This window comes from Sorex araneus, chromosome 5, assembly GCF_027595985.1.
Source record: "Sorex araneus isolate mSorAra2 chromosome 5, mSorAra2.pri, whole genome shotgun sequence".
NCBI lineage: Eukaryota > Metazoa > Chordata > Mammalia > Eulipotyphla > Soricidae > Sorex > Sorex araneus.
The window spans coordinates 49,135,852-49,382,050 of NC_073306.1; the positions used below are offsets into that span (position 1 = coordinate 49,135,852).

Sequence of the window (246,199 nt, forward strand, 5' to 3'; positions counted from 1 at the left end):
GCATCCGGCTGGGTTCCATCTCGGATTCCCCATATGATCCCCAGAGCTCAGCCAGGAATGATCCCTAAGCGCAGACCAGGAGTAAATCCTGAGCACCGACAGACATATCAAAAAAATACAAATAAAGAAATAAACAGTAGGGGCTGGAGAGATAGCACAGCGGGTAGGGCGTTTGCCTTGCACGCGGCCGACCCGGGTTCAAATCCCAGCATCCCATATGGTCTCCTGAGCACGGCCAGGGGTAATTCCGGAGTGCAGAGCCAGGAGTAACCCCTGTGCATCGCCAGGTGTGACCCAAAAAGCAAAAAAAAAAAAAAAAGAAATAAACAGTAAATAAACAAAATAGCGCAACTAATAGCAAAAAGGAAACGTACGTTCCTCGAGCGGTGGCGCCAACGTGCTCCTAACCAGCTCCAGCGCTAGAAGACCGAAAACACTAGCTCTGACCACCCGCCGCCCTACTGCCGAGGGCGGGGCTTGGAGCACTCACGGGGCGGGGCTTGGGCTGGCGCGGACGCGGGGGGCGGAGCCTCGCGGGGCGGCCGTGGCGTAGCCCCGCCCCCGGCGTCGGCGCGAGATTCGAACGTCGGTGCCGGCGCTGTGTACCTGAGGCGCCGGGTTCGCGCGCCCGTGCGCGGCTGCTCGGGCCCCTTAGGGGCCATGAAGCGCAGGGGTCGCGAGGAGGAGGAGGCCTGCGGCGTGTGGCTGGACGCGGCGGCGCTGAAGCGGAGGAAAGTGCAGGTGGGACATTGGGACGCTGGAGCGGGGAGCTGACCGGTTGTGGGCCGCGTGAGGAAGCAGCCATTCCGGGCGGGGACCCCTTTACCCCTACCCCCAGTGAAGTCGGGGCCCGAGGGAAACATCTCGGAGAATTTTGATGCGAGAGGAGACATTGCAGTTTCCAGAAGGACGAATAATCCTGTTTGGGAACGGAAATGGGCGGCCGCTGTGGCGCTACGGAGATTCGAGACCGCCGGGGGGTTTCGGGGTGAGGAGGAGGGGGACTCCAGTCGCCGGGGAGCCTGGAGCGCGGTGCTCTGGGGGGCGTTCCCGCCCCGAGGCCCCTGTTCTTCCCCGCTTGCCCGGAACCGGTCACTTCAGAGGAGAAGTGGGGGCGGCGGGAAGGGGCCTGGTCGGCCTGGGAGTGACCCGAGCGTCTTCGGGGGCCAGAAGCCGCGCGAGTGCAGCACTCCCGCAAGGCTGGGGAACCATCCCCTCGTTTGGCACCCGTGCGGAGCCCCTGGCGCTTACTGCCGAGGCTCGGTGACAGGACTCTGGGTTGGTGTCGTTTCCGCTGTGCTGTTTGTGGTGACGGTATCTTTGGGGTGCGAGCTGAGGCTGGAGAGCGCGCACAGGCTTTGCATGTGGGGGCTGGGGGGGGGCCTCTGTTCCCTGCCCCTCATGCACGGGGAGTGACCACTGAAATAGCACCCCGCTTCCTCCCGCGTCCAAGGCATTTTAGGGTGTCACACCCAAACCAAACTCATTCACCCCCCCCCAAAAAAAAAGCCCACAGATACTTAGAAAAAAATTTTTTTAGTAAGATGCTTAGGACTGAAACTCAAGCACGAAAGTTTGTAAGTCTGTAACTGTACCCCACGGTGATTCAGGCTTCTTGCTTGAGAGATACAGTGTTGGAGGAAGGAGATGTAATTGTAACATTTATTGAGTCTTACTATGTGTCAGGTACTTTGCAGGGACTTTACACTGCTTATCTGTAATCGGTCTTCACAAAGTTCATTCACATACTTTTGTTACCTATTTTATTGATAATCTTTGCCGCCAAAATGAAGAAATTTGCCCAGGTAGTCAGGCATTCAAGCCCAGTTCTGACTACTGCACAAGGCAATGGTCTATTATTATTATTTTTAAGGACTTGTTATTTCTTCAGAATTCCTTTCCCCCACCCGCCTGCCTGCCCACCACTTTGTTCTATGTTTTTGTGAAGCAAGGTAGTTTTTTTTTAAATTTATTTATTAGTGAGTCACAGTGAGGGTACAGTTACAGATTTATATATTTTCGTGCTCATGTTTCCCTCATACAAAGTTTGAGAACCCATCCCTTCACCAGTGCCCATTCTCCACCACAAATAAACCCAGCATCCCTCCCACCCACCCCCACCCTCCCCTGCCACTGTGGCAGGGTATTCCCTTTTGTTCTCTCTCTCTCTAATTAGGTGTTGTGGTTTGCAATAAAGGTGTTGAGTGGCCATTGTGTTCAGTCTCTAGTCTACATTCAGCATGCTTCACCCTTCCCACGTGTGGCCTCCAACCACATTTTGCTTGGTGTTCCCTTCTCTATCTGAGCTGCCTTTTTCCCAGAATGTGAGGCCAGCTTCCAAGCTATGGAGTCAACCTCCTGATACTTATTTCTACTATTCTTGGTTGTTAGTCTCCTATTCTGTTATTCTATATTCCACATATGAGTGCAATCTTTCTATGTTTGTCTCTCTCTTTCTGACTCATTTCACTTAGCATGATACTTTCCATGCCGATCCACTTATATGCAAAATTCATGACCTCCTTTTTTCTAACAGCTGCATAGTATTCCATTGTATAGATGTACCAAAGTTTCTTCAACCAGTCATCTGTTCTAGGGCACTCGGGTTTTTTCCGGATTCTGGCTATTGTAAACAGTGCTGCGATGAACATATACATGCAGATGTCATTTCGACTATACTTTTTTGCTTCTCTGGGATATATTCCCAGCAGTGGTATTGCTGGGTCAAATGGGAGCTCAATTTCTATTTTTTTGAGAGTCGTCCATATTGTTTTCCGAAAGGACTGAACTAGTCGGCATTCCCACCAGCACTGTAGAAGGGTCCCTTTCTCCCCACATCCTCTCCAACAGTGGTTTCTTTTGTTCTTTTGGATGTGTGCTAGTCTCTGTGGTGTGAGGTGGTATCTCATGGTTGTTTTGATCTGCATCTCCCTGATGATTAGTGATGTAGAGCACTTTTTCATGTGCCTTTTGGCCATTCGTATCTCTTCCTTGGGAAAGTTTCTGTTCATTTCCTCGCCCCATTTTCTGATGGGGTTGGATGTTTTCTTCTTGTAGAGTTCAACCAGTGCTTTATATACCATTGATATTAACCCCTTATCTGATGGGTATTGTGTAAATATCCTTTCCCATTCTGTAGATAGTCTTTGTATTCTGGTCACTGTATCTTTTGCAGTGCAGAAGCTTTTTAGTTTAATGTAGTCCTATTTGTTGATCTCTGTTTCTACTAGATTGCTTAGTTCCGTATCATCTTTGAAGATACCTTTATCTTCAATATTGTGGAGGGTTTTGCCAACCTTGTCTTCAATATACCTTATGGTTTGTGGTCTGATGTTGAGGTCTTTAATCCATTTTGATCTGACTTTTGTGCATGGTGTCAGGTCGAGGTCTAAGCCCTTTCTTTTGCATGTGGTTGTCCAGTTGTGCCAGGACCATTTGTTAAAGAGGCTTTCCTTGTTCCACTTCACATCTCTTAAAGCAAGGTAGTTTTTATTGATACTTTTTTAGAGAGATGTGAGAGGAAGAGAGGGATAAAGTATGAGTTGGAGAACACAACTTCTCTGGGAGTAGAAATAAGCAAAGCAAGCTTATTTGCTTGAGAGAGAGACAAGCAAGCGAAACACAACTTCACTTGAAGAGAAGCCAGAATTTCCCTTTTTCTTAGGTGTGATGTCTTGGTATCTTGCATTTGGTTGTGGTGCTTGCAGACACCTGATTGCATTTGTACCAGAGATTATTCACTCATTGTGGTTCTGGGAATGTGACAGTGATGCAGGGCTTAAGCTGTGTTTGTGGGATGGTAGCCAGGATGATCCTCTCCTGGCTTGGAGGCAGGCATTTTACCATAAACTGTCTCCTGATCCAATGGACAAATACTCTTTTGTTGTTTTTGTTTTGGGCCACACCCATCTGTGTATAGGGCTACCTCCTGGCTCTGCCAGACCTTATAAGGTGCTGGAAGATTAGACCTTGATTGGCCAGATGTAAGGCAAGTACCCTACCTTGTACTAACTCTCTGTACCCCTGACCACCTAACCACTTCCAGAATATATGACCAGTTAAGTGGTTTAGAGGAAATATAATTTTGGAGGCCAGAGACATTATCATGGATTGGAATTATTAAGAGAGATTTATTTGAGCAGATAGAAAGGGATTAGTGATTGGAAGGATGTGCTGAACTTGAATACTTGATGCAAGAGTTTACAGATGATGGTTAACCTAATCTGAACCATGAATGAGAATCTTTTCTGTAGGTGGCTCCAATCTGCTGAACAGAATAACAAATGAAGCAAGACAGTTTTTATTGAAATTTACTTAGAACTGTATGAGGGGAGATGAGCTTGTTCAATTGAGAACACAGCAAGCAAGATACATGTTCTAAGGAGAACAAGGACTTGAAGAGCAAACCGAACATAGTTTTTATTTAGAGAAACAAAAGATGAAACTCCTGTTCTTTCAGAACCAAATTGTTTTAGCTTAAAAACAATTTGTTGGGGTCAGAGTAATAGTACAGTGGGTAGGGCATCTGGTTCAATTCCCGGCATCCCATATGTCCCCTGAGCACCACCAGGTGTAATTCCTGAGTGCAAAGCCAGTAGTAACCCCTGAGCATTGCCATTGTGACCCAAAAATAAAAATATAATAATTTGTTGAGGGGGCTGGAGAAACAGTGCAGTGGGTAGAGCATTTGCCTTGCATGCAGCTGATTCTGGTTTGATCCCTGGCACTCATATGTTCCCCTGGAGCCTGCTTGAAGTGATCCCTGAGTGTTAAAAACTAAGGCACGCCGATGGGTGTGTGCACTCGCGGGCTCTCTGGGCAGCTCTGTCTCACCGCCCGCGTTCGGTGCTCTGGAACCGCTGTGTATGGGCTGGAAAGGGATGGCCGTTGGCCAAGGACAGGCGAAGGAAGAACGAGGACCAAGCTGGTTGCTGATTAGTTACTGTTTATTCAATCTTCCATCTTTCTTTCTCACCTCCCACACTCCCGGTTCAGTCCTCTCTCTCTGGATCTACTGCAGCCTCTCTCCTCCCTTTTTCTCTCTCCCCCTTGCCCCTAGGCTACACACAGCCAGGTAGCAAAATCATAAGAAAGCCCTTCCCGAGGGCCTGGCATTCCAAAGCCCTTCCTGACTCTTAAGGTGTTTTTCTCCTTTTCTTAGTCCAAATACTCATTAACATCTTAATGCTAGTTATTTTTGTATGGACATAGCAAGAGATACATTGAGGCTTGCAAGGCAGCTCTCCTGGGAACATCTTGCCAGACTCAACTACAGCACTCAGGCCAGATTAATCATTCCTCACCCTAGCAGGGTCCAAATCTAGTTATCACTATTTGGATCGTGACAACATTTGTCCATGACCAAGCTCTTAACTTACAGTTAAGCATTAGGCACTTTGGCCAGGCCCATCTCGATGCCAGGGTGGCACACAACTCACCACTTGCCCTGGGTCCGTCTCATCCCTCGTCGGGACCCTGCTTTTGGGGGTGCTAGGAAGTAAGGGCAGCTGAGGCTTAGGTCGAGAGAACAGATGCCCAGGAGAAAAATAATCATGTACAGTCAAATGACTCCCAGGTTACAAAAGCATGGCATTTGCTAAGTCTTCCTGTGTCCATACAAAAAGAACATGGCTCTGAATAAACTATGCAAAGGACTCAAGGAGAAGAGAAAAACAATATTTACAAGTCAACAGAACACTAAGAAAGAAGTTACAAATAAACACAGGAATGGGAGCACTGTGATGGGAGTAACCCAATAAACCTAAACTACCTGAGGCTATGTTATCCTACACCTGAGCACAAAGCCAGGAGTAAGCCCTGAACAACACCTTGTGTCTCCCCCCAGAAAAAAAGAAATTTTTTTTGTTGATAGGTAATGAATTCATGAGATACATAAAAATGTGTAGATGCCTAGACATAGCCCTGTGATAAAGTATAGAAGGGAAGGGGGAAATATATAGGATATGCAGTGAAATACCTCTAATATTGATGAGGAAAGTAGATCCCTGTTTTCCTACACGATGAGGGAAATAATCTTTCTGTTTCCTTCATAGAGAAGTGAAAGGCTGGGCTGGAGCAATAGCACAGCGGGTAGGGCGTTTGCCTTGCACGCGGACGACCCGGGTTCGATCCCCAGCATTCCATATGGTCCCCTGAGCACCGCCAGGAGAAATTCCTGAGTGCAGAGCCAGGAGTAACCCCTGTGCATCGCCGGGTGTGACCCAAAAAGAAAAAAAAAGAGAGAGAGAAGTGATAGGCTGCTGGAAACAGGCTGCTACCATGGGATGCATCCTGACCTTTCTAAGCAAGTAACATGCTTAGGAATTTTTCTTCTTTACTCTCCTGTCTGCTGCTTGCAAATGTACCAAAAACTGGATTCTCACCTTTGTTCTGGGCCTAGACTGAAAGAACATGAGCTCACTGGGTCTACCTTGTGCAAATAAATCCTCCTTCAAAAGATTTGTGAGTGAGATTTTTATTTTTTTTTTGGTCCCAGTCTGATCTGGCAAAATCCCACAATATTTCTAACCTTCTCCATCTTAGAGGCCACAACTTTTGCTTCCAGAAATAGTCTATATCTCTATAAGTATTTCTATACTTAAAGTAGTATAGGGGCTGGAACAATCGCACAGCAGGTAGGGCGTTTGTCTTGCACACGGCCTACCCGGGTTTGATTCCCAGCATCCTATATGGTCCCCTGAGCACTGCCAGGGGTAATTCCTGAGTGCAGAGCCATGAGTGACCCCTGTGCATCGCTGGGTGTGACCCAAAAAGCAAAAAATAAATAAAATAAAATTAAAAAGTAGTATAATGTTTGTAGCACTGTTGTCCCATTGTTCATTGATTTGCTGGAGCGGGCACCAGTAACATCTCCATTGTGAGACTTGTTACTGTTTTTGGCATATTGAATATGCCATGGAGAGCTTACCAGGCTCTGCTGTGGGGACGGGATACTCTCAGTAGCTTGCCGGACTTTTTGAGAATAATGTATACATTATGTATATTATGTATTATCCTATTATGAGTCTTTTACACATAAGACAAAGAGTGACTTCTTTCTCTTTAAAGATGATAGTGTTCTATTATGCAGAATAGCACCTATCATATGTAGTAATTGTCTTAATCTGCTTGAGTTGTCATAATAGGCTTAAACCAGTGCCTGCCTGCCTTCCTCCCTTCCTGCTTGCCTGCCTGCCTGTCTTTTTCTGTCCTTCCTACCTTCTTCCTCCTCCTCATCCTTCCTCTGGCAGTGCTCAGGTATTGCTCCTGGCTCTGTGTTCAGGGATCACTCCTGGCATGGCTCAGGCTGCTGTACTGGGGTTTGAACTCAGGTAGGCAGTACACTAAGCAAGTGTCCTACCTGCTGTACTACCTCTCATCCCTAAGCCTGTGCTTTTCAATTGTCCAGTTGTCAGTGTATGCATACATAAAGAATTTGGGAATGAAAGAAGGGGGAAGGGTGGGCAAAAGAGTAAGAAAGAAGATAATTTGTCACTAAGGTACAAAGTCATTAAGAGAATGAATTCCTAGAAGTGGAATCTGTAAAGCCAGAATTCTTCAGAGGATCTATCAGTATTTTATGTTAGCTAAGCTCATTAGCAATTTAAAATTATCTTGCTTCCGTCAGAATCTTTATCTCTAGTTTGTGCAAATAAGTATGAGTTGTATATAGAATGGTGACCTTTTATTTCTGATCAAGAAGTCTGACTTGCATACTACCTCTAAAGCACAGCCCTGGTTCTTTTCTGTAGATGGGGGAAAGGTGAACTTATGTGTGTTAGGGAAATTTACTTACCAAAAAAAGACCAAAATATGCAATAAGTATTCATTACTTTTTGCATTGAAACTGTGCCTTTTGTGCCTTAAGAATGCATTCTTGAATGGCATGGGGTGGGTGGGAAATCAGTATTAGTTTAATTTACAAAGAAGAGAGTGTGAAAGAGAGTTAGGAGAATCTTAGGAGAAAGAACTATCCATAGGGAAGAGGAGAGCCAGTATTTATTGCTATGTCTGTAATTCTGGCACTATAAACCACACATTTCCTTTCTTGATGTTAAGATGAAAACATTTCTCTTGACCTGATTTGTAACAGGAATCCTCACTTCAGAATCTCTAGTTCTTTATTGATTTTTCTGATTTCTGAAAAATCTAGGACCTTATAACCACAGTGACTGGAAGTATTTCTTGTTCTTACTCTGTTTCCAAAGTTGTTTTTTTCAAAACTTTGATTCCATAGCAAATTTCCTTTTCTGACTTTTAAGACTTCCAGGGCTGGAGAGTAAAATACTTATGTGACAGCTACAGGATGTAGAAACCTGACTCTGCTTCAAGTAGCTGTCACATAAGGCACATGTTTGTTGAAATGTTTAAATGTTAGAATGGTTAGGCAATATCTAGTGGCCATTGTTTTGGAAAACATGCTTCTTCCTTCTTGATCTCTAAACAAAACCATCTGTTTTAGAGAAAAGCAGTATTAGTTTATGATCTGCCCAGAAAATGAAGCATGCAGACTTGAGAGGTAAGTTTAAGTTTCTCTCTACTGATCTGACTATCATGGCAGGCTTGGCCTGATTACCAAGGCCTTTGTATAGATGGTAGTCTATCTATGGGTTTTCCCCCCTTTTTCTTTTTTTTTTCTTTTCCTTCGTTTTTGCTTGTTTTTGGTCATACCCTGATGGTACTCAGGGGTCACTCTTGGCTCTGCACTCAGCAATTACTCATGGTGGTGCTCAGGGAACCGTATGGGATGCCTGGTATTGAAACTGTTGAGCACGGGCAAGGCAAGTGCCTTACCCGATGTATTATCTCTCCAGCTACTCACACTTTAAAAAAGAAAATTATTTATTTTTGGGCTATATCCAGCAATGCTCAGGGATTACTCTTGACTTCTTGCTCCAGGATCACTCTTGGCAGTGCTAGGGCATCATATGGGATTGGTGGGGATCAAACCAGGGTTGACTGTGTGCAAGGAAAGCACCCCATTCACTGTATGCTATACTATCTTTCTGGCCCCTGTATCTTTTAAAAAACAATGTCAATAATATTTGTAGAAAATAATAGAGAATTAAAAATTCGAAGATACCAGAAATCTTATTTATTCATTTACTAATTTCCCCTTCTGTTATTGTTGTTGATGTTGCAGTGACCAGGGTCACACACATGCCTGGCTGAGAAATTCACACACATTTACTGGTGGTATTTATATGGGTCACACATTAGGCTTACCTTCTCACTAGGTATTGCACCTCCTTTTAATTTTATTGCTTGCACATGCCCTACTGTGGTTTGGTCCAAAATTGCTTGTGGTGTTGGGGGCTGGGGGTGGGGTCATGGAGTGCCTAATTGCTTGTTTCAAATAGCAGAGCTGTCGGGGCTGTGCTTAGTATGTGTGACAGTGCCATGGATTGATGTGTGACCTTAAGCTTGTATAGGTCTAGCTTACACTATGATTGCTGGTTCAAAATCCTGTAACTGGATGTGGGGATTGTGAACAGTTTGGCAGTAGTAAAAGGGCTCTGTGTGCATGGTGCATTCATAAGCATTATCAACTGCCTAGTGAATCTGAGTTGTTACTGGTAGTACTTGCCCAAGTTGTATTTCTTGGGCAAAAATGGGTCGTGAGTAGAAAAAGTTTAAGAAGCCCTGTTCTAATACTGAGCCATCTCCTGGACCCTGATACCAGAAATCATCATTATTATCATCATATTTTTTTAAAATGTAAATTAATGTGCCAATCCTCGACTGCGCTGTAGAATAAGCACTAATGTTTCCATTTCACACATGAAAATGAGACACGTGAAGATTAAGCAACTTGCAGCTAGTAAGTGGCAGTGCCAGAATTGAAATTGATTTGAATTCAAGTTGTATAACTCTGGAATCATGTTAACTACTGCATAATAATTTGAAAATTACTGAAAATGTATCAAATGTTACTGGTGTCAAATCCTTAATTACCTGTAAAATATTATTTTTAGAATACCTTCAACAAATCCTGTTTGTTTAGCTGGTCTTACTGATTTCCATGGAGAAGCAGAAGTTTGGGCTATAGTTAGAATATTTTATTCCAGAAAAAATAAAACCCATCAGAAATAATTGTGGAAGGAAATGATAGATGATGTATAATAGACTACCTACAGAACAGGATACAAGTGGAGTTCAAAGGATTCAGTAGTTCTCCAAAGGATCACTGTTTATTGAATCTCTCCTGCCTGGAAGCTGTTTTGATATTAATAAATTTAATTTTTCTTCTCCCTTCTCAGACACATTTAATCACATCAAACACCAAACTGCTAACACTCTTTCCTGGAGAGAGAACTAAAATTCCTTTTTCTCAAAGAAGAATTCCACCTGTAGGTGTTCGGCAGACCAGCATTGCTTCCTTCTTCACATTGCAGCCAGGTATGGTGATGATCAGGGGGCACCCAGGGAGCAAAAGGGAGTATGTATTTGTTTCATGCAGGAACATTTATGAGAAGTGGTATTAGACCATTGTGTTAAACTAAGCTGACCATTAGAAGAAACTATACAGTAAATCATCCCCTTTTGAAAAGTATGTATGCTTTTATGATACCTTTTTTCTGTTTTGCTTTAATATTAAAAACTTGTATTCCCTGATGAAACAGTGAGATAGGTTATATTCTGGGATATATATTGGGATACATAGGGGAACTGATCTGTCATTAATTGGACATACACAATGGACTATAATGAGTAGTCTGTGTAAGATTGATTGATAATTGATTTTTCTGTACAAACCTTCCCAAAGTAGTTGAGGTCCAAAGATGCTTTTATTTTCTTGGAAAAATTGGCATAATAGGGGCTGGAGCGATAGTACAGCGGGTAGGGCGTTTGCCTTGCACGCGGCCGACCCGGGTTCGATCCCCGGCATCCCATATGGTCCCCCAAGCACCGCCAGGAGTAATTCCTGAGTGCAAAGCCAGGAGTAACCCCTGAGCATTGCTGGGTGTGACCCAAAAAGAAAAAAAAAAAAAAAAAAAAAAAAAAATTGGCATAATAAAGTTGGCAATTTTTTGCTTGCATGTCCCCCTCTGCAGGAGACAAGCAGCCTCAGAGCAGGCTGGGACTTAAGAGCAGGGTCCCTAGAAACGAAAAGTGTTGGGAGGTTCTTACTTTTGATACAGTTCCCAAGATTTCTTTGCATGCGTTTTCAAAATGTACTGTCCTCCCTACCCCACACAAAACTCAAAATACTCTTTTGCTTTGAGCAACTGGGCAGATTAAAAAAAAATCCCACCCCACCCCCCCAATTTCTGTTATATAATCTGAATTCTTAAGCAAAATTGAAAACTCGCGAGACTTTTTTTTTTCAATATAATTGTTGGAAGATGAAAGTCAGTTTGTAATTAGTCTTGGTCTAATTAGGAAGAGAATGGGATCCATTACATGTCTGATAAAATGGATAGTCTGGATACCCAGTTTTTTTTTTTCCATGCAGGAACATTTTTCTTTTTGTTGTTCTTCCTCTGGATCATACCCAGCAATGCTCAGGAAATTGCTCCTGGCTCTACACTCAGGAATTATTCCCGGTGGTGCTTGGGGAACCATATGAGATGCCAGGGATTGAACCTGGGCCAGCTATTTGCAAGGCAAGTGCCATGCCCAGTATACAACTGCCTAGTGAATCTGTAGTTCAGGCCCCAGATACCCACAGCTTTTCACTACTGTCTTTCTTAGAGGAACAGTGGCATCCTAATAGTATTTTCACTCCCTTCACATGAAATATTGTATAGTTTTTTATTGTTTTTTCTTTTTGGGTCACACCCGGCAATGCACAGGGGTTACTCCTGGCTCTGCACTCAGGAATTACTCCTGGCGGTGCTCAGGGGACCATATGGGATGCTGGAATCGAACCTGGTCGGCCATGTGCAAGGCAAACGCCCTACCCACTGTGCTATCGCTCCAGCCCCCCTCCACATGAAATTTTTTTTTTTGGCTTTTTTTTTTGGGTCACACCCAGCGATGCTCAGGGGCTACTCCTGGCTTTGCACTCAGGAATTACTCCTAGCGGTGCTTGGGGGACCATATGGGATGCCGGGGATCGAACCCGGGTCGGCCGCATGCAAGGCAAATGCCCTACCCGCTGTGCTATCGCTCCGGCCCCTCCACATGAAATATTTGAGCAATGGTGAAACTTAACTTTCTTCACACTGTCATTAAGTTTCTGATTGGAATGGTTAATGTGAACTTTGATGTTTTATAAAAGAATATATTGAACATGTTTCTCAAAGGATAATATCCAGGAGTATATATTTGGCTATGGCCCCTGTTTAGCAAAAACACATTATATATAAAAAGAAAAAAGTCAAACTGATGTACTCTATGCTAATTATATTCCACTTAAGAAAATTCAACTGGAAAAGTAGAGTGGTCTGTTGCATGTTTTACTAGGTAGGTGATAGGAAACATTCATATATTTGAGTTTTGATAGGGAAATATAAATCACTTAGAAGACAGACTGATCTTCCTTGTAGCAGGAAGATCAGCTTACAAGAAGGGTATGTGAAGAACTCAAGGTAGCAGGAGTAGCCAATATTTCAGAGGCCAACTAAATCCTGCTCAGGGCTGTTTTCTTTTTAGTAATACTTGTTCATGTCTGTTTTACTAGGAAAGACAAACAGTGGTGACAAGAGAAATGTTTCATCTCTTAGAGAGAATCAAACTAACCAAGAGTCTAAAGAAGATGTAATCCAACTAGATCATCCAGTCCAGGTCACAGAGAATGATTGCATTACACCCCCTTTAGCCACTTCAACCCCTATAGACATCCAGGAAGTTGAGCTTTCTCACTGCTTCCAGGATGGCTGTCACAGAACAGAAACCCGAGTTTTGACTGTACCACCTGCACTGCAGCCTGACACCTTAGTCTGTGATGGAGATAGTAAAGCCTCACTGGCTTGTCCAGTCATTCGTGATTTGGAAACTTCTTCCTTGCTGAACCAAGGGGAGAAAGAGGATTCTTCCTGGAAGAGGAAATGGCTTCATGGATCTAAGAAAAATAACTATCAGGGTGTTGAGAGAGACGTGAGACCTCTTGGGGGTAAAAGCCAACATCCTTTGGATAGAATTAAATCGGGAAGATTGTCTGCCAAAGAAAATAGGCAGGCTCCTATCCTTCAAACATACAAGGATTCCTGGAGTGGAGAAAACACAGAATCAGTGAAACAAAGCCCTGGTCCTGATCCTGTATTTTCCTGGGACATTGGAAAGAATGAAGACTCTTGGAGTCAGCTTTTCACTGCAGATTCTCAGGGCCAGCAGGTCATTGCTCACAATTGTAGATCTCCTTTCCGAGAGGTCACTAACAAAAGAAATCAGGACTTAGAACGGTTTTCTAATAACTCTCAGGCTAAGTGCCAGGATAGGGCCATGCAATTAAGCCTGCAATCCGATTTGCTTTTTACCCAGGATTCCGAAGGTAATAAGGTTATTAGGCACTGTATCTAAATGTCTTTAGGAAGATCTGGTTGTGAACAGACCTTGTACAATTGAGAGGGTAATATTTTGGTATGGATGGGAAGGGAGGCATGGTGGTAAAGTTGTCATTATTGAGCATTTTATTTGTGGTAACTAAAGTTCTGGCACTTGTAGAAACAACTACTGACGTTATGCCTTTCATGGTTAAAAAAAGTGGCTGGTAAATTCCTTGAACCATAGGTAGAACAGATATTTCTCCACTGAAGAATGCTACTCAGTTTGCATGAGCCATTTTTGTTCTTTCCTGAAAGACATTGCCTATTACGAATGTTTTGTTTTTATGCTACACCTTGGGGTGCTCAGGGGATATTCTCAGTTTGTTGCTTAGAGGTTGCTCCTAGCAAAGTTCTGGGGACCATGCAATTTTAGGTTTCCAACCAGGCCTCATGCATGAAAAGAATATGCACTAGCTCTTTAAGTTATCTCCCTTACCCTTTGAATGTGTTTTTATCTCTGGCTATATATAATCTTACTCAGTCCCTTGAGACTATTATTTTGCACATTAGTTTGAGTAGTAAGGCAAATCTGGATCCAGGGAGGATGGGGAGAAAAGTTAGAGTGATAGTTTTTGGGGGGATGTTATTTTTGTGGTATCTTTACAGTAAGTCTGAGTTATCTGTAGTAAGCTGATATTACTACAGTGTGGGAGACAAGCCTTTGTAAAACCATGAATCCAAATAAATGACTATTTACAAAGCTGGCTCTGATGGTAATTAAAGCATTACCGACTTTATTCTTGAAAAGGCAACTTTTAAATAGTATAATGGTCGGTTTGTCATGGATCTGGTGAGTCTGATTTCACTTGTGTACTACCCAGTATATTATCCATAGGTGGCATTTTCCTGTGCTGCAGGTGAGGTACTAAAATGGCTTAACCAGCCTCTGGAGGAGCACGTGTTGTAAGTTTTAAGGTGAAACTGCTTTAAGAGGTTAGGGTAAATCTATACGGAAAGGGGTAAGAAACTTAGGTAAATGTTCTTCTCTAAGGCAGAATCTTCTAAGAAAAAAAGGTATGTCAGGATCCTGTTTATTAAAATTCATAGATCTTAAAATTAAAAGGAACCCTATACCTGTATAGGGTAACAGATAATCACAACTCAAGAGATGGACATAGAAATTGTGGTATCTCTTCAAATCCCTTCCTTTAATGTTAGGTAGTGCTTCAACCCAATACACAGGATGCATACCATAGAGAAAGGGACTTGAGGGTATCTGAATCATGCATGATATAGTAGGTACAAATCTTGGCCAATCGCAAAGGAGCAGTCAGAAGGATGTAAGCGCTTTTCCCTCCCATTTCTCTTTCGTACTGGGCTTACTGAAGTCCTCAGAAGAGAAAGTTTTTTCAACCAGTGGAACTGATGAGGCTCTGGGGCCTTGGAGGGTAGATTTGGTTGTAGAGTATTACAAAATACATTTAAGAAAAAAACAGCCCAGGCTCCCAGCAGCGACCCAAATAGTTAGCTGGCCCAGTGGCTGGACCTCCTACATCAAGGTGTTAGAGAAGAGGAATAGGGTAATTGCTGGGCATTGGTGTGGTTTATGATGGAGCAGCATAAGATTTTCCCTGACCTGTGAATAAGTACATAAACAGCCCCATCCCCCCCCTCAGCCCTGCTCTGCTGCAAGGAAGCCACTGAGAGTGAGTGACATGTGGGCACAAAGTGTCCACTGAGACCAGTTATGGTGACTGATAAATGCAGTGAAGTAAGTCATACATTTAGGACCTATTTTCACACAGGTGTAAAGAAAAAAACAGGAATTCTTATCTCACCCTTTAGACTGAGACAATCCAAACTACACATTTATCTATAACAAGTGTCTCATCTCCAAAATAGGCCTTAGCTTCTGCTAAGATTGGGAGAATCTGCTAAGATTCTGACGATTGGGAAATACATAATTGAGCTCTTCTTTTTCAATCCAAGCTCAAGCTTTCACAAGACTGTTGCAGAAGATTTCTAATTGAGAGGCAGAAACATCTGTAGTGAGGAAGGCAGCTATTGAAGGAATTCCAGGAGCATGAGATTGAGTCTGCAAAGCTGAATGCTGTCAGTTTCCTTTTCTAGTGATATCTTCTTCCTTCAATGCAAACTTCCTCCTGAGGACCTCAGAGATAAGGATAGCAGGGTCTTCCTCCTTCAATAAACTCCGGTTCCTGGAGACAAAATAGCTTATATTTAGTACTTTATAATCCAGGTAATGGTATTTTTGAATTAACAATCCCATTTAACTCTTAACAATCTTATGAAGTCAGTGCTTTTTACAGGTAAGGAAAATGAAATATAGAAAACAAATTAGCCCAAAGTTACTAGTCACTCAACTATAAGTGGTGAATCCAGAGTCCAAACCTATTATAGCTATAGATCACATTTCTAGGGTTGGGAGTAGGAGCTCCCAAGCAGTGCTCCAGAAATCTGGGGGCCATTTCCAGGAAGCTTCCAACAACTGGGCTAGAGGTAAGTGCCCTACTATTGCTCCAGCTTTCCAGGGAAGTGATTTTTGACCTTTATTAGTTCTGGGGAAAAGGTATGTGGAGATATCCTATTAACTTATAACTCCCTGGTGGGAGCTATGAGATATTTTAATAAGAGATCTAGAACTTGAGGCTAGAGAGTGTAGGGTGCTTGTCTTGCATGGGTTGGATCCAGGTTTGATCCCTGGCACTGCAAATAGTTCCACGAGCCAACTAGGAGTAAGCCCTGAACACCACTAGGTGTTGTCCCAAAAACAAACAAAAAAGAGATCTAGCATTTACAGTAGAATGTTTATATCACAACGGAACTGTGGGAACAAAGTCAACTCCAGATTTGAGTAAATTCACATTAAGAAATACATCATAAGAAAGATATTCCTGGAAAATAGTGGCCTTACATATAACCTCACAAAGGTATTTCACTGGTCAATAGTCTATAAAGGCCCAAATTAATCTTTAAGCCCTGAAACCAGAAGGAAAAAAAAAAAGAAACTGCCTTTACTCTGTCACTTTCCGGGATCTTTGCTGTTGGGGCCTACTTTCCCATTTTTAGTCATCAGCTCTGTCTCCTCGTAAGGAAGAGAGTCCAAGACAGGAGTGGGAGGACTATTAAACTTATGTTTCATAGGGTACAAGAGTCAAGGAAAGGAAGATTGAGACTTTAAGCAACCTATAAAACATCAACCAGAAGAAAAGGTTAGCCACGAAGCAGTAGTAGCTAACTTTGGAAATGTGGAAACCAATGGTGGATCAGTATAACCAACATGGCTAAGGCTAGGGAAGAAAATAACTTCCCTAAAAGACAATCTGAAAGCAACAAGGAAGTAAGCCTGTCTGGTTTTTAGAAGGAAATGGAGCCAGAGACTTAAGGGATCCTTTGCTCAAGGTAACTTCTTCAATGTAACCAATTTGGGAGACCTCACAACTCAGCCCTAATTTTCTTAGCTGTTTTAACAAATGCAGCTTCTTTGGCGGTTGCTCAGATATTTGAAATACTGGAGGTAGTCATTCTGTCTGGGAGCTCTAGGGCTCTTTTGCCAGTTAAGTTTATCAAAGTAGATAATTCTCAAATCTCACACTCCCATCAGAACTCAAAACTGCTATTTGTGGATTTTACTTTCTATAAACTTAAGGATGGGGGAAGGGGGTAGGGAGGAGGGGGATAAGCAGCCACCAAGGCTACAACCTGTAGTGTTCTAAGAACTATGCAGTATAGGGCATGGAATCCAGGGTCTGACACATGCAAGTCATGTGCTCTGCCATTTGCCATATCCTTAGCCCTCAGTTTTGTTCTTTTTTTTTTTTTTTTTTTGCTTTTTGGGTCACACCCAGCAATGCTCAGGGGTTACTCCTGGCTTTGCACTCAGGAATTACTCCTGGCAGTGCTTGGGGGACCATATGGGATGCCGGGGATCGAACCCGGGTCGGCCGTGTGCAAGGCAAATGCCCTACCCGCTATGCTATCGCTCCGGCCCCTCAGTTTTGTTCTTTTGGGCTTACTCCTGGCTCTGAGCACAGGGATCACTCCAGACTGTGCTCAGACTGTATGTGCTGCTGGAGAAAAATGGTCAGCTGCATGTGAAAAAAACCACCTTGCTCACTGTACTATCTCCAGCCCCTTGATTCTGAGTTTAAGCTATATTTTCAAAAAAAACAAGTCAAGTAGCCAAACTTAAGAATCTCAAAAGCCTTGACTTCACCTTGAGATGCTAAACTAATATAACCCCACATTTGAGGTTGGGGCACATGGGCTTAGCCTTCTTGTAAAATGCCTATTAGTAAAAAGTTTGGCTAGATCATTAGGTCAGATCATCCCAAACAAAAGTAAAGTGCTGCTCCTTCAAACAAGTGCCCCCACCCTGGCATCAGGCAGGTCCTAAGTTTTGTGAATTAAAGAACAGAGCTATTGCTACAGAGCATTTATACTAATCTTCTAAAACGGATTTTCCTAAAATGGGCAATACTGCCCCCTGTGGGTGACAGTGAGATCCACGGGGATGACAGTAGTCAGGAGTGCAACTGGGGGCACTGAATATTTTTTCTGAAAAGGGGGTAACAATTTTCGTTACCTCCTCTACATTACAGCAACTTAAACAGCATAATATATGTCAGCAGAAATCCTTATCAAAACACTTACAGATCTTGACTCTGTTTCATCCGGTGAAAATCTTTCAGGATCCCCATCATATCAGCAAAGCTGCTGGCTTTTGACAGGGAGACACAGTCATCCTCTTCAGACGAGCTGCAGGTAGCTTTGTTTTCTGGTTTGCAACATTCTGGGCTGGCAGAACAAAGCAGGGGGACTGATGGAAGCTCAGGGACCTCTACCTCAGTCTCCTCGGTGATGTCACTAATGACAAAGGAAGTTGTAGAGTGGAATGAGGATCCAAAACAAGGTAAGGGAGAAGATACATTTGAACTTCCTGGAGATAAGAAATCTGGCGTTAATGAAGTCGAAGCTGAAAGAGAAAACAATAAGCATGGATGGGCATTGAGGCTAGAACAGAGCAGTCAAACCTTTTCTCCACAAACACTATATTAATTTTGAGGGCTTACAACATGGCATAACTGAAGAGCCAGGATGGTATCTGTAAACCTGTGGACAGTTCCTCCACCACTCCCCTTACCTACTCAGGATCTCAGAAAATATTTAGAGCTACAGGGTTCTAAAATGTCCCATTCCGGGGCTGGAGTGATAGCACAGTGGGTAGGGCATTTGCCTTGCACGCGGCCAACCCAGGTTCAAATCCCAGCATCCCATATGGTCCCCTGAGCACCGCCAGGGGTGATTCCTGAGTGCATGAGCCAGGAGTGACCCCTGTGCATTGCTGGGTGACCCAAAAAGCAAAAAAAGATAAAAAAAAAATTAAAAAAAATAAAATGTCCCATTCCATAGTAGGCTGTGGAGTAATAAGCCCAGAGCAAAATGACAGAACTAAAATCTCAACTTGTCCTTTTCTCTAACCAGATTAGGGTTTCTCTCTGTATCACTGTCATCCCGTTCATCGATTTGCTCGAGTGGGCACCAATAATGTCTCCATTCGTCCCTTTTTGCGTGCTAGTGTAGCCTGATGGCATATTGGGGGCTCTTTCAGGATTAGGGGAATGAGGACTGCTGTTGTTACTGTTTTTGGCATATCGAGTACACCACAGGTAGCTTGCCAGGCTCTGTCATGAGGGTTTCTGACTATGCTCCCTGAATCCTTGCTCAGGGCTTACTCCTGCCTCTACGATGATTTCTTCAATTTCTAAGTATCTAAGAAACACAAGCATAAACTTATTGCTTGGATGAAGTCAAATATTTTTGGAAAATTTAAATTATTACCATATGAAGGTTAAGATTAAATATATGGTTTTTAAATAGAATACTAAGATTTTCATGTGTTCTACTGTTAAAAAGTTTGAGCTATGCTTTTTAGTTGAGAAGCAAAAAAATTAGGATGGAAAGAGGATGAGGTAAACCCTGAATATCTTAGGAGAGATTTACCTATTGTTTCATGTCACTGAGACAGATGCCCACCCGTCTCCAGTGGAAATATCTTAAGTGAAGACTGAAAAGTAGAGGGATGGGTATAATCTGGTAGAACGGACAAAGAAATAGAAGGGGGTGCTTAAAAGGGATGTGTCTCTTACTGGCTGGGTGTGTTACTCCCCCATCCTACCCTTTTTTACGCCTCATTCCAGTTTGGTGAGGTGCCAAGGACAGAACCTGGGGGTCCTGCATGCAAAGCATGCATTTTGATCTCCCTGGCTATCTCCCTGGCCTCTACTTTTTTATATTTTGGTAAATTTTTAAAGAGGAATTATAAAGAATGAAAACATAAACCTCTAGAGCACCTCCTCCTCCTCTCCTTCTCGGACAACTAGGTTAGAGGTATTATGCTTGGGCCCTGGGATCTAAGAGATAACAGGGGCCACCCTAGTATGCTTAGGGGACTTCAGCGCTTCATCCAGCAATGCTCAGGGGATCATTGGTACTGGGGATTTCTGGGGTTGGCCACATGCAAAGCATTTGTCTTAACCCCTATACTTTCTATCTGGTCCCCAAAACATTTTTAAAAGGTGTTTCTTGTGAATATGAACTTCTGTTCAGTCATCCTACCGAATTATCAGAAAAAAAAAAATTCCAGCTCAATCAAGATCTCTGTATCACTGTCATCCTGTTGCTCATCGATTTGTTCAAGCGGGCACCAGTAACATCTCCATTGTGAGACTTGTTACTGTTTTGGACATATCAAATATGTCATGGGTAGCTTGCCAGGCTCTGCTGTGAGGGCGAGATACTCTCGGTAGCTTGCTGGGCTCTCCAAGAGGGGCGGAGGAATTGAACCTGGGTCAGCCGTGTGCAAGGCAAATGCCCTACTTGCTGTGCTATTGCTCCAGCCCAAAAATATTAGAAAATTTTAAAAAAGATGTAAGGGGAGAAGAGTAGTTGCACAACATGTAGGGCACTTGTTCCACATGTGACCCTCAAGACAAAATATATTTTTCCACACAGAAACATTCATTTGCTCCACTCAAATTACATTCAAAAGTGTGGCAGGCTCAGTATCTTCCATTTCTTCCAAGCTCAAACCTTTCCCTGGATATTTTGCAAGGTAGTGATGAGACAATTGAGTTTAAAGGTATTTTTAATTACGTGTCACTGTACAAATCAGAGAATCACAGTTAATGGTATGATATAAATTACTACAGTGCCGTGTACTCTTCATGAAAGTTGAGGGTTGCTTATTGTGGATATTTTTATTCCAATGTGAACACTACTTAAAGTAATGACATCTGGGAGCTGGAAAGATAATATAGCAAGTAGGGCAATTGTCTTGCACACAGCTGACCAGAGTTTGATCAATGGCACCCTATATTGTCAACTGAGCTCCAATAGAAGTGATCTCTGAGCGTAGAGCCAGGAGTAAGACCTGAACATTGTCAGGTGTGATCCCCAAACAAATACAAGATGCACTGACATTTGGGTCAGAGTGACAGTACAGTGGGTAGGCCACTTGCCTTGCACACAGTCAACCTAGGTTTGATCCCTGGTACCCCATGTAATCCCCAGAGCCCCACCAGGAGTGATCATGATCCTGCAGAGTCAGAAGCCCTGAGCACTATCTGGTATGGCCCCAAATCCAGTAAGTGCTGACATTTGTGGGGCAAAATAAAGATGTGTAAAAACCCAAGTGACTTCAATGTGTTCATCTTTCTATGGTGACTCTTGGGTATTAGAGCACACAGCCTCCCAACCATTAACCCTGTTCCTCATACCCCTTTTAACATTTGATGTCTTTTTCCCTGAGCTAAAGATCAAATTATCAGGGTTGGGAGAAGGTATAGTGGTTAGAGCACATGCCTAAGGTTTGATCTTTGGCACCATATGGTCTCCCCAAGCATTGTCAGCTGAAGCACTAGAGGCACCCCCAGCACTGCTGGGACGGCTTGAATACCCCTGGCACTGCAGGAACTGAGCAGTATTCCATCCTTGGGCCTTTGCATTAAATCACCAATGTGGTTGGTCAAGAGTCACTGGTGGGGGCTCCTAGTCTCCTGAGCACCACTAGGTGGCCTTTCAATATCTTCATCTTAGTATAAGTTATATTTATTCCACATGTGTTTGTTAATTCCTATAGCTCAGTAATAACAAAGAGATATAGTTGTAACACAGTTTAGATTTAACTATTATTTCTGTAGTACTGGCCAACCATCAAGTTCAAACTGTTTTGTGGGGGCTGGAAATAGTAGAGGCATTTGTTTTGCATGTAGATAACCCATGTTGAATCCCCAGCACTGCATATGTCCCCTGAACACTTCAGAAGTGATCCCTAAGTACAGAACCAGGAGTAATTCTGAACACTGTATATGTGGCTCACCTCTCTCAAATTTTTAAAAAAGTTGCTAGCAGGGCTGGGGTGATAGCACTGCAGGTACGTCATTTGCCTTGCACATGGCTGACCTGGGTTCAATCCTGGGCATCCCATATGGTCCCCCAGGTATTGCCATAAGTAATTCCTGAGCTCAGAGGCAGGAATAACCCAATTATTTATGGGTGTGACCCAAAAAGGAAAAAAAGTTAATCGCAAGGAAAAGGTTGAAAAGAAATCATGCTTCACATGCGGTAGTTCTTTAAAAATGACACTACAGTTGGCCAGGGAGATAGTTCAAAGAACTGGTGCACACTTTGTATGCAGGAGCCTTGGGTTTGATCTCCAGCATGTATGGTCCCCAAGCATGCTTGACAGTAGCCCTTAAACAAGTGAGCCCAAAACCAAGGTGGAAAAAAAATTATTATCCTAAGGCCTGGCTACAACATGTTCCTTTCCTTTATGAAGATTTGCTAAAATTCTATCTAATTGTGGTTTTAGTATGTGAGCTTTGGAAATTCCTGAAATTAGACTTCTTTTTCAAATTGATCTTGAGAACCTTTTGTTGTTCTAATAGAAGACTTCCCCAAAACAGAGTCATATTGATTTGAACTTATTTCATATTGAAAAGGAATGCCCCTAAGAGCTCATGGAAGACATTACCTTACAGACTATTGGAAAGGGTGTAGGTTTTTGGGACCAATGAAAGGAATCTTCCTGCTGTCACAGGTCAAAAAAAGATGATTCTGTCTCTAACCTAGCCATCTATGGACTACCACAGGTTAGATCTCACAAAAAGTCAAAGCCAGAGACCTAAATTCCCTCTGAACAAAGGACCATCATTTTCCTTACACATATATTCTTATCTCTATAGTTGACAACTTCCTACATTTTGGCCCTAGCTCCTACCTGCATCAGCTGCCACTATTTTAGCAATCTGGCTGCGAAGGTGGCTCAGCTCATCCTGGAGCTCTGTGGTGCGATTTAGGGCTGGCAGGGCTGGCTTCTTAAAGGCCAGGAGTCTCTCCTCAGATCCACGGAGGTTGGGGACTGAGGCATTGCGCTGCATAACAATCAGAGGGCTGGGTTTCCAGGGATGCCTCAGGGGCCTTGTGTCACTCCTAGACCAAAGAAAGATAAGTCAGTTAGAGAGCTGGAGACTTTTCCCCTTCTGAAATTCTTCACCTATTCATGTAAGGGTTAACATAGCCATATTCTTTTAATTCTTACTGTTTCAGTCTCTCCCAAGCATTCTCCTGGCTGGCTGCCACCTCATCAAGGAAGAAGATTCCCATTCCCCAGCAGACCTGCTTTGGCTTAGCTACCTGACCCGGGCATATGTCTCCTCTTCATCTGCAGCAATCCAGGCAATGTCCGCCAGAGTAGGGACTGGGGGCACATCCTTCAGACATAAGTCAGAGATATTGGGCAAGGTCTATAGGGAAACAAAATTAATCATTCAATAACATCACAAGGAGACAATTAGCAATTGCAAAATATTTATGAGGGGCACCTAATACAAATGAGGTCCCTAGAAAAGGGGGAAAGAAGATTCCCAGAATGAAATGGCTTCAATAAGAGCCCGCAAGCAAGGGTGAACAGATTGTCCAGCCTGGCTTGAACAGAGAAAATGAGGTAGGAAGTTAGAAAGTGAACTGGGAGCTTTGGCCTAAGACCAAAAATGCACCACTGGACATTTTTAAGTAAGGATAAAATTTTAAGTTTTATCTTTAGTTTCAAAAGATCCCTTTGGCTATTGTCAGAACTATGGACAGGAGTGAAGACACCAATTGTGAGACTTCTAGCAAAACATGGCCTAGGGCAGGGATACAGCCTGTTTTTATATGTTCCATTTTATTGGAAAAAAAAATCATCCATTCACTTTGATGTTGTCTGTAGTTGCTTTTAAGCTACAACTGCAGAACTGAGTAGTGGTTCAAGACCATGGTGGCACACATCCAGGTGATTTAAAGTTTCAAAAAGTTTCATGATCCTTGCTGGGAGCAGAGTTCTTAAGTCACTTAGGATAGAATTACCTTTTCAAAAAGATGGTCACGGGGCTGGAGCAATAGGACAGTGGGTAGGGCGTTTGCCTTGCGTGAGGCCGACCCGGGTTCGATTTCCAGCATCCCATATGGTCCCCCGAGCACCGCCAGGAGTAATTCCTGAGTGCACGAGCCAGGAATAACCCCTGTGCATTGCCGGGTGTGACTCAAAAAGCAAAAAAAATAAAAATAAAAAAGATGGTCACTCGTTAAGAATGTCTTGCCCTTGGGGCTGGAGCGATAGCACAGCGGGTAGGGCGTTTGCCTTGCACGCGGCCAACCCAGGTTCAAATCCCAGCATCCCATATGGTCCCCTGAGCACTGCCAGGGGTGGTTCTTGAGTGCAGAGCCAGGAGTAACCCCTGTGCATTGCCAGGTGTGACCCAAAAAGCAAAAAAAAAAAAAAAAAAGAATGTCTTGCCCTCTGGTTTATAAGACTGTAAGTGCGAAATGATTGTTTATACAAAAGCAACTATAACAGGATTCCCTAAATCATCCCCTCATCTCCAACAACCAGGGAATAGAGCAGTTAATTGATACAATTCTGAGGATTTCAACCCTGTGTTGGCTATGAATACAAAAACATGTATCTGAGTCTTGTATAATGTTTTATCAATTAAAAACATCCATCTAGGAGTGGAGAGATAGATCAAAGGGATAAAGCTTATTATTTTCATTAAATCCCTCCTTTCCCCTAGCACTGCCAGGTATGGCTATTGTGGCCTCAAGCAATACTGCATCATTGGGGCCGGAGCGATAGCACAGCAGGTAGGGCTGTGGAGTTGCTGTGGAATTGCTCAGGAGTAATTCCTGAGTGTAAAGCCAGGAGTAACCCCTGAGCATCGCTGGGTGTGACCAAAAAAGAAAAAAAAAATACTGCATCATTGAGTGTGAGCATTGAACTGTCGGGCTTTCACAACCCAGATAACATATCTCTAGGAGTGGTCTTTGGGCCAGCTGGGGAGAGTACGTATCCTCCAAAACAAAGATCTGGAAAAAATGGCTTTAATAGTTACTGAATCATGTGATTATAGTTAATTTTTCTTTCTCCTTTTAAATTTTCCATATTTAACAATCTTATATAGATAAATTTAAAAAAATCTGTAAGATTCCTTAAAATAGGATTCAGAGAAATAATAGTACATTAGCTAGGGTGCTTGTGTCTGGACTTGAACCCCAGTATTCCATATTGTCCCCTGAGCACCACCAGATGTAAACTCTGAGCATCATTGAGTGTGCCCCCAAACAAACAACAAATTTCTTAAAATATAACGAAAATTAGTGTATTTTAAATAATTTCTCAGTACACACCTATATATTAAATTCTTATTTTTCTGCTGCAAATTGGTAGCTGGAATTGGTAGCTTTGGCCTTTCGATAGGGAACATTTGCCTCACAGTAATGAAATGACAGTCCAAGGTTACAAAGGTCTTCCACTAAACCAGGAACACTGCTAAGATAGGCCAGCTGGGAAGACTATTTGCTTTCTGAGATTAGTCAAAGTGCTCCTCTGTTACTGGAAGTTAAATAAAGAACTTATTAGTGCAGTGCCTGGCACAGAGTACATGCTTAGTGTTATCTAGTACTAATATTTCTCAGATACACACCTGTCCTGTGAAAGCCTATACTCTTATTGACTACCCAACAGCATCTGGCCATTTCATACTTCCCAGTTGTGCACTTCCCATTGTTTTTGATGTTTGAGGCCACTAGGGCAAACATCCTATGCATATTCTTCAAGGCAATTCTGGACAATTGGGATACTACCCCCAACACCTTTCCTAGCTCTAATTCTAATCCTGACACCATTTCTAACTATAGATCCCATTGCTTCACAGACACTGCAACTCATTTGACATACAAACAGCTTCATTTTGTTCCCACCTGACCTACATCTTTTCAGGCATATATTTCTGTCACCTGTGGGTGGTTAGAAAGCTGTTTTTTCTTTCATGTCCCATCTCCTCAAACACATATACACACCTTAAACAACATATAGCCCAGAATTGATGCTTAACCATTAGGTCTTGGAGGAAGCTGCAACTAACGAATGTTAGTTTCCATTGCAAAAAGGGGTCTAGGAAACTTGAGAGAAACTCTAGCCGAGTGAGTGCTCGTGGCACATAGACACAGAGATAAGTACATAAGCTCCAAAAAAAGGAGTGAAAGGAGTGGACAGACTTAAGAGAAAGGATGGGGAGTAATGGCCTTAGGAAACACTAAAACTAGATGGCAAAGTAGACAAGTCTCAGAGTTGATAAAAAGAAAGTGGAGTTTTCAGTGTTACGGCTGGTATCATGATAAGGTTCATCAAAGGCTTTGGCTTGCTCTAATAAACTAGATTGCTGGACTTAGTGAAATTTGAGCAGAGGCATCACAGATTAAATTTTGAGAAAACTCTAAGGATGTTGTCATAAATTTGTGTGCAACAAGACAGTGATGTTTTTGGCAAACTGTTTCTTGACAAAATGCGAACGTGACCAGGTAAATAACATGACTTGGCAACCTTAAGAATCTGGGTAACAGAAGCAGCATGTTACCCTCCCTCCCTTTCAGTGTACTTACCTCAAAGGATGCCCGAGGACATGGCTTCAGAGGCAGGTTGGTCCCAATTCTTCTCACTACACTGCGAGCAGCCCCATGGGGCTTATTTTGCCAGATTGGGATGGTCTAGAGGAGACACAGGGACAGCAAGGAACTCAGAGAGAAGTTCGACTATTATCCCCCACTAACACCACCCTTTTCCCTCCTAGGGATGCTACAGGGGTAAGACAGGTCTCAGTTTTAAATGATGGTAGGTTTCCACCATCACCAGCCTTCACCTTGGCCAGAACTTAAGGGGTCACCTACTGCTGTCATGGTAGTCACTGTTGGGAGGGTGAGTGAAGGGATTAGGAATTAACTCTTAAGGAGGTCATCTGCTGCTGTCAAGAAAGTAAGTGTTGAGAGAGTCAGTGAAGGGATTAGGATTTAGCTGGATGTAAGGATCACCCAGGCTTCCTTTCTTCTCTACAGTGAAAAAAGCAGAAATCCTGATTCTTAAATGGTTCCAATCACAGTTGGTTCTGACTAGGGAGAAGGAGTAGAAAGGTAGTTTTCCCCAATTCTAACTCTCTAGAGGAAAGGAAAATTATTTTTTAGGCTTATAACTTTGGCAGGCTAGGTGGTAAACCTTCCCTACAGCACTCCTGCCCTGATAATGATGTTCCTTACCACATTGGCTTCCATTCCCGACATCTCAACCAGCTTCTGCACTTGAAGGACAAGGCAGCCACACAGCAGCTCTGGGGGCTTGGAGGCGTAACTCCTTCATATCAGGCCATCGTAAGGAACACCAGATTTCAGTTCCTATGAAACAACCCCCATAGTAGAGACTCAATGGCAACTATACAAGCCCCACAAGTTTTTCTGCTGCTAATTTATAGGGTACAAAAAATAAATCTAAGAAGTTAACTTCACCCAATGATGACTCTCTGAATCTACCTCAAAAGTTCTGCTCCAGGCTTGCTACATGTTCATGAATCACCTTGGGAGCCTTTCTGGGCCCTATGTTTCCTGAAACTTCTAGACATCTAAGTAAAACCCTGTGGTAGTTCAAGTGCTCATGGGAGGGCCAAGAGATGCAGCTCCAAAGAATGGAGCACATGCCTGTCATGTGCAAGGTCACTTTTTTGGCCACACACACTAGTCTCAGGGCTTACTCCTGGCTCTGCACTCAGGAATCACTCCTGGTGGGCTTGGGGGACCTTATGGGAAGCTGGGGACTGAACCCAGGTCAGCTATGTGCAAGGCAAGTGCATTACTAGCTGTACTATCTTTCCAGCCCTGGGCCCTGTGTTTTATCTCTGCAGCTCTGAGCTCAAGGACAGAACTATCGCATCTAGACCACAGAGCCTAATTTTGCCAGGAGCGGCCCTTATTGAAAAAAAGTTCATGGGAGTTACTAGGAATGTGACTCAAGTGCTAGTGTACATACATTGCATATGTAAAGCTCTAGGTTCCAGCCTAGTATCACATGCTCCCTACCCTTAGCAAGGCCAGATTATGTCCATGATAGCTCCCCCAACACCTGCAAGAATGATCTCCATAACAACAATGACAAGAACATGGGGGAGAGCCAAGTTGCAGCTCCGTCCAAAGACCAATGTTCACACTTAAAGATGAGATATAAAAAGCTCAGCATGTGCCATCCAGTCTAACTCTGCTGGAACCTAGTGAACAGAACTAAGACAAAAGAATGAACAGTTTTAGCAATTCAGTCTACTGGGCTACAGGGAAAAAGAGTCAAATTGTTTATACTGGTTCAGTCATCTACTGGCTTTGTAGTATTCAGCAAGGCACTCAATCTTCCTGACTGCTGCTTCTTCCATCTATAAAGAGTAAGAGCTACCATTCTAGGTCTACTGGTTAATCTTAGGGTCAATCTGTGAAACTGAACCACTCTCTCAGTCCCCAAAATTGTATCCAAAGTCTCACACATACATAGCAAGTGCTCTACTAGTCCCTAGTCTAATGACATTTTATTTATATTTGACATCAGTGAATGACACCAGAACCCAGTACTGCATATACTCAAGGAATGTGTCCTAACAGTTTATCGAGCACTTTAAAATTTCATTTCAGGAGTCAGGGATGTAGCTCAATTGAAGAGCACATGGAGGATAGGGTTACTCCTGACTAGATTTGCGTACGGGGGTGTGTGTGGTGCCAGGGAGTAAAGGGCCTCAGGCATGCAAGGCATATGCGCTACCACTTTAAGCCACATTTTCAGCCCTTATGACTGTATTATTATTAGCTGCTCTTCCATGATGAACAGATGCAATCAAGGAACTCATGAATTTTATTGTTCACCAAACACCAAAGGATTTCCAATTTGTGCTAGCCCTGTGTTGAGCATTGAAGGGGCTATGAACGGTATAAGAAAGCCAATTCTCAAGGAACTCACAATCCAGAAGATAGCAGCTGAGTACTTAACTGGTAAAGACTGAGTATCACCTCTTGAAAGAAACTAGATGAGGATTTCTTAAGACTTTTTCTCCTGACAACCCCCGTTGCGTATGAAAAATGCAACACAGGTGAGCTTGCCAAAAATGCTCCAGTTGATTTTGATTTTTTTTTTCTTGGCTTTTTGGGTCACACCCAGCGATGCAAAGGAGTTACTCCTGGCTCTGCACTCAGGAATTTACTCCTGGCAGTGCTCAGGGGACCATATGGGATGCTGGGAATCGAACCTGGGTCGGCAGCGTGCAAGGTAAACGCCCTACCCGCTGTGCTATCGCTCCAGCCCCGATTTTCATTTTTGGTGTGCATTTAGAAATTATTTAGCTAAGTTTTTTTGTGATTCCTGTTCAATTACTAGACCCCATGTAGGGTCACCACCCAGTTTAAAAAGAAACTTCTGAGGTAAGTGGCCAGATGAGTTTGGCCTCCTAGTCCCAGGGCCCCACGGTGAGCAGGAAGACAAAAGTAAAGACAGAAAGCTGAGAAGTAAAGAGGAGGCTGCAAAAGACCTGTAAGGTTTGCTTTACAGGTCAAGTTATAATGGGTGAGAGTATCTGGGTGAGAAGTCACTGCAGAATCAAGGACTACCTCCCCAGGCACAGGGGACTAGGGAACAGGGTTGACCGAAGCAGCCCTTTCTGGAAACTTTCTTTCAAGGGAAGTGACCTCTTTCCGCTTGACAGAGGACATCACACTTGCTTTAAGATGCACAGAAGGAAAAAAAACTGGAGAGAGGTCAAGACTTGGCTGAGGTCAACTCTGCGGTAATGCCAACAGAAAGCACTTCAACTCTGATCCAGATCTTGTTGCCTCCTGTGTGGGTTCAACTCTAGTTTATCAATGTTCCTTTGCCGGCCAGGCTCTGCGCTGAATGTCAGTCCTTCCCCAGGTTTGTGACTTAAGTCACTTAGCCACTTAATCTTCGAATAAGTTCAGAGTCTCCATTGGGTCTAACTCCGGGGGTAGCAGAAGGGTCTTTCTAGCATTACCTGCTGGGTGCAAGACTTCCAGTCTGAATCCCCCTGCTGCCAAGCCGGAGGCCACGGACTCAGTTCCGGGCTCCTCGGCACTCTGCCGGATCGAGACCTCTTTTCCCTGGGCACACACCTATCCCCTTCGTGCTCAGGGCCCTCGCAGCCACGCCTCCCTACCGGCAGCCCTCCGGCTTCCTCCGGCTCCCGGCACCCGCCTCCCTCGGCTCAGCTCGCTCTATTCATTCTGCAGGGATCGCTTCCCCGAGGAGCCGGCTCCCTGACATCTCCCCGACACAGCGCCCCGCACTTCCCTCCGCGTCCTCCGGGGCCAGAATCACCCCGGGATTGCACTCACGCTTCCGTTTAAGAAATCAACGGGACCGTCGGGTTAGACCCACGCCGGCCGGTGCTTCCCCCCGGGCGCCGCTGCGGCCCTGCCGAGGCCGCCGTCAAGCTGCTGCCTACGGAGAGAGGGTGCGCCGGCCGACCGGCCGCGGGGAAACCGGGCCGCGCAGGCAGGGCCGCCGGCCCGCGGGGACCGCAGCGCGGCTCCGGGGGGCCGCCGCCGCCGAGACACGCCTCCCGCCGCGGGCAACAGCCCGACCCCGCGGGGCCAAGGTCGGCCAAGTTCTCTCCCGCGGCCCTTGGACTGAGCCCGGGGAGGCGTCCCGGGGGAGGAAGCGGCAGCCACGGCGCGGCCCACACGAGAGGCCTCCCGGAGAACTCGGCCACCGTCCCGGGGTGACGCGGGCGAGCCGCGATTGCTCGGGGCCTCAGTTTCCCTCCCTTGCCTAAAGACGCCGGCAGCAGCGGCTCCCGCGAGAAGTGGCGCGGGAGCGGGGCGGCGGGGACCGCACAGCTCTCCGCACTAGGCCGCGTCTCCCGCCGGGCCGTGAGGCCGAGCGCCGCCGGCGGCCGTGTCCCCAAGACGCGTCTCACCTCAGACTCGGGATCCGGGACTCACCTCACGGCCCCTCCTACTACCTTAGCGGGCCGGCCCAGCTCCACTAAGCTGCGCTCGGCTTCCGCTGCCCGCCCCCCGGAAGCGATTCTTTGCGCCTGCGCAGCGAGCCGCGCCCCCGCACGCCCTCGGAGGGCGGGCCCGGTTGGGGGCGGGGCGTGGGCGGGCGGCACATGCGAAGCTCCGGCTCTCGAGACCACGCCCCCCGGCGGTGGGAGCCCTGGGCGGAGTAGACAGAAGGGTGGATTCCTGAATTTTGATGGCCTGCAGGCCCGCTGTTCTCTTCTTTACTACTGTTACCTCTTACCACCCCGCCCCCGCCCCCGAGGGAAGCCGAAGTGTGACTGCTCCGCCCCCAAATCCTGCTCTGTCTGTTGCACCCACCCCACAACAAACTTTAGAATCCTCGCCCTGGGGCTTAAGGATCTCCCTACTTGCCTATTTGCCCAAACCTGACAGTCTTCAGCAGGAATAGACCTTTTTTTTCTCTCACCCTTGCCCTGCAGCGCTTTGTAGATCTCTATTCTTTTTAGCCTTTGTGGGTGTCACAAACATAAACAGAAGTTATATTTAGTGATTGATCACACATGCCTGTGGATTGTTGGGCAAGATCCCAGATGCATTGGGAAAAATTCCTTTCAGGCTCACTCAGCCACTCTATGTCCTCAGACTCTCACTGTCCTGATCTCCCTGACAACTAGGCCTGGCTCACAGTCTCTTTTCTGCCTGAAGGACATGACTGTTTCTGTTTCCCAGACTGCAGTTCTTTGGCTTCAAAGGTTGCAAGTTGGAGCTGCCCAGGAGAGGCCACCTTCCTGGGAAGACAGCACAGCCCTCACACATGTCAGAAGATCTCTGTACTTGCTCTAATACTCCCATGCTGCCCTGATAAATTAATAGTAATTTTTTGTTTGTTTGTTTTATGGGTCACACCCAGCGATGCACAGGGGTTACTCCTGGCTCATGCACTCAGAAATTACTCCTGGCAGTGCTCCGGGGACCATATGGGATGCTGGGAATCAAATCCGGGTTGGCCGTGTGCAAGGCAAACACCCTACCTGCTGTGCTATCACTCCAGCCCCTAATAGTAATTTCTTAACAAGGATTTTGGCATTTGTATTTTGCACGTTTTCTTTTCCCACAGTGACTAGTCCTGGTTGGAGACCTTAAGAGGTTGTCCAGTCTGATCCCATCATATTTCTCACCTGATCCTGGTTGACTGACAGGATAGTCAATTGTTGCTTGAATCATTGATTCCACTCCTGGGCAACTGCAAATTTTGGAAACCCATTCTGTCTTTCCTGGAGAATCTTGGTGCCCCATTCAGATCCCTTTCACCCCATAAGAGGATTCATCTTCCAGCTGCTGTGTTGGCTGCTCACAGTCACCCCCTTCTCTGGAAAACTGCCGTTGCAGAAGACAGCATGGAGCTCCTGCACCCCTTTCCAAGCCGGTCAAGCCCTGCCCTGTGATTTGTGTTCCGAAGCCATTCCCCTGGGACCAGGCCAGGCCTGGGCTTTGAGACTATTCCTGCTCAGTGTTTTGTCTTTCTCCATTCTGCTTCTCTCCTTTTATAGGATTTTCTAGAAGTGTACTACCTTCCCCCCCCAAAAAAAAATGACCTAATGCATCTCAGGCTGTTTCTAAGACAATGGGTTTAATTTTACAATCTTTCTCAGCACAGAGCACCAGATTCTAAAAATAGATAAGTTCTACTACTAAGTCTATCACAAGTTTATTTTGAGCAAGTCACTGGCACTTTCTGGTGATAGTTAAGATAGTTCCCAAAAGGCATTCGAGCCGTACTCCCTTGCCCACCAGCCGTGCCAAACCCAGCAGGGGTATCAGACCAAGAAGGAAAAAGTTGAACGTCTTGCTCAAAGAAAAGACACCTAGAATCAGACTGTCTCTTCAGTTTTATTACAGGACACATTGGGGGCAGAGAAAGTAGTAGAGGGGTGACAAGAGGGAAGCTGGGCCCAGTGCAGGGGCAGGGGGTTAGGCAGAGGAAGAAGGCCCAGCACCAGGACTGCCCACTATGGAACAGGCCTCCTTGCTCAGCACAGGGAAAGGGCCTGCTTGTGGGGGAAGCTGAGTCTCTCACACTAGATAGCTCAGGGAACGGGTTAAACCACCCAAACCCAGTAGGGGCATCCCCTCACTCCTACAAGGGGCTTGCAAACTGCCTCACAAAAGGGCACATAGGATCTGGCAGAGCTTGCTGGATTATGCCACCTATGATATGAATATCAGAGGGGAAATGAGACATTTTGGCTTGAAAGATTTTTTTTTTCTCATGCCAATAAAAAATGGCAGGGGAGGGTCAGAGAGATAGCACAGCAGGTAGGGTGCTTAGCTTGCACGTGGCCTACCCAGTTCGTTCTCTATCACCCCTCATGGTCCCCTGAGCCTGCCAGGGGCAATCTCTGAGCATAGAGCCAGAAGTAAGCCCTGTGCACCACTGGTTGTCCCCCCCCCCCAAACAAAAACAAACAAGGCAGAGGAGACACATGGGGGTAGGATGCAGAGGTTCAGTACAAAAGGAAACCCTCCAAAAAAAAATCAAGAGGGGCTGAATCTCAAGTGAAGTCTATGCACTTCCCTGAGACTCAGCTTCTTGATTTATAAAACAGGAACAAAACAGTATTTGTCTCAGGTTAGCGTGAGGATGAAATGGGAAAATACATGTGATTTTTAACAAAGATGGTAAAGGCTCTTGGGGACAGCTATTTCTATTCTTAATACAACACTGAGAACAAGAGCTGGGCTCAGTTGCGGAGGCACCCCAGGCAGGCAGGGAACTCAGACAGAGAGCTCTGGGATGCCCCTCAGGAACGGTCTTCCTCCTGATACGGTTTAGGACTGAGGTGGGGAACACAGCACAAGGGCCCCTCGTGGGAGGGTTTGAGTGGAGGACAGGCTAGAACTGAAGGTACACTGATCCTCTGAGAACTATTTTTAAAAAGCTGGAAGAGAAGAGAGGAACATTTCTTCCCACAGGACAATCGCAAAGACATCAAGCCAGATCCATCTAGGATTTCAGATCCAGCCATCATGAGGCGGTTGCGGGTGGGGGAAAAGCCCTCTTCTTTCTCCTCAGTGCTGGGGTTATCAAAAATACTTATAAACTGTGAGAAAGTTCACGTAAAAAACCTTTTTTTTTTCTGCATGTATAAAAAAGAGACTTGTCGTGGTTTGTGTCTTGGGACATAGACCAAGGCCCAAGTGGTCAAGGGTCAATGGCTACTCCGTGGGGAACCAGCTGGATTGGGTGCCCTAATGGGTGGGTAGGCTGTGCTCTTGGCTGGGCTCCCCTTCTATGGAGCTGGGGTCTGCGGATGATGGGAGCACTGGTTCCAGCCATGCTGCTGGGAGCCTGGGCTGGGGCAGGTGGTGGGGTGCCAAGGCTCTGGGCCTGAGGACCTGCTCAGGGGACCCGTTGTTAGGGGCTGAGCTGACCTCTGGCAATCCCTGAAGTAGGCTGGGGGGAGGAGGGTCCTATCTTACATTAGTTAGTGGTGGGGGGAAGCAGTAGGGATATAGAATGACCTCCCCTCATGAGGCAGGAATGTTTCCCCCAGCCCCTGGGGTCAGAGTTTCCCCATGTTTCCTCTGGATGGGGAGAGGGGTGACCCTGACTTCCTAGCACTAACTCCACCTGGTTCTATGCCCCCCCCAAGACCTGAGCTAAGGGCCTGAGGAGGCCAAGGGCAGTAACCCCAGGTTCCATCCTCAGGATGGAGGATGAAACTCAAGCAGTTTAAGTGGTTTCTGAATCCAGGAGGGCTAGTGATGTCAGCCAGAGCTACAAGATCAACCCCACATACCAAAGATATGCACCCTTAGTTAATCCTGGGTCCACAGGCAGCCAGATAAGAGTGCAGAGTATGGACATATCTGAAATTTGAAATGTGTGAGGACCACTGGCTCAGGGGCTGTGGGTCTGGTCTCCACTCTTTCCAGGTACCCCACAAAGCCTGGCTGCTCACTGCCCAGGGCCACTCTAGGACTGGAGGAGGGGCAGGCCACGCCGCAGACCCTCCCTCAGGAACTGCATGTAGGTGGTCGTGGATGGGTCTTCAAAGGTGGATGAGAAGCTGAAGACGTTGTTCTCAACGTCCTCGGGCTTCATGGAGGTGATGTCCAAGAAGTAGTTGGCATTAATGTGGTGGACCTAGGAGAAGGGCGGAGTGAGGGAAGTGGGGCTCACCCAGACTCAGGCCCCCTCCCTGTCGCCCACGGCCTCCTGGGAGCAGCTACCACCAGGCCTCACTGTTACCTCTCTGAGGAGTGCGTGCACAGTAGGATGGCCAGAAGCACATGCCGGAACTCAGCCCAGGGCCAGGCCGTTACTCTCCTCCCTGCTCACACAGCCCTTCCACACCTCAGGCCTTTCATCCACCCCACCCTGCCCTGCCACACTCACCACTCCTGAACTCAGCCACCTGATGGGCTGCTTCCCTGCGGGCTGCCCTGTCCAGCTAGCGAGCTCCTCAAGAATAGGGTCCAGGGAGGGGGCAAAGGAGTGATGAAACAGACCAAGTGGGCAGGAGGACCCACAGCAGACAGTCCCCAGGCACTGTTGTTTGCCCAGTGCGAGCCTGCTAGCCTGCTCCACCACAGTGGGCGCTGGTGGACACAGGTGAACTGGCGGGGCTCCTCCACGCTTTTCTCTCAGGCCCGCAATACTCAAAGGGCCCACTCTCCGAACCCAAACGGGGGCAGCAGGCTCTGCCTCTTCCTAGCCTAAAGACCTAGACACTTGTCCAGATAGCCCTGGCCCCTGCTCCTGCACAGCTGTCTCAGGGTGAAGGGGAGAGGGGCCCAGCCCGAGGACCACGCCTTTACCTGAGTCCCCCACTCAACCCCTGCGACTTAAAGGACAAGGCAGTTGTGAGCTGAAGGGTTGGGGAGGCTGAGGCTCACACACACACACACACACACACACACACACACACACACACACACACACACACACACTCACACGCCTGGTGGAAACCGGCTCCACTTCCTAAATGTGACTCTACCAAGTCTCTGGAACTTCCTAAGTTCCCTTATTTATAAACCTGAAACCTGAGCAATTGTGATCATCTTCCCCACCGAGCGCAGAGTGAGGCCCGTGGGTGATGTGGGGCAGAGAGCTGGCCTGCCAGCTGGCCTGCCCCCCCAACCCTCAGGCTGGCCACAAAGACAGGGAGGGATACCTTCATTCCAGCCCCGACTCAGGTCTGCACCGGCCCACACCCGCTGCTGCCTGTTCCCCAAAGGGGAACATTGAGAATGTCCTTGCCCCTGCAATGCAGGCGCACCTGACACCCCCAGTGGCTGGGCATCCTGTTTTCTGCTCTGTAGCCCCAAGAGCAGCTGGCTGAGGGGCCTGAGGGCCGGGCAGCCATGGGCTGCCTCCTACCTACCACAGTGCCATTGGGCAGGCAGACCATCATCTCCACTGGGAAGCTGTACTTCTCCAGGTGTAGGCTGGCCAGCTTCTGGTGGGCGGCACTCTGCGGGCTGTTCTGTGGGGACAGTGGGCACACTCTGGGTGTCTGGCCTCCAGCACTGTCCCTGGGGCTGTTTTCACCCACCTGCCCCTCACCTGCAAGTCTTCTAATTCCTTCACCAGGGACCAGGTGCTGATGAAGCTCTCATTGAGGAGGGCGAGGATGGGCGAACTTTCCAGGACTGTCTCCCGGAGAGTTCGCCCAGAGCCTGTTCAGGAAGAAATGAGGCCACAAGTAAGCCCCTGTCCTGCCCCCCGACCCCAAGCCCAACATGTCTTGCTGGGGTTTTCACTGTCAGGGACAGTGGTCTGGTCTGTGTCCCACCCCATGGTGTGACTCAAGGGCCTGCAGGGAGCTGCCTCAGGGGAGTTAGCATTGCACTGCAGCTGCCGGGCTAGGACTCAGCTCTGTGCCCCCAGGGCCTCTGAACACACAGTTCTGCACCAAACTTCCTTCCTCCTGCCACTGCCAGACTCTTTTCCTCTCTCAGTCTCATTGGCAGGTGCTCAGAAGCCTCTGCAGGGTCCTGCCATACGTACCAGACAAAGGCAGTGGCCTCGGGTGCCCATGACACTCACTGCCAGACACCCACAGAATCCCCCCTTGGCTCGCCAGAGAAGTTTCTATGGAAGTGAGTGCAGAACCAGCTCTGGCATGACTTTCCTGCTTTACAAAGCACCTGACACCTGCCTGCCTATCTCCTGTGCAGGTCTGGGAGCCAAAAACATCACCTTCTCTTACTGGTGAGCAAACAGCGGCTTGCACAGGGTTTCTTTTCTTTTATATAGATAGACAGATACATATAGACATATACTTTTTTTGCTTTTTGGGTCACACCCGGCAATGCACAAGAGTTACTCCTGGCTTTGCACTTAGGAATTACTCCTGGAGGTGCTCAGGGGACCATATAGGATGCTAGGAATCGAACCCAGGTCGGCTGCGTGCAAGCAAACGCCCTACCCGCTGTGCTATACTATTGCTCTAGCCCCTGCATCAGGTTTCTTAGTTGAGGCTTGAGAGGGGCTGAGCTGGCCCCTTCCTCTGTGCAGAGGCTCAGCATGACCCTGAGCCCACTCTCTGCCCATGTAGCCCCCCCCACTCCATACCAGGGGCCTCAGGGCCCCCTGCACCTAACGAGGAGTGACGTCTCCGCCTTCTCCCCTGGAATGGCAGCTCCCTCACCTCAGCAGGACTGGTCGTCCAGGGCTCCCCACAGCAGGATGGAGTGCACCAGCTTGTTCTGGGCCTTGGCCTGGTCGAAGGCCTCCGTGAAAGGGAGGTAAGCGACCTGTGCCGGGCACAGATGGAGGAAAGGAGGGTGAGCTCAGCCTGGGGTGGGGGAGCCGCGCAGCAAGGGAGAGGGCAGGGGAGGGTTGAGAGGGGCAGGCTGGGCCCTGCAGGGAGGCACCTTAGCAGTGAAGTACCCCTCAGTCCTGTCACTCCCAGTCCCCAGCCTCACCTTCTTGAAGGGGTACATGGCCACCTCCAGGCGCCCTGCAGCCTCCTCCCAGCTCAGCTCCTGTTGCCACTTGATTTCCTCAAACACAAACTGCAGGGGCTCTCCCGAGGGCAGGCGGCTGTCGATGGTGTTACCGTCCTCGTCCAGAATCACAGATGGCACTGAGGGGCCGGTGGCCTCCAGCTCCATCTGAGATGGAGGGCAGAAGGGAGGTCACCCATGAGTGGGGTCTCAGGGCGAGGATCTTCAAGAGGTGCCAGAGAGACCCTCTGGTTACCCTATGGCTGCAGACGTGGGGAAACTGAGGCAGGCTGGGTTTCAAGGTCATGCCATATGTCTGGGACAAAGCCAGTATCCCGCCAGCCTCCAGTGAAGACATAGGAGCAGGTAGCTTCCAACCGTTAGGACTTTGTGCTTCAGTCTGGAATATTCCAAGGCTCTTAGCCCAGGGTCCTCTGTAGGCCCGTCAAGGGCACGATGGGGTCCAAATGGCCTCGCCAGGGAGGAGAGACAGTAGAGAAGATGGGGTGTTTGCCTTGCATGTGGCCGACCCGGGTTTGATTCCTGGCACCCATATGGTCCCCCCAGCACTTCCAGGGGTGATTCCTGAGTGCAGAGTCAGGAGTAAGTCCTGAGCACTGCTGGGTGTGGCCCATCCCAAACCAAACAAACAATAACAACAACAAAACAGCAACAACAACAAACAAACAAATGGCCAAATGGCCCTGCTGTTCTCGCCAGCAGGGACCCCGTGCTCACCTGTGGTATGTAGCCGATGTCCACCTCCATGTTGCTGCTCTCGCTGGCCCCATACAGCCACTCCATGTCCACGTTCAGAGACCTGGTAACCACAGCGAGCCCCTCAGCATTATGTGAACATATCACCCCAAGTGCTTGACTGACCCCCTCTGACAGGTGAGGGCTGGAGGTGGGGTGAGGTGGGCACAAGCTCTCAGCCCCCAGGCTTCGTGGCAGGGCTGGGAATCTTTGGTCTCCCTGGCTGCCGCTTCCGGCACCACAAACCCCCGCTGGCCCACAGAGGGTTTCACATCCCTGTCTCCCGCCTGCCACCACTGTTCTATCAGTGCACACCAGAAGAGAGAAGGGCCCGCAGGGGAAACCAGCCTCTGCTCTCAGCAGCCAGAGAGCTGACCTGATCGGGTGCTATCTGCAGAACCACCATATGAGGGCGCCCCAACACTGGCCATCAACAAGCTTAGGTGGGGCAAGAGGGGTGGGGTCCCGGGTGCCTCAAGATGCTCAGGAATCAGCAGTCCTTGTGGTCTGGGCCTGGAGCTGACCACTTGCTCCTTTCCTTCTGTTAAGACCAAGACCTGGGGCTGGAGCGATAGCACAGCAGGTAGGGCGTTTGCCTTACCCTGAGTGCAGGGCCAGGAGTCACTCCTGAGCATCGCAGGGTGTGACCCAAAAAGAAAAAAAAAAAGACCAAGACCTTTAGCCCCAGGATGGGAGCAGATGTGGCCAGGAGGAACACTTGTGGGGAGGGTGGGGTGTGTGTGTGTGTGTCGGGGCTGGGGGGGGGGGGAACTAGTCTTCACCTGGCCACGTCTCATTCCTGGGTCAGGAGAGCTTTCAAGACCAGACCTTCAGGAGGGGCCCCTCAGCAGGCCAGGCAGAGGACACTGCGCAGCCCTTAACCACCAAACTCTGGGGACCCGCAGGTCTATGCATGAGCTGTTCCTGCTGCCACCTCACGCCCAGTCTCTGCACAGCCTGCCCGGACGCTCACCCTGGCCATGGCAGGAGCAGGCTGCGGCAATGGGTGTGTCCGCATATGGGGGTGGGGGCTCTGGTGTCAGGGTCTGTGGGCTGTGGTTGTGCACCAGGGAGGAGTTGGCAGGTCAGGCTGACTTGGAGCTCTGGACACAGGTGTGGGCGATGGAACAGTCCCCCCACCTGCTCCCTGCTGCCTCAGTCAGCTCCAGCCCCTTCCCTCAAGGGTGTCCAGGCCAGACAGGTAGCTCTGGGTAACAGGAAAGGAGCAGAGACTGAGGGGCTATGGGCACTTGTCTCAGACCTCCTGGGCCCAGGAGGGTGAGCACAGGGTAGCCAGGTCTGGGCTGGGCTTCGCCGAGGCTCTCACCTGTGGTTGGGCACGAAGAGCCGGAAGTCGCGGACGTGGGTGGCATCTTTGGAGATGATAATATGACCGGTGAACTGGCCAGGTGAGAACCAGAAGGGGAAGCTGGGAGGTTCGCTGAGCTGGAACTCAGCATGGATCCTGAGGGGAAAGGGGTCTGGCTGGAATCAGGACACCCACCCAGCCCCCAGTTTCTGTCCCCAACAACAAACCCTTAGCAAAAAGACTGGTGTCAGGGAGAGGCTGGATGAGGGAGCCCGGAGAAGACCCGAGCCTCACGCACAGGGGTGCAGTCTGGAGCGCTGGTGAGGCGGCCCTGCTCTCAAATTCCCTCCACGGAACCCCAGACACAACCCAGTCACCAGCTATGCACAGCATGACCCAGGCCTTTTCCTCTGAGGAGAACATCCACTCAGACGTTCTGAGTGGGGAAACTGAGGCTGAGAGCCCAGGCTGCATGCCTAGGACTACAGGGAGTGAGAGTTGGGGGCTTCAAACTCTCTCCAGGCTCCAGGGCAAGCTGGGGCAGCTCACCGGAACATGACCGTGTAGTAGAAGTCGCTGATGGCTGTCAGGCAGGCCACAGCCCCCTGGGGGGCGAAGCGGGTCTTCACGAAGGGCCTCGGGTGGAACATGCTCAGGAGCCTGTGGATGATGACCTGGAGGACGGCAGAGGGGCCTGGCCTGTCTGTCTAGGTCCTGTCTAGTCTGCACAGTCCAGGGAGCCCAGGGAGTGGGGGGGACGGGCGGGGGCGGCCCTGGTGCTGGCGCTCACGCGGCTCCTCACCTCCTTGCCCTTGGGTGGTGGTGGGTAGAAGCGGTTGTTGGACAAGTAGCCAGTGAAGATGCTCAGCTCGCTGGGGATGAGCCACCAGGGCTTGCCCAGCTCAGCCTGGCCCCGTGGGGGCAGGAAGGGCCTGAAGTGGCGGGCGGCAAACACGGCGCTTGGGGAGGCGGCGCTCGTCCAGTTGCGGAGGCCGGACAGGGCCAGGTGGGAGACCTGGGGCAGAAGAGAGCTCTGGGGCACCGAGCATCCCGATTTTTGGGTCGTCCAGTTGTGGGTGGGGGTCGCCCTGGAGCCTTAAGGCAACCCACCAGGAAGCAGGGGGAGAGGGGACCCTGCCCTGTGACAGTCCCAGGCTGGGCCCTGCCCGGAGCTTAAGGCACCTGGGGCTGCCGAGGGTGCTGAGCGCCTCTGCCCCCCTCACTGAGCCCCTGTGGACAGTGCCCAGCCTCACCTGGCCCTGCGCCTCCTTACAGAAGCTGGCAGGCCGCGCCATGCTGGTGCTGCTCTGCCGCCCCCAGCCACCTGCCTGGATCCCCTCTCAGGCTCCTCCTGGTGCCTGTGCCTGCTCAGAGCCAAATCTGAGGAAGGAGGCGGTAACTGAGCACCCGGCAGGGGAAATCCCCAGGGCTCAGGGCAGGATGAAGCCACAGAGACGCGGAAGGAAGGTCATCTGAGAGCAGGCCTGTCGGGCACCCAGCCAGTCCCCAGTTTCTGCCCCCAAGACCAGAGCCCTTAGCAAGAAGACTGGCATTAAGTCAGGGAGAGGCGGGAGAGGGCCATAGAGAGTGGGAGGGTCTGAACTCCCGAAGCTCTTGGGCTACACAGGAGCCTGACCCCCAAGACAGCTCTGATGCCCCAGGGGGTACCTGACACCTACGACCTTCCTGAGTTTCTCACCCCAGCCTGCTCCTCTCTTGGCTCAGTGGGGAAGGGGATGGGAGGAAAGGGGTGCAGGGAGCTCCCACAGAGAGTGGGAGGAGGGCTGGCGGTGCAGGACCAGGCAGAGCTGACAGCCTCGGACCTGCCACACGCTGGTCAGCCCACTTGAGGCCTGTTCCCCCGGGTAGCGGGTGGCGGTGGTGGTGGTGGCTGGGCTCTGAGGCCTGGGCTGAGGTACTGCCCCCGCTCACCTGTTTTCCCTGCTCTGTGGGGCCGGAGCTGGGTTTCCACACACCCACCAACTCCCTGAGATGTCCCCTCACTAAAGGTCCAGTTCAGACTGACCTTATTTCCGGCCTGCTAGCCCTGGGGTCCCCAAGGACAGCTGGCCGGCCCAGACTGACAAGAAGTACCCAAGCTGGACAGAAATCTGAGTCATGAGTCCCCACCCCTCTGGTGCTCTAGCTGCCACACCCTCCTGCCTCCTTCCCCTGCATCCTCCTGGCTGTCCGGCCTCCATCACCACTGTCTCCCCCACCGGCTCCCCCTCCCTCTGGCAATTGGTTCCTTGCCTCCTGCATCCCCCCAGCCACCAGCCTGGGAAGCAGAGATGTGACGAGGGACACCCCATTCCAGCCTGTGCCAGGGCCTTCGCTCTGCAGCCTTGCAGCCTGTGCGGCCTGCCGGTGCCTTTCCCAGCCTGCGTATCCCTGGGGTCCTAGTCTACCCACAGGCCTTTGTTCCTAAGGGCTGAGGAAGTGTGGCTTGGGCAGCGTGGAGAAGTGGTTCCCAGCGCAGGGGTAGCACACGGGACACTTTCAGCTGGACACAAGCTGGGGCTGCAGAGGCCAGAGGAGGGCCAGGAGGGGTGGGTGATCCGGGTGTGCTGCAGACCTGCCCCCAGGCTTCAGGGTTATGCCCCGGGCACTGTCTCCAGCTCGTGGTGAGCCCCTTGCTCGGAGAGGCTCGGCTCACAGTGCATCTAGGACCCAGGATGTATGTGTGTGTGTGTGTGTGTGTGTGTGTGTGTGTGTGTGTGTGTGTGTGTGTGTGTGAGTGTGGGGGTTAGGGGGCCAGGGAGGGGGGTCAATCCCCTTGTGCTGAAGACTGACCTGCATAAGGTAGGGTTGCGGGGTGAGAGTGCAGCAGCCTACCTACATTCAGTTTCTCTAGCCACTGCTTTCCCCACTTCCCCTCCCTGGCCCTTGCCTCCTTCTCCCATGGCTTCAAGTAGATGCCACTTCCTCAAGGAAGCTCTCCTGGATTTCCCATCTGAGTTAGAGGCTCAGGCTTGTCTCTTCACTGTTCCACACCAGACTGTGTGCAGGGACCCACTTTGGACTCTCAGGGCCTGTCACCCTGGGTTCCTGGAGGACATCTGGGGAGGAAGGGAGGGAGGGAGGGAGGGAGGGAGGGAGGGAGGGAGGGAGGGAGGAAGGAAGGAAGGAAGGAAGGAAGGAAGGAAGGAAGGAAGGAAGGAAGGAAGGAAGGAAGGAAGGAAGGAAGGAAGGATGAATAAACAGCACAGATGCTCTTTCTGTCTGCTGTCCTGTCTGTGGCCCCTATCCTGCCCCCTCTTCCGAACTCACCCCTAGGAACCCATTTTTGCTCTTGGTCATGGACTCTAGGAGCAGAGGCTGGAACTTGGCTTTGATGGTGAGCGTCTCCTCGCTGGGGTCCAAGGGCAGCTCCTCCTCCTCCTCATAGCTGGCCGCCGGGGTTGACCCTATGAGACACACACAGATGGAGAGTTCCCAGGTTCTGGTATGGAGTCTCCTTTCTCTCCCACCCATGCCAGGAGAGGGGGCGGCAGTAAAGCCCCAAAGGAGTCTCCAGTGTGTGTCCTGCTTCAGTAATGGGGGCTCTGCCACCAACTCCACCCCACACAGGAGCAAGTGGGGACTCAGAGCGGAGCGGGACTCCCCAGGTCACTTGGCTAGGTAGCAGAGGGCCAGGAGTCCAACTCAGACCTGCTTAGCTTAAAATTCACAATCACCCACATCCCCTTCTGTGGGGTTAGCCTCTCACAGGCTCATTTTCTCAAAGACCCCACAGGACCTAGACTCCAGCCTCGGCCCGTGAGATGGTGAGTGTGGCTTGCTGTGCTAAGGATGACCAGGCTGGGTATGCAGGAGCCCAGGGAACTCTTACTGGGGGCCATGAGCAGAGGTGTCAGCGCCAGGGGCCGCCATGCTGTGCCAGGGCTCCAACCTAGTGCTCCGGCCTCCAACCTTTGCTCCGGCCTCCAACCTTTGCTCCGGCCTCCAACCTTTGCTCCGGCCTCTAACCTTTGCTCCAGCCTCCAATCTTTGCTCCAGCCTCCAGTCTTTGCTCTGGCCACCAACCTAGTGTTCCGGCCTCCAATCTAGTGCTCTGGCCTCTAACCTATGCTTTGGCCTCCTACCTGTGCTCTTCCCTCCAGGCTGCCCACAAAAGCCTGTTCCCTTTGCCCTGCCCTACAAGCTCCAAACTGAATCCAAGATGTCTGGATGTTGAACCCACCAAAAGTGGCCTCTGAGCCAGCCGCTGGGATCAAGCACCAAAGAAAGAGGTCACATTGTGGGGTTTGAAGGGAAGGCGTGGGGCCAGGCCAGCATGCCCCAGCTTTGGAGGAGTTTGGCAATCCTGGATAACTGGGAGCAAATCACTCAGCCCCTCTGGTCTTGCTGTATTAGAAAAGACTCAGGCGGCCCCCCCCTCCCATGTTGGTAGGAAATAAACTCATTCAGAGAGATGCTCAGTCAGTACTCGGCTACTGAGGGAAGCAAGACACCCAGGCACTCTCTCAGGGTATAGAGAGTTCTGTCCTGGACTGGGGGCACTTCTCCTCCCTGAGTTTTCTGGGTGGCCCCATTTCCTTGCTGGGGGAGGCTGGCGCTAAGCTGGCTTGCTCCAGCTCTTCCTGCTTCAGGATCCAGCTACATTTGTCATCTTCCAGGGGTGCAAAGCCCTTATGAAGGGTTAAGGAAGAAATGAAGCCTATTTCAAAGGGGGGGGTGATTAAGAGAAGGGAGGCATGGACGCGTGTGGTAGTAGTGCAGGTAGGTCCTGCCATATCCACCCTCAGACGGGTATTTGTTGATGGACAAGCCACGGCTTGAGCAGGGGCATTAAGACTGGGAATCACTGGGATGGGCAGTTTCTGGATTCAGCCCCTAGCATTCTCAGGCTCCTGCAGTAAACCCCATTCCAAGGAAACAAGGTTATTCCTGCATCGGTAAGTCAGTGCAGCAGAACTGTTTTTCCCAAAGCGATCCAGCCAGAAACCCCAGAGGAAGGCAACAATTGGGAACATGGAGTTATTAGTCAGCCTTGTGGATTCAATTATTTTCATGCTATCAGATAATTATTGATAATAATGCTCAGCACTTTATAGTCTTTTGTTTCTCATTAAAAGAATGACTTCTATGCAACATTTGCTTATTATACACAACTTGTAAAACCTTCAAGGTGAGCAGAAGAAAATGAAATTGGTAACTGTGCCAATTAGAAAGGCTGCTTCCACTTCCGGCCTAGATTTAGTGTTTGGGGGTTTGTTTTCCTCAAACTGCGTCCGGTTTTGCACTCATTTTCCCTGATGGAGAAAACCTGGGTATGAAAAAGTTCAAGGGAGGTCACAGGTCACCAGGGAGAACACTAGCTCTCTGACGCTGGAAAGGAGGAGGTGACTGTGTACGCATGGAGAAATGAGCCTCAAATAAGAACGGCTCACGGTCCTCGGGGGCCGGCCCGCTTACCTGCCCTGCTGCTCTCACCACAGAATCAATGGCACTTGAGCAAGTGATACATGGATTTGCATTTTCCATCTGACCCAGCTCCCCTGGCAGGGATCACAGTCCCCCAGCCGCTGAGCAGCTGCCCTCCCCGCACATGGAGACACAGCAAGGCCAGCACGACCTCAGGGATGTGCTCGACCGAGAGCAGCTGACATCAAGTTCTTGCCTTTCCCTCCTACTGGCCTACTTACACTGCAAAATCTGCAGAGCAAGTGGGTGCCTAAGACCTTACGCTCACCAGCAAGAGAATACAGGAGGTAATTCTGTATTCATTCAAAACCACTTGCAGGTGGTTTTGGTGGCTGCAAACTGGTTCTACTCTGCAGCACCACATATGGTCTCCTGAGCATTGTAGGGTATGACCCAAGTCTCCCCTCTACCCCCAAGTGCCCCAAATTGTAAGTTTAAGAAATGCTGCAAGAGAGGGCTGGAGCAATAGCACAGCGGGTAGGGCGTTTGCCTTGCATGAGGCCGACCTGGGTTCGATTCCCAGCATCCCACATGGTCCCCCAAGCACCGGCAGAAGTTATTCCTAAGTGCAGAGCCAGGAGTTAATCCCTGTGCATTCTAGGTGTGACCCAAAAAGAAAAAAAAAAAAGAAGAAAAAATGACATGTTGCAAGAGAGGCTAGAGAAATAGTACAGTGGGTAAGGCACACCACTGACCCAGGTTCGATCCCCGGCAACTCATATGGTCTCCTGAGTACTGTTAGAAATGATTTCTGAGCACAGAGCCAAGGGTAACCCCTGAGCACCGCTGGGTGTGGACCTCCCCTCCTAAAAAAATGTTGCAAGAGGCTAGGACTGCAGCTCAGTGGCCTGTATGCTTGAAACCTGGGTTTCACCCTGGCATCTCTAAAACAAAAACAAAAAAGCCATGAGCAGTGGAGGGGGGTGGAGAGGACCCAGGTGCTGTGGGGCCGATGACGCTGTGAGAAATATATTTTTTGACTGATTTTTGTTTTGGGGCTATGCCTGGTGCTGCTTAAGGCTCAGTGCGCTATGCAGTGCTACCCAAGGGTGCTACGCAGTGCTGGGGATTAAACCCAGGCCTCTCACATGCATAGCATGTGCTCCCGCCTGTTGAGCCATGTCTTGGGTCTCTGATGTGACTGTTTAAAGGTGTTGGGAGACCACCATGGTTACACGCAGTCGTGCTCAGGAGACCAGGGGTTGAACTCAGGGAGTCACATATGCTAGGCCTGGAGCTGTCTCCCCAGTCCTAGAGAACCATTTTGTCATTAGAACGTTTGAGCTGCTCCTCTTTACAAAAACGTCTCATTGCAAACAGGCACAAATGGGTCGGCCTCTGCGCCCCGGGCAGGACTTGGTCTGGATAAGGAGTCACAGTGACACTCCTCACTGTCCGCTGACCGCCTGCTGCCCACAAGGCACTCAGCAAACTCTAATCCCCAATGACCTGCGCTGCGGCAGGACCCGGAGCTGGAACGCCAGGTTCTGATCCTGGCTCCTGGTTGTTTGGACAAGCTGGCCAACCTTCCCGTGCCTCCATCGTCCCAGTTACAAACACGAGGATGAGGACAGGACTCACTGTATGGGGCGCGGGGAAGTGGAAGAGCTGGTTCACAAGAAGTGCTAAAGGTGAAGTGGGGCCCGAGGAACAGTGGACTGTCTTCACAGGTGAAGAACATGTGTGTGGGAGCACCACTGGCTGGGAAATGTGCCAGCACCCACAGCTCCCAGGGAGCCCCTCCTACCCGCTCTCTCTGCAGTACCTGTCAGCTTCTCAGCGATGGGCTTGAACTCCTCAGGACTGATGCGCAAGTCCCCATCAGTGTCCAGCGAGGAGAAGAGGAAGAGGCCTTCGTTGCCCAGGGCCTTCAGGGCTGACTCCTGCCGGGAGGGAGGGGTTGGCTGACTGGGGTCCCGACACCCTCAGCTGCTGACGGGCAGCTGAGTCCCGTCAACACTCCAGTCCATCTGCCCACTGCTCCCTCTGCTGCCCACAGCCCGCCCCTCTCATCCCTCCGGCTTCCTGCTTCCCTCCTGCCCCATCCCAGCCCACCCTGTGCCCCACCCTAGTCGGCCCTGTCCCCTGTCCCCCTTCTATCTGCCCAGCCCCATTCACCCCAATCTTTCCCTCCTCCCCACGGTCCCAGCGCTTCCCAGACGCCACTTGACTCTTTGCTGTCCTCTGTCCCATCTCCCTCCGATCTGTGGCCCTGGACCCCGCCTCACACCAGCCAGCTCTTTCACCTCTCCGCCACCCCATCCGTCCTGCCAAGCGGGGGTCCCCCTGACCGCGCCCCCACCTCCCGGGGCCAGGGATCCCCTCTCCTGGGCGCGCTCCCCCGCCGACCTGCAGCGCGGCCGCCTGGGCCTGGTGGTGGCGGGCGTAGGCCCGGGCGGCGGCGGCGGCGGCGGCGGCCAGCAGGGCTCCGAGCAGCGCCAGGCCGCGGGCGCGGGCGCGGGGCGGGCGCGGCGTGGGCGCGGGCGCGGGCGGCGCGGCGGGCCCGGGGCTGGGGGTCCGGCGGGTGCCCGGCGGGGCCCGGCCCATGGCGGCGGCGGGCAGCGGCTGGCCGGGCGCCGGGCGGGAGCGGCGGGCGGGGCGCGGGGCGCGGGGCGGGCCGGGGCTGCGGGCGCCGGGGCGGGGCGGCCCGCGGGGTCCCTGGCGCCCCGAGCTGTTCCTTCCTGCACCCCCTTGCCCAAGAGCGAGCCAGGCCTCGGCGTCCCAGCGCCAGGAGCGTGGGCAGTGCGGGATAGGGAGGCCCCCCACACGGCTCGAGCCTTCCTTGGGGGGTGGGTGGCAGGGGGACTCGGAGAGCCCCCAGGCTTCTGCGCCTGTGGAGGGAGACAGCAGAGGGTCCCCTGCCTCCCTGCCCTCCAGCGGCAAAGGGGCGCCCCACTTACTCCCTGCTTTCTGCAAGACCTTCCTTCCCCCATTCCTCATGGTCACCTCCGCTGGGACAGTACCTGTTGGAGGCCACCTAGGCATAGGAGGTGAGGCCCTACACTCCTCACCTCTAGGCAGGCAAAGCTCCCCTTCTTGTCCTCTGTAGGCTAGGGATAGGAGGGAACACACGGGCTGGCCAGGCTGGCAGCCCATTGGGTGGCCAGGCAGTGCCCATGTTCCCCAGCTTCTCTGCTGACCCAACCTGGCCACCGTTGCTTTTTCAGAGAGCCACACTGGGTGTTCTTTGAGGAACCCTGGGAATAGAGGCTGGTGCCTGGTGGTCACTCACTGATGTCCCCAGACAGGCTCTTGGGGCTAGTGGTCCTGTGGAATCCAGAGGCCCCAGGTGCTGCTCTGGTGGCCCTTCCTCTGGAGAGGGGGTAGCTGCTGTCACCTCTAGGAGCCCAACAGAACTGGCCCCTGGGCCAGTCTAGCCCTGTCCGGTTAGGATGTGAGTGTGGAGCAGGCAGGATACCCACCAGCCCTGGACTTGGGCTTGTTGCTTGACCTAATCACATTTGTTTTCAAGCCACACAATGAGGAAAATATGGTGGCATCGTTCTTAAAAGAAGGTGCCCTCGCCAGACCCAGCTCCTTCTGAAGCCACTTCCTTCTCATACTGTCCCCCAGGAGAGTCGGGATTCTGTCCTCCTCCCCAGTGTGCTGTGACAGCACTAGTGGCTGGTGTGTGATGGCCCCTCCACAGCGACTGCCATGAGAGACTCTCGGAAGCCCAGGCCTTGCTTGGCACTCAGGTCTCACCTCCCCAGAGGCACCCGCGAGGGCCTGACATCTGCCGCTGGCTTCCGGAGGCTCCCAACTGTGCCACCTCAACTCATTACTGCTAATGTTTGGGGACACCCTGCACACGACAGATGTTATTAGAAAACCAAATTCCGTTCTACCAGGAAGCAGAGCTCACGGAGCACAAAGCAGGTTAGGAGGAGAAGATGGATGAGCCAAGTTCCCTGGAAAATAAATGAGGGACGTTTTCTTTGCCAGATTACTTTTATTTATTTCATTTGCTTTTTGTTAAAGACACAGACACCCCACTGCAGCGTGGGCTGCAAGGGATTGGGAGTTTGTCTCAGAGATCCAGAGGGGATGGGTTTATAACACCAGACTCAGGCTAGTGAGCGTCTGGGACAACCATCAGGGGAACCAGGTCTGGGAACCACGTGGACATATTACTGAACCTGAGTTCAGTGCTTGCCACTTACAGGTCAGTTACTTGAGCCAAGAGGTGGTATAAGGTAAAAAGCAAAACCAAAAAACCCAGTTAATTCAGGTGCTAGCAACCTGAGAAGATGGAGGAAAATTTTTAAAAATTATTATTATTTTTTTTGGCTTTTTGGGTCACACCCAGCGATGCACAGGGGTTCCTCCTGGCTTTGCACTCAGGAATAAACTCCTGGCGGTGCTCAGGGGACCATATGGGATGCTGAGAATTGAACCCGGGTTGGCCGCGTGCAAGGCAAATGCCCTACCCGCTGTGCTATTTTTCAGCCCCTAAAAAAAATTATTTTTTAATTGGGACTGGAGAGGAAGTAGAGCAGGTAGGGCCTTTACCTTGCATGCAGCTGACCTGGGTTTGATCCTTGGCATCCCTCTTAGTCCTCCCCAAGTACTACCAGGAATAATTCCTGAGTGCAGAGCCAGGAGTAACCCCTGGACCACTGGGCATCACTGAATATGGCTCTCCCCCCCAGCCCCGACACACAATATTTTTTTTGTTGAATCACCCACCATGAATTGCAAAGGTATTCATGATTCAGTTTTCAGTTTCAGGTGTACAATATTCCCACACCAACCCTCTTACCAGTGTCCACTTCTCTTCACCAATGTCCCAGTTTCCCTCTAGCTCCTTAACCTGCTTTTATGGCAGACACTTTTCTTTTTTTCCATTAGGCATGTGGTTTACATCCTTTATCTCCTTTCAGGACCCAGTCCTTGTCCTGAGTGACCACTTCAGGGGGTTTCTTTCTTTTTTTCCTTCTTGCTTTTTGGGTCAAACCCAGTGATGCACAGGGGTTACTCCTGACTCTGCATGCAGGAATTATCCCTGGCGGTGTTCAGGGGACCATATGGGATGCTGGGAATTGAAACCTCTCCCCCCCACCCCCCCACCCCCCGGTTGGTTGTGTGCAAGGCAAACGCCCTACCTGCTGTGCTATTGCGCCAGCCTACGGGGGGGGGGGCGGGGGGGGGAGGTTCTTATCCCCAAATAAACTATTTTCTGCCTCAGGGTGGGACTAGGGGTTATACAGAGCTGATTGGGAAAGTTAGAAGAAATTGCTCATCATAGGAAGAGCAGGAGGAAAATGTCTCGAGGCCATGTGGACTGACATCAGTGGTCAGTAAATCCTTGGCTAATGATTAATTACATGGTTCCTCACAATATGGTCAAACACCCCCTTCTCCAAGGCCTGATGATGGCCTTCTAGAGTCTGTTCAGAGGGCCTTATTGTTGACTTTTCTCCCAGGTAAGCATCAGGAGTATTCTCAGAGGGACTGTTGTTTATCTCTATTCATATCCACCTCTATCCATATCCATAACATAAGGACCGGTTCAGCTTCAAATACACAGGATATAAGAACATCCTTTAGGACTGAGGGACAGAGCACAGACCAAGGGGAAATAGGTTCTAAAAAGTGCACATGTGAGAAGCAAGAGGTACTTCTTGATGCTTCCCAGGGTGCCTCCAAATCAAGGTGGGCAGGGCAGGCCTTGAGAGATGGACAGGGTGATTCTTAAATGGGGAAACCCTACAGAATCTCTTTGGCACTGGTTTCTTGCCCCTCAGAGGGCAAGGGTGGCATTTAGTGCTATTTGCATCTAAGGGGAATGACACAAAAAAGAAATGTGACTCTTTGGGCTGGAGTGATAGTATCGTGGTAGGGCATTGGCCTTGCAGGAGGCCCACGTGGGTTCAATCCCTGGCATCCCATACTGAGCAACCCCAGGAGTGATTCCCGAGTGCAAAGCCAGGAGTAACCCCTGAGCATCGCCAGGTGTGGTTTGGAAAAAGTAAAAGTACATAGCAGTCAAGGAGATAGTTAGGTCAAAGGACTGAGTGCATGCTTCGCATGTGAGAGGCCCAGGTTCCGTCCCCAGCATGGCATCATCCCCTAAATACTATAAGGAGCAACCCCCGAGCACAGAGCCAAGAACAGCTTTCAAGCACTGCTTGGTGTGACCCAAAAATCAAAACCAAAAAGCAGAATGAAAGAGCTTGGGCTCACAGGTCAGCAGAGAATCCCTCTTCTTCCCATTCTGCAGGTATTTATGGGTGCGTGTGTGTGTGTGTGTGTGTGTGTGTATACGTGTGTGCGTGCATGCGTGTGTACGTGTGTATGTGTGTGTGTGTGTGTGTGTGTGTGTGTGTGTGTGTGTGTATTTTCTGCTCTGGGGGGAGTGGGGAGGAGTGCTTAGTTCAGGAGGTTACCAGTCAAGTGAGCAGCAGATACCAGGGACCTGCCAGGGACTGTGAAAGCAGGGCCCTTGAATTTGTGTAGAGCCACTGGAAAGAGTCTGAAGGGTAGGAATTCAGGGCTTGCTGGGGCCATGGAGTAAAAAGTCAGGACAGAATCCTGGAAACAAATCAGGGTCTTCAGAAGAGAGAGACTTTGGGTCCAGAGTGATAGTGCAGCAGGTAGGGCGTTTGTCTTGCACGTGGCTGACCCAGGTTCAATATCTGGCACTCCTTGAGCTTGCCAGCAGTTATCCCTGAGTAGAGTCAGGCGTAAACCCTAAGCCCTGAGCACCATGGGGTGTGGCCCCCAAATTGTGTGTTTGTGTTTGTGTGTGTGTGTGTGTGTGTGTGTAGAGAGAGAGGGGGGGGAGCGGGAGGGAGAGAGAGAGAGAGAGAGAGAGGAAGGAAGAGGGAGGGAGGGAGAGAGGGAGAGGGTGGAAAGAGAGAGACAGAGACAGAGAGAAGAGAGAGAGACAGAGACGAGAGAGAGAGAGAGAGAGAGAGAGAGAGAGAGAGAAAGAGAGAGAGAGAGAGAGAGAGAGAGAGAGAGAGAGAGAGAGAGAGAGAGAGAGAGAGGAGACAGAGACAGAGAGACAGAGACTCTGAGTCTTAAGCATCTGGGTGGGATGGGGCAGGGTGCGTCTTTCCCTGACCTGGCCCTGAGCTGTGGTTTGCAGTCCTCCAGCCTGTAGGCTGCTGCCCGCCCCCTCCCAGCCCCACCCCAGGAAGGGGCCCAGGCCTGTCCTTGTAGCCATTAGCAGAGTCTCGGCTCTCAACTCCATCTCTCTCTCAACCTCCTGTTTCCTGTTTCTCTGGTAAACTCAGGAGAAGCACCTCTTTCCTGTGGGGCTCTTTGCTCTCCAGAGAGACAGATCAAATTACTTTTTTTTTTTCTTTCCAGCAATGCAGGGACAATAAACAGCGAGCTGGGAGCAGGGACTGGGCTGTGAGAGCCTCTTAGCTGTGCTCTTTACGGTTTTCTTCTATTGTCTGAGGTCCTGGAGAGGGAGAGGGATGATTTGTGCCATCCTAACCAGCCCCTTATACTTTGGAAACTAGTAATGGGACCGGCATGTGGGGGCATCAAAGGAAAAGCGAGGCTCTGGGTGCCGCTGCAGAATTTCACATGCCTGGACCTCTGGGTCTCTCAGGAATGAAGCACCTCCCACATGCCAGGAGCTATTCTGAGCCCCAGAAGACGGACAAGGCGCCTCCTCTTGAGTGGGAGGAGAGAGGTGATAGTCACACAAAAGAAGATACTTCCAGATAATGCTAAGCTGGAGGGGTGAGATGAGGTGGTACCAAGGAGGGTAGTCGGGGTGGGGTGGGGCCACCTTAACTAGGAGATGATGCTTACACAGAGAGCAGCTGCCGGCTTTGTGAGGAGGGGGCAAAGGCATTCCCAGTGGGCGTAGAGATGGGAAAAACAAATGCAAGGGCCCTGAGGTGGATACAAGAAGCAAGGCAGAGTGAGCTGTGGGGAGAGCAGTGCAGGCTGGGGTCAGGCCATCCCGAACCCAACCATGGTAGCATATCCGGGTCTGACACGACCAGAAACCAGGACAGGACTCAGCAGCGGGAGGGAGAGGAGAGGCGATTCTCTTTTGTCTGCATGTCTTTTTTTTTTTTTTTCTTTTGGGGTCATACCCAGCGATGCTCAGGGGTTACTCCTAGCTCTATACTCAGGAATTAGTCCTGGCGGTGCTCGGGGGACCATATGGGATGCTGGGAATCAAACCCCAGTCGGCTATGTTCAAGGCAAACATCCTACCCACTGTACTATCGCTCCGGACCCACTTCTTGTTTTGTTTTGTTTGGGAGCCACATCTGGTGAGGCTCGGAGGCTGCTCCTGGCCCTGTGCTTTGGGAGTCACAGGGTACCATGTGATATTGAGCATGAACCCGGGTCTTCTACATGCAAAGCATGTGCTCTGCCCACTGAGCTCTCTCTCTAGTTTTTTTCAGTTTTCAGTTTTTAAATTTGGGGGGCTCCCAGCAGTGCTCAGGGCCCAGACAGTTTTGGGGAGAGAACCCGGGCTCCCACATGCATAGCACACACTCCAGGCTTTTGAGCCATGTTTCTGGTTCTGTGAAGGGTTGTTAAAGAGACCTTTTTCACTGGCCAAATGTAGCTAACAGAGCAATTTCTATTCATGCTTGGGTTAACTGAACAGTATTTGCCATAGAAGGCAAGGAAACACAACCACGCTGCAGCACGGAGAGACCCCAAACACGGTCACAGCCAGTGGAAGGAGCCAGACCCAGAGACCTGAATGGTGGGAGTCAGTTTACATGAAGAATCGGGACAGACAAATCTAGAGCTGCAAAGTAGATGAATGGCCGCAGCGGGCCTCAGCGCACAGGGGAGGGGGGCAGCCTCTGTGAATGGACGTCAGGCTTCGTGTGGGCTGAAAATGGTTTAGGATCCAATCACGATGATGGCTGCACCATTCTGTCACTGTGCTTTAAATGGATGGATCTGATGGCATATAAATTATATCCCTATAAAGCTTTTTTTTTTTTTTTTTTTTAACTCTCTGGTTTCTGGGTAGAGAATAGTCTGGTGGGGACAAGAGTGGTGGGAGAGAGCTAGGAGCTGGGTTTGGTCTCTGCTCCCAAAGGTGCAGGGGACAGGCTCAGAGAGGAGAAGTTGTGGCAGCTGAGGCTGGAACACTGTGAGGCTGGAGGGGAAAGACAGCAACAGTTTGGCCGTGATCTCTGAGGGACCCGGGTATAGAGGCCGAGGTGGGGACACCAAAGCTGGCCCGAGTGAGCACGTGGAGCTCTGTGCTAAGTGGGTGGGGGCAGTATGGGCAGTATGGGTGGGATTCTAGATCTCAGAGCCCTAGGAAGGAAGGGGGTGCACAGGCTAGAAACCTCAGAGTCACAATTATCCAAGCGACACTTAGAGCTTTGGGGCCAATGAGATGGCCAGAGGAGAGAGATGCCACCTTTGGGCAGGCGGCCCCAGGCGTGGCCCAGACCACAGAGCCCTGTGGCCAGGGCAGGGGCAAGGCAGGGAGTAAACTAGTCTGAGAGGCCCTGCCAGCCTTGCGCTGGACTCCCAAACCGTCCAGGCAGGGGGAGAGGCTGCTTCTTGGTGCTGGAAAGGCCCCAGCTCTACTCAGAGCCGCAGTGCTCTTCTGGGCTCAGGGACACCAACTCTGGGGCTAGGCTGGCTGCTCGAGTCCTGGGGGCCTCAAATGACACCTGAGCCTCAGCCTCATGGCAGCAAAATTGGTCTGGGGAAGTGGGAGCATTTTCTGTAGCCCCCCGCCCCCCTGCAGGATCCCTATATATGGTCAGGGGTCAGGTTGAGATTCACTGCACTGGAGTGAAATTAGTCCCCCCTTTTTTTTCTTTTCTTTTACCAGTCTTTGTAGAAACTGTCAAAATTGCCAAGTATGCCCACTGAATATATAAATATATATTTTTTTTGTAGGGGGGAAGAGACTGGTTTGGACATACCCCGTGGTGCTCAGGGCTTACTCCTGGCTCTGTGCACAGGAATCACTCCTGGGGATGCTCAAGGGACCACATGGGATGCCAGGAATCAAACTTGGCTTGGTCTCGTGCAAGTGCCCGACTTGCTGTACTCTCTCTCCCGCCCCTGCCTACTATATTTTAAATACTTGGGGCAGGATGTCTGTAAAAGTTTTCAATTAGCAATAATTGTACCATGGATAAGCCCCACGGGCTGTGATGCTGCCACTGTGCAAAGCTGGCCTAGTTCGTGTGTGAGTCGTGAGTGCTGAGTGTTGAATGCCAGGTTCAGAAGAATCTTGTCATTACTCCCACCCCCGCCCTTGCCTTGCTGCTCACTTAGGATTGGAGGTGGAATAGCTCAGACGCAAGGATAACCGTGTTCCAAAGTCACAAAAGCGAGCTGGACACGTGGGGCTCCCCACGCCAGCGCGGGCTCAGGAAGATGATGCTGGACAAATAGCTCCTGATTCCATGCCTCCTGTCTGTTTTGTACTGTGGCCACAGCAAGACACAGACAGTGTTTGGATGGCCAGCTTTCCCCTTTGCCCAGGCCTAAGGGGCTCTGGGGGTGTGGGCTTCTCAGGATGCATATCTTAGGTAAGAAAAGGGGGCACTCCAGTGTGGGGTGGCCCCAGTACCCCCAGGAGGGTTTTTTCTTTTGCTTTATTATTTTTTTGGTGGACACACCCAGTGATGCAAAGGACTTACTCCTGGCTCTGTGCTCAGGGATCACTCCTGGTAGTATTCTGGGGATCATATGTCATATGAGGCACCAGGGATCAAATCCAGGTCAGTTGCATGCAAGGGAAGCATTCTCCCCACTGTACCATCGCTATGGCCCCACTTTTTCTTTCTTTTTTTCTGAGGTGAGGTGTTGGGTCACTCAGTAGTGCTCAGGGATTAGTCAGGCTCTGTGCTTAGGGGACCATGTAGTACTGGGGATTGAATCAGGATTGGCTGCATGTGAGACAAGCACCTTAACCCTGGGACACTCTTTCCAGCCATTCAGTGACATTTTATAGCTCAAAGACTGAGAGTCGAATGAAAATATTTCATGTCTAATATTTAATGATTAGTCCATGAGGACAGAGGCCAGCAGAGAGTTTGTGTTGGAAACAGTGAATCCTGTCAAGAAGCAACACCAGGGAACTTCCTGTGTGCTGGAAGGTTCTGTGTGGACCAGATAAGAGACATATGTGTGGTAAGAAACGGAGGTCTGTGAGAACCTGGCAGTGTCCAGCTTGGCTTCTAAGGGAAAGAATCTCGGGAACCCATGTGTGTTTTACTACCTCCAAGAGCACTGAAGGCTTCTGGGAGAAATATCTCAGTCGTCATTGTTCCACTGAGGCATATAATTGGCTATACAAATTGAAATGTTCTGAGACTGAAGGGACATTTTTAATGAATACGCTTGAATAGCAGGTGAAAAATGAAACTGTCCAGAGCATGTCATGAGTGGAATAAGGGGAACCGTGAACTTGGAATTGGATGAGGCGGGGAGGTAAAAGTTGTGAAGTAGAGGGAGATTGTGGTGGTACTGAAGAGGGGACTGCCAGAGACGGGAATAGCTATTTGCTCTGAGCAGATGATCTGAGTCTCCACTGACTCCTCGGAAATATTTGCCAGCCTCACTGCCCTCCCAAAGCGGTAGGATGGCTCATCCGCGCCTCCACCAAGAAGAAAGATGAGTTGGGTTCAAATACCCCCAAGGCAGACTGCCCCTGCCATTCTGGGGCACCTTCCCAGCAACCTTCCTTCAGCCCCCGATTCCCGTTCCTGCTTAAGCAGCCCCTCCACAACCAGGCAGCCCCTGGCAACCTGTGGACAGTTCACAAATCTTCATCCCAATTTCTCTGGCATCAGGGCTAATGGGAAGATGCTTGCTCTGTGCGAAAAGCAGAAAATGTTGAGATTTATTGCTTTGAGAGTTTGGTCTGTCTCCTGGGCCTGGTTGATGCAGTTGCCTTCAAGTTTCAGAGCAATTTGTTTTAAAAAAGAATTTTTGACAATAGTGTTTTGCCTCATATTTACGCAAGTTTTTTTTTATCGTTTACAAAGAATGGTCTCATATTAACAATAACAATCATCACGGTACGTGCTGAGCTCTTACACGAGGAAGCTTAATTTCTCTTTGAAAGCATCCTCCTTTCCCATAGATGGAGAAACAGAGGCCCAGGGAGGTTAAGACTTTTTCCCAAGGTCACACAGCCCAGGGAAAGGGCAGAAAAGAGTTGAACACAGGTCTCCTCTGCTTCTCCTATTGCCGATCTGACCCAATGCTTATCCATTTGCAGAAAAACAAAACAAAGAACCAGAGACTTTTGCTGAAAACAACGAGAGGTTAGAATGAGTATAAAAATAACCACATAGATTCGAGGGAATCCTCGAGTCCCCAAACAATATGTTGTGCTAAGATTATTTTTGTAATGATGCAGGTGGTGGAGGGGCTGGAGAGGGGATTGTTGGCAGGGGACTGGCTTTCTAAGTTCCAAGATTCCAAACTATCCTAACCAGCCAACTACCACAGGGCTGTTTACATTTAATCAAAATAAAACAGCAAATTAGGTCGTCAGTTGTACTGGCCACATCTGAAGGGCCGAAGATCTAGTCACACATGTATCCTGTGGACAGCACAGAGAGAGCAGATCACAGCACAAAGATCTGTTTTGTTTTGATTTGGGGACCACACCTAGCACTGCTCAGGGCTTACTCCTGGCTCTGCACTCGGGAATCATTCCCGGTGGGCTCGGGGGACCATATGGGATGCCAGGGATCAAACCCAGGTGGGCTGCATGCAAGGACTTACTCCCTGTACTGTCACTCTGGCTGCTCACAGCTTGGAGTTCTGCTGCACAGCATCATTGACAGTGGGCCATGATCCTGTTCCGGTTTGATCCTGAGCATCCCGGAGGAAGGTGAGCCTCTGACATGGGTGACAGTCCTTTTTGGAGGTGGGCCCCTGTGCAGTCCAGTGCTGCTTGTAGATGCCTCCGTAGCACAGAGCCCTGACTCTGGACAGGATTATGAAACCAGGGATACAACTAAAGGGCAGAAGGCAGAGGCGCCATCGTTCAGCACAGCCCTGCTGTTCAAAGTGCGGTCCGAGGACCTGCTGCATCTCTAGGGACCTTGTTAGACGCTCAGAATCTCTGTTCCACATTAGACCCGGTGAACATAATCCTGCATTTTAATAAGCTCCCCAGGTGATTCAGGTGCACATTTAAGTTTAAGAAGCACTGACTTAAGAGACAAGCAGAGTGGGATCAAAATATTCCCAAATATAGGAAACCAAACAGGTATTTTTAGACACACACAAAATAGCAACAGCACCCCCTGGTTGTGTGTGACTGTGTGTGTGTGTGGTTATGTTAGCCCCAGAAATGAAGCGCGCCTGAGTCTCCCCATCAGACAGCAGCTTCCCCAGGACACGCCACGAGGAGGGGAGCCGTGGGGAGTCCTTCCCCAAAGCTAAGGAACCAGAACAGAGAATCACATTTTAGGCCTTCAAGATGCGGCCTTTAAATCCTACTTTCTTTTCTGGTCGTCTTTTTTGTTGCATTTGGCTCTTGAGGGAACCAACACCAAAAATATGAAGGAGTGTGCAAAGCTGGGGGGGACAGACATAGGGTCATGCAGAGGGGCCATTTGGAAAAGGTCAGTGTCAGCCTCTTCCCAGATGGGAGTACTCTGCAGGCCCTAGTACTGGGGCCAGGGACAGCTGAAGCTTTCTGGGAAGGAACCAGCACTAGACCTGTATAGGAAGAAAAGGTGCCACTGAGTTCCGAGCACAGCAAGGGCTACACTGAGGCTTAAGAAGAGCTGGGCACATTGACCCTTGGGTGTGGGGAGGGGAGTGGGGTTGAAGGGTTCTCTAGGGCTGGTTCCAGAGCTCAGATCCTGCCAGGCGCCCTCCTTTATCAACGATGACTCATCCCTTAATTCCTCTTGCTCTCAGCCTAACTTGCGTCTTATTTTTATCCCCGGAATTGAGTTAAATTACCACAGGGATGCTATTTCTTGATCGGAAGGACTCTGCTGGAGCATGCATTTCAAAATGCCCATTCTCCGGATCATCTCACTCACTGTGGAATTGGGACAAACAGCAAGGGAGTAGACAGGGCCGAACAATGGCAAAGCTTGGCTTCAGATGACAAAATTTACTGAAAAAACAATGGGGAGGGGGCTGGGGGGGTGAAGATCTGACCAGAGGTGACTCGGGACAGCATGAAGTGTAATGGGCACTTTGGTGCTGGGGTCTGCAGTGACTTTGTATATCAATACTATTGACTTTATTGGTACCATATTACTAAAATTAGAATTTAACAGTTTTTTACTTTTTTGGGGGGACGGGTCACACTCAGCGATGCACAGGGGTTACTCCTGGCTCTGCACTCAGGAATTACTCCTAGCACTGCTGGGGCAGCCATATGGGATGCTGGGGATAGAACCCAGATTGGCCATGTGCAAGGCAAAGGCCCTACCTGCTGTACTATCACTCTGGCCTCAAATTTAAGGTTTTTTTTTTTTTAGGATTGAGTCTCAGTCATACTATGCTCAAACACCCATCCCTTCACCAGTGCACATGTTCCACCACCAATAACCCCAGCATACTCCCCCTCCCACTCCCCCTCTGCCTGTGTGGCAGATGATTTTCACTTGACTCTTTCCTTACTTTGATTACACTCAATTATCGACAGGAAACTCACTATCATTATTTGGAGTTTTCCCCCAACCAAATTTAACAGTTTTTAATGTCCGTTTTTACAACATGTTCCCAGCGGTAATGTAGAAAACCAAAATGCTGGGGACAAAGGGAGAGGCTGGCATTATGGCAGGATAGCTGTGGTGGCAGTAGTGGTGGTGGCAATTGTGGTGGTGGTGCTGATAGTGGTGGTGATGGAGGCAGTGGTTGTGGTAGTAGTGGTGGTGATGATGGTGGTGGTAGGGGTGGCAGTGGTAGTGTTTTTGTGGTGGTTGTGGTGGCAGTGGTAATGTAGTGGTGGTTATGGTGCTGATAGTGGTGGTTATGTTGGTGGGGTGGTGGTAGTGGTGATGGTAGTGGTGGTTGTGGTGGTGATTGTGATGGTGGTAGTGGTGGTGATGGTAGTGGTGGTTGTGGTGGTGATTGTGATGGTGGTAGTGGTGGTAATGATGGTGATAGTGGTGGTAGTGGTGGTTATTGTGGTTGTGGTAGTGGTGTTTGTGATAATTGTCGTAGTGGTAGTGGTGGTGGTGATGGTGGTTGTGGTGGCAGTGGTAGTGGCGGTGGTTGTGGTGGTGGTTGTGGTGGTTGTGGTGGTGGTTGTGGTGGTGGTTGTGGTGGTGGTGGTGGTGATGGTAGTAGTGGTGATGGCTCTGGTGCTAGGGGTAGGAAGCCCGAGGCCTTGTGAGACTGTGAATGAGACAGAGCATTATCACAGGAGCAGCTCAAAGGAGTGAGACAAGGGTGCAATGGGGATTGGTCCACTATACTTTCATGTTCTCTTTATGATTCTGAAAAAAATTCAAAGCCAAACCAGCCATTGTTCTGCTGCTTTTGCCTGGCCAGAGCGGGTGGCCTTACTCTGACTGCAAACCTCTTATTTTCCCAAGGAACCATCAGTCATTGTCTGGGTTCTTGGTGGGCCTATCAGTCTCTATCCTGACCCCCGTGAGGGCCCGGGACCCAGGCCAGCCACGCTCAGACCTTTGGAGGGAGACCTAGTGGGATCAGAATAAACTTCAGAATAAACTTCACCGTGTCTGAGCAGGGCCCCCCTGCTCTTGCATCCTGGACTTTCTTCCTGCTCCTTTTTTGAGGTCTGCTGCTCACCCTCCTGAGACTCCATGGACTGCTGGGAGGCATTTCAGTACATCCCTTTCTGAAATTAGAGTTTGTTTCTATTGTTGGTTATTCAGAATAGCAGCAGGGGTGTCTAGCCAGAAAGCAGAATCCATCACACAATGAAACACTATGCAACCAGGTATTGCTAGGTGGTTAAAGGGAAAGGTTCATAGCTTATAGCTAAGTGCAATCACAAATTATGATCAAATAAGATGCGCTGGGCAGGAGCAATCGTATAGTGGGCAAGGCGCTTATGTGGCTGACTCAGGTTTGATTCCCAGAACCTCATATGGTCCCCAAGCCTGCCAGGAGTGATCCCTGAGCACAAAGCCGGGAATAAGCCCTGAGCACTTCTGGTTGTGCTGTCCCCCCTGACCCCGGCCAATAACAACAAATAATCATTTGTGCAACATTCAGTACACTCATAAGAAATAGAAGAAAATATAACTTCATTCTGGAATACAGAAAAGTGAGTGATTTTTCTTTTTATTTCTTGACCTTTCTACAATATGTTTTTCTGTTCTTGTGTTTCTCTTGAATGGGCCCAAACTGGCCCCTGGAGCAATACTTTGTTGGTCGCTGTCAAGAGCACGAGACTTGCTAGGTTAAAAAAAGGACTGAACAAATGCCCTGGCTGCTGTGCACCAACCCACCTGGAGCTCTGATGAAGCTCTGCGTCCCCAGAACAAGGAGGAAGCACTTCACACACTTCCGGGGGGGCCAACAGCCTCCCTGTCAACCACCCTCACCTCCCGCTATTTTGATGGCAACGCTGAGAGGTAAAGCTTCATCCTTTGGCTTGATGGCACAAAGTGGTCCAGAGAGGTGAGGCCACCTGCTCAGGTTTCCACAGCAGGGACTTAAATCCAGGTCCCAGCACCCCAGTGGCTTTCAGGTTGGCGGAGAGAGCCAAGATCACGTGGAGGAGGACTCAATATGACTGTGTCCACCTTGTCAGCACTGTGGACGAGCTGCAGGGAGAAGAGTGAAGGCAGAGAGCTCTGCCCAGAAATGTCCCAAGACTCGCCCTCACTCTGCTGCACGACTTTTGGTTCCCAGTGGGGCTGAGGAAAGCAGGGGACATCATGGGGAGAGGGTGTTTGTGGGAACTGCTCCAAGGGCTGCTTCTCAGCTGCTGGGCCCCAACTGGAAGCTCCTGTGTGTAGAGAGGCTGTCCTTGACCCTAAGACCGGACCTGGTCATCTGTACTCCATCCAGAAGCATTGCCTATAACTTGCATATATCTGACCTAGTACCTATTTTCTCTAAGATCTGGGGCCCCATGCATCCTGCTGCCTGAGGATCTAGTACAGGACCGGGTAGTGGTAAGGAAACTTCAGGTACAGGGTTCACCTCGACTTTACCGTATGACCTTAGCAAGTTGTTACCCTTCTCTGAGTAATCTGAAGATTCGACCTAAGCATAAATATCCTCCTCCATTAGAAGGACTTTCTGGACATATTAGTACCAGTTTAAGGGAAGGTAATAGAATTTGGATTCATTCATTTAATTATATCTTAAATCAGCTATTTCCTTCCCTCCCTCCCTTGCTTGTTTTTAGTTCACACCCAGTAATGCTTAGAGATAACCTACTCCTGGTTCTGTGCTCAGGGATCAATCCTGGTGGGGTTCAGGGGACCATATGTGGTTCTGGGATTGAATTTAGGTCAGCTATATGCAAGTTATATGCCCGACCCATTATAGTATCTCTCTGGCTTCTCTTTCTGTTGGGGTCATATTTAAGGGTACTCTGGGGGCTTTTCCTGGCTCAGTGTTGTGTCACCCAGAAATGCTTGGGGACCTTGTGGTGTCAGGGGCTAGAAATGTGCCTTCCATATGCAAAGCAGGTGCTTTAGCCCTTTGAGCTATCTCTCTGGTTCCTGATTATTCATTCCGATGATAACACTGCATTGATTTTTTTCATGAGTCACTGATGTGTAATGAACCCAGTCCTATTTCTTATTCAATAAATTCTTTTATTGTAAGTTTACAGATTTTTCCATTACAATAATGAAAATAGCACTAGCTCTTAACACGTAAGCCCAAATCAAAGGGGTACTTCTCTTCAAATTATAAGGTAAATGATAGAGTTGAACATAGAGTAAATGCTGGGTAAAAGGTATTTAAAATATAGAAGACGGGGCCAGGGGTTCTGTATATGTATACACCTTAAGATTTAGTTTATCATGATGACACCATTTTGGAAGCACATGATACTGAAAACTATAATGTGTAATAAAACACAACTGCAGAGAAAAGGCAAAATCAAGCAAAAAAGAAAGAAAACCAACAACAACAACAACAACAAAACCAAAAACCAAACCAAGAAAACCCCATCCCCAAAAAAATAAAATGAAGGAAATAAAATACTCAGGGTCGTATGCAAACCTCCGGTCCTTTGGCCCTGGAATGACAATTGAGTTTCATAGAAATTTTCCGTAGAAAGGAAGGTCTGGGCCTGGTGTGACATCACTGCGTCTCCAAGTCCTATCTCCTCACAGAGGAAAAGAAGTTGCTTGTCCAACACATCTGCCCAGGGTCTGCCTGGGAGGGGGTGGCGTTCTCAATCCCTTTGAGAACAGCCCCGAATCCTGAAGCGGCCGGGCAGCAGGAGCCTGTCAGAGCCGGGTCCCTGGCCTGCTGGCACTGTCCATGTGGCTCACGGGGAGCGGGTGTGCCTCTGTGTTGAAGACCCAGTCCTCCAGGGAGAGCACGTCATCTTCAGAGAACAGAAGATAGAGGTACCTGCACCCCAAAGGGCGGGAGGAAGACACAGCCCATCAGCACCTGGCAGTGGGGTCCACGGGAAGGGACCTCAGGGGTGTCTGGGAAGGGCCTGAGACCCCACCTCCACCTCAGGGGCAGAAGCTGTGGTGCTGAGGAGAGCGGGCAGCACTGGGGGACACACACTAGCTCTGCCCACAGCCCTTCATGACCTCACACCCACACACACTGGGGGGCGCTGTGACCTCTCAGAGCCGCCATCCCCTTTCTCTGCAGGTGGCCTGAGGACTACAAGCATCCAAACTCTTTTCTGCTCCCAGAAGACTACATCTGAGGAGATTTGGGGCTCTAAAACGAAGAGTCGGAGCCCAGAGCTCAGCTTCCCAAGCCACAGGCTCTCGTTAATGGGGCAGTGGGAGCATTCGGGCTCATCAAGGGTTAAAGGCCATGGGGCTGCTTCCAGGAACAGCCGGGAAGTGGGGTGGCCAGTTTGTACCCTAAGACGGGTAGGGAGCAGCATGGCTGCTGACAGCAGAGGAGAAGTCAATGGCATGACCAGTGCCAACACCGACAACTCTTGTGTCCCCTCCAGGGTACAAAGATCGTTCATTGCCCCAGGCTGACGCTGCGGGGTGAATGGGGGCTGGTTTCTCCTTGGAGGACAGAGACCAGCCCCTGAGCAGGACCCCCGGGTCTCAAGCCTCTGATTCCTCCTGTATTCCCCCACACTGTGCCCCCGGTCAGGGCAGATCCCAGGCTTGGTTTGGGAAGGCTGCTGCCTGGTCCCCAGGACTCTCCCCAGACGGGCCCGCGGTACCCCCTCACTTTAGCGTCTCTGCCAGGAAGAAGGTCTGCTGCTTGTTGTCATGGTTGGGGATGCTGCTGTACACATCCTGGATGCCTGAGTAGCCGGCGTCCGTTCTACAGTGCTTCTCCAAGGCCTGAAAGGAGGAAGGTGGCAGGTGTGAGCCCCAGAGGAGCCTCCGGGCTGCGGATCTTTCCAGTAGGCTCCAGCCCATCTGCTGGCATGTGTGGGAGCAGAATGAGGCTTTCAGGGTTCCACTGCCCTGCCGCTGGGGTCCCTGGGCCCATCACCGAGAATTGGCCCTGCAGGCCCTCGCCTGGGAAGGTTTCTTGGTGCTTTCAGGGACCAGGCTGATGTGATGGCTGCTCAGCAGTGCGGACAGAGGAAGGCGCTGGAGCTGCCTGTGGGCAGGCACTAGGGATGGGCCTTGCACACCTCAGGACTCCCTGCAGAGACACCGCCCTGGGTCCCAGGCTATCGGCCTTTTGTATCTAAATGTCATCCTTAGTTACTGAGCGTCTGGGAGTAGCCCAGAGCCCTCACATGGCCTTCCTAGGGCAAGAAGCAGGGTCCTCAGAAAATCTGGGTGCTCTGGTCAGCATGCCAGGTGACTCTGAGCAGACCAATCCCAAAGGGGGTGCTTTGGTGAGCAGTGGGATCCAGAAGATTCAGCACCCATCAAGGAATTCTCTAGAATCTCCACACTTGCCTTTGGCGCTAACCCCACAGAGGGTCATGAGATTTTCCGTTAGGTGCATGAGGGAGGAAGGGCTGGGTGAGCAGAGCTCAGAGGCTCTGAGGGGCTGCATGGGGCAGGGCTGCTCGGGGCAGAGCAGAAAGGGGAGCCGTGGCCTGGCAGCAGCTGTTTGAGAGGACACGGCTGACGGTGGGCTTCGGGGTGAGAAAGCAGTGATCACTTGTTCCCATGGGGGCCTCTTTGTCCCCCGCCTGCCGTCAGCTCTCTAAGTTTGGTGCCCCAGGGCCCAGGCCTTACTAGCTGTGGAGACTCAGACCCTTTTTTACAAGGTCCCGGGCTGTATTTTTGCAGCCTGACTTCCTGGCTCTGGACTCACAACCTTGACCCTTTGCACCCTTGGTGCTCGAGTGCCAGAGGGGCTGTGAACACTGAACTCACCATCACCACTTCCCAGCCCCACTCCCTGTAGATGGGGTCATGGGTCTGCCGCCACAGGTACATGTAGCTCTCCACCACCTCTGGTCGCAGGATGTAGTAACTCTCACTCAGCTGCGTGGCTACCGCCTCCCTGCCAGAGTTAAACCAGAAAGCCTCGGGTCCGAGTTTGGTATCTGCGGGAAGGATCAACCAGACGGCTTGGGTCAGACGGTCTGCTTCCAGCTTTGCAGAGTCCCACAGCCTGGGCGCCCTAGGGAGGGATGGGAGGGGTGGGCCCCCATTGCCTGAGGCTGTGCCAGCGACGGCGGCTTCTCTTGGCCTAGGCTGACCAAAGCAAGACCCTGAGTGAGGCCTTGGAAACGTTTTAGGCTTAGAATCTGTGCATCTTGGGGAGCTACCCAGCAGAGTAGGGAGAGAGGTTCTGGTGCTATTCCCTCCCTGATTCTTTGGAGACATTAGCGCAAGATAATGCACCCGGAACTCAGGGGGAAAAGGGTTTGGGAACACCTTTGGGAAAGAGTGGGTGAAACACAGCAGAGGCGGCTGTGGCCTGCGGGACGGGTCAGGTCCTGCGGTGCCGGATGGAGCGATACCCTTCTCCATCAAGCCCCTGCTCCGAGCCAAGTCTGCTGAGGAGACGGCGGGGCAGGCGGGTGGGGATGTGCCTGGGAGGTGTCTCAGGCAGAGAGCACAGGTCTGGGCTCGGTTGCTGACGTGGTTTTGTTCTTATGTCTCCGGGCCAGTTTCTACCATTCCTGCTTAGTTTTGTTTTGTTTTTTGGGCCGCATGCAGGGGTTTGGGGGAGCCGGGGAGACTGGGCAGCACTGGGGATCTAACCTGGGCCTTCTGCATGCAAAATGTGTGTCCGGCCCAGAGTTTTCTCCACGACTCTATGACTACCACGGCAGCTACCACTTATGATTTTTAGAGTTGTGCTGAAAGCTTCATATAAATTACCACTTTCCCACTAACGGTAGATGTTACTATCCCCCTCACACACGTGAAAACTGAGGATCAGAGAGGCTAAGTATGTGTCCAAGGTAACACAGCAAGTTGTGGCTGAGCTGGGATGTGACCTGAGATCTGCCTGATGCCTTTCCCCTCCCCGTTCTGATTCTCTACACTCAAACTTGTAGGTACAAGGGTCAGTTCTGGTTTTGTTTTGGTGGGGGAAAGGTAGCGGGGGCGGTCATGCCGGCTGTGCTCAGGGATCACTCCTGGCAGGCGTGAGGGACCATGAGGGGTGCTAGGGATTGAACCTGGGCTGGCCGTGTCCAAGGCGAGCGCCCACCCCCGCTGGATGCACTGTGGCTCCAGCCCAAGGGTCAGTGCTTCCTTCCCTGATGCCTGCACACTTTGTCCAGGTCAGTGAGAGCTCAGGTGCTGTCTTAAGGGGTGTCCCCTGCAGCCCCCTGAGGATCTGTATTGGAGTCTTCTGGCGGCGGCAGCGGTGGTGAGGGGCAACAGATGAGGAAAGAGTGCTTTGGGATAATTTCTGGCAGTGCTCAGGGCATGATACAGTGCTGGGGATGGAACCTGGACCTCCTGCATGCAAAACATATGTGCAGTCCTTTGAGCCCTCTCTGACCCCAGAAGGTGGAGCTCTGCACGACACTTTACTTTCCTATATTCTCTTGGGAAAAGAATTCGCAGTGCCGAACTTCTTTAACGAGTCATGACCCCATGTGGGTCATAAAAATATTAAAAATTTGTATGAAGGGCTGGAGAGATAGTATAGTGGGTAAGGCTCTTGCCTTGCAAATGGCTGAGCTTGGTTCAATCACCCCGGCACTGCTGGGAGTGATTCCTGAGCACAGAGCCAGGAGTAAGCCCTGACTATAACTAAGTGTAGTCTTAAAAAAAATGTTTTAAAATAAATTTTCTTTATCAGTAAATGTTAGATTTGTATACTTAAAAAATATAGACTTTATTTTGGTTTGGGGGCCACAACCAGTGCTCTGGGTTTGTTCCCGGTGGTGCTCAGAACAAACTCAGGGCTCGTGCATGTGCTTCTGTCCTTAGAACTGTCTCTCTGGGCTGAGTGTGAGGGACCTGGCTACCGTACAAAGACGAAGGTGTCAGCCTGGCATGTGGTTGCGGCTGCAGTACTGGTCTGAATCCCAGCACCGCATATGGTCTCTCGAGCACAGAGCCAGGAGCAATCCTGAACACTGCCGGGTGTGTCTCCCAAACAAGCCCAAGATTTGGGGCTGGAGCGATAGCATAGTGGGTAGGGCATTTGCCTTGCACGCGGCCGACCTGGGTTCGAATCCCAGCATCCCATATGGTCCCCTGAGCACCGCCAGGAGTAATTCCTGAGTGCAAAGCCAGGAGTAACCCCTGTGCATCGCTGGGTATGACCCAAAAAGCAAAAAAAAAAAAAAAAAAAGCCAAACAAGCCCAAGATTGTCAGGTGAAAAGGGGTGACAAGTGGAACGAGTTTAAGAAGCGCTGGGCTAGACGTTGACCCTTCTTTTTAATTTTTTTTTTCCTTTTTGGATCACACTCGGCGATGCACAGGGGTTACTCCTGGCTCATACACTCAGGAATTACTCCTGGCAGTGCTCGGGGGACCATATAGGATGCTGGGAATCGAACCCGGGTCGGCCGCGTGCAAGGCAAACGCCCTACCCGCTGTGCTATTGCTCCAGCCCCAAGACATTGGCCCTCCTGATCCTCTCTGATGGGGCAGGCTCACGGCCAAGAGCACGGTCATTTGGCCAAGCGGCAAACGGGGGACAGCAAGGGCAAGCGCTGCAGCCATCTGTGGAGCGGCTGGCTGGCTGCGACAGCGTGCTCTGTGAAGCTGTCCTTTATGGTCTGGTTTGATTGTCCCAGACAAGTAGTGAGCTTTTTATGATTCCTGAGATTTCCTGTTTTGTTTATGGCCCTGGCAGAGGGAGCTCTTTGAAGGGAACTGAAGATGGGTTTAAGGACCCATTGAAAATTGCTGCTTCCTGCAAGCAGCTCCAAGAGATCTGGATTCCACGGGAGGGGCCACAGACACGTTTCTGAAGGCCACCAACAAACGCCTTGGCACTGGTTGTGGCCCCAAAACCAAAATAAAGTCTATATTTTTAAAGTATACAAATAAAGCCAAACGAACTTGGCTGTATTCGGGTGAAAAAGTGCTTCCTTGCGGGGGGGGGGGAGTCCGCCTCACCCTGGAGACCCCATTATTGTTGCTATTGAACAGATGAGAAAACAGAAGCCACCCAGCTGGTGTGGGCAGTCACACTTGAGCCAGCAGTTTTGCCTGCTTTGTTTCATTTTTGGATCATATTCAGTGGTACTTTATGGCTACTCCTTGCTCTCTGTTTGGGGTCGCCTCCAGTGGTGCTCAGCGGACCATTTGGTGCCGGGAAAGAAATTCTGATCTCCAGCATGCAAACCATGCACCCCTGTCCTTTAAGTTATCTCCCTGGCCAGAACTGGTAATTTTTATCACAAATCCTGGGTCCTCTCCTCCAATCAAGATGGGGATTACAACTTGAGGCTGGGAGGATGGGGGCACAGGGACTGTTTTCTGAGAGGTACTATGTGGAGAGGCCCTCACAAGGTGATGCTGTGTGTCTGGAAACCTGGGTGATAGCCCTGGCATAAATACTTAGGTGTAACATGACTTGAGCTGAGTCACGTCTCTGCTCTGGGTTGACTCAGTTTCCCCTGAGGTTAATCAGGGGGTGGGCTCGAGCTTTTCCGTCTTCCGACTCATGTTTGCCCGTTCTATAGGACATGCCAGCTGGTGGTGCTCAAGCTTTCCCAGGGGGGCTAGGATAAGGTGAAAGACAGGCTGGTGTCAGGAGGGGGGACCCACTGGGAGGAGGGGTACTGGAGAGGGAAGGAGGAGTGTGGGAGGGCAGAGGGGTTCAAGGAGAAGGGCTCTGCTGGGCTCGGGAAGCCAGAGAAGCCAGAGTCTTTACTCTGTGCCTCTGTGCCTCAGTTTCCTCATCTGCATTGTGAAGTTAGGTGAAGGTGAATGTCAAGGGCTAATAGCCCTGGTGTGGATTCCAGTCACCGTTCCCCTGTGCCCTCGGGGACAGTGTCAGGACGGAGAGTGGACTCCTCCTTCATGCCCTGCACCCACGTGGTTTCTTCGCTGTCTGCTGACCTTCCAGGTTTCTGGGTGTCTACCTCAGTTTCTCCGGCCGCCCCTTCCCCCTGCGGGGTTACCTGAGCGCACGTACGACTCGTGGCACGTCTTGGTGATCTGGGCTGCGAGTTCTCGGTAGTGGGCCCTCTTTTCTTCCTTGGCATCGTCAGCGCCGAGGGCGATCATGCCCCCGGAGAAACAGGCCAGGTGCCCCATCTTGTGGTCCAGAATCCCCCCTCGCCACTCAGCAATGTAGGTCAGCCCCCCGGGAGAGACATTCAGCAAGTGGGTTTCTATCGCCTGGGAGCAGGGTGGGGGGCGGGCGGGGGGGGGAGGGCACAGACAGAGAAGAGAGGGGAGAGGGTGGAAAATGAACATTCTGGAGACGGCAGTCCACACGGCTCTGCTGAGCCCTCATCCCAGGTCTGGACCACGGGTGGCCAGTCCTGATTGATGGGTCAGAGGTCAGCGACTGGCCCAGCAGAGGCCTGCTGCTCTCTGTGGGCACAGGCGGCTTCTCTGGGCGAGACTTTTATTATTATGATTCTTTTATCTGGGGGCCACACCTGGTGGTACACAGGGGCTACTTCTGGCTCTCTGCTAAGGGGCACTCCTGGAGGTGCCCTGCAGGCCCCTGCAGTGTTGCAGGTGGAACTGGGTTTGTTCATATGTAAGGCGGGTGCCTGAACCCCTGTACTAGCTCTCCAGCCCTTGGGGTGAGTCTTTTAGAGTTTTAAATCTTTGTTCCAAAAATTTCAGAAAACAAATGTAACCAATTATCGAGCTTTTATATCCTTTGTTGGGGAATCATAATCTGAAGCCCGACTGACTTGTGGGTGGGATTCAGGGGATCTCAGAACACAGAAGGTGGTGTATATGCAAACGTTGTGGGAATCAGACCCACAGGGAGTCAAGTGCTGCTGTCCCCAGGGGTTTAGCCTGGCTTTCCGCATTTAACACCCACAAGCCAGCCGTGGGCCTGCTGGCCTGCTGTACCCTCTCTAGAGAGGTTTTCTTTTTTCTTTTCCTTCCTTCCTTCCTTCCTTCCTTCCTTCCTTCCTTCCTTCCTTCCTTCCTTCCTTCCTTCCTTCCTTCCTTCCTTCCTTCCTTCCTTCCTTCCTTCCTTCCTTCCTTCCTTCCTTCCTTTCCTTCCTTCCTTTCCTTCCTTCTCTTTTTCTCTTTCTTTTTTTCTGATGGGGTAGAGACACATATGAACCATGCTCAGTGGTTACTCCTGGCTCTGCACTTAAGAATCACTCTGGGGGTGTTCAGGGGATCATATGGGATGACAAGGATCGAACCTGGGTTGACTGCATGCAAAGCCAGTGTCCTACCCGCTGTACTATTGCTGTGGCCCCAGATCTAGGAAGGTTTTCAACAGCTTGCTCAACCATGCTGGTATACAAGATGTGAAAGGTTGCCAACCATGGCTGTAGAGACAAAGCTGTTGAGTGGCCTGTCCCAGGTCATCCCATCCCATCTGGATTAGGACAACCATCCTCCCACGCCAAGCACTGCTGCATGCCAGTTCTTTTGGTGGCAAGAGGCTTTTGGAGCCCCCTCAGGGAGATGAAGCTGTTAGGAAGAATCTAAGATGTTGGGGAGATCTGGCCAGGGTGGCATATAGCCTCTACCTTCACTCTTACCCCTCTACTCTCCTGGTGTGTGTGTGTGTGTGTGTGTGTGGTGCTGTGTGTCTGTGTCTGAGAGCGTGTCTATACTCTGTGAGTAACGGACCAGGCTGCATCCTCTACCAGGATGATTTTCAAGATCAAAGATCCACAGTGCCTGAGGTCTAACCCGATGCCACGAGCTAGGGAGGGTGGCTCCCTAGCTCAGACTCCTGGATCTAAGCCCACCCTCGCTGGTTCTGAACCATATGACAATCTCTCTGCGCCTCCATCTCCTCATGTATTAGGTGGGAAAAGACACAAATACTTCACAGGGTTCTGTGGGTGACATGAGATGTGTCCGCCGCGCCCGACGCATTGATTTCAAGCTCAGACAGCAGGGATGAGATAGATCTGGGGACTGCAGTTCACTCCTGCCATTGCCAGCTCCTCCGGCCTTGAGCTAGGGCACCCCATGCCACTCTGTCCTCCCACTAACACACCTGTGGTGCCTCTTCCGGGTGTGTGATTACGGCCCTGAAAACAGGCCTGGCCCGTGCTCGGAGGGAGCTCACCCACCAGAGCAGACTTCCCCAAGATCAAATTGTGTACCACAACTTCTGGTCTGCAGAAGCAGGAGACTGAGGGGACAGGAGGAAGCATGGGGATGCGGGTGGGCAGAGGGCGGTAGGAGGAGGCCTTTCTGCCTTGTGATACTCACAAAGGCCACATTTTCTCCCTCCCCCAGGGTTCTAACCCCACACTCTGGCCCAGGTCTGTTGACAACAAGTTGGCCTTAGGGCCGCCTCCAGGATCATTTGCATGCAGGGGGAGGGGACACCCCCTAAGAGAAACCACCTGTGCCCCTGACTCTGCTACCCCAGAGTGCCATTCCCTCTTTGAGGATACAAGTTTTTGTGCTTGTTTTTATTTTGGAGTTACAACCAGGATGCTCAGGGGCTACTCCTCCTGGCTCCATGCTTGAGGAATTGTTCCCAGAGGGCGTGGGGGGGGAACTGTGCCGTGCTCTCTGCAAAGCCTCTGCTCTGCCCACTGAACTTTTCTCCAGCCCAAATCAGCGTGTTCGTGGAGCATCTGACTCAAGCCCACAACGCACACGCACAACTGAGTAAGTCACCAGCAATTCCCAGCCAATGGGAAGTGCGGGAGCCACAACTGGCCCCTGGCTGGGTTTCCCTCCTCCCTCTCCTGCAAGCCTAAGTTGGGCTGGGCCTGGTCAGGCACCAGCTCCACACAGGGAGGAGCATGAGGAACCTGGAGAGCTGCCGGCTGCCAGGAGGGTCGGCACAGGGTTTGTGGCTGCCACACTAAATGCACAGGGCAGGGGGCAGTGTGGGCCGGGCTGGCCCAGAGGTTTACTCAGTTACTCCCCCTCATCAGGGCAGGGGTCAGGGAGCCCAGGCACAGAGGGGGAACCCTGCAAGGTTTCCACTTCAGCCGGAAAGCTGGTATCGCCGACACTGCTCCTCTGGGGTTCTTTCCACTGGGGGTTAACCCTGAGCTAATGGTGGCAAAGAGGAAGTTCTAGGTCAATCCTTTTTGAGGACACAATTGAGACAAGCAGATGCAAAGCCAAGAAGAAACAAGGCTTTATTTTTTCTTTTTTTTTGCTTTTTGGGTCACACCCAGCAATGCACAGGGGTTACTCCTGGTTCTGCACTCAGGAATCACCCTGGCGATGCTCGGGGAAGCATATGAGATGCTGGGAATCGAACCCATGTCGGCCACGTGCAAGGCAAACGCCCTACTCGCTGTGCTATTGCTCCAGCCCTGAAAAAACAAGGTTTTCTAAACACTCCAACACAAGACGGCACAGGGTGGCGACTGAGCAGAGAAATGGTGTCCATCATAGGAAGAGACACAACAGAGCGAATGTTTGCTGCCGAGACCTGGGCGCCGTGGCACCATCAGAGCCTGGCTCTGCACCCACAGAAGGGGCGACACTCCCATATGCACACCCGGATGGGACCCTGGGCTCCCCCGTGTCCACACCCCACCTCCGACACTGCCTCCTTTCACACCCACTTCCGGAGGCTCTTCCTGTTCATGAGGCCCCTCCTCTGTGACCCTCCTGGGGCACGTGCAGTTGGCCTGTCTGAACCCCCCAATCCCACCCCTGCTGGACATTTGGTTCAACCTAGACACTGGGACCCTCTGGGCAGCTTTCAAGGCTCCTGATGTCACCTTGGGGGAAGGAGGCTAGTCTGGGCCCTGGGATCTGACAGCTCCCCAGACGACTTCTAAAATGCCAACAAGGTTGAAAACCACCAGAATATGCTTCAAAGCCCCAAACTTGCCGGAGGCCCAGCCTTTGCCCAGGGTCAGACACTCCAGGCTCTTCACTGGGGAGATCAAATGGGGGTGGGGGTGGGGGCAAAGCTAAATCCTCTCCTTTCAGTGAACTGCTTCCCATCAGCTCCCATCGTCTTAAATAATTCATGGGCATTTCTTCCCTAGAAGCCTCCAGTACAGTGTGCCTGAGGGCAGGGAAGCAGCTGCTGTGAACTTGATGTTGACTCTGCCAGGAAAGGCAGAAGGGCACAAAGGACCGGGCAGCCCCTCCTTGCCACGAGCTGACTGCGCGCGCTCTGACAGGAGAGGCTGGCCGGAGCTCGGGTGCCGGCGAGGAGCCAGCCGGGGAGGACTGAGAGGTGTCACGACCGAGGGCGGACGGGCCACCGCTCTGGAGGCCTGTTTTAAGGCGCTTCCTTTCATGCCACCAACAGTCATTGTATCAGAGGCTAGTCAGAAACTCTTTGTCCATTCATCCAGCTGCCCACACCCACCTCTCCGTCCATCCTTCCTCCCACCCCTCCACCCACCCACACGCCCCGCATCTATTCATCCTTCTTCCTCTCCCTGCCTTCCTCCATCCAGCACACATTTATTTGTTCACAAAGTCATTACTGTGCCTCCTGTGTGCCAGGCACTGTTTCAGAACCTTTGCAAAGGGTAAATGAGTAGACAAGATCCTTGTTCTTCTTCAGCTCGAATTCTACTGTGGGGTGTGTGTGTGCGCGGGGTGGGGGGGTGTGGGGGGGCACTGGGGAGACAGACAATGAACAAAACGACAAATAAGTGCCCGTGATCCTTTTAGATGCTGATGGAGATGAGTAAGATCACAGGAGTGGGAATTGGCTAGGCATGTGGGAATGTCAGTGACAAATGAATCAGTGAGTGGGACTCAGGCCCTGCCTGAGAGATATTCTGGACAGAGGGGCAGTAAGGAGTAAAGTTCTCAGGTTGGACCCACCCAGTGCTCTGAGAAAAGCCGAGGACTAGAGTTGAGAGACGGAGAGGGGTGTGGGTGACTGGTCAGCCTCGTCAGGGGTGATCTGCTGGGTCGAAGGGATGGATCTGGTTTATTGCTAAGTGCTCAGGAAGAGAGGGACATGCCAGCCTGGCCACTGCGCTGAGACTGTGTGACCCAGGCAGTCAGGCTGGGGGCAAGCCAGGAGCCAGCACAGGGGCGCTGGATGGGAGTTTGCCAAGGGGGCCTGAGTAGATCCAATCTGCTCAGGGGAAACCGAGGCCCAGAGTCTGCCAGTGCGTTTTGCTGAGTTGAGGTAAAAGGTGTTTCTTTTTTCGGTGGGGGCAGCTTCCCTTGGAATACACGGGTGGGGGGCCGCTCTTGCGTGCGGGTCTGCTGGTTTAGTGTTGACTCAGTCACAGAATGCCACTCACGCCTGCAGAGCTGATCTGGGTGACCTTGGCAGCTCTGGGGGTGTGATAGGAAGTGGAGGTGGTGGGGATCAAACTCCAGCCTCATGCACTCTAGCTCTTCGAGTCACTTCCCCAGTTCCCAAAGTTATCTTTGGTTGGACTGGTGGGCTTCTACCCAACAGCTCAGGTTCACCCGTCCCCGCTTCTGGCCTAAAGTCTCCCTGTCTCGGAGGCACTCACCTCTCATTCAAGTCCCATGGACAGACCAACAGCCATGAGCACAGTGGGGATAATAACACGGGGGCTCTCGGGAGACCTGGATCCAGCTCCAGCTCCTTGCTGTGTGATTCTGAGTAAGTGCCTTCCCCTCTCTGAGGTTTTTTTTTTTTTTTTTGTGTATGTGCTGAACTGGATACTCCCCTACTCCCCGCCCCAGGCGCCTCCTGGCATGGCTGTGCAAATGGCATCACTTCTGGCAGGCCGATGGCTGAGGGTCTTGCTTTGGCAGCCTCACATGGGAGCTTCCAGCCCAGGGTTCAGCTGTGTTCTGGGCTCTGACCCAGCTGCTGACGCAAAAGGTACTGTGGTTCGGAATGGATCTGGCCACCCCTTCTGCAAGACCTTGGACAAATGACTTTGCCTCCTTGAGCTTGGGTTTTGCATGTGTAAGAGGATACCACTAACGTGGCCTTAGCTTCAAGCTGCTCCAGGAGAGTCAGGGCTGGCCTGTCTCGGGGCCGATAATGGGGCAGAGGTGGGGGGGGGGGGCGCAAAGGACTGGTTGGGGAAGGGGCTGTCTTGATCTTCTGGTCAGCTCAGAGTGGGGGCGGGCCACAGGGGCCTGGGAGAGCTGCCGGCAGTGAGAGCCCACCCACGAAGGAGCCGCCGCCTGGCTTACCTCCAAGGCTTCGTAGTACATATCTTTAGCCTCTGTATCTGTCTTGGCCGACATCAACCAGGATTTGATCAAATATTCATAAAAACTGTCCCCGAGTCCTCCAACCGAGACGTGGTCTGCGAGAAGAGAGGACAGAGACATTATCTCTACCGGCGATGCCGCCAGCTGGATGAGCCGACATGAGCCTCGCCCGGGGGCTCTGGGGGGCCTCTGGTGCCGGGCGGTGGGGAGCGAACACTTCATCAGTAGCTTTCAAAGCCCAGAGAGGAGTGCCCAGGGCTGGTGTGGGCACGGTGGTGTGTGCAGGAGAGCAGGGCTCAGCCGGGTGCTATAAATCATGCCGCTCGCTAGCAGGCTGGGGAAGGCTGCGTCTTGGGTGATTCACTGTAAATGAGCTGCATTTCTTTAAAAAGATAATCTGGTGGCAGGGAGTTCAGGGATTTTTATTACCCAGTGACAAACATATAGTTAATGCGGGGCAGGTTCAGAAAAGGCCACGCAAAGGAGGAAGGAAAGGCTTAATTTAGATGGCTGGAGCCCGGAGCCACTCCGGGGAAGGTGATTTAACACGGAGCAAATTGGAATAAATGGGATTCAAAGAGCAGGAGGAAGGGAAGTGGGGTTGGAGCCCCCCTCCCTGCCAGCCTGCCCACCAGCTAGCTCTCACACTGCTGCCATCTGCCTAGGGTCACCCACAAGCAGGGCCTTGGGTGGTGGCAGTTGAGACATCTCCGCTTAGGGCTGCCCCAGGAGCTAGTCCAGCGGCCGAAGGGTAAAAGCAAGACCTGGAAGCACTAAGTTCAGATGCTTTAAAAATGAACATGGGGGACTGAGTAAGGCAGGCAGGGTCTTGCCTTGCACATGACTGACCTGGGTTTGATCCCAGGCACCTGAGGATGGTCCCCTGAGCACCTCCAGGAATAGTTCCTGAGAGCAGAGCCAGGAGTAAGCCCTGAGCACTGCTGGGTGTGGTCCCCAAACAAACAAACAAAACAATAAAAATGGACAAAGGGAGACATGAAGATGGTTAACAGATGGTTAACAGATGGAGAACAGGATTCAGGGCCTGTTATCACTCACTTGAGGGAGAGGCACAGAGAAGGATGGAAAGAGGTGGAAGAGGGGGAAGGGAAAAGTCTATCTCGGGCTTCTTTGGAGAAAGAAGAGAGGAAAAGGGGAGGGTGAGAGGGAATATCAGCGGCTACTGTTAGCTGAGGGTCTGCTATGGACCGAGAGCTTCACTTTATCATCTCTTAGAATCTCTCAGGCACCCTGCAAGGTACACTTTAATCGCATTTCACTGGTGGGAGAACACAGCCAGATTTAATAGCTCACCCAAAGTCACAAACAGGTAAAAGTCCCTTCTTGTAGCTTTCCACAGTCAACCAGGACATGCAAACAAAGGTGCACAGAGGAAGGACCAGTGTGGAGAGAGGCGGACTGAATGTCGAGGGAAGAGACCGGGAAAATGGAACGAGAGAGTAATAGGGACAAAAGGGGAATAGGCAGGGCGAGATTAAGGACACGACCCTAAAGAAAGGAAATCACTGTTCTGGTGATTAGGTACTGCCTTAGGTACTAGAGTGGCTTAGGTACTGCCAGGCAGTGTGAGTGATCGAGGCCCTTCTGGGTACCAAAAGAGAATCATGTCAGCATCATCTTCCCTATTGCAATGGTCCGAATTCTTAGAACTAATTGAAGAAATGTTCATCACCCTTCTTTGTTTCAAAGGTATAAAAGGGGAATAGTTTCTGCCTGTCTCCCAAATGCTTCTTCAGGAGGCCCACTCCTATATAATCTGGGCTACTCTGCATTCCTTCCCCTTTCCTGAAGTAAGGTCTTCTCTGAACTGGACCACTCCCTCTTCAGTCCCTGGCTTTCATCTGGGGCTGATGACCTGAGCATGTGCTGTAAGGAGAGGCGGCCCTGCAGGAAGCTGGCCCCTCTGCTCCCCCCAGTCTCCTCCACAAACACATCCCAGCGGCAGCAGCGAGTGTCCATCAGTATGGGAGCAGGAGCACTTGCAAAAACAGAAGCAGAGCAAACAGAGCTGGAGCGTGGGAGGGCCATGGGGCTGGGGAGAGAGCCAGCACTGCCTGCCCCATTTTCGGGGACAGATGGCATGGGTAGGAACAGGAGGGCAGAGATGTGCCAGGCCCCACACACTGACCCTGTGCTCCTAGGCACACCTCTGGGCCATTGCCTGCCCTACATGGACCCCAGCTTTTTCCTCTCTATTTTCTCCACCGCTGCATACCCTCTGTTCTTCCTCACCTCGGGCTGCCCCCGCGGGTGACACAGGCTCATGGACTGTCTGTGGGACGCATTCCATGTGCCACTCTGACCGCTGCTGACCAATGCCTGGACCTCATCTGCTCCCCTGCTGTGCCATATGTCTAGGCTATGGTCTGCCGCCCCGTGGGCTGGGGGCCTGTGGGAGGGGCAGGGCCTGCAATGCACACAGCAGAACCCTGTCAATCCTGAACAAATGAAAGGAAGTCTTGAACCGTGCTGGGAAACGCCTGAATGATAAGACACAGAGTCTGTGATGGCGTGTGTGAGGGAGGGGTGAGCCGGTCACTGGGGACTCAGCAAGTCATAGGCAGTATTGTCTTTGGGGAGGATGGTTTGTGTGTGTTTCCGGGGTCTCAGCTAAGGAAGACAATTCCCATTCGGTCATCCACTGCTTTCTAGCTTGTAGTGTGTGCGTGTGCATATGTGTGTGCATGTGTGTACGTGTGTGCATGTGCGTATATGTGCGTGTATGTGCATGTCTGTGTGCATGTATGTATGTGCGTGTGCATGCATGTGTGCATGTGTATGTGCATATGTGCATGTGTGTGTGTGTGTGTTTGTGTGCGCACACATGCAGGTACCCACACACAGGTCCTCCGGCACTGTGTGGAACACAGGGAGAAGCTCAGGAGGCAGATGACAGGATCTGTGCCTGTGCGTAGTACAGGGGTACAGTCATCAGTACCACATGGCCTCTTGAGAACTGTTGGGGGTGGTTCTGGGGACCCCGGAGCACTAATGGGTGGTCCTGGTGGTCCCCAGGACTGTAGGGTCTGAGGAGAACTGCATCCTCAGGCTCTAGCACTGAACTACTGGCTGGAGTGGCTCTGGATTCCCTGAATGAGTCCTTGGGATCATCCCCATTCCAAATAAAAAGATGTGGATCTACCATTAGCTTAGAACAAGATGTTCCTGGGAGCCCTAGCCTGAGTTTCCTAGTCTGTGAAATGGGTGTGGGAAGCATGGACAGTGCCTGCAGGTCCGAGGGCAGAGAACAGCTCTGCTCTTCAGGACTGAGGAGGAGGGAGCCAGGGGTGGAGGTGGAGCCCCCTCCCGTCCCCTCCAGCCCCCAGAGGCTATATGAGTTGTCTCCTAGGGCCAGGGACAGGGTTTCTCTGCCTCCCATTACTCTGAAGCTTAGGTTCAAGCAGGAATGGAGGGCAGGCAAAAGCAGAGGTCTGGATTTTCGGGGCGGGGGGCATGCACCCTGATTTATCCTCTGTCTCTAAACTGTGATTTCAGAGGCTGTAGATGGGTTAAACAGAATGAGCGAAGTCAGTTTATGCTGGTCATGTTATCCTGTGCTGGAAAGACACACACTCACCAAAATAACTCAAAGAGGCCCCAGGAAGTCTGGGATGACCCCAGGCACCAAAGCTGGTGAGGAGGCAGGTAGCACCCCTGGGGTGCAGTCTTACAACTCCTCAGCAGGCTGCAAACTCCTATTTGACTAATAGGAAACCAATTTCCACAAGTGACTGACTGCTCAGACCTGAGTCTCCTGCAGCCGCCTGAGGAGAAAATGATGCTTCTCGGCAGGGAGGCTCTCCTGTAACGGGCGAGGAAGGCCAGGCCCCACCCCCATCTGCGGTGCCCAGAGCCTGAAGGCCAGTGCAGCTGCTGTCCTGGGAGTCAGCTCTGGCACCGGAGAGATAAGGCATTAAACCCTCTCCTCCCATGGTCACAATCTAAAATTCAAACCTCACTTTCACCCTGCGCTTGGGGCCTTGGCAGGCAGTGTGTTTTGGTTAAGAAAACACTTTGGGGGCTAGAGAAGCAGATGATCTCGGTTTTGATCCCCATATAGGACCCCCTTGTGGTCCCTTGAGCTCAGAGCCAGGAGTGATCCCTGAACAGCCAGGACTACGGCCTGAAAACAACCAGATGTGCCTCCCACCCTCTCACTCCCACCCCACTTCGCCCCCCCAGCCCAAACCCAAACCAACAAATGAGAACATCACTTTAAAAACACTTTGAACTCATGGGGCTGGAGAGAGGTCCAAGTTCTGCACACAGGAGCAGCACTGCATGGTCCCCTGAGCAGAGAAAGGGAGAAACCTCTGAGCACTGCTGGGTGTGGCCCCCAAATTAAAAAAAACACACCCAGAGTTTGAATTGTAAGAAGTAGTTTTTGCAGGAGGTTACCACTGGGGATCCTTCCTGTGGGGAGTTTGCTGGGCTTCCTGGAGCAGCCTTCGGAAGGATGGATTTCTCCCGGGCAGCCTGCTGCCCCGCCCACTTCCTGGCCCTGCTCACATACTTCCGAGTGACAGCTGCTCTTTACCTTTAGGGACAACCCAAGTCATCTGGGACAAGGAATTTAGTTTCCCACAGCATCTGACCAGGACTTCCACACCCCTCCTTGGTACACAAAAAGCACCCCTCAAGCCTGTCTCACAGGAGAGGAAACCGCAGCTCAAGGAGCTAGAAGGAGTTCCCCAGCCACACAGGATCCAGCCTCGGATGGACCTCATCCCTGCTGATGCCTTAACAACCAGCAAGAGGGATGGAAAGCGGGGATTCTTGTCTGGGCAGAGCCAGTGGAGGGTTTTTTTTAGGGGGACCCCCTAGGCAGGACCATAAAACCTTCCGCTTCTAGTTCATTCTGCTTTTAATGGGGACTGAGCGCCTGGCCAGAGTGATTCAGGAGACAAGGCAGAATTGCTATCTTTTGAGGAAAACATTTATTTTTTTCCACCCCCCTCCTTTTTGGTAAAATTGCTATTGACTTATTTGTTTTTGGATTTTGTGCCACATCTGGTGGTCCTCAGGGCTTACTCAAGGCAGGCTTTCGAGACCAAATGAGCTGTCAGGGATCAAACCCGTGTTGGCTGTGTGCAAGGCACACACCCTACCTGCTGAACTGGCGTTCTGGCCCTGTTAATGAATTTTTCCCACTGCTTTGCTCCCCTCTCGGTAGAGGTGCAACCCGGGAGCCTGGGAGCCTTATCAAGACTTCCCTGCCCAGACATCCCCCAACTCCATCCTGCTTCAGTAGGTGGGGCTGTGGGCTGTGAATGAGACGCCACGGGTGCCTGTCAACCATCTGGTTGAGAAACAAGCTTTTGAATGAAGCACCATAGGAAATCCGGGGACCAGTCGTTGTAGGTGGAAGAGACCGTGATAGACTCATGATTTTTACATGTTCTCTAGTTTGTGCTTAAAAAGCAATTTGAGAAGAATGAGACTCAGCGGTCGGAACCAGATCAGAGGGGCTCCGAGATCAGTCACGGTTTTTATGGGAACTGCTTTCTGAGCAGAGGTTTCTATCTGGGGCAGGAGGAAGGCAGCTCACGCACACCATGAGGGCTGAAGGCTGCCTGGGAGAGCGTTCAAAGGGCTGGAGCGATGTTTCGCATGCAGAAAGCCCAGGTTTAATCCCTGGCACCACAGGCATAGGCTAAACTTTTTTTTTTTTTTTTTTAAACCGAGAGCAAAGTCTTTAGTGTTGACAAAGGCTGGTGCTGGCACAAGAGGGGGATGTCCGGGACAGGGTTCAGTCAAGCAGCTATCATGTCTGATGACATGCAATGACAACAATCATGAAACCATCATCATCAGCCTTCCTGGTGGGGTCTCCGCAGGCGCTTAGAGGATGCCCCTTTCCCACCCTCAGGTGAAACTCTGATGGTCCGGGCTGCCCCTCTCCCCCTGGCCAGGCCCCCACGCAGACAGCGGCAGTGGTTCCCATACTCACGCTGCATCCAGTTTCCGCTCACTGGGCTGAGGAAGTTGGGGTAGAGGCCGAAGGGCTTGTCGATCTTCTTAAGGACCTTCCGGATGTTCCTGACCTACCGAGAGAGTGGCCCCAGGGGCGCCTTCACCTTCCTGATGAAGCCAACCAACGCCCCATCTGTGCGTACCTGGGGGAACACTGGACAGCGGTGCCCTCAGCCCTCCTCTGGGGGTGCTGGATTCCCACATGGAGTGGCCCCGCCCACCCCCACAGTGCCGACCGCTTTGCTGGGGGCCACATGTGCCTTTTCACTGTACCTCTCCCTCATCACATGGCAGTTTAGGGCTTAGGCCTTTGCAGGAGGGGTGGAGGCAATTCGTAAAAGGCTCCTCTGCAAGTGCTCCATGAAGTCGCCTTTTATAGGTCGGGAATCGCTGAATACTGGCAATTTCATCTTCCTCAACTGAGTCCCCATGCTGTCGGGGCCCCTCCAGAGGAAGGTTGGGCTCCTCAGACACCCCCAGGGTCGAGTATGTGTCACAGGAAGATGACAACAACTCCTCCGACCATTGCTCCCTGAGCCTGACCTGGCTGAGCTGCTCCCCCGCCCCACAACCATCGATGCTGGATTATCTCAGTTTAACTGACAAGATTCCCTCTCTCAGAGAGGTTTCCCTGTGGTCAGCGGGTGGGGCAGTGGCTGAGGCAGGATTCTAGTCAGGACAGTCTGACCTGTAGAGAAGCTCCGATAGATCACATGGACCAGAGGCAGCCTGTGCCACTTGAAGGGAAAAAAAGAAAGGCTCCAAACGCAGCTGCAGGAGCTTCGGAAGGCGAGAAGCAGCAGAATTCAGGAAGGTTCATCCACCCGGGGTTGTGCTCTCTGGAGGTGCCTGAAATCCCCTCCCTACTGAATCCTAAGGGGCAGGGAAGGCCCTCAGGGACAGGGACTCACTGGATGGTGTGCACAGATTTATCTACAAGGCAAGGAGCAGAGAGCCACCTCTTAGCTGCCAGACCTTTCAGGGGATGGCACTTTGCTTTGCCACATCAGATTTCATCTCCATTTATGTTAACGGAGTCCATTATGGGGGACAGGAACGTGCGTGTACCTGAGTTATCCTTCCTGTCCGGGCAGCGGCCAGTGAAGCAGGCTAAATGAGCTCCCCCGGAGGGCGCGGGTGCTTTTAGAATTTGGGCCAATTTGTTGACTGCCAATAATCGCCTCTGTGGGAGGCATGTGTGGGGATGAAAATAGCTGGAGAATGTAAATGCAGAGAGGGAGACAGGGAGCCGGTGGAGTCCAGGGGGAAAGTCTGACGCCTGCTAGCCAGACTCTTCAGGGACTTGTGAGAGCTTGAACTTCAGAGCCAAAGTCCTGGCTGGAACCTGACCTTGGCACTCACAGCTGGATGACCCACAAGTGCTTAGTCTAAGCCTTAGTTTCCTGCCCTGTAAAATGGGGGTAACAGAGAGCCGCACCTCCTAGGACTGCTGGGAGGAACAGAAATACTCTGGGCTAGGGAGTCAGTACTGGGCTTAGGGCATTGCATGACTTGCATGTGCCAGATTCCAGTCTGATCCCCAGGACCACATTTGGCCCCCTCTCAGCTCCCAGCATTACTGGAGTCCCAGCCCTATAGGGCCCAAACAGTACCACATTTTTAGGTCCTTCATCAGTTGTCCAGCTCGGTTGGCTGAGTCCTATTGGGAATGGCCCCTGGGTCCCCTGAGAACCACTAGGGAGGATCCCCCCTACCTCCAAAGAGAGCTACTCAGTGGGTTCAGCTCAGCACCCAATAAGAGCAGACAGTGGGGCCAGTATCTTCAGAGTAGCCTGGGACTAGGGACGCTCCTGTCCCACTCCATTCTGAGCTGGGCTAAGGCAATGCCAATAGGAGCCGGGAAGTAGGTATGGGCAACTTACTCCATGAACTTCTTTTCTTTTTGGATCACATCCGGCAATGATCAGGGGTTATTTCTGGCTCTGCACTCAGGAATTACTCCTGGTGGTGCTCGGAGGACTATATGGGATGCCGGGGATTGAACCCAGGTCAGCCACATGCAAGGCAAATGTCCTACCTGCTGTACTATCACTCCAGCCCCACTCCATGAATTTTCAAGGATGGGGAAGACAATCCTTTTGGTATGAAGACAAAAAAAACCCAAAAACAAACAAAAACCTTCTGTGGGAAGAAGGGCAGTTTATTTTTATTTGTAGGGCTGCTTATTTTAATTTTATTTCTTCTCTTATTTGCTCTCTTTTTGCCTCTGGGGTGGCAGTGGAGCTACTCCCGGCTCGGTGCTCAGGGCACTCTAGCAGTGCTTAGGGATGAGGACCAGCTGGGCCTGGGGATTGAACCCAGGCCCTCTGCATGCAAAGCCTGTGCTCAGTCCACTGAGCCATTTCCAAGCCTCTGGAAGGCTGCTGAAAGGCAGCAGGAAGGGGGCTGAAAACACCTTCCTTTGAAAGAATGCAAGGAGCAGATTCCATTGGGCGGGCAGTGCTCGAGGCCCCGGAGGCTTGCTGAAATGCAGGCTTCCAGGCCTGGGGTGAGGTGCAGAGAGCTGCCTCTTCATAAGATCCTCAGGAATCTGCTCTCCCAGGGCCCTCGCCATTCTTTTTTTTTTTTTTTTTTTTTTGCTTTTTGGGTCACACCCAGCGATGCTCAGGGGTTACTCCTGGCTCTGCACTCAGGAATTACTCCTGGCGGTGCTTGGGGGACCATATGGGATACCGGGGGATCGAACCTGGGTCGGCCGCGTGCAAGGCAAACGCCCTACCCGCTGTGCTATCGCTCCGGCCCTTCGCCATTCATTTTAAGAGGGTAGGGGGAGAAGGGTTGGGGTTGGGGGGGTCTCCAAAGAGCCCCTTCTTGCAGGACTGTTGAGGAGCAAGGCGTACACCCCTGGGGATGAGCTCAGGAAAGCTTACTGTGGAGGGGGCTGTCCAAGATGGGCGTGGATGTATCCCCCTCTAGAGTCAAGTGAAACCTACAGAGACAGTTCCTTCCCCAGAGAAGGAACTGCCCAGGATCACCTGTGCCAACTGCTCTTTTGAGGGCTCTGCGGAGGGCATGGGCAGCCACCAGTGTGGATGATGGCCCCGATGGTCTCTGTCCCCTTCTGTAGATGTGAGCAGCCTGGTGCAAAGAGATGGAGCCGCTGTGTGGCCCTGATGGAGAGTGAATTCCCTCTGCCAGCCGGCCAGTAGCATGAACAAACAGTTACACATCTAAGGGAAGTGGACCCGTGCTCTTCCTGGGTCTCCGCAGGCTTCACACGTGTGGTCGCCAGCCAGTGGACAGGTGCCTGGGAGCCCTTTTCCGGGCAGCTCTGCCTCTGCCCCACAGTGCCAGCCACTCCCTGCACCCGTTCCCCGGCCCCCTGCTGTCGGGAGCAGGTAGTCTCCCCACAGCGACCTGCTCTCTGATGGAAGCCCCCACTTTGCCCACCCTCTGCTGACCTGAGTAGGAGAGATTTGGGGGCGCATTGGGAGGAACCCGTGGGGAGACTTGCCTTTTCAGCGAAGACGGGGTTGCCAGAGAGCTCGGTGAGGTGTAGGAACTCCAAGTGGAGGGACCCGAATTCCGCCAGGATGCTGCTGCTCCCCAGCATGGCCCAGCCCCAGCTCCTGTTGGAGCCGCTGAAAGACAGAAACAGCTGCTCTTGTCCCCTCTGGAGGTGCTGGCCCTCTGCTCAGAGCAGCGGTGACGGCTGGGACTGCGGAGGGTGGGGGGTGGGGGCACCCCCTACAGGACAGGCACTATATTCATTGTCACCATACAGTCCGGGGCTCAACAGGCTTTGGAGCCTGGTCTGCAGACGAGGACACTGAGGATGGTGAGATGAGATGACCTGTGAGCCCTGCTGAACCCAGGCCTGCCTGCCCCGTGATAGCCTTTGTTTCTATCATCAAGGAGTCCCTGGGCCTTGGGGGCTGGAGGTCAGCAGCCAGGCTGTCTTGGCGGGCAAAACTGGGCACATGCCTGGCGTTAAATTTGCAGGAAGTATTGAGAACATTCTCACACACCACACCAAAAGCCTTACTCCAAAGGATACTCTAGTTTAGCCTTCTGACGGCTCACTTTTTTTTTTTTCTTTTTGGGTCACACCCGGTGATGCACAGGGTTTACTCCTGGCTCTGCGCTCAGGAATTACTCCTGGCGGTGCTTGGGGCACCATATGGGATGCTGGGAATCGAACCCAGGTTGGCCGTGTGTAAGCCAAATGCCCTACCCGCTGTGCAATTGCTCCAGCTCCAATGACGGCTCACCTTTGATGGTGCTGGTGGTGGAGGGTACTAAGGCTGGAGTCTAAAGGGGGACAGAAAAGAGGGGTCCTGCTCCCCTCCCTACTTTGTCAATGATGCCCAAGGGCACACAATGGCCAATGGAATTTCATGGGGCCCCAGCTAGGCAGCGCTGGTCTGACCTCACACCTGGAAGGCGAGGTGAGGCATGAAGCAGCAGATGTTCTCCGAGCTGAGGTCTCCACACCTGCCAACCAGGGGACACCTTAGAAAAAAATCTAGCCACATGCCCATGCCCCACTCTGGCACTGGGTACTTCCAGGAGGAAGGGCAGAGACAGGGGCTCCATTCCTCCTGCCCTTTCCCCAAGTTACAGATGTGGATGAGCAGCATAGAGCGGCGAGGTCAGCCCCGCTTCCCAGCCAAACAAGATGACACAGGCAGGAAAGCCGCTGGCCACCAGGCCGGCCTGATGCTGGATTCGCCCCGGCTGTGGTGCCCTCCTCTCCTCTAATTAAAGAATAATTAATAAGGACTCTGCTTTCCCAGGGGTGTCACCGGACACACCCCTCTTCCCCGGAACCTTCAATGGGGATGGTCTCAGGTAGAAGTTGTCCACTGAGAGACCTAGGGCAAAACAGTTTTTCCTTGTGTATCTCAGATTCTGCATCTCGCTGAAAGTCCACCTGGCAGAGCATCGATAATCCCAACGGGCACAGGAGAAGAGAAAGGAATCGTGGGAGGGAAGGTCTGAGCCAGCCTGGGAGGGCACATGCCTGGCGGGCCTGTCATCCCGTTCCCTTTACTCCCAGCTGGTGGGATGGGGATGGCCTGTCCCGCTGTCCTCTCCTGCCAGAGACATGGGACTTCTCTCCAGCTTGCCGTCCCCGTGGGCGTCAGGCAACTACAGAGCTGTTAAGTGATGGATACTTCCCGCCCTCTCTGAGAGTCCAGGGGAAAATGCCGGCTGCCCTGCCCGTCTTTGGCTTTCTTCCCCCTTGCTCACTCTTTCGAGGGCTCCCCCAGCAACCCCTCAGTGTGGCCCCAGGCAGGCTGCAGAGCCAGTGCCGGGCAGGGCGAGTCAAGGCCTGGCTGCCTGCCACAATGACACCCCCAGTGGCTATCCTCGGGCAGTGTGGGTGATTTCTCTGGAGCCGTTTCCTCACCCACTAAAGCCGAAGTGTGGAGTTCAGGTTTGCCGTGAGGCGGCGGTTACGGCTGCGGTCACTGTCAGCTTCTCACTGTGCAGCAGTGCACATGCACGTTCCCTGCGCGTGAGAGCTGGTAAACTCCCTGTGTGTGCCCGACAGTGATGGCATCTTATTACACCTTCATACCCTACTTTACAAGCAGCTGTGATGGCTGGATTGCATAGGCGCGCTTAGGCAGACTCAGGGAAGGGGGCCACTTTTCCAAGGCCACACAGTGAGTGACAGAGCTGGGAAAGCTGAACCCAAACCCTCAGTGCTTTGGGCCTCTAGTGCATCTGCTCTGGTTAGCACCCAGAGGCCACTGATAACCCTGGGAGACTTGAGCCTCGGGGCCGAGTGGGCCAATGGTAGCTCTGCGCCCCCTGAAAGTCTTGGAAACCTAGAGATGAGCTGCAGCCTGTGTCCTCTGTAGCAGAAGGGCTGCCCTGCAGTGCTGCTTCCCGGGGACAGGAATGTGTGTGTGTGTGTGTGTGTGTGTGTGTGTGTGTGTGTGTGTGTGTGTATGAGAGTGAGAAAGAGGGAGAGGGAGGGAGGGGGAGGGAGGGGAGAGAGGGAGAGAGAGAGAGAGAGAGAGAGAGAGAGGCGGGAGCATGCAGAGGTGAATGCAATGCCCTGTGTAAATAAACACACCAGATGAGTGTGAAACATGTGTGTCTGAGCTTTATCATGGAATGTGGCAGTAGCAAGCGTGTGTGAACGTGTGTGTGAACGTGTGTGTTCATGGATTTGTGCACATGCATGCATTAGTGAAGCTGCTGCAGGGACAGAGATCTGGGCACTGGACACCCTCATTCTCCTAGGTGGTCAGGCAACCCCTGCAGGCCCCAGTCCTGAGTGTCCCCATCTCTGCCTCCGGGGCCTGCCACATCCATGTATCTCCCATTGGTGAGGAAAAGCAGGCCCTCCCCTCAGTCCTGGAGCAGGGCCCAGTCCACCTGCTTCCTCCTGGGCCACATCTCACCCTTGTCCTCAGCACTGTCCAGTGCCCTCCTGCAGACCCTTCAAAGAACGGGCCCAGGCATCCCTGACCATCTTCCTGCAGAGACAGGGCAGTGTTTTTTAACAAGAGATGCTCTTACCCAGAAAATGAAAGGGCAGCGTTGCCAGGAAATGCGCATAAACATACATATGTATACGGCACTGGCAGCATTCAAATAGCCTAAAAATAAATGGACTTGCTTAATCAGACACATCAGAATCTACATCGAATCTGAGCTAGAGGGACACAGGTAAGACGTCAGGACAGTGCTTGCAGGGCGTGGGGGTGTTGGCAGTGCCTGGCACAGAGGGTAAGTCACGCCTGCACCATGAGGCCCCAGGGCTGGGACCCAGGAGGGTGAGCTGGAGAGACCAGGTTTGCGTCTCGGCTTCCTGACAGCTGGCCAGTGTCTTCCGGGCACGCCTGGATTCTGCAAAAGAATCCGAGCAGAGATCCCAGTGTCCAGCTCTAAGGCATCTCCCCGGGCACTGAAAACAGGATTCCAATAACCCTGCCGTCCCATGAGGTCACCCCCAGGGAGACTTCCCAACTGCAGGGGACAGAAGGTGAGGAGCCGAAGCAGGCCCATCTCTTCTTCGAGAGACCCGAGTCAGGACATAAAGCAAACGAGGCCCGCCGGGATGCAGAGGGAGGCGCGGGCACTGGCAGCAGACCCAGGGCTCTGTTCTTCTAGACTCCTCCTGGCTTCCCAGGCAGTCGCTGTGGGATTGAGAGCCCCGAGACGAGCAGAGACTCCAGGAGAAGGAACGCAGACTGGCTTCCCCTATTCCCTCGCTCAGGAGCCAAGGAGGCCCCAAGAAGCTCCTGGGGCTGCAGGGTGGAGCCCAAAGCTCCAGTAGGGGTCCTGACTTGGTACCGGGGTGGGGGCACTCTGTCAGCCCCTCTGCCAGTGAGCTTCCCGGTGCCATCCTTTATCTGAATCTCCCCTGGGAGAATGGGGACAACATAAGCAAGTCCCTGCATAGGGAGGCTGCATGGGGTACAGGCAAGGCCTTGCTGGGGACCTCAACATGGTGCTGGGTACAGAGGGTTTGTGACCAAAGTCTGTCCCTTTCCCCGAGAGCAACCTGATCCTAGCATGAGCACTCCCCCCCCCCCCCCAAAAAAAAATGCACACACTCACGCGTGCACACCTGGCCCCAGCACTCTGGAGGGGAGTATGGAGAGGGAGAGAAGGAACGTGTGTGGAGGCTGCAGAAGCAAATGCATCGGGCTCAAAGGTGGCCTCTGCACTGGGCTCTGAGCAGCAAAACGGAGGCATCTCCAGAAGCAAGGACAGGCTCCTCCGCGGGCTTCAAGCTTCCTGGGCTCCTCCCAAATTGGGCCCCATCCCTGTCCCTCTCTGGGTCGAGGCTGGCACATCTGGAGACAGCGTGGCTTTTCTTTTCCTTTCACTTATCTCTATTTTCTGTGCTATTTTTTAATAAAAACAAACCCACGGAAAATGTTTCTCTTTTAGAGGATGAGCTGCTGTCCCCTCCCCACCATGAGAGGGAAGCAACAGAGGAGCCGGGGGTGGGGGCCCTTGGAAAGCTCTGGAGCTGGACCCAGCTGCAGCCCTGGCCCACCCCATCCAGCATGTCACCCAAGGTCCCTTCCACTCTGGCACCCACTCAGCCCTCACCCAGTGACAGAGTGACGGCCTAGGAGGCTTGAACTCACACAGTGAATGAAACAGTTGGTCAGGAGGGGGCCATGATGGAAGGGCCAATAAAAATCAGTGTCTGAGTACAGAGCCAGCAGGAAGAAACATTCCCTGTGGGTTCCCTGAATATTGGAACCACATGGCGGTTTGGTGGTGCCTTTCAGCATTTTCTATGTGACCCCCATTTTCTGCAATGAGGATTCATTACCTTTGTGGAGGGGGAAAATTCCGACAAGTGTTAGTGTTAAAAACAGCTATAAATGTTGTTTTGTGTCCTGGGAGAGTCGTTACTGGCAAAGGTGAACCAGCCAGGGCTGAAACTCCTCAGAGCCCATGCCTTGGTGGGTACTGGGGTGGGGGTCAGTGGAACAAGGTGAGAAGGTGGGGTGTGCCGACAGGCTGGGGCATAGTCAGGCTCTGAGTCCAGGCGGTGGCGAGGGTTTACTGAGGAGAAAGAGGGCCCTGGACTGCAGGAACCTGATTTGGTGACAAATGTCAACTTAAGAGCACCCTTGGAAAAGGACTGTTGATTCCCAGGGCGGGCAGCGTCCTCTCCCTGGGTCTCAGTTTCAATGCAGGGGCCACAAAGGGGACCGAGAGGCGCCCTACCTTTTGAAGTTCACCACACCCTTGGGGATGCCCGTGGGGGTGTTGAAGGCCGGCAGGAGCTTCTCTCCGAGCTTGATGGCCTTCACCCGAAACACCTACACAGGACAGAACAGGGAGGTGAGTGGGGGCAGGCTGAACCCCCTCTGAGCATTTCAGGGGCCCCAGCCCAGCTGTGAACCTGCCCACCCGCCGGGCTCCAGGGTGTTAGGAGATGATCCTGCTACTCAGCTTGTTTCTCCACTCAGAGCACTGCTGGGAGGAGCAAGATCATAAAACACTGATGACAGTGCCAGGATGGTGACGGGACTGAGGTTGTAACTGCCATGAGGGTGGCCACTGAGAAGTGGAAATAAAAAAAAAAAGACAGTGGGTTACCCGTAGCCACTGTGTGCCCATGCCACACTAATGATCAGGCTGAGAGCTGAAATGCATCTGGTAAGTCTTTAAATTTTTTTTGTTTATTTGTTTTGGGGCCACACCAAGAGGTACTCAGGGCTGACTCCTGGCTCTGCACTCAGGGATCACTCTTGGCTGTGTTCAGGCATTGAACAATGACATTGAACCTGGGTCGGCACATGCAACCAAGCACTCCAACCACAGTACTATCTCTCTGGCCCCGCAGAAATGCGTCTCAATGGAGAAGAGCACTGGAGTGGGAGCCCGGATTCCACTCTGGCACTGGTTTGCAGACCACAGCTTGTTTTCTCTGCTCAGATGCTGGGTAAGGGACATGTCCCTCTTTCATTCTCAGCCTGCTGTTCCTATTTTATATGCAGGAATGGGTGGGGAAGGGGAACAGCTTCCCCCAGTCACACACAAGCAGCAGGGGAGCCCTGAGGAGGGTCCTTGACCCTGCTGCTGACTCCTCCAACTATTCCTGCTTCGTTGCAAAGGGTCTGAGAGGGCCTGAGAGATAGCCCATGGGCAGGGCACTTGCCTTCTATCTGGCTGAGCTGGGTTCAGTCCCCGCCACCCTGTATGGTCCCTTGAGTCCCGCCAGGAGCAAGCCCTGAGCACTGTTTGGTGCTGCCCCTCCCTCGCCCAACACAACACAAAACAAAAAACCAAAAGGTCCCACGATCTTCACATGCTGTGGTTTTCGCCAGAGAAACTTCCTCTGAGGAAATCATCAAGGATGCTGTAGAGATTTAGGTTTATGGCTATTTATTGTCACATTTTATAAAGAGTGTGGGAATGGAAATGCCTTAAATATCAAGCAACAGGGAAGTAGTTAAATTATGGCTTATCCATGCAATGGAATGCCATGTGGCCGTGGATCCGCGGTTGTAGAAGGATATTTAATAGCAAAGAAAGGGGTTCTAATCTGCTGAGAGAAAATATTTCAGCACAGCGTAACTCAGCTTTTGTGAGAATTACACAAACACGGATGCGTGAGGAGAGAGGACGGGCAGGAAGCCCTGGGAACAGGAACAAAGGCCTTCCTGGGCGGAGACTCACGTGTGGCTTTTCTTTTCCTTTCACTTATCTCTATTTTCTGTGCTTTTTTTTTTTTTAAATAAAAACAAACCCACAGAAAGTGTGTCTCTTTCACAAGATGAGCGCTGGCCCTGAGGCTGGCATGCCAGGGGGACGCCCACCTTTCCAGTTCCTTCTGGAGTCTGAGGCCCACCCGTTTGCTGTGTGTCTTTGCAAAACAAAGTCTTCTTGGAGTTTCCCTCCACTTCAACATGGGCAATCTAAGATTATTTTTTCCCCTTTTGTTTGTCTTGTTTTTGGGTCACACGTGGGAATGCTCAGGGGTTCCTCCTGGCTCTGTACTCAGGAATTACTCCTGGTGGTGCTCGGGGGACCAGGCTGAGAATGAAGGAGGGATGCAGGGGATTGAACCAGGTCAGCTGCATGCAAGGCGAGCGTCCTAACTGCTGTACTATCTCTCAGGGCCCCTAATCCAAGATTTAAGAATTTACATTTTAGGGGCTGGAGCAATAGCATAGCGGGTAGGGTGTTTGCCTTGCACACGGCCAACCCGGGTTCGAATCCCAGCATCCCATATGGTCCCCCGAGCACCGCCAGGAGTAATTCCTGAGTGCAGAGCCAGGAGTAACCCCTGTGCATCACCGGGTGTGACCCAAAAGGCAAAAAAAAAAAAAAATTTACATTTTAGAGGAGACACAGGGGAGGTCTTGGATTAGAGGCCCAGGGCAGTGAGGGCAGCTTCTGCCCAGCAAAGATTTGGGGAGGAGGGCCAGAGGCCTGGCAGAGGCACCAGGGGAGATGGTCATGTCCCAGATGTGGGTGGGCACTAGGGCCTGCCATTGTCAAATTCCTGGGGTGCTTGTTTGGATTCCAGACTCCAAAACCTCAACTTACCCCAGAAGCCACTGGTTTAGCAATAGCCTGGGGTTCTCAATGGGAGCCTCACAATAGCTTCACTGACTCTCTGGGCAATCAGGCACAGAGGCACGAAGATGCCATGGCACCCGACCAGGGGTGCTAGGCACTTCTCTGGCTGCCTGCTCCTGCGGGCACTTCTGACAGACCCTTCCTGCCTGCAAACCCTGGTGCTGCCCCTGGCGCTCACTGGTCCTCACTAGTTCCATTTGGGGCTTGATGGGGCAGGGGCAGGGTGGGGCAGGGTGCTCCATAGTGTGGGGCCCCTGGGTTAGAGGGAGCCCACAAGGGTGATGGCTGATAACCCAGGGGTCCATTCACTTGTGCTGTGGCTTCAGGGGAGCTGGTAAGGGGAGAAAGACACTGCAGTGATACAGGCCCAGAGGTCTCTGGATTCTGCCGCAGTGCAGAGAATAGGAACTTTGGAGCAGGTCAACCCTGGGGTCATGCCCTTCCCTCCCGTCCTACTGCACAAGAGCTCTTTGATCCAAGGGGCTGCTGGAACATTGCTGTGTCAGCAGGGAAGGAAGAGAGGGAACGGGGATGCTGAGAGAAGGCACTGGCTGGAGGCCACAAGCAGGGAGAGTGTGGGCATGACATCCAGGCCCCGGGCTCTGGGTGGTTCACCTGAATCTCAGCTTACACATGTGGCCAGTAGAGGCTGCCCTATCACCCCTGCCACCGCCTTGAGACCCAGAGCAGGTGCCTGGCCCAGGAGGGGAGGTCACAGGGTGGCTGCGGAGAAGGCCAGGGCAAAGTGCCGGGGAGAGGAGAGATGAAAGAATGGTCTTGAGTCCATGCATCCCGGGAACAAGACCTGCACACCGTGGTCCAGGGGTCCCCCACCTGCCCCTGCCAGGCCCTACAGTTCCCGGGCTGTGCTAAGAGCTGTGGGATGGGCAGGCCCCGCTGCTGACCGCTCAGAATGTACCACCTAAGAGCTCCTTGGGCCCCATAGGCAGAGGAAGCGAAGGTCCCTAGAGATGAGCAAGGGGCTGCAGGGCCTCTCGGGGACGTGGTAATCTGGGAACATCCTCTTCCAGGCCTGCGCACCCCCAGTGAAACAAGGGGTGTGGTGATCTAGGACTCCGTCCGGGCCTCAGGGGTCTACCTACCTCTTCTCCTGTCAGATAGAAGGCTGAGAGGAGTCCCCCGACGTACCGGATGTTCACCTCGAACAAAGAGGCTTCTCCACTCTGTGGGCCAGAAGGAAGGGCAGAGCAGTGGGCAGTGGGTGAGGCGAGCAGGGCTCCCAGAGGTGGCAGGCACCCCTCCTCCTCCCGTCCCCCTCCTGCCTGGCTCCAGCAGGCTCCCGGAGCTACCCCGTGGGGGATTCCTGTGCCAGAGGTGCGGGAGCGACCTGTGCCCGGCAGGCAGCCGCTTCGCACATTCCCAGCCTTCCAAATAAACACTGGGCTGGCGTCCCCAGTCCTCCAGCCCTTGCAGGAGACGCTGAGCAAAGTGAGGCCTGGCTGTCCTCCAAGGCGCTCTGGGACCTGCTTGGGAAGCAGCTGGATGAAGCGGAGACTGAGGATGACAAGTCAGGTGGCTGGTTCAGACCCCGCCACGTAAAGGGAGCCCCCTGGCTTAACAGGGGGCTGGTGGGGACACTCCTCAGGGTGGTGGTGGGGGACACAGGAGTCCACGTCGATGGAGGCTCTGGGTAGTCAGGGCCAGGCAGAGGGCGGAGGCAGCTGGCTGCTCTCCAGGGCTCAGCTCCAGCACTGCCTTTATCATTGTTGTTTTCCTCCTGGAGTCTGAACTGCAAACCAAGGGTGCTGGGGGACACGATCTGGGCGGAAACCCCACCTGTCCCGCTTTCTGGGATTTTTTTCAGATAAGACTTTTCCACCCTTCTCTGACTTTCTTTAGTTGGGCAGGGCAGATCTGAGAGCAGAGCGCTGTGGGTGAGACAGCCACGTGCCAGCCACGCGTGGCTGCAGCCTTCATAGACGCTGCTACTGCCACTTCCCACGTCATAGTCTTTTATTATTAGTGACACCAAGCCTCAACCCTAAAGCCACACCCTAAAGGAGAGCTTTCTCTTGACATGTGCTTTCTAAATCCCTCTCTCTTAGCCCAAGGGTGCTCACCCCTCGGCCATCCCCTCAGAGCAAGGGTTCTAGAGGCAGGAGGCGGAGGGGCCTGTTTTGCTCTGAGCTCCATTCACTCCCGTTTGTGTCCATTTCTGGTTCCTAAAATCATCGAAGCAGCCTCTCCCTGGAGGCCAGGGTGCCCCGGGAGGTGCCTGTTCCTCCTCTCTCCTGGGCCGGGGCTGGGATTCTGGCTTCCCTGCCCATAGGCACATGGCCTTCCCTGAGGCCCTGGGACATCTTTCAGGCCAGAAGCAAGAGAGTCCCAGGCCTGGTCCCCTACCCCTACCTCTCTCCTGGGGCAGTTCGGGTCAGAGCAGCCTGGAGCCAGAAGCCACTTCCCCCATCCACACACTGTTACGTCCCAGGCAGGGAGTTTCGCTCGCACACTGACCAGACCAGACACGAGGATGCAAATGCAAGGCCCCATGCAAATGCTAGCTCGAGCTAGGGTCCGAGTCTCATCCAACGCAGTGGAGTCTTGACAAGGACCCCGACTCTGAATTCTGAGCAGCTTATATAGGGTTTGATTATATAACAGCATTTTTCCAGGACCTGACACTGTTTCCAATTCTGGTCCCAGTCCTCTCCCTGACTCCACTCCCTCGACCCTTTCTACATGGCTGGGCGCCACTGCCCAGGCCCACTATTCTGATAGGCTGTTCCCACGGGTCAGTTTATCTGCCCAGGGTGATATTGTTTTCCGAGAAGTTGGGACTTTCTGATAGGGGAAATCAAAACTCAGGCCTGCTGAGTTTTGGTCTTAAAGTAGAACCTGTCATGGCTCCACTTCGGTCACAACACTTCCATCCCTGGCTGCAGTTTTGGGAGATTCAGCCCCAAAGAGACCTCTTGGGCAAGCAAATTCCGGGTGTCCAGAAAGAAGGACTGGCCGTGGCTCCCTGTCACACAGGGGTGGAGGACGGGCTGGCACAGACTCAGGCACAGCCAAAGTGTGGGTGTCCCCTGCCTTAGGGTGGGTCTTTGGGGGTGGCACAGAGCACGGAGCCTGGTCCTGGGGGTGCTCTGCTGAGCTGTACCGCTGGTCTAAGAGATGACAGGCGAAACTGACCCCTGACCTCTTGGGTCTTCATGATGCCAAGCTGTCGAGGGCCTTGGACTTACCACGTTCAGGTGGAAGCTCTCCTCAACCCAGGCCTTGGCCTCCTGGAATTCCTCTTTCAGCTCCATAAGGTACAGGGTGTCCAGGGAGTCGATGACTGTGGCCCCGTTGAGGCCTCCTGCAGGACAGACGGTGAAAGGTGTGACCCAGGGTCATGCCCAATTTCCATGCCAGCCCACACAGGCACATGTGCTCACTCATGAACATGTGAACACACACAGTTCCCCCTCTCCCCCCATCCCTTCTTCATTCCCCAGGGGCCCTCTAAATGCCTGGGCAGGCTCTGGGGCCAAGGCTGTCCCAGGAATGATTGGCGAATACTCCATGGCCACCACTTTCCAAGGCTCATTCAAGTCCCAGAGTCCCTCCAGGCCCTGCTTCTCCTCAGGCAGCAAAGAGCTGGCAGCAGGTGGGGAAGACAAAGTTCATGAATGGAGCCACTTCCCAGATGTTGGTTAGCAAATCACCCCGCCATTGCTAGAGGTTTGCCACTTTCTGAGGTGCTGTGTGTGTATTGGGAGGGGGAGGTTATGGGCATTTGGACTAAATAATCTTTACAGATGTGTCAATTTTTTTTCTTTCGCTTTTTGGGTCACACCTGGCGATGCACAGGGGTTACTCCTGGCTCTGCACTCAGGAATCACTCCTGGTGATGCTCAGGGGACTATATGGGATGCTGGGAATCGAACCCGGGTCAGTCGAGTGCAAGGCAAATGCCCTACCCGCTGTGCTATCGCTCCAGCCCCCCAGATGTGTCAATTTTTTTTTACTATGATTTCTTACTTTATTTAAGGGTAGGTCTTGGTATATTTATTTATTGCCTTGTAAGCAGCCAAACCTAGGTCAATCCCTAGGTTTGGACCCTTGATCACAAAGCCGGAAGTAACCCCAGAGCACAGAGCCAGGAGAAAGCCCTGAAAACTGTTGAGTGAGGCCTACCCCCAAATTTTCTTTTAAGAAATTACAAAGCAGTATTCATTAATATCTATCCAGGAGGGCACTGCCTGCAGTACTATATATAGTGTGGGGTTGAAGAGGGAGAGTTCTAGGAAAAAGAAACCAAATCCAACAATGGGGAATTCATTATACTTAACCGTGGCCCAGACACCTGCAGAGGTGGGGTAGGTCTGCTTGTGGGGGAACACAGACAGGATGTGTTAAATGTAAAAATAAAATTCTAAAAACAAGCCGAGCATAATTTCTTTCTTTTGTGCCAAAAGTATGAACCTGTCTGGTAGGGAACAAGTCAGTGGTTATCTCTGAGAGCTGGGACTTTGGTGCTTTTAAACTTCTCCTGCTCATGGAATGATGTTTATGAACAGGCAGTCCTGGAGCAGGTGGGACACGCTCAGGGCCTGACCCAGGGAGGAGGGGAACCCCAGGAAAGTCAGATGCATCGTTTTCCAGGTATGTGGGGCCTATGAGCTCCATCTCTCTGAAACACTCTCTGATCGGATTGCTAACCCTGGGCCACCTGCTGGGGAGGTGGTGGTGGGGGGGACAGAAATCATGATGGAAGGCCTAAAGAAAAGGCCTCCCACCCCCTTTCTGGAGACAACAAGAGGCGCGCCCAGAGTGTCTGATTTCTGAATTCTGCCCTGGGCCGCCTGGATTTTTCACCTCACTGACCCTCCTTCCCCTGAGCCTAGCCTCAGCCCGGAGGCCCTGGGGTCTCAGCTGGGCTGGGAGGGCAGCCAAGGCTCCTCGTGACCAGCTTTCCTGGTCCGGAGGTGGCAAGCTGAGAAGGCAGCTCGCTAAGAGATTTGTTGGCAAGGTTCTGTCCCTGTTCTCAGGTTCCCCAACCCCCGCTACCCTCCACATAGCTGGGCTGCAGGCCACCAACACACTGATTGAAAAGCTTTCATTTCAGGCCAGAGGTTAGCCAGCAGCCAGGCAGGGCGGGGAGAAGGCCCTATCCCCAATTTGACCCTGCCAGAACCTACAGTGGCCTGGGGCAGCTCCTCAGAGGCAAGTGCCCTTCAGCAACAGACCCACTCTTCATATGCAAACAGCAATGGGCACAGACTGTCAGGCTGCCAGCTTGGAGGCTTCCCAAGCCTGGGCCTACTCCAGAAGCACCCCACTCTCCTCACCTCGGCTCCCAGCTCCTGCAGATCACAAAGGTCTCCCTTGCCAGGGCAGGCTGCAGGGAGGCGAGATGAAAGGACAGAGCCCTGGGTTCAAATCCCAATTGGGCCGACCACACATCTGCTCTAAGTATCAAAGTTCCCATCTGTAAAAAAGAGATTCAGAACACTGGGCCAGAGGCCAGGAGGCACTGGGCTGAGGGAAAAGGCGTCATACCCAAGCTTGGCCTAAAGTTCTCTGAGCATCAGCATGTGCCCTGCACACAAGAAGTGCTTGGGAAGCTAGTTCACGCTTCTTATTCTGAGGTCCTATAGTGTGCCTTAAAACATGAGCCTGTCCCATCTCCCTGTCCCCTCAGGGTCCCCGTCACTGGACTTAATCCAGAGACTCAGCAGTGAATCCTGGAAGGCAGCAGCTCTCCGGAGATTTCTCTGGACCCATACTGAGCTGGTTTCACCTGGGCACCTCAGATGGAGTGGGTGTCCCAGCTCTACCCACTCCAAATGAACCCCCAGTGGCCACAAACTTCCAGAAGAAAAACCCAGGTATGTGGGACCATGGACTGAAGACTCCAGGCCACATGGCAGCAGGGACAGTTCATTTCTTCCCATCTCCCCAACCCCTCGGGGTTCTGGCTCTCATGCTCACAAAATGCCTCTGGGCCTTGATCCAGAGACTCACAAATAAATCTCAAAACGGATTAGCTCCCTACAGAGATGTCTCCGGACCCCAATTTACAATTATTTTTGGAAGTAAATAGATTTTATTTGGAGGGGGTGGAGTGGAGAGAGAGAGAGAGAGAGAGAGAGAGAGAGAGAGAGAGAGAGAGAGAGAGAGAGAGAGAGAGAGAGAGAGAGAGAGAGAGAGAGAGAAACATGCAACATGCTCAGGAGAGAATGTGGGCTTCTCCAAGGGTGGAGAGAGCCCCTAAACACATCCCAGCATCATAGACACAAAAGCACGAAAGTACACATCTCAAGAGGAGAGATATGGGTGACACATGTGCTTGGGCACCGCATGTGCTTGGCCACTGTGGGCGCAAGCGGCACATGGGCTTGAGCAGCATATGGGCCAATCATTTACAATTTCAGAATTCCAAGAGCACGCCGTCGCTTTTGTGCCTGCACGACCTCTCATGATACTTATAATAAGCAATAGAAAATAAATTATCTAGCATCTGCCTGTGGCAGGCAGGCTTGAACGGTGGTGGGAAAATTCAAAATGATGGTGGTAGAAAGGTGTAATGGTGGTGGGATTGGTGTCGAAATATTGAATGTAATCAATTAATATGAACAAAATTATGAAAACAAAAATTTAAAATTAAAAAAAAAAACAAACAGAGGCCTGGCCAGAGAGATTCAGGTTCTAATCCTGGTTCCCTCCTGCACTTGCTACATGCCAGGGCAAGTCGCTGTACCTCTCTGAGCCTCAGCTTCCTCACCTGTAAAATGGGGATGATGGTGGGACCTAACTAGTATGACTGTTGGGAGGGTATGGGACAGTGGATGGGAAGGAGCTGGCATGCCGTGGGGTATGTGTGTGCCTAATGCCACCATCAGCAGTGTGTCCCTGTCCCGTCCCCCCACAAAGTCCCATGGGGTCACTGTGGGACTAACCTCTCTGCTGCCCTTCTGGCTGTGTGGGCATGAGATGGCAGCCTGTGAAACCCGCAGCCTCGCCAGTTTTTCATTTTTCTGCCCATGCTGGTGATCATGCAGCATGTGCCCAACTGCTGAGTACCTCAGTCCCTGGAGCCCAACTGAAAGGAAATGCATCACCTGGACCACAGCTGAGTCCCTGCAGAGCCTTCACTCACCCACCCACCGGACCTGGGCCCCCAAAGGCCCTTCTCGCCCTGACTCTTCTCCCCGCATTGCGGCCTGGCCCTTCTTCCTGACACCAGATCCCCTGGGTCTCCCCGGCTCTGACGCTGCCCTGGCTTCCCAGCGCCTGGCCTGAGCCGGGTGAAGGCTCTTAGTCTGACTGCAATGATCCGGCTGATCTCATCCCCATTAAGTTCTGCTTCCTGGCACGCTTTCCTCCTTCTCAGGTTTTTATTGCAGTTTAGGTCACAAGCTTACAGCAGTGTTAATGTCCATGGTTTTGACTTACACGGCCACTGCCCCTTCACCACCACCAAAAGTCTGATGGCTTTCAAGCCTCCTGCCTCCACAACTTGGTGTGTGTGCCACCTCGGTCTGCCTGAGCACTGCAAGCATGCATATTCTTCAAGGACTGCCTCCCACAAGCAGTCTTCCCTGATTCCACCCTGTCGGCTTTCTGCCCAAAGGGCAGCCCCAGCACTTCCTGCCGGGTTCAGAACCCTTGCCTGCACCAGGGAGCCTGGTCATATGGTCCACCTGTACCTCTCTCATCCCTGACCCCATGCAACCTTGAAGTCCAGAGTCCCTAAACAACCTGGGCCTCTCACCATGCTCTGCACATCCTCACATACCAACTGTGTGACTCTTCTCAAATCCTGGTTTGGGATTTTCTATCAGGAATACCCTAAAGGGCCAAGAGCTCATACTAAAGGTCACGTGTCCCTGAAGTGAGATCTCCCCCTTAGCTGGCTCCTCTGTGAATGCCACCCTTGCCTTTAGCACTGTCTACTCCCTGCCCAGTCTTATTTATTTATTTATTTAATTTGCGGGGCGGGAGGTGGGGTAGGGAGTGGGCACACCTGATTGTGCTCAGGACTTACTCCTGGCTCTGTGCTCAGGGTTCACTCCTGGAAGGGCTCAAGGGGACCATCTGGGGTGCCAGGGATCAAACCCGGGTCAGCTACATATAAGTGCCTTAACTACTGTGCCATCACTCCAGGCCCCACCCTATGCTCAGTCTTTTCCTACCATAAAGGAGCCTGCCATTGAAGTGTCACTGTCCTCTGTAAGGGCAGTAGCCCTCAGATGAGGGGGCACTGCTGGGGGAGAGAGACAGGAAGGCAGATCTGCCTGGTTCCTGTGTGGGGGCTGGAGCTTTTGATGACTTCTTGTCTCACCCGGGGCGACTTCCTCCCACTAGTCTCTTTCTCTCCATGGGGGAGGGAGGATCGGGGGGAGTCCCCAGCTCTGTCCGTGGGCCTTTTCTCTATCCTCCTTTATTCTTTTAATGGTGCAATCTGCTCTCACAGCTTTAAACACCATTTGCTAGTGATCCCTAGATTAAAATCTCCAGCAGAGATCTTTCCTCCCCCCGCACCCTGAAATCACAACCCATCCACCCCCCCAAATCCCCTGTTTCCATTCAGATCTGCAGGCATTGCAACTTTAGCTTCTCTGAAAGCAGGTCCTGCTCTCCCGCCCGGCCTACCCCTCCCACTGGCTTCCTGCCTCGCTCATGCCAGCCCCTGCTCTCACAGGCTCCAAGCCCTGACTTCACCCTCACATTTGCTCCCACAGCAAATCCTTGTAGGTTTATTGGCAATTTCCAGGTGCTGTCCAGTTCTCATATGCTCCCTGTTCTGACCTCTGTCCTGCCAACGCCTTCTCTCTGCTGGATGTATTCCAAGAGCTGTACCTCTGGTTTCTACCCTTTCTCATCCTCCATCCCTTGACTGCAACATGGCAGCCAGAGGGATCCTTTAAAAGGGCAAGTCAAAGGGGGATGGAGTGATAGTACAGTGCGTAGGGCACTTGTTTTGTACATAGCTGACCTGCGTTTGGTCCCCGGCATCCCTTATGGTCTCCTGTTAGAGATGGAAATGGAGCGCCTGTTTCCCTTTGCTAATACAATATCACATAAAACCCTCAACCTCAGCCCCTAGGAGCCAGCCCTGGCAGTAAAAACAAAAACAAAAACAAAAAAACCTCCAGAACTCAACCGCTGCCATGCTCACGGCCACTCTCCACATGCTTGGACCAAGTGTCATCCAGAGCCACAGAAAACCCAAGTATGTGGGGCTTGTGACTGAAAACTCCAGGTTCAACAGAACCAGGAACGGGTGACGTCACCCCACGTCCCTGGTTTCAGCAACTCGGAACTCACACCCACAAGCCACCTCTGACTGGCGCCACATAATTTCATCAATGGCCAGGATCCAGAGACTCACTGTAAATCTTTCGGAAGAGAGCATAAAACAACGTGCCATAGCCATGCCACCGTACCCCACGCCAGGCTGTTTCATTCGGGGCAACCTGGAGGGGGGCAGGTGAGGCCCTCCCCGCCCCTAGGAGCCAGCCCAGGAAGCCAAAAACCTGGATCATGCTGCTACAAATGTGGCTGCGTGACATCGCATACTTCACACCCACTAGTATTCCAAGAGTAGTGCACCACATTTGATGGGGTTTAAAGTATAAGGCAACCAATCTTTGGGAGGAAATCTATTTGTACACACACTCACATATATAAACATACACATATGCTTCCATATGTGTATGTATATATGTGTGTATATATATGCACACAGGGCTCAAACTTTAACATTATAGTCACCTCTTATAGAAGGGTTTAATAGACTGGGTGAAATACAACAATCTTCACACACTTTCCTCTAAAGAAACTTTTTTGGATCATTTTTTTTGTATCATTTTAAATCAGCTGTTTATTCATATCAAACAAGAAATAAATAAATTATTTTGGTCCTGTCTTGGGGCAGGAGTCGGGGTTCAGGATGGAAACATTCGAAATTTGATGGTGGGAATGTGTAATGGTGGTGGAATTAGTGTCTGAATATTAAATGTAATTAATTATAGATAACTGCTTTATAAAAATAAAATTAAATTAAAAAATCCCTCATCCTCAGTAATCAGGCAGAGTCAGGGGAATGGATTAAACTGAGTCCAGGAGGGTTGGGTGGGTCCTGGCCAGGCAGGACTGATTCACTGTTAGGAATGATTCCTGACTACAGAGCCAGGATAACCCCTGAGCATCGCCATCACCAGGTGTGACCCCAAAACCAAAAGTGTTTTAGAAAAATCACTGTATCACTGTCATCCTGTTTGTTGATTTACTTGAGTGGGCACCAGTAACATCTCTATTACACTCAGCCCTGAGATTTTAGCAGCCTCTCCTTACTTGTCTTTCCCAACGATTGGAGGCTCCTTCAGGGTCAGGGGAATGAAACCTATTTTAGAAAATTAAAAAAATAAATAAATAAAAAATAAAGCAAGCCAAGTGTGCCTCTGGCTCAGAACCCTTCCCTGTACTTCGAGGCCTGGGGTGATCTTGTCCTGGCTTCCTCTCGGGATGTAGGATTTAGGATTCCTGGATCCCTCCCAGCCTGCTCCCCCTGGGTCCTGCCTGGCACTGAAAGAGCACCTCACCCCCCCTAACCTCTCACCTTCTGTCTCCTCCCCCCACTTATTTTTACCGCTTCCCCACCCACTTTTTCCCTAGGGTCCTTCCTCATGACTGTTTCCTAAACCTCCCTTCACCCCATGAATCAGAAACTCGCAGCCCCTCTGTAAAGACTTAGGAGCGAAGGGCCCCTCTGGGCGGAGAGAGTTTTTAGGGGCAATGGCTCCTGCCTGGCTCTCAGTGCCTGGCTACTGTCTGGCACCCTGTGAGCACTGTGTCCTACACACTCAATCCCTGGGCAGGCATCTGCAGGGACCAGGCCCAGGTGCTGGCACCAGTCTACAGAGGACACCCTCCCACCCTCACAGGCCAGATGGGCTGCGGACCTGGTGCCCTGAGCCACTGCCCAGAGCAAAACTATTTGTTACGCAGATGTCTATCTCCACGCTCCTTGAACCTCCTTCCCTTGGCTACCTGGCCAAGACCCACCCTGTCCTCCTGGACTCAGTTTAATCCACTCCCCTGACTCTGCCCGATTACTGAGGATGAAGGTTTCATGTGACATTATATTAGCAAAGAGAAACAGGCACGTCTGGGCAACACGAGCTCCAGGAAGAATATTTAGAAGGGGAAAAATCACCCGTGGCATAGCCTATTACCACAGTATCCCCAGAGCCACTCACTAATAGTTGCATTTAATTTGATACTATAATCCACAGAGACCTTTCTTAAGCAATAAAGAAACAGTGTAAGTGTTTATCTCAGCTTCCCCAAACTGCAAGGTGCTGCATGGAGGGTCCCGTTTCCCACTGATGCTCTCTCTCCCTCACTGCCCCATCCCCCATGAGGACACTCCTGACGCCACTCCCGTCCTCGCACGGCGGGCCGGAGAACAGAGCAGGAACAGTGCAGGGTTCCACGCCAGACCAGGCCTCCATAATGTGGTGGAGCCCAAGGTCGCCCGCAAGGGTACACAGGAAGACCACATGTATGTCCCTGACGGGCACGTGAGGTCCAGCCAACAGCCAGCAGCATTTCTACACAAGTGAATGGAAACACTTCCAGATGGTTCCAGCTGTCAAGCTGCTCTCAGCCTCAAGCCTTCCCAGCAGAGGCCCATTCATCACCGGACAGAGACAAGCGGCTCTCCCTATGCACTTTTTGAATTCCTCACCCAGTGAATCTGCGAGCATCACACAGCCATTGTTTTAAGTCACTAAGTTCTGGTATAATTGATTTTGCAGGAGTAACAACTGGAGTGTTCCACCCTGTGAGTTTGGAGGAAGATTAATTAAAGTGATATTCTCTCCACCCCCAAGTACATTGTTTCAAGCCGTATCAGCAGGTGTGGCAAGGTCTGATTGCGTGCAGTCCTTTTAAGCATCAGGACCTCTCCATGTCGATTGTGTCTGGGGTTTTAGTTTTGTTATTGTGCTTTTCCTCCAGTAGGAATATTTTTCCTGGCACTTATATACAGTTTTTCCAAGAATCATAGAAGGGTGTGTTCAGAGGCTGAGTGCTTCCAAGCAAAAGGTTCTTGGGGTTTCAGGAAGTACAAAAAATATTTTTAGGAAGGGTTAGGGGGTGGGTCAGTGGCAGAGCACTGCCTTTCAGGCATCGGATTGTGAGAAATAAGGCTCACAGTTCGATTGTCAGCACTGTCCCTGTGCAGGGGGTTAGCTTGGTGCCACAACAAAGTGTGTGCTCTTCAGCACACCACAACTCACGGGCACGACATCTGGCAAGCACACCTCCCCACAAATGTGCCAGCTCAGTGAGCACTGAGCGTGCGGTGGCCCCTGGTCACTGACGCTGAAGGGAAGGGAAGGCGAACACAAGGGTTGCAGAAACTATTTCTAGAATCCATCAGAAGGCTCATAAATCACCCTAATACAAGATGATCAGAACAACCCCCTGTGCTCTTTACAAGCCCGCAAGCACATTTCCACCAAGAGTGTGTTTCTGGGTACAGTGTGAGGAGGCTGGGGCAGGCCTTGGCAACCTTGCCAGCCTCACCTGGTCCGTCCTGCTGTGTGTGAGGCCCTACCCCCATCAGCTGCTCCCCAAAGGCCCTGGGGTGTCTGCTCTGCCTAGGATGGCTTCCTGCTTTCAGAGTTGGCTTGGCTCACGCTGAGGACACGGCTTGAGCTTTGGCCTGTGTCTTCTCATACCACGTCCCTGTGAGAGCCAGCTGTCTCCCGCAACTGCTGCGTGCCTGCCCCGCTCTGTGGCGGGGACTCTGCTGGACACCTGCTCTCATGTCCCTGTCCAGCTCTGTGTATGCACCTGGGACTTTTGGACCGGGGACATTCCAGCTCCTTCCAGCAGCCTGGCAAGCACAGAGATGGCGAGAACAGAGGTCATGGGGGGGGGTGGGGGTGAGTGAACTCCTGGGGGAAACACCCACAGCGTTCTACCAACATGTTCCAAGGCCTCTTGGCCTCGGCAAATGCACATCCCATACCATGGTGGCCACTGGTCACGGCAGGTGAGCAAGACAGGAAATTGCAGACAGTGGCAGGGCCCTGGTGGAACGAATGGCTCCTTTCACCCTTCCCAAGCAGATGCCACGCTCTGCTGCCATGGCCAGCTGGAGGGTATTTGCTGTGGCCGCCACGGTGGTTCCCCACGACAATGACTGGACACGGTTTGTGGGAGTAGCACACGGGGCAGGGCTCTGTGGCGGAAAATAGAATGCTTGAAAAACGTGAATGTTTGGTCTGCTTTTAACTAAAAGCCTGGGGTGATGTCTGACCTGGACACTTTTATTTAAGAACTCCCTCTGGGACTGGAGATTGCTTGGTGCATGGCTTGCAAGCTGCAGGCCTGGTTTGATCCCCAGCAATGCACGGTCCCCTAGAGCACTGTAAGAAGAAACCTCTGAGCACAGAGCCAGAGGTTGCCCCCAAATGAAACTCCTCCAAATTAAAAAAAAATTTCCCTCCAATAGCCCTAAGGAACAGGTGTAAACTACTTTTGCTTTTGCCTCGAGCACCTCTAGGAGGGGAGAATGAATCGAGGCCACTACTCAGCCGCAGCTCAGGGCCAGGAAGAACTGGAGTCGGACGCGCCTTCCTCACCACGTGACCCCAAGGACTTGACTCTGCTCCCAGCTCTGCCCCTTCCTAGCTGTAAGGTCTTGCAAACGACTTCATCTGTGGGGGCCTCAGAGGAAGGGGAAATGTGTCCAGTTCAGTGAGATTTGTACAGAGAACACTCAGCGGGCACTTGACCAAGAGAGGGACATATCAGCGTCACTGGGAAGGAAGTCACCCCTGGGCTGGCATGGCTAAGATCTCTTCAACTCCCTGGCCCAGCAGGAAGCGTGACCCAGCTTTCGTGCCTGGCGGGAGACAAGCGCTGCAGGAAGGTGGGACTGAAACAGCAGGCAGTGGCCTTGTCACTGCACTTCTTGCCTCACAGAGGACAAAAGCCAGTCCTTTCCTTGGCTGCTCATTTCAAGAGTCGCTGAGGCCCGGCTGCTGCTCTGAGCAGCTCTGGGGTCCCGGCAGCTTCTTGCTTTTGCCTGCTGATCTGAAGATTCCTCGATTCGGACCCCCACATCCAGGGAGAAATAAGCACCCTGGTCCGCCCACCATACTCCTGCCCTTGCCTCCTAGTGGGTGGGAAACTTAACTTCGCTCTTGGCCATGAGACTTGCCAAGTCCATGATGCTCCAAGACCTTGACCCAGGGCAGGTGCACCCCAAAAGATTTGCTTGTAGAATGTGGGTTTCTAAATGCAACTGCCAAACCCCTCCTCATGGGGGAGGAACACTGATCAGTGTGGAGCTGGGGAGAGAACTCCACTGCATGCTCGGTCCCTGGCACCTCCTGCTCCCCACCACCCCAGCAATGTGCCAGAAATAGCCCTGAGCATTGCCAAGTGTGGCTCCAAAAGGTCTTCGACGGAAATGACGCCTAGTTATAGAGTCCAGCGTGGGATAATGAAAAGAGCAGAGCAAGGCTGGACGGGGGGAGGGTGCTTCTCCCTGCAGGAACCCCTCCCATGCACATCCGCCCAGCACCCTTCCCTCCCATCAGTCATACAGAGCCCCAGGGGCTCGGGCTTCCTCCTGAGACCTCTGGGTCCCAGTGGGCACCGGCCCAGGCTGGCAGGTGTCTCTGACTGACAGGGAGGCTGGAAAGAAGGCATGAGCCTTAGGTACCCTCGGAGGCACTGAGTAACCAAGAGAGCACTGAGATGGAGCCAGAGAATGTGTGACCAGAGGCTGGACCAAGCATCCCTTTCTCCACGGGCCAGGATGGCCCCCATCACTCCTGGAACTTTGTGCAGAGGGGATCAGGCCTCCCCCACCCAATCAGGGCCTTTGTTCTGCTGGGGCTGGTGGTCCCTTCCAGAAGCTCATAGAAACTTTCCCTTAACTAAAAGCATTGCAGAACCCCCATGGACAGGCTTTCCTGTGCTGAACACCTGGTCAGTGTGGAGGAGTTCCAGGATGGAGGACAGCGGGAGAAGCTATTTCGGAGTCGGGCAGATTCTAATCTTACCTGACTCCTCCCAGCTGGGACCTTGATTAACTAATTCACCTGAGAACCTAGATCACCTGGGGGAGGTGGACAGGGAAGCCATGGCTGGCTCTTTTTTCTTCCATTTTCAGTGAACTAGCTAAGAGGTAGGCAGTGCAGGAGGTGAGGCACCTGCCGTGCATGTGGCCAGCTGCCATCTGGTCCCCAGCACGACCAAGGAAGGGCCCCCCAAGAGGGCTGCCTGTGGGTCTCCTTTCTGAAGATTTCATTGGATTTGTGTTTTATTATTTATTTATTTATTTATTTTCTTTTTGGGTCACACCCGGTGATGCACAGGGGTTACTCCTGGCTCTGCACTCAGGAATTAACCCCTGGAGGTGCTCAGGGGACCATATGGGATGCTGGGAATCGAACCCGGGTCGGACGCGTGCAAGGCAAACGCCCTACCCGCTGTGCTATTGCTCCAGCCCCCTGGATTTGTGTTTTAGAGGCAGCAGTGAGGCTGGAAAAAAGCACAGGGTTCTAATGTTCTAATGTTCGAGCCTGGGCTCTCTTCGTCTTACCAGCAGTGTGACCAAAACCCAGTGACTTCACCTCTCTGAGCCGTGAGTCTGTGAGTGTCAAAAGGGACCCCTGAGTAACCACTGCTTTTCCTCCCCACGACCACCACCACAACACACTGGATTTACAGCAGCTTGGGGGATCTGAACAGGGCTCCCCAGTGGGCAGAGGGAAGGAGAACGATGAGAAACGAGCTGCGGATGGGATGAGTAGGGAGAGCCCCACTTCCCCAGCCACCCTCTCCTGCTGACGTGACCGTCCCAATGTGCTCCTGGGTGAAAACGGCTCGTGTCAACTGCGCGGGCCAGAGCAATTCACAAAGGCAGCGATTCGACCACCACCCACACAGCAGCTCTGTCTGCTTCAGAGAAAACACACAGTTCAATTTCTTCAGGCTCGAACCCCCCGGGGGGAGGGAGGCTTCACGGCGAGAGCACTTCTCGGAACTCGGGAGGCGCCACCCTCGAGGCGCCCAAGGATGCCCGCCCTGAGGATTTGTCATTCTCTCGGCAGAGCTTTGTGAGGAAGATGGAGGAAACGGAACCAGCTTGATTTCAGCGGCACCGTTCTCAGAAATATATGGTAATCCATTTCTGCCCATCCACCGCGGGCACGGCTCCAATCATTAAAAAGCCATCGTACTTAATCATGCGCAGAGAAGGCTGGTCTATGCCTCTCAGATCATTTCCAAATGCTTTCAGGTTAACTTTCAAAAACTGACAGGCAAGCAGGGAGGGGATTAAGATGGACGGTAATCGGAGGAATTTCTGGTTCTGGTACTCAGAGGGCTCTCAGAAGTGATTTGAGGGGGGCGGAAATACCACCCAAACCATGGTGTGGTGGAGGGGACGGCATCGAGGGGTGACTCTGGGAGAGATCACTCTGACGCCTGCCCTGGGGAGCCAGCAGCTGCTTCTGCAGAAAGTCAGCACGTTCGCAGCGAATGATTAAGTAAATGAATAATTGTGATGTATTGTGACAGGTGCTAATAAAAGGGAGACATTTACCCAGTGGTTATGTCTCGGCTGAGAGCACACAAGACCTGGCGTTGGAATTTGTCTCTGCCATTTGGGAGCTGGGGTGCCCTCGAACAAGTCTTGTCTCTCAGAGAGGCGGCTTCCTCTCTGAGATGGGGTACCCGCCCACGGACTCGAGAAGTTGTGAACAATTTCATCCTCCCCTCCCCTCACCAAGCCTGATGCTGCCCAGAGCAGCTACTTGTGGTGGGAGATCTGACGCACCCTTGGGTTGGAGGGGAGGATTTGCAGGGGTCTGTGGGGGCACCAAGAGGAAGGAAGCAACTGCCAGGCAGTGGCGGGCACAGCCTGTGCCAAGGCCCCGCTGCACTTCTGTTGGCCCAGTGCCACTCACACTTGTCACCTCCTTGAGCCATCTGCATGTGAGAAATAGGCTCCAAGAGGAGGAATGAGTAGGCTCGCTCACAAAGACCACCCCGAGATCCCCCAAATTTGGAAGCTGTGGTCTGAAGACAATGGTGCCTCCTTTCTCCTTGACTGTGCAGGAACAACAAATAAGTCTCTGTTGTCTCTGTCGCTGAGATCTCTGGGTTTTCCTGCTGCAGCAGCTGGCACTGCCTGGAATAAATAGATGCTGAAACAGAATGGTCGAGGGTAGGTCACTTCCCCCTTTAGAGCCTGTTTCTCAGCTGCAGAGGGTGTGAAATTGCAAAGCAACGGGCAGAGAGATGCCATAGACACCCCATCCAGCTCCCGTCTCTGGCTTCAGTCTCAGAGAGCCTGCAGGCAAGAACGGGGACAGAGATGGGGACTGGAGAGATGGGAGAGTGGGTAGGGCCCTTGCAGCTGACCCAGGTTTATCCCTGGTATCCCAAATGGTCCCCTGAGTCCACCAGGAGTAATTACTGAGTGCAGAGCCAGGAGTATGCCCTGGACACTGCCAGGTGTGAACCCCTAAAACAAAGAAGCAAGTGGGACAGGCAAGGGTCCAGATCCATCAGCAGATCCTGACGGGGCGGGGGTGGGGTGGGGTGGGCTGCCATTCCTAACCTCTCTCCTGCAGAGCAGAGATGCTCCTCCCTCTGCCCTGGACCTGAGCCCCCGCTTCCACTTGTTCGAGGCGCTCACAAGTCAGAACAGGAAACTGCATATCCTGTCAGGAAGACACGCATCACACCGTGATTCTCAGACAGATCAGGTGGCCCCATTATCAACACCTTGTCCTTGTCTGCCTGGCACCCACGTCCTCCGGCTGAGTTTCCTGCCAGCTGTAGGTTCAGAGTGTCTGTCGGAGGTGTGAGGCCCTCTTGGGACTGAGGACCCCATCTGCCCCTCTGGCTGGGAGCAGGGCTCAGGACAAGTCTATGAGTGGCCAAGGCTTACGTGGTGCCCTGTTCAGAAGCAGCCCCAGACTGCCAGCCTGGGCCTGATCCTGAGGCTCCCACAGAAAGATAGAGAGGAGGACCACATGTCACATGAGGAGCTGGACATGACCTGTGGGGGCTTAACAGGACTCACGTCATTCCGTGTGGTTTTTGCTGAGGGGGAGAATGTGCTATCTCCATGCCCCAGAGGCAGGAGGCAGGACCGTGTGGTCCTACCCCCTTGCTCTCCTTCTCAGCCCCTCTCAACCCCTGGCCCTGCTCACTGGTTCCTGTGTGCTCGTCACCTCACAGTAAACATCCACTCCAAGGGAGATAGACAAGCAGTGACAAGCATGAAAACATCCACTTCTGCCCTTTTCACACAAGGCTTCCCTGGTCTGATCCTTACACTTACCCGAGGCGTGACATTACTCCTATTTCACTGCAAGGAAACTGAGGCTCATGAAGAGGAAATGACAGGTACCCAAACTCACTCAACCAGTCTACTAGGCAGTGCTCTGACTGGGTCCAGCAAGGCCACAAACAAGCACAGTTCCTTGCTGAGTATGTCCCTCTACTAAGCTCTATACTGAGCATTTGACGCGCATACACACCCGTGTGTGTGTGTGTGGGGGGGGTGGTTTTGGGCCAGAGCTTGTGGTTTTTGAGGGTCACCGCAAGTGTTAGATGGGGACCATGTGGTACCAGGGGACCACTGTACAAAACACGCATTTAAACTGCTGAACCTTATCTCTGGCCTGGAACATTTGGTTCTTGATCTTCCTAATAACTCCAGAGTCTAAGTTCTATTAGCTCCATTCCCAGTTGACAGATAGGCTCAAAGATATTAAGCAAGGAATTTGTCCCAGGACACACATAAAAAGAACAGGAACTGCAGCCTCAATGCCTATAGTATGATGCTCTCTCCCCTTATTCTCGCTCCCTGCCCAGTGAAAGGGTCCCACATGGGGAAGGCAGGAGAAGTTCCAGTTCTGAGAGAAAGTAGGATATACATCTAAATTCACATTGCTCAGCATTCCCTGGGAAACTGGAGCTGATGGGTGGGGAGGGACCTGGTAGACAGAGGGTCAGTGTCTGAGAGTGAGGCAGGGCCTGAGGGCCTCTGTCAGCCCATAGGCTCACTTGGCTGAAGTTTTTCTTGTAAGATGATGATGGAGGGGTCCAAAAGATAGCACCACGAATAAGGTGCTTGCTTTGGATGCAGCTAGCCCAGGTTTTATCCCCAGAATTTCACATGGCTTCCTGAGCCCTACCAGATTACTCCTGAGCACAGAGTCAGGAGTAATACCCGAGGACAGTTGGGTATGACCCAGAAACAAGCAACAGAAAGGTAGAAGGTTGGGGTAATAGCTCAAAGGGCTGGAGCTCATGCCCTGCTCACCCCTGCCCACTGCTAACCTCAAGCAGCTTTGGGCCAAATTATGCTGAGGCCCTCTGAGCACTGCTCAGGAGACTTGCCTCCACCCCACCCAAAGGCGAAAGGCAAAGGTGACTAGAAATTAGTTTTGTGCAGCTTCAGTGGAAAACTTCTCTTTGGCCCTGGTAGCTGGGGGGTCCTCCATCCCCCTCACCAGGTGCAGGAGCCACCTGGCCAGGTAACCTCTCCTGCCATCACATTCCAGACACACTTGAGTTGTGGGCAGAGATCCAAGCAAACCAGTGGCCGGTGCTCTGGGTTCTTGAGAAAAGAGAAACCTTGGCAGAGAGGCCCCGAGGAGCAGTTCTGAGTCCAGACGCTCTTGAGAGGAACCCACTCCACAGTTGCTCACAGTGGCTAAGGCCAAGTTTTAGTCTCCAGGTGCTCTCTCTAGGGCCCTTTGTGATCTGGGCCCTGTCCACCTGGGCACTCGTCATGTACATTCTGCTTACTACGGTCGTGATGCTCTGGCCCAGCTGCCTCTGCTCATCGTGCCCTCCTGTCCTTCAGCTGCATGCAGAGCCACCCAAACAGTGCTAATGGGATCACAACCACAGTAGAGCCAGCTGGGTAGTCAGTGCTTGGGCACAGTGATGCAGTGCTGATTAGTGTCGGGGGCTGGCAGGACCATAGATGGAGGTGTTCTGGGGCCAGGGGATCAAATGTGGGGCCTCGGGCACGCAAGGCAAAGACCCCTGCCCCTGAATTGTGTCATGGGCTCACATGTGCATGGGCCATCCCGGCCCACTTTTCAGTGCCTCTCTCCCTCTTCTGATCCCCTTCTCTCCCTACTTTGCCTTGTAGAAGGTTTGGGGTGGGGGGAATTGTTTTGTTTGGGGAGGGGGGAGGGCGTTTGCTTTGCATGTGGGCGACCTGGGTTCGATCCCCAGAATCCCATATGGTCCCCAAGCACCACCAGGAGTAATTCCTGAGTGCAGAGCCAGGAGTAACCCCTGAGCACCACTGGGTGGGACCCAAAAAGCAAAAAAAAGCAAAAAAAAGAAATACACCATGAGGGCTGGAGTGATAGTACATCGGGTAGGGAGGTTGCCTTGCATGAGGCTGACCCAAGTTTGATCCCCAGCATCACAATCACATGTGGTCCCCTAAGCACTGTCAGAAGTAATTCCTGAGTGCAGAGCCAGGAGTAACCCCTGAGCATCACTGGGTATGACCCAAAAAGCAGAAAAAAAAAAAGAGCAAGTACACCATGAATGAACTAAGAGAGGCTGTGGAGCTTCTCTCCGCTCGATCCCAGGGTGCCTACCTCCTCCCGCTCTGCTGGACCTTTCTCTCCCAGTCGCCAGAGATCGATGGTGCTCTTTGTCTTCACACCACATTGGTATTGACCAGAGTTGGGTTTTAATGGTGCACTGACAAAAGGCAGCTCCCACATTCATTTTCCTTGGCTAATTACATTTCCCAATTGAAACGCTTATCTCTGGACTTGTGTTAAAGACATAATCAGTTTCCAGAACGGATTCAAAAGAGGTAAGAAGCAAGAAAATAATTAAGCCAACTTCTGATTGAATCAAATAATTGAGCAGATTAAATCAGTTGCTGGTGATCTACGGCCTCAGTCCCAGCCTGGGGAGTACATTTCTCTTGGAGAGACCACTTCCAATTGTGGCAGAGATGGAGAGCATTTCCTCAGACTAATTGGTGAAACCGTGATTCTCTCACTGAACACAACACGAAGTAGGGTGGTAAAAGCCCAGGCCCCTGGGTTAGGCAAAGTTCTGGGTTGAGCAGAAGAGAACTTAAGGGTGTGGGGGAATTCCGTTCCAAAGCTCTGCCTGGGCAAAGCTTTGAATTTGTGTCCAGGCTCCTACTTCTCCATGGTTTCCTGTGTCCACATGCTTTGCCATCTGAGCAAGGGGTTGCCCTGCCTCCTATTCCGGGTATTAGTACTCAATGAGAGCAAATGCAATATAAAGGAGTACCTCTCTGAAAGCATTTGTGTGTTTCCACTTGCTTTCTAGCCAACTTTGCTATCACTGGAGAAAATTATCCTGGGCTCTACAGTGGGAAATGGGAGACACAGAGTAAAGCTGTACCAGCTGGAAGCTTCCTAGATTGGCCCACGGTCAGTCCTGGACAGAGAGGGAAGCCATTCAGAATCAGCAATCGCTGAGCTGACCAGCCTCTGGAGGGTCCCATGCGAAAGACTTATGTTGCATGCCAGTGAGGTTTGTGAGTGATTTCTTTTAAATGAGGTATTGCATTGCTCTGACAATAGATAACAATACAATATTCCTAAGTCTGGAGGGTGGTGGTGGTGGTGGTGGTGGTGGTGTGTGTGTATGTGTGTGTGTGTGTGTGTGTGTGTGTGTGTGTGTATGTGTGTGTATACGCACACATATAGAAAAAGAAAGAGAGAAGACAGGGGATCAGTTTAGGGGGGTTCTGATTCTAACTGAAGAAATTAAAGAAATAAAACAAATGGGAAGGAAATCAAGAAAACAATTGAAGAACATCTCTCAGGACTGAAGGACACAGACTTCTGGATTGAAAAGGTCTGATATTCTTCTCCCACAACAGATAAAAGGGACCCACATGAAGATATGTGATCATGAAATTTTAGAACATCGAGGACAAAGATTAGATCCTAAAAGCTTCTAGAGAAAAGACCAGGCTACATAAAGAAGTCAGAACGGCATCAGACTTTTCATCAGGAATATTGAATGCTAGAAACAATGGGCAAATTTCAAGATTCTGAATAAAAATTATTTATGATCTTTCAAATTTAGCCTAATTATCAATTATGCATGAGAGTAGAATACAAATTTGAAGAGTTCCAAATATTTTACACCAACTCTTGCCCAAGGTTCCCTTCCTCTTCCCCTTAGCCTTCCTCCTCCTCCTCGCCCCCCCCTTCTCTCCTTTCCTCTCTCTCCCCCTTTTCTCTCCTCCCCTTCCCTTCCCTCCTCTCCTCTTTTTCAGTTTTAGGTCACACCTATGATGCTCAGGGGTCACTTCTAGCTCTACACTCCGGAATCACTTCTGCCAGTGCTGGGGGATCCATATGAGATGCTGGGATTGAATTCGGGTCAGCAGTGTGCAAGGCAAGTGACCCACCTACTGCATTATCTCTCTGTGACCCCCCACTACATACACATACAATCAAGGTGCCCTTTTCTAGGAAGCTACTGGGTGGAAAAAAACCAAGAACAACAAAAATAGCAGTCCAAAAAAAAAATTAGGACTTTGAAACAAGTGAGTTAGAGGATGGAGAGATAGTACAGTGAAGAGGGCATTTGTCTTGCATGAGGCTGAACCAGGTTCGATCCCTGACATTCCATATAGTACCCTGACCACCACCAGGAGTAATACATGAGTGCAGAGCCAGGAGTGACCCCTTAAAATCACTAAGAAAATGATGGCTGGAGGAATCAGTTGGGATGGGAGATGCATGTCAAAAGTAGATAATGGACCAAACATGATGACCTCTCAGTGTCTGTGTTGCAAGCTATAATGCCCCAAAGTAGAGAGTATGGGGAATATTGTCTGCCATAGAGGTAGGGGGAGGGTGGGAAGGGGGGTATACCCGGGATATTGGTGATGGGGAATGTGCACTGGTGGAGGGATGGATGTTTGATCATTGTGAGATTGTAACCCAAACATGAAAGCTTGTAACTATCTCACATGATTCAATAAAATCAAAATATTAAAAAAAAAGGAGTGACCCCCTTAAGGATCTATTGGTGTGATTCCCTCAAAGCCAAAATAAAGAAATAAAATGAGAACACTGACTCAGTGGGAAAGTACTGGGCTTGTCTGAGAGAGGCCCTGGGTTTGATCTTCTAACACTGCAAAATCAATGAGCAAAAGGAAATGAGACAGGAGAGACTCACAGCTAACATCATACGTAATACAGGAAAGCAACAGAACTTTTTGCTTAGGATCTGGAATAAACAAGGGTATTGACTTCTCTTGGCTCCTGTACTAAAGTTTCCAGATATGGCAATTAGACAAGATAGAAAAATAAAGGCAACCGTATCTGCAGGGAAGAAGTACAGCTCTATTTGCAGGGGACATAATCTTGCACATAAAAATCCAAAGGAATCTACTAAAACACTGAAACAGAACTAATAACTGAGCTCAGCAAGTTTGTAGGATACATCAATATATGAAATGCAATTATTTTTTTTATTGGTATCGCTGAGCAAAAGGAATCCAGGAATGTTCATTTTATTTTTAAAATCCAATTTTATAGATTTACATTCATTTATAATATTAAAAGATTTGTGGACTACAGCCTAAAACCTCTCTATAAATCTCACTGCACCCACCGCCAGAGTTTCAAAGTCATAACTCTACCAAAATGACTCCCTCTGTCCATTGCCACAATGACTCCCTCCACCCCTTGCCACTTTCTGTCTGACAACCACCATGTTTTTCAGAATCTAACCTACTTACTTTGTTGTGTTTTGCTAGTTTGTTTGCTTTGGCTGTTTCTATCGGACATATGAGTGAAGTCATTCTATAATTGTCTTTCACTTCCTGGCTTGAATTTCACTTAGCACAATTACCTCAAATTCCATTCATGTTGTCTCAAAGCACAACTGCAACTTTTTCCTAAGCTGAATAGTATTCCATTGAGTATATATACCACAACTTCTCTATATAGTATAATAGTTCCTATCTTTTTCTGTTATTGCCTTAAATCCAGTGTATTACTTGATTATTATAGATGTATTTCTCTGTCTTTTATTTTTCCATTCCAATCTGGATGAGGAAGTCCAGATGGAGAAATGGCAGCAAACCACTTTTTTTTTAAATTTGCTTTTCAGGTCACACCCAGCGATGCACAGGGATTATTCCTGGCTGTACACTCAGGAATTACTCCTGGCAGTGCTCAGGGGACCATATGGGATGCTGGGAATCGAACCTGGGTTGGCCGTGTGCAACGCAAACGCCCTATCCACTGTGCTACTGTTCCAGCCTCCGTATTTCTGTCTTAATATAAGTTTTTTGTAAACATAATAGAATCTGATCCTGATTTTTAATTAACATAACCTATTATTTGTTTTTGGACCACACTCTACTCTGTGCTCAGGAATGGTGATTCTTGGGAGACCATGGGATGCCAGGGATCAAACCTGGGTCAGCTGCATGCAAAACAAATGCCCTACCCACTGTAATATTTGTCTGGCCCAATACAAGCTCTTTTTTAAGTAAACCATTCACATTTGAATGTATGTATCACATTGAATGAATATATTACATTTTAACATTAATAATTATTGATATAATATTTATTTATAATAACATAATTAGTTATCGCTATTCTACCTTTTGTTTTCTGGTTGTTTTTTCATGTTTGATGTTTCTTTTTTCATGAACTTTGATCTGGCTTTTCCTTTGACATTCTTTCAATTTCTATAATTTTTCTCCTAAGTATCTTTGCTCTAGATTTTTGTTTTGTGGTGATCATGAGGTTTGAATCAATCCATCTAGAGCTAATACAGTATGTTTTGTGCTGATATTGACTTGTGGTCCTTACACTGATCAGGTTCCATTATATTTGGCTTCCTCTTTGATGTTTTGTTTTTATTCTTTTTAAAATTTATTTATTTTTTTATTAGTGAATCACCATGAGTTAGTTACAAACTCATGAACATTCATGTTTGCATTTTGTTTATATCCCTCCACCAGTGCCCAGTCCCTTCCCCCAATGTTCCCAGTATCCCTCCCATGCTCCCACCCCATGTCCCCCACCCTCCCCACTCCCCCACCCCACCCCACTCCACCTCTGTGGCAGGGCATTCACTTTTGTTCTCTCTCTCCTTTTGGGTGTTGTGGTTTGCAACAGAGGCACTGCGTGGCCATCGTGTTTGGTCTATATTCTATTTTCAGTGCGCATCTCCCATCCCGTGTGGGTCCTCAAATCACACTTCACCTGGTGTTCCCTTCTCTATGCAAGCTGCCCCTTCCTCCAGCGTGTGGGGCTAGCATCCAAGAATTGGAGCCAACCTCCTGGTACTTATCTCTACTATTCTTGGGTGTTAGTCTCCTATTTTGTTATTTTATTTTATATTCCACAGATGAATGCAATCTTTCTATGTCTGTCTCTCTCTTTCTGACTCATTTCACTTAGCATGATACTCTCCATGTTGATCCACTTATATTCAAAGGTCATGATTTCATCTTTTCTAACAGCAGCATAGTATTCCATTGTGTAGATGTGCCAAAGTTTCTTTAACCAGTCATCTGTTCTCGGGCACTCAGGTTTTTTCCAGATTCTGGCTATTGTAAACAATGCTGCAACGAACATTCGAGTGCAGATGTCATTTCGACTGTACTTTTCTGCCTCTCCAGGATATATTCCCAGAAGTGGTACTGCTGGTTTAAATGGGAGCTCAATTTCTAATTTTTTTGAGAAGAGACCACACTGTTTTCCAAAATGGCTGAACCAGTCGGCATTCCCACCAGCAGTGTAGGAGGGGCCCTTTCTTCCCACATCCACGCCTGTTAACAGCGGTTGCTTTTGTTCTTTTGGATGTGTGCCAGTCTGTGTGGTATGAGGTGGTATCTCATGGTTGTTTTGATCTGCATCTCTCTGATGATTACTGATGAAGAGCATTTTTTCTTTTTTCTTTTTTTAAAATTTTTTTATTGAGTCATCATGTGGAAAGTTACAAAGTTTTCAGGTTTAAGTCTCAGTTATACAATGCTCGAACACCCATCCCTTCACCAGTGTACATATTCCACCACCAAGAATCACAGTATAGCTCCACCCCGCATGCCCACACCTCTAGCCCCCCCCCCCCCCGCCTGTATAACTAATAAATTTCACTTTACTTTCACTTTGATTGCATTCAATATTTTAACAAAACTCACTATTGTTTGGAGAGTCTCTCCCCTAAAGTCGGACCTGCTGAAAAGGAAGCATTTGATAATTTGTTTTGCATTGCTGAGAATGAAGAGGTATGAGGTCGAGTGACCGAACTTTGTGGCCTCATGGTTTTGGGTTTCTGTATTTTAGTATTTTAGTAACTAAGTCCAGAGAAATATCTGCCAGAAATTGCATCACTGCTAACTTCTTGTACTTGTACTTCTCAGTTACATTATATTCCACATATGAGTGCAATCTATCTATGTCTGTCTCTTTCTTTCTGACTCATTTCACTCAACATAATACTTTCCATGTTGATCCATTTATATGCAAATTTCATGACTCCATGTTTTCTGACAGCTACATAGTATTCCATTGTGTAGATGTACCAGAGTTTCTTTAACCAGTCATCTGTTTTGGGGCACTCTGGTTTTTTCCAGATTCTGGCTATTGTAAACAGTGCTGCAATGAACATAGAAATGCAGATGCCATCTCTACTATACCTTTTTGCCTCTCAGGGATATATTCCCAGGAGTGGTATTGCTGGGTCAAATGGAAGTTCAATTTATAATTTTTTGAGAATTGTCCATATTGTTTTCCAAAAGGGCTGAACCAGTCGGCATTCCCACCAGCAGTGAAGAAGAGTCCTTTTCTCCCCACATCCACGCCAACACCGGTTGTTTTTGTTTTTGGGGATGTGGGCCAGTCTCTGTGGTGTGAGATGATATCTCATTGTTGTTTTGATCTGCATCTCCCTGATGATTAGTGATGTTGAACATTTTTTTCATGTGCCTCTGAGTCATTCAGATTTCTTCTTTGGGAAAGTTTCTGTTCATGTTATCACCCCATTTTTTGATCGGGTTGGCAGTTTTTGAAGAACATTTTTTCATGTGCCTTTCTGCCATTTGTATTTCTTCCTTGAGAAAATTTCTGTTCATTTCCATCCCCCATTTTTTGATGGGGTTGGGAGTTTTCTTCTTGTAGATTCCAACCAGTGCCCAAGAAACTCTTAGAAACAATAGACTTGTACAGTAAAGTTGCAGGTTATAAAATCAATACCCAAAAATCCATGGCCTTCTTATACACAAATAATGAAACAGAGGAAAGTGACATAAAAAAAAAACAATCTCCTTCACAATCGTGCCCCAGAAAATCAAGTACCTCAGAATAAGCCTAACTAAAGAGGTCAAGGATCTCTACAAAGAAAACTACAAAACGCTAATCAATGAAATAAAAGAGGACACGAGGAAATGGAAACATATTCCCTGCTCATGGATAGGAAGAATGAACATTGTCAAAATGGCAATACTCCCCAAAGCACTGTACAGATTCAATGCGATCCCTATAAGGATACCCATGAAAAACTTCAAAAAATGAAGCAAACACTTCTGAAATTCATATGGAACAATAAATGCCCACGAATAGCTAAAGCAATTCTTGGGAAAAGGACGATGGGAGGCATCACCCTCCCTGACCTCAAACTCTACTATAAAGCGGTAATAATCAAAACAGCATGGTACAGGTCCAAAGGCAGATCCACAGACCAATGGAACAGGGTGGAATATCCCTACACACAACCCCAATTGTATGAACATCTAATCTTAGATAAGGGAGCAAGAAATGTGAAGTGGAGCAAAGAAAGCCTCTTCAACAAATGGTGCTGGCATAACTGAACAACCACTTGTAAAAAAATGGGTTTAGATCTCGACCTATCACCATGCACAAAATTCAGATCAAAATGGATTAAAGACTTCCAACATCAGACCAGAATCCATAAGGTACATTGAAGATAAGGTTGGCAAAACTCTCCACGACACTGAAGCTATTGGTATATTCAAAGATGAAATGCCACTGACCAACCAAGCGGAAACAGAGATAAACAAATGGGACTATATTAAAGTAAGAAGCTTCTGCATTGCAAAAGATACAGTGACCAAAATACAAAGACAATCTACAGAATGGGAAAGAATATTTACCCAATACCCATCAGATAAGAAGCTGATATCAAGGTTGTTTTTATTCTTGTTTGTGCTTCTGTTTCTATATTACCATGTATCACCATATCCGGGGTTTTATGTTTTTCCCTTTCCCATAAAAGATAAAAGACTGCCTTTTCAACATTTCTTGCAGTGTAGGTTTGGTGGTAGTAAGCCCCATTTGCTTTTATTAAGGTAAGTCTTTTCTCCTTCATTGTATTGGAATCATAGCTTCGCAGGGTATTCTTAGTTGTAAGACTTTTGTCTTTTAGAATTGTGAATCCTCTCTCCTAGTCTGTAGAGGTTTTGCTGAGAAATCTAATGGTAGTCCGATTGGGGTTCTTTTGTATGTTACTTCCCCCTCTGCAGCCTTTATATTATTATTATTATTATTGAATCACCATGAGAAAAGTCACAAGGCTTTCAGGTTTAAGTCTCAGTCATACAATGATCAAACACCCATCCCTTCACCAGTGCACATGTTTCACCACCAAGACCCCAGTATACCTCCCATCCCCTCCCCCACCTCCGCCTGCCTGGCTGATGATTTTCACTTTACTTTCTCTTTACTTTGATTACATTCAATATTTCAACAGAAAACTCACTATTATTACTTGGAATTTCCCCCCAACAATCAGACCTGCTGAAAAGGCATCATTTGATCATTTGTTTTCTATTGCTGAGAATGAAGAGTGTATAAGGTTTTGGATTTCTGGTATTTTAGTAATTAAGTCCAGAGAAATTTCTACCAGAAGTGTGTCACTGCAAACTCGTACCTCTGGTTAGTGGGCTCTATAAGATGGCGGTTGCCATGCCGCCACCATCACCACTGAAAGGAAAGGCTGAGAGAGAAAAACCTTTCTCCTCCTGGGGCGGCATGGGGCCATAGCTTAGTTCACAGTGTAGAGGCATTTCTACAAAAAGCCACTGGGTTCCGTAACCCAGTGGGCCTCTGGGATCATGGTCTTTTAGAAGCAGAGGAGCCATTCGTGTGCTGCCACTCAGGGGCTCGTTTCACCTTTATTATTTTTATTGTTGACGTTTGATAATTAAAAATGTCTTGATACATGTTCTCTGGAGGGAGGGTTTTGACTGGTGCTCAGAATAACCAGGTCTCTCACTGGCAATTCTCAGCCAGCCACCAATGTTCAATAGAAGGGCCTGAGATACTGTGCTCCTAGGACCTGTAGTGCTAAGGGAACCCCAGGACCACATCCAGTGATGCTCGGGGGACCAGATGCTGACAGGAATCAAATCCAGGTTGGCATAGTTACCTCTATGCTGACTGCTGACTATCTCCTGCTGTATGTCCTTTTATCAACTTAATTTTTATTGAGATAATACTGGTTTTCAAGAGTATAAGTCTTGGCCAGAGAGACAGTACAGCAGGCAAGGTTGTTGCTTTGCACACAGCTGACCCTGGTTCAATCCCCAGCACTGGAAATGTCTCCTCACAATGCCCACCACAAATCCCAATATTCTTTGGTACATATCTTTTTGCATTTATAAATTTAGGCATTCTGGGGCTGGAGTGATAGCACAGTGGGTAGGGCGTTTGCTTTGCACACGGCCGACCCGGGTTCAAATCCCAGCATTCCCAAGGTCCCCTGAGCACCGCCAGGGGTGATTTCTGAGTGCATGAGCCAGGAGTGACCCCTGTGCATTGCTAGGTGTGACCCAAAAAGCAAAAAAAAAAAAAAAAGAAATTTAGGCATTCTATTGCTCTTATGGGCTTCCAGAGTTAGTTCTTCCCTTCGATTTTGAGTGTTTCCAGTTACTATTTCTTTGAAACTGTTCAACTGTTCACTTTGTTCTTACTCTCTTTGTCTCTGTCCAACCATTATCCTTATGTTTTCTCTTGTAATGGAGTTTGATAGTTCAAGTTCACTTTTCCTAAATTGCAGTTTTTTTCTCTTTATTTCAAGAATTAATTGCATTTTATCTTTAATTTTACTTATTTTTAACTCTGCACTATTAAGCCTGTTTGCTATGCTTTCCATGGATGTTTTCATTTCATTAGATTTTTACATTCAGCATTTCTGTTCATAATTTTTTAATAACCTCAATATCTGCTTAAAAAAAAAAACCCCTTCCACTGCTCCTTTATTTCCTTTCTTATTTAGTGGGGTTTTGCTCAGTATTAGCGTACTGAGTATTTGATGTCTATCTGTTTTCTTTATACATTTTGCAAATTCACTGATAACATCTGCATTTCAGTGTCATAAAGGTTTATTTCTGAGGAATTTTCTTCCTCTTTCTGTCGTTGGAATGAACCTTTTCTGGTATTTGCTTTGTTTTCCTGGTAGGTGTTCTGACTCTTATCATTGTTTTGTCTTGTAGAATCTTTAGTACAGGGAAACTGGTTCATCTGTTGAAGGCTTCCTTCAATCACGGCTCTCAGCAGACTTGGGTAAAAATTTCCTCATTGTTTCCTCTCTGCTTGTAATCAGACCCATTCTCTGTTTACATTCAATGACCTTTGTCCTAAGCCCTTCTTCCAGGTACAGCTTTAGGTATCACTGCCAGTGGAGACTGTCTTGCCTGGATTTCCAATGACAGGCAAGGAATGCTCACTCTTTTACACTGTGATAGTTGTTCTGCTGGGTCAGGAAATTAGAAGGCTTTCTTTTCTTCTCTTTTTGCCTGTGGCTTTGGCAGTTGCAGAGACTTAAGTTCTATGGTGCAGGAAACAGACTAGTGGACAGAAAAACAGGGACCATCCCCTCACTCTGCTCCCCCCCATTGAAAATTCTGGGGTCCCCCCCCAGGAGAGGGGCGGACTGAGTTCCCACACGCCACTGCTGCTGCCATGCAACTGCCTAAGGCCTAACACCATGGCTTCACTAAGAATCTGGCAGACTTATGCCAAGTCTACAGATGCTGAAGTTCCCGGACCATGTGGCTGCATATGTGGCCGCACAACACCTCTAAATCCCACAGCACTGAAATTCCAGCAGGAGCACACCACATTAGACAAGAAAGTAATGTAAAAGCCAATTAAATCCAACAAAGAAAAACTATAACACAGAGGCTAAATCCTCAAAAACTTAACAGCCCAGGGGTGAAATATAAAAATTTTCACAGATGTTTCTTTTACTGAAGTATGTTTTGATAATTCCTCTAGTCATTTGGTTGTAACAAGTAGTGTAAAACAAATTATTATGTGCCTGCTAAAAGGGCAGGTTTGAGGCCTGGTTGGGAAAATAGGGACAACCGTGAAGGGAAGGTCACATAGGTGGTGGGATTGGTGTGGGAACATCAAAAGCCTGTAATAATTGTATTATGGACAACTTTGTAAACCATGGTGTTTAAATAAAGTAAAAATAGTTAATAGAAAATTAAAACAGAAATTTGAAAAAAAATCCACTTTAAATGCTCTGACCCTATAAAACAAAACAAAACAAAAACAGGAAACTGATGGTCAGAACATCGGCACTGGACTATGTGAAGTGCCACTGAGGCCATGGAAACTGCTCCATCTTGGCCTGATTTCCTTGGTGAGAAAACAACACATAGAAAGAGCCCACAAGAAAGTATTTGATCGGAACTGCCAAGGCATGAAGTTACGTAGTAGCTTAGCTTAGAATCATTCTATAAGAATGGTTACATAAGTGATCAAAGTGTGCTGTCCCCTGTCCCTCAGCTGAGAATGTCATTCCCAATCCTGGTCTCCTAGTATAAGGCAATAAGTATGTTTTGCAGGGAATAGACGGGACTTTCAGTGCTCAGTGCTCAAGGCTGTTAGCCCCCTGACCCCTCTTAATGTCCATTTCTTTCCTGTTTCTTTCTTTTTCCTTTTTTTTTTCTTTTTGGGTCACACCCGGCAATGCACAGGAGTTATTCCTGGCTCTGCACTCAGGAATTACTCCTGGTGGTGCTTGAGGGACCATATGGGATGCTGGGAACCGAACTTGGGTCGACTGCATGCAAGGCAAATATCCTACCCGCTGTGCTATCACTCCAGTCCTCTTTCCTGTTTCTTAATCCTCCTTTGGTAGCCCTGCTTTGACTCTCTTCACTGGGGTGCTGGTCTCTGGCATTAGATAGTACTGACTGCCACACTGCGTCTGCTAAAATCACTGAAGCTTTGTCTGGTCTCTCTAAAGGAAAGATACAAATAATAAATAAGCATATAAAAAGATTTAACATTATTAGTCATTGGGGGAACAACCAAAATCAAAGTTATGTGTTATCTCTGAGATATAGTTTCCATCTACAATGTTGGCTACAATAAAAAAACAGATAAATGTTGTAAAGGACTTGGAGAAACTGGGACCGTCATGCAAGTGGGAATACAGAACCTGTGGAGTTCTTTTCTTTTCTTTTTTTTTTGGGTCACACCCAGTGATGCTCAGGGGTCACTCCTGGCCTGGTCACTCAAGAATTATTCTTGGTGGTGCTGGGGAACCAAATGGAATGCCGGGGATTGAACCGCGTGCAAGACAAATGCCCTACCCACTGTACTATTGCTCTGGCCCCACCTGTGGAGTTCTTTTATTTTTTTTTCTTTTTGGGTCACACCTGGCAATGCACAGGGGTTACCTCCTGGCTCTGCACTCAGGAATCACCCCTGGCGGTGCTCAGGGGACCATATGGGATGCTGGGAATCGAACCCGGGTTGGCCGCTTGCAAGGCAAACGCCCTACCCACTGTGCTATTGCTCCAGCCCCACACCTGTGGAGTTCTTTAGACAACACTTTGACAGTTCCTCAAATAGTTTATTGTTGAAGTCCCATAATGATTCAGTAACTCTATTCCTAGGTACACATACCCATAAGGAATAAAAATAAATGTCTACCTAAAAGATTGGGGGATTTATTTCTTTGTCTTTTGGTTTTGGGGGTCTGGGGGCCACATGTGGCAGTGTTTTGGGCTGATCTGGGTTTTGTGCTCAGGGGTTGCTCCTGATGGAATTCAGGAGACATGATGGTCAAACCTCAAATTCCTGCATGTAAAGCTACACTCAGCCTTGGGAGTCATCTTTCTGGCCCTAAACAAAAGTTCATACACAAACGTTCATGGCAGCATTATTCAAAGAAGTCAAAAGGCATAAGAACTCAAATGTCCATCAACTGTAAAGCAGACAGACTGTGGTATATTAATAATGAAGTATTATTTTGCAGTAATAGAAATGAAGTGAAGCATGCTGGCAGTATGGATGGATATTGAAACTATTATGCTCAGTGAAAGCAGCAAGACACAAAGACCACAGACTGCATGCATGTTCCATTTTTAATAAACACCAACTCCCCAAATACATAGAGACAACCCTAAGTACATCTCTGTAGAGAGGAAGAGGCAGAAAGGGGATGAACGGTCATCTAGAGCAGCATTTCTCAAATGGTGGCATATGGTCCCCTCAGGGCCCTTCAGGATATTCCAGGGAAGCTATAGGTGAAACATCCCACAAATGGAGGGTCACAGGGGCCAACTGGTAGGACAAAGTGGTAGGATATGGTGGTGGTGATGGGGTTTACAGGAAGGAAAAAGATAGGAAGGGGGCCATAATCAGAAAAGATTGAAAATGTATAGTCTAGAGTTCAGGGCAGGAAAGGGAAGAAGTGACTGTGAATGGAAACAGGTAGGAGAAGACAATATCCTGAGGTTAGATTCTGGTGCCATTTCTACACCACTGCAAACATACTGATATTCATTGAACTAACACGTAAAGATGGCTAACTTTTATGTAATGTAAATTATGTCACCAAAACTATTAAAAATAAATAAAAACAAGGGAGACAATAGGTGGTGCAGAAGGGCTGGGGGAAGTCCTCAGACAGGGTGGTGGTGAGAAGAAGCATTGTCTTCAAGAGAATAAAATGATGCAAACATGTATGGTACCTGGACATAACAGGAGGCAATTTATACAACTAGTGAAGACTTTGGAGGTAATAAGTGACAAAAAGCAACAAACTGAGCAGCAGACAATTATGAATTCTAGAAATTCAGTAGGGAAGGAGAAGAAACCATCTTAGAGGCTGGAATGATAGTACATTGCTACGGTGCTTGCTTTGCACATTACCAAGCCAGGTTTGGTCACCGACCAGTACCACATATGGTTCCCCACGTCCTGCCAGGAGTGATCCCTAAGCACAGAGTCAGGAGTAAGCCTTGAGAATGGCTGGGTGTGGCCCCAAAACAAACAAAAAAGGAAATAATCTTATATCAGAATATTGAACTGTTGATCATGTGTATAGAACCATGATACTGCTGAACATGGAATGATCAATATTTTGATATAATGGCAATATAAGGAATGGGGAATGGAAAGGGATAATATATGTGTGTACATGTATATAAGCTACAGTAATATATCAATATAAATTCACTCAAATAGCTAAAATTAAAGTAATAAAAAGACTGATTATATCAAAGGTTAATGAGGATATGGAGCAACTGAAACTCTTAAATATTGTTGGTGGGACTAGTATGCATACAAAGTGGAATGATATGCAGCCACAAGAAAAAATAAAATCATGCAGTTTGCAGCAACTTGGATGAAATTGGAAGGTATCTTTTTTCTTTTCCTTTATTTTATTTGGGGAGCACAACTGGCAATGTTTAGGGGCTACACCTGGCTCTGCATTCAGGAATTACTCTTGTAGGTGCTTGGTAGACCATATGAGATGCTGGAGATGGAACCTGAGTCGGCCACGTGCAAGACTAATGCCCCACCTGCTGTACTATTGTTCCAGTCCCTGAAGGGTATCATGTTTAGTGAAATAAGTCAAAGGTAGAAAGACAAATACCAAATGATCTCATTCATATATAGGATACAGAGAAACAAATCAAGGAGATTGACATTATCAATTGATAATAAATCCTGGACCCTAGATTACAGACCTGAGACTACTAGGCTCAGGGGAGGGAGTGAGGGGAACACTGAGGTGGACTGGAAGTAACTTGAAGGCACTGGTGGAGAGTCTAGGACACACTGGTGGTGGCAAAGTGAGATAACTATATTCACGAAAACCATAAAATCAATAAATAGTGGTGTGTGTGTGTGTGTGTGTGTGTGATATCAGACCAAAGGTAATGATGGGCATGGAGGGTCACAGGCATGCTGGCAGTGGTGGCGGTGGAAGTGATGGTGTTGGTGGTGGTGGTGGTGGTGGCAGCAGTGGTGGTGGTGGTGATTGTGTCTGTGTGTGTGTGTGTGTGTGTGTGTGTGTGTGTACGCGCAGTAACTTTTTACACCAATACTATAAACTTAAACACTATTGTAAGAATAGCACATAAACTAAAATAAAAGTAAAGTAAAAATATTAATAATACTGCTGGTGGGAAAGGAAAACAGCACACCCACTTTCATAAAGACCGGAGCAATAGTACAGCAGAGAGGGCATTAGCCTTGCATGCGGCTGACCTGGGTTGGGTACCCGGCACCCCATATGGTCCCCTGAGCACTGCCAGGAGTGATTCCTGAGTGCAGAGCCAGGAGTAAGCTGAGCATCGCCAGGTGTGACTCAAAAAGCAAAACAAACAAACAAACAAAACCAGTTTGGCAGCTTTTAGTTTTGTTTTTATGCCACACCTGGCTATGGTCAGGCTTACCCCTGGAGGGGCTTGAAGGAGGGACATTTAGAGGTGCCAGGGATCAAAGCTAGGTTGGCATGTGCAAGGTAAATGCCTTACCGACTGTATGATCTCCCCAGTACCAGTTTAGCAGTTTCTACAAAGCTAAAATTAACATAAGACCCAACAATTCTACTCTTGAGTTTAGACAGAAGAGGAATTAAAGCATACATCCATGCAAAAAACTTGTAATGAATATGCAAAACAGCATTATTTGGAGTAGGCCCAATCTGGAAACAATTCAAGTGTCCATCAACTGGTGAAAGGAAAAAACAAAAACTGTGAGATGCCTGTCAGCAATAACTCAAACAAAACGATGGACACACGCTACAATGCGGGTAAAACTAAAAACATGTTAAATGACACAAGAGTTCATACCATTTGACTCAAGTTTTAAGAAACATTAGAATACCTAGATGCTTTAAAATGACAGAAAGTAATCAACCGGTGACTATCTGGGCCAGAAGTTGAAAGAAAGAACCATAAAGGGGCAGCAGGGAATGTCCTGAAGTAAAAATATTCTGCATCTTGAGTTTGGTGGTATGAAAAGTATTTGTCAAAATATGCTGAACTGCGCTGGAGTAATAGTACGGCAGGTAGGTGTTTGCCTTGCATGCGGCCGACCTGAGTTAGATTCCCTGTACCAACCTTGACAGAAGTGATTCCTGAACACAGAGTCAGGAGTAAGCCCCAAGCATAGCCAGGCATGGCCTCAAAACCAAACAAATGATTCTTGGCTGTTTTTAAAGCTGGTGAAATAGTACAGTAAGATGCTTGCCTTGTATGAGGCAGACCAGGTACTATCCCTGGCACCCCACTTAGTCCCCTGAGCACTTCCAGGAGTGAACCCTGAGAGCGGAGCCAGGAGTAAGCCTTGAATATTGCCAGTTGAGGCTCCCAAACCAAATATGTGTGTGTGTGTGTGTGTGTGTGTGCGTGTGCGCACGCTCTGTTATTCACTATATTCACTTAAAATGGTTGTACTTTATTACACAAAATGACCCCTCGGGGGACCTGGAGGTATGGCTCAGTAAATACCACCTGCCTTGGAGGCCACAAGTTCTATCCCTTGCAGTGTCCCATATGTCAAGTGTGATGCGGATGGCACTGCTGTTTGTCATTCCTGGTGCCACAGCAGACTGTATCTGGTACACCACAACCAAGTGTGGCGCAACCCTGGCCACTGCAACAACAATGACAACAAAGGGGAGAGGGAGCCAAACTCCCTGAAATGATTTTGAGATACAGAGAAGGAAGGACAGCAACCTATCGAGGAAGAAGCAATGACAGCAGCCAGCAGACAGCAATGGGGCTACATCTGCTCAGTGCTCGAAACATTCATTCCTCTTTGATTTCTATGGAAACAGATGCTACAGTTTTAGCTAAGCACATGGCCATAAAAAAAAAAAAGACTCCCTCTCTCAGCCTCCTATGCCACTACTTGCACAAGTTCTAGTGGATGGGATGAAAGTGGATATTACATGTACAAGTTCTGAAGGACTGAGAGGACACATGCTCTTCTCTTTTGATATTTCCGTCCCTGCTGGCTGGAGTGTGGACACCAGACAGGAAGCCACTGGAAACACAAGGTTGTGGCAGCGACTCCTGAGGATGAATGGTGGCACCTGAGCACTAACCTGAACCCTAATCCTAACCCTGATGAGAGTGAGGTCGCCACACCAGCTGCTGGGACTGGAGAGAGGGAAATAAGTTCTGTTTGGTTTATGCCATTTCCATGCTGGGTTTTCTGTTGATTCCGTAGAATTCTATAGAATTCAGTCTCCAATAATACATAAAACAAAGGCAAAGAGAGGAAACACCTTAATGTCCTCCAGAACTGTGAGAAACGCCTGCGGCATGAGCGTGGGGCTCTGTTACAGCAGCCTGAGCTGACCGTGAGAGGACGCAATGGCTCTCAGAGGGCAGGCCTGGGCTCTCCTGTCCCACTGTTGTTGCTCTGGAAGGCTGTCTATGGGGTCCTGAGCTTTTGGAGTCTGACAGAATGAAAGATGGATGTAGCAGAAGTGGGAGGTCAGAGTATATCAGTATGCATCCATCTCGCTATCAGATTCCCAAGTCTCATTCTGGGGCGCCTCCTCTCCTCACTCACTTCCAGGCCAGCTCCTTCCTGGAGTGGGACTGTCTAAACCCTTGGCAATGGGGATGATTGTTTGACCACAAACTCAGCCAATCCTACCTTTCAATCATCTGGACACACGAATTAGGGACAGACAGAGCCATGGGCCCAATCAAAATGGGTATCAGAGCTAAACTTGGAACTTAAAACAGAAGCAAGAAAGTGGCATTGGTTCTTTTGTACCACACACAAAATTGGGAAGACAGAGGCTAAAGCAGCTGTAGCCAAATTGCTACCATTAAGGAAGGGCCAATCTAAGACTGAAGCCAACCCAGAGAAAAGTAGAGCACAGAGACAAAGAAACAGACCCGGTGACTCCATGTGATGCCTGGATCAAGCTGTGCCTGAAATTCAACCTTGTGTTTTCAATCAGATGATCTGATAGATATTTTCTGGTTTGAAACCAAATGAGTATGAGTCTTCGATCGTAATGCAGAGAAAGCACACTAACACAAATGACCTTGAGAGTCAATGTCACCCTTAAAACGTCCTTCTTGGAGGGCAGCACTGTCATCTAACATAGGGGTCAGGGCACTGTTACTGCATTAACTCCACATCCATTGAAAAAAAAAAAAGAGGAATCTCATCTGACAATAGTTGGGGTGTTAGCAGGGCCCAGTGATGCTAGGGGTGAGGGTACCTGCAGTATGACAACAAAATGCATGTGCTTTGCCATGAGTTATCTCCCTGAGGCCCTAACTTCACTTTTGTTTAAGGGTACCTGACTCTGTGAACTCAAACAAGGCCTTGTTGATTCTACCTAGTAAGTGACATTGTAAACCAATCACATATTATCAGCGGTGCAAAAATTTCCCTATAAAAACACAGGAGTCTAAAATGTTAATCTGGGAATTAGTGGACATTTATCTTCTGTTGGATCAGTATAATTTCCTCCCATTTTTTTTTTTTATCTGCTCTCTGAGCCACCTCATTTATCTAAGCTTTCAAAAGCTCATGCAAAACACATAATGCACTTCAGCTACAAAAATCAATGCTTGAGGATGTGTTTTTTATCAGGATTGCTATGAAAAATTTGCAACTGCTTTTCAGAGACCTGACTACTAGAGTTTTTAAAACTTCCAAATCAGAGCTAGAACAGTTCGACTCATAAACAAAGTTTTTTTTCTTTTCCCTAATTATCAAATCAAAGAGTAAGTGTCATTCTGGAAATATATCCTCTTCTCTGCTTTTGAAGGGGAAGAAAATTAATATTAGTTTGGGCATCAAACCCCTCACCTTCCCCCAATCATCAGAAAAAACTGACTTTAATTAAAGACCATTTACCCTGGGAATGGATTGCTTGCTGCAATTTGTACTGAAGAGACACATTTGCAGACAAATGGATTGCAGTCCTTAGATTTTGCTCAAATGACAAAAGAAGTGATTATGTTCCCTAGTCACTTCCTCACTCTGAAGAACTCTATTAAGAGAATAATTTGAACGAACTCTCTGCTACTCTGCATTTTAAAGTCTGATCTATTTCAATGCCACCAACATTCTTCCGAGTTTAAAAATGAGTGGTATTTAAGGAAAAATGCCAGCTGGGTGTCTATTTGAGGAGGGGCTACAGGAAATGTGAGGGTTTATATAACACCCTGCCAGGCCCAGATACTTGCAAGAGCATACCCTGGGGGTACAGCTGCAAATAGCAGAGCCGGCCTGAGAGCTGGAGAGACAGGAATCAAATTCTCACATTGGCTCTGGGCACTTTGAGCTTTTCCATTTCCTCTGTTGCCCAGTGTCAGAGGAGCTCTGAAAGGGGCTAAATCCAAAGTGATGGCATTTAGCTAAAACGATGGCATCCCAACGATGGCTTCCTAGTTCATATGTGCTCTAAAAAGGAGCCCGTGCGCATGCCTCAATACCTAGTTGAAGTGAGCCCAAACTGTGGGGACGGCTCTAGTGCATGACAAGTCATAGGAGTGTCTCCATTATGGTTTCCCCAGCACCTGCAAGGCAAGATTGCTGTCATGATTCAACACACAATTGAATTGAGTTCAGGATTCCAGTACCTGCCTCTGAAGGCCTGGCTCAGTGCCTGGCACATGAGAGTCAATAAATACAGAGAGAGGGACTGAAGACCTGATTTCTGTCCAGTTGCTGCCGAGGTTAGCCCCCACCATGAGTGAGGCTCTGGCCCAATTTATTCCCAATACAGGAAAGACATACTTGACCTGGGATGCTGGCAATTCAAATTCTTTTTCTTCCATTGGTCCATAACTATTTGACTTTAGAATAGGAAGGAATATGAGCAATTCCTTCCTATTGGATTGCAAAACAAAAACAAAAACATTCCTGATTTTCCACCCTTTTCTGAATTGCCTTTGGCAATGTGACTTAGTAGCTGCTCTCAAGACTTGGAATCTCTCTCCTTTACTGCCTGCTTCGGAAACCAACCTATCTCAATTTATTTTGACCATCAGACATAAAGGAACAACAGTGTACTAGTTCTGAGCTTAGACTTCTGCATCTTCTGTTTTTCTTTCTTTCTTTTTTCTTTTTTTTTTTGCAGTGCTAGAGATGGAATGCAGGGTCTCATAAGGCAGATGCTCTACTTCCCTGGCCCCTGAACCTAGCTTTTGAAAGAGCTAAGTGTGCTTCCAATTGTTCTTGTCTCTGCTGTGAAAAGTCTGGGTCTACACAGACCAGAGTTGCATCATCTAACCAAGACCGTCCTAGACTAACTTGGCCCCAGGTGACTGAGCAGGTGATCACAGACATCTGAGTCAGCCCAGCCAAGAGCCACAGACTTATGAGACATAATAAATGGGTCTTGTTTAAGGCACTCAATTTGGTGTGATTTACTGCATGTCAACTGCTAGCTGATAACTGAGCTCAGCATTCCAAACAAGTGACACCCTGAAGTCCAAAGAGAAGAGAGGCTCTCCCTAAAATCACACGTTAGTGACCGGAATCATGGTTCAAGAACCATGGACCTTTCTAACTATACCAAACATGGATCCTTCTTTTACGCCATTATCCAGGAGCCCTTGGGTTCTACGTGAAGAGCAGGCACAGGTCCAGAGAGGTCCCTGAACAGTCGTAAAGAGACAAAGTGTATATATCATTAATTCCCAGCTTGCTACCTCTGAGGCTCCAGAATGTCGCTTCTAGAAGGCCACCGAATTTTTACATAATTGTAACCGTGTACTCTTCCATGAAATCAAACCACAGCGGCCTTTTTTACCCCCAATTAAAAAAAATTTATGGAAATCAAAAGAAGATTTAATAGTAACAGTAATATATGAAAGACACTTAGACCAGCACTTGCCATGCAGCAAATGTCCCAATAAGTATTAGCTATTGTTACGATGATGAAATTCTTTTCACAAATTTTCTTAAACCCTTGGTGCCTGCTACCATTTGTCAGCCAGCAGGCAAAATGAATGAATAATACCACAACAGCTAACATATATCGAGTGCCAAGGTAGGCCGGGTCTTCGGCATACATCATTGCTATTCATTCTAATAATAGTTCTTTTGGGGGAAGTAGACACCTGGAGATTCTCAGGTTTACTTCTGGCTCGCACTCAGGAATCACTCCTGGCTTCCGGGACTGTATAGTTGATCCCAGGTTGGTCACGTGCAAAGCAAGTGCTCAACTCCCTGTACTATCTCTCCAGCCCAGTAATAGTTCTTTGAAGTAGGAACCCTATCTTACAGACGAAGAAACTGAAGCTCAGGGAGATGAAATCTGTCCAGGGTTAGGAAAGCCAAGAAGGGGCAGAGCAGGAATCACATACCAGCAGTCTGAGATGAGCCTGCAGAGAAACACGCGATGATTATTCATCTGTTCTCTCTGAGGCTTAGCAAAGAACAGGAACAAAAGTACAGAAATAAACCATAAATAAGTGTTAAGAGGTTCCACAAAGGTTATAGTGTTTCCCTCAATAGAAAGGCTAAAGCAGATACTATAATTAACACTAATTATTAATACTAATATCAACACTACCAATAACTGATTAGGAGGTGGAACAACTGGAACTCTTAGGTGTCCCCCCGCCTCCCCCCCCCATCTCCCCATCAGATCCTGGACACTTCATACATAAAAGAGCATTAACTGTAACAAGAGGACGGGACAGCAACTATGTGGAACTGATAAACACACAGGAAGAGACCATGCAGAGACATGTTGGGTCTTCTAAGCAAGGAGCAGGGCACTGGGACTGGACATGAAGGTGCACGAGAAGCAGGGGGGACCAGGAGCTGCTGGCTGCTCTGACCTGCGGAACCTGCACAGAGCTCGCTCAACAGACATCACCGCACCCCAACCAATGCCAGCACGCAGCTCAGAGCCTGCCAGGATGGAAACAGAAGTCAGTGCTCTCAGGGGACTTTTCCAGCCCCTTACCAGCCTGCCTAGCTGCCTTTTGGCTGCCTCCTTGACAGGCTTCCCCAGGTTTCTGAGTGTCCCTTCTCTTTGCGAGTAAAAAAGTATCCACAATGACCATCTAGAAATAAAGCATCATCATCATCTAGAAATAAAGGAGCAGCAAGTGTCACCACCAGACTTAGTCTTTCAATTTTCCAAACAGAAAACACTGCTCCTGCCCTGGACAAGTTCCGCAGTGAACGGGTGTCACAATGGCATGCACGTTTATGTCCTCCCACATTCTGGTACTGAAATCCTGACTGCCAGTGGGACGGTATTAGGAAGTGAGGGAAGTGATTCGACCATGAGGGAGAGCCTACATAAATGGGATTAGTGTCCTTCTGAAAGGGAGTACAGAGACTTCTCCCTTCCACCCAGTGAGGGCAGTGAGAACGCAGCCTTCTCAAGCAGGCACGCATCGTGGACACCCCAGCCTGCAGAACTGTAAGGAATGAACATGCCTAGGGGACAGGCCACCAAGTCTGTGGTCCTTGTGTTTTAGTAGCTCCAAAGACTCCTACAGTGCTTTTTGGTGGGGGCAAGAGGACCCCCAACCCTCTGCTTCTTAGCTCAGTCCAGTAGGTCCTAGACTTCTACATGGCCAGGGACGTTAGCAGTGTTTCATCTGAGATGCTCTGCAGGTTCCCTGGCTCAGGAAAACACAAGTACCCAAATGCAAGCAGGATCTGAGAAAAAAAAAAAATAGCAGAAATTCCCTGGGGACTTTCTCAGACCCTTTCCAATACTCGGGCCCTTTAGTATTGCTGGGATTGATAGTATTGAATCCTACCCTCTGCCGAAGGTTCCAAGCAGCTGTCCAACATTGAACAGCAGGTAGAACGTTGGCCTTGCACACGGTCAACCTGGGTTCAATTCCTCCGTCCCGCTCAGAGAGCCTGGCAAACTACTGAGAGTATCCTGCCCACACGGCAGATCTTGGTGAGGTCCCCATGGTGCATTCGATAATTCGATATGCCAAAAACAGTAACAAGTTTCACAATGGAGATGTTACTGGTGCCCGCTCAAGCAAATCGATGAACAACCGGACAACAATGCTACAGGGCAGTGCTAATTTTTGGATGGGGAGGGTGCAGGAGGTTGAAGTTTATTGATCTGTGCTTTCCCAGTCTAACGCTAAGATTTATTTGGAGGTTTTTGAGGAAGGGGAAGGGCAGAGAGGGAGGGAAGAAGGGAGGAAGGAGGGGGGAAGAGATAGAGATAGAGATAGAGAGAGAGAGAGAGAGAGAGAGAGAGAGAGAGAGAGAGAGAGAGAGAGAGACTCAAGAGAGAATGTGGGCTTCTCCAAAAGCAGAGAGAGCCCCAGTCCATATCCCAGCATTAGACATGAAAGTATACAACTCAAGAGGGGAGATGTGAGTGACACATGTGCTCGGGCACTGGTCATGACACATGACATGGGCAGCACATGGGCTTGTATAGCACATTCTCTTGTCCTACATTTTATATCTAGAAATACTGTTATTTAATTCTTTAGAAATCCCCTCCCCCACCTCATTCCCTTTGTTGTGGTCGTTGCTGGCTTGGCTGTGGGGCTCAGCGCGGGACACGGCGGGTTGCTGTGCTCATACAGCAGTGGAGCTCCCTGAGGTTTGCACTCCTTCCACTGTGGGGCTCACGTGTGCTCCTGGGTCACTCCTGGGTCACTCCTGGTGAGGCAGATGGTTACGACTGTGGTCCTTCTGGGGTTTTGTGTCATTCACACATGTGCTTGCCAGAGGTTGCACTTCCTGGCCATGACATTTACACCCTTTTTGGTTACAGTACTTGCCACGGGTTGCTCTACTTTTTTGGTGGTGCTTAACTCACATCTGATTACTATGTGGTCAGAAATAGCTGGAGGCACCAGAGTTGCCAAAATGATGCTTTGTGCATGTGGGACACCAGGGATTTGAACTCATGACCAAACACCTACAAGGCATGCATTCTAAGCCATTCTGGACCTTTCATGATTTTTCTTGTTTCCAGCCCAAAACCTCTGAGGTGGGTCTGAGTTAAGAAGTAGTCTCTTGACTTTGTGGATTAGGGAATGGTTCTGAGAGGTGAACTCCTGGCCTATGATTGCATCATTCTCCTGCCTGACCTTCTACGGCTCTTTCTGTGACAGGCCTTGGGTCCTCTCATAAATATGGGGGTGGGGGGAAAGGCAGAGGGTGACAGAGTGGATAGAATGGGTAACATTGTCTAGCACTGTCACCTGTCATCTCACCAAAGTTAGGTCATACCTCATCCACTTTATAAGTGAGGAAACAAAGCCAGGGAAGCGGGAAGCTTTGGAATTTGCCCAATGTCATGAGAACAACAAATGACAAAGGAAAAATGCAAACCCAGGTTTTAAATCCAAGACCAGTAACTTTCTAGAGAGACTCAGAGTTCACAGAAATCCTAGCATGGTGAGTGAGACCAAACTGGGGGGGAAATCCAGCAGTCATCCAAGTTTCTGGACGCAGCTCTCTGATGGGAGGCAGGGCAGGACTGAGGAACTCTCAAGAGAGAGAGCCTCACAGAGGCAGCACTTTGAGAGAAGAGAGTCACAGGGGTTATTGTAGTGTGTCTGGTTTTTAAAAGCCACTTAGGTTCTCAGGTCAAGTGAAATGAGAATGAGACTGTCAACACGGAAGGATGAGAGAGGGCCTGGAATGATGGCTCTGACGTGTCTTGCTATGTCAGGCCATGTTCTTGGACCTGCCTGAGGTCCAACCTGCCCCCAAATACACAGTTTAGCTGGAGACCTTCACCTCCTCTGAGCTTTGGTGCCATGAGAGAGTGTCACTGGACCCTGGCTGCTAACAGGGAAGATCCACGGGAGACCTTGTGGCCGACACGAGGCCTTCTTCCCATCAACCATGCCCAGTCCTGCACTGGTGTGCATCTGAATGCTTCTCAGAGAAATGACCAAAGCTGGCTTCTCCACCATTGGTTGGGATCTCTGACATGGTCCATTCCAGCCACGCATACAGGAAGCGCAGGGCATCCCTGGGCCAAAACTTTGGGGTACCCCCTTTCTATCCCAGCACCTGTTTCCCAATAGCTGCTGGCTAGTTGTCTGCACTCGTCTCTCCCAGGAGATGAGCAGCAATGGTTAGGGCAGGGCCCATCTGGTTCCAGCCTGCCATCTCCAGGGACTCATCTAATGACTGAGAACTTGACAGGAATTCAACAGCCGTTTGCTTGCTGGATGAATGAATAAATGAATGAATGAATGATGAGTTCTATCCAGAGACTGCTTTCCCGTGTCGGATGAGGAGAAGGTGATGTGTGAGATGACAGGAAGTGGTGTGTGTGATGAGGAGGAAGAGGAAGGCAAGGAGGTGAAGCATTTGTTGAAGGTTACAGCCACGTCTGGGTATGAGAACAAAGGCTGACCTTGCCAGCCTTCAAGCCTGCAGCAGCTTTTCCCAGTTGGCCTACACCCTTTCTTTGAAAGCTCTCAAATGTATTTCTCTTCCAGATAAAGTTATTTCAGAGGCATACTAACTCTCTGGTTAAACAAAAAGAATGTGAGCAGATTAACTATTGATTGTCATCCCCTCTGGGGTTTTAAGGAGAAAGCTCCCCTCCCATGTGGGCTCTGAGTAGAACCACTGATGGGCCAAGAGGCAGAGAGATGGGAGATCCAGGGGCCACAGCTTTGACTGGCCTGATTTTGAAAATCTTTGTCAGTCATGCAATGACTTTATATATATATATTGGCATTTCCGCTCCCTGAGTTTCAAAGAATAAGAAATCTGTGGCTGATCACATATTCAGCAACCAACTGCACTTATTCGAAGACCTAAATTGCAGAAATAACTGGCGTGATTAGTTGAATGAATATGAGTCTGGATCATCAAGCTCCATCTCTGGGTAAATCAGGAAGTGAGAACTGGGCCAAGTGGAGGGCAAGTGGGTGAGCCCAGCCAATGCTGTCTCCCCTGCTGGGCCAAGACACTCTCCCTGAAAGGGGACGAGGGAGGGAATCCTTCAATCTCTGCAGTTTGCCTCATCCTGACTATGTATGCTCGGGACCTTTGGTTGTCCCTAAAGGGCAGAACCCCTGCTCATGAGCTCGGCTCAGCGAGGGTCGTGAGAAGAGGGCCCTGGTCTCACAGCAAGACCATAAACGTGCAAATATACCTGGCGAGTCCTAGCCAAGCTGGCCTTGGGTTTTCCCAATTTAGTAGCATCCTCATCAAGCAAATCTTCAGAGCCTTGGTGAGGCCAAATTCTTGCCAGCGTGGCCTACAGTGAGCCCCTAATCACGGCTCAGTGTCTGCAAGGAACCAGCTCCCAGAGGAGCACAGATGCATGTTCTTTGGTCCAGCCCTCCCTGTACCTCAGCCCAGGCCCCCTGAGTTCCCTAAAGGAGGTCTTCAGTGCCTCACCTAATTACAGCAGAACGAGCTAACTTCCAGAACAATCTTCCCAGCCCTGAATGGTTTCCTAGAAGGCACCCACACCCCACTCCACCTCCTGGAACTGCAGGTAGCAGGTTCCAAGAAATGCCACCAATTCTACAAGAACATGTAGCAGGTTCCAAGAAATGCCACCAATTCTTCCTTTCCTATTCTTGTAATGCTGAGGTGGGTGTGAGGAGACTCTGGTAAACCACGCTGCAGGTCAGGGGCAGAACAAACGAATGCAAGAGAAGCAGCAGAGGAAAGACATCCATAAACCACCCGGGGCAGCACTAACCTTTAGTATCAGAAACTTCTAGAGTAAAATAGTTGGATTCTGCAATTTGCTAGCTGTGATCGAGGGCTCTAAAGAGTGTAGCACTTCTCAGTGGCTCATGGTCCTCCACCGTAAAATGCAGGTATTTCTACACAATCATTGGTAGGGGCTGAGAGATATTTTTTCTTCCCCCCCTTTTTTCTTTTGCCACATCCAACAATGCTCAGGGCTTACTCCTGGCTCTGTACTCAAGGACCACTCCTGGTGGGTGCCAGGGATCAAACCCAGGTCAGCCATGTGCAAGGGCACATTACTCACTATACTAGCTCTCTAGCCTCTCAATAGATAACATTTCTAAAGCACTTAGCAGGGTAGCATGTAGTAAATGCTTGAGCATGTTGGCTAATCCTGTTCTAAAAAATTGCCCTAAGAAAACATTAAGAAACCTGTGCAAAAACTTGGAAACAGTGAGGAATATTCATCCCTCCATGGCTGAGAATACAAAAAAATATTCTTTTAAAGGCAGAAACAACATGTTTAGAAATGAGTATGAGTAAAAGATAGTTCTATATAATGTTAGGTATATTATACATACTGTGTGTATACACACATATATGGTCTGTCCATACAACAGAGTACCATAAGTCACCAAGTATGATAATATAGGTGGTGGTATTAAATAGCTCAAAAAGATAAAAAGATAAGCAGATGTAAGATAGTATCTATCCTATGAATCCATATGTACAAATGCATATTTACCTCTCCAGTTTATGTGGACAAAACTAGAGACATCCATGAACTATACAGTTCATTTCTGGGTAATAGGATTTCAGGAATTTTTCTTCCCAGTTTATACTTGTAATTTCTTTTGTGGTTCTTTTTTTGCATTTCAGGCCTCAAGTGGTGGTCAGGAAGTCATATCCGGGGCCCTTTCCTGCAATTCTTGGCCCAATACTCTAGTCTGTTCAATACTAGGGTCTGAGGACGTGATGCTGGTTAGTTATCTGCAGAGCTGGGGACCACCAGGGTCACACTTGGTAATACTCAGGGGATCATGTAGTGCCAGGTTCAAACCTGAGTTACATGTGCCCTAAATTCTGTGCTTTCTCCCTGGGCCCCAACATATTTGTAATGTCTAACTTCTTTACAATGGACATATATCATATTTATTGGTTTTTCAAAGAAAACAGAGATGGAGTGATTTTAAGGGTAGGAAAGGACTTTCCCACTCAGATAACTTCAACAAAGAAGAAATCTGTTCAAATGTCATCACTCACTCACAGAAAATGCAGGAAGAACAGCAGCCTGAAGAAGAAGGGAAACCCATATTTCAAGGGTTCATATCTCCTAAGCTGAGCACAACTTAGCAATGAAAGCATCTCTCCCCCCAGCAGGCCTTATTCCCTATCCTCCATCCAGGGAGAAGCGCACCAGGCAAGGAAACAGGCCTTTCTCTCAGAAACACAGAACCCCAGGGTCAGGGTGACAATGGTTTCTATTTTCCCTTGCAAAGAGACCCTTCCTGCTGAGAGGAGAAAATTCAGGACACAAATCAGCTCTCGGGAAGGAGGAGAGACATTTTAACAGGATCAGCTGGAGGTCGGGGAAAATTGCAAAGTCTAAACATTCTCCGTGTCATAACTTTGTCAGCTGTGTTGGAGATGACAAGATGCTTACCCAGCACCTCAAGACATATGCCAAATTGAAGTGGTTAGTGCGTAAGCGATAATAGCTACAGAGGTTCTTTAGCAAGCTTGTGCCCGGCAGCCTGCCTGCCTCTACCCCTCTACCCCATACCCTGGCAGCTCCGGCCCCCAGCCCTGGGGTGGAACTAGGTCTCGGGCCCCCCTGAACAGGCAGACTCCCAGTCACCTGTCCAGGCTTGTGAGCCCAGGGTCACTCAGCGGCTGGGCCCGCCTTCAGACAGCAGAGGGGGCTTCTTCAAAGACAGAATCCCAAACTCAGGTCACCTCACACAGTGAGCCTCAGACACCAGACACCGAGCTGGGGGAAGATAAAGCAGAGGGTGGAGACAAAGGCTGTCCTGCCTTCTCCCCAGCTGGAGAGACAGTTTCGGAGAGAGGGGGAAGGGAGAGGAGTTGGGTCTTATGAAGGATAGATAGGTGGGCTCTGCAGGGGGCCGGCCCAGTGGGCAGAGCCCCTGCAGGGCAAGGCGGGGAAGGTGTTGGCAGTGCCCAAAGAGGTAACAGAGCTCCTTCCCATCTTTCCTGCTCAAAACTCAGGAGAATCCTCCCTGAGGTTACACAGGAAGTCAGGGCCGGGGTACATCCCAACCAACCCCCATCCCCGGTCCCCAGGCCCTTCTCAAGTTATACCTCAGAAACAGTGTTGTGACACTGACAATATCCGGTTACCTGAGAGGATGGTGCTCACCCCACAACTTCATGGCAGGAAAGCTACCTTTCCCCACACCTTTTCTGCCCACTATTAGCAAATACCTCCTTGCAGCAAACATACGCAGAATACGACCTCTCAATAGGCTTGACCCAATGATGTGGCACAGTCTTCACCAGGCCATCACAGCCTTCCCACCAACAGAGGGTTGGCCACAAGCAACCAAACGGGGCCACAATCCAGACAACCACCTCAGGATCACAGGGAATGGGGGCTCACTCTGCCTGGGGAACTATCCCGGGATGACGGAGCTGTGGCAGGGGTACCCACCCCTTTAGGGAAGATGGGCTTTGACCCAGGAGGGTCAGGTGCTTCTCATTCCTAATCCAGGCTGTCCTTCACAGCCATGTTCCAGAGTTCATTTAAAACAGATCCTGGGGGCTGGAGAGATAGCACAGCGGGTAGGGCGTTTGCCTTGCATGCAGCTGACCCGGGTTTGATTCTCAGCATCCCATATGGTCCCCTGAGCACTGCCAGGGGTAATTCCTGAGTGCAGAGCCAGGAGTGACCCCTGTGCATTGCCAGATGTGACCCCCCCAAAAAAAAAGAAAAAAAAACACACAGATCCTTAGTGAATCACACCTACTGAATCTGAATTTCTGGGGCGGGAACCCAGAAGTGTATGTTTGCAAAAGCCCTGTATGTAATTCTGATACTCTCCCTGGTTAGGAGCCACAACTGGTTTGAAGACATTGATTCACAGCTAGCAAGGGCTGGGAAAGTATGACATCAAAGGTCACACAGGCCATCAGTAGCAGAGCAGGGATAAGACCCAGCACTCCTTGTTTTTCTGGAGAGCTTTGACAAGATGCAAGTAAGGATGATGATGATGATGATGATGATGATGATGATGATGATGATGATGATGATGATGATGATGATGATGATGGTGGTGATGATGATGGTGGTGGCAGTGGTGATAGCCACCAATATTTATCAGTACATCTTAAAACCTTTCAGATGTATGAAGGAACTGAATTCTCCCAACCACGTGTGAAGTAGGTTCGAGTATCTCCATTTTCCCAGGACATAAGCAGAGGTTAATTCACTTGCTCTAGAGCACAGAGATGAAAGAGGATAACCCGGCTGTGGGGCGCAGGTTATGCCAACTGTGCTCACAACCATTTGGCATAAGTGCCTCAAGCCGTCGGGGTTTGCTCCCTCCATAACCAGGGGCTAAACCCCAGATTCCGAGGTCAGTGGAGCCATCCAACTTTGTATCCTGAAGGAGCCGGCAAGGTCACAGCCCTAACTCTTGGCACTTGGGGGAGTGCAGTTTTGTTGGCTGAGAGCCCTTGTTTTATACTTCAATCTAGATCTGGACATGGTTCCTATCCCAGGAGTTCCAGGCCCTTCAGATGAAGCCATATCCGCAGTGGAAAGAAGGGCTCCACTGTTGGATCAGGGCAGGAATGAACAGGAGGGGAGACTTTCCTGGTCCACCCCTCAGCATCCGTGTAAGCTGCAGTCAGTGTCAGACAACACCTTGTCTGTGGTACTCTGGAGTTCATCCTCCTTGGTTTGGGAAAGAGAGGTAGCTAGCATGGCCTTTTTTTTTTTTTTAACTGCCTAATGCAGGGAAGAGGAACTAATGCCCCCGAGCTGAGCAGCACAGCCCCCTTTTCTATCAATGGATCCTTCTTTGCCATTTACCAGCACCTCCTGATGCCCACAAAGGACTCTCTGGGCCTGCCCCCATGCTGTGATGCACGAGGCAGGTTCCGGGGAAGTCCTGGCATATGGGCCCTTCACAGTCCCTGAGTTGGAAGGAACCAGAGCTTTGGAGACAGACACAGCTGGGTTTTTACTCTGCGGCTCTGCCTCTTACAGGCTGGGGCAGGTCTCTTCTTTCAGAGTCTCAGATTCCTTGTCAAAATGACACCTGCTGCAAATAGGCACTGTGTGGAATAAATGAGACTCACAAGACAATGCCAGCACTGAGAGGGGTGGGGGCGGGGGGACTCTGTCAGCGCCGTTCTACGAGACACCAAGACACAGAAAACTGGAGCCGGCAGGTGGATGGGCTAGCTTTGGTGACAAGGAGGAGGAGGAGAAGCAGTCTATCAAGGCTGAGTTGCTATGGATGTGGGGAACCCCAGCCTGGCAAGGAAGATCTCCAGGGGCCCTACCTGCATAAGAAATATTTGAAACCTAGAGCCAGAGAGTACAGTAGGGAAGGTGCTAACCTAGCCTGCAGCTGACCCAGATTCTATCCCTGGTACCATATACGGTTCCTGAGCATTACCAGGTGTGGCTCCAAAAGAAAACAAAATTCCTTTTATGGATGCATTGTTATAAAGATGATATAATCCAGACTAAATTCATGATTCCATTCACTGCTACCCTTTGGTTTAATTAATTTATTTGATTTGGGGGTCACACCCAGAAGTACTCAGGGACTACTCCTGGCTCTGTGCTCAGGGATCATTCCTGGTGGGGGCTTGGGGAGAGGAACCGTGTGGAGTATCAGGGACCAAACCTGGGCCAGACACTTGCAAGGTAAGTCCTTTACCCACTGTGCTCTCTCTCCTGCCCCTGTCCTCTGATTCTATATTAAAGTTCTTTTGTGAGCTCTAGGCACTGCGTGCACAGAGATCAACAGGCTACTCAGACTTGGTCTCTTCCCTCTAAGTCAGCTACTCTTCTTTTTTTTTTTTTGAAGTAAATAGATTTTACTTGGAGGGTTTTTGAAGGTGTGGAGGGAGAGAGAGTACCTCGTTCAAGAGAGAACACGGGCTTTTCCAAGGGCGGAGAGAGCCCCTACACACATCCCAGCATTAGACATGAAAGCATGAAAATACACATCTCAAGAGGGGAGATGAAGGCAACACGTGCTCGACCACGTGGGTGCAAGCATCACATGGGCTTGAGCGGCATCTGCGCCAAAGGTCAGCTACTCTTGTCCCCTACCCCCACCCTGGTCTCTCTGCCTGGGTGCCAACATTCCAGCTGGCCAGGCCTCTAACGCATGGCCTCTGCTGCTCCCCACCTGGAACAAAGACAACACTGATGTTCTTCAGAATCCACCTCTTTGCAAATCCGGCATCCGAGAATTCACCCATTTCCATACAACTCTCCCCATACAACAAAATGCCATCATCTTTGTGATTCCCCATTAGGGCAATGTGGGAAACCCTATGAAAATGCTACAGATTGTCTTTGGAATCTGTTCTGAGATTGATCTTCTTTTGGGCAGCTATGTGGCACAGTAGCTGGCTTGACTGGTAGCAAAGGAAACAGGTCATTGTTTGGTCTCCAAAGAGGTCATTATCGTCTGCTCATCTTTGTGGCCGATATCCCCTCTCCAAAACCAATCCAGAGCCTGGAGGCCAGGGGCTACCCAACACAACTGTGCCACTGAATTACAATTTAAGAAACAACTCTAGGGGCTGAATTACTGCAGTGGGTAAGGCACTTGCATGTGGCTGACCTGGGTTTGATTCTATGCACCCCATATGGTTCCCCAAGACTAATAGGAGTGATCCCTGAATACAGAGCCAGAAGTCTGCCCAGGTGTGGTCCAAAACCAAACAAACAGAAATGAACTCCCTACCTCCCGCATGCTATCAGCTACTTGTTGCAAAACCCTATGCAGACATTTCTGGGAAACTATTTTGGGAACACCATTATTTCAGGAGGGGCTATTTCAGGAGGGGAGCTCTGGCTGCTAGAAGTGAGAGGCAGAAGGCCTCCCTCCCCCTCCTAATCATTTACTTGGCCATTGGTGGGATTAGACAACATCAATTATCCCCACACGATCTATTCCCAGAATTCATAGTTATTGGGGGAGAAAATGCAATTGTGCTTGATCCAATCATTAAAAAGACACAAAAACCCACAAGAGTTGTGAATTTCAAGCTGTCTTTCAGACTTGATGAAAAGGGAAACAAACTCTAGTATTAGCTCCAAATTGTGCTGACAACACACTTCCGGGTTTCTTTGTCCGCCTCTAGGCACTCTTCAGAATTTTTCCACAATTCCTATTGATCCCCGCCTGGTTCTCATGCCAACATTTATGCTTCAGAGAGCAGCTCTCGGAGGAGTGGGGAACTGATCTGCTTGGTTGGAGGCCCAGGGCTGAGGGGCAGAGAAGTTCTGGGCCCCACCTCGCCCTGGGGAGGCCATGCCTTGGTCCACACCCTTGGTGGGGTCTCTGTATCTCGGCTGCACCTCCACCTCCACCAGGGAACTGCATACACCACACCCAGCTCTCATCAGCCCACGTAGCCCACCCACAGTGGACTCAATCGTCTACTATCTTGGAAATGTGAAGTCCAATGAAATGAACACCTTAATGGAATAAATCATCAGTAGGTATCTATACTCAGACAAAGGAATATTACTTGATGAAAAAGAGGCATGAAGTACTGATGCATGTCATATTGTAAGAACCCTGGAAACAGCATGCTCTGTAAAAGTGGCCAATCACAAAAGAACAGGTATTGTATGGTTTCTGTACATGAATCACTCAGACTAGGCACACAGAGGAATGCAAAATAGACTAGTGGTGGCTGAGGCTGGTGGGGAATCAGAGCAGGGGGAGATGGCGAGTGATTTACTAATGAGTTCGAGGTTTCCTTTGGGGTCTATGGTACTGGTGGAATGAGTTTGGGGGGGTGGGTCTACGAAGTGCCAGGGATCAACTGAGGTCTTACATATGCAATTCCCTTGAGCTATCTTCCTGGCCCCAATTAAAAGTATTTCTAGCAACTTGTACTCATAATAACCAGGTATTGGAAACAAATCAATGACAGTAGAATGGGGAGATACGTTTGAAAAAGAAAGAACTATAAAGGTCACGATTTAATTATGAGAGGAAACCAAACAAGATAACATTATAGTATAATACACAACTCTGAAGCAGACAGTAAACAAAAGTAATAGAAACGAGTAGAGCATCTCCTGAACCAGAGGGGCTGTGGGGACTTTCTGGGTCATGTCTGATCTGCAACACGGTTATAGGAATGGATCCACATGCAAAATTTACTGAGCTTCACACGTAGGATATGTGTATGAGAGTGTATGACAAGTGATACAACTGATATATATATGTATATATATAGCTTATTGATTCGCTCAAGCAAGCACCAGTAACGTCTCCATTTGTCCCTGTCGCGTGCTAGTGTAGCCTAATGGCATCTGCTTGCTCCAGGAACATGAAGATCCTCAAACTGTTAGTTCACTGAACGAACGAATGAGTATATATAGATATATACATATATATCTATGTCTATCTATACCTGAGAAATGAAAAAGAAAAGAGATTTAAGTATATAATCAGGGTTTTAATCCTGATTAAAGGACTGTCAGACAGGTCTCTCTGCCTGCCGCATGGTCTATCTCTCCATCTTGAGATCTTGGACCAGATGGTTTCAGGGAAACCAACAGGCACTGACCGCCTGAAGGTTCTGCGAATTCACACGCCTATTTGTCACTGAGTTTTCTGGGAAATTTGGCAAGTGCTTGCCACCAGTGTAGAGCGAAGGGAAGGGGGCTGAGTGCTGTGGGCTCCGCTATGTTTCCAAGGAAGGAAAGGTCTTTGGAGGGTGGGTGGGAATGTGCAACGCTAGGAGGGAATGTCAGTTTCCATATGAATCATCTTCTGCATCCCCAGCAGCTTGGTCTGGGAATAGATACTAACCCGCTCTTCCCTGGCAGGAACCAGGGTTGTTACTAACACTTCAGGGTCCCGAAAGAACCAGCAGCATCCCCAAAATCCTTTTAGAAGAGAAAAAGAGAAAGAAAGAAAGAAAGAAAGAAAGAAAGAAAGAAAGAAAGAAAGAAAGAAAGAAAGAAAGAAAGAAAGAAAGAAAGAAAGAAAGAAAGAGAGAGAGAGAGAGAAAGAAAGAAAGAAAGAAAGAAAGAAAGAAAGAAAGAAAGAAAGAAAGAAAGAAAGAAAGAAAGAAAGAAAAGAAAGAGAGAGAGAAAGAAAGAAAGAAAGAAAGAAAGAAAGAAAGAAAGAAAGAAAGAAAGAAAGAAAGAGAGAGAGAAAGAAAGAAAGAGAGGGAGGGAAGGAGGGAGGGAGGGAGGAAGGAAGGAAGGAAGGAAGGAAGGAAGGAAGGAAGGAAGGGAGAGAAAGGAGAAAGAGAGAGGAAAAAAGAAAGCAAGAAAGAAAGAAAGAGAAAGAAAGAAAGAAAGAAAGAAAGAAAGAAAGAAAGAAAGAAAGAAAGAAAGAAAGAAAGAAAGAAAGAAAGAAAGAAAGAAAGAAAGAGAGAAGGAGAGAAAGAGAAAGAGAGAAAGAGAAAGAAAGAGGGACAGAGGGAGGGAGTGGCAGAGAGAGGGAGGGAGAGAGAGAGAGAAAGAAAGGAAGAAAAGGAAGGAGAGAGAAATGGGAAAGGAGTAAACAGAAGTCAGCATAGGAACCAAGCCGCCAGCGCTGAGAGTGGGGTGTTTACTCTTTGTACTGAGGAAGGTCCAAAGGCGGGAGGGCGCCGGCTCACGTGGTCACGTGGCTCTGGCGCCAAGGCTGGGACAGGCACCCAAGGCGCCTAACTTCAAGTTTTCTTTTTACAACAACCTGCTACTATATTTTCTAGAGAAATAAATTATGCTCTGTGCTGGTGGGAAGCCTTTTAAACAAAAAGAGAAAGAAAACGGCACGATGCATCTTAATTAGGAGTGGCTTGGGAAACAAACCGTTGGGAAGAGGAGGGTGCGGGGAGCAGCAGCTATGGAGTGGCTGGAGGGTGGCCGGTGCAGGGAGAGGGAACAGCCCCCAGCGGGCTGAGTGAGAGATGAGGGCTTCGCTTGAATAAGCACTCCACATGCACTGCGGACTTCAGAAGGCGGCTGAAGAGCCGTGGGTGTGTTCCCAGGAGACCAGGAGAGACCACAGTCTCTCACCAGCAACCACTGGTTCCATCACTGCTCTCACATGAGGGTCAATACTTAAATCTCATTACCCTCCTGGTGCTAAAGCTCAGGCCGCCAGCAGCTGGAGACTTGAATCCAGTTCCTCTGTACTCTGACCTGCTCTGGCTTCTGGATGGGACAGCATGGGGCTTCTGGGAAGACCTGCTCACTGTCTAGCCAAGAATTTGCAACGCTGGGGCTGGAGCGATAGATAGCACAGAGGATAAGGTGTTTGCTTTGCACGTGGCCGACCTGGGTTCAATTCCCAGCAGCCCATATGGTCTCCCGAGCACCGCCAGGAGTGATTCCTGAGTGTAGAGCCAGGAGTAACCCCTGAGCATCACCGGGTGTGACCCAAAAAGCAAAAAAAAGAAAAAAGAATTTGCAACATTACCACTTGCAAGACTGATGACTCTTTCTGAACACAGACTCAGAATGTGTGCCATACCTGCCCAAATCAGTGAGTGATGATGCCTGACATTGATTCCCAAGAACTGTAGACACATTGGTGCTATGTTTTCACAGAAAAAAGAAAAAAGCCAAAGTTCAAAAAAGTGAATGTGATATTTTCAGTCATATAAGTGACAGTGTTTTCTTACCTAATAAAATGGGGAAGGGAAAGAATGCGTATGCATGTGGAGAAAAAAATTGTCCTTTTGTAAGAACTTACTATGTGCTGGGCACTGCATGGGATTAGCTCTGTGCCCTGTTTCCATTTCGCAGGTGAGTAAACTGAGGTTCAGAGAACTTGGTGACTTGCCTAATCTCAACCAGCTGCTAAATGTCGAAAATTTAAACCCAGGTGTATCTCTGCAGTCAAGATTACTGCCTCTCAGGGGGCTGGAGCAATAGCACAGCGGGTAGGGCGTTTGCCTTGCACACAGCTGGCCCGGGTTCGATTCCCAGCACCCTATATGGTCCCCTGAGCACCGCCAGCAGTAATTCCTGAGTGCAGAGCCAGGAGTAACCCCTGTGCATTGCCAGGTGTCACCCAAAAAGCAAAAAAAAAAAAAAAGATTACTGTCTCTCAGAAATAAAGTCAGAGACTGGTGAAGAACACATGGAGTCTGGGGAAACTGGGGAGGCGGCTGGTTTCACAACCTGTTTCTCTGGCACAGTGTGCAGTGTGCAGGCAGCCATCCTAGGAAAGTAACACGCTCTCACGCCCACAAAAAGACGTGTGTGTGTGTGTGTGTGTGTGTGTGTGTGTGTGTGTGAGAGAGAGAGAGAGAGAGAGAGAGAGAGAGAGAGAGAGAAGGAGAGAGACAGGGAAAGAGAGGAGGAGAGAGAGGGAGGGGAGAGAAAGAGAGAGGGAGGGAGGGAGGGAGGGGGAGAGAGAGGGAGAGAGAGAGAGAGAACATTTTGCAGAGGACCCTCCTAAGTCACACACCAAAAAGCAATTGTAAAAATGACACCTTGGGGCCAGGATTTACTCCCTCTTCAACACCACATTTGCTCCCTTTACAAGGCAAAGATGATTTTTCTCTCTGCCAAGGCCGAACATTCCTAGCCTGTGATCTGAAAATCATGCTGTGTTCATTTTGCCTCTTAACTCACCCAAGGCCATAAATCATTCCTCGAAATGGGGATGTGGTTGGCAGTTCTATTGGGGATTCACAAGGCAGAGGCAGAATCCAATTTGGGACTCTCCTGGGCCTCCTGGGCCAACTTCGGAGCAGGATGTTGCTTTTGGCCTCACAAGCACCTCCACATTCCCTAGAAAAGACGCCCAAGGACCAAACCTGCTGACTCAGCAGGAGAGCTGTGCCTCCACGGTCAGTCTGCTGCTTGGAAATGCACCCTGTGACAGGGGAGGTCATTGGCTGAAGAGGATGAGAAGAACAAAGCGCGGCAGGCCCAGCCCTTCTCCAGCCAATGCCTGAACCAAGGGCTAACCGGAAAATAGGGCAACTGCAGGGGGCAACACATCTATTCTCCATTATTTATTGAGAGTAGACTATGTGCCAGATGCTTTCTTTCCTGGAAACATAATTATTCTCACACCTATTTTGCAGCAAATACACTGGCAGCAACTTGCAGTTAATGTATGCACATGGGTAATGCCGGCACCAGGCAAAGTACACACATCAACCGAATGCATCCTTACAACTTGGGGTGCTATTGTCCTTATCACACAGACGGAGATACTGGGGGGGGGCAGGGAGGCGCTTGCCCAAAGTCACATGACTAGAAAGTGGCGGGCCTGAGATCCAACTCAGGCTAGTCTGATTCTCACAGCCCTCCGTTCAATGCAGAGAGCCCGAGGCCTAGCTGGCAGTGAGATGCTTTTTAAGTTATCGGGCAGGGATAGAAAAACAAAACATAAAAATCTTCCTCTGCTGGGAGGAAAAAGGAAATCTGAAAGTTTTTTCTAAACCCTGAATATTGAGCTGAGGTTCAGCAACAATGCAAGATGTACGACTGCAGGCCGGCCCTGAAGCACATGGCTTCCTAAGAGTGTGGAAGTAGAGGGTGTACGCCACCTCCGAGCCGAGACCAGGCCTCTGCCCACTCACTTCGCCCAGTCACCTGTGTGGTCACTGCTTGGGTAATTTCTATTTCCTGGGGGGTGCCCTGGCCTCAACTGTAGCCTTGCACTTCAGGCCATCTTGGACAATCTCAGAGTGAACAATGCAATGTACTCAGGCCTCCCCTTGGGTCAAGAACCAGCCCTGCCATGAATAAACTGCTCCTCCTTGGGCAAGTCCCACTTGCCCTCGGAGCCCTGTTTCTCCAACTCTAGGATGAGGGTGTCAGGCCAGCCTTCAATGGGCCTCCCTGGTGGCAGCATGCCCGGATTCTGTGCCCTTGCACTGACTCCCCCATGCCAGCACAGGACAAAGCTCTCCTCATCACTCAGACTTCTTAGGAGGATGGTAGCACTGTAGCACTGTCGTCTGTAGCACTGTCGTCCCGTTGTTCATCGATTTGTTCGAGCGGGCACCAGTAATATCTCCCTTGTGAGACTTGTTATTGTTTTTGGCATAACGAATACACCACGGGGAGCTTGCCAGGCTCTACTATGCGGGCGGGATACTCTTAGTACATTGCTGGGCTCTCTGAGAGGAGGAATTGAACGTGGGTCGGCCTCGTGCAAGGCAAATGCCTTACCCCCTGTGCTATCGGTTCCAGTCCTGTTGTAAGTTTATTTTATTATGTGGTATAAGCTGGACTGGCGTGATAGCACAGAGGGTAGGGTGTTTGCCTTGCACGTGGCCGACCCAGGTTAGATTCCTCTGTCCTTCTCAGAGAGCCTGGCAAGCTACCGAGAGTATCCCGCCTGCACGGCAGAGCCTGGCAAGCTACCTGTGGTGTATTCGATATACCAAAAACAGTAACAAGTCTCACAATGGAGACATTACTGATGGCCGCTCGAGCAAACTGATGAACAACAAGATGACAGTGCTACAGTGCTATTCCTTGAGAGGATTAATCTCCTTAAAATGCTTCAAGGCTGGCTGCAACCAAAATCAAGGTGTTACCACTTAACCAAAACCCTTACACTGGCATGGGTGCAACTCATTCCATGACTTTGAACCTGAAGCTCCCCCAGCCCCTTCCCTGTGAAAGTCCATGGTGAGCTGCTTAAATGAGCCGGTGACAGGCAGGCACCCTGCTTACTAGTTGTTCGTCCGCTCTAATCTCTGATATAGGCTCCTGAGGTCCTGGGGTCCAAGGCAGGAAGATTGAAGACCAGGAAATCCTTGGACCCATGATGTGGGCTTCTGAGTCCAGGGCCCCTGATCCTGGGGCACATGCCAGACAAGGTGGGATAAGCACTCAGTGTCCTAAGGGTCATACATCCTCCTAACAGCTGAGCTTGAAGAATACTTCCTACATGTACTTCCTACATGAACAGAAACCCTTCTTGTATATGAACTTATTTAGGGTTTTTTTTTGGACTTATTTAGGGTTTTTTGTTTGTTTGTTTGTTTGTTTTTGCAGGGGGCGATGTCTTACTCCAGTGATGCTCAGGGTTTACTCCTGGCTCTGTACTCAAAAATTACTCCTGGTGGTACTCAGGGACCATATAGGATGATAGGGATTGAACAAGGTCACATGCAAGGCAAACACTCTACCTGCTGTACTGTCTCTCCAGTCCCATGAAGCACTTAGTTTTTAGGGTTTTTTGTTTGTTTTTGGACCACACTCAGCAATGCTTCTCAGGTGTTACTCCTGGTTTTGCACTCAGAAATCACTTCTGGTGGTGCTTAGGGGATGATATGGGATGGCCTGGGATTGAATCCAAGTCAGCCACAAGGAAAGCAAGGGCCCTACCTGCTGTATCTCTCCAGTCCCTCATGTTGTTCTTAAATCTGTCATGTGGAGGGTCTGCAGAAAGAGTACAGGTGTGAAAGTGCTTATATGGCCTGTGATCAGGCCCTAGCTCAATCTCCAGAACCACATAATTTCCCCAATAACCCCCAAGCAAAAGTGGCCCCTGAGCACTGCTGGCTATATACAGCTCCAAGCCCCTAACCCTCACAAAAAAAAAAAAAAAAAAGAATTGATGGTATGATAAACTGCTTGGTTCAGATCAGTTTGCCTCAGTTCATCTTCACAAACAATCTGGCTTTGAAGTGCCTCATAGAGTCACCCAAGAACTTTCCTCTGGGCTCTGAGGACACCTCTAAGTGTTACCATAAGCCTTTCTATCACGTACCCCAGTGGTGACAACAAGAATCATAGCTATCATCTATGAAGCAGGTGGTGTCAGGCTGGTTCAGTCAGGGGCTGATGTTCTCCTCGGCTCCACTTATAGAAAGCTTCGAGAGAAGCCACTTGCCCAAGGTCACAACCATTAGGAAGTAGGATGAATCTGGGGAGATAGCTCAATGGGCTGAAGCACAATGCTTTGCACACAGGAAACTTGGGTTTAATTCCTACCACTGTTTGGTCCCTTAAAAGCCACTGGGGGAACACCAGATATGGTTCAAAAAAAGTGTGTGTGTGTGGGACCCCATATACCTACTGGGTCAGACAGCTCAGTGGGCTGAGTGCATGCTTAACTGATAGGAAATCCAGGTTCAATCCCCAGCATCACATGTCCCAAGAGCACAGAGTCGAACTCCCATGCACTGCCAAGGGTGATCCCCAAACAAAAGCAGCAGTAGTCTGAATTTGAGCCCTGTTCGTCACCCTGAGCCAGTGAAACAGTAAAGGACCATTCACGTGACCGCTGGGATCACCTTCTAGTCAACTCCCTCACTCAGAGCCCAGAAGCCAGAGAGGCCCCAGGAAGGGCTGCTGGCATATGTCTTGGCAAAGCTAGTGGGATTCCTCTGTGCTGCTGACCTCTGTGTCCTGAGCGGTCAGCACCAGGCATGGCATCACACAAGCACTTGTGTGGATGAGCATCTTAACCAAGACCAGTTCTCCCTGTCCAGTGAGGGGTGGGTGGGAGGTCCTGGACCTCTTTCTCTTCCTCCCCCAGGAGCCAGCCTCCCACTGGCTCTGCTTCACTGCCGGGACTGTTGCAGCACTGCAAGATGGGTACCCCGGGCCCTGCTGAGGCTGTTCTTGGGAGACAGACAACTCAGGGGACCTGAGAGCCTCCCTCATGGGCTCACCCAGAGAGCACCAACCCCATTCGTTACAAAGAAAATCACCAGTCACTCCTAGGTATGTGACCCTTGGCGTGCCCATGTTTGTTCTCCCAGTGGACCCAGTGAGAAGGACCCAGAGAGGCTGAGCACCCAAGACTTGGTCACACAGAGAGCTCCAGACAGATGAACAGGGTGATGAGGTGCCCAGGGCTTCTGGATCTAAGTTCCTTTCTGCCACTCCTATCTTCCAGGATCAGTAGATAGAGGGCTGAGATTGACAGAGCTGGTCCTGAGTTTTACAGAAGGGGACTGACTGGCTTTATTCCTCCTAGAAGCACCTGTTTCCCTGTGGAAGCTCTGAGCAATAGCTATGGCTGAACCCTGCAGATTTGGAAGTCATCCTCCCCCTAAACTCCAACTCCCTGAATATCTGCAAATTAGATAGAGAGGAGGGAGGAAGCTTCCTTGATCAAGTCTCTGATCTGTACTAGTGGCCAAAGTCCCAACAACCTAGCTGAGGTCATACCAGGAAGCTGTTCCCAGGCTGATAGCGTGTGTCCTAGGTAGGAAAGGCAGCAGGCTCCTATACTGGGATCCACATGGTTCACATTCGAGGTTAAAGAAGCATCTGTTTCCCTCCCTTCTGGCTCAGGAATCATCTCCAGGAATTTATCCCAAGACAACATTTCATGCTCGAAGATGATCACTGAGGCATCATTTTTAATAGTGAAAACTTGGAAACGACCCTTGTCTAACGTGAAATGGCTAAATGAACCACAGCACAGTCATGCAATGATTGTGACCATTAAAGTGTTTTTATGAAAAAAATTTAAATGAGTTAGAAGAATGCTGATGATGTAACATTAGGTAGAGAGAGGAGATACAAAATTGTGCATAAAGGGAGAGAAAGCACACAGAAGAAGAGATGGGAAGGAAATGAGCCAAGATGTCGACAGAGGCTGTTTATGGAGCAGAATGAGTTCTGGGTTTTGGGTTTTTTGGGCCTCCTTTATATGGCTTTGATGTTTTCTCTGCTCCCCCCACCCCCAATATTCTCATATTCATCAGAAAAAAAGAAAGAGAACCTCCCCAAATTCACACCACCCCCAGCGCCAGGCAGAGTAAATGATCTGAATTAGCTCGACAGGCTGTGCTGCTGATGGCTGAGGGTGAGGAGGGGTCCCTGTGTCCCTTTTCTTGTCATGCAAATACATGTGTGCTGATTCTTATGTGGGGGTGGCAGTGGGGAAGGGAGGCGTGCTTCTTATAAATCTGCCTTTAAGGTTTCTGAGAATTTTCATCTGACTTAATGCTTTACTCCTGGGGTCTGGAGCGATAGTACAGTGAGTAGGGCACTTGCCTTCATGTGGGTTCGATCCCCAGCACCCCATATGGTCCCCTGAGCACTCCTAGGAGTTATTCCTGAGTTCAGAGCCAGGAGTAAGCCCTGAGCATCACCAGGGTGTGGCCCAAAATCAAAAACCAAAATCCAAATCAATAAACAAGCAACAACAAAAAATGCTTTACTCCCGAACTTCAGGAACCAGAGTCTACAAAGGGCGGGGAATGCAGGAGCTGCATGTCGGGGCTCAGCCCCGGAGAGCTCCCATCTCTGGGGGAAAGAGAAGGAGGAAGCAGGCTGCCTCCAAGGTCTTGTCACAGGAACAGCCTGAAGAGGGGGGAGTGCCCCTTGGAGAGGCGTTTAAATTATTAAATTAGAAGTAGGAGGCCTGACCCCCAGCAGGCACCAGGCATCTCTCAAGCTGAGAGAAACCTTCCGGGTTCTGGGTGTGGTGACCTGGAGGCTGGGAAGGGCAGAGGCAGCAGCTGGCAAGGCTGCAGGTGAACCCAGGCTGTGAACACAGGCCCCCTGAGCCACAGCTGCACGGCGGCCACTCCATCCGTCAGGTGGTATATGAGGCCCCAGATGTGCCCAGTGTCAGCAGAAACACATTAACTGTCTCCAGGAACACCCAGGCAGAGCCATGGCTCCAGGAGGGCTTGACCACCCAGACCTCTGTGTTCTTCAGAGTCCCCATCTTTCTCAGGAGCACTCCTCTACCCCCACTTGGGCCTCACCCACTTTTGTAAGTCTTTCTCTCTGAGAAATAAGTCATAGGTCCAGACTGAGAGGCGCGCATGGCTGCAGACAAGCCCACAGACCTCCTTCAAGGCTAGAAGGCTCTGAAGTCTGAAAAACCCCAAGGAACCCAGACTTGGGAGCCCCCAGGGATGCAGAAATCAGGGACTCATCTCAGGAAGAGCAAAGCTAAGGATCAAACAGCGCTGGGCCACCAGGCGGGCAGAGGGGCTCCCTGGTGTCCACTCACCGAACATGCTGCCCTCGTAGCCGTCCTTCGTGAGTGGCCGGAGCTCGTTTTTCCCCATTGCATAGCGCTTGTAGTTCTGCCAGGCGAACTGCATCATCTGCGGGGGAGAACAGGAAGCAGAGCCTGAGTGTGGCGGTCCCCAGGCTGCAGCCCGACTGCCTGGCTTTGCCCTGTGCCCACATCATTAAAACATGAACCACATTTAAAAAAAGAATCTTCCCATCTGCAGACCACAATGTCCCCTAACCATCACTGTATTCACAGTCAACCCCACACATCAAGAGTCTCTGCATGGATTCCTTAAAGACACAAAAAGCACAAAGTGAATCTCAACCCTCCTTTGGGGTCAACGTAGAGAGCCTCATTTTGCCCCTGCAGTTTTCTCCATTTTGTTCTGGCCCAAAGTAATCCTCTGAAGAGCAGGAGACGGACACTCCGAACATTCCCTGGAGCTAAGTCTTGCCAACTGACTCCATATTCTAGGTGAGATGGTCAAAGACATGGGGTAACCTGTCCAAGGGCCGTCAGTATATCCTTGGCCTGGCTCTAAGCCTCAAATTCTGTCCCTGGAAAGCCACGTCGTGAGTCTCAACTCTTCTAGCCCTTGGCTTGACCCGCCCTGGCCATCCCAGACTCCCAGCATCCTGGTTGGTCACTATCATTATTTTTGGAATCTCCCTGGCTCTGATCCCTAAGCCTCTTGAACTCAGAAAATACATTTTTTTTCTGCCTGCATCCCCCACAGCACCCACCTCAGGCTTAGCCCGCACGGACACTTAGTGAGTTCGTCACTCAGTTCTTGCTACTTTCTAAAGTGAAAGAGCAATAGTGCTGCTATCTGCATGTCGGGAGCAGCAGGCAAACCCCTGGTCCCCTTGCTGTACTTGGCACTGAATCCTAGGTGACAGCAAGGTGCTCTGGCCCCAGCCCTGCTGCTCAGGCCCCCGGAGATCCCTTTATTCTTCCCCTGGCAAGCTGCAGAGGCGTGAGTCGGAGGCGGGCACTGGGGCAGGCAGTGGGGTGGGGGACAGCTCTAGGACAGGTGGGTGGGAGGATATGGCAGCCAAAAGAACTCAGGCTTCACGTCAGAGGCCTGTGTCCTCACCCTAACCTTGCCACCACCTTTGTGGCTCTGGCAAGTGACCACCCACCTCTGACCACCTCAGCTGCCAGAGCTCTGAGATGGGTAGAACATGACCTGCTTTGCCACAATCAACAAAACCAAACCACAGGGGTGCTGACGCCAAGGGTCTGGACTGTGGCCCAAGGACCTGCCTTCTGACAAGTTCCTGTGGTGGGATCTCACAAGATCCCCAGATCCTCTGAGAAGTACAGGCCTGTGGATCACAGCGGAGACCTGGCCCTCCCAGGGCACGTCACTCACACACCTCCCCTCCCTTCCAGCCACCTCTGGCTTTTCTTCTCCTACCTCCAGGCCCACTTCCCGGCCTCCACCGCTTGCTTTCCAAATCTCCCCACCAGCACTCTCCACACTCTCCCTAGGCCAAGAACAAAGCAGCAACTCTGGTCAGCAATTCCCACCCAGAGACTCTGCTACGGCCCCGATGCACAGGTCAGGAGGGGAAGAAGCCTGACAGGTGTGTGGACTAGATGCTCAGTGACACGGCAGAAGAATTTAGTACCATCTCCTCACTTCGTGCATGGTGAGGCTCCGAGGCAGCATGTGGCAAAGGTGGCTTGGCAGTAGGGCTGGGATCCAGCGTGTTTGACTTCCAGACCAGCAGAACCCAGCCGCCTGCTGGGCCTGATATGTGGTTTGCCACGTGGCACACATGCAAATGTCATGGTAACGTACGCCAAGCCCTGGGTCTGGGCTGGGAGTCCTGGTTCCATTCCTCTGTTATTTTCTACTTATCTTGAATTGGCAATAACGGAAACTAATTGCTGGGTATGAGTGCTGGAGGGAGACCGGCCTCCTCCCTCAGTCTCTCCTATCTAAGGGGCCCCTCAATTAAGTCAGTGTGAGGGGAGCAGGGAGGGGGTGACAGAGGAGAGCTGCGGGAGGCTGTTAAAACATAAATAGCAGCAGGAAAGCAGGCGTGGAGGTCGAAGGGGGAGGCTGCTCCTTACCCCCAAACCCTCCTGCAGAGAGAATGAGGAAAGTGGGTGTAGAGGAGTAATTAAGAGAATCATAGGTATCTGCATGTTCTCAAAGGAGCTGTCACTGCAGGGATGTGGAGATGTTTGGAACGTGGCCTGTTCTCATAGTCATCAAAATCAATGGTGGGGAGTGAAGGCACAAAGAATCCCCAAGTCACTGAAACAGCATTCAGAAGGCAATGAGAAAAGCTCCCAATGCGCGCATGCGTGCAGGCACATGTGCGCATGCACACACACACATCCAAGTACATACACACACATACACACACACACACACACAAGTAACAAGTACACGGAGTCCCTCTACACCCACGTCTCCCCACCTTGGCTCATGAGGGGCCTAGTGAGTGAGCAGGGGTGAGGAGGTCCCCCACTCAGGTGGGCCCTCTTTGCCTAGTACACCCTAAGAAAGCACTGGCCATGCATCTGTGCTGTACTGGGAAAGCTCTCCTGGCCCCGCCCTGGACTCCCTGACAACAGCTTTCCCACACTTTCCAGCTAAACGGGCACGTCTGCAGGGAGCCCTCACCGAGTAAGTCTAGCCTCCACTCTTCCCTTTGGGGTGGGGGATGGAGTGAACATGAGTAGTAGCTGCGAACATGAGTAGTAGCATGTTCTCTGCCAGTGAGCATCTCTGATCCCTTTTCCGGTACAAGAGGCTCTCCAGTAGTGCTCAGGGGCTACTCCTGGTGACACAGTCCTATAGGTATGGGCCTGGGAGTAACACGCTGCCTGGGAGCCACCAGGATTATACCTGGAGTGTTCAGGCAGCCATATGGTACATGGAATTAAACGTGGGGTCTTATTTGTGCAAAGCATGCATCTGTCCCCTTGAATTATTTCTTCTGCCTCCTAACCTACATTCTTGATCCAAGTCTCTGCAGACCCACTCGGCTTTTATACTTGATTCTTTGGTCATGCCACTGTTTGGTCCATTCCCCTACCAGCCACTGCTACCTGCCTAGCAATTCATCCAGGGACTGGCACACAATAGCTGCTTGTTAAAGGATTGCTGAATAGAGGCTGGAGATACAGGGCAATAGGTAGGATGCTTGCATGCGGCTGATCAGGGTTTGATTCCTGGTACCCCCTATGGTCCATTGAACACCACTGGAAATGACCCCTGAGCGCAGAGCCCTAAGGCCCAAGCACCATTGGGTGTGGCCCAAAAAAACAAAAATTAAAAGATTTCCTGAATAAAGGTAAGAGTAATCAGAAAGGGGACAGGAAGGAGGGGAGAAAAAAGAGAATCATCAGAAAACTTGGCTCTGGAGCTTGACATGTGGCTCAGAGTGTGAACCACAGACATCACCTGTAAGACAGGTAAGAGGTCAGAGGGCAGGGGCACGTGAGCAAAAGAGGGCCTGCCAAGAGGACAAGTATCTGTCTCAGGAATGTTTCGTAGGTCTCCCACTGTCCTGAAGGACAGGTCAGACTGGGAGGCTCACCACAGAACGGCAATTTTTTTTTTTTTTTTTTTTTGCTTTTTTGGGTCACACCTGGCCATGCACAGGGGTTACTCCTGGTTCTACACTCAGGAATTACTCCGGGCGGTGCTCAGGGGACCATATGGGATGCTGGGATTTGAACCCGGGTCGGCCGTGTGCAAGGCAAACGCCCTACCCGCCGTGCTATCGCTCCAGCCCAGAACGGCAAATCTTACACAGGTGGCTTGTGCCTTAGGTGATTTCCGACCTTGGCTTTCGAGATTTATAGGCCCTTACTTCATGCTGCCGCAGTTCTAAGATGCAGCGTTCACCCAGGGCTACTGCCTGCCTGAGCAAAGGAGAAAGATCCAGTCCTTTCTCTTTGAGCACTCCCAGTGCTGTGGGTCTCACTGCCTTCCCAGACAGCCTATTCAATGGCAGAATGCCACCAAATTCTTCGTTCAAATCTTCCCCCTGCAACCCTGAGGAAAACAGCACAAAAGCTCCCACACACCCAGCTTCACGACTGATCTCAGTCAGACACACTGAGATCAGTCGTGAAGACATACCGGCAGCTGAGTTAGCCCAGGTAGGCCAAGCTGCCACTGGGCCCAGACCACTGGAGCCTTAGCAGGATGGGGGCAGACCCAGTGCCAAAAGCCCAGTGCTCCACCCACCTACATCTGGCTCCCGCCGCTGCCAGAGAAATGGCCCAGCTTCATGACTGATCTCAGAGAGACGCCAGAGAGACACCTGCAGCTGGTAATCCCAGCTCAAAAACTCCTGAAGCATGTGGCTGCTTATGCAGCTGTGTGACACCTCCAAACTTCACAGGCCTGACAGCCCAACAGAAGCACAGAAAATTAGATGGGAAAATTGAGTAGAACCCACTAAGCTCGATGAGTGACAGCAACAATAATACAGAAGGCTCAATTCCTAACAGTTCAGTCAACTCTCAGGCCATGACTTTAGCAATACCATTATGAAATTGTAACAAGCAATAGAAAAAAATTATTTTGTGCCTGCTAAGGGAGCAGGCGTGGGGGGGTGGGTGGGAAATGGGGCATTGGTTAAGGGAAGGGAACATTCATGGTGGGACTGGTTTTGGAATATTAAATACCTGAAACAACTGTATTATAAACAACTTTGTAAAGCACGATGTTCAGAGTTTAATTCAAAACAACAAATAGATAAAATTAAATTTAAAAAGGGCTTCTACAGACTTCTCGCCAGGGGGACCTAATTCTCACATCGCCTTCAGCCATCAGTGGGTGTGCTCAGCAGCCCATCCCTCCAACAGGGCCCCCCACAGCACAGCTGAGTCCCCTGAAACTGCAGGCCCACACAAAATGTTTTCCAGATGCTCCAAGCCTTGTCACCCACTGTTAGGGGGGCTATCCTCAGGTGGTGGTGGTGGGGGGGGCAGAAACTAAAGTATTCTCTGCCTGGTTATATCGGCACCCAACCTTAGAGGTATGGACTTACTCTCTGACCCAAATAGTGACACCTTCTTGAGCCCTGCTTACTTCCCAGGCTGTCTGAATCCCTCTGGAGGCTGGAAAGAGAGTGCAGGAGGTAACTTGCCCTGCATGAGGCTAACCCAGGTGTGATCCCCAGCACTGCAGATGGTCCCCTGGGCACCACCAGGGTCACTCCTCAGCACAGAGCCAAGGAAAGCCCCTGAGCACTGCTGGGTAAGCCTCCCTCCCCTGTAAAAAATTCTCCTTCTGGAACCAGATCTTATTATTCTCACTGTGTGTGTGTGTGTGTGTGTGTATGTTGTGTGCATGCATGCGCGCTCGCGAGCGCGCACACACACACACACACACACACAGGCACGCACACCTGTACACAAGCTTGGGGCAATCTGCAAACTCAATGGGACTGCCATCTGTGTCTCCCCCTGAGTTTTGAACAGAAACAGTCGGGCCCAGGCTGAGGACGACATCAGGAAATAGCAGCAGGGTCTCGCTCCTGGATCCAGCACTTAACGGCTCATCTGTCAGGGAGGAGCCTGCCAACAATCGGCACAACCCCCGTGTCTCCATTTGGACATAAAGCTATTGTACATAAGGCTGAAACACACACACACACACACACACACACACACACTCTGCCCTAGTACAGAGAGAATAGGGTATTGCTTTGGTGGTTTTCAATTTTTTCTTTTTAAGGAAAATCACAGGTTAGATTAATTTGATTTGTTCTTCGAGAACCTAATTTTGCTCCACAAAACACATTTGTTCTAAATGCCTAAAAATCACTAACTTAAAAACTTATTAGTTTTGAGACACACAAACGAATCTCGGACCCGAGCAACTTGCAGCAGAGATGGCCCAGGACATTGCAATAGGCCCTCTCTGCCAGGCTGCTCCAGAGAGGGGCAGCTGTTGTCCCTTCACCTGCCTTCTAAGAGCTCTGGCAGGCGCCATTTTCTGTAAGCCAGCGAGAAGCTCCAGGTACGAGAAGTGATGACAGTAAATCCCAAGTCTCACGGGACAGGGGAGGAGTGGGCCCTCCTCTTTCCCCTGGCCCCGATGAGACGCCAAGATGATGCCACATCTGCCCACCGGCTACTTAAGCTCCCACACGGCCATAATCCAGAGACACACAAATGAACCTCGGACCTGAGCAACTTGCTGCAGCGATTTCTTCAGACCCTAATAATTAAAAGCTTAGAATTCTGGGGCTGGAGCAATAGCACAGCGGGTAGGGCGTTTGCCTTGCACGTGGCCGACCCGGGTTCGATTCCCAGCATCCCATATGGTCCCCTGAGCACTGCCAGGAGTAATTCCTGAGTGCAGTCAGGAGTAACCCGTGTACATCGCCGGGTGTGACCCAAAAAAAGCAAAAAAAAAAAAAAAAGCTTAGAATTCCTATAGCACTGTTGCGGCCGTGTGACATTATATTATATCCATAACAAGCAATACAAAACACATTGTCTAGCATTGCACTTTCGGCAGGTATGAAGGGTGGTAAGACTGGTCTCAAAATATCGAAGGTAAAGTAGAGAAAGAATACTTTGCAAATTGTCTGCTACACAGGCAGGGGGAAGTGTGGAGTGGGGAGGGGGGTGATACTGGGGATTTTGGTGATGGAAAACATGCACTGGTGAAGGGATGGGTGTTTGATGACCATATGATAGAAGTTCAAACATGAAATTTTTGTTATTGTACCTCATGGTGAATTAATAAAAAAAACTTACTAGTTTTATTAGGATGTATATGGCTTTTTAAAAGACAGGCACGTTGAGCTGGGAGATAGTGTAGTGGTCAGGGGCAGGCCTAGACTCCCCCCTCCGCCCACCACCCCAACATGGGTCCCTGAGCACCATCAGGGAAGCCCAGAGATGGTGCCAAAGAGCCTGGCAGGACCACATCCTTGGGCCTTTCTTATTGAACCACTGGCCAAGCTGGCATAGAGAATCACCGATGGGACCTCAGGATGTGAGGGCCACTTAGGAGGTGACCTCCAACCCCACAAAGAAAAGAATGGGCAGGGCCAGAGCGATAGCAGAGCAGGTAGGGCGTTTGCCTTGCACGCGGCTAACCCGGGTTCGATCCCCAGCATCCCATATGGTCCCCCAAGCACCGCCAGGAGTGATTCCTGAGTGCAGAGCCAGGAGTAACCCCTGAGCATCGCTGGGTGTGACAAAAAAACAAACAAACAAAAAAAAAAGAATGGACACGAACAAGTGTTGCCTAGGGTGTGGGGAAATTGGAGCCCTCATATAATGCTGGTAGAAATGACAACGGTGCAATCACTTTGGAAAATGGTTTCACAGAAAAAAGGGAAACACTCAGTTGCCAGACAGGCAGCACTGCTAGGTAGATATGGCAAGCCTGAGATTTCCAGCCTTAGGAAGGCTTGTTCACATGCTGGACCTCAGCTGGCATCTGGAAACTTCAATTGAGTGACGTGAGCATTCTCACCGTTCTCTCACTGTGAAGGTGTTTAAAGGTCCCCTGACTGGTGCTAACACATGCTTTCCTTCTGGAGTCTGGAATGTTGTCATGTGCTAGGCAGAGGGTACCTACATGACTGGTCCCCAGCATCAACCTTAGCACTGAATTTAAAGCGTGGCCCTGGGGAACAGCACCTCCTGCGTGATGTCACACATCAGAGCTGCCTGCATTCAGCGTGTTTTATGTGACTCCATGAGGAGGGGGCTGGGCTGTCACTGAACCTAGGGGTGATCTGGTTGTTGTTTGCCTTGGGGGAGGATACTCAGGGACCCACAAAAGGGAACAAAGTATGTTACACTACAACACAGATAAATCTTAAAAATGTTGCACTTGACAATGCCATCAGGTGAAACTCTTTCCTAACAAAACCAAAAACGTCGTGCTTCATCAAACAAGTCAGACACAAGAGACTCTGGTCAGTATTTGTCCATTTATGTAAAAAAAGGGGGTCCAGAAAAGACAAAACCAAGCAGACAAGCAAAGTGGCCAAAGGGGTTGGGGGGCAGGACACACCACGGGGAATGACTGATGATGAGTATGGGCGTCTTTGAAGGGTGATAAAAATATTCTAGAATTGATTATGATTATATTATTCTGTGAATATAAAACTTAACATTTAATTTAAAATACCCTGGATGAAGGGTACATGTAAGGTTTGATAAATTTTTGCAAGTTGGAGATTATTTCATTTATTTTTTGCACCCCCTCAGGAAATGTCGCTGTAGTTTGATGCCGTTTCCATCCAACTCTTCCTCCTTCCTCAACTTCTGCAAGCTCAGAGAGCACGTGCATGCGTCAGGCTCTCTGGGGCCATGTCACACACAGAGCCTCAAGGCTCTTGTGCCCCCTTTCCAAGGCTGTCCCACCCTCTCTGCTCAGGAAACGGAGCAAATGAGGGAGGAATCAGTTCTTGTGGTTTCTCCTTTTATGATTGTGTTACCTTGTTCAAAGACCCAGCCTTCCTTACTCTTGTCTTCCAGCCCCCAGACAAGGGAGGTTTTGTAGTTCTGAGCACTGTCCAGTAGTCCTGGTTCTTGTGGGCTCAATCCTCCCATACTCCTCACACATGAGCTCAGTTCTGGGTCTCTGCTTTGTTCTTCTGCATACATCGTGTCAGATGGTGTGCAAGATAAGGCTTATCTATCCATCTACCTTCTATTTATTTATTTTTGGTTTCTGGGCCACATCCAGCGATGCTTAGGACTTACTCCTGGCTCTGCACTCAGGGGACCATAAGGGTACCAGGGATTGAACCCGGTCAGCTGCATGAAAGGCAAGTGCCCTACCAGCTGTATGATCACCCTGGCTCCCCCATCTATCTTTTAATACATCCAAGGAACGCATGATTATAGAAAAGCAAAAGAAAACAACCACCCATCATCCGACTGCTCAGTCCATCAATCCCATTTTGGTGTCTATTTGCGTTCTTTTTCCATCCATCTTTGCTTCTTTCAAAGATGATAACACTAATGTTTTCATTCTATTACAAAAGTTTTGTAAACATCATTTTTAATAGCTGTGTAATAGTCCAACCGGCAAATCCAACATCATTTACTTAACCTTTCTTCCATATAATCGTGTAGTTCAATTATTTCTACTTAGGGACTATAATGAACATCTTTGTGCATTTGCCATTTTTTTTTTTGGTGTTTTGAGTAATTTCCTTAGCTCAGAGTCTAAGAAATTTCTAGGGAAAAAAAAGAAATTCTAGTGTACATGTACAATATATATATATTTCCTTTAAAATTTAAACCCAAATAGCATGTTTTGCACAATGTTGGACATCTTGATAAACAGAAAACTATTAACAATTTTATGACAATACAGAATAGTTCACTTGGGGAAATCAAACTGACATAATGTACAATCATCGCTGTCCACTGTGCAGTTCTTTCCACACTTTATTGCATTTGTGTAGTTCAGAGGGCTTGACAGAATAGGTATTAATTTCTATGTAGGAATAATCATATGAAGGCTAAACAAAATTTGAGATATAAAACATATAGGTACTGAAAGTTGTATTTCCAACTTGTATTAGTGACAACAAAAAAGGTCATTATTGCCTCTGGGTTGATCTTGGGGTGGGGTGGGGTGGGGGCGGGCCAAGCTTCCTACCAAAGGCCCAGCAGCTGCACTCACACCCCAACAGCTGCCACCGTGCCTCTGGCGGGGCTCCACCACCTCAGACCTGAGCTCCACAGAGGCGTTAACCTGCCAAACATTTCAGGGACACAGGGGGATTTTTTGGCTGAAAACTCCAGGCCTTCTTGGAGTTGGGGTGGGAGATCTTACCCCCACCTCCCTGAACTTCTGGAAGCCCCAGCAACCACACCCACATTCCATCACCACGGCCATGTAATCTCACTGTACAATGAAATATTCTGAATTTTCTGGACATCTCCAGACTCTGCAATACTAACATCCCAGTAGGAGCACACCAGATGGGATGGGAATGTAATAAGGAAGCCAACCAAGCTGGACTAACAAAAACATTAACACAGAAGGCTTAACTAGCAACAACTTAGCAAACCCTCAGACAAGGACTTAATGTCCCCATGATGAGAACAACACTTTTCACAAATTCTCTCTTTTACTGAAGTAGTTTTTGATCATTCCATTCGCCACTGATTGGTTACAAACATTGTGGGCCTGCTACAGGGGCAGGCTTGAGGGGTGGTTGGGAAAATGGAGATAATGATTGAGGGAAGGTGACAGCGGTGCTGGGATTGGTGATGGAATATTGAATGCCTGTAACAAATCATCATAAACAACTTTGTAAGCCATAGTACCTCAGTGAAATGGAGAAGAAAAAAACCAAAAATACTCATTACTAAGTAGAAAAACATGTTAACAAATGATAAAATACAAAACTCATTGCTCTATGTGATCATTTTAAAGGGGGAAAAAAAAGATTAGAAGGAAGTATACCAAAATGAGAAGCTAGAGATGTATTTCAGTATATGTCTCACATGTGTGAGGACCCAATGCTGAAAAATAAAATAATAATAATAATTAAAAAGGAAGAAAGAGAGGGGGCTAGATGGATTGCTCAATGGGCTTTGCATGCAGGTGACCCAGGTTCAATTCTTGGTACGTCATGGAGTGGGGGAGGAATGAAGAGAAAAGAGAAGAGGAGGAAGAGGAAAAGGAGCAACATAGAACAAGAAGAGAAAAAATACAACAAAATGCTAAGTATGGTGGTTGGATCTGTAGTGAGAAGCTGAACAATTGTATTTCCTATAATTAATATCTAGAAATGTTAGTAAGGTGAAAATTAAATGTTGCTAAAATGAAAAAAATATCAGAGCAGTGTTCTTCCAACACTTTGGCTCTTGTACCTTCTCGAGAGTCTATAAAACACTGCTCAAAGTAAATTCTTTTTTCTTTTTGGGTCACACCTGGCGATGCACAGGGGTTACTCCTGGCTCTGCACTCAGGAATTACTCTTGGTGGTGCTCAGGGGACCATATGGAATGCTGGGAATCGAACCCGGGTGTCAGCCACGTGCAAGGCAAATGCCCTACCCACTGTACTATCACTCCAGCCCCATCAAAGTAAATTTTTAACTCATTGGTAATACTTTACCCTAAGTTTAGTTGCAAAGATGTATTTTTTGGAATATGTATTTTTTTAAATACTCATATTAAAGTCTTATAGGATCTTTATTTAATTCTCACATCATCTGCTTATCAAAAAAGTGCTTCAATAGCTATGACTTTTATGCTTCCCCCCACCCCCTCAAGTGTACTCATGGCTCTTACTATCTTTTTTTGCCCACAGTGTAATGCATGTTTATCCTTAAAAGTCTCTTATAGGTCACCTAAACACTTTCTTTAACAAACTAAAAGGCAGAGACTTTCATTTTACAGCCCCTCTATAATTCCCCCCTCCATTCATTGTCCTTACCAAAGGCATACACTTTGTAACTCAGTCTTCTAAATTTTCTTTAACCACAAGTTTCTTCACATTTAAAGACTTCTGGTTGTTTATAACAAAGAATTAAGAATTACCCTACTTAGAAAAGGAGTCTTTACCCTTTGCTGGAGTTTGTCATTCCTCAACAGAGTCTCTTGCCCCTGTGCCTGGCTGTCTTCAATGAGGCCCCTTGGAGGTGGTAGGTTGAGTTTCCCTCCCTGCGCAGAGCAGAGCTCCAGCATTTGAAAACCTCCAGAACCCAGCCCAGCCATGCTCAAGGCCCCTCTCCACACGTTTGGACAAGCCCCACACATGAAGGAACCAGCAGAGGAACCCAGGTGTGTGGGACCCAGGGCTGAGATCTCCAAGCCTGCTAGGATCAGGACTGGGTCTCTTCCACCCAGATCCCCCATTTTCCAGTAGTTCGGTGGTCACACCCAGAAACTGCCCCCAGCCCGCCATGTAATCCCATCAACGGTCAACATCCAGAGACTATAAAACCATGCTCCCAGAATAAAACCAAACTTCCGACATCTTATAGTCTAGTTCTCCCTCTTGGAGAACCTGGCAAGCTACTGAGAGTTTTCCTGCCCACACGGGAGAGCCTGGCAAGCTCCCAGTGGCGTTTTCATATGCCAAAACCAGATGGATCTCATTCCCCTGACCCTGAAAGAGCCTCCAATGTGGTACCGTTGGGAAGGACGAGTAAAGAGAGGCTTGTAAAATCTCAGGGCTAGGACGAATGAAGACATTACTGAGACCACTCGAGAAAATCAACGATCAACGGGCTGATGATGATGATGATGATGATGATGATGATGATGATGATGATGATGGTCATGATCATGATCATGAAGAAATGATAAGATGATTCTCTGTAAAGGGAGTCTGTGGATACTTGGCCATGGAGTGGATGAGACAAAGTCAGGTTTAGAGAAAAGCAAAGGTCTTCACAGTTGGTACCAGAGAGAAGGCCAAGGAACAAGAGAAAGAACATAAATAGCAGAGCCAGACTGTCAGAGTGAAAAAGGATGTCCATGGGACACTCCTTGTTTCAATAGCATGTTTTACAAGAGTCATGTGTAAAACAAGGAAGTGACCTGCCATTGCAGGAAACAGGGACAGTTATGCTTCCACGAACATGCACTAGGAGAGCGAAGCAGCTGACAGGACTGGGATGGTCTGAACTGCTACGAAAAAATTTGAGATGGATACAAGAACATCACTGTAAGAGTCAAGAGACACAAAAACTAAATACCAGGAGACAGTGCAGCTTGGCCCCCTCTGAGTGCTCAGAACACATACCAGGCAGTTGTGGCGGGATGTGTGTGCACACATGTCTGGACTGGAGGCAGTTCTTAGATCTCTGGCAGCCCCTCCCTTCCAGCAGCCTGTGATTTATAGATTCAAAGAACCACCTAACAATAGACCACAAAGCCTTCCCTTCACCGAGTCCTGCAAATGCTCCAGTGTTAGAAAGAATCAGCAGAGCAATCAGAGCTGAATCCAAAGGTACCTTCTTTTCAGTTCTTTCTCAAACAAAAGCTGTTCTTGTCCACTGGAACAAATTACAAAGACATGAAATCCTGAAATGAAAAAAGTATATATTTACTAACTTGAGGCAGACATTTATTATTTGCCTGAAACTTTCCTTCAACCTATCTCAGAGCGCTAGAATGTTCTGAAGAAACAATGTGGCTGGAATCCACTGTTTCACCTGGACACAGATCTCCAACCTGGGTGAGGAGTCCTTGGACAATGGACTCAAGACAGACAGGGTCCATTTGAGGAGGGCAGGCTGCCAAAGCGCCTGCAGAGTGGGGAACAGAAAGTTAGTGCTGCAGAGTTATTTGGGGGCAAAGGGGAGGAAGGAGGTGAGCGCTGAAAACAGTGACACATTCTCCCCTTTTAAAATCAAACATGAACATAGATAGGAACAGGCCTGGCAGTGACCCAAGACCACAGTTGCAATATCTCCAAGCTGCCAAGAGGGGAAATGGATTTTCCCAGTCATTAGAGACAAGGGCTCACACCCAGCCTCCAGCCTCACTGACATCTCCAGGCAGACACCAGCCAGTTCACAGGGGCGGAGCAGAGAAGGATTTGGCGTTTAGTGGATGTAACGGATGTAAAGGATGTGACGGCCACTCTGATAGGGAGATAAGAATGGGGGATTGGTTTTCCCCTTTCACTTTTTTAGCCCAGTCCAGGGAAACAGCTGACAGCTTGGTACCTAACCCATCCACATTAGATTTCTCAACCCAACCCTGTGCCCCACAAAATGTTCTGGTTGCTGACAAGACATCTGTGTGCCCACATGACCCCCAGTCCATAGTTCAGAGAACAGGATGGAGCCGAGATTTGTGGTCCTGGAGGAAGGTGGGGGGGGGGGGGGAGGGTGAAGGGCCAGATACTGACCTCAGCCTTCTGGATTTGGGTTTTGCGTTGTGCTGCTGGCAGGCAAATGTAGGAAGTGAAAATGTACTATGACTCCCCTTGTCTCGGTCCAGAACCTCTTCCACATCCTGGTTGTGGGGATCCAGACTTGTGCAGCCTCACAAACCTCACGCCCCCAGAGCTCTTTTTTTGGTGCCCCCTCCCCCAAGCTGTGTGGGGCCTGTTGAGGGCCTGGCAGCAGGCATCCCTGGGGACTGGGAGGTGGGGCAAGGCAGAAGCAGTCTACTGAGTAGGAATCCAGGTTTTATCAAGATCCCTTGGGGATCCAGATGCATGTTAGCGTTAGTGTTTGTTCGAGAAGGTACTCTCAGGCTCTGCCACCCCCTAACGGGGCCTGGGGCCGGGAACCAGTGACTGAGGCTCTCTGAGTCTCGGTCTCCCCATCTGAGAAAGGATGGAAGGACAATCTCAACGCTAGAGCAGCCCTGAGAGTCAAGGATACAACAGGAGTCAAGAGCCTGGCGCACCAGCAGGCAAGCAGCATGTGCCCGAGCACAGCAGTGGCCGGGCGACGGGAATCCTGCTCACATCCCGCGGCCCCACCTTCCTCACCTGAGTGAGAGCTTCCCACAGCCTCCTGCAGCCGCCTCCCCACGGGCTTCCAGGAGCCCACGCTTGCCTCCTTCACAGTGAAGAGCCAGGGAGATTTTAATCACATGAAATGTACTCATCTCTCTAGCCCACGTCTCCCCCACCCCCTCACACACACACTCACCCACTTCCACTGGTGTAAGATCAAACTCAGTAAGACCATCGAATATGGTGGGGTTTCCTCCCCCCGCCACCCCCCACATTCCTGCCTCCAGGTACAGATTTCCTGCTCATCTCTGCCCTCCTCTTTTTTTGCCTGAAAAACTCTACTCAGATTTCCTGGAGCAGGTGAGTCTACTATGATGAAGGACGGCTGAGGTCAGGGTGTATATAAATAATGTGATTGACTAATTGGTGCCTATTTCCCCAGCTCTAGTACCAATGAGTCACCAGAACGCAGGTTCCAAGAGCCTTTGCTGGCTCCACTGGGCACTGAGAGTCCCCTGCCTAGCAGGGTGCCAGCACCTAATCAGGGTCCATTAATAGGACTTGAGTCAAAGTCAATGGATTGTCACCACAAGGGACACTCCCTGGGCTGCCTATAGATAAGAACCTTGGAAAAGCAGGAAGCCCATGAGACCCCAGCTGCTGGGGGTGAGGGGCTATGAGACAACAGGGATGTACTCTAAGGAAGCAGCTCAGGGGGTGCAAGAAGATAGGGGTGGCAGGTGCGGTGGCCCGGCTTTCTCAAGGGCCCTCTTTTGGATTCTGGGGCAAACAGACTGACGAAAGGAGCTGGTGGGACAGGCCACAAGCACTGCCTTGAGATGGTCCCCCTGACTCGTGTTCACAATGGAGGTTCCTCCTTCCTCTCTGCTCTAGCACAGACTGGATGCACGGGGCAAGGGGCAGGGAGGTGGGAGGCAGGGGGCAATGGTGAAAGATGCAGGGAAACTCTCTGCTCACCTGCAAGTGAAACTCCATGGGAAGCTGTTCCCCTCGGTTGGCTGAAGAAATCTAGGGTGACTCTGCCCTCTCTGCAGGGATTGCCACTTCCAAACTCATTCCCTTCCTCGGGGAAAGTCTTATGGCCGCTGACGTGAGAGAGGTGGGTGGGTGTCACTACTCCCGCGTTTCTGGAAGAAAAACCCCATTTCCACATACTTATGGAATGTGCACTGTGGGCCACGGAAAGGGTTTTGAACTTAAAGCTGAAACTTTCACCATAACTGAGAGGGGTTAACAGGAAGGAGGTAATGAACAGAAATTAAGGAGTCTAGGTAGCCTGGCAAGCTACCTACCCGTGGCGTATCTGATATGCCAAAACCAGTAACAACAAGTCTCACAATGGAGATGTTACTGGTGCCCGCTCCAGCAAATTGATGAACAACGGGATAACAGTGTTACAATGTAGTGCAGGATCCCAGATCCAGCTACCCAGCTGTGTGTCCTCAGAGAAGAAATTTCACCTCTCTGTGCCTTGGTTTTCTCATCTTATTTTTTAAATAAGCATATGCTTATTCTCATGAGTATCTTATACATATATTAACTCCTTTAATCTTCACACTAATCTTGGGAGATTAGGATGTCACTGTAATACTAATACAAACCTAGATTTCATGCTCACTGCTAGAGGGATGAGGGTTGATGTTGGGACTTATATTTCAGTACTAGCAAGCCGGACTTCTTGACTCCCCAAACCATCCCAGCTCCAGGTTGGGGCTAGGGGTTTTATAGGGCTGAATGGGAAAGTAAGTTGGAAATAAAAATAGGGTCAGGGAGAGAAGGAATCCAGTTTGGGGCAGTCCTCTTGGTGTCATAGATTTAAAATAGGGCTACTTAAACTTTTCCCACTCATAACCCATTTTTATCTGAGATGTCCAATACAGGTAAGCACCAGCAGAAACACCTTGGATTTGGGGCCAGAGTGATACTACAGAGGGCAGGGCACTTGCCTTTCATGTGGCTGACCTGGGTTCCATTCCAAACACCCCAGATGGTCTCCCAAACCAGGAGTAATCCCTGAGAGCAGAGCCAGTAGTAACTCCTGGCACAGCTTGGTGTGGCCCAAAAACCAAGAAAAAGGAAGAGAAGGCAGGGAAAGGCAGGGAAAAATGGGAAGAATGGGAAGGAAGGAGGAGGAAGGAAGGAAGGAAGGAAGGAAGGAAGGAAGGAAGGAAGGAAGGAAGGAAGGAAGGAAGGAAGGAAGGAAGGAAGGAAGGACACACTTGGATTCATGGAATGTTTAATTCTCTGCCTTTTACTCCTGACAATGTTTTCCCCCACCCACATCCAGTTATGTGACCCCATATGGAACCTACAGTTCAAAACCTACAGTTTTAGAATTTAGAGTTTAATGAATCTCTGGGCTGGAATCTGTTCCTTGAAATACTTTGAGATAACATCTTTTTTTTTTCATTTGTTTGCTTTGTTTTGCGGCCACACCCAGCAATGCTCAGAGCTTACTCCTGGATCGACACTCAGGAATCACTCTTGGAGGGAGTTGCGGGACCATATGGGATGCTGGGGATCAAACCCAGGTCAGCTGCATGCAAGGCCCTAATTGCTGTACTATCACTCGCCCCCCACCCCACAACCCTATTTGAGATAACATCTTTAAACTACATCTCCTTCCTGGGGGCTACATAACAGCCTCGCAAATCTGTCCTGTGGGCTTCCCCTTCTCACACACACACACACACACACACACACACACACACACACACACACACACACACACACACACACACACACACACACACACACACACACACACACACTCAGCTGGGCCTGGTTTAACATCGAATATACACAATGCATGAGAATATCCCTCAGGACTGGCAAACAGAGGAAAGGCCAACAAGAAATTAGGAACTCGAGAAATTAGGAAATCAGGAAGCAGATATGCAGAGATGAGGCCTCCCAGAGTTCGTTCCTTCCATCACCACTCTCTTTTTCAGGAAGCTGAAGCCTGTGGCCATGAGTTACTGTGAGGAAGTGGCAGAGCCAGAATTCAAACCCAGGCAGTCAACACCCCCTGGCCTCCCACACAACTGGCAACTCTCACAGGAACTGGCTTGAATGAGTGTTGGAAGGGTGGCCCAGAGCGCCAGAGAGAACACAGCCCTAGGCCGAGCCAACTCCTGCCCGTGTCCGGACCCAGCACTGCTCTCCTCCGTTTCCCCACTCTCAGGGCCACTCACAGCCCAGTCTGCTGAGGACCTCTCCGGCATGCATGCTAACCCCCCTCCATCCCCACCCACACAGCATGATCCCCCAGCTCCCACTCTGGCCTCACTTTACCCTTACAGAGCCCACCGAGATCCTTTAGGAACACAAACCCCGGAGCCAGGGAGGTGGCACAGCAGTAGACCATTCGCCCTCCACGTGTGAGGCTCTGAGTCTGAACCTGGCACCACAAAATTTAATGAGATATGCAAACTGTGAAACGTCATTCCTCCTTGGGAGAGACTCCCCTCCCGCCATGCCTCTGACATCTCCCCACAACCCTCCCCACTCACTACAGCTCAGACCTGGGGGCCCGTGGGCAACATCTCAAACACACACAAGCCCTTTCTGCCAAGAACAGGCAGAACAAAAGCCTGCAAAGGTACCTGCATCCTAATCCCAAGAAGCCGTGAGCATGGGTGCCAAGATGGAATTAAGGTTTCAGGTGGGATTAGTGCTGTTAAGCAGCTGCCTTGGAGATGGGCTGATTAGCCAGAATTATCCCGGGTGAACCCACTGCAATTACCAGGGCCCTTAGAAGTGCCAGAGAAAGCAGGACAGTCAGTGTCAGGGTGCTAGTGAGAGAACAGAGACAGGTCAGTGCCTGCCTTGCATGCAGCCAACCCCAGTTTGACCAGCACGGTTTCCTAAGCACTGTAGGGAGTGACCTCTGAGCACAGAGCCTGGAGGAGCCCCCAGCACCACTGGGTGTGGCCTGACACACCTCCTCACACAAAGATTCTGCTGGCCATTGTCGACTGTGAATGAGAGAAAGGGGCCATCAGGTCAAGCCACGGGGGCAGCCTCTGGAAGCTGTCCAAGGCAGGGGGCAGTTTCTCCCCTGGAGCCTTCAGAGAGGAATACAGTCAGATCAGCACCTTGATTCGAATCCGGTGAGTCCCAGTTTGGATTTATGACCTCAGAACTGTGAGACAGTAGATTTGTGCTACATCACTGAGTCTGTGAGAATTGTTACTGCAGCAAAAGGAAACTATTTTAGGACATTTGTACTTAAGTTGAAAAACAAAGTAAACAAATAACTCTCTACCTCACTTGCCGTACCCCGCCACCCCACCCCACCCCAACCCCCGCCTCCTGCTTGCTTATTTTTGCCTAAGGAATGGCATGGGTGACAATATACCAAGTCCATGTTTTCCTGCAGCTTTTGCCATCCATCAGTGGCAATGCTGAACTTTTTTTTTTTTAAATGTCTCCTGCTTTATTCTTGAGCTCTGGGGCCTATTCACCAATGTATGGCCACCCCCTAGCTAGAGCTTAGCTCAATAGAGGAAGCCCGCAGAGCACAGTGGCAATAGCAATGGCCACCTGTGTGGCCTCTGTTAGCCAGAAGTGGACACAAAGAGCACTGACTGTGTGCTGGCACCGGGCTAAGCCCTTCCCAAGCATTTCATCCTACACCCAGACTACAGGGCAGGTCACGATTATTATTCAGTTCCACAAGATGAAGCAACTGAGTCCTGGAGGGTTAAATAACTTGCCCAGGGACACAGAACAAACAGCAGCAGGGCCTGGCGGGAGATGCGGGAGCCTGCACTCAGCCAGGCCGCACACTGCTTCCTGCTCCACAGCCCTCGGAGGAGAGATTACTGTCTTCTCTTCCAAACATTCGACTATGAGGCTGACAAGTGGCAGAGCAGTGATTGAAGTCGGGCTCTGGCTGATTCAAACGGCTGTGCTCCTTCCATCTCACCAGGCTGCGCCGCCATCTAATGAATGAACAAAACATGACCGGGCACCTCTGGACAGCACGTGGCACACAGAGAATCAAAGCGGAGACCAGCTGCTGACTGGTGCCTGGGATGACAGTCCTGTCTTGACATCTGCTTCTCTTTGAAAACAAGAAACAGCCCAATTCTCCAGCAAACGGAAGGCTCAGTTTGCTAGAAGGAACGGATGACCTGCTTTCAAGCTGCCCGAGCAGAGCCCAGGGCCTCTGGAAATGCAAAAGAGGCCAAAGCAGTGCTTTTTCCCAAATGTTAAGAAATTTCAGAAAGGGTGAAAAAGCAGGTTTAAATGAGAGCTAGGAAAATACCAAAGCGAGTGGCTGGAGAAAAGTACCATTTCCTATGGAGGTAATACCATTTAAATTATGGAAATTCAGCCTCGAGAACCTCTTTCTAAAGACTGTTAGTGGCATTTCTATGGCAGCAAGGGGACTGCGTGACTGTGTCAGGCCTTGAGACTCCAGGGATAAAGGCCCTGAAGGGTCAGAATCTCATGTCTGGTTCATCGCTTGATAAATCAGCTCTGGCTCTAAATTTCTTTATCATATAGAACCAAATGAAAGCATCTATATTTTCTGGGGGTTCTTCTTGGAAACAAATGAGAATCTACACGATTCTCCTCAGACATTCTAATCTTGGACTCCAGGAAGAGGACTAAGACCACTCGTTTTTCTTTCCTGGAAAACATGTATTATGCCTAATTTATGGACAAGCAAACAGATTAGGAGAGGTTCATTAACTATTCCAAGGGTACACAACCAATAAGTGGAGGCAGTGGGTTCAAACTCAGGTCTGCTTCCATTCCTATCTTCATCCTACATGTGCTTCCACCGCACCCCACTGACATCCATTCAGAAAATAAGCACTGAGCATCCGTTACTGACAAGAGGGAAAGTCAAAATGACTTTTGATCTTTATGTATCTTTTAGGTTTCTCTACATCACTGCCCCCTGAATGTGGTGGGAAAGTTGGGAGCATAAACAGGTTGTTAAGAAGGTAACAAGGGGCTGGAGAGATAGCACAGCGGGTAGGGCTTGCACACGGCTGACCCGGGTTCAAATCCCAGCATCCCATATGGTCCCCTGAGCATGGCCAGGGGTAATTCCTGAGTGCAGAGCCAGGAGTAACCCCTGTGCATCGCCAGGTGTGACCCAAAAAAAGCAAAAAAAAAAAAAAAGAAGAAGGTAACAAGGAGGCAGAAGCTCTGAGTGGCCCATTCTAGAGGCTGAGCAGTAGTCAGGGGGGCCATAAAGCATAAGTCATGATTCAGAACAGAACAGAAGGACCCTGACCATCCTGTAAACAGGCCAGGGAGGTCCTTGCCTCCACTGAGACAATTAGTAGATTAGTGTCTAAATGGGACCTAAAACAATGTCTTCACCACAAAGATTCCCACCAACAAGGGCTTCCTGTGATGTGCCCCTCCTGCCTCAATGTACCTCAGTGTATTGCCACCAAGTAACCCACTGAGAAACCTTATTCTTTGTTCTTCTCCCTTTTGTACCACAAATGTGCTATGTTGCCAGGAATCTTCCTCTTTAAAGTGCTCTCTACCTCTGCTCTGGCTGCAATTTCAGATGATTGCCGAGTTGCAGTCCGTCTTGACATTAAATAATTAAATCTCCTGGCTTTCTCCACTAAAGATGTTTCTGATGTGACTGGTTAAGGGAATTCCATTACAACACTATATTAGAGCTTAAGATTTTTCCATTTCAACTTATGACCAACCAAAAATATATTTACCTGTCCCTAGATGTATAGTACATAAATAAGTAAAAAAAAATCTACTTATAAAAAATCATAATTTATTTTTAAACAAAATTTTTAAATGTCACCCGACCTTGCATGAGGTCAGTCTCGGTTTGCTCTCCATCACCACATACGGTCCAGTGATCCCTGAGCACAGATCCAGGTGTAAATCCTGAGCACTGCTGGGTGTGTCCTCCCCACAAAATATTACTGGACCCCATTAGGGGTCACGATCCACAGCTTAAGAACCAAGCAGCCATAATGCCATAATGCCATAAGGAAAATGGGCACTATTCCTCCTGCCTTCAGGGCTGGTGTGCACCACATGAAGGGACAGACAATAAGAAGGAACCTACTGGTGTAATTCTGAATGGGGATAAGCACTACGGAGAACAACCAAACAGGAGTATGGGGTAGAGGATGACAGCAGGCGAGGGTGGGGCCAAAGGAGGTCCTACAAGATGTGATTTTAATTAGTATTAAAAAAAAAAACTCAGAAATTAAAATTCCTCCTGTTTCCTGGGTAGAGCCTGAGAAATAAATTTTGACTTTCTTCCTCATTCCTCCTAGGCCCCTATCAGCCGAATAAGGCATATTTTTCATTTTTTTTTTTTGTTTTTGATAAAAAGGTGTTTTCAAACCCACTGGTAAGGTTACCCTGTTTATCCCAGGAGAAGGAATAATAAGACAGTGACTAGATCCACTCAACTCAGCCTTCTGAATACCCTAGGAAATGACTTGGGCTCGGAGCTCATTCATTCTATGAAGCCAAAGAGCCGCCATCCCATAAGCACTCCTTGGGTTTGCATTAATCAGACAGCTCAGAGCAGGTTTTCTTTTCATTTTTCTAGGTCTGTGATGATGGATGATGTGCGGTGGCACTCGGGATTCATAATAAGGGGCTGGTGGTGTTTTCTCACGCCTACGCAACTGGATTTCACGGGACACTTCGGATGTTTTCCTTGACAGTGCGAGCTGAAGCGTGTGCTCTTGAAGGGATCACTGCAGCCCTGTATGAAAGATAACCTAATCACACGGGAGCCGGTAAAACATCAAGCAATTGGATTTCAAAGCCCTGAAATAGAATACCAAAGAATGATTAACTAGGAAAGCAGAAAATCTCTAATCTTGACGAACTAATGGGACAGCCTAGGAGGAGATAGAAACCTCCTATCTTCAAGTGTCACAGATTTGTGAATTGTTTGAACAATCGAAATCAAAGCTCGGGCAGTCCTTCAGGAGACTTGGTCTTTAGCTCTCTCCTCCCACCTCGGATCCATACACACCACTTGCAAATCCCAGGGAGCAGCTGCCCGGCTTGGCCCTGCAGCTTCTGATAGGCTCAGGATTCTCTCGCTCCTGAACTGCTTGGGGGATCTGGCCGACCTGCAGGGGCCAGTAAATCTGCAACAGAAAGCTGGCAGCTCGCACTGAGAGAGCCAGCGAGCGAGCAAAACAGACCCTTTCACAAGAGGGAGACCAATGGATTGACGACCATGACAAGTGATTCATGGGTGCCTTCACAAAATCCCTCTGCTCCGGGTTTGCTGTTTAGATATAACCAGGGGTGAGAGTGCTTCACTGGGGGTTCTTCCATAAACCTCAAAGAAAGGCCCCTTTAGCGTCTTCTACAAAACAGAACTTGGTGAAATTCTGTTCTGAACAGCCATATAGTCTGTATAAGATTGGAACTCCCTATTTGCCCAGTTTTGAGCACAGTGGTTAAAAAGAACATTCCACAAATTCTATCTGCTCACAGGGGTGAGCTGGGGGTAGGGCTGGAGAGTTTTCTCTTGGCTTTTTTTTTTTTCCCTATAAAGAGGGTGGATTTTATTCGACCTGCTGAGCTGAGAAATTGCTCTTTTGTCTTTTTTTCTGGACAAGAGAAAGGAATTTCTCTTACTTTCACCATGGACTTGGTATTCCATTTATGAACCTGAGAAAGATGTGAGTAACCATTCACTCTCAATCCGACTCCAGGCCTGGCTGGTAGCACTTAAAATGAATAAAAAAGGATGAGCCTCATTAGCTGGAACTCAACAGCCCCCTCATGGGTGGGAAGTTACTAAGTGAGAAAGCCTCATTGCAGGGTGATGAAAGAGGTCAGGGATGGAACCCATGCAAAGAAGAGAGAGAATGTAAATGCAAAATAGCTGTGGCTATTTGAGCCATTAAAGGTTTAAAACCTCTTGAGGTCAGGGAAAGAAACAGAGCAAAACCAGAGCCACATTTCCTCTCTTCCTATGACAAACCCAGCAAAACTTGAAATGCAAAGCATCTCTAAACAGCTATTTGATTAGCTGGGTTCTCCTCCCCCCAAGAGGCTATGCTAATTAGCAAATGTCTGGGAGATGAGATTTAAATATGCCAATCAGTCCATCTCAAGAATTTATCCTGAACAATGTGAAATGTAATTATCTTTAAGCAACAATCACTTTTGCGGGGCTACATCCTGAACTAGTGATCTGAACCCCAATAGATGACTTCTCCCCTATGCCCAGAGCAGCTGCTTTCCCATTTAAAAAAAAAATAGCAATGCCAAGTGTTATCTGAAAATTCTACCTGTGTGACCTTCCACGAAAATGATTCTGAGTACTTCCACTGATGACTCTGACACCATTTTTCCCACTAATGGGGCATTTTCGGAACCAGCAGGGTGATAGAGATAACCCGGCTTCACAGGTACAAACAGGCACTACCTGCAGTATCCAATGCCCTATTTTCTCCATCGGTGATCATTTCTTAGGTTGGAAAGCATCAAAAACCTGGAGATTTACAACTTCTCACATCTCATGCAGCTGAAGGAGCACAAAATGGGTCCCACAGTAGAGATTGGTCTGTAATGGGACAGAACGTCATCTGAAAAAAGGAGAGCGGGGTGCACTTAACTGTTTACAAGCATTTTCTGTCCTGCTACTTGGGGGAATGTTGCTTTGCAAACTACTCTGATTAAAATTAAGTCTTTTCCAAAGACTCAGGCGGTCCTCACATGGGATCCATTTTTACCTCCCCACACTGGGCTCAGGTATCTCTCAAAATAGCTTTTTCAAACATTACATTCGAAAAATGGCTCAGAGAGAGAGGGGAAGGTTTCACTTCTTCAGCTCGTAACTACAGAAACATGCCTGTCTTGAGCACAAAGAGATGTTACCAAGCAACATTACAGAAATGAATAACATTGATAATCCTTTCCATAGTAATAGCTTTTGTAATTAAAGATGACTGCAAGTACAATAGATCCCATCACAAATGGGAATAATGGAGACACGACCCTCTTTCTGCCTCTTTGTTAGTTACTCTCCTCCTGTCTACACACGGACCCTGCCCTTCCCTGGGACTGGAAAGGTCTGTAATTAGCCATCTGCCAGCGTCAGTGGCCATAACTCTAATGCGGCCAGCACTTTCCTAAGTTCTCATGAGTGATAATTAAACCCGGCTGCCTTGCTCGTGAGGTCGGCTCATAACTGAATGGAATATACATACTGTCTGTGACAGATTCGCAAGTTCCACTGGCTGGGGTCTGGACTGCCAATGCTCTAATCATGAGATAAGTATCTCTTCTATATGAGTGCCTTGAGTCACAACCCATGCCCCACAAGCCTTCACCTCTTCTTTTAATCGAACAACATTTTGCAATTTTGGCCCCATCTATCAGGCACTTCCATTGTCTGCTAATAGAGTTTACAGAATCCTATTCCCCTCTCTAGAGTCAGGGCCAAGAAATGTCCCATCATTCCTGTTAAGCCCAAGAACACTTCAGTTACACTGCAAACGAAACTTGAACTTCATCCACCATCAGCCTTTGACCAGAGAACATGCCAGCAAGGGCTTTCATTCATAATGATTTGTTGGCTAGACAAAGTTCCTGCCAGAGGTACCTTAGCTGACTACTAACACACAGGGAAAGAATGTCCAAGATAGGAGATACATGGAAAGAGAACATTCTCCTGGGAGAAAATGTTTTGCAACTGTTTCTTTGACAACTGTCATTCAAGCAAATGTCTGTACTGTAGGCTTTTCTGGGTTTTGGTCACACCCGGTGATGCTCAGGGAATACTACTGGCTCTGCACTCAGAATTACTTCTGGCAATGTTCAGGGGACCATATAGTATGTCAGGGATCGAACCCGGGTTACCCTCGCACAAGGCAAACGCCCTTTGAACGAGAGCTGTACTACTGCTCTCGCTCAGTGCTGTCGGTTTTTCTCCCAAGGTTTTGAAATATTTTTGGTGTTTAAAAATTAACATTGTTAGGGTCAGAGTGGTGGTTCAGCAGGTAGGGTGCTTGCTTTGCATATGGCTGACCCAGGTTCAATTCCCAGCAACCTACCTGGTCCCTCAAGCCCACCAGGAGTGACCCCTGAGTGCAGAATCAGGAATAAATTCTGAGCACTGCCAGGCATGCTCTCCAAATCCCCCCATACCCAAATCAACATTGTCAATGTCCTAATGTGAAAAAACGCAAGAGATCAAAATGCAAGAGTAAAAAGGCTTCCAGAGTGAATGTTCTCAAAACCAAGGGTTCACACCACCTTTTGGGGAAAGGGGAGATGGTGATGAGCAAAAGAGTGGTGACACTTAGAGCTACAACTAGGCATCTCAAGATAGGAGACTCTGGACAAAAACATGGGGGACAGGTGGGCTACCATGCTGGACCCCTTTACCCAGAGTTGAAGGACTAACCTAATCCCTATGGGAGTGCAGTTTAGTCCTTAATCATCTCCTTTGAAGGGGTTTAAGAACTCCAAGAGAGGGGATGAAGAGATAGTATCTTGGGTAAATGATTGCTCTGCATTAGCAGACTGGGTTGGATCCCTGACATCTTATATGGTCCCCCTGAGTTTCCCAGAAGTGACCACTGAGTGCAAAGCCAGGAGTAAGCCCTGAGTACCTCCAGGTGAGACCCCAAACAGAAAAAATAAAATAAAAGAAATTTTCAAGAACAAACACCCGACTAGGTTCCAAGTTATATTCCTTTTAAATTTCACCATCCTGGTGAGATTATCCAGAGAGAGTTCTCTGTGGCCAAGTCCCATTCAGTACCTGGCACCACTTGGTCCCTTGAGCATCACCCGTGCAGCCCTGGAGGACTCTTAGCATAACCAGCAAGACCCAAGTAGTTCAAATTACCACAGGACCAATGCAGCACCATATCCTCAGGCCCTCATATTGAACCGCTGGCCCAGATGGCTGAGAATTACTTGGAGGGGCACTCGGGCCTCCTGTGTACTTCTTGGAATAACCCCCTCACCCCTCCCACACAAAAAACAAAGTAAAAATCACCCAATCCCTGATTTTCTGAGACGGGAATCACTTCTAAATATTTGCAACATGTAACTGTGCATTAGATGCCACATTCTAAAGTGCCTATTTGGAAGATAGTCTGATGGAGTTGCATGTCCTCCTGGGGATAAAATCATATCTGAGGTGCAGGGGACACCCGCTGGGTAAAGACTGCTATCATTCTCAGCTAAGCGGACCCTTTGACCATCTGATGACTTCATTAGCTCATCTAAGAAATTACTAACTCAGCTCTAGATAGGTCATGGCAAATCAGGACACATCCTTATATACGCATCCTTCCATCCCATCGTTCAGTTCACCCACCTAATATTCACATTAATTACCACCTATATGCCAAGAACGATGCTAGATATCAAAGCTACAGAGGAACAAGGCACATCCCTGCTGTGGGGAATCACATTTTCAAAGCAGGAATCTTGATCTGGAGCTTATTAATGGAATGGGAACCCTATTAACATCCTTTGTGTGTGTTATATGTATTATATGCATGTCATATAACCTGGGGAATGGGGATTTATAGTTTTTATCAGATTAGCATAGGAATCTATGACTAAGAAAAGGTAAAGTATCACATAAAAGCACTAATGCAAACTGCTAGGTTTATCTACCTATCCAGATAGAATGGGTAAGAATATTACCTATTACCCAAAAATTACCCAAAAACGGGGCTAGGGAGATAGTGCAAAGGGTTGGAGTGCATGCTTTGCAACTTGGAGGAAGCCCTGGTCCTTGAGCACTACTAAGAATGATCCCCAAGTACCAATGGGTGTTCTTCTATAGCCTTTGAGGAAAGAAATAGGAAAAGAAAACAAGAAGGAGGAGGGAGGAAGGGCAGGAGGGAGAAAGGGAGAAAAGAAGGGAAGAAAGAAGTAAGGAAGGAGGAAGGAAGGAAGGAAACATCTATGCAATCGAGGTTTAGTTTGGGTAAGACTTGTCAAACACATGTTTGGCTTCACGGGCTAATGGCAAAGAATGAAGGTTTCCAGCACAGGGGGTTGGTTCAGTGGTAGAGAGCTGCCTTGCAGGCATGGGGCCAAGAGTTCAATTCCCTGCACCGGCCCACATGTCTAAGTGTGGCCCCTGGGTACCACCACAAAGTGTTCACTGTCCAGCATATGACAACCAAGAATGTGTGAGCACTGGAACTAAACGTGTGTGACTCCTGGTGAGTACCCCGACCAAGTGTGTGCAGCTGCTGGTCATCACAGCACCAGCAAAGGGAGGAAGGGGCACGGGAAGAAAGGCTTCACCCTGACTCAAATCTCTTGCCCCTTTTTCGCCTGCTGGCCTCTCATACACATTGATCTCCTTCCTCCTTGTTGTTCCTCCCATCATTCATGTACTTAACACAGTTTTCCGGAGGCCAACTTGTGCCAGGCCCTGTAAGCAGCACAGGCACGATCGCTGCCCCCTGGAGCTAACATTTATGGAAGAGAGACAGACATCAATCAGACACAGAGATGTAAAACTTCAAATGAACATGAATGGGAAGTGGGGGAGCACAGAGAGTGGGTGAGAGAGTGGGCGGAGGCTTCTGGGGCCTGCTAACTGCTGGCCAGCCACCTGGGTTATCAACTGTCCCCCAAGTCTGACAATCCCTCCCAGGGGTGAGACTGCAGCTCATCTGGCCTGGCAGTTCATGGCTCTCCTAGCACCTGGTGCTGGGTAAGGAACTTATATTTGCTGAACAAACAGATGTGTGAAGCAGCAGGCTTTCCTGTGATATTTCTTATATTAAAATTTTTTAAACCCTTTCAGGTGCAAAAGGTCTCACTTTAGATCTCCTTCAACCCAAAAGCACAGAGAAAAGTTAACAAACCATTATACCGAAAGCATCCCATTTTAATAATCCTCAGGAAATTGTGGTTTTGCTTTTCTCTCCTACTGGTTTTCTACCACAAGGACATTTCAATACTGAACCTGGACCTTCATTTCGAGGGCTACACCATCCACACCTGTGTGAGCTCACACTCCACCCCTGAGCTGAGCCTCATCCTACCAACGGAGAGCCTGAAAGATACAATCACCCCAGAGACGGGGGTGAGGGGAGTCGAGAGAGAGAGAAAGAAGGGACAGGCTGGAAAATGCAAACTTCGGGGCAGGGAAGGACGGAGCACACATTAACAATCCTGTAAACCTGTTAACATTTTAAAGTGAAATATTTCACAAAGAAAGAAAACACGTACCAGGGAATCAATATATTTTGATTACTGTCCGGTTTGCTCACTGCTACCTCCTTGGTGGCTAGCACACAGCGTACATTCTGCCTTTAAGTGTTAAATAAATGAGTCTGTGAACAAAAAGGGAATTGGGCTGGCCGGACCAAGGCATAGAGGCAGAAAAATACTTGAGATTAGTGGCACATACCCATGTACAGAGGCAAATGAGTGGCTCCCACATGAGAGTTGGTTAATATTTCCCTTAACAGAGACAGAAATAAAGTAGCAAGGGACTGGGGAGGCAGCTCAAAGGGGAGAGCACCTGATTTTAGTTCCTGACTTTAATCCCTGGCACCACATGGCCCCAGAGTACTGTTGGGTTCCAGGAGACACAGCAGATCCATACTGCCAGGCGGGATATTGCCGGGAGTCACCCCCGGGCCTCCAAACACAGCTGGAGAGGCCCCCCAGAAATAACTTTTAGAAAGGAAACTAACAAAGGCATGCCAAAATCCCATTTGTTTGTTAATGACAGAAGCGAACTCTTTCCTAAATTGCATCAGTGCTTTTTTGAAAAGAATTTTGAAAACTGTAAAGAATTCCCCCCACCCCAGTTTTGTGTGCTATTTATGATGATGCACTTTGAAGTAATCTTCATGAACATTTTCTCGATCACTTTCCTAAGTCTAGACAACCAAAACAATAAGTCAAATCTGATTTATGATGTTTGTCAGTCTCTCCGGTACAAATATTCCCACCATGGCGCTTTCAAGCTGCCAACACATTGTTGGGAAGAGAGAGCAGAGGCAATGCTATTATTATACGTGGGTATGCCAGGCAGACGGAACCTCATGGGACAGATACATAATGGAGTTAGTGAAATGATTGGAAAGTGATGGGGTTTAGAGGCTCTGCAACTTTTGGGATGGTTTATTCTGGGGAGTCCCCCAAGCAGTGTTCAGGGGCCTGGAAATAGCAGGCCAACAGGACCCATGCTTTAATGCCAGGGCCCAAAGATGTTGCTCAGGCCCTGCAGTCCTGGAGACCACCAGTGCCCCCTGGGGTGGTGCTCAGGGGTCTCCAGGGCCATGCCCAGCAATACTCGGGGAGCCTTGGTGTGCTCGGGATCAAACCAGGGTGCAGCACACATGAGGTGTGGTCCCTAATCACTGAACTGTTTCCTCGTCTCTGCAATATAGTTTTTCAATGTGATTTATTCCACTGTACGTCTTTGTAGTTTTATTTTTAAAACAATGGCTCCTTTTAAATCAATCGGTTCACATTTCTGAGAGTTTAACCTTGGCTCTCACACCTCCTCCAGGGAGACCCCGAGTATTGCTGGGCATGGCCCTGGAGACCCCTGAGCACCACCAGCTTCCCCCCAGGAGAAGGTCAGCCAGGAGGGCTGCCGCTCTAGTGGGATGGAGCAGGGCGAGGAGGATAGAATAAGGATCTCACAGAATCCTTATTCTGTGGCTTTGCTGACTCCTGGGGGAGTGGGGCCTGGGGCCTCCCTGGGGACAAGCAATCCAGAACAAGAGGGCCCTGACTCTGAAGGCTGCCGAGGCAGTATCTCTGCACTAGGACAAAGTCCACAGACCCTGCAGCTCCAGACACTTGCATACCACCCCACGTCCTGGTCCTGGCCAGGAGCAGCTGGTAAAACCAGGCAACAGGAGGTTTTACAGCTCAAGTCCTCCAGCAGCTCCGGAACAGCCACCCCCACACTGCAGTGGCCACGGCCTTCTGCTCTTCCTAATGTCTCTCCCCAGGGCAGTGGCTTGGGAGCAGAGTACAGGCCTGGACACGGGGCAGCGCCAGCTTGTGGTGTGGCTGCTGCAGGGCAGAGAGATGCAAGACAACCTCACACAGACAACCCTTAGTCTGGCGATATGGATAGCCTGGGGGTGATCTTGGGGGAATGAGTGGCCGAGAGGTGCTGCAGGAGATGGGAGGAGCTCAGGGCCCTTGGGGTACAGGGAATGTGAGTGAGAATGAGATAGATTCTGGGAGGGTCTGAGGACCACACAGCAGTCAAGACCCAGGTCGGGGGAACACAGGAAAACCAATATGGAGGAGATGGCGGGAGCACAGAACACAGAGAGAGCACGACTTAGGTTGACTACACTGTCTGGGAGATCAACTTGGACAAGGTCCCACCATCACCTTAATCAGAAAGAAGGCAACTTCCAGAACTCTCCAAGAGTCAGAGAAGAGAATGAGAAATGACTAAGAGGTCACTGTCACTGTCACTGTCATCCTGTTGCTCATCGATTTGTTCGAGTGGGCACCAGTAACGTCTCTCAGGCGTGCTGGGAGAGCAGGTGTTGTCTTGTGTAGGCAGCTCAAGGTGCAGAGAGCAAAGAGGCGGGCCCTGAGGACAGTGAGCACAACAGGAGCCTGGGTAGAAACCTTCCCTAAGAGGGAGACCCCTCAGCGCTGGTAGGTGTCCAGGCCAGACTGTGTGCGCTCACCCATGGCTGTTCATCCAGAGCCGGCCCTGGCGAGAGTGGACTTGCCCCATCTCACCACAGGGCTGAGGAGCCTCGCACAAGCTACACAGCGTCGTGTTCTAGAAGGAGTGACACCGCCTCGGTGGTGGTAGCGGAGATGACTTACGAAGGCCACAGCCCCCGTGGGGATCAGGGTCTTCACGAGGTTACCAAGTTCCTGCCTCCTCGTTTTTCTTGGGCGCTTGCTGTATCAATCTCTTTTTGTGTGTTTGTCAAAGGGTAGTCCCCGAGCCCCCAAATGGGGCATAAATAGAACTGAACTACAACAAGCTACTATATTCTCGGTACAAGGAGCGTAAGGCCCTTCGGATCCAAGTGACAGATGAGTCGGAAATTGTTTCTTGCCAAAGAATAATGAAGGCCATAAACTGCTATGTGTATGGATGATTGGCTAGAAGGGAAACACCTCTGAATGAACAAGGCAGACACCTCCTCTTCAGGTCTTGGGGCTTGCTTCATGACTGAGCTCAAAGATCTCAAGCGCCCTCCCACCCCTCTTCCCTTATGACCCAGACCCCTCCTTCCCACCAGCCCCTGGAGAGAGGCTCCGATGAGGGTGTCTTCCCTCATGACAAAGATCCCTCCATGCCCAACCACAGGGGCTCAGGACTCAGAGCTGTGGAAACACAGGGCAAGGGGAAACACAGCCACTCAAAGGCACTGGGACCCATTTCCCACCCAGGGTCCTGGTACAAGCCCTTCTGTCTGCCTGCTTACTACCCAAGTAGGCTGCTCTCAATCCCTTGCTCTCCTCTTTGACTCCTCCCTGGCTTGAGACCAACATGGGCACGACCGCACCAGTGTCTTGATTGTTCCTTCTCATTGACAACACCGTCAAATGAACCATGACAGGAGAAGGTCCAGGCATAGCCTGATGCACAGCAGAGACACACACACAGAATTACCGCAGAACAGATGGATCGCTCGGGCTTCTTTATTCAACATAGGAAGCTGACAAGCGAGGAAAGGATTCCTCTAACACTGGGGTGAACTGGCCGACCACTATCCGTTAGAGAGAGTCAAGAATGGGAGCTTACTTATAGAGGGGCTAAGTAAGGGCCAGCACTCTCCTTCACAAAGAACAGTGCCATTAAAGCAAAGACTTTGTAATGGATTACATTGCAGGTTCAATGGATTTCAATGGAAGGAATAAGTGACCTCAGTTCCCCAGCGGTGGGAGGCAGAGTGCAGGCACTCTGGCTCCTAGTACAGTTGAAGTAACTGAGTCTACGGCCCGAGTGCTAAGCACCAGGTCTCTCCTCCTAAACTGCTATTATAGGGACAGTCACTCTTGAGTAAGGGCATCAAGTGTACCTGTGGCCAGACTGTGAAATGAGGCTTTCTGAAAGGATGTGATCATTCCAACTCAAGACCCACATCAGCCTTACAGACAGTCTACTTGGAGGCATACACCCCCACACCCCATGTTCCCTAGCAGAAGAGGGGCCAGCCCCTAAGGACACACTATGCAGGCCCGGAGGAGCCATTTCCCATTGTCAAGCTCAAAGACACAATTCCCCCCTGCCTTGCCTACCCCTTCCCCTTGCTGATGCAAGAGCCAGAGCTTGCACACACTTGTTTGTCACACACTTTGTTGTGATGCCAGGGATCACAAATGGCAGAACTGCAAGAAGCATATGCCTTGGGAGGGGGATGCTGGGGAGGGGGGTGCCAGGGACTAAACCACTGGCCTCATGCCTGCGAGGCAGGTGCTCTACCATACATATCCCTATTTTCTCAAAAATAAGACCCAGGACAAATTCTAAGGAACCCTCAAATACTGCTTTGTGTGACCCCCGAAAAAATACCATTTTCTTTTCTTTTGGTTTTGGGGCCACATCCAGCAGTGCTCAGAGGACCAAGTAGTGCCAGGGAAGGAATCCTCATGCAAAGCAAGTGTTCAATCTGTTGAGCTCTCTCCAGCACCAAGACCTTTTTATTCTTCTTTTAATTTTTTTTTGTTTTGCAGTTATACCCAGCAGTGCTCAGGGCTTATACTCTTGATAAGGAGGTTCACTCCTGGCGGTGCCCCGGGACCATACTAGGGGTCAAGCCTGGGTCAGCCACATTGCAAGTCAGGCGCTCTACTCACTGCACTGTGGCTCTGTCCTCCCTCCCCCCGGACTTTTTCCTTTAAGTCAAATTGTTACAGAAATTGAGGTTTTGCCGGTAAGAGTATTTCAGGGTAAGATGTCCCATTAACCCATGAACAAGTCCCTGAGGGGAAATTGTCATTTTCTGGAGGGTTTTAAAACAAATAGATTTCAACCAATAGACAGGGAAGTCAGTGCCCCTGGCATGAGGTCGGAGAGGAGCTGGGAGCAGAGAGGGATGTGGGAGAAGAGCCGATCCTCTAACCAGCTAGGCTGCCCCACACATCGATCAGCCCCCGTCCCCGGGGGCTGGGGAGGGAGTCAGAGAACAGTTTTTCCATTTGTATTTGTCAAACTCGGCTCACTCCCTTGAAGCCAAGAAAAGAGATTTAAACTACAGTGTCAGCCAGCTTCATGTAACTAAACTAGTCGTTTGGCATTTTGAGAGCATCTGAGAATTGTAATTACGGAGGCGAGGAGAGAGGGTCATTTCTTCAGCTCGCCCACACCTTGCGAAGGGGTGTTTTGGTGCTGGAGAAGCTGTCTTAGACAGCAGGATACCCCCAAAGTTTCGTGAGTCCTAGGAGCTGAGAGAGGAGAGACAGCATCGAGGGGACTTACTAGCTTTTCTTAGCCTCCAGGCTCTATAAAAGAAGGTCAGACCTGGAAGAGTTAAAGGCATGACCCGAGATCACATAGTAGACTAATCCCCTAATCCACCATCTTTAGGGTTGAGGTAGGTTGGAGCCCTGACTCAGAGAGACGCTCTGAGTTATGTGTACAATAGCCCAGCTCACAAGATGGCTCATTTCAGACCAGGAAGGCCTTACTTTGTTTTAAGCCACTTCAATTATCAGAGGGCAGCATGTGTTCCAGTGAACTTCACAGTACTCTGGAACCACAGAAATTTACAGCCTAGACGTGAGCAGATTCTGTTCTGCAACATCTGTTATAAAGGCAGGTTTCCCGATGCAGCCCCATGCAGATTACAGTAAAAGCTTGCTAAGCAGAAGAGAGGGGCCCTTGTTTGGAGGAGAGAAAAGCTGCTTCAGTCAGTTATCTCCTGTAACCTAGAAGAGTCCCCCTGTAGGTCAGAGCCCCCCACCCGACACAGAGCCAGGGCCTAGGGAGACTGTCTCGCCCAAATATAAGTTACACCGATCCGTGTGAATCGTTATAACAGCTCTAGACCCTCCAAGACAATCTCTACACCAGATTTAAAGTCTTTGATAGACTCTCATTTGCAAAGGTAACGCCAGTATTCTTATGTACAAGGAACTAAAAACTGAGGCTCAGAGGGGTTAATTAATTTGTGCCCCGAGGAATAGCACAATCGATGACTTACAGTGCCCGTCTTGCAAGTGTATGGTTGTGAGTTCAATTCCCTGGAGTTCTACATGTGCCAAGTACAATCCTGGCAGCTCTGCTATTTAAGCCTGGTAGCTCTAGTCTCTGTGGACCCCCACAGACACACACACACACACACACACACACACACACACACATACACACACACACACACACAAGCAATTTCTGGCCACACCAGAACACCAGACCCAGGTCTGTGTAAACATCACAAGCAGGATGAGACCCTTGGCACACTTCACAGCTAAAGAGATGAACAAGTGCCATGGCCAAGAACTGCAAACTCTGGTGGGCACTGCCATGACTCCCAGCAAGCACCACAACCATACTAGTGCTTCTCAACAAGAGTGTGAGCCCTGGCAAGCATGTGTGCAAAGCACCACAGCGAAAGCAGTGCCAACCTCGGTGACACGCAGTCAAGGGTGCCAACCCCCAGCGACCACTGCAGCCAGGCATGTGTGCCACTGTGCGAAGGGGGAAGGATAAAATAATGTGTGCCCACTTGCCTGGTATATCAGTGGGACATAAGTGATTCGAGGTTCCTGGGATGCGGAACCAGAAAGACTGATAGATCCAAGCTGATTTATCTGGCTGATTCCGCTCCTACAGCCCTTGAATTCTCAAACTGTCTCCCTGTCCAGACAGGAATCGATGAAGGCTCCTCACCTCAGCCCCTATAGACTTTAGGCGTCTAATTATTCCTTGCAGGGTTTGTCCTGTGCTTTGTCAATCTTAGCAGCAACCCTGTTCTCTATCCATTGGATGCCAATAGCATCCCCAATGTGACACCCAACTATGTCTTCAGGTACCGCCAAAGCCAAGCAGCCTAATTTTGGGCCAAGTAGCTTAAAACCAATGGCATCTTCAACATGGTCCTGGGGCCCAGAATGTAGGTACCTGCTGGGTCCAAGAAGTTCAGGGAAATGAGGGAGCCTGTGGCGAGGCCACTGGGCCTCATGTGAGGTGGATACCTCATGGCAGCACAGGCAGTAAGCTCACACAGTCACTACTTCACAACACAAAAACGTGGTCTTCTCCAAGGGCCCCTGGAGAGCCGAGCCCCAAGCAGCAGGATGGGAAATTTTCAGTGGTCTCTGCAAGAAGTAATAATAGAAATTGCTACTGCTTCAACACTCATAATGGTCAGGAACTCTGCTAAGCACTTTCTTAAGATGCCCACCCTGAGGGCGGCCCCATTACCACTCATGGGACAGAAAAGAAAATAGAGCCACCCCCCATTTATGCTGTGTGTCATGAGAGGGTACCCAAGCTCTGATTCAGCGCAGGGAGCACACTTAAGGCGAAGCTTCTGTTCACAAGACACACAGAGGCAGGGGAAAGATGGCACAAACGGAGGCAGCAGCAGGCCTCAGTCTTGGCTCTAGTGCCACATGCCAAGTGACGTGGTCCCATGGCTCAATGCTGGGCGCTGGGGGCCTTCCAGCCGGGGGTGGGGATGGGGGGCCAGGCAGGGTGGGCTGACGCCAGCTGGAACAGCACTTGGAACACATTAGCAAAGTCTCACTTCCCAGGAGAGTGCGACTCTGTGCACTGAGCAAACATCTTTGGCAGCAAGTGGTCCCAACATCACTCAGAGAAGCTGTTTGTGTCCCAGCAGCAACCAGGAACGTGGCAGCCATCTTATGGCAGGGCTTCCTGTGACTGCTGGACCTCTGGTCTGAGTGGCCTCTGCCAGGCACCAGCCAGACACAGGCCCGGTCCTCAGAAAGCGCCTGGAAAAAGCACCTCAGAAAGCCAGCTGGTCTGATTCTTAGGAGTCAGGAGCCCACTATGAAGAAGCCAAGCAGAGATGCCCTACGTGACTCTGGGACATCTTTGCTGGGAAGCAGGATGGGCTCTGTGGCCCCTGCTCAAGCCGCTCCTGGACCACAGAGGACAGGCAGCCATGCAGAACCACAAGCACCACTGTGGGAGCCATGAAACCATGATCTATAAGGAATATACTATTTGGCCACTAACCTGACATTTTAATATACACTTTTCTCATATACGTTTGGTCCTCATCCACAATTCCTAGCTCACGACTCCCCTACAATCCCCTTGTCATTTCGAAAGTGTTCTGAGTGGGAAAAGGTATCCCATGTTATGTGAGTGAAGGCAACTTGTGAACCACACCAGAGCTTTGGGGGCTCGTTTCCAAGGGAACCTATATTTGTAGGTTAGAGTTTCTGGTCTCCCTGCCTCACCTCCATGGGGGGCTTAGGGGCTGCAGGTTGAGCTCAGTTGCATTGAAGCTTCCATCAAAAGCCCCAAGGGAGAGGGGGGCTCCAGAAAGTTTCTGTCTCATGAACCAGGGGAAGATTTGTGTCAAACGACACGCTTGGGGCACGCAGGATGCATCAAGCCCTGTGCCCACCCCGCATCCCGTACATCTCTTCCATCTGGCTGTTGCTGGGTTATCGCCTTTGTAATAAATTGGTGATCTAGTGAGGAAATGGGTTTCCTGAGTTCTGAGAGTTGTTCTGACAAATTAATCAAACCTGAGGATGGAGTCCTGGGAATCTCCGATTTATAGCTAGCTGGTCAGAAACACAGATAATAAGCTGGGGCTTGCTAGGGCACCTGGAGTCTAAGGAGGGAGCTGTGGAAACGTGCAGCTGGTGAGATGGGGGCACAGGTAACCAACGACCAGGGCTGATGAGCTGCATCAGAAGTGGGGGCTGGCCTGGGGGACTGAGGCTTTGGTCTGTGAAACCAGAGAGTGTCAGATTTGTGGTGAATTTTCAGACAACCCGACAATTAAGAATTGTTTGTTGGTATAGAGAGGCCCTTCCCACAGACCCCTATTAGAATTCCATCTTGGGACACTCGAACGTCAGCCCATGTTGTTAACCTGCCTCTGAAGAAACAGCCTCACTTCTCTACACCAACCACCCAGGGAACTAAGCGTGAAGACATCTGTCACCTGGGAGCTGCTCGGCCAGGATGACACCTGCAAGGCCCCCTGTGCGGCCAGGAGGGTCTGCATGTGGCTAACAAATGAGCATGTGAATTCCAGGGGCCTGATCTGGCACTGCCAGAGGAACACATGGGAAGCACTCACGTGCCCATGACTGAAGCGAGAGAACGTCACCTTGGGTCACAGCCCTGCAGACTGAGAAAGGTAAACACTGGCCAGTCCTGTTCACGGCTGGGTGTGGGCTGGGATTGAAGCCCAAAGGCCAGCAGAAAGCCAAGCAAGTGCAGGGTTCAGGCCTGCCTGAACGAAGACCCCGCTTTCCTTTCACTGGGTAACTGACCATGCTGGCCAGCCAGGGCAGGACACCTTCAGAAGTCTCTGGCCATGGATACTCTGCCACATCTCCCCTGGGACAGAAGGAAAGGTGGGAGAGAGTTTCCATCTAGGTGTGCTAGATCTCAGCAGTGGCCAGACCCCTGCTCCTGGGACCCACTGACTTCTAGCATGTTGGCTCAGTTGGTAGATTCTAGATATCTACTGGGTAGGATACCAAGTTTTCCACTCAAAACTTTCCTGGTCACTTAATCCCTTCTCCTAAACCCAGTTCTCGTTTGGGAAGTTCTGTTTATCAAACAAGTGAGGGCCAGGATAGATAGTTCAGCAGATAAGGTGCTTGCCTTGCACACAGCCAAACTGGATTTGATCCTCAGCATCCCATATGGTCCCCAAGTACAGCCAGGAGTAATTTCTCAGTACAGAGCCAGGAGTAGCCACTGAGCATGGCCATTATGGCCCCAAAACCAAAAGTAAAATAATGAATGAATGAGGGAGAAAAGTTTAAAAGCTCAGATAAGGGCCATAAAGACATTCTTTAGTCTGTGCCATTAAGACTGATTTGAAATAGGAGAGCCAGATTTCCACATGAGAATTACAGGGTTTGTGGATTAGTGAGAAAACCAGGTCTCCTTTATTTTTCTTTTATAAAGACTAAATTGATATTTATTTGCACAAGCCAAGAGTTGTCTAGCTCTCCTAACAGCCATTTACACATCCCAGTGCGGGGTGGGGGGTTGGGGGGGAGGGCGGGGTGGTTATCAGAGTCTGAAATGGCAGAAGGAGAATTCAGGGCATGTTTTGTCAGAGGTTAGTTTTACATGGTCCCAAATGGAGTTCCCTTCTATTCAAAACCCCAGTGCCCTGGTGCAGGGGAGATTTGGATACAGGCAATAAAGAGGACAGGAAAGTCAAACGGGCAATATCTGAGCTGGTCTCCCTTGGGAGAGGTCAGGAGCTTCAAACACAGGGAGTGTGAACAACTGCAGAGGCAGCACTGACACAGCAGCTGTGTGTGGCTGCCTGCAGGGGCCGCCTCTGCCACAGCCGTGGCTTTCGATAACGGGCCCTGGCACCCAGGCCAGTCTGCAAGAGGCAAAAGGTTGGAAACCCCTGTTCTAGAGGCCTCAGTATTGGTCGAGTACCGGGCATGGATTTGAAAAAGAAGGCTCCAAAAGCCCGGGCAGCTTCTGGATGGATGCCCTCAGCTTTCCAGCTCGCGTTCACCAAGGCCACGACCCAGCAAAGAGCCATATGCCTCTTCATCCTTCGCTGAAGCCAGGAGAAATAAATGTTGGTAAGAGGCGATGCTAAAAGCAAAAGGACAATCTGCCTCACGGCTGAAGAGACCTCCTGGCCGTGGCAAGTGGAGAACCACACGTGGATCTGAGCACACAGGGGCTGCCAGCATTCATACCTTTGGCTTTGAGAGCCAGAAACTGGTTTTGTCCTGCCACTGTGGCAACTCAGCATGACCACGGACTAAATGGCCATGCTGAACTGGGGAGCCAGGTCAGCCCCAGGACAAGGGGAAGCATCTTAGAACATCCAACATTACAAGCCACACAATGGGAATACCCTCAGTCTCTGACATTTGCTGCCTGACATTGAGAAGGAACAAGATGCTTTGATCAGAGGCAGGGCACCTAGAAAAGAACCCCAGCACCCAAGAGGTTCCCTTGAGAGGCAGAGTCCAGCACCTTGCAGCCCTCTAGGCCAGAAGCCATGGGTGTGCTGGATGCCAGGATGGAAATATGCTTCTGGACAAACTGGGGTCAGAAGCCCTGAAACCATCTCTTGGCTGTGAAAGGAGTGCAGAGGCCATGGACCAAAGGGGCTACAGAGAAATAGAGCACCACAGAGAACACAAGTCACCGTTAGGTTTGTAGGACAGGTGCTCCGGACAAGATGCTAAGGTGTCCATCTCAGAGTTCACCGCTGGGCAAAGGACAGAGGCATAACTACAGCCAGCCAGTTCCCAGAACAAAGAAAGCTGATGCCACCTAATGACCTCATCAAGGGAGCAGCCAATGTGGACCAACGATCCCTTCAGAAGCTGCTGGCGACATATCCAAACACAAACGGGCTTCTTTGCCTATAGAGAGATGTTATCTAGACAGTCATCCAGATGGAGGGGAAACAGGACCAGGGTGGAGTTCATACCAGAGACAAGCCCAAGAGACAAGGAGGCTTTCAATCACACTGACGTGCCAGCAGGATTGTTTCTCCATCCTCCCACACACACTGTGGAGTCACTTGTTAGCAGGAAAATATTTGGGATTTCTGACACTCAAGAAGTGCCTTCGGTATTAGCATGCCCTATGTGCCACCTTATCACATGCCTGTCACAGAAACTAAAGCTCAGAATCTCTGGCGGAAACACAGAGCCTCCTCCGAAGACCGGCTCCGTCTGTGTTATGTAAAGAAACCGGTGCTGAGAGCGCTTCTAAGACTCAAGTGCTTCTAAGTGCACGTGCTGGGCCGCCTAGGAGATGCACACCGCGAACTGGGGGAAAACTCAGATCCAGAGTCTTGGGGCTCTTCCTGACACTTCCCTGATGTAAAGAACAGGGAACAATGCTTTTGAAATTCCCAAGAAAAGGCAGCAGACTGATTTGGCATGATGGGAAGCGGGAGACAGGTAGTCAGGGAAGAATGACAGGGGATTAGTGTGATGACAATTAGCCAAGTTCTGCTCTACTTCTCTTTAGAAAGAAAACTTCCCTCTCTCTGCTCTTGGAATGCCATGTGAGAAGAGCTATTTCCATGGCAACCACATACACATTTAGTGATGTGTCACTAAATTTGTGTGTGCACAAAGGCACATTAGGAGACTTTTTGAATGTGGCAAGAGAAATAGATTTTCATAATTGAATGTTGCCTTCAAGGGGAGTTTGCCACTTGCGGGGAGCCAGGGCTGTGGTAGGAGATGCTAACTCTGTCTCCTCAGAATGTGGGCTTGCCCCCCAAATCTCAGTTGGCTCCACTGGAGGGTTCTCTCTTGATGAAGCTGCCACTCAGAAGGGAGAACAGACAGATAAAAGAGGGTTGTGATGGCCTTGACAGAGCCTAGGCAAACAGATTCATCCCGAATTTGCCCAGAGTCGAGAGAAAGAAAGTTACCTGTAAAATAATCAGATGCGCCCCTGACTCTTGCCCCAAATGATCAGTACCTTGTAACCCCAGGACCATGGGCTGTTCCAACAGATTATAGCAAAGCCTCAGCACCTATAGCAAAGTTTCCCCAGGAAGCAAAAGCAAGGGGCTGGAGCAATAGCACAGTGGGTAGGGCATTTGCCTTGCACTTGGCCAACCCAGGTTCGATTCCCAGCATCCCATATGGTCCCCTGCGCACACCAGGGGGTGACTCCTGAGTGCAGAGCCAGGAGTAACCCCTGTGCATAGCCAGGTGTGACCTAAAAAGCAAAAAAATAAATTTTAAAACAAAGAAGCAAAAGCAATGGAATCTACGACCAAATCACAAGCAGACGTCCCCGGTGTGTGCCCTAGTTCTGTCCCATCCTAATCGTGAAACTCTGAAAGCGCCTCATGCTAAGCCTCAATCCATAAACTGGGAATGTGTTTTCTGATTACCAGATGTTTCAAGGAGACTGTGAACAAATGCAGGAGCATCACCCTTAAACAGAACAGCTGTCCATTGACAATATTCTTTCTGAGGGGACTTGGTCCATGCTCCCCAAACAGTCTGATCCCAAGGATAGAACCTGCTAGATTGTGCCCTAACGACTATACTATTTCCACCCCTCTCCCCCTCTTACCCACTCACCACCTGGCTCCAGCACATTTTCGTTTCCTTTTTTTTTTTTTTGCTTTTTTGGGGGGTGGGGGCAGGGGTGGGGTGGGGATCGCACACCCAGTGATGCTCAGGGGTTACTCCTGGATCTGCACTCATAAATTACTCCTGGTGGTGCTTGAGGGACCAAATGGTATGCCAGGGATCAAACCCCAGTCGAAGGCAAACACCCTACCTGCTGGACCATAGCTCCGGCCCACATTTTCTTTTTAAAGCCAACACCTCACAGAGCAGTCTTTGAACTTCCTTGGAACCAGCCAGCAGCCTCAGCTAACTTAGCTCATGTGAGATTTTGAAGTCCAGAGCTCTGGGCTGCAGAAGAGGACAGAGAGCACTGGCTCGGGGCCTGAGAGGGAGGGCCGGATCTGGGGTCAGAGGGGGTGGAAGGCCCAGGGCCAGGAGGAGACCAGCACAGTCAGCAGCAGAGAGTCAGGAAATGGGACACTTTTCTTCCGAGTGAGTGAGACTGCTAACAGGCCTCTGTCAACATAAATAAACCCTGTGAGGCCTGGGGGACAACAAGGATTCAGCACAGTCCCTCTCGCAATAGGCTGCTACTGCAGGCAGGATGAGCACAGAAAAGACGACCCCAATTCATTCCATTACTCAGTGACAAACCCCAACTAACTAGGGCCAAAGAGTTAGTACAGGGGTTACGGTGCTTTCTCTGCACAGAGCTGACCCCAGTTCAATCCCTGGCACCACATATGGTCCCCTGTACACCGCCAGGAGTCATTCCTGACCACAGAGCTACAAATAGCCCCTAAGCACCACCAAGGGTAACCCTAAAATAAATAGTAGTTAAAAACAGAAAACTAGAAGTGACTTGCACTGGCCGTGTCTCCCACTTATTACCCAAGGGGAACAGCTGAGAAAACATAAGACTTCAATATGCTTAAGTCTCTATCGAGAAAACAGTGGTTTAATAAGCAGGATGGTTCAGGCAAGACAGAAAATGCCCAACCAGAGTGAGACTACTCAATGGGCTGAGCACTTGCTTTATATGGAGGAGGCCTAGATTCAAAACCTGGCACCACATGGTCCCCTGGGTACAGAGACAAGAGTATCCCCTGAGCACCACTCAAAAAGGAGAAAGAAATAAGGGAAGGAGTGAAGGAGGGAGGAAGGAACAAAGGCCGGGAGGGAGGGAGGGAGGGAGGGCGGGCGGAAGGAAGGAAGGGAGGGAGGGAGGGAGGGAGGGAGGGAGGGAGGGAGGGAGGGAGGGAGGGAGGGAGGGAATCAGGGAGGAACAAAGGGAGGAAGGGTGGAAGGGAGGGAGGGAGGAAGGAAGGAAGAGAGGGAGGGAGGGAATGAGGGAGGGACGGAAGGAAGGAAGGAAGGAAGGAAGGAAGGGAGGGAGGGAGGGAGGGAGGGAGGAAGTGAGAGAAAAGGGAAAGGAAGGGAGAGAAAAAGAAAGTAAGGGAGAGAGAACGAAAGGGAGAGAGAAAGAAGGAAAGAAGAGAAGTAAAGAAAAAAAGAGGGGCTGGAGCAATAGCACAGCGGGTAGGGCGTTTGCCTTGAATGCGGCCAACCCAGGTTCGATTCCCAGCATCCCATATGGTCCCCTGAGCACCGACGGGGGTAATTCCTGAGTGCAGAGCCAGGAGTAACCCCTGTGCATTGCTGGGTGTGACGAAGAAAGAAAAAGAAAGAGAGAAGGAAAGAAAGAAAGAAAGAAAGAAAGAAAGAAAGAAAGAAAGAAAGAAAGAAAGAAAGAAAGAAAGAAAGAAAGAAAGAAAGAGAAAAAAAGAAAGAAAGAAAAAAGGAAGGAAGGAAGGAAGGAAGGAAGGAAGGAAGGAAGAGAGAGAGAGAGAAAGAAAGGGAAGAAGAAAGAAAGAAAGAAAGAAAGAAAGAAAGAAAGAAAGAAAGAAAGAAAGAAAGAAAGAAAGAAAGAAAGAAAGAAAGAAAGAAAGAAAGAAAGAAAGAAAGAAAGAAAGAAAGACATCAAAGCAACCTGGTTGTCACAGGACAGGGACTGCCTGGTCCTGAGCATTCAGAATTCCAGTTAGACACGCAGCCCATGGAGGAGGCTGGCCTTAGAGCCCAGCTGGCCCAGGAGCAACTCTGGAAGAGAGGCCAGGGTGTTAACACCCTGAGACAGTCCTGGACACTTTCTGCAGGAGCTTTGACAAATGATCCTTCTCCAGGGGGCAGGGGTTTGGCTTCAAGAGTAGCTCCCGCTGTCAAGTGAGATGGCGGGCGATGGGTGCTTCTTATCTGGCCAGCGCTTGCTTGAGATCCCAGGAGGGGCCGAAGGCACCTTCACCACTCCACAGTGTCTTCCTTTTCTCGGCAGCAGCGCAGGGCTAACTGCTCTCTCCACTGCTCCATCTCCTCTCTCTCTGATGAAGAAGTGGGCCTGTGAGTCAAGTGTGGGGCTAGACGCAGAGCCCCTTTCCAGAAAGGGGGTGACAGAACGGCTCTGCATGCTCGGCCCTGGGCAGGAAGAAGCCACAAGGCAGGGCTCACTGCATCAGGCCAGAGTCACACACCACCCTCAAGCTGGCTCCTGCACCCGAGTGGGAAGCTCTGGGCAGCCAGCTCCTGCTCTAACCCTTTGTGCCAGCCAGGAACGGGAGCTAAGCCACAGCCATAGGCCATAGGAAGCAAGAGTGGGCACTGGGCCACAGGCCTGTGTGAGGCTATGAGAAGCAGACAGGGGCCAGTGGGACTAGAATAGAGGGAAAGAGGCTGGACATGCTTTCTCAGCCCCTCACCTCCTCACTCCTCCTTCCTCCCACACCTCCGGCTCTTCTGTGAAGCTCTGACATCCCGAGGCCTGGAGTCTTCCAGAGCAGGTTCTCCTTGAATGGCCCCGAGCTCCAGCCTGCAGTCCTGGCACTCCATCCTAGGACTTCTAAATCTGCATGTTCTGGGCCATCATCCCAAAACCAGATTTCCCACCCCTAGATTTCACAATCCTAGAATTCAACTCCTCCCCTCACCCACCCCCACCCTTCAGGAGTTCTCATTCCCCACCACATTCTGATGTCCCTATTTCTTCCAGGTAGAAGCATGACCATTCTAAACTTCGCTTCCCGTGTCCACATATATGATATGCAGATCACCTACCTGGACGTTCCTGTCACTTTAGCAAGCCTTCTACCCCCGGTTCTGCCCACATTTGCCTAAAATGACAACCTGTCCCTCAAGTTTACACCAAGTCAGTGTGACACCTCAGCCCCTTGTCTACCCCTCTATGTGGATAACTCTAGGGGGTGACAACTGTGGGTGCATCAGTTGCAGCCAACTAAGAAGTCTTCTGCATTGAGGACAGAAGCCTCTGTCTTTACATCCTCAGCCTCCGAGGCATTGCCAGGCGCGTCAAGACAAGGTAAGTTTCCAGAAAAAGTTGAACTGGAAAGACATAGATAAGCAGCAGGTAGTTAATATTCCTCTCACTGCATATCAGTTCAACTATATTATTTTATAAAGTCGGTTTGGGTCTGTTTGACAACTATATTTCCAACATGAATCAGCTTTGCAAATTCCAGCATTCTATAGGCAGTTTCTAGAGTGCAAAACAATAGGAGGAGGGGGAACCTAAAAAAAAAAAAGGTGGGTCTCTGGACAGCATCAGCAGGATGATGGGAACGGATGGAAAAGCCCCAGATCCTCTGCAGCCAAAGGAACAGCATGCAGCTGGGGGAACTGGCAGAGATGGACCTAAGCAGAGAAGCCTTGGCATCTAATTAACCATTTTAGACTCCACTGCACACAAGAAGGAAACCTACATCCCCCACGGAACCCTGACAAATGAGTCGTTTCCAACCAATCTATCACCATAGCATCTGGGTACCTCAGGAAGATGAAAATAAGACCAATACATAAACGAAAACCAATATACAAACAATCGTCTCCCCACATAAGCCTCCAGGAAGCCGCAGCCCCAACCATCTGCCAAGCTCCAGCCTCGTCGCCGCTCCCTGCAGTCGGAGGCCTCTGAGTAAGCACGTTTTAATACAAGATTTAACAACAGAAGGAGATTTCTTCTCTGAAGTCTGACTCTCCAATAATGCTCCTACGCGAAATGTCCATCCCTTGAAGCTGGGATGAAGTAAGTTTGGGATAAGTAGGACTTGTTTTATGTGCCACACCAGCCAAGGAATTTGCTAGAAATAGCCAAGACAGATTGGAGAAAGACTGCCACTTGGCAAAGGTTGAGGATTCAAAGGTTTCTCACATGGAAACCGCTCCCGCGGGGACTGTCAGTAAGCCGCAGGGAGGACACTCACACTAATCTACTGCCTGTCCTCACCTTCTGCAGCCTCCACCCAGGCGGCTGGGAGAGATCAGATCTGATCAGCCCAGGACACAGCTCTCAGACCAGCCGCATCTGGCACCTGGGAAGGCAGAGACAGGAAACTGCGAATGTTGCTGCTGCCGCTGGTCCAGCCCCCTCACGCCTTTCTCCTTTGCGTTTTGTTAGTCCATTGTCAAGGCCAGGCCGCCGGGGAAAGGCTGCTCTGTTAGCTAGAAAGCAGCAGACAGCCACAGGAGGAAAAACCACAGCCTTCTGGGAAATCTACATCCAAGCAGGCAAATGTTTTCGTTTCAGATGTTTATGACCTGCCTGTTTTCCAAAATAAAAAACATATTACTTAGGTGGGACAGGTAACTATTTAGGCAGCTAACCAATGTCTCCTCTTTGCATCCATATGTGTGGAAAAGTGATTCGGACATGTGACAACAGGAGGCTGTAAAAGTCTCCCCAGTCCAGGAGGGCTTCTTTGCTTTCCTTCAGTTCCCAGAGCCTCCGTGTAGAACTGAGGCTCAGTCAACGGGCGGCGTTTTTCTTTTTGTTTCTGAAAGTTTAAACGAATTCACAGCTTCCTTTGATCACATTCATCATGTATGCCCTTATTTCTAGAAAACTAAGTTTCCATGGGGTCTATACCCAGCTCATCTTCTAATTTACCCAATCCTACTCTAGATCTTATTCAATACAGAAATTTTCCAGCCTCTTCTAGTAGTGGGCAAAAACAAACAACAACAACAAAAAAAACCCACAACCAGAAAGTGAGAGACACAGCTGGGCAGAAGACAAAACAGCCATGGGTCTGTTCCAGAGTGTGGTTCCACATAAGAACCACCTGAAAGGTGCTGAAGAATTCGGATGCTCAGGATGCACCTGGGCCAATTAAATGCAAACCTCTGGGGGGAAGAACTTGGTATTTACTCAAAGCCCCTAGACCAGTGTTTCTCAACATTTTTCAACGGTGGGCCCTATTCAATCTCGTTTCCTTCCAGTGCCCATTCTCCAGTCTACCAGATAGACCCCAGTGTCATACAATGCTGCTCTCCCTCCCCCCCCCACACACACATTCTTTTACATTTTCAACCTGTAGCCCCCCTTGGAATGGCCTGGTGTCACACACAGGGGACCATGTCCCCGCCTGGAGAAAGGCTGTCGTAGGCCATGTATGCTGCATTATGCTGACAAAGTGATGTTTTGCAAAGTCACTTTGTACACTCTCAGCTCCTCGAGCTCTTCCCCTCCCAAACCCAGGCCAGTTCTTTTGAAGAACTACAAAGGCTGAAAATTTCTACTTAGTTCCATCTCTGAGTGAAAACAATTTCTCTGAATTAATATCTATGAGCCCTCAAATGGTGTCACAAAAAGAACCTAAGAGTCAGGAGAGGAGGTATAAATGGATGCGTCATCTTTTGAAAAGTTGGGCTAGGAGTTGGTCGCTGGCTTTTCAAGGTCTTTATTCTTTCAGCTTGGAAGCAGGATTATAGTTTCATGCGGTATATACCACAGACTGTTGTGGGGATCCGCTAAAACCTTGTCAAGGTGCCAGAGCTCTACTAAGAAAATCTCACATGCAAGGAAGTCTTGATCTGATGTGTCTGGGAGGAGGTGGGTATTATCCCACCAGAGCCCCCACTCCCCTGAAGCAGATCCCCTGAGAGCCCACCCTGGGCATTTAGAAGACCATGCATGATACTGAGGCCCAGAGAGTCGAAAACTAAGAATGCTCCAAATCCCAGGGCTGACAAACTGAAATTTGCAACCAATGAATTCTGTCCCCAATGGAGCCAGGTTACAGAACACTTTCCCCAAGAACAGAGAGAATTTTCTTACGTGTTCATCTAATCCAGGGCCTAATCACAGGAAATGTCTCATGTTGTTTGACTCCCTCAGCCCTGTCTGAATCGATGCCACGCTGATACCATTCCTAGTTACTTAAAGATCAATAGCCAGACACAGAACACCGAGCAGGACTGTAGGGAGGCCAGTGCACTGCCCTGCCTCTTAGGGAGGCCAAGTCTCTGCCCCTTCCATAGTCACACACCCTGAAAGTCTGCATCTGAAACGGCCAGGAAAGTCTATAGATGGGGCAGCTCCTTTTTAGCCAAAACAGGAACCTTTCTCTATCAAGCACTGCCCAACACCGAGGTGGGGCAGTTGAATATATTTTATAGACTGTAGCACTGTAGCACTATCGTCCCGTTGTTCATCGATTTACTCAAGCAGGCACCAGTAACGTCTCCATTGTGAGACTTGTTGTTACTGTTTTTGGCATATCAAATATGCCACGGGTAGCTTGCCGGCTCTGCCATGCAGGCAGGATACTCTTGGTAGCTTGCTGGGTCCTCTGAGAGGGACACAGAAATTGAACCCGGGTCGGCCACGTGCAAGGCAAAAGCCCTATCTGCTGAGACTATTCTTTAAATTTTTTTACTTCTGAAATCAAGAAGCAAGCCTTCTTTCCCACCAGTTCTTTTCTTTTCTTTTGGGGGGAGGGCAGACCTGGTGGTGCTCAGGGTTTACTCCTGGTTCTTACTCGCTGTCCTTAGGGATCACTGCTGGAAGTGATCATAAGTGGTGCGGAAGACCATAAGTGGTGCTGGTGACTGAACTTGGGTCAGCCATGTGCAAGCCATGTGCCCTACCCACTGTACTGTCACTCCAACCCGCCATTGGTTTTTATAATAAAAAACTAAGACTATTCCAGAGCTCTTGAAGGCACATAATATGGAAATTGGATTCTGGGAGAGTTGAAAAGAGGGAAGATTTGCTGCTGATTTAGGTCAAGAACACACACACACACACACACACACACACACATACATGAGACCAATACAGAAAAATAAACAAAATGTCTTCCCTGGGGAGAGTGTTTACTTGGCAGAGTTCAGGTTTAACCTCTGCAGAGCTCAGTCCCGGAATAAAAATGGGAGTATAGAACCTCAATGAAGACATGCAACTTTCATCCACCATCCCTGCTGACCCTAATGAGCCAGCTGAGCTGACAAATTTTATTTATTTATCTATTTATTTATTTTTATTAGTCAATTACCATGCGGTACAGTTTCAGAGTTATGAATTTTCATGCTTGCATTCCAGTCACACAGTGATCAAGTACACATCCCTCCACCAGTGCCCATTCTCCACCACCACTGATCCCAGTATCCCTCCTACCACCCCCATCCCACCACCCCCATCCCACCACCCCCATCCCCCCGATGTGGCAGGGCATTTCCTTTTGTTCTCTCTCTCTCCTTTTCGGTGTTGTGGTTTGCAATAGAAGTATTGAGTGGCCATCGTGTTCAGTCTATAGTCTACTTTCAGCATGCATCTCCCCTCCTGAGCAGGTTCTCCAAGCACCCATTTGGTGTTCCCTTCTCTATCTGAGCTATCTTTTCCCCCAGCATGTGAGGCCAGCTTCCAAGTCGTGGAGCAAACCTCTTGGTACTTATCTCTACTACTCTTGGGTGTTAGCCTCAAATTCTGTTACTTTATATTCCACAGATGAGGGTGATCTTTCTATGTCTGTCCCTCTCTTTCTGACTCATTTCACTTAATATGATACTTTCCATGTTGATCCACTCATATGCAAATTTCATAACTTCATCTTTTCTAACAGCTGCATAGTATTCCATTGTGTAGATAGTACAGATTCAGTGTGATCCCTGTAAGGACACCCATGACATTCTTCAAAGAAATGGAGCAAATACTCCTGAAATTCATATGAAACAACAAACCCCCACGAATAGCTAAAGCAATTCTTGGGAAAAAGAAGATGGGAGGCATCACCTTCCCCAACCTCAAACTTTACTACAAAGTGCTAATAATTAAAACAGCATGGTGGGGCTGAAACAATAGCACAGTGGGTAGGGCGTTTGCCTTGAACTCGGCCAACCCAGGTTCGATTCCCAGCACCCATATGGTCCCCTGAGCACTGCCAGGGGTAATTCCTGAGTACAGAGCCAGGAGTAACTCCTGTGCATTGCCGGGTGTGACCCAAAACCCAAAAAACAAACAAATCAAAAAAAAAAAAAAAGAACAGTACTGGAACAAAGGCAGAGCCGCAGACCAATGGAACAGGGTGGAATATCCTGACATACAACCTCAAATATATGATTATCTAATCTTTGATAAGGGAGCAAGAAATGTGAAGTGGAGCAAGGAAAGCCTCTTTAATAAACGGTGCTGGCAAAACTGGACAGCTACATGCAAAAATATGGGCTCAGACCTCTACCTAACACCATGTACAAAAGTCAAATCAAAATGGATTAAAGACCTCAACATCAAACCAGAATCCATAAGGAACATTGAAGACAAGGTCAGCAAAACCCTCCACGACATTGAATCTAAAGGTATCTTCAAAGATGACACACCACTGGCCAACCCACTGGAAACAGAAATAAACAAATGGGACTATCTTAAACTAAGAAGCTTCTGCACCTCAAAAGAAATAGTGATCAGAATACAAAGACAGTCTATAGAACGGGAAAGGATATTCACCCAATACCCATCTAGTGATAAAGGGTTGATATCAAGGATATACAAGGCACTGGTTGAACTCTACAAGAAGAAAACATCCAACCCCATCAGAAAATGGGGCAATGAAATGAACAGAAACTTTCTCAAAGAAGATATCCGAATGGCCTAAAGGCACATGAAAAAATACTCTTCATCACTAATCATCAGGGAGATGCAGATCAAAACAACAACGAGATATCATCTCACAGCACAGAGACTGGCTCACATCCAAAAGAAAAGCAAACGGTGTTGGCGCGGATGTGGGGAGAAAGTGACTCTCCTTCACTGCTGGTGGGAATGCTGACTGGTTCAGCCCTTTTGGAAAACATTATGGACGCTTCTCAAAAAATTAGAAATTGAGCTCCCATTTGACCCAGCAATACCACTTCTGGGAATATATCCGGGAGAAGCAAAAAAGTAAAGTAGAAATGACACCTGTACTCGTATGTTCATTGCAGCACTGTTTACAATAGCCAGACTCTGAGCTGACGAATTTTACAATGAGCTACTACTTTCATTTCGTATTGAACCTTCCTAAATGAGAAAAGAGCTCAGACATCACAGGCTACACCTTGAAATGCTCCAACCATAGAGATATTGAGTCAAAATTTCTATAATCTGACCTATGTGTCAATTCTTGTTTTGTTTTTCATTAATTTGTATTTTTTCGTTTTTTGCCATCCTTCTCACCACATTATTTTTGTATGTGGATGCCAGGATCAACCCCAAAGCCTCCTACATGCAGAGCATGTGTTCTACACTGAAATACACCACCACCCCCTCCATCCCCAGGCCCCATTAAGCAGCAATTTACAAACCAAACTGAAGAAATGGTGAAGGGCTGAGGATGTAGCTCAGTGGTAGATCACTAGCATATAAGGCCCTAGTTTCCAAACAATATATAAAAACCTTTATAAATAGTGATCATTAGACTTAAGGAAAGGAGCCCAGATTAAATACTTGACAGCATAAAAAACGCAGAAAGTAATGGCAATAAAGGCTGCTGGAACATCACAATAAATATTCCTTCTAACAACTAAAAACTGATGAGCAAAAAATGCACAAATAATTTAAGAAGATATTAGGAGCCCTTCTGAGAACTGTTATGCTCTATTCAGGATTTGGTTTCAACACAAAAGTATATTTCATGCACTTAGTACCAATTTTTCAAAATAAATAGAATCTCTAAATAGCAAAACTACTTAAAAATATACACATTAAAGTCTGTGCACTTTTCCCCCCTGGTCTTTGGGGCATACTCAGTGGTGCTCAATACTGAAACTCTTGCCTCTATTCTCAGGGATCACTCCCCACAAGGCTCAGGGGACAGTGTGTGGTACTGGGGATCAAACTTGGGTTGCCTGTCTGCAAGACAAGCACTTTACCCACTGTACTCTCTCCAGCCCCCAAATTTTCCAAACTTGCTGGAAAAAAAAACCCCAAAGACACAAGAAGCTTAATAAAAATTTAAAATAATAATAATAAACAATAATAATAAATAATATTAATAAACAATAATCCCCACACCTAAGCATATCATAGTCAAATTGCTAAAAACTATTTATAAAGAGAAAATATTAACAATATCCAAAGTAAAGGGAAAGACATTACGTTCAGGAGAACATAGGGTTAACTTCTTATCAGAAACCATACAAACTATACAACAGGAGTCTTCCATGTAGTGAGAAAAAAAATTCACCTTACAATTATATATTCCCAGCAATCATATCCTTTCAAAATGAAGGCAAAATAGAGACACACTCTCTCATATAAACAAGAACTGCAAGAATTTATCACTCTCTACTGACACCACAAGAAGTGTTAAAAAGAAGTTTGTTTTTCAGGCCGAAGAAAAAGAGATGTCAGACAGAAACTGAGACATACAAGGAGAAAATTTTTAAAAACAGCATAAATGGTGAGTAAGTAAAAGGATTGATTAATTAAATTAAGAACAGTGACTCCTTGTCAGAAAGATAGTACAGGGGTGAAGATCCTTGTCTTGCTGCCTGCTGGCCCTGGTTCAAATCCCTGCCGGCACATATGGCCCCCTGAGTACTGCCAGGGGTCACTCCTAAGCACAGGGCAGGAGTAGCTTGCTCCTGAGCATCGCTAGGTGTGGCCCAGGTTCAATCCCTAGCCCCATGTGGTCTCCTGAGCTCTGCTAGGAGTGAGTCCCATCACAGAGCTGGAGTAAAAACCTGACAACAAATCTGTACAAAAAAAGACAAAGTGAACATGGTGATTCAATTTAAAAAAATAATAATTGAAAAAAATAAAATAAAAAAAGAGAAAGCGAGAATTTAGGAGTAATTATATTGCAAACCCCTCCAAAAAATTCCTTGAAAGCAAGATTAGTAAATCTTACATAAGAAATATATAGACAAGAAGTGGAAAGACAGTACAGAGGGCAGGGCACTTGCACTGCATGTTACTGGCCTGGGTTTGATTCTCAGCATCACATACAGTCCCCTGAGTCATACCAGGAGTGAGCCAAGGAGTGATACCTGAGCATAGAGTCCTGAACATTGCCAGGTGTGGTCCAAAAATAAAAACAAAAAAAAGAAAGAAATATACAGAAAAGAAAAGGGAAACAACGTAGAAAGAATACTCTATATCTGTGGATTAGCTCATGGTTAAAAACTTCACACACACACACACACACTCACAAATCAACAATAACAAACAAAATCCAAGTGAGTTCTAGCAAACATGAAGAAAGAGGAGGCACAAAGTATGAGTTAGGTGGTTGCCTTGTATGCGGACAGCCCAGGTTTGATCCCTAGTGTTACATATGATCTCCTAAGCACCACCTGGTGTGGCCCAAAAACCAAACAAACTTGTTTTTGTACCACAAACTTTTTCAGAAGATAGAACCCTTTCTCAGTTCATTTTATACAGCATGATTTTCCACCAAAAATCAAAGGCTTTATATAAAGAAACACTATAGACCAACATCCCTCAGGAAATAGAGATGTGTAATTCTTTTCCTTTTGGAAGGGGGAGGCAGAGGGGCTTCCCAGAAATTGCTCAGGATATTTGGGACCCCACCATTGATTCTAGGCCAACTGTGCCCATCTGTCCAGTGAAGTGCTTATGGATGCAAAACAGTGCCAGGGATACTTGGGACACCCCACCAGTGCTGGGGACCTCCAGGGCTAAACCCAGTGATGCTTGGGGGACCACGTGGTGCCAGGAATCGAACATGGGTTGGGTGCAAGCTAGGCACACACCCTGAATACTCTACTGTCTCCAGGTTCCTAGACACATAATTCTTAACAAAATATTTGAAATTAATTGCAAATTACTATGCATTTAAAAGAATCAAAAGAGGGCCCGAGAGAAAGCGCAAAAAGCTAGAGCACATGCCTGGCATGAGAGATCCCAGGTTTGACTGCCAGATCACACAGTCACCCGAGCACTCTGGTGCAGTCCTGGTAGCCCCTAAACACTGCAGTGTCTGAGCACTGCGCCATCAGCCAGACCTCACTCAGGTGGTCCCAGCTCTCTCCCACAAGCAACACAGAGGGGAGCACCCCCCTACACAATATCAGAACCAAAAACACACTACCTTGGCCAACAACAAACCAGCCCCGAGAATAGTGGGGTGCAGGGTGGTGAGAAAAGGGGGAGGGCCACTTAGGTCATTGGGTTCTCAGAATTCTCTGAGAAGTCTCCAATTTGGTCTCTTTATGTTTATTTTGGGATTGTTTTCTGTTTGATTGGTTTGTGTTGGATTTTTTTGTTTGTTTTTGTTTGGGGGCCATACCCAGCAGTGCTCAGGGCTTACTGCTAGCTCTGCACTCAGGGATCACTCCTGGCAGGCTTGGGAATCATATGGGGTGCCAGAGATTGAACCTGGGTTGGCCACATGCAAGGCAGATACCAGCCCATTGGACTATCTCTCGAGCCCCCCCCCCCCCCGCCAATTTGGTTTCTTACCATCATCTGCCATAAGCACACAAAGTAAGAAAGTCTGTTGGGGTTTTTTTCCCCTAAATTATGCAAATACCTGGCATTAGGTCTTGGCCTTAAGGTAGGGAGAAATCAAGAACTGGAGTTTATGGCATGAGTAAGCCTGTTATTTTTTGACTGCAGGTGCACAGAACTGTAATAATTAAAAAAAAAAACCTGCTTGGTTCATGACATATATCCCTGTTCCATGCATGAACCCTTTCTTTCAAATACATAATAGACCCATGATTTAGCTGAGGTAGCCACTCACCTGTGTCCTGTCCATCATTCTCTTAGTAGGCTCCCCTACGCTGGTCGATAAAAGCAAGGCACAGAGAGAATTTCCTAAGGTTCCCCTTAGGAACTCACCTAATGCAGGCTCAACTCAGGACGTGAAGGCAGGTGCCTTCTTCCACCAGGCCTGGGTGGCCAGCTGGTTACTAATCAGCTTCCCTCTATGGGGCTTTCCAATCTGCAAGCATGATTTATTTTTTTCAATAAGAGAAAAGATGTAAATCCCTTTGAGCAAAGTATGCCTGATATATATCATGATATTTATTTTTGGTGGAGTAATGGATCAGTCTTCGGGGAAAGCTAGAGAAAAGGCATTTCTAGAGTTTGAATGTAAATCAGTCACTCTGAAAACCACAGGGGAATCTATAGTCTTCCCCCCCTACTAAACATACCGTGAAATAAACAAGTGACTTTTAAAGTCATTGTACTGACTTGCTCTTGAAGCCTGTGCTCTCCTTTGAACACATATCTCTCTCGCTGTCTCTCTGTTTCTTTGCTTATTTCCACTCTGGAAAAGCCCTCTTGAACACACATTTGCCCTCTTCTTCTCTTCTCACATCTTACTAAGCAAGTTTCGGTCAATAAAAACTATCTTGTGGGCTAGAGTGATAGTACAATGGGGAGGGGGGATTTGCCTTGCACGTGGTCCACGTGGATTCGACCCCCTGGGATCCCATATGGTCCCCCGAGCACCGTCAGGAGAAATTTCTGAGCCAGGAGTAGCCCCTGAGCATTGCCAGGCATGACCCACAATGCAAAATAAAACAAAACAAAAACCAACTATTTTGCTTTGCTTAAAAAAAAAAAAAAAGTAAAAGTCATTGTGCTGTTTGCTTCTAGACCTAACACTAAAGACAACTCTGGTTAAGGACGTGAGAATTTGGAAGCAATTGTTCCTGAATGCCTGCACTTAATTTCTTCAAATGATGGAGCAACTCAAAATAAAAGTTGCTGCAGGTGTTAGGTTGTGCACCTGGTGGGGGCATGGTGTAAGCATCATTCTACTTGCACATTCAGTTCTGAGGAAGAAGAAAGAGGTATATGGGTTTAGGATGTAAGAGCCTCCCATGGGACCTGTCCAGTTATTATAGGCCTGTCTTCATAGCTAGAGGAAAATGAATCACAGAGCAGGACAAGAGCGAAACTGAAGGACAGGGGCGGGAGATGAGGTGGAGAGCGGGGGAGAAAATCTTCAATGGAGTTGCAACTTAAACAGAGCTCTTAGAAGGAAAGCTATTTAAATCTGAGGTACTCTTAATATTAATTATCCCGAACATCTCATCGGCTCAGATTCACATGCTACAAAGAACACAAAGCCTTTTAATTTGCCTACCTATTCCAGGCACTAGCAGTGATAAATCAGATATACAGAAAAACCACACATGACTAACGAACCAGCCCATTAATGGCGAGCAAAGATCATTTGCCAAGATGACTTATTCAGACGTAGTCACAAATCATAACGAAGAATATCCTGGAGGATTGACCCGGCAAGCGTGGAGAGCAAGAGCTGGGGCAGTAAGCATTCCTTGCCAAGTCACAGGTAGCTCAGGTCCGCTCTCCATCCTCCAGATGCTTGCTACCCAGGCACGAAACACTTGACTAGGTGCACACTCTAGCCCACTTCCTTCAACTTAGATGTGCACTTGGAAAATTACTGCAAAATCTAAAAGGCCTGATGGAAGCCGGGGAGACAGTTCAATGGGCTGAAGTGCATGCTTCACCAATAGGAGCCTGGGACCTGATCCCTGCCACCACACGGTCTTCCAAGCACAGAGTCTGGAGTAGCCCCGGGGCAACTGTGTGGCCCACAACACCAAAAATAAATAAATAAAAGGCCTCTGCGATCACCTTGCTGTGCTGCTAAGTCTTCAAACCTTATGGTTTAGGAGCTGAAACAATAGTACAGCAGGTTAGGTGCTTGCCTTGCACGTGGGCCAATGAGGGTTCAATCCCCAGCACCCCATACGGTCCCCCTGAGCTGGCCAGGAGGGATTCCTGCATGCAGAGCTAGGAATAAGCCCTGAGCATTGCTGGGTGGAGCCCCCAAAATAAAACAAACTTTATGGTTCAGACTCAGAGTTCCAGGGAGTTTCTATTACTAGCAACAGTTAAATCTTTATCGTAGCCATTCATTCTGGCATGGGAGCATCAACTAGGTGTCAGATCTTCAAAGTGCTTGGGTGGATGGGAAACAAAACAGCAACCAAGTGGGACTGAGGGCCAGAGAAAAGTCCCCTAAATGCCAGTCTTGATATCTTTCCATGAAAACATCCCCAGAGATGGACTGGAATTTTCCCCAGGCATGACTCAGAACTCAAATCCAGAAGTGCATTAAAGTCATTGGGCAGAGGGGATGGAACTGGGGTGAAACTAACTACAGGTCCTTCCTGGGGCTAGGGCGGCCCCTCACCAGTACTGTGTTCTCTTGGCCCTACCCAGACTCCCCCCACTCCCCACCCCACCCCATTCCCTTTGACAAAAGCCTCTTCACTGGCAGGATTACTGGAGTTTCTTCTCGTAAGCAACCAGCCACCCTCAGTAGGACCTGCAGAGCTGGAATCCTTTAACTGGGCTGTAACCCTAACAAGTTAAGTATTTCCAACTCTGATCATGAGTGAGAAAAGGCTGATGAATTTCAATGCTTAAGAAACCCACCTATGGCCCAGGTATCTATAATAATGATAATAACTTCCGCTATTATCACCCCATCTGAAAGGGAAGGCAGTTAACGAGCCATTTTCCATTCTCAACAAAACCTTTACTCTTTATGGTCACAAGCTGAGGTCACTTGTGTTCAATCCCACTGCTGAAGTTCAATACCAGCGGCAGTAATGACTGACTCAGTCAAGGATATGAATGAACATCTACAATTGGCTTGGTGCCAGTGATACAAAAGTATCACCTCTACCACCAGCAGCAAAACACTGTCTCCGACTTCACAGAACTAAGGCATGGAAACAGTGGGAAAGGCTGGCTGCTACGGAGTCACCGATCACACTGGCAGTTGCTTCAGAGCCAGGATGAAAAGCAATTGCAGCCTGTCCAACACTCCCTCACCCCATTGTCTTTAGTGTATTGATTTTTCTATAGTGGCCACACCCAGTGATACAGGAGTGGAGGAGGAGGAGGTGGGGGGGCTACATCCAACAATACTTCGCCCAGAAGTGTGAGCCTGAGGGTCTGGCATTCTGATCAGTGATGCTGATACAGGGAGAATCAAAATTGCAGTTTTTGATCCTCATGTACTCTTTTATCGTTACTTTCTGCTTTAAAAATGTCCTATCCTAAAAGTGAACATTTATTCAAAGGTGTTGGAACATTATATGACTGAAACCCGATCATGAACAACTTTGTAACTGTGTATCAAATGTGATTCAATTAAAAAATAAATTAAAAAAAGTTCTATCCTAATGCATCATTGATCTGGATCACTATTCTGTGAATGTGGTGGGAAAGTTGGGAGCATAAACAGATTGTTAAGAGGGTAAATAGGAGGCAGGGCCTCTGAGTGGCCCATTCTAGAGGCTGGCAGCAATGAGGGGGCCATAAAGCATAAGTCATGATTCAGAACTGAAGGACCCAGACTAACCTGTTACCTAGGTGGGAGTGGGGTGGAGGGGGGCAGAGGCCACTGTGATAATTAGTAGATTAATGTCTAAATGGGAACCTAAAACAATGTACCCACCACAAAGATTCCCACCAACAAAGGCTCTTGTGTTGCTTCCCTCCTGCCTCAATGTACCTCAGTGTATTGCCACCAAGTAACCCACTGAGAAACCTTATTCTTTGTTTTTCTCCCCTTTGTACCACAAATGTGCTATGTTGCCAGGAATCTTCCTGTTTAAAGTGCTCTGTATCTCTGCTCCAACTGCAATTTCAGGTGATTGCCCAGTTACAGTATGTTTTGACATTAAACAATTAAATCTCCTGGCTTTCTTGCCCAAAGATGTTCTCAGAGTGGTTGATTATGAGAATTCTGCTACAACAGTGCTAGAACCCAGAAATGCACAGAGATCACCAGAGTCACTCAGTGGGGTTAAAAGGGACCATGTGGTGCTGGGCTTGAATTCAGGGCTTCATATATGCCAGCATGTGTGCTACCATTTGACCCATATGACTGGCCCCCTCAACCCATTTTGAAGAAAGAAAAATAAGATCCGGGAAGGAGAAAAAGAGATTTGCTCAAAGTCAAGAGAGTTGACAGTTGAGCTGAGATGTGAATCTATGTCTTTTTTCTTTGTTGGCTTTGGGCTTTGGAGGGGCTTTTTGGCAATGCTCAGGGGCTAGATCCCATAGATTGCTCAGGGTCACTCTTCGTGGTACCGTGTTCTCTGGGTTTGCTCTTCCCACCACAGTTCCCTTTGTGTGTGTGTGTGTGTGTGTGTGTGTGTGTGTGTGTGTGTGTGTGTGTGTGTGTGTGTGAGAGAGAGAGAGAGAGAGAGAGAGAGAGAGATTAAACACAGATGCAAGGCAAGTGCTCTACTGCTAAGCCACATGCCCAGGACCCTGGGCCCAAAATTTTTAAGGAGAAATAGCTGATTCTAGTGACATATTGTTTCTTGAGGCTTATACACCCAGAACATGCAGTTTCAACTGATCTTATCAACAGACCTTGTGCCCATGGCCATCACTCAAAGCAGAATGTTCATGAATAGATTTCGTTGATCTAGAGCCCGTGGGTGTCCAGTCTTCATTCACTCTCATTTATTACCCCCTCTGACTCTCGATGTTCACTTACACTTTAAAGCCCTCATCTTATAAGAACATAGCCCTTTTATCTGATGCTATTCCCCTCTGCTCCTGGGATCTAATCAATCCGAGTCTAGAAATAAACAAGCGAGAGTAGAAAGCAAAGGTCCCTTTTATGAAAACAGGCACCTTTCTAAGATGACCTCCCCCTGTGCAAGGCACAGAAAGACGTTTTAATGAGAAGGAAAAAAAGGTAATCTCCAGCAACAGTCGTATGCACCCCTCATAGGAGGTCAGAAGGTGAACCATGAACAGCCAAACCCAGAACTCTGGCCCACATCTGGTCAATTTGATAGGGGTGGGGGGTGGGAATCATAATTAGAGAGCCCGAAGAGATACTAAGTTTCCAAACAAAAGAGTGGCTATATTCTAGTCCCCCTCCATTCTTCAAGATAATGGAAGAGAGCTTGGTGATCACTACTTGCAGTCAGGCCTCCAGCCACTATCAGAGGCACGGAGAAGCCAGATCCCAATATCTGGCAACCCACAGACCACCAACCTTCATGCTAATTCACACCCACCTGTACAGTCTTCTTCTCACCTCCTCCAACCCCCAGCCTGTGCAGCAAGTCCCCCCCGCCCCGCCCCACACACACACACCAGCCTCCACCAACAGGGAGATTGTCTCTGTGGAGGAACAGAACCAAGTCCCCCACTAATTAGCCCACCTTCCTCCCGTGGCTCCCAGGCCCGGGATTTGTGCAATGGGATACATAATAGCTATTGTGGGTGGGCCCAGGGGGCTCAGGGTAGAAGGGACCTTGATACTGCTGGTCAGCACCAGCAGATGGCCAGACTTCACTGGCTTCTTCAGAGACCCATGAACCCCACCCTCCCGGGAACACTCCTTTCTTCCAATAAACCTGCTTTCAGCCTGACTCTCCTGTTGGTCTGTTTCTTCCTCTCTGCAAACCCGCTCCCAGACCTTTCAGCTATGAACATTGTGGGGGGGAGACCCCTCTTCTGCTTCTTTCTTTTTTTGGCTTTTGGCCCACACCAGGCATTGCTCAAGGGGTACACTTGGCTCAGTAATTGCTCCTGGTGGTGGCAGGGGGACCATGTGGTGGCAGAGATAGAAGCTGGGGCTCCAGCATGCAAAGCATCTGTTCAGCCTCTGGAGTCATCTCCCCAGACCTTTCCCTGAAGAGTTTATTTTTGCTCCTTTGGAGAATCCTTTTGGAAAATGTATGGTAGCTCTAAATGTGCTATAAAAACCTCTGTGTATGCAGTTTATTTGTAATTTCTCATGGAGGGGGAGGCGTGAGATGGGGGACACTGCCCTCCAAAGTGGTCTGAAAAGGGCAGAAAGGTCTCGGGTACTCAGAGGCAGCTTTGAGAAATGGGGCGGCTGCAGGGGGTCCAGATGACTGTTCAACACTACAGTTCCCTAACCAAAACAGAAGAAATTAATCTCCTTTTTTTAGCTACAGTCATTTCCAATTAACCTTTCTAATTTCAATAAAAATTTGGAAACTAAGAACACACACACACACACACATGCAGCAAGGACTCATCTTGTGGCTTACTATGCTGACGTCACAAAATGTCCTGTGACTGCTAGCTAAGACACTAGCAGTCCAACCAGGGCTTACTTTGAAAGGGCTGAGTAACAGCAGAGATCAGGCTAGGAGTCAGGCCTTGGGAAAGCCCATAATCCAGCCCTGGGCTCTGCGTAGGTCTTGGACGCTCAGGAGCTGCCCCCTCGTGCTGCTCCCCCTCAGAAACCAGGGCAGGCCTGCTCCTCATTTGCAGCAAATCCAGAAGTCTAGACAGAAGCAGCCCCTTCCTCTGGATCCATGAGGACGAGCTTGGGGGGAGCATCCCCTTGTTTCTCGGGAGAAGACCCTGGCCCCAGCCCATTGCTTGCCCACAGCCCCCTTGTGGCCTGGGGGTGTCACTGCATCACAGGGCAGAGCCCTCAGACAGGCAGTTTAAACAGCAGTCTAGGAGTATTTGCTTCTGAGTGGTGGTGACTTGGTCATATCTTCAAATCATAGCAAGCCTGCATTTCCTTTAGTTTCTCAAATACAGACTCAAAAGTTATTCTTCTAAACCCCTCTCTGATACAATTCCTACAGGGCACAAGTCCAAGACCTGCTTCTTTAAGTCAATAACCTCAGAGCTTCTGTAACTTCACAGACGTCTTATTGATCATTCCTTCCTGCATCATATACAATTATACACAATTGTTTCCAAGCTCAATAGAAACAGCAAGAAGCACAGCCGCCTGGGGTTTGTAGGTTGTGAGCTAGATCATAAAACACTTGCAAGACATCAAATCCACCCCAAACCCTAGAATTCCAGGTAGCTGGTGCTCCAGGGGGGTAGAGGGAGTCCAGACTTAAGGACGCAAAGAATGTGGGCCTTGGCTCTGAGCAAGTCCATTCATGAACCTGAACTCCACGCAGGGCGACTCCACCAAAGGACAGACAGAGACCACCTGGGCTGGGGACTGGAAAACTCAATCTGGTCCAGTTACCAGCTGTCAGGGGTGGGGATAAGCAACCGAACAGAGGTGGCAAAGTGCGCAGGAAGGAGCAAAGGGAGCAAGTTCGAGGGGAAAGCGCAGACTTGGAGTCTCGAGGGCCTACAGCCCACCCAGGAGCCGGAGCAAGTGGAGCCAGGGAGAGGGACCGAAGCACAGGGTGGACAGCGCAGGGGGGTCCTTACCTCCTTGATCTTCTCCCGCTGGCTTCTAACTAGGCTCTGGGACTCCTGGCTCTTGTCGGCCTTGGTCCCCAGGACCGGGTGGCGGAGACGGCCCCGGAACGCGTTGAAATCAAAGCTAAACGGGACGCTCTGCTCCTGGGCTCTGGGCGCCGTGAGGCCGCTGCTCCGCGCCGCCGTGGCCTCTTCCCGGGCCCGGGTGGGCAGCGTGGTGCGTCGCAGCCACCCTTTCCTGCGCCGGCCACCGACTTGGCTGCGGGGCTCCCCCTCGCCTGGGGCCGGGACAGCGGGCGCTGGGTTGGGGGGCGACTCCTGCGCGCGGGCCAGGGGGTGGCCGGAGACTTCGGCCACCACCTCCAGGGCGGGCTGCTGGGTCCGGGAGGCCAGGAAGAGGCGCTTGAGGCGAGAGGAGTTCGGCAGGAGGAAGAGGGCCCCGAAGCACAGGGTGACGAGGCCCGAGAGGAAGAGCAGGAAAAGGAACTTCTGCGGCAGCCGCAGCCCCCACGGGGAGGCCGGCACGAAGCCCGGCACCTTCCTCATGAGCATCGTGGCCGGCTATCCGGTGCGGGCCAGTGCGCTCGGGCACTTGTCAGCCGGGGCCGGGGCCAAGGGAGGGCGTCGAGGGGCGCCGCTGGCGGGGAGGGGGGTCCCTGAGAGTTTCGCCGCTTGGGGGCCTGTCCCTGAAGTTCAGGGAGTTTGCAGCGAGTCCTCCCGCGCCCGGGTTGGAGCGCAACGGCCCCCGCGGGGCCCGGGCGGGTCGGGCAGAACCGCTCAGGGCCCGGGCCCGCAAGCCCCGGCCGCGCGCTGCAGCCCTGGCTCCGGCCGGCGCCCGCGGGCCCCGCGCCTTCCCGCGCTGCGGCGGCCGCCGGGCTCTCACATGCCGGTGGGCGCCGAGGGGCCGCAGGCCTCGGCGCCCCCGGCCCAAAGTTTCCGCCGCGGGAGCAGCTGCCGGAGAAGGCTGGCTCGGGGGGGGCGAGGCGGCGGCGGGGCTGGCGTGTCCGCTCCTCTCGGAGAGCGCGCTGACCCCCGCCGGGTCGCGACAGCGCCCGGGCTCGGCCCCCAGGACACGTCCACAACTTTGCTTCGCCGCCGAGCGGAGCGCGGAGAGGCCGGGGAGCCCGCGGCAGGCACTCGTGAGCCTGCGCGGGGCAGCAGGGGTGGGTGGGGGTCTTCCTCCGAGGGGACCCCCCGGGAGCCGAGGGGAATCCTCGAGCCCGGGTCCCGAGCCCCGCGCGGTCCACGACGAGCCGCGGCGAGGCGGCTGCAGCTGCGTCCCGCCCCGTCAACTCGCCAGGGCTCCGGGTTCCCGCGGGGATCACCTGTTCCCGGCGCCCCGGCTGCGCCTCCCCCGCTGCAGCTGGCGTCCTAGCAGCGGCCGCCGCAGGCTGAGCCGCCGCCGCCGCCGCCGCCGCTGCCGCCGCCGCCGCCGCCGCGCCGAGCCTGCGCCCACGAGCGCACACACCGCCCGGGCGCCGCCGCCGCCGCCGCAGCTCGCCTTTCACAGTGACAGCGCCCGCGCCCCGCCTCCCGCCGGCCACGCCCGCCGGCACGCCCCCCGCGCGCGCCCCGCGGGCCACCGCCGCCGCCGCGCCAGCGGCCTCGCCAACGGCCGCGCGTCTCGGGGTGGGGAGCGCGGGGCCTCGGCGAGGGCGGAGAGGCGGGCGCGGACTCCAAGCCACGCCCCCTCCCCCCAAAAGGCCAGCGCTGCGCACCTCCCCCCACCCCAAAGCCCGCCACCGGCACCAATGGTCCAGCTGCGCGGGGCTGGAGGGGGCGGGGGCGGAGAGCGGAGCGAGGTCATTGGCTGCCTCTGAGGGATCCCCGTTGGGCTGTGGTCGCCCATTGGTTACTGCCCAGCCTTTGCAGGACTGGGAACGACCTAGACCCACCCACGCCCACCCCGACTCACTCTGCTCCCGTTGTTGGTCTCGGGAAAGGGAGCAGAGACCTGGCTGCTCTGGAGGGCTCCTGGCCTGGTTCCTTTAACCTCTCTTATCCCTCAGTGTCAGTTCAGCATTGACCAGGAGAGTTCGGAACCTGAGTCCCTGGAGCTGCCTCGGGGTCACCGGAACTTCTTGGGACCTGGCGGGCTGTGAGCAAGAGGTGGCTGCAGCAGCGATGGGGATGTGAAAATAGACCAGACCACTTTTCTGTCTTTTCCCACAGCTTCAAACCGGGTCAGGAGCCCTGGGTGTAGCCGAGAGAGATGCTAACCATAGCGGGGTCAGGGCACGGAAGCCGAGAGACGGCTGATAGAGTGCACAGAGCACTCTCTCTCTCTCTCTCTCTCTCTCTCTCTCTCTCTCTCTCTCTCTCTCTCTCTCTCTCTCTCTCTCTCTCTCACTCTCACTCACACACACACACACACACACACACACACACACACACCATGTGGAAGGCTGCCCTGATACCATGCTTGTGCTTCACCCACGTGCAGTCCTGTGGAGAGATGCCATGGGTGTGTGCTTGCACCCAGATACACAGTAAAAGCATGGACTCCAAGTGATTATATCAAAGCAGTTCTGAGATATATGCGCTACAAATACTGGTATGTGCACACACACGCCCACAGGGAGATGGAAAATCCCTGCACAGGGACACTGTCGGACCTGTGGGAGTCTCACCCCCAAGGCACTCACACCTTCCTCCTTGGACTTGAGTCTCTGTCTTCTCTTTTCAGTTAAACCTAACCAGGGCAAAGCAATATTGTGCTGTATGGGTCTTTCATGCAAAACACTTTATAGAGACAAATAACAGCAGAGGGAGAGACAAATTAAGAGGTGTAATAGGCAAGAGGGAAAATATCTGCTTTCAGCTGCAATTTAAAATGAAATGCAGCATTGACGAGACAGAAAATACTGCAGGGAAGCCTTTCCTGCAGAAGAGCGGCCCAGACTCACAACTCGTAAATCTTGCTGTGTCCCCAAGGCTTAGTTGGCACTCACACATCTTTCTGCCTCTGGCCAGGCCGCTGACTGTAGAGCGTCCCCTGATATTTAAACACCCCTGACAGGTACATTTCTTACAACTGGAAAGAACAGGCCACTCTGGGTAATAATGAGTGCAAATATTTTGGTGACTGAGTAAGTTTCTCCAACCCCCACAAGAATACCTCTCACCTTAAGAGCAAAATTCAAGTTCAAGTGTTTCAGTTTTGAGTTTGATTGACAGGAGCCATCCAGGAGCCAATGAGAACAGCAAAACAAACCTGTGGTCCACTTCAAGGCAGAAGCTCAGAGAGATTAGGTCTGGCCGCTCAGCTCCCCAAAGCTCAAGCATTTCCTCACCAACTTCCCCTTGGGAAGGGGCAGGCTTGTGGGGGTGACAGGCAGGAACTCAGCATTCCTGGAGGTACCCTGTGTTGTTCTGCACCCACAGTGAAGAAAACACCTGATCAGTGCTGGGAGAAAGTAGAACTCAAGTGAGGACAGGACACTCTTTGTAGCTGTGACCACCTCTTCCTCCACCTACCACCACCACCACCACACACACAAGCTCTCAGAATGCCGCTGTTGGAGACATACATGGGTACCCACTGGGGCAGCACCCTTCAAGCCAGTCATGCTGGCAACTGCACAGAGCAGGTCACACCAGAGGTGGCAGAAACTCTAGAGGTGCCTTCCCACCCCCACACTCTCGCCCCCAAAGGCTTCACACATCCCCACATGCCTCAGCTCTTCATCAATCTGGTGATCAAGGCAGACACAGGGCTCCTCATGACAGGGATCATGATTCCTCCTTAATCATCCTGAGTCCTCAGACATGCCTTGCACATGGATGCTGCATAGGAACAAATTAATCAATCAATTAATGCGCATTTCACAGGTGAAGGAATGAAGGCTCAGGAAAGGGCATCATAAATGAGCATTTGCTGTGTGCTAACTACATACTGCTTCATTTACTTTTTAGGACAATCTTCTGAGGCAGATATTATTAGTAGCCTCATTTATGGATAAGAAATACTAAGACTTGCATGGGGAAAAATACTAAGACTTAGGTTTAGGAAAAGATAACAAGTCTTTTGTTTTGTTTTGTTTTTGGGTCACACCTGGCCCAAAATGCACAGGGGTTACTCCTGGCTCTGCACTCAGGAATTACTCCTGGTGGTGCTCAGGGGACCATATGGGATGCTGGGATTTGAACCCGGGTTGAACGCGTGCAAGGCAAACGCCCTGCCCGCTATGCTATCACTCCAGCCCCGTCTTTTTTTTTTTTCAATGTAGCTCAGAGTAAACTCAAATAAGGTTGACAATAGAAATGAATTGTCATAGGGGTCAGACTGATAGTACAGCCTTGCATGAGGCCAATTCGGGTTCGATCCCCAGCACCACATATGGTCCCTTAAGCACTGCCACAAGTGATCCCTTAGTGCAGAGCCACGAGTACTACTGGGTGTGCCCCACCCCAGTAAAAATAGTCATTTAATAAATCGATTCTGTAAATAAACACTTAACTAAAATTAGATGCTAGGGTTTGTAGTAGTGTTGAATACAGGGAAAAGCAAAGCATGGCCCTATACTTGTTGACTGATCGACTCCTTCCATTTAAAAAAACAACAACAACTATTGTTGAACATCATGTGCCAGGAATGGGGACACAGAAGCTAATGACCTGAATAAGACATGGATCACTAGCTTCAGTAAAATTCTTGCCTAAAAGATATCAGGAACCAGTTCAGCCCTTCGGAAAGGGACCCACCCGAGTCTGGGCTCTGAGCTAAATACTCCACATACATTGCAAAACAGCCCTCTCTGAAGCCAGCAGATGGGGAAACCGAGGTACAAGGGTATATGACTTTTTCAAAGTCACCCAGTAATCACTGGCTAATATGAGAAAAAATCAGATTCAGATCTAATCCCAGAATCTATGTCCTTCTGTCTCCAGTATCAGTTACAGCTAAGGTTCTGGGGCTCTCATTATGTTCCAGACCTGTATAAAACCATGTTCTAAAAGTCAAGTTAGTTGATTCTTACAATATCTCTGTGAGGCAGGCCTATTACCACCAGCATTTTAAAGCAGAGATGTTAAGGAACTTGCTTAAGGTCACCCCGCTGGAAAGTGGCAGGGGAGGTGTGGGATGAGGCCCACCAGGTCAGGCTTGGAGCCCGGCACATCCTTCAGAGTTGACTGCTCTTCCTCTCATAATTCAGGGAGGTCAGAGCAGGGAAAGAATGCTGGCCCCCGCCAAAGTGTTCGCAGGCTGGCCGAGAGGGTGAGAGGAAATCAGTCTCCCAGCAAAGATGTACCACGTCCCTGCTATATTCCAGTAGTATAGAAATTAAGAACAAAATAGTGAGCAAAACCAGATCACAGCGTTGCCATCATAGAGCTTATAGTCTCATGGAGGAGCAGAAGCTTATTCTTAAGGCAACCTCCAAATAGATATGTGACCTGAGCTAAGAGAGGAAAGAAATGGGAAAGGCTGCTAGGAGAGCACCTAGTAGTGGATCTGGCCCCAGACTGGCAGAGTGAGAAGCAATGAGGGAAGACTTCTTCTAAAAGGAGTATAGTTTTCTGAGCAAAGGAGGAGGGGGGGTGAGCTCTCTGGCTATGGGGGCTGCACATACAAAGGCCCTGGGGTAGGAGGGAAGATGGTGATTTTGAGAACAGATGAACCATATCTGGAGTAGAAGGGGGGAAAACCAGGAAGTGGCGCTGAATGGTTGAAGGCAAAGTTTGTTGATGGGAAGCTGGGGTTTAGGTTCAGATGAGAATTGTAAAAGGCTCCTCTAACTCTACTGTTAAAAAAGGCTGAGTCTGGACTGGAAACAGACGCTTTAACTTCAGGAAAGCATGAACAAAGCAGGTGCTTCCCAATATCCAGACCAGAGAAGTGGGAGGTGGAGAGGATCACAGGACCCAAAAATCATATTTAGAATCCAACTGACGGGCCTGGTGACAGGTAAAAACTAGACAGTGAGAGAGAGGGAGACACTGTAGTTGTTCCCAGTTTTCTAGTTTTCTGGGGGTTGGGGTGGGATGTGTTAGTTGAGAAGAAATCAATGATCCAGGTGCCAAGACTTCCTGGTCTTCCAGGTCCTGGGCAACTATGAGTTCACAAATGAGTGGGTGTGTGACACCCACTGGTGGCCGAGAACCACCTCCCCAGCCTCCCCAGCAGAGAGACAAAGAGACTCATGGATAGATGGTCAAAATGGCCCCTTTAATGCAGAGCTGCTAGCATACTTAGAGAGCATCTGAAGGGATTCAAGGTAAAGGACTACACTTAGGTGTGATTGATAATTTACAGAGGTAAAGCATTTCAGTGGAGACAATTCTCTTGGGAAAATCAACTCAAGGAGACACTCTGTCTACCAGAGACATCTATATTGCTTTCTCTTTCCCTTTATTTGTACGTATTAAACAATTAAGTTTACTTCCTATTAATACCTGCAATTATTTGGATAAATACAGCAAGAGGTGTAGATTCCAGCAAGAGCTGTAGATTTCAAAACTTAGTTCTCTAGGGTCTGAGGGCAAGCAAGGCTTTTACCGTAAATACTAGACTAAATCCTTAGGCTGGTTCAGCTTGTCCTTTCTCCTCTCTTAAGTCATAACAGTTTGCATCTAGATAGTGCTTTTATGCTCTCTAGGCTGTCCCATTTAATTGCCGGGATAGCTTCGCCGCTGGTCCTAGATCCATCCCAGTCCCACAGCGGGACCTCCCCTTGTGGAATGTTAGAAACTATGGCAACTAAAACCTGAGTCAAGTAATCATGATGGATGCCCAGGAGTAGATATATTTCAATCAATTCCCAAATATTAGTAGCATAACATTAATGGCCTTTCTGTGTTTAAACAAAGAACATTGCTCTATGGTAAAATATAAGAAGGTTATAGGGAAAATAAAAAAGCAAGTAATTCACTTCAAATACAAAGTCCAGAGTCACCAGAAGATTTGGCTTATAAGTAACCAAGACAGACTTGAGGAATTGTGACAACGAGAGGTAAAACACAAAGGAAAGGTTAAAAGATAAACTCTGGGGAATAGGGGTGCTTGCAAGAGTACTGTAATTTCTCGGGGGTGGGGGGATAAAGGGCAATTCACTGATGAAGCCTAACACTTAGGGTTAATATTCAACAGGCAACAGGCTTGGAATCTGCATCTGAAATGTCATTAGTTCCATTGAGAACCAAAGCCTGGAAAACTCCATACGTGGGGCTGGTCAGGACCATAGCTATAGCCACATAAGAAACAAGAGCCTTAACTGATTAACTCTCTCATAAGCCAAGGATTTGAATTGGGGAGTGGGGGAATGGGTTGGGGGGGGACCTGTGTTTGCATCCTAGTTTTGAACCATGTCAGCTGGTTAATCTTAGACAACTGGCCTGACCTCTCTGCCAAAAGGAGTTAAAAATAATGCACATCTCAGAAAGAGAACCTGAGAATTCTTTTTTCTTGCAGGGGGGTGGGAGGGATCACACCCAGCGATGCTCAGGGTTATTCCTGGCTCTGAACTCAGGAATCACTCCTGGCAGTGCTCAGGGGACCATATGGGATGCTGGGAATCAAACCCGGGTCGGCCACGTGCAAGGCAAACGCCCTACCTGCTGTGCTGTAGCTCCAGACCCGAACCTGAGGATTCTTATACTCATTCTCCAGATGAGATTGAGGGCTGTGTTCAACTTTTTCTCAACTTGCTCTAATCCTCAGAACTCTGGAGCAAGGGAAACAGAGAACAAACACCTTGGAGCCAGTGTCCATTTCCAGCCCAGGCTCAGGCTCATAGCCATATGGGGCCTTGGGTCAGTTGTTCACAGCCACAAGCCCTATTGTCTTGGTCTGAGCTGAAGAGGATGTGAGTGCCCCACACAGGGTGATTATAAGGACTAAAGGGGCTGAAGGTAATTGTCACAGAGGAGTCTACTGCACAGTGACCACTGGATACCAGTGAGCTAATGTTACAGAAGACAAAAAGGCTCAGTCCCAAAATACTTTCTAGTATTTGCAAGCCAAAAGGCATTCGGTTTCCAGTGCTTTTTGGCTTGCAAATCCTAGGGTGCCCCATTTCAAATACTCTGTCCATGGTCCTACGCGAACTTGTCTGACCATTTATGCTGACTTTCATTTCAGAAGAGAGGTAATAGGTCTTTTTGTGAAGTTCTGTGTGGTGAACATTGCTCAGGTAAGCCCCTCCTCTCCAGGAATTGTTAGCCAGCTCAACGGTAGTATCAGTGCTGGTAGGTTACTTGCCATAAAATGCCAGCAGGCAGGCAGTGCTGGAAAACCCCAGCAGAGGCTACTTGTACAAGAAGAGGAAAGAATCCAGATGCATTTCATTTCTGCAGTCCAGGGCTGCATCTACCTCTCTGACATTGTGAGAACTAAATGAAATAACCCACATTAATGTCTTAGCAGAGTACCTGAAATGTGGCAGGAGCTAAATGTTAGTTATTATTTATGGCACTGGCACCTTTTAAAGGGCATGTAAAATAAATATCTTTAAATCTCATAAAAAATACATTTCTAAAAGCTAACATGAAGCCCCATAAAGCAAGAAATAAAATTAGATCTTTAAAATGTAAACTTGACATAATTTAGTCATATGGCTTCACTTGCTAATATCAAGGAGTTTCTGATTGTGTGTGTGTTTCTGCCTGTTTTTTAATGTCCATGGACATTATTATTTATTAAAATGTTTATGAGACCTCAGCTCCTATGCAGGATATCAAATTATCTGCCCCTCTGGTGGTAGGATATAAAAGGACCCAAGTTGTCAGGGAGGCATTGCTGAATGAAGACCTCATGGGCTAAACCATCATGGAAAGTTCTCTCAAACTTTTCCCATAATGCCACTAAAGTGTTCTTTGGAATCAGATTGATAAATCAGAATGACAAGAGAGCACTGTGGTTATCACTTTGAACCCCATAGATATAGATGCAAAAATTCAAGTCTTATTTCTTAGTGGATTTGAAACCTCAGGCAGCTATAAAATAGCAATGATAGTAGTACTAAACTCAGTATATATTAAATGTTATGATTCTTAGAAGAAGTCAAAATTTTTTTTAGAAAGTCAAAATAGCAAGGTAAGACTTCGGGGTTGATAAATGAAAGAGAATGATTGGGGTTTGTAGAGGGAGTCCTGTGTGTTATCTTACTTGTCCTCTTGGTGCTACCATTTGATTATGTGACCTGAGCAGATCATGTAATCTCTGAGCCAGCTTCTTCATCTAATGAGATAATCACTAAGGAAGCACTTTGTGGGCAATAAAGCAAGAGAGATATGCTCATTGTGACTATAGTCCCTTTTCAGAAAGAATTTTTAGTATCCCATAAGTTTTTATTGAGGCTCAACTATGATTATAAATTCTTGATGTCCCTAATATTGCTTACTAACTTTTTTTATTATTTATTTGTATGGTGCCAGGAATCAAACCCAGAGCCTCACACAAGCAAGGCAAGAACTCTCCTGCTGAACTATATCTCTAGCCCTTACTATTTGACTCCTTATCTTTTGCTTGCTTGTTTCTGGGTATTTTGCATCCTTCTCACACACACATGGTAGGGGGCTACTCCCCACTCTGTGTTCAGGGTTGCTCCAAGATGAGCAATTCTTTATCTTAAAGAAATAAAATAGGGGCCCAGAAAGATAATATAGAAGGTAAGGCATTTAGTTTGCACACTGCTGACCCAAGTTCAATCTCCAGAACCCCATATGGTACTCCAAGAACTGCCAGCAGTGATCCTTTATCATAGAGTCAGGAGTAATCCCTGAGTAGTGCCATGTGTGATCCAAAAACAAAAGAAAGTAGGACTTGAGTGGCAGAACAGTGGGTAGGGCATTTACCTTGAATGCAACTGCCCCAGGTTTGATCCCTAGAATCCCGTATGGTCCCCTGAGCACCACCAAGAGAAATTCCTCAGTGTAAAGCCAGGAATAGCTCCTGAGCATAGCCAAAAACAAAAACAAAAACAAAACAAAAAAGGAAAGAAGAAAAGAAAGAAAAGAAGGAAAGTAAGGAAGCAAGGAAGCAAGAAAGAAGAGATGGGGAGGGAGGGAGAGAAGAAAAGAAGTGTTAGAAACTAAGTTAGTATTTGATCTTTCACCAGATATTTCTGAATGTCCATCTTAAGGCATGTGCTGAAATTGTTCTTTTCATTATGGTTGAGTGGAGTCATGTGACTAGTTTGTCCAATGAGCTGAGAGAAAAAAAGAAGATTCATCTCTATGTCAGGGTTTTTCCTTCCAGGCCCATACCCTACAGACCTCTGACTTTCCTTCAGCAAGGTGACTGGCTGTGATTGGGAAGGCAGCTGCTGGTCAGCCAGGCCCCATGGAACTGTGTGAGTGGGCCTCTTGTCCATCTGCATCAACTGCATTGGCATGGAGCTTCAATGAGAAGTGGATGTGTGTTGTTTTGAGCCTCTGAGCCCATAGTACTTTAAAGGATTAAGGAGCACCTCAGGGTGCTGGCCTAGAGGGTCTTGAGCCAGACCAAGGATCCACCAGGACCCCCAGGTCATTGGAGCCCCATTTTGTAGACTCCCTACCAATACTGGTTAGGGTAAAATTACCTTGTTGACATGGGTCGGGGGGTAGGTAGAGGCGTAGGGTCACACCTGGTGGTGCTCAGGGATTACTGCTGGCAGTGCTTGGGAAAACATATGCCGTGCAGGGGATCAAGTCAGGGTCAGCCACATGCCAGACAAGCCTTTTGTGCCCTGGAATAGCTCTCTGACCCTTACCTTTAACAATTTATTTTATTTTATCTAACATATCAAAAATAATATTTCAATTATGATTTTAAGAATCAGTGATTGGGGTCAAAGAGCTCAGATTTAACCCCTGGCATTACTTGGTCCCCTGAACACACCATGTGGTCTGACCCTCTCCCTCCCCACAAAAAGATCAGTGACAAAGGCCGGAGGCCCTCACTGCCTTACACATTGTTGACCCTGGTTTGATCTCCAGCACCCCATATGTTCCCCCAAGTCCCAACAGGAGTAATCCCTGAGCACAGAGCCAGGAGTAAGCACCAAACACACCAGGTGTGTCTCCCTCCTCCCCCAACCCCACCAAATGTGATAGGTGACTTTTTTTTTCCCACGTAAGTCCTCACAATCTGGTGTGTGTGTGTGTTATACTGACAACAATAACACATCCATTCAAGCTAACCACATTTTGGGTGGACCCTGAGCCTTGAGTGGCTATTGGGCTTTCAGCTGAACCACACAGTGTGATGGCTGCTGGCCCCTCATTTTGAAACACTCTTCTCAGGCCTCCTGAATAAATAAAATTGATCCTTTCCCAAAGGTATGTTAGAAAAGAAAATACAGTGTCTGGTAAAACAGGTTGTGGCAGATTTGATCCATTTTCCTCAGGTAGTCTGCAGTTGGGATGGAGTGGGGGTCTGCAGACAGGGTTCCTTAGTGCATAAAAATTAGCTATGTCCTCACCCCCAGCCTTTGGCCAATTCACTCTCCCCATTCTCTCAAGGGAATTTTTTTAAAAAACAAGAAAACAAACAAACAAGCAAAAAACCAACCTTTCAAGAAGCCCAGGTTGAAGGTAAAGAGAAAACTATAAAAATTTACTCTTTTTTCATTTTATTTGGCCGCCATATTATGAGGCACTCTTCACTCAGCTCAGGGGTTTCTCCCAGATCAGTGCTCAAGGATCCCTCTGATGGTGCCCCGGCGGACCACCATGGGGTATGAGGGATTGAACCTGGAGCTTCTTCATGCAAAGCAAGTGCTGTAAGCACTTCCAGAAGAGCTGGGTGGAGTGAAGCAAGAGGTATGCAGTGGTCCACCTGTTGGCTCTGCTGACCTCTTCTCTGAACCTCAGTTTTCTCATTTGTAAAATGAGGATCATAGTGCTCGCCCCTCGGCTTAGTTGTGAAAATTAGATTATGACCCTGGTGAAAGAAAACAGATTGAGCCCATGTGCTTAGCCCTCCTGCATGCCACTAACAGAAAGGCAGAGAGATTCTTTTTTAAGGCATAGAGCCAAGGATAATCAGCTCAGAAAGAGAGAGAACATGAACAACATTTGGAGGGCAGAAAAGCAGATCAATGGGTGGCAACTTAGGGAAACATAAACTATACAATGGGAAAGCCAGAAGTAACACAATTTGTACGATGGGGCCCCCAACATTGTGAATACATTGAGGCCAGGGCAGGAGGTGCTGACTGTAAGGTTAGTTCCCTCTCAGTCTGGCCTTCTCCCACACCCAGTCCCGGCTTTCAGGTCAGAACACAGCCTGAGATCAGAGAACAGGTAGGATATATGCTAGCCCTCCCTTGGGGATGGACAGCCTGCTCTGTGCCAGGCACTGTGCAGAGCCCCTGGTGTCCAGGGGTGGGTGTGGCAGAGACAGCTACAAGACAGAGCAGGGAAAAACTTCAGGATTCCTGCCCCACCCCCACTCCAGAAGGCCAGTCTGCATAGTAAGTGAGAGATCATGCAGAGGAGCCACAATAGAAAGGTCTGGTAAGTTAAAAAAAAAAAAAGATGGAGTTACTGAGGCCCCAGAACACATGGACTTGATCCCAAATCCACTCTCTTACTGCCCCCAGCACTCTCCGCCTTCCCTCGCATAACCAGGTGAGCAATGGCCTGATGTCCAGCTCCAGGTGCTTTTTCGTCAGCCATGAAGTGAGTCTCCTGCTCAGTTGGTGGTTGGGCTCAGGAATTTGGGGCTCTCCCACCCCATCAGGCACTCCCTGCCCTCCTGGGAGCATCACATACCCACCCACCCTCACCCCTTCCTAGAAATCATCACTGACTTCTGTTCTCAGAAATCCCTACCCCCAATCATCAAATGTCACAGAAAGTGTTTGCTGATGTGGCTCCGAGGCTTACAGTGGCAAATGCATTTTCTTCAGCATCAGAAGCAGAACAAACCTGCAGAGATCAAAGGACTGCAGCTGCCTTGGTGGAAACCTAGGCCAGGGCCAGTACCTGGAGAAAGGAGGACAGTTCAGGTCTTTCCCCCACAGAACTGAAGTCAAATGTGTCAGGAGGGGTTTGGGATTGGGGTCTCAGTGGCGGGGGTGGTATCTCTGGACGATGGACCTGTCTGAACACCGAGAGACAGAGGCGATACATCCTCACCCACAAGGGCCAGGGCATGATGCGATTGGGGAGGGGCGAAATTTCCAGAAAATCCAATTTACATTTGCCTTTTAGATAAACTACAAATATTTTGTTATTTATATTCTCCATGTAATATTCAAGACATATGTATACTAACAGACCATTTAATAATTTATCTAGGGGAGCTGGGGAGATGGCTCAAAGGGCCAGTGCATATGCTTTGCATGCGAGAGGCCTAGGCTTGATCCTGATATTTTCTCTGGGAACTCTCTTTCCCTGGCACAGGATCTGGCAGAGAAAAGGTTCTTGAAGAGGCATTTATTTGAGCTTTGAACTGGATATGAAATTAAACATTGATATTTCTCTGGGTCAGAGTGGATTTTCTGATTACTAAATATGATCAGTTTGAACTTTTGTTGTTGTTGTTGTTGTTGTTGTTGTTGTTGTTTGGGAGGCACCTGGTGGTGCTCAGGACTTACTCCTGATTCTGTATCGGGGATCTTTCTACCTGTGCTGGGGGACCATATGGGGTGTTGGGGATTGGTCCTGGCTTGATGTGTTCAAGGAAAGTGTCTTACCCACTATACTATCTCTCCAGACCCTTGAAATTAAAAAAAATAATTTTATGGGAATAATAAATAAATATTGGAAGCTAGCACAGCAGGTAGGGTGTTTCCTTGCACGCCACTGACTTGGGTTCGATTCCTCCACCCTTCTCGGAGAGTCCGGCAAGCTACCGAGAGTATCCTGCCCACACGGTAGAGCCTGGCAAGCTACCTGTGGCATATTCGATATGCCAAAAAACAGTAACAACTGTAGGATAACATAGCCTCAGGTAGTTTAGGTTTATTGGGTTACTCCCGTTACAGTGCTCTTATTCCTCTTTGTTCATTTGTAGCTTCTTTCTTAGTGTTCTGTTGACTTGTAAATGTTTTTCTCTTCTCCTTGAGTCCTTTGCATAGTTTATTCAGAGCAAGTCCTTTTTGTATGGACAAAGAAAGAGATTTATTAATATGCCTTTGCAATTGGGATTTAATTGGCTTTGAATATTATTAATTCCCGGGCATCTGCTTTCTTGCCTGTAGCCTTCGTTGCCCTCAGTTCCTAGCCCTCTAAAAGTCAGGGTTCCCACGGGGGATGAGACGGACCCAGGGCAAGTGGTAAGTTATGTGCTACCCTGGCATCAAGATGGGCCTGCCCAAAGTGCCTCATTTTTTTTTTTTTTTTGCTTTTTGGGTCACACCCGGCAATAATGCACAGGGGTCATTCCTGGCTCATGCACTCAGGAATTATCCCTGGCGGTGCTCAGGGGACCATATGGGATGCTGGGATTCGAACTCGGGTCGGCTGTGTGCAAGGCAAACACCCTACCCACTGTGCTATCGCTCCAGCCCCCTTTGTGCCTCATTCTTAACTATAAGTTAAGAGTCTGATCATGGACAAGTGCTGTCATGATCTTAAAGTAATGACGAGACTAGGACCCTGCTAGGGATAGGAAAGACTAATCTGGCCTGAGCACTGTATTCTGAGATTGAGATGGCCCCAGGAGAGCAATTCTAAAAGCTTAATGCATCTCTTGCTATGCCCATACAAAACGATTAATATTATGAATGCTTATATGTTTGTTGGACAAGGAGAGGAGAAACACAACCTTGGGATTTCATCATTGGATGGGTCCTGCTGAAAGAGTATCTGTCCTAGAGAATAGATGTTCTGCTATTGTTATTGAACTTTTTGTGCCTAGCATTTTATTTTAAGCTTGAATTGTTATGATGGTTAAAATCTGTCCTAAACAAAAAGGGGAGGAGAGAGATGGAAAGGCGCGGTAGTTGATCCAGAGAGAGGATGGAGCTGGGAGTGCGGGAGATGAGAAAGATGGAAGATTGAATAAATGGCAACTAATCAGCAACCAGCTTGGTCCTCGTTCTTTCTTCGCCTGTCCTAGGTCAACGGCCGTCCTGATCCAGCCCACACACTGCGGTTCCAGAGCACCGAACTCGGGTGGTGAGACAGAGCCTCCCGGAGAGCCCGCGAGTGCACTCGCCCCTCGGCGAGCTTTAGTTTTTTACAAACAACAAGTCTCACAATGGAGATGTTACTGGTACCCACACGAGCAAATTGGTGAACAATGGGACAACATGCTACAGTGCTACAGTGCTAATGTTATGGGGTGGTGCCAGGGATTGAACCCTGGGCTGCAAGTGCAAGTGCTCTATCACTGAGCTAGGTCTTCATCTCCTGAAACAGAAGGTGGCAGAGAACCAAAAGGAACTAGGAAGTCATGGATCTGCCAGAATTATCATGAGACCATGAGGACAAAAAACCTTTGACCAAGGACATAGGAGATTTTCATAAGTAAAAGAGAAAAACATGGCTTTTCCTTCCCAATTCCAGTCCACTAAAATCATTCGTTCAACAAATCTATATTAAATGCCACTTGTGTGCAGGTAGCATTCAATAGACTAATGGAATTACTATGATCGTTCTTTTTGCCCCCATAGGATTAAAGAGGAAAACTGAAGTCCAGAGAATGGGTAACTTGCCTGATGTAGCACAGCAGGTTGGACGGGAATCTGAGGTGAACACAGTGTATCAGGCTGTACTGTGTGACCCAGCGGAGCTGAGAGACACGGTGATTAGAGAGAAGCAGCAACTGGCCAGGTAGAGCCCACACTGATTTCCAGCAGGTCCCCACCATCACTGAGTACTATGATTGTATCTACTGAGTACCTCTGACCCATCCACTTAGCTCCCTTACTCCTCTCTCCTCTCCACCCCACCAGCTTCAACACAGCAGCACTGACCTTTAGCCACGCCACTCTTTCTGAGTCCCTCCAATCTGTTTCTCACAAGCGGTCAGGATGACTTAGCCTTAGGTAAATGTAATTATCCGTCACCACCTGAGAAATGCACATGTGGGGTCAGGCAAACAGTTCAAAGGACTAGAACATGTGCTTTGCATGCAGGACAGGCTGCAGCCCTAGCACACAAGGATGGTCCCTCAAACACTGCAGGGAATGACTTTCATGCACCCCTGGGAGTGGCCAAACAACACAAACAGCAAACAAAGAAAGGTACTCCTTCTACCTAAAGCCTTGCCTGAGTTTTCCACCACTTTCAAGATAATCACACGCTCCTAATTGTGGTTACCAAGTTCCATGCAGTAAATTCCTGCTGACTTGTCCTTCCTCAAACTTGCTCCTACTCACTCTGGTTGGATTTGTCAGCAATTTGGTTACCCCAAGAGTAACTTACACAATCATACATCTTATGATTCTCAGGTCGATGGGCTGCGGGCTGCACTACATCCTTGGAGGGATGGGGGGCTGAATCCTCCATAGATGGGACTGGCAGAGCCTCTGAGATGTCCACTTGCATGCCAGTGGCTGATACTGGCTGCCAACTGCAGCACAAGGATGGCCACCTGCGGCCTCTCCGTTTGGTTTGGAATTCTTTCAGCAAGCCTGCTGGATTCTGACAGAGTGTATTTCCAGAATGAGCACTTAAATAATGCAGAGTCCTTTAAAAAATATAAATGGAGGGGTCTGAGAGATAGCTCCATGGGCTGACACATGCTTTGCATGCAGGACACCTGGGTGGGTTCAATTCAAGCACAGATTGGGAGTAGCTCCTCTGCATCCCAGATGCGGCCCAAAACACAAAATAAAATTAAATAGAAATACTGCATGATGGGGCTGGAGCAATAGCACAGTGGGTAGGGCATTTGTCTTGCAAGCGGTCGACCCGGGTTCGATTCCCAGCATCCCATATGGTCCCCCGAGCACCGCCAGGAGTAATTCCTGAGTGCATGAGTCAGGAATAACCCCTGTGCATCGCCAGGTGTAACCCAAAAAGAAAAAAAAAAGAAAGAAAGAAATACTGCATGATCCTGTGATACCTTCCTAGGCATTTATCTGAAAGACAGAAAATTACTAGTTCAAAAATACATTTGTGTTCCTTTGTTTTTTCTTGCTATGCTCCTTTGTTCACAGCAGCATCCTTCCCAATAGCCAACACCTGGAACCAACCTACAGGCTCAGTGATGGACGACTGGATAAAGAAACTGTGTTGTATACATTCAATGGAATGCTACTCTGCCATTGAAAAAAGACAAAATTGGGGCTGGAGTGACAGCACAGTGGGTAAGGCATTTGCCTTGCACATGGCCGACCTGGGTTCAATTCCCATCATTCCATATGGTCCCCCAAGCACTGCCAGGAGTAATTCCTGAGTGCATGAGACAAGAGCATCACCGGGTGTGACCCAAAAAGCAAAAAAAAGAAAAAAGAAAATTATGGGAGTTACAAGAGGAAGGGTGTAGGAGAATTGGGTAGAGGTCCTTTTTAGGTGATGAGATGGCACTGGAATTTTGCGGGTAAATGTACACACATAGATGTACACACATAGAAGTGCAGCCCTGTCTCTGGAATTCTACAGATCCAATGCTGGGGCTGGAGTAATAGCACAGTGGGTAGGGCGTTTGCCTTGCATGCGGCCGACCCGGGTTCAAATCCCAGCATCCCATATGGTCCCCTGAGCACCGCCAGGAGTAATTCCTGAGTGCAGAGCCAGGAGTAACCCCCGTGCATCACCAGATGTGACCCAAAAAGCAAGAAAAAAAATCCAATGGGGAATTAAAACCCAATCAATCAATAAAATACCGTGGAAGAAAAGTATTGCATCATTTCACATGTGCAATCTAAAAAAATTGAATCTGTATGAGGCCCTGAGTTTGATACCCAACACCACACATACATACACACATACACACACACACACACACACACGTGTAGGAATGGAGAGTAAGTGCAGCCAAGCCAAATTTCATCCCTGAAACCACATATAGTCCCCCAATTACCATCAGGAGTGATTCCTAAACACAGAGGAGGGAGTAAGCCCTGAATACAAGGTATGGCCAACCCTCCTCCCAAAAAAAAGTTGAATTTTTAGATGCCGGAAGTAAAATGCTATTTACCAGGGCCTGAGAGGCTGGGGGAAATGGAGATATTGGTCAAAAAATTGCAGTTATGTCAGATGAACAATTTCTAAAGACCTAAGGTACAGCATGACTATAGAAAGTAAAACTATACTGCAGAATGGAAATGTGCTGAAAATAGACTCTAGGAGCCCTTGCTATTAAAAATAAATGGTAACTAAGTGAGTCAATGGATATGTGACTTTAATGTGTCTCAGTGTGTGCATCATGTTTATACATTAAAATATATTGGTTTGGGGGGGGCGGAGTGATAGCACAGCGGGTAGGGTGTCTGCCCTGCATGCAGCTGACTCAGGTTCAATCCCCAGCATCCCAAGCACTGCCAGGAGTAATTTCTGAGTGTAGAGCCAGGAGTAACCCCTGAGCATCTCTGGACATGACCATATATACATATATATGTACATATATACGTACATATATATGTACATATATGTATATATATATATATATAGAGAGAGAGAGATTGGTTTGGGATGAAGCAATAGTACAGTGGGTAGGGTATTTGCCTTGCATGCAGCCAACCTGAGTTCAGTCCCTGGCATCCCATATGGTCTCCTGAACACCACCATGAGTAGCTGATGAGTGCAGAGCCAGGAATAACCCCTGAGCATTGCCAGATGTGACCCCAATATATATATATATATATATATATATATGTATATATATAGTTTTTAAAAAGGTAAAAAAACAGGGACTTCAGCTCTTTACTTCAAGGGTTGAGAAATAAGTTCCATTTCTGAATTTTTGGGAGGATGGGTAGGTTTGAAGCCACATCCAGTGGTATTGGCAGGGAAAGGGAAGAGGAACAAAGCCACTCACAGCTCTGTGCTTAGGAGTTGCTCCTGGTGGTGTTCAGAGACTATGCAGTTAAGTTCCACCTTTTGATGGAAAGAATGAATCCACCACAGTCAACCTCAGCTTCAGATCATTTCAGGAGCTCCTCCAGCTGGGGGGAGACATCTCAAAGGGCTGCAGCACAGATGTGCTTTGCAAGTTGGAGTCCTGGGTTCAAGCCTCAGCACCACATGTTTCCCCAAACATCATTTAGGAAGTATCCCCTAGCACTAGTGATGTGGCAAAAAAAAAGAAGCACACAAAAACATAAAAACATATACACACAATCTTTGGCATTCCTTCATTAGGATAGAATATCTACATGCTATTCTGAGGTATGGGATTTCTTTTTTACCTCTACTACCCAGCCACCGCCATGCTCCAGGCCGCTTTCCGGACACTCAGGCCAAACCTCATGCATGAGTGAAGCCCCACAGAACCCAGTATAGCAGAACTTTGGGACCTTGGACTCCAGGCTCAAAAAAAAAAAAGAAAAACCGGAAACAAGATCCTCTGTCTGCCTCCTCTAATCTCTGGCACCCCACCCCAGGGATCAAACCCAGACGACCCACCCTACTGGAACCAGATAAATACCTCACCGGTAGACCTCCACTACCTCCACTACCCAGCCATCACCACGCTCCAGGCCACTTTGTGGTCACGCAGCACAGCATAAGACACTTAGTACCCATTTTCCATAATTTTTGCACCATATTTGATGGGCTTCAAATATGGTGTGAACCATGGGAACACCTGTAAGGGCGATTGTAGGCCACCCTAAAAGCCTCCATCCCTCTTGGAGAGCCCGGCAAGCTACAGAGAGTATCCTGCCCGCATGCCAGAGCCTGGCAAGCTACCCGTGTGTATTTGATATGCCAAAAACAGTAACAACAATGGGCCTCATTTACCTGACACTGAAAGAGCCCTAAATATGGCAGCGTTAAGAAGGATGAGCAAGGAGTGGCTGATAAAATCTCAGGGATGAACTAGACTGCCAAAACGAAGAAAGACTAAAATGACTGTCTGTACTTTCAATGCACATACGCTGGCATCGGAAGCATCCATCGAGGACCTGATGGTGCAAGCGCAGAAGATCAAGTACGACATCACTGGGCTGACAGAAATGAGAAGGCATCAATCACATCATGCCATTTTCGACACTGGAGAAGACTGTTTTTTGGAACATGCGACAACAGAGGCGTCGGTGGCGTTGGTGTCCTCACAAACTTGGCCATGAGCATTGATTTATTTGAATGCCTAACAACCTGAATTGGATGATTACACTTGAATAGATGTGGCTCACTGCCGGCAATTTCTATCTTCATTATCTATGCACCAACATCCAACTACGATAAAGAAGAAATTGAGAAGCTCTACATGGAGCTGGAGAAGTTCTATAAAGAAGATCACACCATCTACAAGATCATTGTTGGTGATTTTAATGCCAAAATAGGACCAAGAAGGTCGCTCGAAGATCTCCACATTGGGTCCCATGGCCTAGAATGGAACTAACAGGGTGAAAGACTGTCTGAGTTCATCATGTCGACCAAGATCATCCATGGTAACTCACAGTTCCAGAAGGCCGAATCTAAACATTGCACATGGGTGTTTCCAGGTGGACAGTTCCACAACGAAAGTGACCACATCATATTCAATCAAAGGTTTTGCCTGACTGATGTCGCTGTTGTCCCAAAATTCCAAACAGGATCGAACCACCATCTCCACTGTGAAATTCTACTTCACAGTGCAGGGAGAAAGGACTGCAAAGTTTAAGTTTAAGAAGGAAACTTCCAGAATGACCACCAACTGGGAGCTCTTTGGCACTACTGTAGCAACGTGGGAAGATGCCGTCGACTGGTTAAGCACCTCCATGATTTCGAGAAAAATGCCAAGAGTGGGAAAGCCACAAACAGACGCCTGTCTTCAGAAACTCTCGAGCTCATTCGCCAATGTGGTTTGGCATGAGCCTCAGGCAACCACAAGCTAATGTCCGAGCTTGCAAAGCTGTGCAGAGAAGTGATAAAGGAAGACCTCAAAGAGAGAAGAGCAGCAGTATTGGCCGATGCAGCAGAAGGCAGGAAAAGCATTCACAATGCTTGCCTGTCCTTCACCAACTACAAGACCAAGATGACTGCGCTCTGACGTCCTGATGGATCTATCACATCTTCCAGAAGGGCAATGGAGAGGATTATTCACGACTTCTACTCAGATCTCTTTGACAGCCACATCCACCTGCCCACATACCAAATTCTGCAAGATGGATATGTCGTTCCCAAAGTCCTGCCTTCCAAAATCCGACATACCAGTTCAACAGTAAAGATGCGTATAGCACCCAGTCCAGACAAGGTCAGACCCGAACACCTGAAGAATCTGCCGCCAGTACTCATCAATACACTGGCTCGGCTCTTCACACGCTACCTGTCCATATGCAAGGTCCCCATGGAAAACCAGCAGGATGGTTCTGTTGTACAAGAAGGGAGACATCCACGACACTGGCAACTATCATTATCACAATCTGTCTGTTGGTTGTCGTCTACAAGTTGTTCACTCAGGTCATCCTGAATAGAATAGGCAGAACACTAGACGACCATGGGAGCAGCTGGGTTCTGAAAAGGATTCAGCACGATCGACCATATCCACAAAGTGACCAAGCTCATTGAAGTTTCGCGAGAGTTCAAAATGCCACTCTGTCTAACGTTCATCAATTTAAAGAAGGCCTTTGATTCTGTTGAGACTGAAGCAGTCATCGAAGCCCTAGCCAAACAAGGCGTTCATACTCAGTACATCAAGATCCTCCATGAACTGTATTATGGATTCACCACCAGGATCTCACCATTCTACAAGGAAGTGATCATTGATGTAAAGAGAGGGGTTTGGCAGGGTTATACCATTTCACTGAAACTCTTTAGTGCCACCCTCGAGAACATCATAGGACGACTGGAATGGGAAGGAATGGGAGTGAAGATAAACGGTCGGTAGTTGCACCACCTCCGCTTCACTGATGACATCTTTCTCATAATGCCAAACATTAGCCAAGTGGCACAAATGCTGGCCGACTTCGACCGAGAGTGTGGAAAGGTCAGACTGCAGCTGAATCTCAGCAAAACAATGTTCATGAAAAAACGATCTAGTCCCTGAAGTTCCATTTGCTCTCAATGGAATGAACATCTCGGAATGCAGCAACTATGTGTACCTGGGTCGAGAACTCAACATGAGGAATGACTTGGCGCCAGAACTGGGCAGGAGGAAGAGAGCAGCATGGAATGACTTCAAGAGCGTCGAAGAAGTGGTTAAGAAGACGAAGAACTTCTGGCTCTGGGCACATCTTTTCGACTCCACCGTTCTTCCTGCACTAAACATATGCCTCAGAGACCTGAGCCCTATGCAAACAGGATGAGAACGCTATCCGGGTATCCCAAAGAGCAATTGAAAGAGCTATTCTTAGAGTATCACATTTCACTCAAGTGAGAGAAGGAATCCAGAGTTCCAACCTTCGTCGACGGTCAAGAATCAGGGGCACTGTCTCATTTGCCAAGGCATCAAAAATCAGTTGGGTCAGACACGTAATGCAATTCAGAGATGACCACTGGACTAGAGCTGTTATTAACTGGATTCCACGGGACGTCAAAAGAATGCGTGGCCGCCCACCAATGATATGGTCAGACTTCTTTGTCAAAACCCTGAATGAATGGTTTGAGGTGCTTCCTGTTCCTGGAACGAGCAGATATCATTGGGCTAAACTAGCATGTGACAGGGACAGTGAAGATGTTACTGGCACCTGCTCAAGCAAATTGAAAATCAATGGGATGACAAGTGATATAAGTGATACGTCCCATTCCTCTCTCCTCTCTCTGGAGAAGCCCAATTCTCTCAAGTATGTTTTCTTTTATCTTCTTTTTAATAAAGTTTCTTTACCACACACACACACACACACACACACACACACACATACACACACACACACACACACACGGGGTGGGGGTGGGAGGATTGGGAAAGAAAGAAAACAAAACCATTCCATTTGGGGCTGGAGCGATAGCACAGGGGTAAGGTGTTTGCCTTGGACGTGGCCAACCCGGATTCGTTTCCCAGCATCCCATATGTCCCTCAAGCACCGCCAGGAGTAATTCCTGAGTGCACAAGCCAGGAGTAACCCCTGTGCAATGTGCAATGGCCAGGTGTGACCCAAAAAGCAGAAAAAAATATAAAAAACCATTTCAGCTCACTTCAGCAGAAAGTTTAGTGCTGGGAAGAGGCACGAACATGACTGAATCCCAGAACAACTCTACGACTTCTGTCACCCTGAAAAAGCTGGGACCGGGTTCAAAGGGCTGGAGCATGTGCTCTCTAAATGTGGAAACTGCTGTCCAGCCCCTATCACTGCATCATCCCCCAAGCACCAGCAGGAGCCATCCCCAACATTAAGCATGGATTAGCCATGAGCACCACTGGTTATGGCCCCAAGACAGAAAGGGGGGTGGGAGGGCAGGGAATAAAGGCAAGGGTCTAGAAAAGTCTAACTGAACCCTCTGTCACAGTTTCTCAGACAAAAAGAATATCCCCAAGACGTCCTTTGCCTGAGGACCAGAGGTGGCTCCCCTCTTCCTTACAAAGTCAATGACCATATTCCATCTGATTGGCAGGACATAAACCGAAGCTTCTGAAGTCCAGCTTCTCAGTCTCTCTAGGAAAAAATCTTCACACTAGCAAAGATCATCCTGAGCATCCCAAGCTGGGGATCTTTGCCATCCAGAACCTTCTTTTATCCTTATTAAGAACCCTGCTTCCTCCTGCCACAGCGTCTTTGTATGACTTTTGTCTTCTGTCTTTAATTCTCTTCCCTGTCTCTTCTTCCTTCAGACCCCAGTGCAAAGAACCCCTTTGATTGTCCTATTGCTTCACAGCTCCATTTTACAAATGAAGAGTCTGAGACTCAGAAAGGGTAAGTCATTACCCCAAGAACAAGCAGCTAGTAAGCAGTGCAGGTAGAATTTGAACCCAGGTAGCGTAGCTCCAGAGCCTGCTTTGAACAACTGCATTATGTTCTGCAAATACCAATTTACAAGGGGCAGGATTTTTTTTTAATGTAGGAATACTGCTATTTATTCAGCCATTGATTAAGTTGATTGAATTGGGCATGAACTCCACATTACTTTCTTTTTAATTAAAAAAAAATTTAATTGAATATCTATGAGATAGACCGTTACAAAGCTGATCATAATTGTGTTTCAGTCATACAATGATCCAGCACCCATCCCCCACCAGTGCACATCTCTTACCACTAATGTAGGGGCTGGATATTAAGCTGCCCTTCACTTACACAAACAAAGATGACATATTAGCAAATGATGATGAGACCAGAAAGTTCCAGGAGTAGCAGGAAATCCGGGTGGCAGCTCTCCAGAAAAGGTTTAGGACTGTGGAGCTTGGCCCCAGGTCCCAGAAACCATCAATAGGCTGACACTGAAATACAGCTGAGTGAGAGGAGTCACTCAGCCCTGACACCACTGTCCCCTGCACAGAGCAATTCACACTATCTGTCGAGGTGCATCCATGGCAAAGGCAAAACCCACAACCCCATGAAACAAGTCAGCCGGGCCCTCATAACTTTAGCGGCAGAATTCTGTAAGGCAGAGACAGCTGGCACACAGAGGGGAGCATTACCAACAAGACACGTGAGTATAATTGCTACCCCTGCTGGCCTCCCAAATCTGCCAGGGCCCAGGGAGAAATCCAGAGGATCATATTTGATTAAGAGAAAAGGGTGACTTCTCCTCAGTCTACAAGGAAGGAGCAATTGAGGTCATAGGCCTTCCCTAAGCTAAACCTGGGAATTCCTGGGATAGAAGAATAACACTTCCTGTTTGTAGCCACTACAGCTCCTCGATGGATGGATGGATGGATGGATGGATGGATGGATGGATGGATGGATGGATGAAAGAAATCAAGAAACCTGGGTTAGCAAACCTGCTTTGCCACTTTTCTGCTGTGTGACCTTGGACAAGTATCTTTCCCTCTCTGAATCTGTTTCCTTATTCACGAAATGAGGCATAGAATGAGAATAAATGTTTGAAACAGTTTTTCCCCTTAGCAATAAAACTGTTTGTTCCAAAGAAAGTTAAGAGGGGAGGGAGAAATGGCTCAGTAGGCTGAGTGCACTCTTGCTTGGGTTTGATTCCTAGAACCACTTGATTCCCTAAGCACAGAGCCAAAAGCAGCCCCAGAACACTTCCAGGAGTAACCAAACAGCAGTAACAACAAAACGAAGAAAGTTTTCACTGTCCTCTATTTGAATAGCAATAAAGGGACTCAGAGACTAAATCACTCACACTCTCACCCCACCACAGCTGTCTTCTTTTGGGGGAGAGGGGAAGTTGGGCCACATCCAGTGGTGCTCAGGGGAAATTCCTGGCTCTGTGCTTTGGGGTGAATCCTGTCAATGTCTGAGAGATCATATGTGGTGTTGGGGATCAAACCTGGGTCTGTGGGATGCAAGGCCTTAACCCCTGTACTCGCTCTCCAGCCCAGGAAAACCGCTCAATGAGGTGATGTCTCCATAGAAAATAATAAAATAGTGCAGCGGGCACTATTTTAGAATTTTATGAGAAATTTATGGGGACTGGAAAAAAGAAGGGTCTCATATTTGGGACCAACTGGATCTGGGATTCCCCACTTAAAAACTAAAAGCTTTGAGCCCTGTGGTGACAATCTAAGACTGAATGAGAAAATAAGACTTGTGGGAAGGAAGATGTATATGAGGGAAGAGGTTAAGACTAGCAAGAATAAGATGATTTTCAGAGATTCCACTCAGGACCATCTGAGAGGTATCTCAGATCAGAACTCAACTAAAAATACTGTGACTCCAGTGTCTATTTTAGAAAACAATGGAGCACTAGGGTAAGATACTAAGATTGTAGTATTTGTGGGGCTGGAGTGATAGCACAGTGGGTAGGGCGTTTGCCTTGCATGCGGCCAACCCGGGTTCGATTCCCAGCATCCTATATGGTCCCCCAAGCACCGTCAGGTATAATTCCTGAGTGCATGAGACAGGAGTAACCCCTGCGTATCACCAGGTGTGACCCAAAAAGAAAACAAAAAAGATTGTAGTATGTGGAATGGATGGATAAGCAAAGGTTGGGTGGATGAATGGAAGAATGGATAATGAACGTCCCTGACAATAAAGCGACAGTAGGTAGACAGGAGAACGGAAGGGGGATGTTCAGGAAAGTAGTTGAATAGAGGGGATGAGTTCACATATCTGGCAGGTATCCTGATACACAGGTAGATTATATGAGGCAGGTTTGTATGTGAGTAATAAACTTGTGGATAGACATGCAGCACGGAAAAAAAAAAGTGAGTGGGCAGGCAAGAGGTGCTTCGGTGGCTAGATGGTGAGGAGTTGGGGATCAGTCTTATTGGTTAAGGTTAGGGTTAGGGTTGGGGTTGGGGTATTTTGGGATGCTGCTCCCAGGCACTGTTCAGAAGGCCTCAGGCCCCTCCCGGTTGGCGGGTGACTCCATGCAAGGGATTAAGGTTGCAGGATATTCCAGCCCTGTGATGCTGGGGATAACCCAGGCCACCCTGGCTTGCTGGGTGCCACCTGGCCTGTACCTGCCAAAGATGCTCAGGGGACCCTGAAGTACTGAACTGCCTCTAGTCACATGCACCTTAACCCCTGTACTCACATAGGGTAAGGCATGCACCTTAACCCCTGTGCTATCTCTCTGGCCCCAACTTGTTCAGTCTTTTGACCTTCAACTCCCTTTCCCATTTCACACAGTACTCTTATTTCGTCAGACACCTGAAACATTTACAGCAATTTTCTCAATATGGAACTTGTAAAACTGGTCATGTAGAAATCCAGACACAGCTTGAAATAACACTGAATCACAGAAGAAAGAGATTTCCTTTGAATTCTCTTTTAGTTTTTCTTGTGATTATGTCAAAGGGGAAAGTCCCATTTGGTGTTACCTTATCTTTAACACTTCCCCAGGACACTTGTTAATTTCCTTTTTTTTTTTTTGTAACAAAAAGAAAGTAACCTTTGGGATAAGAGCCTTAGGCAGATGATGGAATATAACATTGTTTTATTTTTTACCAGATTTAGCTTTCCTATTACTTGGTGTGTATGACAGATTAAAATAGTGTTTGAATGGGGCTGGAGCGATAGTACAGCGG

At 49.2% G+C, this 246,199-nt stretch overlaps 4 protein-coding genes across 8 annotated transcripts; 1 reads left to right on the plus strand and 3 right to left on the minus strand.

The window, feature by feature from the left end:
- The first annotated feature begins 596 nt into the window (after window positions 1–596).
- AUNIP (aurora kinase A and ninein interacting protein) lies at window positions 597–15,479 on the plus strand. The gene is made up of 4 exons (XM_004603704.2): window positions 597–741; window positions 10,260–10,398; window positions 12,626–13,443; window positions 15,420–15,479. The coding sequence occupies exons 1-4, from the start codon at window positions 661–663 to the stop codon at window positions 15,477–15,479; spliced, it is 1,098 nt and encodes a 365-aa protein (XP_004603761.2). The 5' UTR covers window positions 597–660.
- On the minus strand, window positions 14,506–30,954 carry MTFR1L (mitochondrial fission regulator 1 like). 4 transcript variants are annotated; one of them, XM_055139527.1, is made up of 7 exons: window positions 30,807–30,954; window positions 27,081–27,215; window positions 26,433–26,537; window positions 23,148–23,257; window positions 22,732–22,943; window positions 18,105–18,426; window positions 14,506–15,649 (listed from the first exon to the last, which is right to left on the minus strand). In XM_055139527.1, exons 2-7 carry the CDS (start codon window positions 27,102–27,104, stop codon window positions 15,544–15,546), a joined length of 879 nt encoding a protein of 292 aa, XP_054995502.1. In that variant the 5' UTR covers window positions 27,105–27,215; window positions 30,807–30,954; the 3' UTR covers window positions 14,506–15,543. The 4 variants fall into 4 exon arrangements, with proteins under 4 accessions (XP_054995502.1, XP_054995504.1, XP_054995501.1 ...); XM_055139529.1 differs by having other exon boundaries at window positions 18,105–18,390; window positions 30,782–30,908; XM_055139526.1 differs by having other exon boundaries at window positions 30,782–30,908.
- A 1,720-nt stretch (window positions 30,955–32,674) lies between these two features.
- Window positions 32,675–47,823, minus strand: SELENON (selenoprotein N). The gene is made up of 12 exons (XM_055140049.1): window positions 47,626–47,823; window positions 47,042–47,159; window positions 43,120–43,256; window positions 40,652–40,864; window positions 40,399–40,523; window positions 39,868–40,005; window positions 38,523–38,604; window positions 37,764–37,952; window positions 37,487–37,592; window positions 36,400–36,512; window positions 36,218–36,319; window positions 32,675–34,977 (listed from the first exon to the last, which is right to left on the minus strand). The coding sequence occupies exons 1-12, from the start codon at window positions 47,821–47,823 to the stop codon at window positions 34,807–34,809; spliced, it is 1,692 nt and encodes a 563-aa protein (XP_054996024.1). The 3' UTR covers window positions 32,675–34,806.
- Window positions 47,824–62,957: 15,134 nt separating this feature from the next.
- Window positions 62,958–220,588, minus strand: MAN1C1 (mannosidase alpha class 1C member 1). 2 transcript variants are annotated; one of them, XM_012931650.2, is made up of 12 exons: window positions 219,154–220,583; window positions 157,076–157,172; window positions 96,210–96,325; window positions 94,107–94,187; window positions 90,640–90,734; window positions 85,442–85,568; window positions 81,944–82,037; window positions 75,952–76,067; window positions 69,840–70,059; window positions 65,667–65,839; window positions 64,552–64,667; window positions 62,958–63,747 (listed from the first exon to the last, which is right to left on the minus strand). In XM_012931650.2, the coding sequence occupies exons 1-12, from the start codon at window positions 219,694–219,696 to the stop codon at window positions 63,621–63,623; spliced, it is 1,905 nt and encodes a 634-aa protein (XP_012787104.2). In that variant the 5' UTR covers window positions 219,697–220,583; the 3' UTR covers window positions 62,958–63,620. The 2 variants fall into 2 exon arrangements, with proteins under 2 accessions (XP_012787104.2, XP_054995043.1); XM_055139068.1 differs by lacking the exons at window positions 69,840–70,059; window positions 75,952–76,067 and having other exon boundaries at window positions 219,154–220,588.
- Between the last annotated feature and the right edge of the window lie 25,611 nt (window positions 220,589–246,199).

What these genes read in the sequence shown, in the direction of transcription:
- AUNIP (XM_004603704.2), top strand. Translation starts at nt 661, where the DNA reads ATGAAGCGCAGGGGTCGCGAGGAGGAGGAGGCCTGCGGCGTGTGGCTG. An exon ending in TGAAGCGGAGGAAAGTGCAG is followed by an intron (nt 742 to 10,259) that starts GTGGGACATTGG and finishes CTCCCTTCTCAG; the next exon opens with ACACATTTAATCACATCAAA. An exon ending in AGGATTCCGAAGGTAATAAG is followed by an intron (nt 13,444 to 15,419) that starts GTTATTAGGCAC and finishes TTTCAATCCAAG; the next exon opens with CTCAAGCTTTCACAAGACTG.
- MTFR1L (XM_055139527.1), bottom strand. Translation starts at nt 27,104, where the DNA reads ATGTCGGGAATGGAAGCCAATGTG. An exon ending in AATAGTGGCAGCTGATGCAG is followed by an intron (nt 18,427 to 22,731) that starts GTAGGAGCTAGG and finishes TTTCTCTTTCAG; the next exon opens with CTTCGACTTCATTAACGCCA. An exon ending in ATGAAACAGAGTCAAGATCT is followed by an intron (nt 15,650 to 18,104) that starts GTAAGTGTTTTG and finishes TTTTGTCTCCAG; the next exon opens with GAACCGGAGTTTATTGAAGG.
- MAN1C1 (XM_012931650.2), bottom strand. Translation starts at nt 219,696, where the DNA reads ATGCTCATGAGGAAGGTGCCGGGCTTCGTGCCGGCCTCCCCGTGGGGG. An exon ending in ACCCCGTCTTCGCTGAAAAG is followed by an intron (nt 82,038 to 85,441) that starts GCAAGTCTCCCC and finishes CTCTCTCGGTAG; the next exon opens with GTCAGGAACATCCGGAAGGT. An exon ending in GGGGCTGGGAAGTGGTGATG is followed by an intron (nt 64,668 to 65,666) that starts GTGAGTTCAGTG and finishes TCCTCCTTTCAG; the next exon opens with GCCTTGGAGAAGCACTGTAG.